Source organism: Anomaloglossus baeobatrachus, chromosome 4, assembly GCF_048569485.1.
Source record: "Anomaloglossus baeobatrachus isolate aAnoBae1 chromosome 4, aAnoBae1.hap1, whole genome shotgun sequence".
NCBI lineage: Eukaryota > Metazoa > Chordata > Amphibia > Anura > Aromobatidae > Anomaloglossus > Anomaloglossus baeobatrachus.
The window spans coordinates 596,532,389-596,770,261 of NC_134356.1; the positions used below are offsets into that span (position 1 = coordinate 596,532,389).

Below are 237,873 nucleotides of genomic sequence, written 5' to 3' on the forward strand. Positions count from 1 at the left end.
AGAGCAGTGACCAGGGCAACATGGACTCCTACCTGCAAATGGCCCTACAACAGTTCACTGCCGAGGACCGGCAGGGACGGCTGGACCTCATTCAGCAATATCGAGAGGCTGAGAGAGCCGAGCGCCAGGCCCAGGCTGAGAGAGCTGAGCGCCAGGCTCAGGCTGAGAGAGCCGAGCGAGAGGCTGAGCGAGCCGAGCGAGAGCGCCAAGCCCAGAGAGACCATGAATTGAATGTCCTCAAAGCCCGGCAGCAGACATCTTCCTCACTAAACGGTGAGTCCAATAATGCCAGCAGCTTTAAGCCCCGACCGGAGCACTTTCCTGTGATGGAAAAGGACGGGAATTTGGACAGCTTTCTGACGGGATTTGAAAAGACTTGCTTGCAGTACCAGTTGCCCTCAACACAATGGGCACAATACTTAACCCCAGGGCTGCGAGGCAAGGCCCTGGACGCGTTTGCCAGTCTCCCTCAAGAGCAGAGTGGAGACTATGGGGCCATAAAGCAGGCCCTAGTACGGAAGTATCAGCTGACTCCGGAGGTGTACCGAAAAAAATTCCGGACCCTCCAGCTCGGACCTCATGACAGCTACAGCGATTTGGAGGGTGGGCTCCAGCGCACCTTTGACCAGTGGATCCAAGGACTGTCCGTTACAACCTTTGAGGAGTTAAAGGACCTCATGGTGAAGGACCAACTCCTACATGTCTGTCCTGTGGAGGTTCGACAGTTTGTTATGGACCGAGAGCCCAAGGAGGCCTCAAAAGCAGCCCAGATTGCCGACGCCTATGTGGCCAACCGTGCATCGGAGGTGCGGAAGCCGTCCACCACTAGCTGGAAAGGGGGTAAGATGACAACTACAACCACCCCTGCCCCTACCAGCCGACCTCCCGTAGGTCCTGTTTCATCCACCAGTGCCCGGCCCACCTCTGACACTCGCAGGTGTTTTTCCTGCAACCTGCCTGGACACCTCAGCTCTAGTTGCCCAGAGAGGCAGAAGAGGAACCCCACATCCAAGGCCCAAGGGCCCACTGGAACTGTCCTTTTGGCAAGGAAGGCGGGTGGTAGGGCCTGCGAAAACCTACACCCCGTCACCGTAGGCGGAACCCCCACTGTGGGGCTCAAGGACACTGGGGCCGACAGAACACTGGTCCGCCCTGAACTGGTACCCCCTGAAAACTTTATCCCGGGAAAACTCCTGACTGTCGCCTTGGCGGGGGGTGTCCACCACTCCTTCCCAATGGCCCTGATTCCCCTCGACTGGGGTGCTGGGAGAGGGTTGAGGGAAGTGGGGGTGGATGAACATCTACCAACCAATGTTTTATTGGGGACTGATCTGGGGCGATTAGTTGCACAATTTCTCCCTGATGATCCTCCCGAATCCAAAAAGTCATGTGATACAAATGTTGTTGATCAGTCATGTGATGCAAATGTTGTTAAATCATGTGATGCAAATGTTGTTGATAAGTCATGCGACCCGAATGCGGATACCCAGAACGTAATTACAAATGTTGTGCATGGTAATAATGTGGAGATTTGTACAGGGGAACTCAGCCATGCCACGCGGCAGGGTGACGTGGCTGAGGACGACCCCAAGGTAGCAAGTGTCTGTGCTGACAGAGATGGAGGCAGACATGAGAACCACGAGGACAGTGGTCAAATGCAGCTGAGCAGTGTCACAGCGGACAGTGACACAGCCAGTAGTACCTGTCAGGCTGATGGGGAAGAGTGGTTATTCCCCGGGGAGACAGCCTTCATCGGTGCTGTCACCCGCAGTCAGAGTGCCCAGAACGCAAATGAAACCCTGCCTTCTGACACCTCTTCACCCAGAGGGATAACGGAACTGGTGATGGACCCAGAGCAGGTCCCAGAGGGTCCCGGTGAGGTTGGAACCTTAACGTCACTTTTGGCTGCCTCTAGCCAAGAGTTTCAGGTGGCTCTACGAACTGATGCCAGTCTAGAGACGTTAAGGGACCTCGCAGAGAAGCCCTCCTCCGAGACCGATAAGGAGAGGGTATTCTGGGACCAGGGAAAGTTGTACCGGGAGACAATTCCCTGTAACCCCCAACAAGAGTGGCTGAAGGAAAAACAGCTGGTGGTGCCTCACCGCTTTAGGAGTGAGTTGCTGCGGATTGCCCATGAGATCCCACTCGCCGGACACTTGGGGGTTAGCAAAACCAAGGCCCGGCTGTCTCACCACTTCTATTGGCCCAAAATGGGGACAGATGTTGCCAACTACTGCCGCTCCTGTATCACATGCCAAAGAGTGGGAAAGTCAGGGCCTGCTCCCAAAGCTCCCCTGATCTCTTTGCCGGTGATAGAGGAGCCTTTCCAGAGGGTCGCTGTGGACATTGTCGGGCCTCTGGCCGTCCCCAGCAGCTCTGGAAAACGGTTTGTCCTTACTGTGGTAGACTATGCTACCCGGTATCCGGAGGCAGTGGCTCTGTCCTCAGTTAGAGCCGATAAGGTGGCAGATGCCCTCTTGACCATATTCTCCCGAGTAGGATTTCCCAGGGAGATGCTTACCGACCAGGGGACTCAGTTCATGTCTCGTCTAATGGAGGCTCTATGTAAGAAAATGCAGGTGCGGCATCTGATATCAAGCGCTTATCACCCACAGACCAATGGTTTGTGTGAGCGATTTAATGGTACACTTAAGCAGATGCTTAAGATGCTGGTTGAGTCACATGGACGCGACTGGGAGCGGTATCTCTCACACCTGCTGTTTGCCTACAGAGAGGTACCACAGGCCTCAACGGGGTTTTCCCCCTTCGAGCTCCTGTATGGCAGACGAGTCCGGGGGCCTCTTGGTCTGGTAAGGGAATCCTGGGAAGAGGAACTGAATTCCCCAGAAGTGTCCGTTGTGGAGTATGTCATTCGGCTCCGTGACAAGATGCAGTCAATGACGCAGATGGTGCATGAGAATATGGCGCAAGCCCAGGCCAGCCAGAAGCGATGGTACGACCAACACGCTCGAGAGCGGGTGTATGAAGTGGGTCAGAAGGTGTGGGTCCTGGTCCCAATGACCCAGAACAAGCTTCAGGCGGCCTGGGAGGGTCCATACCTGGTGCATCAGCGCCTCAATGACGTAAACTATGTGGTCACCATCGACCATGCCAGGAAGAGGCAAAAGGTCTTCCATGTCAACATGATGAAAGCTCATCATGACAGGGAAGCCTTTGCTCTTCCTGTGTGTAGTCTTCCCGAGGAAGGCGAAAGTGAAGTCTTGGTGGACTTGCTCGCCTCAGCCCGGGATGGAGGGTCTATCGAGGAGGCGGCATTCAACCCACAGCTATCCTTGGACCAAAAGTCCCAGCTGCGGGAGGTATTCCGGCCCTACCTGATGACCTTCACGAATGTCCCAGGGAAGACATCCCTAGCCACCCACCAGGTGGACACAGGGAGTCATTCCCCAGTTCGTCAACCCCCATACCGTGTCTCCCTAGAGGTACAAAAGGACATAAAAAGGGAGATCGATGAAATGCTAGTCCTGGGAGTGATCCAGAGGTCCAAAAGTGCATGGGCCTCGCCTGTAGTCTTGGTTCCCAAAAAGGACCGGACAACCCGGTTTTGTGTGGACTACAGGAGGCTAAATGCAATCACAGCACCCGATGCGTACCCAATGCCACGCATCGACGAGTTACTGGATTGCTTAGCCGGGGCCCAGTACCTGACCATCATGGACCTGAGTCGAGGGTACTGGCAGATCCCTATGTCCAAGGAAGCACAGGAAAGGTCCGCCTTCATCACCCCATTCGGGCTGTATGAATCCCTTGTCATGCCCTTTGGCATGAGAAATGCTCCTGCCACTTTCCAGCGATTGGTCGACCAGCTGCTCGAGGGACTAGGAGGGTTTGCAGTAGCTTACCTGGATGACATTGCCATCTTTAGTCCCACTTGGGAGGAACACCTGGGGCACCTGGAACAGGTGCTCAGGCGGATCCAAAGCGCTGGTCTGACTATAAAGCCAGGGAAGTGTCAGATCGGCATGACTGAGGTACAGTACCTTGGACACAGAGTGGGTGGCGGGACCCTGAAACCAGAGCCAGGGAAGGTTGATGCCATCACCTCCTGGCCTACCCCCAAGTCAAAGAAGCAGGTGATGTCCTTCTTGGGTACGGCAGGGTACTATAGGAAGTTCGTTCCTAACTATAGTGCTCTTGCTAAGCCGTTGACGGACCTCACCAAAAAGAAGCTACCGCAAGTAGTCACCTGGACAGATGACTGTGAACGGTCCTTCAGGGCACTAAAAGCTGCCCTCGCCAGTCCCCCAATCCTACAAGCTCCGAACTTCACCCGACGGTTCATAGTTCAGACAGATGCCAGTGCGTTTGGCCTTGGTGCAGTACTCAGCCAGGTAAATGGGAAGGGAGAAGAGCATCCGGTGATGTTTCTCAGCCGCAAGCTCTTATCCCGGGAAGTGGCCTACGCCACTGTGGAGAAGGAGTGCCTCTCTATAGTGTGGGCCCTGCGGAAACTGCAGCCCTACCTATATGGACGCAACTTCACCATAGTGACAGACCACAACCCTCTCAGCTGGCTACATCGGGTGGCCGGCGACAATGGTAAGCTACTGCGGTGGAGCTTGGCACTACAGCAGTATGACTTTACCATTCAACACAGGAAGGGTGTTGAGCATGGCAACGCTGATGGGCTGTCCCGGCAGGGGGATGCCAGCGAGGTAGGCTTAGGAGACGATTGGCAAATCAATCTCCCATGCTACCTCAAAAAGGGGGAGGTGTCATGTAGAGCTGTTGAAGGGACTTCCTCCCCCTCTTCTTCACCAGCCACAGGTCGTCATGGCGATTATCTGATTGGCCTGGAAGCTTAAGGTATTTATGACTTTGGGTGATGGTAGAAGAAAAGCCAAAAGCTGCAGAGAAAGACAATTCTTTGTAATATTGGCGGGAAAACTCCCAAAGCAGGTTTTGAAGTGCGACTTTAATGCTAGAAAGATGAAAAACACATTGCCAGAATCCCTGCGTCGTGCGGAACCCAGCGCACCGTCTCACCTGACGAGGAGATCGACGGAATCACGACAAATTAGTATTGGCCAGTAAAATTGTGCTAGAGGCGTTGTGTTTGGTATCAATGTAACTGTAAAATCGAGATATTAAATATGACGCTAATATCTTTCACCTGTGTGACCCAGGAGCAAAGATATGAAAAACCCTAGAATTATGGAACTTTGTGACCATCTCAAGCCCAGCCCACAAGTGACTGTAAAATGATGTCACAGGCAAGGGGGGCTAGCAAGAGCATAAGAGACAGTTCCTGTCTTTTGGGGCAGTCAGCACGAGGAGGGCATCATGAAGGGTGATGCTGGCCGATTCTAACATCTCTTGGAGCCCCTCCCTCCATAAGCAGACGTCACTTCTATGGCAGAAGCTTAGTAAGTTTCACGTTTATACCTTTTATTTTAATGTAACTGTTATGCCGTAATGTGTATTGTTCCCTTTTGTAAATTCTTGTATATTCTTTAAACACTGCCTATTTTCGGATTAAATATATAAAAATTTAAGAGTTTCTTTCCTTATGCTTTATATACGAATCCAAAACCCCGAAGGGCCTTATGCTATCTGAAACGGGTCCCCAGCTACCGGTAGAAAGTCTGGGTGGTGGCAGCGTAATTGTTATTGCATAGAATTATTGGAGTGCTATCATTAAGGGTACCGAGGTATATAAATATTCCATTAGCAGGAATCAGAGATATACATTTACCCTTGCTGTGAGACCTCCAATATTTGGCATTATCAGCTCAGCAGCCTCATCTTATGCATTGTCCTGCAGTCCCAAAAGTGGCCTGCAGACAAGGGGGGCGCTAGAGAGTAGTCGTGTGTAACGAATCAGTGAACAGCTGCGGATTTCTGAGGGACTTCCCCGGCTGTTCGTGACACACTTTAAAAGGAACCTGTCAGGTCCAATATGCACCCAGAACTACCATCAGTTATGTGTGTATATTGCTATTCCCTGCCTAAGGCTGGAATCATACTTGTGCGTGTAAAATCGGACCGAGTCTCATGCTAGAAAGTAGCATGAGCTCTGTTCATGTTGTGATCAGTGTGCAATGCAACAGCAATGCGTTTCTGTGATTTTTCAATTGATTGTAGTCCATGTGCAATCCATGTGTGATCCGTATGGGATCCGTTTTTATTCTCAGCAGCTAGGTCATCTGCCATTCAGCTCTGCTACATGGCCGCTGACAGCAGACACAGACATAGCCATGTAGCAGAGCTGAATGGCCGCTGACAGCAGACACAGACAGAGCCATGTAGCAGAGCTGAATGGCCGCTGACAGCAGACACAGACAGAGCCATGTAGCAGAGCTGAATGGCCGCTGACAGCAGACACAGACAGAGCCATGTAGCAGAGCTGAATGCCCACTGACAGCAGACACAGACAGCCATGTAGCAGAGCTGAATGGCCGCTGACAGCAGACACAGACAGCCATGTAGCAGAGCTGAATGGCCGCTGACAGCAGACACAGACAGAGCCATGTAGCAGAGCTGAATGGCCGCTGACAGCAGACACAGACAGAGCCGCACGATCAGATGAAGTCGGATGAACTTCACCCGACTTCATTGTCATCCTGCGACTCTGTCTGTGTGTCGCGGCCTGATTTTCGGTCACCGGTGAAGGTCTCACTGGTGACCGCAAATTCCCTGAGTGACTTAAGTGATCGGCGCTATCGGCCACAGCAGAAGTCCTCCCGCTGACATCTGTGGCCGCGGGTAACCTGAGTGACGTCATCACTGATAACGCGACTCACTTCAGTCGCTGCGGGGAGCTCATAAAGAGCGGTCGTGGTCTGTGTCCGCTCTCTGTCAGCTTCCGATGTAGCAGAGCTGAAAGCGTCGTGGGACCTCTGTGGATTACGTCGGACCTGGAGGGGTATTTGGGGACTTTAATAAAATGGTGAAAGAGGTTGTTTTTTGTCATTTATTACAAATAAAGGATTTTTTGCATGTGTGTGTTTATTTTCTTTAACTAACAGGTTAATCATGGAAGGTATCTCGGGGAGACGCCTGCCATGAATAACCTAGGACTTAGTGGCAGCTATGGGCTGCTGCCATTAACTCCTTATTACCTTGCCACCGTACCAGGGCAATTTGGGATGAGCCGGGTACACTCCCGGGACTGTCGCATCTAACGGATGCGGCAATTCCGGGCGGCTGCTGGCTGATATTTTTAGGGTGGGGGGCTCCGCATAACGTGGCACTCCCCATCCTGACAATACCAGCCTTCAGCCCTGTGACTTTACCATAGCTAATATCAAAATTGGGGGGGACCGCACGTCGTTTTTTTTTTAAATTATTTATTTATTTTACTGCATGCTATAGACACGCCCACCGATGGCTGTGATTGGTTGCAGTGAGACAGCTGTCACTCATCGTGGGGGCATGTCTGACTGCAACCAATCATAGGCATCGGTGGGCGGGGAAAGCAGTGAATACGTGATGGAAAAATGAGCGGCCGGCTTTTTCAAAAGAGGAGAAGCCGCCACAGTGTGACAGCCGTGCAGCGCCGCGCTGGTGATCGTGGATCGGTGAGTATGAGAGAGGGGGGATAGGGATAGACCCACATGGACAGAGAGAGAGATAGAGACACAGAGAGAGACCGACCGACAGAGAGAGAATAGAGACCGAGAGAGAGATACCGACCGACAGAGAGAGAATAGAGACCGAGAGGGAGAGACCGACTGACAGAGATAGAGATTCACCGACATTGTCAGACCTCACTCATTTCCAGTGTTTTCTAAAACATGCGATAAATGTATTTAGAAAAACGGATGTCACTAGGATAGTGTGTGTGCCATCCATGTGACATCCGTTTATTTACCCGCTCCAATAGAGTTGCATTGGAAAGACTCGCGCGAGAAACTCACCAAAACGCAGCATGCTGCGATTTTTTTTCTCAGTCCGATTTGGACTGCAATGCGAGAATTTCTCGCATTGCACTGGTGCGAGTTAATCGCAAGTGTGAAGCCGGCCTAACAGTCAATGAATACACTAGCATAGATAAAGACATCTTTAGAAAAAGTATTAGGTGTTAGTTCCCATGAGTAGTTGCCCCCATTATCATGTTAGTACATCCCTGTGGGCGTGCTAACATGCTAATAAATATGCAGCATCTCATGATGATCTCACTCACCTCCTCGCCGCCATCGCTAGATTTTGGCTCAGTGCGCATGACCCAGGAGTTTAGGTCATGCGCACTATGAAGCCGGGTGTACGCGTTCTGGTTTCAAACTGCAGTAGTGTGTGTTGCCCAGGGAATGGGGTACTCTGTCCCGGGTAGCGTATAACTGGGGAATGTCACTTTGGTGGTCGTTGCCCGGTCCTGTGACCTGGGTGCTTATTAATGAAGAGTATTTACAGGGGTTGCAGTTAAGATGGTGGTGGAACCGCCGCTGCTGAGTTGATAATCCCCAGGGCTGGTGGTAATGGCAGCTGTGGTGGTAGGCCCTCTGCAGGTAGGGCTGAGCCTGGGAGATGTATGATGGAGTAATAAAGGGAGGCCACACCGTGGGTTGTAATTAACAGTCTCTACTCACTCTAGACCCTTGGCCGGCTGGTTCAGGTCCCTGTATTTCCAGTGCCAGTTGATGACTCGGTTGCTCTGTCCCCGGCACCCTCAGTGTGTTTGGGTCCACATAGCGTGGAGCAGTTTGGGGCCCAACTGTCCCTTTTTGTGGCAGTCTCCTTGTCTGTACAGCGGGCAGTGTGAACCCTGCAGGGCTGGCCTGCGTCCCGAACCCTGATCCTTGCTTTACTGCTGATGGCCCCGGATCTGTGGGTCAGTGAGGTCTGTGAAGGTCCCCTCACTGTGCAGGTATTTGACAGGCCGTCTGAAACTGTTGCTCGCCTGACCTAGGGCCCTGTGCCCCGTTGGTGCTCTGGTCCCAGCGGTACTCGGGTGTACCTGCTCTCCTGTGCCCCCGGGCCACTGTTAAACGACCCAGCTCTAAGCACGTCTTTCCACTCTCATTCACTACTGCTGACTTCTGTAGACTGACTGCTGTCTCCTCCCACCAGGTTGTCTAGTCCCCTGGTCTCGCTCCGCCCTCTAGGTGGCCATCCCCTTGAGTCCGTCTAGCCAATTACCTCTGGTGTGGAGTGGTAACTAGGATTTTGGTGTGTCTAGGTGTTGCTGATATGACGCCCTGGCAAAACCAGGTTGTCACAGAGACTGCACAAATCTTCCAGGTGCAGGACTCCATCCTCCTTGGCATACCAACACAAACCCACACCCAGGTAAACAACACCAGCCAGCAAAGCCTAGTCACCCCCCATGACAATAGGGACACACTAGTGGGCGGGGCTAAGCAGATGGTGACGCCCACCTAGGGGTCTTGAGATGTACTGGGAGGGAACAAGTCAGAAAAACAGAGTTCAGTGCGGAGATAGGAAGTGAAAAGAGTGTGGAGTGACAGCGGGGTCAGGGGTTGGAGCCCCTGGACTACCGGACTACTGACTAGGTGGCAGTCGTCAGACAGGGCCACAGGCGACGGAGATCCGGTTGCGGGAGACCTTAAGTGGATCGGGGTAATGTTGTAGCCCGCCGGTGCCGACAGCGGGAATCCAGTCCGGAGGCCATGCACAGTCAGGGTGCCTGGACCATAGGGCGAGGACTGCTTCAAGCCCCTTGTCAATTAGCCAGCAGGGGACAAGATTCCACGTCTTGTCCCACCAGCAAGCCCAGAGAGCGAAATGGAAGCCCAACGAGGGGGATAGGGCTCCGCAATTGCGTGCTAAGATCTCACGGGTCAGTTCTCACGGGCCACAGCTCCCAACACACAGATTCACCGGGAGTGGCCTTCCCTGTTTGAAGCGGAGTAGTCAAACTAAGGACACAAACACTAAGTGCAAGAGGAAGGGACCCCTGTTTGCTGTACCAGGGTGTGGGACCCTAATACACCCGCCGGAGGTTACCGTTCAGTGGCAATTTGGTTTACCACTTGGACTTTGTGTGAATTTCTCTAGAACTGTGAGTACATCAATACCACCCGGTCCAGCCCTGCTGAATACGCTCCACAGCATCCTTCCCCCGTACACCTGGGCCCCGGGACAACACCTCCCCTACCCGTGGAGGGGAACCATCCTGCTGCCCCGCTCCATCAGCCCCGGGCGCCCCATTCCAAGGCAACGGCGGTGCCACCAACCATCACCGCAACCCACTGGTGGCGTCACTGACAAACTCTTCCCTTGTAAATACCCCCCTTTTTTATTGTTGAGGGCGGCGGGCTGTTGTGTGAGCCCCAGATCCGGCTGCCACTCGAGCTGTGGCACCCTGGACAAGCCAGGACGTCACAGGTACTGCAACAACACACCCTACACCCCGGTTAGGCACATCAGTCACACACGCAAATCCTTGTTGCCTCCCTCCAGGGGCTGATGTCCACACCAGGTGGGGTGGAGCCAGGCGGTTGGCCCCACCCACTGAGGAGTTCACAGTCCTGGAGGCGGGAAAAGGAGTGAGTTCAGTTTTGGAGTAGGAAGAGAGATGAGTAAAAGTAGTAGTGGAGGAGCAGACTGACCGTGTCCGGGTACGTGGCCTGGGCACATACAGCAAGGTTGGCAGACGGTGGTGACCGTCTGCAGGAGAGGCCGATTGACGCAGAACCGTAAGGACCGGGGACGGGCGGTGGCCCGCCGGTACCGAACCGGGGAGCGAAGAGAAGCCAGCACCACTCGGCAGGGCCTACGGACCCCGACCAGGCTTGGAGTCGCCGTTAAACCGGTCAAATCCGTCAGCGACGGGAACCTCCGGGGTTTCCCAGCAGCAAAGACCCGACTGAAGGCAACCGCTCAACCGTGAAGGGAAATACAGCTACCGCCACAGCTAGACTTCCCAAGGCCAGAGCTTGCGGGCAACAAGGGGCTCCTCTGGCAAACACACCGCTGGGGAGCGGGCTACCGGTGGGAAGCCATCGGAGCCGAAAACACATCACAAGTGCAGGGAGGGGCAGTCACCACCAACCTACCGGGAGTGACCACCGCAGCCGGCTGCGGGACCCATCCATCCAGCCGTTTATTTCACCAGAGAATCCGTGTACGTTATTGGCTGAGTGAGTACTACCGTGCCGCCTGGCACTGCGCTGCCCCCGCAACCCTGCACCTCGCCAAACACCGTCATCCACTTTCCAGTCACCATCACCGGACCCCGGGACCACCAAAACCTCCCTACCCACAGAGGGGAGAGAAACATCTCGGCTGCTCCCTGCCATCGCTCCCGGGATCCCCGTTCAGAGCAGCGGTGGTGTCCCAACCTCACCACAACCGTGGGTGGCGTCACGGACCGACTTCCCAAACGCCAAAAACTATTCCCCTTTCACTCACGGGCGAGGAGTGACGCTCGAGTCCCCGGATCCGGCCCACCGCTCGAGCCACCGAGCAGCAGCAGCACCGGACCCGAGCGTGGTGAGCGCAGCGTCCCCTCCCCACCCGCGACAGAGCCAGAGCCACGATCCCGGATCCGAGCGCCTCGGGTAGCCTTCCCTGCCGTGGTTAGTCACCCCTGCCCGCAACACTGGCACTGGTGTTCCAGATCCCTGGGGGTAGGCCCTGCATCCCCGTGAGGATGCAGTTCCCAGTAGTGCCCTGAGTGGCTCAGGGGTGTTAAAAGTGCGCATGACCCAAACTCCTGGGTCATGCGCACTGAGCTGAAATCCAACGATGGCTGTGGAGAGGTGAGCTCATCCTGTGACGCTGTGTATTCATTAGCAAGATAGCATCCCCACAGGGGCGTACTAACATGTAAATGAGGGGTGACTGGCTGGGGATCTATCGCCCGGGGGACTAGTCCCCTCGCTCATTAACATACGGTAAAAGATCTTTAGAAATACTTTTTCTAAAGATCTCTTTATCTATGCTAGTGTATACAGGGACGGTTAGGCAGTGATTAGCAATATACACCCAGAACTGCTCGCGGTTCTAGGTGTATATTGCACCTGACAGGTTCCCTTAAGGTCATTGCTCGAGAATTCTGCATTAGGCCACGTGCACACGTTGAGTATTTGGTGAGTTTTTACCTCATATTTGTGGCCAAAACCAGGAGTGGAACAATCAGAGGAAAAGTATAATAGACACACGGGCACCACGTCTGTATTTATCACCTACTCCTGGTTTTGGCCACAAATACTGAGGTAAAAAAACGCACCAAATCCTGAATGTGTGCACATGGGACTGGATTTAGATTTCTGTCTGTGATGTCACGACCAGATGTGGATCTCATGACCTGAATCAACAACCCACTCGATAGCAAAGTAGGTTTATTTCGAGTCAGAAGACCTGTGACCATTCCTCCAGACATCGCACTCTGTACTCAGTCGATGCCTGAAATTGGCCTTAGCATTAATAATTGTACCTCATTGTCTTTGTTGCCTATAACAACCAATCACAGCGTAGCTTCCATTTTTCAAATTGCAGTGTTAATATGAAAGCTGTTCTGTGATTGGTTGCTATGTGCAATATCAGCGGTTTTCATTGAGACTGAGTACACCCCACTAATTATGGACTGCAAAATCCCATTCATTTATGTAATTCGTAATATTGTGAGCCCTAGCTGGATTGTATAGGAACTGTCAGTGATATGACACACACACACAACAATATGTAGGTCATGAGCACAAGGCTCAGGTAAAGAGAACACAGCCGCGTTACGGCGAAGCTCCAGAAGGACAGGCAGATGGCTCACCGCAGCCTCTCGGGAATTGTAGTTCCTGCTCCCGGCATGCCTCATAAAGCAGCGCTCCCAAAAGACTACATGACCCAGCGTGCATTGCGCTGCCGGGTAATCAGCGCTGTGGCGGAGGATTTTCGCTGCGCCGCTGCTTGCACACTCCTTGCACGCTCGGAGCCGGCGCTGTGCAGTGTGAAGGGGCATCTCTGAGGCAGGAGGGGGCTCTGTGTCCTGAGCGCTGGTCGGCAGTAGGGGTAGGGAGGAGGGGGCAGGCTTTTTGTAAATCTAAGTCATTTCCTGTTCAGGTTCATTTCCTGGTTAAGCCCCAGTTATCAGCTGCTGTGCTGTCCCCATACACAGCTCCCATCTAATTCTATGGGGCTGAGCGCTGCCCCCCTGTGCCCTGCAGGCTGCCTGGTGAGCGGGGGTGTGATGTGCGTGTATGGGGCGCACAGGCTACACCCATACTAGCGGGTGACACCTCCATCCATGTCCTCTGCAGGATGCAGCGCTAGGCGAGCACTCTGTGTGTAGGGCTGTCACCCGGACTCCCCGCAGCACCCCCGGATCTGCCCCCTGGGCTGCAGACGATCCCCCTCTCTGCACATTTTGGCAGTCACCAGGGTGGGGAGGCTTTTGAATGAATCATTTGGCCTGATCCAGAGGAGAAGGATTACACTTGTATTTCCTGCTCGAGCCTTTTTCTTCTTTTCTGGGGGGGTGGGGGGTGTAATGAACATGAAGAAGTTCTTTGACTCCCGCCGTGAATTGGGGGGCTCTGGCCCTGGGGTCGGTGGGGGGTCCTCCAGCGGCCTGGGCACTGGCTACATCGGCAGAGTGTTCACCATCGGGAGGCACCAAGTGACTGTGGACGAGGTGTTGGCTGAAGGTAATAACTCAGATTTAGTTATTTTGGTGGGTAATAATGTGTATATATGATTGTATATATCCCCCTCTGCATATACTAACACACTTATTGGCCCATTTACTGATCAAGAATGGAGCTGCTGTCCAATCACCCCAGGATACTTAAGTTACTTTGATAAGTATTATAAGCCATTGTGGAGAGCTGTGTAATATATATATAATATGATATAAATGTCTCTATGTACAATGTATCTGAAAAGTTAGTACGCCCCTCATATTTTTGGAAATATTCTATATCTTGTCAACAAGGCACGGTGGCTCAGTGGTTAGCATTGCAGTCTTGCAGCGCTGGGGTCCTGGGTTCAAATCCCACCAAGGACAACATCTGCAAGGAGTTTGTATGTTCTCCCCGTGTTTGCGTGGTTTTCCTTCGGGTTCTCCGGTTTCCTCCCACACTCCAAAGACCTACTGATAGGGACTTTAGATTGTGAGCCCCAATGGGGACAGTGTTCCTTTATGTATGTAAAGCGCTGGGGAATATGTTAGCGCTATATAAAAAAATAAAGATTTGATTTGAAGAAGGAAGATATGACATGATGCAATGTAAAGTAATCAGTGTATAGATTGTGTCAATCTGGTGTCCCCTACATAACTCAACACACCGCCATTAATGTCTACACCGATAACAACATAGGTGAGTACATCTCTAAGTGAGAGTGGCCAAATTGTGCCCAATTTGTCATTTTCCCTCCCCGCTATCAGGTGTCTCATTAGTGTTACAAGCACTGCCAGACGGACTGTTAAGGACCCCTGTGCAAGAACAATATATGGGCCCTTTGCAGCCCAAGAGCTCATCAAAATGCACAAATGCTTTGGAATTAAAAATGGGCCCCCGTACTTCTTGGGACTCCGTGTGACTGCACCACTAATATGTTCACCCTTGTTACAAGGTCTAGGGTACAAATAGGGAGCAGGAGTGTTACATTTGGTGTTATTGTGTACACACACACACACACACACACACACACACACACACACACACACACACACACACACACACTCTTATACGGGTCACTGGATGTTCAACATGGCCCCTCATAGCAAAGATATGAGTATCTGGTAAAAAAAATATTGCATTACATACAGATGGCCTACGCTATAAGAAGATTGCCTACACCCTGACACTGAGCTGCAGCACGGTGGCCAAGACCATACAGCGGTTTAACATGACAGGTTCCACTTAGAACAGGCCTCGCCATGGTCGACCAAAGAAATTGAGTGCACATGCTCAGCATCATATTTAGAGGTTATCATTTCAAAATAGACATGAGTGCTGCCAGCATTACTGCAGACGATAAAGGGGTTGGGGGGTGGGGGGGGGGGCAGCCTGTCAGTACTCAGACGATATGCCTCACACTGCATCAAATTGATCTGCATGGCTGTGTTTCAGTAGGAAGCCTCTTCAAAGATGATGCTCAAAAAAGCCCACAGTTTGCTGAAGATAAACAGACAGAGGACATAAGATTACTGGAACCATGTCCTGTGGTTTGATGATACAAAGATAAATTTATTTGGTTCAGATGGTGTCAAATGTGTGTGGCGGCAACCGTGGGAGGAATACGAAGACAAGTGTGCACTGCCCACAGTCAAGCATGGTGGTGGAAGTGTCATAGTTTGGGGCTGCATGACTGCTGCCAGCCGTGGGGAGTTACAATTCATTGAGGAAACCATGAATACACCAACATGTACTGTGACTGGGCTGCAGGGCAGTATTCCGACATAACGCCCCCATACACACCTCCAAGATGACCACTTCCTTGCTGAGTAAACTGAGGGTAAAGCTGCTGGACTGGCCAAGCATGTCGCCAGACCTAAACCCTATTGAGCATCTGTGTGGCATCTTCAAATGGAAGGTGGAGGGCAAGGTCCACCAGCTTTGTGATGTTGTCATGGAGGATAGAAGAGGATCCAGTGGCTCCTGGGAAGCTTTAGTGAACTCCATGCCCAGGACAGTTAAAGCAGTGCTGGAAAATAATGGTGGCCACACAAAATATTGACACTTGAGCACAATTTGGCCATTTTCACTTTTGTCAGCGGTTTTGACATTGCCTGTGTGTTGCGTTATTTAGAGTGCACCAAACGACACTGTTATACAAGCTGTACACTGACTACTGTACATTGAAGCAGTGTCACATCTTCAATGTTGTCCCGTGAAATATATATATATGTATGTATGTGTGTGTATATATATATATATATATATATATATATATATATATATGTGTGTCTGTGTGTGAATATATATATATATATATATATATATATATATATATATATATATATATATATATATATAATGATTATATACTCTACTGTGCCTTCTGTATATTTATTAGACCACACTAGGATACTTAATAAGTTACTTTGATAAGTATTATCAACCATTTTTCATTTAATTGTAAAGCACTGCGGAATATGTTGGCGCTATAAAAATAAAGATTTGTTGTTGTGATATTCACAGGACAATATAAATTGAATAAAAAAAACATGAGAGTTGAGCAAAAAAAGATTTTTAAGAGAATGTCGCATGTAGAAGAGTCACAGATCCGTGGTTCGGTAGTGATGAGCTGCCAACGTGGCTGCTGGGCTGGGGTCCTGTGAATGGTTTTGCTGAAAACTAGTTAAATCCTGCTGGTCAGTGGTTCTTAAAGGATACTTATTAACTTTATTATTGGACACTTTTTTTTTTTTTTTATCTCTTCTGGTTTTATGATGCCATTTTATTTTACAGATTGTAACAAAAAATGGGCACCACTGAGTTTGTGGGTTTTCAGATGCCGGTTTGCTGTGCTTATCTATGTTGGGCCATCTATGTGTATTTATCTTCTTATTAGCATATGTGCTTATTCATTGCCTTTACATTTCTATGGACTACTCCCTGGTTTGTATCATACTTGAGAACAGCTGACATATCTAGTTTATGGAATATGTAATGTATCATGCTCCTGGCAGACATAATGTAGTCACCTTCAACACAGATTGAATTTTTTTTTTTCTTTCCTCTCTTACTATAAATCCGTGCTCTTTGACTGTCAGCAGTGATATCATCATGTGTAATGGTGTTTAACCTTTTATTATCCCTGTAGATTTTCTACAAATAGCCAGTCCTTCTTTTTTTTTTGCTTATGATTATTTGCACTTCTTCTTTTGCTACCATATGGTATTATGGTATGTTTTCATATAGTTATAAAGGGGCACTCTAAATAACTGTAGTATTTCTAAAGATCCTTTATGGTATGCTAATGAGCACAGGGACTAGTCGCAAGGGCGTTACTTCACCCGACTAGTCTGCCCTCTTAGCCCAATGTCATCAGTGGTGACATGCGTACCTGTGTCCGTTGTCACCGCTTCAGAATGCCGGGTTAAGGTCAGTGCGCGTGATCAGAAGTCCCGGCACTTCCGGTCATGCGCACCATGAAGCTGGGTGTACGCATTCCAGCTTCAGAGAGGTCTAGTGCGCATGACCGGAAGTGATGGGAACTTCTGATCAAGCGCACTGACCCTAACCTGGCATCCTGAAGCGGTGACAACGGACACAGGCATGCGCGTCACCGCTGATGATGGTGGGCTAAGAGGGTGGACTTGTCACTGTGCTCATTAGCATATCATAAAGGAAATACTTTTTCTAAAGATCTCTTTATCTATGCTACTATAGGCTGGGACAGTTAGGCCTGGATTAGAAATATGTACCCAGAACTGCTCGTGGCACTAGGTGAATATTGCACCTGACAGGTTCCCTTTAATCACTGCTGGAGCTACTGGCAACTTTGGCATGGGCACTGGTCTCGCTGTCAAAGATTGCTGTGTGCAGCAAAATAGAAGTGAATGGAGTTGAAACTTACATTATGACCCCATTCACTTACAGTACGCTGCGATTTTTCGCTTCGATAGCTATAGGCTGAGAGACACTGTGACCAAATTTAATATTTCCGGGTTTGATGCAACCATTTCTCCCACCGTCCCATATATCTGATGGGGGATTGCAGAAATCCATGCAATTGATGTGCATAAAGTAGCAGCTACAATATGGATCTAGTCATATGGTACTTGTCGGTATATCAGGCTGATCACTGGCGGACACAGATAGTAAAGGGCCCCTGTGCAAGAACAATATATGGGCCCTTTACAGGCCAAAAACTCATCAAAATGCACAATTCCACCTGCTTTGGGGGTAGAAATGGGCCACCTAGCCTCTTAGGCCCCTGTCCAATGATATGTCTGCTCCTTAGGTTGATGCCCTTAGGTACAAGGCTCCTGAATTTTAGGAATTGCACCCATTGACATATTTCACTTAGTTTCTATGGTTTGCCATCATTGACAGTGTTATGCATGGGTCTTTTTTCCGCAGGACCCCCTTTTTACGCACGAGGCCTGGTGTATTCAGAGGTCTCACTGAGGCGTGTTAATATTATTTTTTCCATAAAGGAATTTCCAGTCAGTGTAGCCGTTAAATATGGACGTGTCAGGAGTTTTTATGTATTCCTGTTACACATGACACGAGGAAAACATGTTATATAAAAGTGTTTGTCATTGTCACACGGTGCAGGCTTTGTTTGGCTGTTGCTAAAATCCACAATTCGATCATATGATGAGGAGCTCATCTGCATTGTGTACTGATGAGTGTGGCTCTATTCCACAAAATGGCTGCCTGATCCTTCTGAGCGTCCCTGACTCCTGCTTTATGTCACATATACACGTACAGCTAGTGTAAAGTTAGATTTATAGAGCTATAATCTCCATACAAACCATCACTAGGGAGATATATAAAATCTAGCAAAAAGGGATGGCTGGCAGCAGAAGCCTCACTTCTTCAGGCCTCTGGCACACAGCGAAGTTACGTGCACATGGCCGTACGTGGTGCTTTGTGTGCCGCCATATGGAGCTTTGGGGAACAAAGCCTCAAGGGAAAAAATGTTTCTTCGAGGATACTTTGACTAAAATGTCTTTTTGGTTTGTGCGTTCTTTTTGTGGAGAACGGACCGCACATGGACCTAGTAGCCCATATGCGATTTTACGTGGGATGTTTTTCACACACATCTCAAGTCTATGTGGAAAAAAAATCTCATGGTTTCAGACTGGTGTGTTTTTACATGGTAGACGGCTCCTGTACCCATCCACTATGCAGCTGAGCACACGGAGCCAGCATGAGTTTTACAACAGCCCAGTGACCTTAGCCTAAGGTCTCACTTAGATGTCCACATACCCATTAGGCCACATGCACATGTTGAGAATTGTAGTGCATGCCCTCGATAAGTGTTTGCTGCGTTTTGGACGCAACATACTTCAGCTGCGTCCAAAACGCTGCGTTGTACAGTACCAGTATAGTGGATGAGATTTCTAGAAATCCCGCGCCCACTGTGCTTGTTTTTCCACAGCAAATACTGACCTGCGGAGTGGCTTTCCAGTCTGCAGCATGTCAATTGTTTACTGTGTATTCGCATGCATCCTCCATAGAGGGAACACAAGCGAGAGACCGCAGCGCACTGAACCCTGATCGTGGCTACTAGCAGCTGTGGTCTCCTGCGTTCTCCTGTGGAGGAGACTAGCGGAGCCGCAGGTCAGGACCCGCTTCGTCCAAGACGCAGTGAGTCCTGATCGTGGGCACATACCCTTAAGGGTAAGTTCACACAATTTTATTTATTTTTTTTTCTGCAGCAAAACCTTCTATTTTTGACAGTAAAAGATAAAAAAAAAAAGCTGCTTCCAAAAAAACAGGTTTTGCTGTATTTTTGTCGCATTTTTTCATTTGTCTACAGTACGTTTAAATAAAATTAGTTTCATTCACCACAAAATCCGCAGAAGCACAGTTAAGTTTTTGCACTTTTTCATTGCAGCTTTTTTCACCAGTAAAAGCAAAAACACTGAAAAAATTGACATACTGGTCTTTTAAAAACACAGTAGTTTTCCATTTCAGTCAGGAAAAAAAAAGCAAGTGTGTGTGCATGAGATTTCTGATGTCTCATTGCTTTTGCTGGTACTGTAAAAAGCAGCTTTTAATTTGCATAAAACTCAATGCAAAAAAAATGCAGCAAAAACATAATGTGGCCTTAGTGAGGTTTGTTGTGTTTTTTTTTTTTTTTTCTTTTTCCATTCCCTCAGTATTTGTAAGTCAAAACCAGGAGTGGAACAACAATCAGAGGAAAATTATAAGGCCCCTTTCACATTTTTGTTTTTACCTACGTTCACTGGTCCCGGTCTAGCCTCTGTCCGAGTCCCTCCGCAAAACTGGTTTCGGATGCGTGCGCCGATGGGGCCATTGACTGTAATGGTGCAAATGGAGTCACCATGTGCGCTGTCATGCACCATTTTCGGGTGTATACGCTTTATGCAGGCGAACACCCAGACGTAGTAGATTGCATCTGGGTTTCCACCTCCAGACAGTGTATACGCCCGAAAATGATGCACGACGGCGCACACGGTGACTCAGTCTGCTCCATTACGGTCAATGGCCCTGTCGGTGCATGCGACCCAAACATGTTTTGCAGGGGGGGGGTTTGGATGGAGTCCCCGATGGGACCAGTGAACATAGTTAAAGGGAACCTGTCACTAGTTTTTTGCCCTATAAGCTGCGGCCACCACCACCGGGCTCTTGTATACAGCATGCTAACATGCTGTATATAAGAGCCCTGGCCGCTGTGTAGAACATAAACACTTTATAATACTCACCTAGGGGGTCGCTCCAGTGCAGACTGGTCAGATGGGTGGCACTGTTCTGTTGCCGGCGCCTCCTCTTTCGGCCATCTTTGTCTTCCATCTTCTGAAGTCGTGGTGCATGACACGTCCGACGTCATACACACTCGCCGACATTCAGGTCCTGAGCAGCCGCAGTTTGATCTGCCCTGTGCAGGGCATATCAAAGTATTGTAGTGCGCCTGCGCGGTACCAGCGAGTGTGTATGACGTAGATGCGTCATGCTCACAGGCTTCAGAAGGAGGATGAAGATGGCCGAAAGAGGAGGCACCGGAGGACGAAGACGCCCATTTGAGCCACATCCACTGCAGCGACTGGTTTAGATGAGTATTGTAAAGTGTTTATTTTCTACACAGCGGCCTGGGCTCTTATATACAGCATGTTAGAATACTGTATATAAGAGCCCAGTGGTGGCCGCAGCTTATAGGGTAAAAAAAATGGTGACCGCTTCTCTTTAACGCAATGTGAAAGCTTCCTGATAGAAACACGTCACCACTTCTGGTTTTAGCCATAAATACTGAGGTAAAGAAACCTCGCCAAATACGCAATGTCTGCACGTGGCCTTAGGCCACATGTTCAATATTTGGTCAGTTTTTCTAAGACAAAACCAGGAGTGGGTGATAAATGTAGTAGTGGGACATTCTTTTTTTTTTTTTTCTATTTTACTTTTCCTCTGATTGTTCCACTCCTGGATTTGGCCAGAAATTCTGAGGTAAAAAAAAAACCACAACTCCCCAAATACTCAACGGGGCCTTGTAATCTATGGGGCTGTTGACTCTTCCATGTTATTGTGTGTGTGTGTGTGTGTGTGTGTGTGTGTGTGTGTGTGTGTTGGGGTGTTTTTTTTGTTATTATTATTATTATTATTATTATTATTATTATTATTATTATTATTATTATTATTATACAAGAAAAATGAATGAAACCCTGATAGTAGAAGCAGACATGCGGATCAAAAATGGATGAAAATCTGATCCAAAGCACTAGAAGTGTTCAATTTTTTTTCTTTTTAATATGAGGTAATGGAGGCACAGTGACGCCTCGTACATCTCTATGGCTCTTCATAACGTGGCCGTGTGCACAAGTGTTTTTGTAAACCTCCCCATTTCTACTCTCTGTACATAGGATGCTGCATGCATAGTATGGAGCTTATTGAACCATGTATGCAGCGGGACCATTGCCAAACATATGTAGAATTGTGTAGGGTTGGCGTAAGCTGAGCGAGCATATAATTGCTGTCTACTTGCTATTCTGGGAGTGTTCCTCCCAGTACAATGCCTCACAGAAGGTTTCTTTTTGTGATTCTATGGGTGGAATTTCTGTGATTTTTGGTTTAGGCGGATCTTGGTTACATGTGAATAGAGCTCCAATATGGAGCACGTGTCATATTCACACTTGTTAGGGTGCAATGTGTTAAAATTCAGACCGGGTGATTTGGTCGCCACAGAAAGGACAGTTTATCTTGTTCTTCCCTATAGGTGGTCTCTATATGAAGAGTCATTGCAGACGGCACATACACAATATACAGGAAAATCAAGGCCTTTTGCAAATATGTTTATGAATCCTTTCATTATTTGGTGGTATTCATGTGAAACAATGTGGAAAAATCTGATTTAATGATCAAGAAAGTCATATGTTTGTTGCCCCAGAATGTCTTCCCCTCTACTAGTGGCAGCCGGACAACCTTGGTGCTAAAAATCCAGCCATCATTTGAGACAGACTGGTTGCTAGGGATTTGCTGCCTAACAACCACCATTTTTTTGTATTATATTGTCACATGCAACCAGTCTGTTAGATTAATCGGCTTTATGCTGGGTTACACCTTCGCTATTCATGCCGTTAAACGACTGCGGATTGACTACGCATAAGCCACAAGTTCTGGTCACTTACTTGTCCATGCGGCCGACCCGAAGAGCATTGTATGGCACAGAACGCTGGTTAATGGGATTGTTCAGTACCCATGCATCATGTTGTCGGCGGCACACGCTCTGCTTACACGGCGCAAGTGGCCGTCATTTGCTGGCTTGTTTAGGTGAGCAGTAGTCTGGAACGAGCGTTCCTACAAACAGTCGAAATGTGTTTTTAGGTCATATTCACATAGTTTGATGCAGATATTTTTTTTTTTTTTTTTTTCTTTAGCTGAAAAATCCAGAGCCTACTGACTCATCGTTCCTTTTGTGCCTTTTAGGCCTCTTTCACGCATCATTTTTTTGCCATCAGTCTCAATCCGTTTTTGTGACTGATGTAACGGATCCTGTAAAAAAAAAAATGGATCTGTTGTACTAGTATATTTTCATGTCAGAGAGATATTTCTGACCAGTAATGATTTTACAGCTCATCTGAGCATGCTCACTTGAAAAAAAACGGATCCCTCTCCAGAATCCATCATTTGACGGATTGCAACGGACCCTGCGCCCATAGGTTTCCACTATAACAAACGACGGACGCCGACCGATCCGTCGCTGTCTTTTTTTTCGACGCAGACAGAAAATGTTCATTGGACGTCTGATCTGTCGCCCGGACAAACATTTTCCGACGGATGTAACGTGAGGTCATTCATCGCAATCCGTCACTAATACAAGTCAATGAGAAAAAAACAAATCCAGCACTGGCTGGATCCATATTATTTTTTTTTTTTTTTTTTTCTCCTCAAAAATGGATTGCAACTGATGGCAAAAAACTGATGTGTGAAAGGGGCCTTACTCAGGAGTGAAAATGGATCTTGCTTTAGTTGCACCTTATTTCATTTTGTGCGGTTTTTTTTTTATTTATTTTTTTTTATTTGGTTTGTTTCCTTTTTTTTTTTTTTGTCCAGCATTGTGTGCAGATAGTTTAGTTTTCCAGATGTTTTACTTCCATTCATTATTTGCAACTTTCAAATTTTTCATCTACATTTTGATGCATAATTCGCTTGAGAAAAAACCAAACCAGCCCCAAAGGTGGACCAAGGCCACGTGCACACGGAGTATTCGGTCAGGTGGTTTGTTTGTTTGTTTGTTTTTTTTTTTTTTTTGTTTTGTTTGTACCTACAGTAGAGGAAAGGTATAATAGAAACACGGGCACCACTTCTGTATTTATTACCCACTCCTAATTTTGGCCACAAATACGGAGGTAAAAAAACCCTTACAAAATACTTAACGTGTGCACGTGGCCTATTGGTGGTCATACACTTGAGCTTGAAATTGTCCAGATCCACCAATTTCAGGGTACTGGGGGGGGTGGGGGGTTGCCTTGCAGGTTGAAGGAGAGTGTCCTTGCTCCCATGAAGGCAAGGCCTCTGATATCTGGGCTCATAAATGCTGATGGATTGTGATCCCATGACATCTTTTCACATGGATCATTGACGTCTCCTGGTTAGGCTGGTGCTCCATGTCAATTATATGTGCACAGTCATGTGTCCTTGATATCACGATTGCAAAAAATACAGTAGCATATTCATATTTTTTTACAGTGCTCTCTAATACTTGTATAGCAGGTGGCATGTCACCATGTAAAGGTGCATTTATATTGGCCACTTAATGATTCACGACAGGTACAGTTGCCTGTTTAGCCTGCATAATTACCTGATGAATGAGCAAAACACTTGTTCGTCGGGTGAAATGATTAAATAGATACAAAACAAAAAAAAATCACCTATAGGCCTTGTGCGCATGGTGTATTTTTTTGGTGAGGTTTTGTTGCAGATTGTGGCCCAAATCTGCATGTCTGTGTGAATTCTGGAGTGCTGTGTGCACGATGCTTGTTTTTTTTTTTTTACTTGCAGATTTGGTGTAGAAAATAATCTCCTGCATGTCATTGTTGGTGCATTTTTTTTTCCCCTCCGTTTTGCAGCCCTTCCATCTCATCTATTCACTCAATTTAAAAAAAAAAAAAAAAAACACATGGTGCAAAATACACCACTATGCATTTTTTTTTTTTTTTTTTGGTGCAGTTTTTTGGTGCGTTCTTTTGCCGGAAGGTACAGATTTGATGTAGAAAATTTCTGCAGCGTGCGTACGTACACTTAGAGATTAGAGATAAGGGAGAAGTGTAGGAACTTGTATAATGATTACAAAAGACATTTTAGGTGTGGGACCACCCTTTTAAGTTTTCAACCCACAGTGTTGTCATTTTTCTGCTTCACAGTATATACACAGCTCCTATCTATGTATCTAATCGATACTGAACACTGCTCATGTCACCAAGGACAACAAAGTGGCTCATCCGGCCGGTCTACTTGTAAGATTGTTGTCGTTTCTCCATGAGTACAGTAATGGGATGATTGTTGTAAGGGCCTGACAGCAGTGAAATTATCAGCTAGAAGGTTAGAGTGTTACAGATTGCAACATACAGTAGGTTTCAGGCTTCACGACTGTTTGTTTTTGTGTACTATGTAGACTAAAGGTAGGCCTGACTTGCCATTAAACAGGTTTGGATATCTCGGATGATGACAAACTAGAAGCTAAACTATTACCTTGGATGTTACTCCACCTCCAATGATCTGCCAGCATTTACTTGGGGACATTATATATTTTTTTTTTTTTTTGTAACTAAATTAAAAACTTTCTTTTTAGGGTACTTTCACACTTGCGTTGTTTTCCTTCCGTTACAATCCGCCCATTTGGTCTATTTCCCATAGACTTGTATGGGTAACGGATTGTACCAAAAGGACCTGCGTTGCTTCCGCTGGGCGTCGCTCCGTTGCTTACGCCCAGCGGGAGGAACGCAGCATGTAAGGTTGTTTTGAGCAGCGGAATCCTCTAGATTTCACTGCGCATGCTCTTCTTCTTCTTCTTCTTCTTCTTCTTTTTTTTTTTTTTAAATCACAAACTTTTATTTTGGCTCGCGGTGGCCGAACGTTCAGCTGAGCGCCCAGCCGTCGGCAAGTGACAGCGCTCAGCTGAGCGACCGGCCGTCGGCAAGTGACAGCGCTCAGCTGAGCGACCGGCCGTCGGCAAGTGACAGCGCTCAGCTGAGCGACCGGCCGTCGGCAAGTGACAGCGCTCAGCTGAGCGACCGGCCGTCGGCAAGTGACAGCGCTCAGCTGAGCGACCGGCCGTCGGCAAGTGACAGCGCTCAGCTGAGCGACCGGCCGTCGGCAAGTGACAGCGCTCAGCTGAGCGACCGGCCGTCGGCAAGTGACAGCGCTCAGCTGAGCGACCGGCCGTCGGCAAGTGACAGCGCTCAGCTAAGCGCCCGCCCGCCAGCATGCCCGGCCGTCGGCAAGTGACAGCGCTCAGCTGAGCGACCGGCCGCCGGCAAGTGACAGCGCTCAGCTGATCACCCGGCGGTCGGCTGCAGCGAGCGATTAGCTGATCGTTCACAATATTCTACCGCCGGTAAAACTGTAAAAAAAAAAAAAATCAACATCCGTTGCATCCGTCACACAACGCAATGCAACAGATACCGTTCAACGCAAGTGTGAAACTAGCCTTACTCTGATCACTGTCTGCCCAATATCACAGTCCAGATAACATCACCTATTTTACACCCCATTCACCTTACTTCTTCACGGTAAGGCTATGTGCACACAGTGCATTTTCGCGGCGTTTTTGCCCATTTTTCGGGTGCGTTTTTGGCCTCAAAACTGCATGACTTTGCTTCCCCAAGTTTTCAATTTTGCTGTCCACACACAACTTTTTTTTTTTTTTTTTTTTTTAAGCTGCGTTTTTGAGCTTAAAAAAAAAAAAAAAGACATGTCAATTCTTTCCTGCGTTTTTCTGCGTCCCCCCCCCCCCATGCAATGCATTGGAAAACCGCAGAGATCAAAAACGCAGCAGAACGCACCAAATCGCGGTAAAAACGCATGCGTTTTTGCTGCTTTTTTTAAGCGGATGCGTTTTTGTGTGTTTTTTAGCAACCAAAAACGCACAAACGCAGCGTCAAAAAAACGCAGTGTGTGAACTTAGCCTAATGCCACAGATTAGCTTAAAGCGCACCAATCACCAGGATTTTCCTATATAACCTAAAGCCAGTGCTATACTGGCTCTATCAGGCTGATTCTATACATACCTTTAGTGGTCAGCTCAGATGTATAGGTTTTGAAACACAAACAAGTAAAGTTTGTAAAATGAGCAACTTTTTGGGTGTCAGCGGCTGCCGATCAGCTGATAGCTGAGGTGTGTTTTGATAGTGATTCCTGCACCCCTGTCTGTCCATCCTCCCACCTATCTGTTATATATGCTCTTTCTATTAGAGAATTGTTTTACTAAGTGGCGCTAGAAGGACCTTTGCTGATGTCGTACCCATGTGATCAGAAAGGGCGAGGCCTCAGCCAACATAAAAATAATGATGCTTCCTTGTATCAGCTATGTTGGCTGAGCCCCCCCCCCTTCTGGTCACATGGGTATGACATCAGTACAGGTCCTTCTAGCCACTTAGTAAAACGCTTCTGTAATAGAATTAGCATAATAACAGGAAGAGGACGGACAGGCAGGGGGTGAGAGTCACTATGAATACCCACCCCAGCTATCAGCTGATTCGCAGCTGCTGCCAATCAAAAGGCTGCTGATTTTACAAACTTTACTTGCTTGTGTTTCAAAACCTATACATCCTAGCTGACAACTAAAGGTATGTATAGAATCCGCCTGATAGTGCCAGTATAGCACTGGCTTTAGGTTATATAGGAAAATCCTGGTGATTGTACGGTAATTCCATTAAAGCACACCAATGTGGTTAATTTACATGTGGATATTCTAGCCGTAAATGATTGAAATCAGAGCCACAGCTTTCTGCTGCTCATTTTTCTGAAAAATACACAGTGGATTTTCTTGCTGTACATCAGTGCCATGTGGACCTTTTTCTCATCTTTCAGTGCAAGATATATATTTTTTCTTTTCTGGTTAGGAAGCCTCCTGCTGGTGTAGAAACGTTTGCCGGTGCTATACCTGATCACTAGGGATGAGCGAAACCTAACAGTAACATTCAGTGTTCATACCAAATACGGACTGTCCCCAAAAACGAAGTGTTCAAGTTTGGAGATGGGGTGCATTATATATGATAACCACTCGATTGAGCATCGCGGTGCTCGGGTACGCTCGGTGCTCGGCCCAGTGCGAGCCGCTTGCAGTGTTTTAATGGCTCACACTGGGAGTAACAACAGCACGATCAGATGTAGTGTGTACAAAAAATTAAATGATAAAAAAAAAACAAAAACAAACCTGCCCACCCTCCCCCGGGAGTGCTCTTTTCTTCCAATGAAGTTTAAGTTAAGTCCAGATCTAGATCAGATTTTTATATAAAGTCCGGCTGAACCTGCAGAACCGAATTTCACCATTTTGCTCCAATCTACCGACCAAGAAAGCCGAGCCTTGAGGAAAAGTGCAAGTAGATCAGAAGACTTTTTTTTTTTTTTTTTTTTTTTTATTAAATAAATCGGTTAACTTGCAGGATCTACTCATTGCAGTCTGTAGCTGTTCACATGTCGTGATTTTTTTTTTTTTTTTTTTGTGGACGTGTCTGCAAAAAAATCCAAAACACTGAGACGTGTCCATTCTTTATTTATGTTAATGATCAAAACTACCCATACAAGTCTGTAGGTCTCTCATAGGCAGCTCACATACAACAGCAGTGTGCAGTCAGTGTGCTGATGAACAACGATCCTAGTTTTTAATTAAAAAAAAATCAAAGACGTCTGAATGAGGCCTTTAGGCTACATGCGCACGCTGCGTTTTTTTTTTTTTTTTTGCTGCGTTTGTGGCTGCAGTTTTGTTGTCAGAACTTTGACATTTGACTTCCCAGCAAAGTCTATGAGAAGTCAGATTTGCTATGAGCACGTTGCAGTTTTTGTCAGCGTTTTATTTGTTAAAAGTTTGTGACAAAAAAAATGCAGCAAACACGCATGTTGTGAAAAACGCAGCAAAACCGCACCTACAATTACGAGCATTTTTTGTGACATTTCCAGGCTCTCTGTGACAACGTGCAGTTTTGGCTGCAGTTTGTGAACACAAAAAGATGCAGCGTGCGCATGTAGCCTTCGGCTATGTGCCCACGGGAGCTTGCTCCTGCGGATTTTGCCGCGGGAAACCTGCGTATTTATCTGGATTTTCCAGATAAATCCGCAGGTTTCAGCAAGTACAGACACTCCCCATGTTATCCTATGGGACATGGGGAGTGCTGTGTCCATGTTGCGGAATATCCTGCGGATGTCCCGCAGCCGCACATAACTGCATGTCAATTATTCCTGCGGAAATCCCGGCCCTCCACTATGGAGATAGAGGCTAACCTGCCTTGATAGCAGACCCCCCGTCACTTTCTTCCGGTGCAGAGGACGTGACGGCAGTGGAGCTAGGAGCAGGAGGTGGGCGGGGCATGCACAAGCTCCGGTCATGTGACAGCCAGAGCTAGTTCAGGCCCGCCCACCTTCTCCTGCACAGTGCAGACGCTGACAGAGTGACACGGCTGCCGGAGAGAAGTGCTGCGTGATGGAGGTAAGTATGAACGCCCCGATCACTCAGCACTTGTTCTGTATTGAAGATGCAGTGCAGAAGCCATGGTACTGTATCCTCAATGCAGAATACCGCAGCACATCCGCAACACATCCGCAGCATGGAAACAGACAAACTTGTGCTGCGGTTTTTTGGGAGATCCTGCAGATATAACCGCATGACACTTTCCCCGTGGGCACATAGCCTTAGGCTACATGCACACGCTGTGTTTTTTTTTTTCTGTGTTTTTTGGCTGCAGTTTTGTTGTCAGAACTTTCTGACATTTGACTTCCCAGCAAAGTCTATGAGAAGTCAGATTTTCTATGCGCACATTGCAGTTTATTTGTCAGCGTTTTATTTGTCAAACGTTTGTGACAAAAAAATGCAGCATGTTCATTCTTCCTGTGTCAACATTTGTCACAAAAACGCATGTTGTGAAAAACGCACCGAAAACCCAGCAAAAACGCGACTACAATTACAAGCATTTTTTTTGCGACATTTCCAGGCTCTCTGACAAGGTGCAGTTTTGGCTGCAATTTGTGAACACAAAAAGATGCAGCGTGCGCATGTAGCCTTAGACCCATAAGGTCTCAATTTTTTGGCCTTTGTTTTGACAGATATAGGTCCTTCTTAAACGTTCCTTCCCTGTATGGAATAATGCTCTACAGAAGCTTTTGGTGACGAATCATACCCTACAAATCTGTGTGACGCATGCCAATCAATGGCCTCCATTAATCTGATGCATACAGATTTCCATTTCAGCGCAGTGTGAACAGTAGAAACAGGTAGCCACAGATTGACCAGCCGATTCTCATTGGGATTGGCCCTCTTGTAATTCAGAGACTAATCTGTGGCCTTTCGACACTGAATCCGTTGAGTTTTCGCACGGTAATGGATTGGATGTGTCAGTTTCGTAGCGGTGGACGTGTGGCTTCCCTACCGATGTCAGAGCTGGTGCTGAAGATAGTAAATATTTCCCTATAGCTCTTTTCTAGGATGAGTTTCTTAGTAGTTTTGATGGATATTTTGGGATGGAGAGATTAGAAGAAATCCTTTAACTACCATTTATTGACTCTACGTAGAATGCCGGAGATTGCAGCTTAACCAATTTTATTCTTTTGTGTTTTTAATTTTTTTTTTTTTTTTTTTTTTTTTATGGACTGTCTCTTTTTATAATACATTTTGCAACATATATTTTTTTTCTTTGCACAAGTCATTCCTCATGGTCCGCCACGTTTTGCCTTACTCACGTTTCCACATCCTCCCCTGAATCCCTCTCGTCTGGTTATAACGTGCTGGCTCAGCGTGTTTCTCTGGCCGATGATGGTTTACAAAGCTTCATTATTAAATGCCCATGGGATACCCAGGCCTCTCCTCTTTCACTTCATTCTCAAATACAGCGCAGTCATAGTCCCCAGCCGAGCTCTGTACAGGAATGGATAACCCTTTCACAGCCACGCTGCGCAAAAAACAAGCAAAAACCCTGACATCGAGTCCTTTTATCTACTACATAGAAATGTGTATCTTCTAGTGACCAGCCGAGCTAGTGTGATTTTTGGGGGGAGGGCAGACGCGACCGTCCACTGTTACGTTGCCTCACTCTTTATGCCAAGATTTAGAGATTGTCAAATGTTATCTCTACTATATCAATAATTTTAGAGAATTGCTCAGCTAGCAATATACTGTGTATATTGAAATACCGTAGCTGCCTGTGCAGCATGGACGTCACCGTAATGACAAGCAAGTCACCTTGGGAAATTTCTAGTGCTTTCCGGTTTGCAGATATGGTAATGGATTCCCAGTACAGACTTTTATAGATTGGTTGTACTGACCGCTCCTCATTGATGGATGTTTGACCTCAGGGACCCCGCCGATTATGATGACCTGGGAGCACCATGCATTGTTTTTGGTAGAGAATGTTCTTTGCTATAGTAAGTGGGAAACATGGAGACCACAACAAAGGGCTCATCGCACCAAAAAAAAAAGAGATCATGTCTGTTTCTACGCGCTTTTAAGAAGTAAATAAATGCCCAGCGTCAACAGCGGTAACGCGTGTACCGGTGTCCATTGTCACCACTTCAGACACCAGGCATAGGGTCAGTGCACATGATCAGAATGCTCGACACTTCAGGTCATACGCACTATGAAGTCGGGTGTACGTGTTCCAGCTTCAAAGAGGTCTAGTGCGCATGACCGGAAGTGTCGGGATCTCTGATCATGCACACTGACCGTAAGCCGGGCGTTCTAAAGCGGTGACTATGGACACAGGTACATACACCACTGCTGATGACGCTGGACAATGGGCATTGAATAGCATGTTAGCACGCCCCTGTGGGTGTATTAACATGCTAAGAGGGTGGAATGACCGCAGCAACTAACGCCCTTGCGACTGGTCGCTGGCCTCCTTACCATATAAAGGATCTTTAGAAATACTTTCTCTTTATCTATGCTACTAGATACAGGGACAGTTAGGGTACCGTCACGCTCCAGCGATTCCCACCAGCGATCTGACCTGGTCAGGATCGCTGATGCGTCGCTACATGGTCGCTGGTGAGCTGTCAATCAGGCAGATCTCACCAGTGACCAGCCCCCAGCGACGCGTGGAAGCGATGCTGCGCTTGGTAACTAAGGTAAATATCGGGTAACCAAGCGCTTGGTTACCTGATATTTACCTTGGTTACCAGCGCACACCGCTTAGTGCTGGCTCCCTGCACTCGTAGCCAGGGTACACATTGGGTTAATAAGAAAACCGCTTTTCTTATTTACCCGATGTGTACTCCGGCTACGTGTGCAGGGAGCCGGCACTGGCAGCCTGAGAGCGACGGACGCTAGTAACCAAGGTAAATATCGGGTAACCAAGCAAAGCACTTCGCTTGGTTACCCGATATTTACGTTGGTTACAGCTTACCGCAGGCTGCCAGACGCCGGCTCCCTACTCATTCAGATCGTTGCTCTCTCGCTGTCACACACAGCGATGTGTGCTTTACAGCGGGAGAGCAACGTCCAAAAAATGAACCAGAGCAGTGTGTAACAAGCAACGATTTCACAGCAGGGGCCAGATCTCTGCTCAGTGTCACACACAGCGAGATCGCTAATGAGGTCACTGGTGCGTCACAAAAACCGTGACTCAGCAGCGATCTCAGTATGTGAGAAGTACCCCTTAGACAGGGATTAGCAATAGACACCCAGAACTTCTCATAGTTCTCAGTTCATATTGTACCTGTCAACAAGTTCCCTTTAAATCTGGTACCTCCTGTTCTTTTTGAAGATGCTCAAAGCACCTCATTATAATAATATATTTGGAATTTGACACTTGCATTTTTGGGAACATTTGGGGTACTTACTGCAATTGATCTAAGAAGAATATCCTCCATAATCCAAACCACACACCTCCATTTCTAAGATTTCTCTCATGCTGCACCAATGTTCTGGATTGCACTACCCCAGATGATCCAACTAATGTCTAGCCTCCATCTTATCACGTGTGCTTTAAAAATAGTCTCTTGAGACAAGCTTATCATCTCCACTCACTAACCTAACTCTCCTCTGCTACCTCTTTCTAATTGTTAATCAGAATTTTCTCCCTCCTGTTTACCTGTCTCCACGTCCTCCATGAACCCAATAGCGTCTGATATCTGCACTTAGATACTGGTTGATGACCGGATCATGCAGCTTTATATGAAAAACAATATTTAATATGTTGATGACTGGACTATGCATAAGAAGCACGTTCTGCCAATCCCCCCCCCCCCCCCCCCACTATTTCTTATAAATTGTCCACTTGTGAGCAGGGTCCTCACTCCTTCTGTAACTGAGGAACTAGGTGTTACTTGGTGATGGCTTTGTACATAACCTATTTGTGCTTAAATGTAAAGTGCTGGGGAATATATGTTAGTATTTTATTCATATGCCATAACTAATCTGCTTAGGAGTTGATGAGGATTTGTCATCTTTCTCTCAATTTGAGCTTTTCCTTTGTCTCCACTTTCTTTAATAGTGATAATGGCATGAGATTGGCCTGATCAAATCCAGTCCGTGATACCGGTACGCCTGACGTCCGTTTTCACATGTATCGGAGACACAAACATACGCAGACCCATTAAAATCAATGTGTCTCCGCACACATCAGTGTTTGCACACGGACAATGTGGTGCACACGCATGTCGGTGTGTTTAGCACAGTGACGAGTCCGTTTTTCTCCCGCAGCACTGATGTCACACGGATCACACACTGATGTGATTCGTGTGACTTGTACCGGAGAAAACCTGGGTCTTTGAAATTTATTTTTTATACTCCCCTGTCTCCAGCGCTGTTGTCTTCACCACTGCTGTCACTTGCTCCAGGGCGCGCTCATTATGCTCATGCATATTCACTGCACAGCGGACCCGGAAGCAGCAGCAGCACCACGGACAGTAGCACCGGGGACAGGTGAGTAAAAAGTTCTTGATCTTCATGTGCTATTGAAAAATGGTAAACAACGGCATCAGTTTAGCCGATTTCCATTGGCTCCCATAGACATATTAGTGGCGGATTGCGACTGATGACCTTGCGTTGCATCCGCTGCGCCGCGGTCAGTCGTTTGTTAACTGACGGGCGGGCAGCAACGCAGAATGTAACGTTTTTCTGGCCGTCAAAATTAACGCGCCGTGCAGGAATCCGTCGCCATCCGTCAAGCTTGTAATATATGTCTATGGTGCTGTATTCCGCCGTAGTCCGTCTTACAACGGAATCCAGCTCTGGATTCCGTCATGCTCTACTGAGCATGCCCAGCATGTTTGGCACACCCACTGGGCTGTCCCAAACACAAACGGATCATGACGGATCCGTCAAACGGACGCATAGTGGATGTAACGGACGCGACGGATCAGTTTTTTCACAAGATTCCTGTGAAAGGAATCCTGTGAAAAACGCATCCGTTGCGTCAGTTGACATCTAAGGCTAAGTTCACACTTCAGTTGTTTTGCATCAGTCACAATCCGTTGCCTTGAGGAATTACGGTATCCTGCAAAATATTTTGCAGGAATCCTGTTTTTCCCCATAGGCTTCTACTAGTGACCGATTGTGACTGATGATGCTGCGTTGCATCCGCTGCGTCGCGGTCAGTCGTTTTTTAACTGACCGCCGGGCGGGAGCAACGCAGCCTGCAAGTTTTTTGAGCAGCGCGATCCGTAGGATTTCGCTGCGCATGCGCCCTCTGGCTCCCCGCCCCCGTAACCAGGATAAACATCGGGTAACCAAGCAATGTGCTTTGGTTAGTTACCCGATTATTTACAGTGGTTACGGGGGCGGGGAGCCCGCGCTAAGCTGGTATCCAAGATGAATATCGGGTAACCAAGCAAAAAGTGCTTTGCTTTTAGTTACCCGATATTTACCCTGGATACAGTGTTAATGGAGGCCGACACTTCACCACTCGGCTCCGCCCCCTCCCGCACTCCGCATGTGTACACACACACTCACTCACTCACTCGTCCCCAGCCCTGAAGTCCCCGCGGCACTGACGTCCTCAGCTCCACTGCCCCGCTCGGCTCCGCCCCCTCGCGCTCTGCCCCTTCCCGCACTCCGCATGTGTACACACACACACACACACACACACACACACACACACACACACACACACACACACACACACACACACACACCCCCCCCACCTGTCCCCAGCCATGCAGACCGTGGCACTGATGTCCTCAGCTCTGCCCCCCGCACACAACTGAGTCCGACAAAAAAATTATTTTCTTTGTCACCGTTGTCATCCGTTGTACAACGCATCAGTCACATGCGTCAAGCAACGCATGTGACTGATGCAAAACAACGGAAATGTGAACTTAGCCTAAAAAACAACTGATCCGTTGCTGGCGGACCTGAAGGATTTAAAACAACGGAAATGTGAACCTAGCCTTACCAACATCTTTGGACCAGCTGATGATCAGGAGTGAGATATCTTATTAGCTTAAAGTCAACGATTCTCAAGGCATTGAATTGCATTTTAAGAGCTTGTCCCTGAGCTTCCCAGGATCCAAGGATTACTTTAACCAGGTCTAAAATGCTGAGCTGGCTTTTTAATATTTTTCTTTTTATTACAGAGCTCTAAATCTTCTTCTGCGAAGCTTCACAGTGCCTACAAGGGAACCTTTTAATGCTTGCAGCCACCATTAGGGAGCACTTTACGTAGATGGATTTTTACCAGCACTGTACTCTGTATCTTCAGTAGGCGCCATCTACTGGTAACAGGAAGAGGTCAAACTTGTATCCAGGTTAAGTGGACAGCCTTTGCTCTTATTTTATTCCTACTTCTACCCCAATTATGCATGTAATTCCAGAGATTTTTTTTTTTTTCTCTTTCTTTGTGCTATTTTTTTTTTTTATTTTTTGGGTTGTTTAGGAAGTGGGCATTGCTCACGGGGAATAATGCAAAGCAGTCTAAAGACCCTGTCCCCAGAGAATCCTGTAAACCACACACCCCTTGTAAAGATCCCAAAAAGTTAGCTTTAAAAATAAATAAAGGCTCATATCTCTGGAAATGTATGACCGCTTTAAAAAACGCAACAAAAGACTGAAAACTCAGGGGAGCAGCAAGAACAAAATGGGCATGAAAATGGACCACCTCTGGTGAAAGGCCCTGTTGGGTACCTTTTTGCCCTCCAACCCAGCCGCATTCACGTTTGCTATAATTCCCCGCTTAACCAACCCTGTATAATGCTGTTTAATAAAATCAATGTTTTTTTTAAAAAAAAAAAAAAAAAAAAGCATTTATAAAGTGTGCTGTTCCTATGCTAATTAGGCCTTGACTAGTCGAAGGGTGCATTGTTTCCCCAGACTAGTCGGTCCTCTTTATATGTTGTCACGCCACTATTGGCGCAATAACATGATTTCTGCAAGCCGACATTATCACAGCCAAAGAAGATCTTGAGAATGAACGAGGCTCGTTTTGGCAGCGTCAGAAGCTGGATATTCGCATCCCGGCTTCAGAGAGGCGCGCTGTGCATGATCGGAAGTGCAGACACGTGTTTCCGATCATGCACAGTAATTACAAGGATACACTGCTTCAGAGGCACACTGACGCTGGTGATATGGCCTGCGTACATACGCAAGATTTCCAGGAGCTGCGATGACGCTGGCTTGTGTAAAATCAGGTTTTTACGGCCATTGGGGCATGAAAATGATATGAAGAGGGCCGACTAGTCTGGGGAAACAACGCCCTTTCAACTGACTAGTCAAGGCTCTAATTAGCACACTTTATAAATGTATTTTGTTTTATTTTTAAACATTGATTTTATTAAATCGCATTAGACAGGGCTTCTTATGCGTTGACCTCTGTCATACACATGTGAATGCTGCTGGGTTGGAGGGCAAAAGGCACCTGACAGGCTCCCTTTAAAAAGAGGCATTCTCATCTTGTATAGTTATGAATTATCACAGGATATAACAGAAGTATCTGATAGATCTCAAGAGCCCCCATCCCATCTCGCTGCTGACCCACCCATCAAGGCAAAGTATGTGTGGAGAGCTGGCCACGTGTCTGCATGTGAGCCATGTAATGGCATTATTGCGTGCTCATATATAGAAGTGTATGGAGAATGTCGGCCGCCTCATCACTAAGTCCCCTGGATGTAGTGGCTAACAGGACAAAGATCTGGGGTCCCTATTCTGTATAGAGGCGCAAGTCCTAGAGGGGACATCCTTATCTAGTGGCCATTTCTGATAATTGGATATGTTATATATGTTATTTTAGAAGAGGATCTGGAGCTCTGTAAAAATATATCAAAGTACGAAGCTCAAAATCTTGTACCCGGCTAAATTGGATTACCACATATCGATGGCACAGAAATCATGAGGACTACTTACTAAATTATACTCTGTAGTTTTTATTTTTCCTCTATTATTCTAGGAGGAGATATTTTTGTAAATTCTTTTTCTGATTTTACACAGTGTAAGATAATGGCATTTCCAGTACGGGCTTTTACCTATTCATTGTTGTTGTTGCAGTCTCTCCTTTTTATATACTCGTTTTCATATATACGTCTTTCTTTCATCAAGACCAGGAGCACTTTGTGCTTGTAGGTCAGAGTCGCCATAAATTACCAGGAAATGTCAGTCACTGGGAGAACGTCAGGTTAAGCCATTATGTCTGGGTTGGGATTTTCTGATTGTGTATTGTTAAGAGGGGTATATAGGTTTATACAAATGACTACACCCCCCCCCCCCCCCCCCAAACCGCCAATAATGACCATTCTGGCCAATTATCACTTAGTTATTGAACCCCAGTACTTTTTAAGGGGTTTCTTACTACAGATATTGATGACATAGCATAATAATTTTAGCATTGTTGGTGGTGGCGTGGTATGAGAAGAAAGAAAAAAGCTTTAAAGTCTTTTTTTTTTTTTTTTTTTTGTATAACAATTCTAGCTCATAAATAGTAATTGGGATAGCTGCTGAATGTACACACTTAGGTGGGCTTTGCACGCTGCGACATCGGTAACAATGTGTTACCGATGCTGCAGCGATAGTCCCGCCCCCGTCGCACGTGCAATATCTAGTGTAAGCTGCCGTAGCGATTATTATCGCTACGGCAGTTTCACATGCACATACCTGCCGTGCGACGTCCCTCTGGCCGGCGACCCGTCTCCTTCCTAAGGGGGCGGGTCGTGCGGCGTCACAGCGACGTCACACGGCAGGCGGCCAATTGAAGTGGAGGGGCGGAAATGAGCAGGATGTAAACATCCCGCCCACCTCCGTCCTTCTCATTGCAGCCGGGAGGCAGGTAAGGTGAGGTTCCTCGCTCCTGCGGCTTTACACACAGCGATGTGTGCTGCCGCAGGAGCGAGAAACAACATCGCACCTGTCGCTGCACCGGCATTATGGAAATGTCGGAGGCTGCAGCGATGATACGATAACGACGCTTTTGCGCTCGTTAATCGTATCAAAAAGGTTTTACACGTTGCGATATCGACTGCGACGCCGGATGTGCGTCACTTTCGATTTGACCCAATCGACATCGCACGTGCAATGTCGCAACGTGCAAAGCCGCCCTTACTAGGGGAGTTCAGATGGCCATAGAACTTTAAGGGGAACCTGTCAGGTCCAATATGCACCCAGAACTACGAGCAGTTCTGGGTACATATCTAGAATCCCTGCCTAATCGTCCCTGTATCTAGTTATCTAGTAGCATACATAAAGAGATCTTTTAGAAAAAGTATTTCTAAAGATCCTTTATGATATGCTAATGAGGCCAGGGACTAGTCACAAGGGCGTTATTTCCCGTGACTAGTCTGCTCTTAGCATGTGGGCGTGCTAACATGGTATTCAATGCCCAGTGTCATCCGCAGTGACGCGTGTACCTGTGTCCATTGTCACCACCTTAGATGCTGGGTTTAGGCTTAGTGCGCTTCCCCAGCACTTCCGGTCATGCACACTAGACCTCTCTGAAGCCAGGATGCGTACACCTGGCTTCATAATGCGCGTGACTGTAAGTGCGGTGACTTCTGATCATGCACACTGACCCTAAATTCAGTGTCTGAGGCAGCAACAACAGACACACAAGTACGCACGTCCCCGCCGTTGACGGTGGACATTGAATAGCATGTTAGCACTCCCACTGTGGGTCTGCTAACATGCTAAGAGGACTGAATAGTTGGGGGAAATAACGCCCTTGTGACTAGTCCCTGGCCTTATTAGCATATCATTAAAGGATCTTTAGAAATACTTTTTCTGAAGATCCCTTAATCTATGCTACTAGATGCAGGGATTAGAAATATGTACCCAGAACTGCTCGTGATCCTGGGAGCATATCAGACCTGACCGGTTCCCTTTGAGGAATAATCACATACATGGGGCTGCCTATATTACATGCACTATTCTGGTCTATAATGCAGACCAGAGCGCTGCGATTTTTAATCCACAACCACCTTTGTTGCCTCTCCAGTAGTGCCATATGATCGGACTTGTACACAGGGCTGTGGAGTCGCTAAAACAAACCTTCGACTCAGACTCCTCAATTTCTCTTGCACCGACTCCTACATATATATCTTTGTGTGCATGTATATGTATGTGTATATATATATATATATATATATATATATAATATTATATACACACACACACATATATACATACACATATATATATATATGTATATATGTATATATATATGTATATATGTATATATGTGTGTGTGTATATATATATATATATATATATATATATATATATATATATATATATATATATATATGTGTGTATGTATATGTGTATGTATATATGTGTGTGTGTATATAATATTATATATATATATATATATATATATATATATATATATATATATATATATATATATATATATATATATATATATATATACACACATATATACATACACATATATATATATATATATATCACACACACACATATATATATATATATATATATATATATATATATATATATATATATATATATATATATATATATATATATATATACACATATATATATATACACACACACACACACACACACACACACACACACACATATCTTTGTGTGTGTATATATATATATATATATATATATACACACACATATATATATATATATATATGTATGTATATATGTGTGTGTGTGTGTATATATATATATATGTATATATATATATACACACAAAGATATATATGTAGTCTACTGTATATTACATAGTGTATTACATATTTACACTTTATTACAGTTTGTGTTCTAAAGTTATATCCAATAAATATATTTTATGTTCTATCCAAATATCTTGATTATTGTATCATAAAAATGATTAAATGTCTGATGATCACATTGTACTACAATAAATGTTTCACTTAAATATAAGCATTATACTAAATGTTATTATTTAGTAAAATATTCAGCACATTCTGCATTGCACTCCTGTCCCCAATTTATTACGGTATATATTTTAGGAGTCTGAGTCGGTGCATTTTATACCGACTCCGACTCCACCAAAATGAGCTCCGACTCCGACTCCACAGCCCTGCTTGTACATTTGAGTCTTGTTTGCAAGGTGCTATTAACATGAATATCTCACCAGATGTCAGTATCAACCCATCCAATCCACACAGGCAAAGAAATCAAACCATAGATGACCAAGTAAGCTGTGGCATAACTTGAAGATCATGGGCCCCAATGCAAGAGCTCCAACGGGACCCCAGTTATAGCAAATCTATAACTGCAATAGCCTTTATATATAGGCAAACGGGACTTTTGAGGCCTCCTAGTCTCCAGAGCCAGGGTGCGATTGCAACCCCTGCACCTATTATACTTATGCACCTGCATGTAAGTTTATGCACCGTTAGGCTGTGCACACGCTGCGTTTTTTTGACGCTGCGTTTTTGCGCGTTTTTGGCGTTTTTCCAATGCATTGCATAGGGGGGAAAACGCAGAAAAACGCAGGAAAGAATTGACGTCCATTTTTTTTTTTTTTTGGGTAAGTTTACACAGTGCATTTTTCGCTGCGTTTTTGCGCGTTTTTTGGGTGCGTTTTTGGCCTCAAAACTGCATGACTTTGCTTCCCCAGCAAAGTCTGAGTTTTCATTTTTGCTGTCCACACGCAACTTTTTTTTTTTTTTTTAAGCTGCGTTTTTGAGCTTAAAAAAAAAAAAATGGGCATGTCAATTCTTTCCTGCGTTTTTCTGCATTTCCCCCCATGCAATGCATTGGAAAAACGCAGCAAAACGCAGAGATCAAAACGCAGCCAAAAATCGCACCAAATCACATGCGTTTTTTGCCGCGGGTGCGTTTTTTGTGCATTTTTAGCAGCCAAAAACACATAAACGCAGCGTCAAAAAAACGCAGCTTGTGCACATAGCCTTAAGTTCAAAAACGCAGCTTGAAAAAAAAGTTGTGTGTAGACAGCAAAAATGAAAACTCATAGACTTTGCTGGGGAAGCAAAGTCATGCAGTTTTGAGGCCAAAAACACACCCGAAAAATGTGCAAAAACGCCGCGAAAAACGCACTGTGTGAACTTACCCTTATAGTTATCAACATTTCACAACGTTTTCTAGGGAAATTTCAGCTTTGATGGGGTGTAAAGTGTTGGGGCAAGGCTTGCCAAAATATGCATTTTTTTTTTTTTTTTTTTTTTTTTTTTCCATACTCTTACCCTCATATTATGACCCTTACAGTGAGGACAGTACAGACGGAGGAGATCTGTGGTGCCATTGCTGTTAAATGACACTTTGTAAGCAGACAAGCAAACCAAATAACCTCAGACTCCAGAATTATTCCACTCCCCTGACCAGATCCCAGAGGATAAAATTCCACCCACAGACCAGACTTCATCACCGACCATTGCTATAACAGCACAGAGTCCCCTTCAGCCTTGGGTACCCCTAGAACTCCCCTCCCCCCATCTGCCCCATGGCAATTTATTATTTAATGTGTCTAAAATTAGCTTGAATTCCCCTTTTTTTTTTTTTTTTTAAAAAAAAAAAATTTTTATAAATTCGGGACTCATAGCATGTAGGATGTAATAACCAGCTGTGCATCTTTTACATCTAGTTTTCACTAAAGAAGAAAAGTTTCAGTGATTTAATTATGGGATGGATTATAGTAATCTCCACGCTAGGGTGTATTCTGACACAGCGGGGAGGCCATTTTGTCCTGGGTGCAAATTTTTTTTGTTCAAAATCTTACAGAAAGAAGAACAAAAACGAAAGGACAATTTTGTGGCCGTGGCGAGGTTAGTACTTAAAGAGGGAAATCTGTCACCAGGTTTTTGTCACCTAATTTGATAGCAGCATAATGGAGGGGCAGAGATCCGGATTCCAGCGATGTGTCACTTACTAGGCTGCTTGGTGTAGTTTTGATAAAATCACTGTTTAATTAACAGTCGATTATCATTACAGGACTATTTGGCGTACAGCCAACATATTCATGAGTTTTGTATAACTGCTAGATCTGCAGCAGAGGAAACAGTGATATTATCAAAATGACAGCAATCAGCTCAGTAAGTGACACATCGCTGGAATCAGGGCCTCTGTCTCTACATTATGCTGCTCTCAGATGGGGGAGCAAAACCTGGTGACAGATTCCCTTTAAGATCTGATGTGCATGTACCAGACGTTAGTCAAGGTGTCCTTGGCTCTATGGGCGAGTGCCGGCCATATGTGAGTTGACATAATCATAGAGTTGGTTGCTGTGGTTGAGCAGGAAGCCATTGGCCCCACCACTCAAGTAGGCCACAAACTACAAGACTTTAGCGTCCCTGTCCTCTGTTTTTAAGCGGATAGTCATTATTGCTGGGTTGGGGGGTGCAGTATTTGCCTTTCCTTGGGTGCAGGCTGGCCACACTACACCACTAAAAAAAAAAAAAAAAAAGCCTTTTCACAGGGTTGTCCTGGCAATTGACCCTTAACAGTAGGTTTCTATATTATTGTGACTTTCATTAATCTTGGTGTATCATTGCTTTACTTGGAATCCGTCATCTGTTGCCATCTCTGGGCCTCGCAGACTAGGATGTGTCATGGCGACCAGTTCATGGCGACCAGTGGTCTATTGTGAACATTAGGATTCAGGACCCCTGTGCCCCGGAATCCTCTTACATACAATACATCCTCCCTTGAACTTGACGGGCCTGTGTAAAATGGTGATCTGCGTCCCCCGGTAGGCCATCACATAGGCCTCCTTTGTGCTGAGGAAGCCTCCTCACTTGTTTCCATGGTAATGTGATAAGTCATAGATTCGGGCCTATATTTCCAAAGACGTGAAGAAAAAAAAATTAACCATATATCTTTTTCCGAAAGAGGCCAAAACATCTCCTATATCATTAGTATCTCCTGTGCTCTCCGCTCCTGTCCTGTGTAATTTTCTTGAGGTATAGCTGTTAATGGAAGGTTTAGATTTACAGTAAATGTGTGAAAGGAAAGTCTTTGCCGCCTCGGATAATATTAGATTTATTTGTGCTGGTGACTTCTATCATTTGCGGCAGGAGTCGCGATCTTGGGCCTTATTCAGACCTCTGTATTGCAGATGTCCATCATCCTTTATGGCCTGGCCTGAACCACCCGCTTCATAGGTATATGTGATGCTGTTTAGGTCGGGATATGAGGCTAGAATACAGATGCTAAAATGTGACCCTGTCTGAATGAGGCCTAACATCAATGTGAGAACCTCAAAAAGTTAATTTTGGGGGTAAAAAATTGTACTATAAAGTCCCTCCCAACCCCATCTCCCCCTCCCCCCCCCAACCTTCCACACACCAGGTTAGGCTGTGTACACATTGAGTGTTGGGTTGCAGAAATGTCTGCACCAAATCTGCATTTTATATAAATTCTGGGGTGGGAAAAACGGCGCGAAAAGAATTGACATGCTGCAGATTTATTTCTGCACCAAATCTGCAAGGGGGCATAAAACAAATTTGATTTGCACAAAACTTAAGGATTCTCATTGACTTTGCTGTCATTAGAAATTGCGTGCAGTTTTGTGACAAAACTGAACAAAAAAAAAAAAACGGTAACCGTGTCCACACAGACTTATGCCATTGACACATGCAGGTTTGGGAGGAATGCCTTGAGTTTACCAGCCTCTGTATTTGGAACATTTCGCAAATTTTTTTTTCTTTTTTTCATTTTTCTTATCATATACGGTACTTCTTTTTGAAAAATATTCAGTAGATTAATTTTAGGAAGTGGACAGATGTAAAGGAGTCTGGCTGCAGGATCAGGCACCAACAGGCTTCATTCGTAGCCTGTAACTTCGGTGACCCACAGATCTGCATCTGAGCTCTACACCCAAAACTACGTGTGTGATATATAGATCTAGATATATATATATATTAATATATAATTTATTTTTTTTTTTTAATTGAATGTTCGAAAACTGTTTTTTAAAAATGGAATACAACCAAGATTACATGCTGTTACCTTTTTAGGGCGCGCGCACACACACATGCCCTTTATTAATCAATCTCTATACCACTGTCAGAAGGAATCTACCTCACTTGAAGGTTTTCGCTACCTCACTTGACAGTGATAGGGGTGTATGGATGTAGGGGGTAAAGAACGCGATTCCAGCGATGTGTCACTAACCGATTTAATCAAATTTAGTATCTGCTGCAGTTCTACTATTTTTAATAGGAGCTCTATAGAATCCCTCCTATACCACTGGCAGCTTTCTGTGTGCACTGTGCATAGGCAGAAAGCCATTTGGTGGTAGGGGCGAGGTTATACAAAGGTCATGAATTTGATGGACTACATAAATGTACAGTACGTATAATACTGTAGTCCTCTAGCGAGTCTTCTGAAAAAACAGGTGTTTATCAAAACTAGAGCAAGAATCCCAGTAAGTAACGCGTCACTGATATCGGGGTCTCTGTCTCTATATCATGCTGCCCCCATAAGGAGGCAAAACCTGGTGAGAGATTCACTTTTTTAAAGCATCACTCCAGCATGTTTTTTTTTCCTTTTCCTTTCAGCGCTTGAGGTGTGCTCTTAACTCTAAAGGGGGCTTTACACGGTAGCGAAATCGCTAGCTATTACTAGCGATATCGAGCGTGTAAGCACCCGCCCCCGTCGTGCATGCGATTTCGTGTGATCGCTGCCGCTGCGAACATTACCGCTACGGCAGCGTCACACGCACTTACCTGGTCGGCGGCATCGCTGTGACTGCTGAACAATCCCTCCTTCAAGGGGGAGGGATGTTCGGCATCACCGCGATGTCACTAAGCGGCCGGCCAATCAAAGCGCAGGGGCGGAGATGAGCGGGACGTAACATCCCGCCCACCTCCTTCCACATAGCGGCCGGCGGCAGGTAAGGAGACGTTCCTCGCTCCTGTGGTGTCATACATAGCGATGTGTGCTGCCGCAGGAGCGATGAACAACATCAATAATCAACCATTACCGATTTTTGAGTTTGGGACGACCTCTCCATGGTGAACGGTTTTCACCATTTTTGAGGTCGCTGGTTAGTGTCACACGCTGCGATAGCGTTAATGACGCCGGATGTGTGTCACTAACAACGTGACCCCGACGACAAAACATTAACGATATCGTAGCGTGTAAAGCCCCCTTTAGTCATGACACCTAGATACCGCACCTACTTTTACCTACTGTCACATGTCAATTTTCTATTTTGATTGAGAACACCTGGGTATATAGCAGGTACTGCAGGTATATAGGTGTATCCACATTTATGGCCATGTCAAACTTGCTTACTCTCATTCTTTTGTGAAGCTCCCAGTGAAAATCTCTTGGAAAGCTGCGCTCACGGTTCTTCATCATTGGATTGAGTCTCGCCATACAGTCCCAAATTCAGGCGCAGGAAGCTCGGCGTGACCTATGTTTCTCACCACGCTTCATTATCCACTAATTTAATTTCCAAAACTTTTCAGCCACACCTAATACATTGTTTGTGCTAATGTTGGTAATTCAACAAGTACAGTAATATCGGGGGGTTCCGCTATTACCACCCCTTGTGGGTCTCAATCCTCTGCCCCCATACATATATGTAGTCCTACACATTGTGTGCAGCTTTTTTTTTTTTTTTTTTGAGATGCATAAAAATCAACCCACAGCCACCAATATAGATACAGAGAAGTAAATTGTACATACTCTCCCCTTTATTCCCCACTGTTCTAGTGCCGCATCCCCTATTCTCTCCACTGGTGTTTGTTTATTGTGGCCTCAGCAGTCACTCGCCCCCCACCCCTCCCCCATGGCCTGGCTGGCTGCAGCGGTCACTCGCCCTACCCCATGGCCTGGCTGGCTGCAGCGGTCACCCAAATGGCTCAGCTGGCTGCGCCGGTCACTGGCCCCCCCACCCTATGGCCCGACTGTCCGCGGCTGTCACACGCCCCCCCCCCATGGTTATGCCTAGGTATTTACTGCCCTTTTATAGAGCACATATTATTTTCTCTTGAGGTTGTTTTTCAGATGTGTATGTTTTTAGGTGCTATCGTGTTTGTTTTTTTGTTTTTGTTTTTTTTTTCATGGAATTAATACAATTATAAATCACTCTTTTATTATTGTTAGGATGTGCACTTCTATTCTGTGTGGTATTTTTCTCCTTTATGAATACCCCATGGCCCAGCCGGCCGCGGCGGTTCCTCACTGCTGCCACCTCATGGCTTGGCCTGCTACGGCGGTCCCTCACTGCCGCCACCCCATGGCTTGGCCTGCCGCGGCGGTCCCTCACTGCCGCCACCCCCATGGCCCGGCTGGCCACGGGTGTCACGCCAAGGTGAACAGAAGAAAGGCAGAGAAACCTATCCAATCGTGATACGATCTGCCAAAAAAAAAATCACCTGTTCAAGTCAGTAAAAGTAAAAAATAAAAAAATAATGAACATCTAAATGCTATCCATACATCCCAGCGCTGTCCTTTGTTCACTATCTAATGGATTAGAGAAGTTTCAAAGTTGTTTTGCATATGAGAAAAAACAGAAGCCACACGAATGATAAAAAATGGACCAAAACTGGATAGAAATCTTTCCATTTATTTCCTTTGGCGCAAAATAAAGTCCTGATGAGCAGAATGTCAGCGGCTGGAGGTCTGTTCCCACCGGTGGGCGGTGTTTCTTGGTTGACATGCAGTGAAGGTCAGGCCGTGCTGTTTGTTCAGCCATTTCCTCACGACTTAGTAAAAAATAAAGAATTTCCACATTTTGTGGTCCTTATCATATAAAAAGCTTCAGGCCACTGAAAGCAACCCAAGCATGACACTTTTTTTTTTGCTAGTTGCTATGTATGATCTCTCATTTTCCATGCGGGTAATTTTCTCCATAAGTAACAGATTGCACTGGGATATATATATAGATATATATATATATATATATATATATATATATATATATATATATATATATATATATATATATATATATATATATATATATATATATATATATATATATATATATATATATATATATATATATATATATATATATATATATATATATATATATATATATATATATATACATATATATATAATTTTTTTTTTTTAATTGATACATTTTGATGGTTAGGATTGTCTTTTTTTTTTTTTTGTCTATCATGTAAAGTTACTGTGAACATGATGGACCACACTTATTTTGCTACCGTATTTAGTATAGAGATGTAAAATTTAGCCTTTCTATAGTATGTTTTTCACATAAATTACAAAGAAGTATAGGTTTTGCTGACTACTCTGATTTTAAACACCACAAATTCTCTTAAGAATCCAACATCCCCACCCCCCTCCGATTTTTAATTCATTAACTTAAAGGGAATCTGTCATCACACATTCACACCCCCCACCTACCCAAAATATGTACATGCACATATACCTCTTTCAAAGCCAAGTTGAGCAATACCTTTTTTAGGTGACCAGTTTGTTCCTCCATTAGGCCGGCTTCTCACTTGCCAGTTTCTCACAGTAGTGCAATGCGAGAAAATCTCGCATTGCACTCGGACACATGTTAAACAATGAGGCGAGGCAGCTCCCATATGCGGTGTGTTTTTTTTTTTTTTTTTTTTTTTTTTTTTTTTTTTTTTTCCTCAGTCCAAATCGGACTGAGAAAAAAATCGCAGCTAGCTGGAGGTGGGAAAAGTGACAGTTTAGTCCAGGAGGTGGAAGTGAGAGGAGTCAAGTGGAGCGTGTCTGGGTTTGTGGCCCAGGCACTGACAACAAGGTTGGCAGACGGTGGTGGCCGTCTGCAGGAGTGGTGAATCAACGCGGAACCGTAGGACCGGGGTCGGGCGTTGGCCCGCCGGTACCAACTGGGGAGCGAAGTGAAGCCAGCACACACAGGCAGGGCCATCGGTCACCGCCGGAGAGTTTCCTAATGTCACTGGACTAGTTTGTCGCTTTGTTTTGAAGCTGAACCCTCGCTGAAGGTTTCATTCATGTGTTTGGGAGGTGGCACAGGAGGCCGCTTCCATGTCCCTGTTATGTAATAACTACACCCAACTAGAGGTAAGAATATGGCCTGCATGTGGGCAAGGGGGCATGCTCATGCACATGGCTGTATGACTTTCCATGCACCAATAGGTATAGGGCGCTAATATACTACACTAGAAGGTGGCCCGATTCTACGCATCGGGTATTCTACAATTTACATATTGTGTAGTTCATGTATGATTTTTGTTATATATATATATATATATATATATATATATATATTTGTTGTGTGTACTTACAAAGTGTTTGTGTAGGGGCTGTACATGTTCTGGGTGTTGTCTGGGTGTGTGGGGGGTGAGAGCGGTGTTGTATGTGTGTTGCGTTGTTTGTGGAGCGCTGTGTGTCTGTAGTGTTTGTGTGTGTGTGGTGTGTTTTGGGGGGAGGTATGTTTTGTGCAATGTGTGTGTTGTGCGGTATGTGCGTATATTTATGTATGCCGCGGTGTTTGTGTGTTGGGTGTTGTGTGTGTGTGTGTGTGTGTGTGTGTGTGTGTGTGCAGCGTTGTCTGTGTGTGTGGGTGTCTGTGTAGGGCGGTGTTTGTGGTTCCCAGTGTGTGTGTGAGGTGTGCACCTCCCATCGTGCTCCATCCCCCCCCATCGTGCTCCATCCGCCATGCTGCGCACTCCCCAACGTGCTCCATCCGCCATGCTGCGCACTCCCCAACGTGCTCCATCCGCCATGCTGCGCACTCCCCAACGTGCTCCATCCGCCATGCTGCGCACTCCCCAACGTGCTCCATCCGCCATGCTGCGCACTCCCCAACGTGCTCCATCCGCCATGCTGCGCACTCCCCATCGTGCACCATCCTCCATGCTGCGCACTCCCAAACGTGCTCCATCCGCCATGCTGCGCACTCCCAAACGTGCTCCATCCGCCATGCTGCGCACTCCCCATCGTGCTCCATCCGCCATGCTGCGCACTCCCCATCGTGCTCCATCCGCCATGCTGCGCACTCCCCATCGTGCTCCATCCCCCATGCTGCGCACTCCCCATCGTGCTCCATCCCCCATGCTGCGCACTCCCCATCGTGCTCCATCCCCCATGCTGCGCACTCCCCATCGCGCTCCATCCCCCATGCTGCGCACTCCCCATCGCGCTCCATCCCCCATGCTGCGCACTCCCCATCGCGCTCCATCCCCCATGCTGCGCACTCCCCATCGCGCTCCATCCCCCATGCTGCGCACTCCCCATCGCGCTCCATCCCCCATGCTGCGCACTCCCCATCGCGCTCCATCCCCCATGCTGCGCACTCCCCATCGCGCTCCATCCCCCATGCTGCGCACTCCCCATCGCGCTCCATCCCCCATGCTGCGCACTCCCCATCGTGCTCCATCCCCCATGCTGCGCACTCCCCATCGTGCTCCATCCCCCATGCTGCGCACTCCCCATCGTGCTCCATCCCCCATGCTGCGCACTCCCCATCGTGCTCCATCCCCCATGCTGCGCACTCCCCATCGTGCTCCATCCCCCATGCTGCGCACTCCCCATCGTGCTCCATCCCCCATGCTGCGCACTCCCCATCGTGCTCCATCCCTCATGCTGCACCAGCATCAGCCTCTCTCCTCGCAGCATCAGCCTCTCTCCTCGCAGCATCAGCCTCTCTCCTCGCAGCATCAGCCTCTCTCCTCGCAGCATCAGCCTCTCTCCTCGCAGCATCAGCCTCTCTCCTCGCAGCATCAGCCTCTCTCCTCGCAGCATCAGCCTCTCTCCTCGCAGCATCAGCCTCTCTCCTCGCAGCATCAGCCTCTCTCCTCGCAGCATCAGCCTCTCTCCTCGCAGCATCAGCCTCTCTCCTCGCAGCATCAGCCTCTCTCCTCGCAGCATCAGCCTCTCTCTCCTCGCAGCATCAGCCTTTTCTGTCCCCAGCATCAGCCTCCCCTCTCTCAGCCTCCTCCAGCACGCCGTGCTCCTCTGCCGACACAGATCCGATCACACACACACACACACACCCGATCGCATACACACACACACCCGATCGCATACACGCATACACACACCCGATCGCATACATGCACACACACACACACACACACACACACACCCACACCCGATCGCATACACACACACACACACACACACACACGATCGCATACACACACGCACACACACACCCGATCGCATACACACACGCACACACACCCGATCGCATACACACACGCACACACACCCGATCGCATACACACACGCACACACACACACACACCCGATCGCATACACACACACACACACGATCGCATACACGCATACACACACACACACCCGATCGCATACACACACACACACACACACCCGATCGCATACATACATACACACACACACACACACACACACACACGATCGCATACACACACGCACACACGATCGCATACACACACGCACACACACACCCGATCGCATACACACACGCACACACACACACACACACACACACCAGATCGCATACACACACGCACACACACACCCGATCGCATACACACACGCACACACACACACACACCAGATCACATACACACACGCACACACACACACACACACCAGATCGCATACACACACGCACACACACACACACACCAGATCGCATACACACACGCACACACACACACACACCAGATCGCATACACACACGCACACACACACCCGATCGCATACACACACGCACACACACACACACCAGATCGCATACACACACGCACACACACACACACCCGATCGCATACACACACGCACACACACACACACACCCGATCGCATGCACACACACACACACACCAGATCGCATACACACACGCACACACACACACACCCGATCGCATACACACACGCACACACACACACACACCCGATCGCATGCACACACACACACACACCAGATCGCATACACACACGCACACACACACACACACACACCAGATCGCATACACACACGCACACACACACCCGATCGCATACACACACACACACACACATTGACGATATTGCACATACGCGCTCACACTCACAACATCCGGAGATACCACATGCATCTGGCCATGTGATCCTCCGGCAGGTCCTGGAAGGTCACTGCACAGTATCGCCGCCGAGAAGCAAGCGATATCCCAGGATGTTGTGAGTGTGTGGATGCGATGTGATGTGTGTGTGTGTGTGTGTGTGTGTGTGTGTAAGAGTGAGTGTGATCTGGTGTGTGTGTGTGTGTGTGTGTGTGTGTGTGTGTGTGTGTGTGTGTGCGTTTGTGTATGTTCCGCCGCTGCAGGACCTTGATGCGCTGGTAACTATGCTACCATGGTTACCAGCGTATCCCGTCCCCCGCTCGCACGGGAGCCCACACCAGCATACGCCGGCAACCCCAGCAATGCGAGGGTATGTGTCGGCTGGGTTGCCGGCGTACGCTGATGTGGGCTCCCAGGGGTACAGTACTCACCTGGGAGTCGTGGCTCCGTGTCGGTCGGTTCGGGGAATGCGTGCTGGGGGCGGGGCCAGAGCGAGCGTGCATTGCGTGAGGGGGCGGGGCGTGGGCGAGTTGCCAATGCCTGCAGGGTGCCGGGGCGAGAGGCCAATCCTTGTGGGGGGCGGAGCCTAGGCGAGCCGCTGGCCAATCCGTGTGGGGGTGGAGCCTGGGCGAGCGGCCAATCCGTGCGGGGGGCGGGGCCTTGGCGAGCCTAGCGGCCAATCAGCTTTGTGTCACCGTAAGGACACAATTTTGGAGACAGACTAAGGCAATTATATATATATATATATATATATATATATATATATATATATATATATATATATATATATATATATATATATATATATATAATATAGATTCCCACAATCTGTGTCCATTGAGTTTTTGACAGTGCAAAAATTCTGCAGCATCTCCGCATGTTGGTTTACTTGTTTGTGTGCGTGTGGCCCCCCCCCTCTTTCTGTTCAGGGTGTAATCCTTTTTAAATAAAGCTTCTTTTTTTTTTTTTTTTAATTATTTTGATATTGACGCTCCTAGGTGCAGAACATATGTTTATTGGTAAGTTTATGTCACATTAAACAGTAAAAACATGCATTTTTTTTTTTTTTTTTTTTTTTTATCTGTGGCATTTCTGCATCTAATGCAAGTCTATGGGGGAAACCCGCATTGAAACCCCAGCGTACCCACAACATGCCGCAGCTTTGAGAAAAGCTCCGCAGGTGAGTGTACGCAGCGTAAAAAAGAACCGCAGCGGACACGAGATTTCTTGTTACTTCCATCCATTTTGCGTTTACTGTAAAACGCTCTATTTTTTTTTTTTAACACCGTGAAAATACAGTCAAAAACGCAAGTAAAATTCATCATGGGCACGTACCTATAGCGCTCTGGGCCTATGCTATTCCTCTGTTTAAGGTGTGTGCGTGTTTTTTTTTTCTCTTTGTTTTGTGTAGGAATTCAGAAAATAAAATGTCGTGCTTTTATCAGATGTAATGTTAAAATGCACCTCTGTTAAGAGCACCATACTGTCACACAGCTCCATACTGTGCTGGTGTGCAGCCTACCCATGTGTGTGATCTAATTCTCCTAAAGGTGTATCTGCCCCTCAGTCTGGAGCGCTGGTAGCCTATAGTGCTAGAACTGCTGTCAAAAGCACTAAAACCCTGAAAAACCCAATATAAGTCAGTAGGGTTCGTCGGGAATCATTGGATCTGACATACTGCTCATGAAATATATATATATATATATAGATAGATATAATATACCTACATATACACATGCATATATATATAATGTGTGTATATATGCATATGTGTATGTGTGTAATAAAACTACTAGTATTTATTATAGTTAGTGGAGTGTCAGAGTTTATGGATCTGCTCATCACTGCCGGGGATTATTTGAGCACAACTTATGTAATAATACTGTGGTATGTACTATATATACTGTATGTGGACTGACTCACTGTAGGAGTATATGGCACAGGTTATTACAATGTAATGGCCTCCGCATACTCACATAACAGGATGATGGAGTAATGGCGGCAGAGGTAAAATTAGCTTGTTAACAAGAGACTGGTTTAGCAGCAGCAGGTCCGATCTGGAGCTGCTTATGTGTCACGCTAGGTGCAGGTAAGTACCAAGCGAAAGGGAAGGGAATCTCTGTGTCTAAGGAAAGAGAAGATGGGCACTCCTCACCAAACCTACTGTTGGTACCTCCCCACCCTAGACAGGTTCCGTACCTATGTGCCGAGCTGGATACCTGACCCTAGCATTTCCCTAGTGCTGGGCCTTTAAATAGGGATCAAATGAGCTCTTAACCCCAATAAACACTATAGAAGACAACAAAGAAGACACATGGGAAATATAGTGCATGAACTACTTATCCACAGATGACTTGGGTAGAAGTTCAGCAAAGTTACAGCAACAACACCATAGATGAGTGCAAGCCACCTGCTTGCATCCAGAGCTTGAATGAACTGAAAATCTTAAGCACAAGTCCAGGAAAAATGGGTGTTTAAGCCCAAGGGGAAATAAAGATGATTAGCAGCTAAAGGTAAGAAGAGCTCCTCTGGGTCTTAAAGGGAAAAGGATGAAAACCCAGCAGAGGAGCTATCACACTTAAAACTGACCACAGGAACAATAGAAAGTCGGGGGGCGTTTTTCACAGCCAAAACGCTGTTACTGTCTATTGCTGGACACTAGAGTACTGACTAACTATTAGCTCAAGTAACATATATACACTGTATGGAGATACTTCTACATGACACCTACAGGAGCATTAATGATATCTCATTCTAGAACCATAGACATTAGTGTTGAGCGTATCCCTTTGCAGCTAGAACAGTTTCCACTCTTCTGGGAAGGATTTCTACAAGATTTTGGAGGTGTCTGAGAACAATTCATCCAGAAAATCATTTGTGAGCTCATGCACTGTGGTTTTAGGAGAGGTTGGGGTCACAATCTTCATTCTACTGTTTCCCCCCAAAATAAGCCCTAGTATGACTTTCTAGGATTTTTGGAGTATGCTTGAAATATAAGCTGTAGTCCATAAATGAGCCCCAGTTACAGTCAGAGCCAGTGCTAGGAGGAGTCAAACTACGCAGTTTCTCAGGGCCTTCACTCTTAGGGACCCCAGCAGTTGTATTCCGAGATTAAAATTAAGGACCTCTTGATGACTTCAGTCATGTGATCAAAGGTCTGTTAATTGCAGGCGTCTGAAACAACTGAGCAGGAGACGGCTGGTATGCAGGACTCGCATTAGGGGTGCTTCACACACAGCGAGCTCACTGCCGAGATCGCTGCTGAGTCATGTTTTTTGTGACGCAGCAGTGACCTCATTAGCGATCTCGCTGTGTGTGACAACGAGCAGTGATCTGATCCCTGCTGCGAGATCGCTGCTCGTTACACACAGCCCTGGTTCGTTTTCTTCAAAGGCGCTCTCCCACTGTGACACACAGATCGCTGTGTGTGACAGCGAGAGAGCGACAAATGAAGCGAGCAGGGAGCAGGAGCCAGCGTCTGACAGCGGAGGTAAGCTTGTAACCAAGATAAACATCGGGTAACCAAGGTGGATACCCGATATTTACCTTAGTTACCAGCCTCTGCAGCTCTCACGCTGCCTGTGCTGCCGGCTCCGGCTCTCTGCACATGTAGCTGCTGTACACATCGGGTTAATTAACCCGATGTGTACAGCAGCTAGGAGAGCAAGGAGCCAGCGCTAAGCAGTGTGCACGGCTCCCTGCTCTCTGCACATGTAGCTGCATTACACATCGGGTTAATTAACCCGATGTGTACTGTAGCTAGGAGAGCAAGGAGCCAGCGCTCAGTGTGCGCGGCTCCCTGATCCCTGCACACACAGCTAAGCGGTGTGCGCTGGTAACTAATGTAAACATCGGGTAACCATACCCGATGTTTACCTTAGTTACCAGTCTCCGCAGCTTCCAGACGGCAGCTCCGTGCAAGCGCAGCGTCGCTGCTGGCTGGGGGCTGTTCACTGGTCGCTGGTGAGATCTGCCTGTTTGACAGCTCACCAGCGACCATGTAGCGATGCAGCAGCGATCCTGACCAGGTCAGATCGCTGGTCGGATCGCTGCTGCATCGCTAAGTGTGAAGGTACCCTTAGGGGAAAGAGAACAAACCGGGTAATTTCAAAGGGCGCCCATTCTCCCAGTGTTTATATACCGATAACACTGCTTCAGGACCTATGTGACTGTAATTGTAGGAGTCTAAAGCTGCACAATAGGTGTGTGGACGAGTGAGTATGTGGACTATATTTGAATACATGTTTTTTGTTTAAAGGGAACCAGTCACCACTTTTTTGGCTGCAGCCACCAACACCGGGCTCTTATATACAGCATTCTAACATGCCGTATATAAAAGAGCCCAGGCCGCTGTGAGAACATTAAAAAACACTTTATAATACTTACTAACGGTCGCGCAGTGGGCCATATGAGCATCTCCGTTCTCCAGTGCCGATGCCGCCTCTTTCGGCCATCTTCGTCGTCCTTCTCATGACGCGTCCTACGTCATCTACACTCGCCGGCATTCAGATCGTGAGCAGGGAAGATCAAAGTATTGTAGTGCGCCTGCGCAGGGCCGGTGAGTGTGTGTGACGTAAAACGCGTCATGCACACAGGCTTCAGAAAGAGGACAAAGATAGCCGAAAGAGCCGGAGAACAGAGAAACCCATTAGGCCCACCGCACGACCGTTAGGGGAGTATTGTTAAGTGTTTATGTTCTCAGAGCAGCCTGGGCTCTTATATACAGCATTCTAACATGCTGTATATAAGAGCTCGGTGGTGGTGGCCGCAGCTTATAGGCCAAACAAGTGGTGACCGGTTCCTTTTAAGTCCTAGCCTGTCTTTCAGAGCAACAAACTTAAGACCCTGTCTTATTTTCGGGAAAGCACTGTAGTTCATCCCAAAGATGTTGGATGTAGTTGAGGTCTGGACTGTGCGGCCGGTCATGTTCCACACACAGCCATGGCTTTATGGCCTTTGCTTTGTACACTGGGTCATGCTGCAACACAAAAGATATTCATTCTAACTGTTCCCATAAAGCTGGAAGCTACGAATATCTTAGTGTACTGAAGCATTAAGATTTTCCCTTCATTGTAACTAAGGGGCCCAGGCCGACACCTGAAAGACCACCCCATAGTAATATATTACTGGGCAGTTGTCGCCATGCCGTTAGGCAGGTAACGTTCTCCTGGTGTCCCCCAAACCCTGAGTCTTCAATCGGATGTCGTATGGAGAGGAGCGATTTTATCACTCTACACTGCTCCAGAGTCCTGTCCCTGTCCCTGTCCCTGTCCCTGTCTTACACCGCTCCATCCAAAACTCACGTCCATCTCCTGGCACACGGTTTTTGTGCTGATGGTGATGTGAGAGGAGGTTTGGCATCTGCAGTTCTGGAGTCAGCAGAGCGTTAATAACTTTCATGTCTCCCTGTAACTTTACGTGGCCTCCACTTCATGGCGAGGTTTCTTTTGGTTTCTTCCACTTTTCAGTAGCAATGCGGGTGATGGAGAATTGTTTCTTCACATTCTATGAACGGCGTTCTTACACTGGTGACGTCCTATTACCGGACAGCGCTGGTATTGGTGAGCTTCAAAGAACGCAGCATGTGATTAGAAGTCACATAAAACCAAGACACTCCTAAATTACCCACAGCTTTATTTAATTGCAGTGAAAAATGCAGACACGTGAGGTGGAAAAACTTTAGGCCACCGACGTCTATAATAAAGCTTTAATATTAACAATAAAGCTAAACGTTAAAATAAAGAATAGCTGGCAACTTACCAGAAGCTCGGCCAAAATCATTCAAATGAATTCACTTTTAAACTTTCTTTTAGAACAAAATCTTGTATGCCAAGAAGCCAACCATCACAGGGTTACCATTGAACGTGTCTAATCACCTAATGGATGAGTGACTGACCGCTTCTAATAATGATGATGCAACATAAAAATATGCAAAACCTAAAATCTGGGTAGGCCGGTGAGGATCACAACTCTTAAGGCTCATTCACATGACTCTCTTCCGGTCCGTTTTTTTTTTTCATGGATGCATCCGCGTGACTTCCTTTACATATACGGGCCGTGTGTCATCAAAGTGCCTTCCGTTTTTTTGCGGACCGCAAAACACGGAAGCAGCTAGATAGATACATAGAGGGATAGAGAGACAGAGGAATGAATGTATAGAGGGATAGATAATAAATGAGAGACATATAATGTCCCACTCCCCAGCATTTTGTAATCTTGCACCCTTTAGTGCCTTTCATGTGGCACTAAAGGGTGCTTAGCCTTGTATTTAGCCAAAAAATAATAAATAGTTTAAAAAAAAAAAAACACCGACGTGGGGTACCCCCTATTTTTTTGTAGCCCGCTCAGGAAAAGCGGACCACAGCTGGCAGCTTCACCTTGGCTGGTAATCCAAAACAGAGGGCCACTCACACTGTTATTTTAAATTAAAACAAAAAACGTGGGGTCCCGTCCAAATTAGCTCACCAGCCAAGGTTAAAGCGGACAGCTCTTGGCTGGCATTCTCAGACTAGGGAAGTCCGCGGTTCTTGGACCCTCCCCAGCCTAGGAATAGCAGGCCGCAGCCACCCCAGAAGTGGCGCATCCATTGGATGTGCCAATCCTGGTGTTTTTGCTTCAGCTCATCCCGATGCCCTGGTGCGGTGGCAAACGGGGTAATATATGGGGTTGATACCAGATGTGTAATGTCACCTGGCATCAAGCCCTTGGGTTACTGATGTCATGGTGTCTATCAGATAGCCGACATCAGTAACCCAGTAAGTAATTAAAAAAAAAAAAAAAAAATAGACCACAAACAAATTTTTATTTGAAAAAAAAACACTCCCCAAGACATTCCCTCTTTTTCACCAATTTATTGAAAAGAAAAAACAAATCCGGGTCCAGCGTAATCCAATAAGGGGGTCCCACGACTATCCATACCATACTCGCTGGTTCTCTTCCTATCTTTCTGGCCGCTCATTCAGTGTATCATTTGCTGGCTCCACATCTTCTCCTCTTCCTCTCACTGTTGGGGTCCCTCAAGGCTCAGTCCTTGGCCCTCTTCTTTTCTCCCTCTACACTGCCCCAATTGGTCAGACCATCAGCAGATTTGGCTTTCAGTACCATCTTTATGCTGATGACACACAGCTATACACCTCCTCCCCTGAGCTCACCCCCGCTGTACTACAGAACACCAGTGACTGCCTGACTGCAGTTTGCAATGTCATGTCTGCTCTCTATCTGAAACTTAACCTTTCCAAAACTGAACTTCTTCTTTTCCCTCCATCTTCCAACTTTCCTCAACCTGACATCTCCCTCTCTGTGTGTGGCACAACGATAAGTCCTAGGCCGCAAGCCCGCTGCCTGGGGGTTATACTTGACACTGATCTTTCCTTCACCTCCCACATACAATCTCTTGCCCGCACCTGCCGCTTGCACCTCAAGAACATCTCTAGAATCCGCCCCTTTCTCACAATGGAAACGACAAAAACCCTCACCGTGGCCCTGATCCACTCTCGCTTGGACTACTGTAACTCTCTATTAATTGGTCTCCCCCTAACTAGACTCTCTCCTCTACAGTCAATCCTTAATGCAGCAGCCCGGGTCACCTATCTGGCTAACCGCTACTCGGATGCCTCTGCTCTGTGCCAGTCATTGCACTGGCTGCCCATATATCATAGGATCCAATTCAAACTGCTTGTTCTCACCCACAAAGCTCTCCACAGTGCAGCACCCCCCTACATCTCCACCCTCCTCTCTGTCTATCAGTCCACCCGTTCTCTACGCTCTGCAAGCGACTTTCGACTAACATCCACACTAATTCGAACCTCCCACTCCCGGATCCAAGACTTCTTCCGAGCTGCACCAACCCTCTGGAACGCTCTACCCCAAGAAGTTAGGACAAATCACAACTTACTCAGCTTCAGACGCACCCTAAAGACGCATCTTTTTAGGGCGGCCTATCACACTCCCTAATCAGATTCGATTCACATAGTCCCTCTACAACCTCTCACAACATAGCTCCACATCAAACTCCATGGCACCCAAAGGCATCTCAAGGCTCGGGCCCACTGGTCCAGGAAACCATTATCCAGCCCCATTTCCGTGAGATGGTTGGATTGTCATTGTAAATAAGCACTTGAACCTTGCCTCTCCCCCCATCTCATTGTAGATTGTAAGCTCTCACGAGCAGGGTTGTATTTTTTTTTTCCCCTCTAAATATTGTATTTCTATAACTGTTACTTGTTTGTATATGATCCTCCTGAATTGTAAAGCGCTACGGAATATGTTGGCGCTATAGAAATAAAGATTATTATTATTATTATTATTATTACTCGCGGTCCCAGTCAATGAAGAAGAGACTGTTGCCCATTGGCTGGGAGAGAGCAGTGCAGTGTCCTGAGCTAACATCATGAGGTCAGCCCAGGTCACTGCAAGGCATGACCAGCGCTGACTTCAGGAGGTTAGCGAGGTACATTACCTGTGGTGATTGAAGCCACTGCACTCCTGACGTCAGCGCTGGTGACTGAGTTCAATGACCGCCGCGTTCTCAGATCACCTCTCGCGAGCGGTTCGTGACGTCACCGCTAGTCAGTCTCTGGCCCTCCCTCGAGAGGAGATGTGAGAATGCGGCGGTCAGTGACGAGCGCTGACGTCAGGAGGGCAGGAGTTCATCACGGCAGGTAATAAACTTTACTACTCTCCTGACGGCAGCGCTCATCATCCCCGCAGCTGCTATCACTGCAATGTGGGCGTATGCTGACACCCTGCAGTGCGGGCATATGCTGACACACTGCAGTGCGGGCATATGTGGACACACTGCAGTGCGGGCAGCCGTGGGGCTGGCAGGGAGCGGTACACAGACTGCACGGGCACCCGACGGAGGTCACATGGAAGTGCTTCCGTGCGGCTTTCAGGGATTTTGCGGGCCCATTGACTTGTATTGAGATACGGTCAGTTATTACAGAACAGAATAGGACATGTTCCATAATAACAGAACGGACATACGGCATCCGATGTGCTTTTTTGTAGGATCAGCTGCACATGGAAGTGCTACTATGTGCCATCCGATCCTACACAAGACATTGAAAAGATGGTCCTGTTCGTGGGTCCGCAAAACATTAGGAACTGACCAGGACAGACGGATTGGCCATGTGAATGAGCCTTTACCAGCAGGCACTGTTGTTTCAGGTGGACAAAACCCAGTTTCTACAACCCAAATTCACCTGTCGTTGAGGAGATGGTAACTTACCTCAGCAACATTGCCCCATGAGTATATTAGATGAGAAATCTTCCACCAAAAATAACTCTTTAACCCATACAAAAGGAAGAATCAAACATGGTGACTATAAGCCCATGTGTAACCTTCCTTAGGTTTAGCTCCCATGATTAGAGATTAGCAGTCCGGCTCAACCTGCAGAACCCAAACCCCCATGGGCCTGCTCATCTCCACCCATGGTGTGAGTTTTGATGCTCCTTTTATTGGGTAGAGAAAAAAACACTTACCATGCCAACTGGCCCACTGTGCTTGTTTCTTTTTTTTTTTTTTTTTTCTTTATGCCGCGTATTTGAAATCCACAACGTGTCAATTTCTCCTGTGGGTACGCTGAATTTTGTGTGGATTGTTGATGTGGAAAATCCGCAGGTTAAAAGCACGATTTTCCACTGTGGAACATGCATTCTATTCTGTTTCTTCCTGGTAGCAATGAATCCAACTGCTCTAATTATCAGTCCCTTAGATAACTGTGTGATTTTACTCACTCTACCGGCTTCCACAGATAGCTTTAACTCAGCCCAACAATGACTTGTAGAAAGACCAGGAGAAACGCTGTAGTTTTCTTCTAGAATCTTGTATTAAGTACAAAGTAAAGGCAAGTGAAAAGGAATAATCTGTACAGGGTTGCAGACATGTCTCTTCAGCAATGGTTCCTCTCTAGACTAAACTGAAGGAGAAGGGAGGAGCTTTCTATACAGAAGCCAACTAAGGGAGGTACATAGGGACAAACTTCATACAGTCTAATCTACCTAGTAACAGTAAGGAATTTCCTGATAGGAGGAAAAATATGCAATGCAAGAAATATATACAATATGTTGTTCCCATTCATGGGACACAACACATTCGGTGTCTCGGTGGTTAGGACCATTGCTTTGAGGTCCTAGGTTCAGGTCTCGCCGAGGGCAACATTTGCAAGGAGTTTGTTTGTGTGGGCTTCCTCCTGGTGCTCAGGTTTTCTCCCCGACTTCAGAGAAATACTGATTGTGAACTCCAATGGGGCACAGTGATGACCATGTCTGTAAAGTGCTGTGGAATATGATGGCGCTATATAAGCAACGCATCATAAATACAATTAAAAACACAAGTAAACCACACATGACTGTCTTGGTAAAGTTTTGTCAAAGCCAAATACTAGAAAGTATCAAAAACAGCAGCTTTATTTAAAGCATGAGCCACTAAAAAGAGACAAAAACCGCAGTAAAAAACGTAACAAAAAAAAATACATGTAAAAACCCCCCCCCCACAAGTACCTTATTTTAGTTAATGGGTGCAGAAATCTGCAACGTGAAATACTCACAAAGTATTCATCACGGGAACACAGCCTGATAGTCCAGGATCCTTCCGTCGTGTTTGTAAAGGCAGGTGACCTGGCGAGGGGCTGGATCTTACACCCCTGTAGTGTAATGGGACTGACAAAAAACCTGAAGTCAATTAATTTTGTTCCTAAACGTCTGTTCATTTGGTGTATTTCGGAGATGTTTGGGTTTGTGTATAAGGTTTTGTTGGTCGGTTTGGCGCTGATCTCTGCCTCTTCTCTCCTGGATAAATGGTTTATATAAGATTTGTATCACATTATGTAAAGACTCCGAACTAACAACCACCATTGAGGTCTGTGGTCGCTGCCTCAGCACTTTTATTTTACTGCTGACCTTACAGGAGACTTGTAATGTCCTTTTTTAATTTTCTTATCTGGAGATATACAGAGCAGTTTTCTGGTCTAAGGAAATCTACATTATCTATGTTCTCGTATGCTGTGGTCTGTAGGAATCTTGTAATACAAGAGATATTGGTGCTGGTTTATCAATATGTATGTAGGGGGGGTCAGGGCTATGCTACCTTCTTGCAGAAGTAGCCAGCACACATAAAGGGTTATATGATTTAATAAATTGTAATGTGTGTTTTGTAAATGGCCACCATGTGACTTAGTGACGGCTGTCCTGGCACCTGGGTAGGCAGGAAAAGGGTTCAGAGAAAGGGGGAGAATGGGGTATAAATAGGACATGATGCAGAAAGAGGGCAGGAGAGTCCCCAGTGGAAGAGAGAAAACAAGCCCAAATATACTTGAATAGGAGATCCTAAGGCTATGTGCCCACAGGACAATGTACCCACAGATTTTTTCCGTAGGTTTGTCCTCAGGTTTCCCGCAGCTGTTACCCAGAATACGCAGCTATCCATTGCTGCGGGTTTCAAGCATTTTTGTTGTTATAAACCTGCGGGACAAGTGCCCTGTACATCCATAGTGGAGGAGCAGGAATTCCTCAGATGTCTCCGCATGTATAATTGACATGCAGTTACGTGCGGCTGCGGGACATCCACAGCATAGTCTACAGCCGCACATACCGCAGCATTGATACAGCACTCCCCAAATCCCATGGGGTAACATGGGGAGTATCTGCACTTGCTTAAACCTGCAGATTTATCTAGAAAATCCAGATAAATCTGCGGGTTTTCCACGGGTACATTTGTCCCACATAGGCACAGGTCCTAAGGGTCAACCCTTTGACACCGGACATGAGGGGTCCTGCTCCTGAGAGGACTGTTGGAACTGCATCCCCAGAAGCGAGATTGAGTCCCGTCGGTCGGGGTGGCATCCGTTCTTCCCTGGATAGAAAGCCAACAAAATCCCCCTGCTAGACCGAAGGTCAGTGGGCCCTTAAAGGAGAAGGGTAGGTCCTGGCCAGAAGCACGAACAGATGAGTGCTGTCGCACTGAGCCCCTTCCAAAGTGCAAGCTAATCTCAGTAGGTGGGACGGAAAGGCTTAAGGACTTTTTGAATCTGATTGTGCAGCTTGACGTCAGACGGGAGAATGAGGGGCCTAGCAGTATCCTAAGGAGCTCAGGTGCGTGGAAAATCTGGAGAGAACCCCATTGGGACCAGAAGTGGTGCTTGTGTTATGTGAGTGGAAAAAGTCCCTGTAATGAAGCTCGGTAAAGTTCAGTTGTTTAGAGAAAGTATATCTATGTCTGATGTATTGACTCGGTGCTAGCGTAGACTGTGGCGATAGCATCCCTGCAGTGGAGTGGCGACCGGGAGGCAAGGGGTTACTGAGCGGCTGCTCTGCGGCCTAGTATCCCTTGCACACACGACTACCACTGTCTCCACTAGGCGCTCTACGTGTAGTAAGCAAAGATTATACCCTGACCATCACACTTCTGTGTGCATAGACCCTGACCAGATCGGCTCATGGCGCACTATAGAGGCAATGTTTTATTACACAGCGGGCTTTCAGAAGAATGACCCACCATGTATGACATACATAACCCATGTCCACCAGAACTTCTCTATATTAAAGGGGTGCTCCAGAATGAGAAATGTATGGTTGGCTGCTATTGGAAGTGGCGCCGCACTATAGGTCATGTCCAGTATTGCAGCTAATTTCCATTGACGTGAATGAGGCGAAACTTCCAAATGCAACCCATGAAGAGGCAGAAATGTGTTACTAATCCTGAACTAATCTTTGGCTAATTAATTGAGAAAAGTCTGTAGAAACATCCGGCTGTGCTAAATGCTCAGTTGCCTTGTATCCGAGCTCGGGCTTCTGCGGGACGTCCTACCTGGAGGATAAAGCCACGCTGCACTACATGTCCTTACCCGATAGAAATTCATATTGATTAGTAAATAGCCACATCTATCAGAAATTTTCAAGCCAGATATGATCTGTGCTGGAAATTTTTATGAAAAGTTTTTGTTGCACTTTTGATGCGTTATAATCGATGTCTTTTTTTTTTAAAAAAAAATTAAGTGAAGAAAAAACTGCGGCTTGACTGCAACGTGTGAGAAAAATCATATGCTGAGGTCTCCCTTCTGATGTCAGTACATTAAAATAACACTATCAAATCGCACCCCGACCCTGTCAGTCATTCAAATGAATCATTTTTAAAGGGGTTTTCCGGGACTTTAACGTTGGGCTATCCTCAGAAGAGATCATCACTGTATGATCTGTGGGAGTGTGTCCTCTGTCAATCAGCTGCTGCCTCTGCCACCACCGATGGCCGGGACAGCTTATTGGGGTCTACAGAATAGGGGCCGTGGATGGATATTGTACATATGCTACCTATTGACTTGAATGGTGGGGGCATATTTGGTACCCAGCCGTGGCCACTAGTCAGTTGACTGAGTTGTGGAGCTCTGCAAATAAGCCAGTCCAGCCGACAGGGCTGCTGTGTGTCGCATCCGCACCGAGACATCCCCTTTTATAGTTATAAGAAGACACAGCTGCAACCTGATTTCTGGATGAAAATCCTCCATTGGAAAGGAAAAGGATTGATCAGACAACCTACAAGTGTGTGTGTAATAAATAGAGATATATATATATCTATATCTATATATTTTATATCTATATAATATCTATATATATATATATCTATATCTATATCTATCTATCTATCTATATATATATATATATATATATATATATATATATATATATATATATATATATATATATATATATATATATAATATATATTTTAGCTATAATGTTTACAGTGCCTTGCAAAAGTAATCGGCCCCCTTGATTTTTTTTTTTTTTTTTTTTTCTTCATCCTTCTCCCACATTTCAATCTTCAAACACAAGGATAAAAATGTTAATGTTATGGTGAAGAATCAACAAGTGGGACACAATTGTGAAGTTCAACTAAATTTATTGCTTCTTTTAAAAAATGTTAAACAATAAATAACTGAAAAGTGGGGCGCGCAATATTACTCATCCCCTTTACTTTCAGTGCAGCAAACTCACTCCAGAAGTCATTGAGGATCTCTGAATGATCTAATGTTGTCCTAAATGACTGATGATGATAAATATAAGCCACCTGTGTGTAATCAAGTCTCCGTATAAATGCACCTGCTCTGTGATAGTCTCAGTGTTCCGTGTACAGCACAGATAGCATCATGAAGACCAAGGCACACAACAGGCAGGTCCGTGATACTGTTGTGGAGAAGTTTTAAAGCTGGATTTGGTTACAAAAAGATTTCCACAACTTTAAACATGCCAAGGAGCACTGTGCAAGCGATCATATTGAAATGGAAGGAGTATCATACCACTGCAAATCTACCAAGACCCGGCCGTCCATCCAAACTCATCTCAAACATGGAGAAGACTGATCAGAGATGCAGCCAAGAGGCCCATGATCACTCTGGATGAGCTGCAGAGATCTACAGCTGAGGTGGGAGAGTCTGTCCATAGGACAACAATCAGTGTTACACAGCACAAATCTGGCAAATTATGGAAGAGTGGCAAGGAGAAAGCCATTTCTCAAAGATATCCATAAGTGTCATTTTAAAGTTTGCCACAAGCCACCTGGGAGACACACCAAACATGTGGAAGAAGGTGCTCTGTCAGATGAAACCAAAATCAAACTGTTTGGGCACAATGACAAATGGCTCATCACCCTGAACACACCATCCCCACTGTCAAACATGGTGGTGGCAGCATCATGGCTTGGGCCTGCTTTTCTTCAGCAGGGACAGGGAAGGTGGTTAAAATTGATTGAAAGATGGATAGTGCCAAATACAGGACCATTCTTGAAGAAAACCTGTTGGAGTCTGCAAAAGACCTGAGACTGGGACGGAGATTTCTCTTTCAACAAAACAATGACCCCAAACATAAAGCAAAATCTACAATGGAATGGTTCACAAATAAACGTATCCAGGTGTTAGAATGGCCAAGTCACAGTCCAGACCTGAATCCAATCGAAAATCTGTGGAAAGAGCTGAAAACTGCTGTTCACAAACGCTCTCCATCCAACCTCACTCAGCTCCAGCTGTTTACAAAGGAAGAATGGGCAAGAATTTCAGTCTCTCGTTGTGCAAAACTGATAGAGACATATCCCAAGCGACTGCAGCTGTAATCGCAGCAAAAGGTGACGCTACAAAGTATTAACTTAAAGGGGATGAATAATATTGCACGCCCCAATTTTCAGTTTTTTATTGTTTAAAAAAGTTTAAAATAAGCAATACATTTCGTTCAACTTCACAATTGTGTCCCACTTCTTCACCATAACATTCGATTTTTTTATTTTATGTTTGAAGCCTGAAATGTGGGAAAAGGTGGAAAAATTCAAAGTGACTGAATACTTTCGCAAGGCACTGTATTGTATGTATATGTAAATATACACTCTAAGTACTTAATTACTCTTATTGTCATATAGTGGCACACTAGAGAGGAGCATTGGTTAATATAAAATAGATGGAAAGACAGATCATATAACTATGCTATGCAGTACAAACCTATTGAGGAAATGTATGTTGATGAGACTATATACAAAGTTCATACCAAAAAATATTTTTCATGTTTTAAAACTAGTTGTGTGAATAAGGCCTTACAGTGTCTCCAAAGCTAAATTGTGCATTACAGGTTTCCTGCTGTCACCAAACGTCTGCCCGCAGCTGAAGTATAAAGCCCTAAACTGAGCCCTACTTGCCCTCCCCAGGTTTAATGCTGTCTCCACTAGTGCTGGGCCTCTATTGTGTAGGTAAAGTCCAGTCGACCGCACTGAAACAAATCGCTGTGTTAAGCGGGTCGTGCCCTTTTTTTATTGGCAGAACCACTATATTTAGTGGTTGGCTGCAGCACTGACAACGTGATATCACTGCTGCAGCCAAACGCACACTAAGGCGGTAATAAAGGTGCAGCACTGGACCTGGGGAGGGTGAGGATATCGCAGTTTTTGTTTGTTTTTTTATAACCAATCATAAAGGCCAGGAGTTTAGTGAAAGGGGACAACATTTATTCACGGGATAAATAAAATGTGTGAACGTTGGGAGTGGGGGCGGCTCTATCACTGTCGGAGATAGTGTTGTATTTACCTGTCACCTCCTTAGACTGAGCACATGTATGACCACTGGTCCATTCAAGAGACCCAGTTCTTGTGATCAGTGGGACCCCTATGATCTTATTCGCTTATGCAGTGTATGAGTGACGTTTTTCACAGTCCAAACAGGAACCCCTTAAAATATTTCCACTGGGGAAACTAAATACAGCGGTCACTAGGGGCTGTATACTTATCGCCCCCTACTGGTGAGCACGGGAAGCAGGTATTTTTCTGTGTATGAGCGCTCTCTGCAGCTTCATCACAGACACTAATCATCCAGATCATTTACTGTGCGGGAATATGTTATAATAGTCAGTTAATTGGGGAATGTAATTAGATGCACAAAATCTGCTGATTAATAGATTCAGAAACAAAGAAAAGGCGCAGCTCCGTGCTGTGGAATTATTTACTGGGAACATGAGAGGTTTCTGCGCTGATGTGAGTGTGACGCCACGTTTCTCGGCTGCTGAGGTTTGTCAGTAGATATTTAATAATCCTGCGAGGAGCCCATCTGTTCCCTGTTACTGATCATCCACACCTTTTTATAAATCACTCGCGTAGAAGAGAGATCCTACTCATCGTCTCCACCGCTTCCTACATCCAGTCCAGAATAGACTCCGTCCCCAGGTGAGGGCACACCGTCCTCAGCCCGTAAGGGCAGCGCCCCAAGAAAGCCGCCACACACCGTTATACACTCTCTTACATCCAAGATTGCACGTTTGGCAAGAAGTCACAGGACGGCTTTGCATGAATGTAAATAAGAGTTGTGGGGTTTGACCCCTTTGTAGAGGATTTCTTACACTTCTTAAAATGCAGCCTGTAATTTTCCCATAAGGGCTCATGTATAGGACTGTATGACAGGTCCAGAGAAGCTCCCATACATTACATGGGCTCGTATTCTATTTCAAGTATTGTGGCCTGATTCAACACATTATATTATGTAGATACTGTTCATTAGCAAGTACTATAATACGTTCCCAAAGTTCTGCCACGTGCCACTGTACAAGCTCTGTGCGCACAGCAATGGCGGAGACCATTTGTTGACCAGCAGGGTACAACCTCATTATAAGAATGTTTTTATACTGGGTGCATGAAATAAGCTTGCCACTGTTTAGACATCCAGATTTAGAAGGAGGCTGTGGACAAAAAAGCGCAAATAGGGTCTTACCCCGATATATGTGGGGTGGGGAAGGGGGAGTAAAATTCAGGAAAAAGTAACCCCCTGCAGCTCGGTCCACAGATAAAGAAGATCTGGTCTTGCCAGGTCCAAAGGCAGGTATAGAAGGAGGCTGTGGACAAAAAAGCGCAAATAGGGTCTTACCCCGATATATGTGGGGTGGGGAAGGGGGAGTAAATTCAATCATCCAGATTAAGAGAGGTGTCCACCACGCCAGACTTAAAACTTCTGTATTCAACAGTCAGCCATAAAATCCATCAAAACATAGGGTATTGTTAGGCACACGGGTGCGTCTTTGGCACACGGGTGCGTCTTTGGCACACGGGTGCGTCTTTGGCACACGGGTGCGTCTTTGGCACACGGGTGCGTCTTTGGCACACGGGTGCGTCTTTGGCACACTGGTGCATCTGCAGCACTGTTCACATTATTAAGAATTTAAAGGGAAGTGAGCATAATGTGCCTTTTCATCTTCTGCACTGTCCCTGGCTGACCACTGCGTCTGATCCTCAAAGTTGCCGATATCTTTGTACTTCTTCAAAAGAGCCTGAACGGCACATCTTGAATGCTCAGTCTGCTTTTAAAATCCTTGCCTGGGTGAGACCTTTCTGATGCAGTATAACTACCTTGTGCCTTATTGCTGAGCTCAGTATTGCCATGAGTCATGACCTGTGACATGCACCTGTCTTCCACAACCTCACCTTTTGTAGTAGAGTTTGGTTGTTCCTCATCCAGTTTTAAGCCTCCCACACGGCTGTTTCTGTATCAGTTAGGCTGGTTTCAGATCAGTGTTTTCCTGCCACACTCCAAGATCCGGCACAAGGACAGTACAGTACAATACAGTTCACTGGCAAGCTCCGTGCACATGCGGTCATGTGACCGGAGCATGTGACATTATGTGACTTGGGGCTTGCCGCACTGTCTGTGAACTGTATTGTACTGTACTGCCCTTATGCCGGATCCGGCAGTGCGGCAGAATACCGCTGATGTGTTTGTGCCCTTAATGAGGGTTTCAGCCTACATTTGAAAACCATGATTATCACCTGTTTGGTTACTCGTTCACCTGACTGAAATCCTACAAAACCCTGGCTTTGTTCAATTGTACCCAGAAGAAGTGATGCCGTTTTGAACACAAATGATGTGATTTAGAGTTCTCTAAAATCTGTGGCCAACCGGTTTGTGGCTGGTGGTACTCCGATAGGCCAGTTCATGTTAACCCCTAATGATACTTCATTTACGAACAGTTTTCATAAATGTATTAGGTCAAAAAGTCCAAATTGAGTGCGGACCATGATACCATGGGACTTGTGACCCGCGGTCAGGCCTGGAGTTGTGGTCTGTACTCGGACACTGATTTCTGGGCGATTGACTTTATCTGTTTGTGGATTTGACTGTAAAGTTTTTGTATTTTCTTTCCTTCTGTTTCTGAACAGGTGGCTTCGCCCTGGTCTTCCTTGTCCGCACCAGTAATGGCATGAGACGGGCTCTGAAGCGCATGTATGTGAATAATGAACATGACCTTCAGGTTTGCAAGAGAGAGATTCAGATCATGGTAAGGAGCCGATGTGAGATGGACGACGGTGCGATGTTAACCTTTTGATGCTACATTGAAAGGAAAGCAGAATGCAGAGCGATGCATCAGCGCACAGCGACCTTTACCGAACTTTGACGCTCCTTGTGTTTCCTAATGGCTTTAGGGAATATTGCCGGAGGACGGCATTTAGTCATCAAATATTTTGGCTTAGAAAAAGGGTATGGAGCGAATACTTCAAATTCCAGGTATCTTGTGACCGCATACTAAAGTAATGCCGTGGTCGTAGATACTCACCAATATAAACATATACAATGCTCATATTCTGTTATCTGGCGGTTACCATGTGGTCACATCATTGAGTATTCCGGTAATGTAAAGTACACATTTTTGTCAATTGAGTGTGAAAAATGCATTCGACAAACTTTTTCCTTTTCATATCCCATATCCCCTATATTGCTATCTTTTATTACTTGCTCAAACAGGAGTTCACCTTTAATAATGAACCTTACAGAAATGGAATCTCTATCCACCTGTTGGGGTATTCCTTACATCTGTTGACTTTTATTGTCTTTCGTACCCTGATTGAGGCATAAATATATGCTATGTCCACCCAGAATCCTGATAGTGGGCATGGATGCTGCATTCTTCCACGGGGAACACTGGCGTCTCCGGAAGAGGAGTGCCCCTGCATCTAGAACAGTGTCTTCTTGACCGTGGGCACGTAGCCTACAAGATATTTCAAACACACGGACTTGAACGAAAATATTTGAGTCCATTTGGGCACACACATTGAGCTTGAGGATCATTATATGCCAAAATAAAGCGGATCGGTCTCTGGATTTCACTGTACAAACTGTATACATTATTGAAGGGAATTTGTCAGCAGATTTTTGCTACCTTTTATGAAAGCAGCATGATGTGGGCAAAGAGATCCTGAATCCAACAATGTATCACTTAATTACTGACTGTAGTCGTTCTGATACAGAATGCTTTGCTTTAAACATGTAGCAGAGCAGAGAGATTTGTCCTGCCCACACCAGGCTGTCAATAGAGGGCGTACACTGGCAGTGAGGTGTCAATCACAGGAGGGGGTGTGCTGGACTGCCATGCGCCTTGACTTTGTCGTCCCAGCAATGATAAGTCCTGCAGCTTAAACAAACATAGCAAAAACACAACAGATTGGACCTTGACAAGACGGGCATCCCTGAATTCTCTGTTAACCCTTGCAGCATGCTGTCGTCAGCTTATATAGCAAAAACTTGGTGACAGAATCCCTTTAATTATATCTTAAACCTGGTGTGGCTGGTGTACATACTTTGTAAATCCAAGTCAAAATAGCTCTATTATCCTTATTAAATATCAACCCCTCACTTGTGTTTTATAAGGTCCTCTCAGTCTGGACTCATTAAATGCTCAATTTGAAGTCCGGATTATTGCTATAAATGGAGATGATCACTAAAAGGGAGAAAAGTTTATATGAGCATAGTGATATGTAATATATAACGATGGGATCCGTATCAATGAGGACTCTCACCTGGCTGAGAAGTGCTAACCCAGTCACAACTCCATGGAGTAAGAGTGGTTTATCCAAGTGCAGCCCACCAAGTAAGTGTCTCCTCCAAGAAGAGCTCCAACAGAAGACTATCACGAGGAGGATATAAAACCAGGTGATATGGTGAACCCATGGATAGACGTGTAGGTAAAAGGCCACCTTGAAATGGTTTGTGTTTTTTTTTGTTTTTTTTGGCTGTAGGCCGCCTTCATCAGTGCATAAGACCATAAGCATCATGTTCCAGATGAAACCTGTCTTCAGCCGAAACACCTTGCATTTTAAATAAAGCCTCTTTTTATTTCATGGCGTCCTCTTCTCTCTTTGGCCATCCATGGAAGCGCTATAGCAACTGTCCCCCTCTTTGTGAGTGTTAGTATCATGCATTAGCCATCAGGATGAGGATCTTCAAAGTAAGTACACCAGCTTCATCCAGTTTTAAAAGCTCTAGTCAATAACATATGCAGTTTTTATCCTGAAATCTGGTGACACGTCTAATTTCTAGATGTATCTGAGCCTACAAAAGTGATCACCTCTGCATAGGATTGAAGTAAAAATGGATCGTATAATATATCACATGATATATGACTTGGTTTTCTATGCAGCTATGTATATAAATTGCATGAAGGTGCATGCGCGTGTTCAGTTATTGTCCTGCATTTCTTGGGGTAACTTAGCTCTGACAGTGGCGCTTTAAGCTACCACTTCTGATACAATTTCTTGCAGTTATATTCCTGACTGAGCCTCCAGTTTTTGTATCCCTCACCAATCCGGCAGTTGTCGTCGTTCCCCTCACTGAGCCCTCCAGTTGTTGTCGTCGTCGTCGTCGTCCCCCTCACTGAGCCCTCCAGTTGTCGTCATTCCCCCCCCCCTCACTGAGCCCTCCAGTTGTCGTCATTCCCCCCCCCTCACTGAGCCCTCCAGTTGTCATCATTCCCCCCCCCCCCTCACTGAGCCCTCCAGTTGTCGTCATTCCCCCCCCCCCCTCACTGAGCCCTCCAGTTGTCGTCATTCCCCCCCCCACTGAGCCCTCCAGTTGTCGTCATTCCCCCCCCCCTCGCTGAGCCCTCCAGTTGTCGTCATTCCCCCCCCCCCCTCGCTGAGCCCTCCAGTTGTCGTCATTCCCCCCCCCCCCTAGCTGAGCCCTCCAGTCGTAGTTGTCTCCCTCGCTGAGCCCTCCAGTTGTAGTTGTCTCCCTCGCTGATCCTTTTTTTTTGTTTTCTTCTGTTTACAGAGGGATCTCTCGGGGCACAAGAACATTGTCGGGTACATAGACTCCAGCATTAATTCTGTGAGCAGCGGAGATGTATGGGAAGTCCTTATCCTCATGGATTACTGTCGAGGTGAGATTCACGAAATTAAATTTATGTTGTTACTACTTTCACATTGTTGAAGTACGAATCTACGAGGCATTCATTTTATTGGCTGGTTTCATAATATGGAAGAGCTAGTATGAGACGTCTGTGGGCACAGCGATGATCCATGAGATATGCTATGGCACAGGACAGCTGACGTTTGGCCACTACGGAGTACGGCTTTTTGAAGACAGTGCTCCATAACTTGAAGTGTTCCTCAAGTATCCTGGTATGGTCCTAGAGGAAGATTGTGTTATTGATAGAGGAACCATCAGTGCCTATTAGATATAAGGACGTCGATTTACACTCGCCTGGTCCTTGTCCAGTCTTATCTGCTGTGGCCAAACGTCTTCACTTTTGTTCCCGACATCCTGGATGCCTCTGTTGATCACTAGGCCCGTGACGTCATGATGTTGTGCGAGACCTTGTGAATCGAATTTCTCCTCTCCATTGCCTTTTGGATCTGCCATACAGGTCTGTAGGGACTGTGTGGCGCACTGGACGGTCTGTGCACATTACTTTTCTGTACATGACCCATAATAGCCTCATACACCCCCAGATAAGCGTTGGTCGACAGCCATCTCTACCAACCCCCAAAAAGCAGCAATGCTCATCCTGACGTGGTCATGTATTTTCTGCAAAAGAGCCACTGCCAGACTCCTCTGGCGGAGGCTCGTCTCCCAGATTACAATAGATCGGCCTCTGGAAATCCATCTGCTCCGTTCCGGCGTGCCGAATAATCTATTCCATTTTTATTTTTGTTTATGCTGTGGGCACATTATGGCAGATTTTATTCTTTGCTGCTCGTGTCCTGCAGCCGTCATTTTTTAGTTGTATGGATTTTACCATCTGGTAACAAGGTATTATATCGTTACTAATGTCACATTTAAGGGCTAGTTCAATTAAAGACTCTGTTTCCTACGTTGTATTGCACAATGGAGATTACGAGAACTTGCACCCCAATAGGTTGGATCTGGAAGGTAATAAATAATCTGCTAATTTTTCCTTTTCTTTTCAGGGGGTCAAGTGGTAAATCTAATGAACCAACGTTTACAGACTGGATTTACTGAGACCGAGGTGTTGCAGATATTTTGTGACACATGTGAAGCCGTGGCTCGTCTTCACCAGTGCAAAACGCCGATCATCCACCGGGACCTCAAGGTAATATTATACTTTCTAATGCGCCGAATACCATCACGACTTGTCTCTGCAAGAAAATATCCTTGGGCTTCGCCTTGGGAAAGGACGGAAATGCACAGTGGATCCCTAGTGTCGCTTCTGCGCGTGGTTCTTCATAGATTTACAGGAATAATGGTTGTCAAAAGAAGCTGAGATTATTTGCAGTATTCATACTCGTTACAGTAAGTGACCCTGCTCCATGAGTCGGGGAATTGAGTGCTACAAAATATGTCATCTGACCCCGAATTTCCATAAATAACATTATGTGAAATTGTATTATTTTATTTATTTATATTTCTTTTTCGCTCCTAATTGGGAGACCCAGACAATTGGGTGTATAGCTATTGCCTCCGGAGGCCACACAAAGTATTACACTTAAAAGTGTAAGGCCCCTCCCCTTCTGGCTATACACCCCCAGTGGGATCACTGGCTCACCAGTTTTGTGCTTTGTGCGAAGGAGGCAACACATCCACGCATAGCTCCACTGTTTAGTCAGCAGCAGCTGCTGACTATGTCGGATGGAAGAAAAGAGGGCCCATACAGGGCTCCCAGCATGCTCCCGTCTCACCCCACTTCATGTCGGAGGTGTTTGTTAAGGTTGAGGTACCCATTGCGGGTACGGAGGCTGGAGCCCACATGCTGCTTCCTTCCCCATCCCTTTTTACAGGGCTCTGGGTGAAGTGGGATTCTATCGGTCTCCAGGCACTGAGACCGTGCTCCATCCACAGCCCCTGGTATCTGCTGGACATGGAGCGGAGTATCTTCAGGGACATGGCCCTGCTACATGGAGGTACTCTGTGTCCCTGTGGGGACCGCGCAGACACACGGCAGCACTGCTGGGTGTGTTAGTGCGCCAGGGACAGCGGCGCTGTCCGCACTAGTGCCATCGCACACCACAGCGTTGCTGGGTGTGTTAGTGTATTGGGTGACTACTGCGCTAACCGCCGCTGCCATTTTTATTTAAGGCGCCGCTGGGATTTGTGGTGCGCCGGGGACTTCCGCGCCGGCCAGCACTGATATGCCGGCCGCGCTTATTAACTCGAGTCCCCGGCTTCTGGGCCTAGTCTCCCTTCGTTACCGCCCACAGGCCTGACAGTCAGGGTAGGGGCGTGACGCTGCATAGCACAGCAGCGCTGAGAGCTGGAGTATGTTTTGCATACTCCACCCCTCTCACTGTGTGCACTGTGAAACCGGATTCCCGCACTTCTCAGGCACGCCCACGGCTTCCTTCTCTACAAGGACGCCGGCAGCCATTAGTGTCAGTTTCTGTACGATACAGAGACAAGTGTGGAAGACCCTGGCATTCTGATAGTCACACAATCGCTGCAACAGGCGTTAAGCAGCACCTGTGGTGCTAACCCCACTAGTGCAGAAGTGCACTTATAGATATGCTTGTACTATATACATTGCACTGTTTGGTCGCACGTTGTATATACCCTCCTGGATTGTGCGGAGGAGTTATCAGCATATTCTCTGTGTAAAACAAAGGTGCAGAACCACATGTTTTTCTATGCAGCCGGTACAGCATGTACGGCTATACGGCCGGCAGGTTACATAGACCCCCATTATATCCAACTCAGCCGGAGTCTCTGCTAATGGCCAGAGGATGAGGACGGTGTCTGCAGTATTTACTGACAGATTTTCTGAGACTATGGCTATGATACTGGAAGCCTTGCAGTCCGGACATGTCTCTCACAACATGGGCACTGTTGAATCATTGATCCATGGCCCCCCTCAGTGTGAACAACTAACAGCCCCGGGAATGTCACACGCATCCCAGAGTCACGGCTCTGCACAGACGTCAGTCCCAGACAGCCTAAGCGGGCTCACTATGAGCGGCCCTCGGTTTCATCAGGGTCCTAGCGGAAGGACTCTCTGTGTAATGAGGCGGAAGTAGCGGCTCAGGATTCTGATCCTGAGACCGCTCTCAATCTGGATACACCTAATGGTGACGCCATAGTGAATAATCTTATAGCGTCCATCAATAGAATGTTGGTTATTTCTCACCCAGCTCCTCCAGTGGAGGAGTCAGCTTCACGTATTTTTCTGGACCACTCTGCCTTCAGAGAGGCAGTCCAGGAACACCACACTTATCCAGATATGCGCTTCTCCAAACGGCTTAGGATACACGTTATCCCTGCCCCCTGACGTGGTCAAGGACTGGACCCAGTGTCCCAAGCGGCATCCTCCAATCTCCAGGCTTGTAGCTAGATCCATAGTTGCAGTGGGAGATGGAGCTGACACGTACATCTGTGCCGCAGGTGGCATCCTTAACCTCTCAAATGTCTGCATTTGTTTCTTACGCGATTCAGGTTGCCCTAGACTCTGCGAACCGTACGGCAGTAGCCTCCGCTGCTCCGTGTTTTTAAGCAGAGCCTGGTCTGCTCGTTAAGTGAATGGAAGGCAGATTCTGCTTCCAAAAAAGGTTGCTTACCAGTTGCCTTTTTCTGCTGACCGACTGTTTGGTGAGCGTTTGGATGTAACCATTAAACAGTCCAGGGGTAAGGATTCATCCTTTCCTCAGCCCGGACACAACAAACCCCAACAGAGCAGGAGGCAGTCGTGGTTTCGGTCTTTTCGAGGCTCGGGCAGGTCCCATTTTTCCTCGTCCAATGTGGACTCAAAAGGATCAGAGGAGCTCAGATTCTTGGCGGGCTCAGTCACGCCCAAAAAAGAGACAGTCTGAAAACCCGCTTCCAAGGCGGCTTCCTCATGACTTGCGGCCTCCTCTCTCCGCATCCTCGGTCGGTAGCAGGCTCACCCGCCTTGGCGATATTTAGCTGACATAGGTCAATGACCGTTGGGTGTGAGACATTCTGTCTCACGGGTACAGGATAGAGCTCACTTCTCGTCCTCCAACTCGATTCTTCAGAACTTCTCCACCTCCCGGCCGAGCCGCTGCTCTTCTGCAAACAGGGTGCACTCTATAGGCAGAAAGAGTGATGACCCCCGTTCCTCTTCAGGAACAAGGTCACGGTTTTTACCCCAAATTATTTGCGGTGCCTATAAGAACGGGCCGTTCCGTCCCGTTCTGGATCTAAAACTGCTCAGCAAGCTCGTGGACACCAGGCGGTTCCGGATGGAATCCCTCCGCCATGTCATCGCCTCAATGTCCCAAGGAGATTTCCTAGCATCATTAGGCATCAAGGATGCTTATCCACACGTGCCGATTGATCCAGAGCACTAGTGTTTCTATGCTTCGTTATAGGAGACGAACACCTTCTGTTCGTAGCTGTAATACTTATTCTATGTTCTGAGGATTTCGATAGCTTAGGGCAATGACAATCAGAGACGAGTTCCGGGTACAAGATGTTTATAGTATGTAACCACGGTAGATATAGAACAAACACAACAACACAAATACACATACAATACTTTCCAGAATAGACGCGGAGGGGATTCCCGGGGCCACGCACCGGACTCCCCCAGGGAGACCACCAGAGCGAACCCCCTAGACAGGGACTGTCCGGCAATCTACCCCGGAAGGCCTAAATGCGCAGCAGCCGGGATAAGGAGCAAGCGGTAAAGTCAATGAGTGTCCGTACGGGAATGTTTGTCCAGAATGGTTACGAACCCAAAGAGAACCAGGCGGAGTGCTGACCGAAGATGGTAAACGGAATCCGGGCGCAGCCTTGAAGAGCCGGGTACAGTCCAGAGTCAATCGGTAGGTGGTTTTTTAGGGGAATCCAGAGGTAATCAGGAATAAGCAGCAACACAGCAGGAGCACACAGCAGGCAGTATACTCAGGCATTGGACTGGACTTAGAGGCGGCCTTTTAAGCAGCTGGACAGGAAGTAGGGCAACAGAACGGTAACCTCCATGTTAACCGAGGGCAAGGGCAGTCAAAGAGAACTGGAAAACCTGGAAACCTGACATTACTCCCCCCCCCAGAGACGGCCTCAGGACGGATCAGGGCCAGGTTTGTCCGGGAACCGTCGATGAAATTGAGCAATCTTCCGGGGTGCCCGAATGTTACCCACCGGTTCCCAGGAATCGTCCTCGGGGGCGTACCCCTGCCAACGTACCAGATATTGAAGCCGACGACGATGGAGCCGGGAGTCAATAATGTCCTCAACCACGAACTGCTCCTCGCCGTCGACCATCACAGGCGGAGGAGGAGGCACAACACGACCACGAAACGTATTAGGGGAGACAGGTTTGAGGAGAGACACATGAAAGACCGGGTGTACCTTTAGATGGTGCGGTAAGCGTAGCCGACAGGCCACAGGGCTCACGATCCCGGTGATCTTAAACGGACCGATGAATTTTTGTCCCAGCTTCTGCGAAGGAACACCCAATTTCAGGTTTTTGGTGGATAACCATACAGAGTCCCCTACCTTGTACATGGGTGCCGGTTTCCGGTGAGTGTCTGCCGACCTCTTGTAACGCTCCTGGGCCGTAGCCACGGTGTCCTTTAGAACCGCCAGATTTTGTCGTATTTCTGTCAACCTGTCCTCCACCGCTGGCACCGAAACCGCAACCGGTGACCTAGGCAAAATAGTCGGATGGTAACCCAGGTTAGCAAAAAAGGGCGTTACCTTAGTGGAGCTGCTCTGAGTGTTGTTGTAGGAGAACTCCGCCAACGGAAGCATCTTCAACCAATCGTCTTGGAGATGGCTGACATAACAGCGAAGGTATTGTTCCAGGGTTTGATTCGTCCGTTCGGTTTGTCCATTTGTCTGAGGATGGTATGCAGAAGACAGACAGACATCAATCTGGAGTGCCGTACAAAACCCCTTCCAGAATCTAGACGTGAACTGCACGCCCCGGTCGGAGATGATCTCGTCTGGTACCCCATGCAATCGGAATACGTTCTGGACAACCAAATCCACTGTCTCTGCGGCTGAGGGAAGACCGGTACACGGAATGAAGTGAGCAGCTTTAGTCAATCGATCCACCACCACTAAAATGGTATTATGCCCGCCTGAGACTGGCAACTCCACAATAAAATCCATGGAGATAGACCCCCAAGGGCGAGATGGCACGGGTAACGGTTGGAGGAGTCCCGTAGGAGCCACACGAGGGACCTTGCACCGGGCACAAACCACACATGAGTGGACATAGTCCTTCACGTCCTTTAAACAGGTAGGCCACCAGAAAAACCGGCTCAGAAATTCCTGCGTCTTCTGTACCCCCCTATGACCGGCCAACACGGAGTCATGAACCAACTTGAGAACCCGAAGTCTTACGGCCTCCGGGACATAAATGCGTCGTTCTCTCAACCACACACCATTCCGAAGAACAAGAGTGACATCATTCGGAGGGGCGGCAAGAAATACATCACCATCATAGGCCAGCTTGATGTCCTTCCACAAGTCCTGGTCCTGGAGTACTCCAACGAAATTGGCATCTGATAACACGGTCTGAGACGGGGTTCCAGGCACGGAGTCCACGGCATGGATTCGGGACAAGGCATCGGCTTTCCCATTACGTGAACCTGGACGGTATGTAACGACAAAATTGAATTGGTTAAGAAATAGACTCCAACGGGCTTGCCGTGGAGATAGGCACCTGGCAGACTTAAGAAATTCCAGATTACGATGATCTGTGAGTACTATCACTTGCTGCGCGGCTCCCTGTAAGTGGTGTCTCCATTCCTTGAAAGCGGCAATAATCGCCAATAATTCCTTATCCGCATTGTCGTAGTTCCTTTCCGCAGGGGACAACCTGCGGGAAAAGAAGGCACACGGATGCAGGAGACTCTTGTCCCCGGTCCTTTGAGAAAGAATGGCCCCTAATGCGTAGTCGGAAGCGTCGACCTCCACGATGAAGGGAAGTGCGGGATTCGGATGCACTAGTATGGGTGCTGAGGTAAAACATCCCTTGAGACGATGGAACGCTTCCTGAGCCTGGGCGGACCATACAAACTTCTGTCCTTTCTTAGTCAACAGAGTGATGGGACGAACAATCTCTGAAAAGTTACGGATAAAGCGTCGGTAAAAGTTGGCAAAACCGACAAAGCGTTGTACCTCTTTGATGTTTCCCGGTTCCGGCCAGTCTAGAATGGCTTGTATCTTGCTAGACTCCATGTTCAGCCCCTGAGGAGAGATGACATAACCTAAGAACTGTATTTGTGAGCAGTGGAACTCACATTTCTCCAGTTTAATGTACAGGTGGTTTTCCCTCAGCCGGGTAAGTACGGTCTTGACGTGCTCCTGGTGTTCCTGGAGAGAATCAGAAAAGATTAGAATATCATCCAGATAGATCACCATGAACTGGTCCATGATATCCCTAAAAATGTCATTAACTAGATGTTGAAATGCCGCAGGAGCGTTACAAAGTCCAAAAGGCATCACTAAATACTCAAAATGTCCGTACCGACATCGGAACGCGGTCTTCCACTCGTCTCCGGGACGTATACGAAGCAGATTATATGCCCCACGGAGGTCCAATTTGGTGAATATCTTTGCCTGTTGGACTCTCTCCAATAGCTCCGGAATCAACGGTAACGGATACCGGTTCCGGATGGTTATTTTATTCAGTTCCCGGTAGTCAATACAGGGTCTCAGAGTCCCCTCCTTCTTTTTCACAAAAAAGATGGGTGCCCCTGCGGGCGAGGTAGACGGGCGAATAAATCCCTTGGCCAGGCTTTCATCGATATACTCCTTTAGGGCTTCTAGCTCAGGTGCCGCCAACGGGTAAACATGACCAAACGGGATTTCTGCCCCTGGGAGTAAGTCTATGGGGCAATCATACGGTCTATGCGGAGGAAGCCGATCGGCCTTTCTTTTGTCGCATATGTCAGCGAAGTCACGATAAACCGGGGGTAAAACGGGTACCTGTACCGTGCCTTCTGCATGTGGTGTTACCGGAACCGGAACAGTTGGACAAATGGCCGGACCACTCTGCGGTGGGAAGGATATCTCCTTAGTTTCCCAATCGATGACCGGATTTGTAGACCGTAGCCACGGAATACCTAAAATAATCGGAAAATGTGGAGAAGAGATCATCATGAAAATAAGAGTCTCCTGCTGACCTGGTTTCATCACGCATTCTAGCGGTACTGTTTCCCGATCCACTGGTCCAGATGTTAACGGAGATCCGTCTACCGTCTCCATGGTAACCGGTGAGGATCTTTGCTGAGTCCGGATACCGTGTTTACTGGCAAAAGAAAAGTCCATGAAATTTCCCCCTGCCCCAGAGTCTATCATTGCAGAGGTAGGAATTAGCTGTCCCTCCCAACGGATCTGAATGGGGAGTGAACAATGGGTATATTTCCCTTCTGAGTCCTTCAGTGAGGTAGACCTTACAGTCAAGGGAAATACCGCATCCAAGTGTCCACTTGCCTCAGAGATGTCAGACTCTGCGTCCGTGTTGTCACACTCTGCCATGGCTGCCAATACCTTATTTGGGCGATTCGGACGTTTCGGGCAGTCGATTAAGAAATGGTCCGATTGACCGCAGTAGAAACACAAACGCTCACGGAGCCGGTGTTCACGACGTTCGTTGGTCTCTCGCCTTTGCAGAGAGTCCACTTGCATAGGAACGTCCTCGGCCTCCCGTGGCGTCCTGAAAGCAGGTTCTCTGGAAGGAAACGTATTATTATTTATACGGTTTATAGCTGCCCATTTTTCCTGTCTACGTTCCGTCAAACGGGTATCTATGCGCACACAGTGCTGGAGAAACAGGTCAAAATCCCCTGGGGATTCGGAACGTGCTAACTCGTCCTTGATGGTACCGGACAAACCCTTTCTGAAAACGGACAATAATGCATTGTTTCCCCAGTCGGTGTCTACCACTAACCTCCTGAACTCAGTGGCGTATTCAATGACAGAGCGCTTTCCTTGACGTAAGGAAAGGAGAGCAGATTCAGCGGTAGCACGGCGATTCGGATCATCAAACATCTGCGCCATTGCGTTCAGAAAGTCATCTAGGTGATTTAAACGGATGTCCCGATTCTCTATCATAGGATTAGCCCAAGCCAGTGCTCGTGAGGTTAATAACATGATGATACATAACACCTTTGACCGGTGAGAACGATAATAATCAGCATGTACATCGAAAAATAGTATACATTGGTTAATAAATCCACGGAACTGACTACGATCACCATTGAAACGGAATGGAGGTAACCTAGGCATACCGGCAGCTGGTACGGACGTAGTGGGGACGGCTTCCTGAGCCTCCACTCTGACTTGCAAATCCTGTATAGCCGGACCCAGTACCTGGTGATCATGGCCCAGCTGTGCCTCCACATCTCTAAGCTTAGTCTGCACCACCTCCATCTCCTGCTGCAGGGAGTTAATCATGGAGAACAGCTGATCTACTCGTGTCTCAGTCATTGCCCCAGCGAAATCCTCTTATGGCCTGAGTATAATGTAATACTTATTCTATGTTCTGAGGATTTCGATAGCTTAGGGCAATGACAATCAGAGACGAGTTCCGGGTACAAGATGTTTATAGTATGTAACCACGGTAGATATAGAACAAACACAACAACACAAATACACATACAATACTTTCCAGAATAGACGCGGAGGGGATTCCCGGGGCCACGCACCGGACTCCCCCAGGGAGACCACCAGAGCGAACCCCCTAGACAGGGACTGTCCGGCAATCTACCCCGGAAGGCCTAAATGCGCAGCAGCCGGGATAAGGAGCAAGCGGTAAAGTCAATGAGTGTCCGTACGGGAATGTTTGTCCAGAATGGTTACGAACCCAAAGAGAACCAGGCGGAGTGCTGACCGAAGATGGTAAACGGAATCCGGGCGCAGCCTTGAAGAGCCGGGTACAGTCCAGAGTCAATCGGTAGGTGGTTTTTTAGGGGAATCCAGAGGTAATCAGGAATAAGCAGCAACACAGCAGGAGCACACAGCAGGCAGTATACTCAGGCATTGGACTGGACTTAGAGGCGGCCTTTTAAGCAGCTGGACAGGAAGTAGGGCAACAGAACGGTAACCTCCATGTTAACCGAGGGCAAGGGCAGTCAAAGAGAACTGGAAAACCTGGAAACCTGACAGTAGCTCTACCTTCCGGCTAGCGACAGTCCCACTGGTCTTCGCCAAGGTCAGGGCAGCAGTAGTCACAGTCCTGCACTCTCAGGGTCACTCTGTGATCCCATATTTAGACGATCTACTTGTCAAGGCACTCTCTTAGGAAACATGCCGACACTGCCCGAACGTTGCGCTGGAGACTCTCTAGAGTTTTGGGTGGATCATCAACTTTTTGAAGTCAGATCCGACCCCGACCCTATCGCTAACATATCTAGGCATGGAGTTTCATACTCTCTCAGCGATAGTGAAGCTTCCGCTAGACAAACAGCATTCACTACGGGCTGCAATCTCTTCTTTAAGAACCAGTCGCACACATTGAGACGCCTCATGCACTTCCTACGTACGATGGTAGCAATGGAGGCAGTTCTTTTCGCGCAGTTTCATCTGCGTCCACTACAATGTGACATTCTCCGCCAATGGGACGGGGAGTCGACCTCCCTCAACAGAGTCGTCTTTCTTTCTCAGGCGGCCAAGGAATCTCTACGGTGGTGGCTTCTTCCCACCTCATGGTCAAAAAGAAGGTCCTTCCTATCCCCATCCTGGGCGATAGTTACGACAGACGCGAGTCTATCAGGGTGGGGAGCAGTTTTTCTCCACCACAGCGCTCAGGGTACGTGGACTCAGCAAGAGTCCACCCTTCAGATCAATGTTCTTGAACACAGAGCAGTGTATCTTGCCCTACAAACCTTCCAACAGCAGCTGGACAGCAAGCAAATCCGACTTCAGTCGGACAACTCCACAGCGGTGGCATACATCAACCACCAAGGAAGAACGCGCAACCGGCAAGCCTTCCAGGAAGTCCGGCAGGTTCTGATGTGGGTGGAAGACACGGCATCCACCATATCCACAGTTCACATCCCAGGCGTGGAAAACTAGGAAGCTGACTTCCTAAGTCACCGGGGTGTGGCCGAAAGGGTATGGTCTCTTCACCCGGACGGGTTTCGGGAGATCTGGCGTCGCTGACAGAGGCCGGACGTCGATCTAATGGCGTCACGGCACAACAACAACTGTGCCAGCTTCATGGCACGGTTTCACAATCACGAGCTCTGGCGGCAGACGCCTTAGTTCAGCATTGGTCGCAGTTCCAGCTACCTTATGTGCCACCTCTGGCATTGTTGCCCAGAGTGCTGCGCTAGATCAGGACCGACTGCGGCCGCGCCATCCTCGTCGCTACAGATTGGCCGAGGATGTTGTGGTTCCCGGTTCTGTGGTGCCTCACGGTAGGCTAACCGGGGGCACTACCAGACCAATCAGACTGGCTGTCTCAAGGGCCATTCTTCCATTTGAATTCTACGGCCCTCAACCTGATGGTGTGGCATTGAGTCCTGGAACCTAGTGTCGTCAGGATTACCTCAGGACGTGGTTGCCACCATGAGACAGGCTAGCATACCAACGTCCGCCAAGATTGACCACAGGACGTGGAAGATATTCTTATCTCGGTGCTCGGCGCAGGGTGTTTCTCCCTGGCCGGTTGCATCGTCTATGTTTCCTTCCTTCCTGCAATCTAGGTTGGAAAAAGGGTTGTCGCTCAGTTCCCTTTAGGGACAAGTCTCAGCGCTATCTGTATTTTTTCAGAAACGACTTCCTCAGGTACGCACGTTCCTACGGGGAGTTTGTCGTCTCAGCACTCCGTACAAGCGGCCGTTAGAGCCCTGGGATCTGAACAAGGTTCTAATTGCTCTCCAGATGCCGCCTTTCGAGCCTTTGAAAGAGGTCTCCCTTCCCGCTTTTCTCGGGAAGTGGCCTTCTAGTAACGGTCTCGTCTCCTAGGAGAGTTTCCGAGCTAGCAACGCTCTCATACAAATCTCCCTTCCTGGTCCTTCACCAGGACAGGGTAGTTCTGCGTCCGATTCCGGAATTTCTCCCTAAGGTGGTATCCCACTTTCATATCACTCAGGATATCACCTCACCTTCTTTGTGTCCTCGTCCAGTCCATCAATTTCAGAAGGATTTGCATCTGTTGGTTCTGGTGAGAGCACTCAGGTTCTACTTCCCGCATGGCGCTCCTGCGCCACCCGGATGCACTCTTTGTCCTTGTCGCTGGTCGGCGTAAACAGTCGCAAGCTTCTGAATCCACCCTGGCTCGGGGGATCGAGGAACCAATTCTTGAAACCTACAGTTCTACTGGGCTTCTGGTTCTCTCAAGGCTGAAGGCCCATTCTACCAGAGCCGTGGGTGCATCCTGGGCATTACGGCACCAGGCTACGGCTCAGCAGGTGTGTCAGGCACCTACCTGATTGAGTCTGCATACTTTTACCAAGCATTTTCAGGTGCATACCTACGCTTCGGCAGACGCCAGCCTAGGTAGATAAGTCCTTCAGGCGGCGATTGCCCACCTGTAGGAAAGGGCTGTTTGACGGCCCTATCACGAGGTATTCTTTTACCCACCCAGGGACTGCTTTTGGACGTCCCAATTGTCTGGGTCTCCCAATTAGGAGCGAAAAAGAAGGGAATTTTGTTTACTTACCGTAAATTCCTTTTCTTCTAGCTCCAATTGGGAGACCCAGCACCCGCCCTGTTTTCTCGGGGTTTTTCTGTTTTTTCGGGTACACATGTTGTTCATGTGGTATGGTTCAGTTCTCCGATGTTTCCTCGGATTGAATTGGTCTTTAAACCAGTTATTGGCTTTCCTCCTTCTTGCTTTGGCACTAAAACTGGTGAGCCAGTGATCCCACTGGGGGTGTATAGCCAGAAGGGGAGGGGCCTTACACTTTTAAGTGTAATACTTTGTGTGGCCTCCGGAGGCAATAGCTATACACCCAATTGTCTGGGTCTCCCAATTGGAGCTAGAAGAAAAGGAATTTACGGTAAGTAAACAAAATTCCCTTCTTTTTTGTAAAATTGCTTTCTTTATGGGTAAGTGTACGTCCTGTGAGTGTAATTTATATTATTTTTTTTTTATTCTTTTTAATAAAAAAAAAAAGGTGCAATGTGCTGTGAAAATCTGCAACATAAATTGACTTACTGCACAATTAAAATCTACAAAGTAGGTCTGTTTCGGTTTGGATCTTGCACAGTTTTTATTTTATTTATTTATTTTATTTTTGTGTGTGGATACGTTTTATTAAATTCGTATCCATTTTTCTGCTGCTGTAACATGACAATCTGCAGTCTCCCCCAGTACCAGCACAGGAGGTAGATTTGTCAGCTGCAAATTTGGCTACCTTTTGCTGTACATCTGCAAAAAAAAAAAAATGTTGCATTTGTTGCAAGCTGAATTCCATTTTTAGATTTTTTTATTTTTTTTTTCTTGCCATTTGTAAAATAATTAGACTTTTGTATGCAAATAGGCGTACACGTCCTTTGTGTCACAGATTGTGCATAATTTCCCAAATGGCGAAAATGTCAGTAGCTAAGTCCCCTTTTCTGGCAGGTGATGCTTATCTAAACTGGTATTAACCCCTTCATTAACAAGGACATACATATACCATTTTTTACGCTTTATAAAACGCACACCAAATTTGGAGAAAAAAAAGGTTCATAAAAATATAATATATATATATATATATATATATATATATATATATATATATATATATATATATATATATATATATATATATATATATATATATATATATATATATATATATATATATATATATATAGTCCGTATTTATAATTCTGTAATGTTTTACCTGGGAGGGAGGGCCGGCAGCGGAGCGGGGGTCACAGGAGGCAAGGTCTGTAGTGGAGCACGGTGATGCTGCGACTGGTACCGAGGGGGGCGCAGAGTGGTACTGTGGGTACTGCTTTGTGCCAGGGCTGTGGATGTGGCTCTGCTCTGTGCGGCGGGTGGTGCGTAACGGGCTATTCTGAAGATGTCGGCGGTGAGGGCTTCTTAAAATAATGGCAACCAGAGTCAGCACACGCACAGATTAGGGCTTGAGCCAAGAGCTCCATCTGCGCACACGCCGACTCTAGGAGCCATTATTTGAAGAAGCCCTCACCGCCGACATCTTCAGAATGGCCCGTTACTCACCGCCCAACACACAGAGCAGCGCAGTGCCAGCAGTACACCGAATAGCCTTGCCCCTACCCTCTTTGACACCTTTTCACCACCCCCCCGGTAAACTGCATTCAGATTTTAAGACTCACCCCCTCATTTTTCACCCAAATTTTTGGGAGGAAAAGTGTGTTTTTATAATCTGAAATATGCGGTACATCTTTGGCCGTGTGCTTTTTAATGCGGGCTGATGTGGCGAGCCTGCATTTTTCCCCGCACATGTCTGGTGATCTGATCAGCAAACTGGCTTCGCTCTGACCCCTAAGGAAACTAATAAAATCAATAAAAAATTTTTTAAAAAAATTGATTTCTAAAATCTATATAAACCCCTAAAAGTTCAAATCACACCCTCCCCTTTTTGCCCCATTGAAAATTAAAAAAAAAATAATAATAATAAAAACACATTTGGTATCGCCGTGTTCAGATAATGCCCGATCTATCAAATCAATTAATCTGGTTCGTAAACTGCATAGTCAGAGGAAAAAAAACAACAATTTACGTTTTGTTTTTTTTTTGGTTGCTGCAACATTACATTAAAATGCATTAACATTAACAGGTTATCAAAACCTCGCATCTATCAAAACGTTGTACAATTAAAAGCGGCAAATTAAGCGCAAGAAATAAGCGTCGCTGAGACCCAGATCCCAAAAAATGACATTATGGTTTGATGCCAGGTCAGTTTTACCATATAGTGAACTTAGGCTAGTTTCACACATCCGGCTTTTCACTGGTTTACCGGATTTGGCGGACTCCAGTACAGTGTGATACAGTACAATGGCAGCGCGGCAACCTCCGGGTCACATGCTCTGGTCACATGACAGCATGTGACCGGACCTTGTTGCGCTGCCAGTGTACTGTATCACACTGTACTGGAGTGCGCCGCATCTGGCGAAAAGCCGGATGTGTGAAACTAGCCTTAGTAAAGAAATTGTGCAATTGCACTTTTTTTTGCAATTTTCTTATTTTTCAGTACAATATGGGGAAGAATGAATGGTGGTGTTTAAACCAACAGCTCGCCCCGCAATAAACAAGCCATTATATGGCTGTATTGACAGAAAGATTAAAAAGTTATGGCTCATGGAAGAAGGGAGGAAAAAATGAAAACAGAAAATTGCCGAAGGGTTAAGAGGGGTCTTTCTATGTTTTACAGTTGTAGCTGGAGTTGAGCGAGTACCTAACTATTCGTACTCGCTATACTGATAACGAGTACTGTCTAACACTTGTGGATTCATTCCGAATAGCGTGGGCAATGCAAGTCAATGGGGAAAACTCACAATGTAAGGAGTTACCCAAATGCTGCACTATTCGTGCGATTAGCAAATAGTGCAGCATTCGGGTTACTCCTTACATTGTGAGTTTTCCCATATATATGTGTGTGCATGTATGTATAATGTATAATATATATATTATAGTGTGTGTGTGTGTGTATACGGTATATGTGTATATATATATGTATATGTATATATAATACAATTATATATAATATATGAGAGAGATTAATATATATATTAATGTATGTGGTCTGGGCTTTAAGGAGGGTGGCTGCTTTTACAAGACTCCGCATTAGGCGATTAGGGTGGCGTTTATGCTGGGGGACCCGAGCTGTCCATGTATCGCGTTGTTTGCCACCATAGACACATCCGCCACGTAAGGCCACATTTCCTGTGGGGGCCGCTGCAGGGGGACATGTTTATTTTAGCAGAAGACAATTGCTCCAATCATCTGATCATTATCCATTTGCAGAAGTTGTTGTGTACCGATACTCTAGGTAGAAGCCTTGCACCGTGTCAGTGGGTGGTTTTTGTCTCCATACGTCTTGTGTTGTACTTTCTAGTATTAGTCATTTTCTGTATAAGCCGCTTGTATTATAAGCGTTTCCTCAGCACTAGCACTTGGTATCTGTGCCGGCCGGGGTCCTCTCAGCCGGTCTTTTTCCGGTAGTCACTTCTTGCCGTCTTAATTCCCTTTTATTTACTGCTTCTAAACTTGGATAGCTGTCAACTCTGCGGGGGATTAACAGGTCCTATCTGTGGTGGATTAATACATTAATCCTTTGCTCTCTGCAAGTGCTACAGGCTTGGATCAGCTTTCTGCTGCCTGGTATGTGATACTGCCATAAATTCTGACTCTGAGGACTCCTTTCCTACTGACTCTAGATGGGCCGATTTTCCGGCCTCCCTATTTTTCGTTGACTTGATTAGATATGTGGGGAGTAAAGAGCCTTCACTAGCACTAACCGTACACCTTGATGGTGTGTTGTAGCATTCATACGACTATGTGTAAGGTGCTACAGGCCTAGTGTGTCAACATCATGTGCCTAACTCCTATAATCAGCTGGTTTCCATTCTTGGGATTCATATGAATAATGGGTGACAGCTGACTGCTCTCCATGAGCAAATATTTACTCCACTAATGCCATCATGGGTTAGGCTCATTTCTCCAAAACAGGCGTTTTCTGTTTTTTGTTTTTTCTTCCATTAGACACAATGCAAATTTTCCCCCGTAGCGACACCACCTTGTAGGGTGTAGCATTGAATATTTCCATCTGGCCTCCAAGCTTGTCCTCCTCCTATAGGCCGACCATTAGCATGAGCCAAGAGCTGCGCTGTGACGAGGGGATGGAATGTCCTTCAGGGGATCTTTTTATAATTTTAACTCCTTTTTGCCCCTAGTGATTTAGTTAGTTCACATACTTTATTTAATGGTACTGTGTGTTTCTGCACACCATGCCGTCAGCTGTACCTGGCTGTCGTACACATGTTGGATGTGCCTAATTCATAAAGAGTTCTACGCCTTAGTGATTTTAGGCGCATCTTACCAGTGCCTCCACTAAAGATGTCAGGGACTGGTGTACACTTTTTGCGAAATTTACTGATAGGTAATGTCTAGGGATCAGTGAATAGTAATCATTCGGTTTATTTTTAATAAATCCCAAAGTACTATTTTGGTATTCGTGACGATTAACTATAACAAATAATTAATGACCTTGTGGATGTGGTTGAGATTAAATTGTCACTTTGCTGACGACACCAAACTATGTTTGGAGAAAAAAGAACAAAAGAGTCTTTAAAGTGCAAAATTCATTACAAATTTATTAGGGTAAAGTGACACATGATTTTGTTTAAAATATAACAAAATTAAAAACCAAGACCAAACCAGGCAAAGTATAGCTACCGCACCATTTCATAACATGTACAACACATCACATAGTAACTGGTCAATTTGTAGGTGGGACGTTCAAGACCTATAGCTATTGCATTAAAGTATCTCTTTCACATAGTGTGATTTAAGGCAATCCATAGTCGGTCCACATGATCACAAATTTCATACCCACAAGGTGATGATATGAGGTAAGGGCGGCAATGCCATAGTAACAATGTCACCGACTGGTCTTAGGAAGCAAGGACCTCACACAAACCCAACGTACATTTTGAATGGAATCTTTTCAGATCTTCATCAGGGGACGAGGTGCTGTGGTTTTGTCCCGCCAAACGATGGGTTTAAATGGGCGCCACTGATGTCCGCAGATGCGCAGATCCACCCGGCGAGTCTCTCGGGCTGACCTGCCGTTACGTCATGTCGCGCATGCGTGGGAGCAAGAAAGCGTCCCCATGGCCCCCACGCATGTGCGCCAGCTTATAGACAGCAAGACAAAACAATCACTGATCTCGGGGAGACCAGCCAGAGAAAACACTGTCAGCAGCCAGTGAGGGCGCTCAACACGGTGAAATCCTAGGTGTATTGCCCTCTAGGAAGTATGCAAATCAAAAAGGGCCTTGGAGCCTCTGTTAGGAGTCTCGACACGGAAAATAGCCAGATATCCCTCCGGGAAGGACCTAGCCAAGGAGTGGCTCTTTTTAGGAGACTTCCATAACCACCATATTAAGTGGCCCTTTTAGTCAGTATCCAGCTCTTGACAAGTTTAAAGATATGGCAAGGAAAATACCAAGGCCATTGACTAAAAGGGCCCCTTAATATGGTGGTTATGGTGGTCTCCTAAAAAGCCATTCCTTGGCTAGGTCCTTCTCAGAGGGATATCTGGCTATTTTCAGTGTTGAGACTCCTAACAGAGGCTCCACAGACCTTTTTGATTTGCAAGCTTATAGACAGCGGTAGTCAAGTCTTCAAGACACGCCATGGGATCCACGCATGCGCACAGGATGACCAGAGCGGACACAGCGATTCAATGCATATTACAAAGAGCATCTAACCCAACAGAGGCATCCATATTAAATAAGGTAAAAAACTTGATATGACAAACGGACAGTCCATGACATTCTCCAATCAGAAGTCTTCCTTAAATTTCCTTGATATCAAAAGATTGTATAGGTGCCTAAGTAGAGCAGAAGCACAAAGAAACACAAAATAATACCCAGCGTTATAAAGGACCAAAATAGATTTAAAAATTAAAAAAACATAAAAAAAACAAGGAAGGCAGTGGTCATTCAGACATGGACTTATATCATCAATAAAGAATAAAACGAAAGTGTGTCTATGCCCTGCAAGATTATGCCAACTGGTCACTACAGGAATAGGGCATAACTAATGGACTTTTCCGTCCCTTAGGGACCAAGGTGTCTGGTGTCAGAATCCATTTCGCGTCACACTGCACCAATCGTTTTCTGAGGTCACCACCCCCTGATCCCCATATACAGTTAGGTCCAGAAATATTTGGACCGTGACACAAGTTTTGTTATTTTAGCTGTTTACAAAAACATGTTCAGAAATACAATTATATATATAATATGGGCTGAAAGTGCACACTCCCAGCTGCAATATGAGAGTTTTCACATCCAAATCGGAGAAAGGGTTTAGGAATCATAGCTCTGTAATGCATAGCCTCCTCTTTTTCAAGGGACCAAAAGTAATTGGACAAGGGACTCTAAGGGCTGCAATTAACTCTGAAGGCGTCTCCCTCGTTAACCTGTAATCAATGAAGTAGTTAAAAGGTCTGGGGTTGATTACAGGTGTGTGGTTTTGCATTTGGAAGCTGTTGCTGTGACCAGACAACATGCGGTCTAAGGAACTCTCAATTGAGGTGAAGCAGAACATCCTGAGGCTGAAAAAAAAGAAAAAATCCATCAGAGAGATAGCAGACATGCTTGGAGTAGCAAAATCAACAGTCGGGTACATTCTGAGAAAAAAGGAATTGACTGGTGAGCTTGGGAACTCAAAAAGGCCTGGGCGTCCACGGATGACAACAGTGGTGGATGATCGCCGCATACTTTGTTTGGTGAAGAAGAACCCGTTCACAACATCAACTGAAGTCCAGAACACTCTCAGTGAAGTAGGTGTATCTGTCTCTAAGTCAACAGTAAAGAGAAGACTCCATGAAAGTAAATACAAAGGGTTCACATCTAGATGCAAACCATTCATCAATTCCAAAAATAGACACGCCAGAGTTAAATTTACTGAAAAACAGCTCATGAAGCCAGCTCAGTTCTGGAAAAGTATTCTATGGACAGATGAGACCAAGATCAACCTTTACCAGAATGATGGGAAGAAAAAAGTTTGGAGAAGAAAGGGAACGGCACATGATCCAAGGCACACCACATCCTCTGTAAAACATGGTGGAGGCAACGTGATGGCATGGGCATGCATGGCTTTCATTGGCACTGGGTCACTTGTGTTTATTGATGACATAACAGCAGACAAGAATAGCCGGATGAATTCTGAAGTGTACCGGGAAATACTTTCAGCCCAGATTCAGCCAAATGCCGCAAAGTTGATCGGGCGGCGCTTCATAGTACAGATGGACAATGACCCCAAGCATACAGCCAAAGCTACCCAGGAGTTCATGAGTGCAAAAAAGTGGAACATTCTGCAATGGCCAAGTCAATCTCCAGATCTTAACCCTATTGAGCATGCATTTCACTTGCTCAAATCCAGACTTAAGACGGAAAGACCCACAAACAAGCAAGACCTGAAGGCTGCGGCTGTAAAGGCCTGGCAAAGCATTAAGAAGGAGGAAACCCAGCGTTTGGTGATGTCCATGGGTTCCAGACTTAAGGCAGTGATTGCCTCCAAAGGATTCGCAACAAAATATTGAAAATAAAAATTTTTGTTTTGGGTTTGGTTTATTTGTCCAATTACTTTTGACCTCCTAAAATGTGGAGTGTTTGTAAAGAAATGTGTACAATTCCTACAATTTCTATCAGATATTTTTGTTCAAACCTTCAAATTAAACGTTACAATCTGCACTTGAATTCTGTTGTAGAGGTTTCATTTCAAATCCAATGTGGTGGCATGCAGAGCCCAACTCGCGAAAATTGTGTCACTGTCCAAATATTTCTGGACCTAACTGTACATCTATAGCACCAATACCCCTAACTCTCAACTTGGAGGGGGGGTCACAGGAGTGGTGAGACTTAAAATGCCTGGGCAGGGTTTTCAAAAGGGTAATATCTATTACGGATCTGGTTGCTGCAATATCCCTCACATGCTCCCTGACCCTTATGTGGAGCTTGCGGGAAGTGAGGCCCACATAGATCAGGGAGCAAGTGCATGTGGCAAAGTACACCACATGTGTTGTACCACGTGATATATTGTTTGGTGTAATTCCTCTGGTCATCCGATGACTGAACAGATGTGCTGTGAAGGACATTGCTGCAAGCCAGACAATGTCCACAGGGGAAACACCCCTGTAAAGGACCCCGTGAACCAAATGGATTAACTCTCGGGGGGACATAGTGGCTTTTTACTAAATAATCCTTTCAATTTTTAGCCCTCCTAGATGTCATGAGTGGATTTTGTGTAAGGGTCTCTGCCAACGCAGGGTCTGTCAATAATGCTGACCAGGGTTTCTTTATGTCCCGCATTGTTTCCCATTCTTGATTAGAAGTTCCAACGAATCTTGCTTCCGAATAAAAAGGCTCCTGTTTTTGGGGTTATATGTAAGCAACTGTGCTCTAGGGTTTTTTTTTACTCTATGTATCCATACTGGATGCTTTTTGTTGCTTTATCCCCTAGCTTGGAAATGGCCCCAAAGATCAGCCGATTGTGCCTCAAAGCTGTTGTGGGACGAGCAGATCCGCCTCGTCCTCAAAAACTGTCCGGTTGGAATGACGCGACTAGTAGAAGGGTTGTGGGCAGGTGAGGCATGTAGCAATGCATAAACAGATGTGTCCTTACGTTACACGTCTGTTTAGACCGAAAATGGTAATTTGAATATCCAAGAAGTCGATCGTGCAATTGCTACTTTTTTTTTTTTTATAGGTCCATTTGATAAAATTCTTCAAATTCAATTGTCTCATGAACTGATCAAGCTATGTAGGACATTAAAAACTAGCCTTGATAGAACAATATTACAAAACGATCAGGATAAGATGTCAGAATGGGCAGATACTTGGCAATTGAGATTTAATATTGATAAATGTAAAGTACCGTATTTATCGGACCATAAGACGCACTTTTTTTCCTCCAAATTTGGGAGGAAAGTGTGGGGTGCGTCTTATGGTCTGAAGCTGCGGGGTAGGGAGCTGTGGGGAGTCAGCGCTATGCAGTCTGATCACAGGAGGCAGGGAGGGTCGCTGCTGCAGGATGCTGCAGAAACCACGTGTGCCCGCTGCTTAAAGTAAGTGAATATTCATTAGCTGCTCCCCGCCCACCTCTCTCTGCAGTCAGCGGGTGTGAGGAGCAGCTAATGAATACTTGTTTAATGTAAATAGCGGTCACACGTGGGAGCTCCAGACGCCGGCTTCCTGCAGCGGCTGGGGAGACTGTGTCCGCTGTGTAGGAGGCAGGAGCAGGGGGCCGCTGCAGTAATGTCTCGCCCGGAGGATGTGCAGATCACTGCAGTGTCCGGGCCAGAGCATGGCATACCTTCACAGCACAGCCACAGTCTCTGTGCTGAGGGCTCAAATTACTTTCACTTTGCTCCTGCTGCCTCTGCACTAGAAACAGTCTCCCGTAGCTGACAAGGACCTACAGTGATGTAATGCAGAGGGGTGGCCAGAACAGCACAGAACAGCACAGTGCCCGCCTCTTCATTACATCACTGCAGGTCCTCGAGCACATCAGTAAAAGTAAGGCAATAAATAATATAGTATATAAAGACATTACTGTACACCTGGATGGGGTTGGATCATATATATATTACACACACACACACACAGTATATAACTATATATGCGCACACACACACTAATTAATATATATATATATATATATATATATATATATATATATATATATATATATATATATATATATATATATATATATATATATATATATATATATATATATATATATATATATATATATATATATAATATATATATATATACACACACACACACACTATATACCTCTATATATGCACACAATATAACTATATATACACACACACACACCAGATTGGAGGATCACACATTTAATGATGGGGAACATACATATTCCACGATGGCGGCCATATATACCTGGAAGGTACCTAGAATGGGGGATATGAGGACAGAATTTGGGGATATTATTACCTCCGTAACACTGTCAGCAGTAAAATAGCAGTGTGTCATGACCACATTCTTTTACTTTCAATTTTATTTTTTTCTATTTTTTCCTCCTCTAAAACAAGGGTGCGTCTTATAGTCCGGTGCGTCTTATAGTCCGAAAAATACGGTAATGCACCTAGGATGGAGAAATCCTATAACTGCGTATACATTAAATGGAAGTAAGCTCGGGACTACAGAACAGGAGAAGGACTCTGAATATTGCTTCTCAGCTTATTTGTAATCAGAATACCAATGTCAAGCAGCAGCTACTAAAGGAAACAAGATTTTGGGGTGTATAAAAGATTAGATCTCGTGATCCCAACGTATTGTTACCCCTCTATAAATCACTTGTAAGGCCACATCTGGAATATGGGATCCAGTTTTGGGCTCCACATTTTAAAAAGGACATTCAGCAGCTACTCAGTTCAAAGGCGGGAAACTAGATGATTGCAAGGAATGAAAGGCCTCCCATATGATGAGAGGTTGAAAAAGATGGATGTGTTTAGCTTAGAAAAAAGACGTCTCAGAGGAGATCTCATTCATATGTATGGTCAATACAAAAGACTGGCACATGACTTATTCCTTCCAAAGATCAGGGGGCATACACTGCGAGTGGAAGAAAAGCGATTCCGACAGCTAAATAGGAAAGGGTTCTTTACAGTTAGAGCAGTCAGACTGTGGAATGCCCTACCACAAGAGGTAGTAATGGCAGATACTAGAACAGCTTTTAAAAAAGGGCTGGATGATTTCCTCAGTACACACAACATTGTTGGTTATAAGTGATTTAGTGACAAAATGTAGAATTGGTGGAGGAAGGTTGAACTAGATGGACTTGGGTCTTTTTTTCAACCTATGTAATGAACCAAATACTAGTTAATGGGGAGCCCATGCATTTTTCATGAAGATTTGCCAGAAAAATGTTCGGGAATATTACTTTTGGGATTCATTATGAACAATCCAAACATGAATAGTTACGATTTGCAGATCACTAGTAATATTTGTTTTTTCTTATTTTATTTTTGCCCAATTTTTGAACAAGTATAAAGTGCAGAAGATATGAACGATATCTGCTCGTCTTTACAGGTTATGCAGACAATGAGGTGTTTTTTTTTTTCTTTTCTGTATTTGTTGCCCTCACACACATTTACTCGCTATGGCAGATGTGGTTACCTGCCTATTTATAAGTGCTTATCCTTGGCAGTGAAATGCTATCCAATTGTAAAGGTGGATGACATGTCCCCAAATAGACATAAACAGATCAATAATTAAAGGTGCCTAGGGAGCCCATAAATACACTATATAAGGAATAGGAGAATGGAGCAATTTTTCTTTTTTTTTAAATTTGTAGTAGAGAAAAATATAGGTGAAATACTCGCTAAGTTATAGTACTACAATAATGCGAGATTCTTTATAACCTCACCTCCCTAGATGCGCTTAGGATAAAGGGATAGGAGATGGATAATAGGAAAAAGTGATGAGAATGGCTTTGGGGTTGTGGGTAGGGTAAAGTTTGAGTGAAGGATCTCAGGTGGGGTAAACATGAGTGGAGGCTTTGAGGTCTGAAATATGGAGGAGAGGCAAGAGAGTAGTAGAGCCTCTGAGATTGGTAAGAGATCAAGGGGAGGCTCTGGGAGGGATAGAGCTTGTCTGCATTAAATTGGCAAGAAAGGTGCCGTATGGGCTCTGGAGTGGGCAGGAGGGACGGAAGGGCCATCTTTCGGGCGGGAGGGAGGCCCGGCAGGGCCGTCTGTGGAGTGGGCGGGAGGGAGGCCCGGCAGGGCCGTCTGTGGAGTGGGCGGGAGGGAGGGACGGCAGGGCCATCTGTGGGGTGGGCGGGAGGGAGGGACGGACGGGAGGGCCGTCTGTGGGGTGGGCGGGAGGGAGGGACGGACGGGAGGGCCGTCTGTGGGGTGGGCGGGAGGGAGGGACGGACGGGAGGGCCGTCTGTGGGGTGGGCGGGAGGGAGCGACGGACGGGAGGGCCGTCTGTGGGGTGGGCGGGAGGGAGGGACGGACGGGAGGGCCGTCTGTGGGGTGGGCAGGAGGGAGGGAGGGACGGGAGGGCCGTCTGTGGGGTGGGCAGGAGGGAGGGAGGGACGGGAGGGCCGTCTGTGGGGTGGGCAGGAGGGAGGGAGGGACGGGAGGGCCGTCTGTGGGGTGCGCAGGAGGGAAGGAAGGACGGGAGGGCCGTCTGTGGAGTGGGCGGGAGGGAGGGACGGACGGGAAGGCAGTCTGTGGGGTGGGCGGGAGGGAGGGACGGGAGGGACGGGAGGGCCGTCTGTGGGGTGGGCAGGAGGGAGGGAGGGACGGGAGGGCCGTCTGTGGGGTGGGCGGGAGGGACGTCTGTGCAGTGGGAGGGAGGGAGGGACGGGAGGGCCGTCTGTGGAGTGGGCGGGAGGGACGGGAGGGCCGTCTGTGGAGTGGACGGGAGGGCAGTCTGTGGAGTGGGCGGGAGGGCAGTCTGTGGAGCGGGAGGGAGGGACGGGAGGGCAGTCTGTGAAGTGGGCGGGAGGGAGGGACGAGAGGGCCGTCTGTGGGGTGGACGGGAGGGCCGTCTGTGGGGTGGGCGGGAGGGCAGTCTGTGGAGCGGGAGGGAGGGACGGGAGGGCAGTCTGTGAAGTGGGCGGGAGGGAGGGACGGACGAGAGGGCCGTCTGTGGGGTGGACGAGAGGGCCGTCTGTGGGGTGGGCGGGAGGGCCGTCTGTGGGGTGGGCAGGAGGGAGGGAGGGACGGGAGGGCCGTCTGTGGAGCATAGAAACAAAGTACAAGTTCTTATGTGAGGATGGAGGGGAATAAAAAGAGAAGTAGATTCTTGGAGCTGAATGTAACAGTGAGGTAGTTATGATGTATGAGCTTAAAGGTATAATCTTGTAATATTTAATATTATGTGCCCTTGGTATTTTGTTTAGCCTTTTTTAATTTGTATAATCATAGTAAAATGACTCAACAGTGGTTATTAATGGAGCTTTACTTTTGTCATTAGATGCCTAATTACTTGCTCCTAAATGATTATAAATAACAATTAGTCTATTGGGGCTTTTGTCAATACGCTGGTTACAGAAAGCCCACGCTAATTGTGTCAGGTACCTGCTGAATGAGGTTATATTGTAGATCAAGACGCAGGTAAACTGCCTGTAATTATCCTGAATGGGGGCTGCATGGGGAGGGAACAGCGGGGTCACTACCAGGCATTGTAAAGCCAATGAAAAGGAATTAAAATAAAGGGAAATCAGGCAAGTCAATGACTTCTAAGTATTTTTCTAGACAAACAGTCTCTCTGGCGTTTTCATTGCCGTGAATACAAAAGTTCAGTATTAGTGTGTTTCTAGGAGTCTGCTGAAAAGGCCAAGTCTGCTATTAAGGATAGCGAAAACAACCAAGCAATACATAGAACGCGGGGAATTTTCAGCTATTAGTTGCCAGTGGTCGTCGGCTTTTTGAGATTCATAGACGTGTTTGGCACACACTCAGGTTGTGTGTGGGCTACTGACTGTGATTTCAGCTGTGTAGTTTTGGAATAAATGTGAGGAAAATGGGTGCAGCACGGAAGAAGAGCAGGGCAAGAAAATATGAAAAGGGGAAATCATGGATCAGTGGCCAGATAAAGAGCACGTAAGGCTTGTCCGACAGTGATAAGGATGGAAATGTACAAACGTGTAGCTGCAGCATGGTGAAGGAGTTTGTGCCAATAGTAATAGGGTTCCGATTCTCGAAATGAGGAAACAGTACAATGAGCAAGCGGAGGCCTCTGGAATAGGAGGCAAAGTTCTTTACCCTCTCATCAGGGGTGTACCGGTCATAGAGATCGCGACTGGGCTTGGCAGGGTTAGGGGCCCGGCAGAGAAGCAGCTGGCTTCTCTCAGTGAGAGAGGAGCTGCTTTTTCATCTTGGTAAATTACTGTGCTTGTAAAAGATTATTCCAATTTCTGTCATTTATGGGCGAGATGGGAATAACTGATTTTTAGGTTCCGGCCACCACAAGCAGGGTTACGAAAAAAGTCAAACATTGGGAGCAATGGAATTTGCTTAGCAAAGAAAGCTACCCGGTTGGAGTAATCTCCAGATTGCCGAAACAGCATAGCTTTCTGTGGTGATGTGTTTCCGAAACTCCAATTCATTTCTCGGGATGGTATGCAGATGGTATGAAGTACAGCTGTGCTCTGCTGTCTACATAACTAGTAACTGCTACTCCCGTTGCGTCCACCAAACCTTTTTCATACTGTCGTTACAGTATCAGTCTTCAGAGGAAGTGTTCACTCAACAACTTTTCATTATCTTCCTTCCACCATCATTACTACAGTTGGTCTATTCCTATTTGAGTGGATCTGTCAGCTGCTGCCATTACTTGGGTTATGAGGCGCAGTAGCTAAGCCATTGGTCTGAGATACATCCGACTCCTGTGCCTTTAGGCATTGTATGCTTTGGAGAAGCCCTACTTGGTAGAAGGACACTTAACTGGCTGAAGTCCTCATCAATCCGACGTAACTTTTATGCAGTTGTCTCAGTAATTGGCCTATTTAGACAAGCCAATGACCTGGGAACAAGTGTTTGTAGCATTCCCAATATCGACCCATATAAACAAAACTGGTTCAATGACTTTTAAGAGGGCTTAAAAATAATAATTATGGGTATCACATCACTCTGTGTCAGATTAATTAGGGCAGCATAACCTAATGACCTCGCTGATTGAATATCTCATGACAACTCCTGTGTGAGCGTCTTTCCTGGAGACCCTTTTTAATCTCCCCCATACTCTGGAACGCTCTACCTCAGCATATCAGACTCTCCTCTACCGTGGAAAGCTTCAAGAGGATCCTGAAGACCCATCTCTTCCAACAAGCCTACAACCTACAATAACCCTCAGTCCAGTACATCCCTGCACAGCCAGCTCTGTCTCCACCTATTGTACCATCACCCATTCCCTGTAGACTGTGAGCCCTCGCGGGCAGGGTCCTCTCTCCTCCTATACCAGTCTGTTTTTGTGTTATTGATGTACGTATACCCTCTTTCACTTGTAAAGCGCCATGGATTAAATAGTGCTATAATAATAAATAATAATAATCTCATCTGCTTTTCTCTGGAGTCACCTCGTTGGATGAATCCCAGACTCACTCCCTGATTTCCTGCTACTCTTGAACCTTCTTGGTCATTGTTTTTTTTTTTTTTTTCGGTAGTCCTGTCGTCGGCATTGCAGATTAATCTGCCGTAATCCACATTGTAAAACATAATCTTGTTAGGTTTTTGAATCATCCGCATTCCTATTCATTGACTAATTTCGAAGCTGCTTCTTATCATCCGCCATGGTGGTTTTACAAGGGCTCCACCAATGTAACTACTTGGTGGACACATTTTTACCTTCTTCTTGTAGTGCAGTCTGTTATAAATGTTTTCATGTCTTAATGAATAGTTAGATCTCATTTAGAGTACACATTTTTTTTTTTTCTTTTTTTGTTAAATTGTCTTAAGTGTTACTAATCGTGATGAATGAGTGCTAACCATGCTCAGGGGCTCGGTACTTGTAATGAGCAGTTGATGCTCGGATGGGCTCGACTTGTGTATAGTGTGTAAAGGGAGTCAATGGGGAATTCGAGCATTTGTCTGGGAGCTCTCGTGGAAAAATGCTTGAATTACCATTGACTTCCATTATACTCAGTACACAAGTTGAGCTCATCCGAGCGTCCACCTGAGCACGGTGGTGCTCAAAACTAGTTAAGTGTTCCGTGTGTGTGTGTGTGTGTGTGTGTGTGTGTGTGTGTGTGTGTGTGTTTGTATAAAACTGCCACTATAAAAATAAAAAAAAATCTTCCCGTCTTATTTGTAGAAATCTAAAACTTCTGGTGCTGCCAAACTTTGAAAACCTTGAGTTATGGCCACAAAAATAGAGAAAATACCGTATGCAGTATTTTACCGTTGGATTAATTTTACTGTCTAGAAGCTGAATAGATCTAATCCTTTAATACGATTCCTTCATGGATGTCAGTTGATCACACTTGTGGCAACTACTTTTCTGTTTTAAAATTGCCTTTCAATCCCTTTATTTTGCTGATATAATGCAGTGTTTTATTCTAGCTCCGTTACATTCCTACATATTTCTAGCTTCATTATGTGCTCCTGTGTAATGGGATCTCCAGTCTGACCACCAGTCCAATACTTGTTCTCCTGTGTAGACCCGAAATCAGTCTATTAGTTCATGTGTTCAACAGGATGAAATCCTCTCCTGTCAGATCTCTCCTGGCTGTTTTCATGCCCTCTCCTCATCTTGAGCCATCCGGTCCTTCAGTATGTCCTCTCATGCAATTAAAATATATAATTTTTGCCAGTAATATAACAAGTCCAATAGTTAGCTGCAGTAATAAACCTCCACTAAATCACACTGCTAATTTATATCTATGCTGTGCATAATCTCTAGTGTATTTCCATGAGATGTAGCTTTGCAACGCTTAGAGCTGATGGGAGGAAACTTATTACCAGCAGGAGGCAGGGAAAACAGGCTGAAGCTGAATCAAATAATGTACACGGAGATGGATACACTGCAACTTTACAACGCTAAGTGCTGATGGGGAGAAACTTATCACCAGCAGGAGGCAGGGATATGGGCTGGAACCTATCAAGTGTTAATCACAGAGCTAGGATACACTGCATGTAAGATGCATTTGTTCATATTCATCTTCTATACATCTGTTCTGGGCTTCTGCAGTAAATTATTCTTGGGTCAGTGTCTTGAGGCTGGTGGAAGACCACGTGCGAATGAAATATACAAGCAAGTTTTAAAGCTATATAATAATCTTTGCCAGGAAAAGCCTAAAAAGCTCTTAAGTGTTTTCATAGTAGGGACTTGTGCCCTTTCTAGGTATACTAATGTATCTATAGGAATTCTTCATCACTTCATGTCTGACAGGCAGCGTATTCTGCTTTTTCACACTTTTTTGAGTTTAGGAATTAATGCTGTGAATGACGTGGGGGACTTTTTTTTTTTGTTTTATATTATTCCAGTTCTCCATGTGAAACCAATGGGGATGAAATGCTACCTCTGTCACACATTAATATAAACATAAAAGGGCCACATAAGAAAGGTATTATTGGCAACAACTCAAGATATCAGTAAAACCGACAAATTTAAAGACTGTCTCATATTATAGCTAAGAAAGTACACCTTCCCCCGTACTGCAGTATGTGTAGATAGGATATTGAAAAATAGTTCATATTGATATGTTTATGTGGTCTCTTCTTGTGTGCTTGCAGGTGGAGAATATCCTACTACATGATCGTGGTCACTATGTGCTGTGTGACTTTGGGAGTGCAACAAATAAATGTCAGAATCCGCAAACCGAAGGTGTTTCTGCGGTGGAGGATGAGATTAAAAAGTAAGTATGGTCAAGACTGAAAGAGGAGGCTGAATGTAGCCTTGGGGCATAGTAATGGTACTATGAGAGTGAGTGCTGGAATCTAGATACTGTGAAGGGCGCAATCTCACGAATGCTGGTTTCGCGCATCCACTAACATGGACGTTGCTTCTTTGCAATACCTGGCCCGACCGACAGGTCTTCTGACCTTCATGAACTGCCTCACAGGTATATACAAGGGAGGTAGCTTTGGTAAGGAGATCAGGCCATGCGAGTGTGCGGTCTTTTGTTTCGTAGACTCATCAAACCGACCTTATTTTTTTAGTTTTAAGATGCATTTGCAGTGTTCGACGGCTTCCACCTCAGACGTATGCACAGGTCTCCATTCATCTAAACCCCTTTAATCTATCCTGTTATTGGGAAATGGGTGTATGTGATCGCTATACTATTGTACATAGCAATAAATACAAGTGGTCATTTGTTGGCAGGTTACAGCTATCATCAGAAGTCCAGTTAGCCATTTTTTATGTAAAAGTGCTGTATTTGAAGCTGGAGTCCTCAGAAAAGCCGGTCTTATTCAGCAGCTTGGATATGAGCGGGGCAGTTTCTGGGAATACAGCAGCTCTTTACTGATCTCTAACCAACTTTTCTTTGTCGCTCCATTGGGAGACCCAGACAAATGGGTGTATAGGCTATGCCTCCGGAGGCCGCACAAAGTATTACACTAAAAGTGTAAAGCCCCTCCCCTTCTGCCTATACACCCCCCGTGCTCCCACGGGCTCCTCAGTTTTTATGCTTTGTGCGAAGGAGGCAGACCTGCACACATAGCTCCATAGATTAGTCAGCAGCAGCTGCTGACTATGTCGGATGGAAGAAAAGTGGGCCCATATAGGGCCCCCAGCATGCTCCCTTCTCACCCCACTCTTGTCGGCGGTGTTGTTAAGGTTGAGGTATCCATTGCGGGTACGGAGGCTGGAGCCCACATGCTGTTTTCCTTCCCCATCCCCCTTAGGGCTCTGGGTGAAGTGGGATCCTATCGGTCTCCAGGCACTGAGACCGTGCTTCATCCACAACTCCTGAGGAGCCTGCTGGATAGGAGCCGGGTATCGTTCAGGGACATGGCCCTGCTACTTTAAGGTACTCTGTGTCCCCGTGGGGACCGCGCACAGCAACACTCCAGCATTGCTGGGTGTGCTAGTGCACCGGGGACCGCGTTTGTGCCATTATACACTGCAGCGTCGCTGAGTGTGGTTGTGTATGGGGACTACCGCGCTGACCGCCGCTGCCATTGTTTTTACTGATAATAAACTGTGGAGGAAAGAGGCGCAATAGGGTCTTACCCAAGTAACAATGGGAGAAAAAGGAGGGAGATACTACTCGCCTATAGGGGTTGTGAAAGTCACAACTCCTATAACAGCATGTATGTAGAAGGTCCAGAGTCACAGCAGCGGTCCCTCGGTTTTGGCAGATAACAGAGAGTAATAGGATGAGGGTTTCTAGGCCGCGCCAATGACTATCACATTAAACTGCTAGATTAATGTTGCTTTTTATTCCAATTACAGGTCTACGCGTTTCGGAAGGCACCCCTTCCTTCTTCAGGACCAGATGGCAAGAAAACCCCATCTGGTCTTGCCATCTGGTCCTGAAGAAGGAAGGGGTGCCTTCCGAAACGCGTAGACCTGTAATTGGAATAAAAAGCAACATTAATCTAGCAGTTTAATGTGATCGTCATTGGCGCGGCCTGGAAACCCTCATCCTATTACTCTGTTAATTGTTTTTACTGAGGCGCGGCTGGGACTGTTACTGCGCCGGGGACTCTGCGCCGGCCGCGCTTTTACGGCGGCCGCGCTTATAACTCGAGTCCCCGGCTTTTGGGCCTAGTCTCTTTCTCTTCCCGCCCCCAGCCCTGCCAGTCAGGGGAAGGGCGGGACGCTGTACAGCACGGCAGCACTGAGGGCTGGAGCATGCTTTGCATACTCCACCCCCCTCACTGTGCACAGTGAGGCACCAGCTCCCGCACTTTCTGGGTCACGCCCACGGCTCCCTCCTCTCCTCAGGACGCCGGCAGCCATTCCTGTCAGCTCCTAGGACGCTGCAGAGGGGAGACAAACGCTGGGGGACCCAGGCAGGCATTCTGGTGGCCACACAACCGCTTTAAGCGGGCGGTAAGCAGCACCTGAGGTGCTGGCCCCACTTGTGCAGAAGTGTGATTATAGTTTATATGTTTACAGGCTATACTTTACACTGTATGGTGCACAGTTGATTTCTGGCTATATACCCTGTTGTGTTGCTCAAAGGAGACAACAATATGGCGCCCACAAGAAGCAGGGGTGCCAAAACACAGGCTTACTATGCTGCCTGCGCCGCATGTACAACCTCGCTACCGGCAGGTTCCACTGACCCTCATTGTATGCACTGTTCGGCCCCTGTGGCACTTACTCAGCCGGAGCCTCTGCTAAGGGGAGCCCAGGGGGAACAACCAGCTAACACTGTCCAGGTGACAGGGACGGAGTTTGCAGTTTTCACTGACAGACTTTCTGAGACTATGGCTAAAATACTAGAAGCTTTGCAGTCCAGACCGGTATCTCAGACCATGGGCACTGTGGAATCACTGCCCCCTAGTCCCCCTCAGTTGGAACAACAATGTCTCCCCGGGGTGTTTTATAGATCCCAGGGTGAGGTCTCTGACACGGACCGCAGTCCCAGACCGCCTAAGCGAGCTCGCTTGGAAATCCCCTCGACCTCATCACATTGTTCAGGGTCTCAGAGAGATGACTCTCTGTATGATGAAGCGGAGGTAGCTTATCAGGATTCTGATCCTGAGGCCGCTCTCAACCTTGATACTCCTGATGGGGACACCATAGTGAATGATCTTATTGCGTCCATAAATAAGATGTTGGATATTTCTCCCTCAGCTCCTCCAGTAGAGGAGTCAGCTTCTCAGCAGGAGAAGTTCCGTTTCAGGTTCCCCAAGCGTACAGCGAGTATGTTTCTGGATCACTCCGACTTCAGAGAGGCAGTCCAGAAACACCGAGTTTGTCCAGATAAGCGTTTTTCCAAGCGCCTTAAGGATACACGTTATCCCTTCCCCCCTGACGTGGTCAAGGGCTGGACTCAGTGTCCCAAGGTGGATCCTCCAATCTCCAGACTGGCGGCTAGATCCATAGTTGCAGTTGAAGACGGGGCTTCACTCAAGGATGCCACTGCCAGACAGATGGAGCTCTGGTTGAAATCCATCTATGAAGCTATCGGCGCGTCTTTCGCTCCAGCATTCGCAGCAGTATGGGCACTCCAAGCTATCTCAGCGGGTCAAGCCCAAATTGACGCACTCACACGTACGTCTGCGCCGCAAGTGGCTTCCATAACCTCTCAAACGTCGGCATTTGCGTCCTACGCTATTAATGCTATCCTGGACTCTGCGAGCCGTACGGCGGTTGCAGCCGACAATTCGGTGGCATTACGCAGGGCCCTGTGGCTACGGGAATGGAAGGCAGATTCGATTGCCAAAAAGTGCTTAATCGGTTTGCCATTTTCTGGCGACCGTTTGTTTGGTGAGAGATTGGATGAAATCATAAAACAATCCAAGGGAAAGGAAACTTCCTTACCCCAGGCCAAACCAAAATTACCCCAACAGAGGAGGGGACAGTCGAGGTTTCGGTCCTTTCGGGGTACGGGCAGAGCCCAATTCTCCTCGTCCAAAAGGCCTCAGAAGGATCAGAGGAACTCCGATTCATGGCGGTCTAACTCACGCCCTAAAAAGACCGCCGGAGGTGCCGCTACCAAGGCGGCTTCCTCATGACTTTCGGCCTCCTCACATCGCATCCTCGGCCGGTGGCAGGCTCTCCCGCTTTTGCGACACCTGGCTGCCACAGGTAAAAGATCGATGGGTGAGAGACATTCTGTCTCACGGTTACAGGATAGAGTTCAGCTCTCGTCCTCCGACTCGATTCTTCAGAACATCTCCGCCTCCCGAGCGAGCCGATGCTCTTCTGCAGGCGTTGGACACTCTGAGGGTAGAAGGAGTGGTGATCCCTGTTCCTCTTCAGCAACAGGGTCACGGTTTTTACTCCAACCTGTTTGTGGTTCCAAAGAAGGACTGGTCTTTCCGTCCTGTCCTGGACCTAAAACTGCTCAACAAACACGTAAAGACCAGGCGGTTCCGGATGGAATCCCTCCGCTCCGTCATCGCCTCAATGTCCCAAGGAGATTTCCTTGCATCGATCGATATCAAAGATGCTTATCTTCACGTTCCGATTGCTCCAGAGCATCAGCGCTTCCTGCGCTTCGCCATAGGAGACGAACATCTCCAGTTCGTGGCACTGCCGTTCGGCCTGGCGACAGCCCCCCGGGTTTTCACCAAGGTCATGGCTACAGTAGTCGCGGTCCTCCACTGCCAGGGTCACTCGGTGATCCCTTACTTAGACGATCTGCTGGTCAAGGCTCCCTCCCAAGAGGCATGCCAGCACAGTCTCGACGCTACTCTGGAGACTCTCCAGAGTTTCGGGTGGATCATCAATTTTCCAAAGTCAAATCTGACACCGGCCCAATCGCTGACATATCTTGGCATGGAGTTTCATACCCTCTCAGCGATAGTGACGCTTCCGCTGAACAAGCAGCGTTCACTACAGACGGGGGTGCAATCTCTCCTTCAAGGTCAGTCACACCCCTTGAGGCGCCTTATGCACTTCCTGGGGAAGATGGTGGCAGCAATGGAGGCAGTCCCTTTCGCGCAGTTTCACCTGCGCCCTCTTCAATGGGACATCCTACGCAAATGGGACAGGAAACCGACGTCCCTCGACAGGAACGTCTCCCTCTCTCAGGCAACCAAAGCTTCACTTCGGTGGTGGCTTCTTCCCACTTCTTTATCGAAGGGGAAATCCTTCCTACCCCCATCCTGGGCGGTGGTCACGACGGACGCGAGTCTGTCAGGGTGGGGAGCAGTTTTTCTCCACCACAGGGCTCAGGGTACGTGGACTCGGCAAGAGTCCTCGCTTCAGATCAATGTTCTGGAGATAAGGGCAGTGTATCTGGCCCTAAAAGCGTTCCAGCAGTGGCTGGAAGGCAAGCAGATCCGAATTCAGTCGGACAACTCCACAGCGGTGGCATACATCAACCACCAAGGCGGGACACGCAGTCGCCAAGCCTTCCAGGAAGTCCGGCGGATTCTACTGTGTGTGGAAGCCACAGCCTCCACCATATCCGCAGTTCACATCCCGGGCGTGGAAAACTGGGAAGCAGACTTTCTCAGTCGCCAGGGCATGGACGCAGGGGAATGGTCTTTGCACCCGGACGTGTTTCAGGAGATATGTTGCCGTTGGGGCATGCCGGACGTCGACCTAATGGCGTCCCGGCACAACAACAAGGTACCGACGTTCATAGCTCGGTCTCAAGATCCCAGAGCTATGGCGGCAGACGCCTTAGTTCAGGATTGGTCGCAGTTTCAGCTCCCTTATGTGTTTCCTCCGCTGGCACTGTTGCCCAGAGTGTTACGCAAGATCAGGGCCGACTGCCGCCGCGTCATCCTCGTCGCTCCAGACTGGCCGAGGAGGTCGTGGTACCCGGATCTGTGGCATCTCACGGTCGGCCAACCGTGGGCACTACCAGACCGACCAGACTTGCTGTCTCAAGGGCCGTTTTTCCATCTGAATTCTGCGGCCCTCAACCTGACTGTGTGGCCATTGAGTCCTGGATCCTAGCGTCTTCAGGATTATCTCAAGAGGTCATTGCCACTATGAGACAGGCTAGGAAACCAACGTCCGCCATGATCTACCACAGGACGTGGAAAATTTTCCTGTCGTGGTGCTCTGCTCAGGGTTTTTCTCCCTGGCCATTTGCCTTGCCCACTTTTCTGTCCTTCCTTCAATCTGGACTGGAAAAGGGTTTGTCGCTCGGCTCCCTTAAGGGACAAGTCTCAGCGCTCTGTTTTAGCAGAAGCGCCTAGCCAGACTTCCACAGGTACGCACGTTCCTGCAGGGGGTTTGTCACATCGTCCCTCCTTACAAGCGTCCGTTAGAACCCTGGGATCTGAACAGGGTGCTGATGGTTCTTCAGAAACCACCATTCGAGCCAATGAGAGATATTTCTCTCTCACGCCTTTCGCAGAAAGTGGTTTTCCTAGTAGCAGTCACTTCACTTTGGAGAGTGTCTGAGCTAGCAGCGTTGTCGTGCAAAGCCCCTTTCATGGTGTTTCACCAGGACAAGGTGGTTCTGCGTCCGGTTCCGGAATTTCTCCCTAAGGTGGTATCCCCCTTTCATCTCAATCAGGATATCTCCTTACCCTCTTTTTGTCCTCATCCAGTTCACCAATGTGAAAAGGATTTGCACTTGTTAGATCTGGTGAGAGCACTCAGACTCTACATTTCTCGTACGGCGCCCCTGCGCCACTCTGATGCACTCTTTGTCCTTGTCGCTGGCCAGCGTAAAGGGTCACAGGCTTCCAAATCAACCCTGGCTCGGTGGATCAAGGAACCAATTCTCGAAGCTTACCGTTCTGCTGGGCTTCCGGTTCCCTCAGGGCTGAAGGCCCATTCTACCAGAGCCGTGGGTGCGTCCTGGGCTTTGAGGCACCAGGCTACGGCTCAGCAGGTGTCAGGCGGCTACCTGGTCGAGCCTGCACACTTTCACGAAGCACTATCAGGTGCATACCTATGCTTCGGCGGATGCCAGCCTAGGTAGACGAGTCCTTCAGGCGGCGGTTGCCCACCTGTAGGAAGGGGCCGTTTTACGGCTCTATTACGAGGTATTATTTTACCCACCCAGGGACTGCTTTTGGACGTCCCAATTGTCTGGGTCTCCCAATGGAGCGACAAAGAAGAAGGGAATTTTGTTTACTTACCGTAAATTCCTTTTCTTCTAGCTCCAATTGGGAGACCCAGCACCCGCCCCTGTTTTTTTGTGTACACATGTTGTTCATGTTGAATGGTTTCAGTTCTCCGATATTCCTTCGGATTGAATTTACTTTAAACCAGTTTATAATCTTTTCCTCCTTCTTGCTTTTGCACCAAAACTGAGGAGCCCGTGGGAGCACGGGGGGTGTATAGGCAGAAGGGGAGGGGCTTTACACTTTTAGTGTAATACTTTGTGCTGCCTCCGGAGGCATAGCCTATACACCCATTTGTCTGGGTCTCCCAATTGGAGCTAGAAGAAAAGGAATTTACGGTAAGTAAACAAAATTCCCTTCTTTCTGAGAGAGATGCTCATTTAGCATGCAACAATGCTGACCGAGTACATTCACACTCTGCAGATTGCAGAAAATTCTACTACTGACCCATTAATCGGAAAGGAGCTTGCAGAGAACCATACACATGCCTCCAGATGTAGAGTGAAGACTTGGTTTCAGAAATGGCTTCACTATATCTGCCAAGCGGGAACATTACTTTGAAGCCATATCAATTAATGGAGTTGTTCCCACAAGCAAAGTTGATTTTATCTTTAAACTGTGTTTATTGAATATTTTAACATCGTAAAACAGATTGGCAGGTATATAGATATAATTAAACTTTCCAAGAAATATTACATGAGAAACATTCTGTATAATAATGCGTGAATAGCAGCATATCTTTTACCATTTCAATAAATCAAAATAAGAAAACTGGAAAACATTGAATAAAAATAAAAACAAAAGAGCAAAAACACAAGGGGGATAGAGCAAGATAGAAAGTAGGTCGGGGTAAGGAATAGAAAGAGAATAAAGAAAAGAGAACGGAGGATGGGGGGGTCACCTATCCCGCTCACACTCCTTCAAATATCTCCCGGAACTCCGGGGAGTCGAGGCACATAATCCAGGGTCCCCATATTCTAACAAATTTATCAAACAACCCATCCTTTCCTGCGGTGAGGTCCTCCATCCTCTGAAGACTGGCCATCTCCCCTACTCAGTCTGCCAGGGTGGGGCACTTTGTAGAGTTCCACAATCTTGGAATGACCATCCTAGCTGCAGCTATTCAAAATCTCAACAGATCGCCCTTCTGGGACTTGGCTCTGCTTTCTGTCCTTCCGGGTTTGGTTATCTGTGGAGAGCCGTCCACCTGGTTCCCACTCATCTTACAGTACACAGAGAATATTGACTCCCAGAAAACAAAGTTGATTTTAATCAATAGATGATGTAATAATAATACGTTCTACAACTGGATGTGTTTAAAAGAAAAATGTTCCTGTGCCGAGAATTCTATTAACGTGCCTCAGCGTTGTTCATTACGACTGTCTGACCATGCAGGAACAAGATCGGTACACATCATAGCTTCTGGCCAGAGGAGGAAGAGTAGATAAAAAATGATTATAGAGATGAGATGGTATTGGCTTGCAGCTCCTGCTTTCTGTGAGGTAAAACATTTCCCTGCCTGCTTTATCACAGGAGTGAGTGTTTCTGCTGCATCTCCGGTCCCCTGAGCTAATCATAAATAAAGTCAGTGAAGTTCATATTTAACTGACTTGATTTATGATGAGCTCACAGTGCTGGAGACACAGCAAGAACACTCCTGTGATAAAGCAGGCGGGGAAATGTTTTACCTCACAGAAAGCAGCAACTGTAAGCTCATGCAGTAATGTCTATATACGGTACTCTTTTTTTACAATCTCCCCCTCACAGGAGATGTGGTATGATCAGACGATGTCCCTGTACATCCATTACACAATACATATCAGGGACACACATATATAAGATGATCTCAGCACAGGAACATTTTTTTTTTTTTCAACACATCCAATTGTGGAAATTGTTGTTCCAAGATATATTGGTTTAAAATGTACTTTTATTTCATGCTACAACTTATTTAAATTGTAACCCACTGCAGTTACCGGACCGCCATGGGCTCTGCTCTGGGAGACAATCTATGGGAGAACGGAATAATCTGGCTATATTATACAGTTGCTTTAGTGAAGAGGCTCCTATAACTAGAAAATGTTTTATTTGTGAGCCCCAATGGGGACAGTGTTGCTGATGTATGTAAAGAATTATGGAATAAATAGCGCTATATAAGTGAATAAATGTTGTTGTTGTTATTATTATTATTATTATTATTATTATTATTATTATTATTATTATTATTATTATTATATAATATTAGTGAGGGATATCACCAGCTCAAATTTGGCTGCTTTTTTTTCTTTTATAATCTGCTTTATGGTTCCTGGGATTTATGCACTTTTTATTTAGTGCTCTTAATATGCTAAATTTTTATGGCTTTTACCAAGGGGTTGGCGTTCATAGTATTCTCTGGTGGGCATATCTTTGGACTGTGTGCATAATCAACCTGTGAGCTACCAAAAAATAGAAAGATCCCTATCTCTGCAACCATATGGCACATTGAGAAAAACCAAACCCCTGAATAAGGTGGGGAGCAAAGGCCATAAAATACATGCAAAAACCTGGTAACGGGCCCTTTTTAACATGTCTCTTTATTCCAGGTATACCACACTTTCTTATCGGGCACCGGAGATGGTAAACCTTTACAGTGGCAAAGTCATCACTGCCAAGGCTGACATATGGGTACGTCTCCTCAATCACCGACTACTACAAGTTCTATGGTTATCGGTTGTCACCATGGGAAAAAATGTACATGTGGCAGTGTCTTTACGACTGAGAACTAGCTCCATGTCTCTAAATGGGAGTTACCGAAATTGAGGCAGAAGCGACCCCATTCACATCTGGTGCAAATTCTGCAGCACAAATCAGTAGTGATTTGCAAGTGCAATGGAAGTAAGAAAGGTCCTCAACCTGTTCACATGTAGAAAAAATGTGTACAGATGTCTGAGCATGGTCATTCTTAGACTGTGCGCACAGCGTTTTTTTGACGCTGCGTTTTTGGCTGCAAAAAACGCACCCGTAAAAAAAGCTTGCGTTTTTACCGCATTTCGGTGCGTTTTTGGCCGCGTTTTGCTGCGTTTTTCCAATGAGTGAAAAACGCAGTTAAACGCAGGAAAGAATTGATATGTCCATTTTTTTTTTATTTTTTTTATTCGCTCAAAAATGCAGCTAAACAAAAAAAGTTGTGTGCAAACAGCAAAAATGAGAAGTTATTGACTTTGCTGTGGAAGCAAATTCATGCAGTTTTGAGCCCAAAAACGCACCCGAAAAATTCTCAGTGCGCACATAGCCTTAGGCCATGTGCGCCCTAGAAAGTGACTTTTTCTCAAGGAAAATCCGGACCCTCTTAAAGAATCCCGCACCTGCGGTAAAAAAAAACGCACCAAAATCGCAACAAAATCCGCATGCGGTTTTGCCTCTGCTTTTACGCAGGTTGGTCCCTGCGGTTTTTTTTACCATCATCTATGGCAAAAACTGCAGGTACCTGCGGAAAAGAAGTGACATGCTCATTAAATTCCGCAGCGGAAAATCCGCTGGTATAAAAAAACGGTGTGCGCACAGCATTTTTTATACCCATAGGTTTTGCTGGGGAATGACTGCAGCAATGTTAGACACATTTTCTGCAGCAAGTCCGCGGTTAATCCGCAGCGTGCACACATAGCCTTAAGTGGATTTTCTCTGTAGATTTTACCCTATGGCTGATGAATTTGTTGAGCTCTCGTGTATTATACACTTAGCTTATTAGGTGTGGATTTTCTCTGTGGACATTCCCTAATGTCTATCAGCGGTCCAAGAGGGCACTTATTGCCTTCAGTCCACAATTGGGGTCTGTGCGCACTGGGAAATTTGATTTTCTTAAGAAAAATCCGCACCTTCTGGCAGAATTCAGCACCCGTGGCAAAAAACGCACCCAAATTTTAGCTGTGGTTTGTTGTGTTTTTGCCGCGGATTTGCCGGGTTTTTTCCGTAAGGTTGGTCCCTGCGTTTTTTTTACCATTACCTATGGCAAAAACGCAGGTAACTGCGGAAAAGAAGTGGCATGCTGCTTCTTTTCCGCTGCAGCAAAACCTGTAGGAAAAAAGCCGCAGTGTGCGCACAGCATTTTGGATTTTCCATAGATTTTGCTGGGGAAGGACTACAGGAAGGTTTTGAAGAAAAACCGCACCTTTTCTGCAGCAAAAAACGCGGCAAATCCGCGGCAAAAAACGCAGTGTGCGCCCAGGGCCGAAGTCTATTATTAGTGAGCATTAGGTCGCAGCAATGACTGGAGTCGTAGCTTCAGGTTCGCTGCAGAGTTCAAGGCTGTGGACAATCCTGTTAATTGTATGAGCTATTTTTATGCTTTCAGTCAAGTGTTATTTTATTGTCGCAATGTGATTGCCATTGATTTTAATTTTTTTTTTTGTCATTTATTTTAAGACTGTGGAGCAGATCTGCTTTCCGGACATAAATTGCCGTTCAATATAGAGAAATGGCCATATGATTCATAGCACTATTGACTTTATAATGATCTTACTTGTTAATATGCTCCAACAAATGTACTGTAAGGGTAGGATAGATCAGTTAATTGCTTATATAGCAATTCCCTGGTAATTTTAACAGAAGTTGCTCTTTTGGTACTAGTCCTTACAATGAGCAATACAAGGTAATATTGTGGTAGCCAGAAAAATTAATTGGAATACTATGTCCCAATAATGACAAAAGTATTTTAGGAGTGATACCTTTTTATAGGCTAACCAGAAAAATTATATTGGCAAGCTTTCAGAGCATCAAGGCTCCTTCAGGCTGAAGTACTAGTCCTTGTCATTACTTGCCAAATCCTTACAGACCTTGAAATCCTATATCTCTGGTTCTAAGCAGCCTAAATCCAAAAAGGGGGAATTAAGGCGCTGTACACATTAATGTCCGCCGATGTCGCCGTAGTCTCCCCACAGTCTGTGTATAGAAACCCTGATTCTTAGGAAAGATGACTTATCAGGGACGTACAATTTTGGACTTTACATTACAAGACATGTCTGATGACTGCTCGGTTACGGAGAATAAGGAGCACTTTGCACACTACGACATCGCAAGCCGATGGTAGCGATGCCGAGCGCGATAGTCCCCGCCCCCGTCGCAGCTGTGATATCATGGTGATAGCTGCCGTAGTGAACATTATCGCTACGGCAGCTTCACATGCACTCGCCTGCCCTGCGACGTCGCTCTGGCCGGCGAACCGCCTCCTTATTAAGGGGGCGGGACGGGCGGCGTCATAGCGACGTCACACGGCAGGCGGCCAATAGAAGCGGAGGGACGGAGATGAGCGGGACGTAAACATCCCGCCAACCTCCTTTTTTCCGCATAGCCGGCGTGAGCCGCAGGACGCAGGTAGATGTTCCTCGCTCCTGCGGCTTCACACAGCGATGTGTGCTGCCGCAGGAACGAGGAACATCGTAACATCGGTATTTCCCAATTCATGGCAATGCCGGACCCTACACCGATGATACAATAATGACGCTTTTGCGCTCGTTAATCGTATCAAAAAGGATTTACACACTACGATATCGACTGCGACGCCGGATGTGCGTCACTTTCGATTTGACACCACAGACATCACACCTGCGATGTCGTAGTGTGCAAAGTGCTCCTGTGCGTTCTCCCGACAGCCATCTGATGTGTATGGCGCGCTGTAGAGTGTGAGCTCCTTTGTGATCACTTACGTCTGCCCCTGTGCTCAATCTGTGTGCAGCACATTGGAATATGTAATATACTATGAGAACTAATACTAATAATGTTGTCTGACAGGCCCTGGGATGTCTGCTGTACAAGCTGTGCTTCTTCACGCTGCCCTTCGGGGAGAGTCAGGTCTCCATCTGTGATGGGAATTTTACCATTCCTGACAACTCCCGATACTCCCAGGACATGCACTGCCTCATCAGTAAGTGTGCGGGGCTTACTATTAGCAGACAAAGATGTTATTCACTGTTTTATTATTATTATTGGGCCCTGCAAAGGAAGGGAGAAGTCTGATAATCTCCCGTCAAGCTGAGAAAAGCAACACTAATTCATCTAATTGTGAAAATGAAAAATCCATTGTCCAGTGACACCGATTCATTTCGATAGGATTAACCCATTTCAGTTATATAACACTAGAAGGTGGCCCGATTCTAACGCATCGGGTAGTCTAGAATGTGTATGTTTGTTAGCAGATTGAATAATCTATATATATAATTGCCCTCCACCAGCATCAGCCTCTCTCCTTCCAGCCTCCCCCAGCATCAGCCTCCGCCAGCATCAGCCTCTCTCCTTCCAGCCTCCCCCAGCATCAGCCTCCCTCTCCCAGCCTTCCCCAGGATCAGCCTCTCTCTTCCCAGCCTCCGTCCTCCCAGCCTTCCCCAGCATCAGCTTTCCCCTCCCAGCCTCCCTCAGCATCAGCCTTCCCCAGCATCAGCCTCTCTCGTCCCAGCCTCAGCCTCTCTCCTTCCAGCCTCCCCCAGCATCAGCCTCTCTCCTTCCAGCCTCCCTCAGCATCAGCCTCCCCTTCCCAGCCTTCCCGAGGATCAGCCTCTCTCCTCCCAGCCTCCTTCCTCCCAGCCTCCCTCAGCATCAGCCTTCCCCTCCCAGTCTCCCCCAGCATCAGCCTCCCCAAGCATCAGCCTCCACCAGCATCAGCCTCTTTCCTTCCAGCCTCCCCCAGCATCAGCCTCCCCAAGCATCAGCCTCCACCAGCATCAGCCTCCCTCGTCCCAGCCTCCCCCAGCATCAGCCTCTCTCCTCCCAGCATCAGCCTCTCTCCTCCCAGCATCAGCCTCTCTCCTCCCAGCATCAGCCTCTCTCCTCCCAGCATCAGCCTCTCTCCTCCCAGCATCAGCCTCTCCTCTCTGTCCCCAGCATCAGCCTCTCTCCTCCCAGCCTTCCCCAGAATCAGCCTCTGTCCTCCCAGCCTCCCCCAGCATCAGCCTCTCTTCTTCCAGCCTCCCCCAGCATCAGCCTCTCTTCTTCCAGCCTCCCCCAGCATCAGCCACTCTCCTTGCAGCCTCCCCCAGCATCAGGCTCCCTCTCCCAGCCTTCCCCAGGATCAGCCTCTCTCCTCCCAGCCTCAGCCTCCGCCAGCATCAGCCTCTCTCCTTCCAACCTTCCCCCAGCATCAGCCTCCCTCTCCCAGCCTTCCCCAGGATCAGCCTCTCTCCTCCCAGCCTCCGTCCTCCCAGCCTTCCCCAGCATCAGCTTTCCCCTCCCAGCCTCCCTCAGCATCAGCCTTCCCCAGCATCAGCCTCTCTCCTCCCAGCCTCAGCCTCTCTCCTTCCAGCCTCTCCCAGCATCCGCCTCTCTCCTTCCAGCCTCTCCCAGCATCCGCCTCTCTCCTTCCAGCCTCCCTCAGCATCAGCCTCCGTTTCCCAGCCTTCCCCAGGATCAGCCTCTCTCCTCCCAGCCTCCTTCCTCCCAGCCTCCTTTAGCATCAGCCTTCCCCTCCCAGTCTCCCCCAGCATCAGCCTCCCCCTCCCAGCCTTCCCCAAGATCAGCCTCTCTGCTCCCAGCCTCCTCCAGCACGCCGTGCTCCTCTGCCGACACTCACACACCCGATCGCATCCACTCACACACACCCGATCGCATCCACTCACACACACCCGATCGCATCCACTCACACACACCCGATCGCATCCACTCACACACACCCGATCGCATCCACTCACACACACCCGATCGCATCCACTCACACACACCCGATCGCATCCACTCACACACACCCGATCGCATCCACTCACACACACAGACACTGACGATATCGCACATACGCGCTCATACTCACAACATCCGGAGATACCACATGCTTCTGGCCATGTGATCCTCCGGCAGGTCCTGAAAGCTCACAGCACAGTATCGCGGCCGAGAAGCAAGCGATATCCCAGGATGTTGTGAGTGTGTGAGTGTGTGAGTGTGTGAGTGTGAGTGTGTACTCACCTGTGGCTCCGTGTCAGTTGGGGGAATGCGTGCGGGGCCAGAGCGAGCGTGCATTGCGTGAGGGGGGCGGGGCCTGCAGAGAGCCGGGGCGAGAGGCCAATCCGTGTGGGGGGGCGGGGCCATGGCGAACCCAGCGGCCAATCAGCTTTGTGTCACCGTAAGGACATGTCACCGTGACACAATGTCACCGTGACACAATTTTGGAGCATGACAGACAGACAGACAGAATAAGGCAATTATATATATAGATAATTAAAATAATCTACATTTTTCCACATGAAAAAGACATAAAAAGTGCATTTTATAGGATTATTGTTGCTATTCTTTCATGGGAGGAAGTTTTTCTGTTGGCATTCTCGACGATCTTAAAAGGGGTTGTCTAGAAATCCTTCCTTCTACTGATTACCTCTTTTCCACTTGCTGGAGGTCTCCTGAAGATCGACAGTTGGGGCCGGTGGCTTTACTGAGTCATTGGCCCAAACTACCTGCTCTGCAGAGTCAGTGCAGCATCGGAGGGGCGCAGGGGGCAGAAGCAATCCGTCCAGCCTCAGTGGCACTGACAAGCTCGCACTCTTTGCCTGTGAAACCTTCCACCGCGGCAGTTTGCAGTAGCTATAGAGTTAATGTTACCTTCTGTTCTTTAGAGAGGAGTTTTGCTAAGAGGTAAATTACAGAAATGCCTTTTATATCAGAAGATTGCACTTTTACTCATTCAGTAGAATGAAACAACCCCCTTGAGACTCAAGGAGCTGCACGGATTTCTATGCAATGCCTTATTTATTGCTCTTCCTTTGGGCAAATTAAGTGATGAGTAAGGCTGCATTCACACCTCCGGTTTTTGCAATGCGGCACAATCCGGCACTTTCCAGCAAAAACGGAACCGGTTTTTTTTTTTTTTGCTGCCGGTTGCGTTTTTCCTGCATAGACTTTAATTAGTGCCGCATGGGCTCGCGTTCCGTCCGGTTTTTGCCGTATGCGGCAGATTTAGCCGATGCGGCGGCCGGATGGAGCGTTCCCTGGCACGTTTTTTGCTCCGGCAAAAAAAAACCGCTTTTTCCAATGCATCCCTATGGATGCCGGATGTGGCGCGATGCGGCAAAAAACGCATCCGGCTGACGCATGCGGTTTTTGCCACTGCGCATGCTCAGTAGCATGCTGCAAGCGGCAAAAACCGGACGGGCCGCATTTAAAAAACGTATGCAAAGGATGCAGTGTTTTCACCGCATCCGTTGCGCAGCCGGATTGAGCCGCACCGCTCAAACCGGATGTGTGAAAGCAGCCTAAGAAAACCTTACAAGAAAAGTCTGGGTGAGGCTATGTTCACACAGCGTTTTTGCAGCATTTTTTTTTTTTTTCCTGATCTTGTGGCAGGATGGCTCCTGGGAGTCATCTGCGGTTTTTGGTGCGCTTTTGTGTTTCTGCAGCGGTTTTGCAATGGTTTTTCTGCAAAGTGGGTTGTTACAATGCAAAATCATTGTCATTCTTTGCAGTGTTTTTACATGTTCATTCATTTAATAACTCTGCAAAAAAAAAGCAGGTATTCGACAAAAGTCAGAAATAAATCTGCAGGTGTTGTTGTGTGTGTGTGTGTGTTTGTGTGTGTGTGTTTGTGTTTGTGTGTGTTTTTGTTGTGGTGTGTGGTTTTTTTTTTGGTTTTTTTTCGTGTGCGTATTTTCAGAAATCTCAGATTTTGCTGGGACTGTAAAAAGCAGCGTTAGCATGGATTTGCATAAAACCAAGGAATAACGCTGCAAAAAGCAAAGTGTGAACATAGCCTAAGAGCCCCTTTGGCCAGTATAACCGTGGCCATGTTGGCTGCCTTCTTTTTCAAAAATGGTGATAAGATTCAGCCGAATCTTAAACTTACTGCACACGACTATTATTTCCACTGAGAAAAATGGTCTGATTTATGCTGATCAGACTGGGATCCATTTTTCTCGGCGGTGGAGCATAAAAGGTTTCTCCATTTTCAGTCTGTTAATTTTTTTTTATTTTTTTTCCACTCAGACTTGGGTGGCCGATTTTGGGAAGCAAATCATACATGTTATGATTTATATATTTTTATTTTTGAATTTTTTTATTTCTTTGGCGCTCCATTGGGAGACCCAGACAATTGACAATTGGGTGTATAGCTACTGCCTCCGGAGGCCACACAAAGCATTACACTTAAAAGTGTAAGGCCCCTCCCCTTCTGCCTATACACCCCCCGTGGGATCACGGGCTCCTCAGTTTTCAAGCTTTGTGCGAAGGAGGTCAGACATCCACGCATAGCTCCACTGTTTAGTCAGCAGCAGCTGCTGACTATGTCGGATGGAAGAAAAGAGGACCCATACGAGGGCCCCCAGCATGCTCCCTTCTCACCCCACTTTTGTCGGCGGTGTTTGTTAAGGTTGAGGTACCCATTGCGGGTACAGAGGCTGGAGCTCACATGCTGCATCCTTCCCCATCCCCCTTAGGGCTCTGGGTGAAGTGGGATTTACCGGTCTCCAGGCACAGAGACCGTGCTCCGTCCACAGCCCCTGGGAATCTGCTGGATATGGAGCGGAGTATCGTCAGGGACAGGGCCCTGCTACGCCAAGGTACTCTGTGTCCCCGTACAGACCGCGCGCACACTGCAGCATTGCTGGGTGTGTTAGTGCGCCGGGGACAATAGCGCTGCGCGCTTGTGCCACACTTCCACAGCTTGCTGAGGGAGTTAGTGTGTTGGGAACTGCCGCGTATGCCCCTGCTGGCAGTTTTTACTGCGGCGCGGCTGGGACTTGTGGTGCGCCGGGGACTTCCGCGCTGGCCGTGCATATTTGTCGGCCGCGTTTTTTACTAGAGTCCCCGGCTTTTGCGGCCTAGTTTCCTTTCGTTCCCGCCCCCAGGCCTGCCAGTCAGGGGAAGGGCGGGACGCTGTACAGAACGTCAGCGCCGAGGGCTGGAATCTGCTTTACATACTCCAGCCCTCACATTGAGCACAGTGGGAAGCCAGTTTCCCGCACTTAGTCTGAGGCACGCCCACGGTCCGCCCCTCTTCACAGAACGCCGGCAGCCATTCCTGTGTGCAGGCTGAGCTGGAAATGGGAGACAAGTTCTGGGAGACCCAGACACGGGATTCTGGCGACTACACACCCGCTTTTAGCGGGCGGTAAGCGGCACCTCCGGTGCTGACCCCACTAGTGACGAAGTGTTCAATTGTATTTTTATGCTTGCATGCTATACATTGCACTAAACGGTCGCTGGTGATTCTTGACTATATACCCTCCTGGATTGCTCTGTGGAGAATACAGCATGTCGTCCGCAAAAAACAGGGGTGCCAAGGCACAGGCTTTCTATGCTGCTTGCACCGCTTGTGAGGCTGTTCTACCGGCAGGTTCCACTGACCCCCATTGTGTGCAGTGTTCGGCCCCTGTGCCCCCTGCTCGGCCGGGGCCTCTGCTGGAGGTGTCCCAGAGAGATCCACCTGTGAATACTGTCCAGGTGACGGGGACAGAGTTTGCAATTTTTGCGGATAGATTATCTGTGACTATGTCTCAGATTCTAGAAACTTTGCAGTCTAGACCAGTAACTCAGACCATGGGCACTGTTGATTCATTGCTCCCTGGTCCCCCTCAGTTGGAACAGCTCCGGGCTCCGGGGGTGTCCCATGCATCCCAGGGTGATGGCTCTGACACGGACGACAGTCCCAGACAGCCTAAGCGAGCTCGCTATGAGCGGCCCTCTACATCATCTCACTGGTCAGGGTCTCAGCAGGAGGATTCTCTGTGTGATGAGCCGGAGGTAGCTGATCAGGATTCTGATCCTGAGACCGCTCTCAATTTGGATACTCCTGATGGTGACGCCATAGTGAATGATCTCATAGCGTCCATCAATAAAATGTTGGATATTTCTCCCCCAGCTCCTCCAGTGGAGGAGTCAGCTTCACAGCAGGAGAAATTCCATTTCAGGTATCCCAAGCGTAAATTAAGTACTTTTCTGGACCACTCGGATTTTAAAGAGTCAGTCCAGAAACACCACGCTTATCCAGATAAGCGTTTCTCCAAACGGCTTAAGGATACACGTTATCCCTTTCCTCCTGACGTGGTCAAGAGCTGGACCCAGTGTCCCAAGGTGGATCCCCCTATCTCCAGGCTTGCGGCTAGATCCATAGTTGCAGTGGAGGATGGGGCTGCACTTAAAGATGCCACTGACAGACAGATGGAGCTCTGGTTGAAATCCATCTATGAAGCTATCGGCGCGTCGTTTGCTCCTGCATTCGCAGCCGTATGGGCACTCCAAGCTATTTCAGCTGGTCTTACACAGATTGACACGGTCACACGTACATCTGTTCCGCAGGTGGCATCCTTAACCTCTCAAATGTCTGCATTTGCGTCTTACGCGATTAATGCGGTTCTGGACTCTACGAGCCGTACGGCAGTGGCATCCGCCAACTCCGTGGTTTTACGCAGAGCCTTGTGGTTAAGGGAATGGAAAGCAGATTCTGCTTCCAAAAAATGTTTAACCAGTTTGCCATTTTCTGGTGACCGGCTGTTTGGTGAGCGTTTGGATGAAATCATTAAACAGTCCAAGGGTAAGGATTCATCCTTACCTCAGCCCAGACAAAACAAACCCCAACAGAGGAGGGGACAGTCGGGGTTTCGGTCCTTTCGAGGCTCGGGCAGGTCCCAATTCTCCTCGTCCAAAAGGACTCAAAAGGATCAGAGGAGTTCAGATTCTTGGCGGGCTCAGTCACGCCCAAAAAAGACAGCCGGAAGACCCGCTACCAAGGCGGCTTCCTCATGACTTCCGGCCTCCTCCCTCCGCATCCTCGGTCGGTGGCAGGCTCTCCCACTTTGGCGACATTTGGCTGCCACAGGTCCAAGACCGTTGGGTGCGAGACATTCTGTCTCACGGGTACAGGATAGAGTTCAGTTCTCGTCCTCCAACTCGATTCTTCAGAACGTCTCCGCCTCCCGACCGAGCCGATGCTCTTCTGCAGGCGGTGTGCACTCTAAAGGCGGAAGGAGTGGTGATCCCTGTTCCTCTTCAAGAGCAAGGTCACGGTTTTTACTCCAATTTGTTTGTGGTACCAAAAAAGGACGGGTCTTTCCGTCCTGTTCTGGACCTAAAACTTCTCAACAACCACGTGAGAACCAGACGGTTCCGGATGGAATCCCTCCGATCCGTCATCGCCGCAATGTCTCAAGGAGATTTCCTAGCATCAATAGACATCAAGGATGCTTATCTCCACGTACCGATTGCTCCAGAGCATCAGCGTTTTCTACGCTTCGTTATAGGAGACGAACACCTTCAGTTCGTAGCCCTGCCTTTTGGTCTGGCGACAGCCCCACGGGTCTTCACCAAAGTCATGGCAGCTGTAGTTGCAGTCCTGCACTCTCAGGGACACTCCGTGATCCCTTACTTAGACGATCTGCTGGTCAAGGCGCCTTCTCAAGAGGCATGCCAACACAGCCTGAACGTGGCGCTGGAGACCCTCCAGGGTTTCGGGTGGATCATCAACTTTTCCAAGTCAAATCTAACCCCGACCCAGTCGATAACATATCTTGGCATGGAGTTTCATACTCTCTCAGCGATAGTGAAGCTTCCGCTTGTCAAACAGCGTTCACTACAGACAGGGGTGCAATCTCTCCTTCAAGGCCAGTCACACCCCTTGAGACGCCTCATGCACTTCCTAGGGAAGATGGTGGCAGCAATAGAGGCAGTCCCTTTCGCGCAGTTTCATCTGCGTCCACTACAATGGGACATTCTCTGCCAATGGGACGGGAGGTCGAAGTCCCTCGACAGCAACGTCTCGCTCTCTCAGGCGGCCAAGGATTCTCTTCGATGGTGGCTGCTTCCCACCTCATTGTCGAAAGGGAAATCCTTCCTACCCCCATCCTGGGCGGTGGTGACGACAGATGCGAGTCTGTCAGGGTGGGGAGCAGTCTTTCTCCACCACAGGGCTCAAGGTACGTGGACTCAGCAAGAGTCCACCCTTCAGATCAACGTTCTGGAGATCAGAGCAGTGTATCTTGCCCTACAAGCCTTCCAGCAGTGGCTGGAAGGCAAGCAGATCCGTATTCAGTCGGACAACTCCACAGCGGTGGCATACATCAACCACCAAGGAGGAACTCGCAGTCGGCAAGCCTTCCAGGAAGTCCGGCGGATTCTGACGTGGGTGGAAGACACGGCTTCCACCATATCCGCAGTTCACATCCCAGGCGTGGACAACTGGGAAGCAGACTTCCTCAGTCGCCAGGGTATGGACGCAGGGGAATGGTCTCTTCACCCGGACGTGTTTCAGGAGATCTGTCTCCGCTGGGGGATGCCGGACGTCGACCTCATGGCGTCTCGGCACAACAACAAGGTCCCAGTTTTCATGGCACGGTCTCACGATCACCGAGCTCTGGCGGCAGACGCCTTAGTTCAAGATTGGTCGCAGTTCCGGCTTCCTTATGTGTTTCCACCTCTGGCTCTGTTGCCCAGAGTGCTGCGCAAGATCAGGTCCGACTGCTGCCGTGCCATCCTCGTCGCTCCAGACTGGCCGAGGAGGTCGTGGTACCCGGATCTGTGGCACCTCGCGGTAGGCCAACCGTGGGCACTACCAGACCGACCAGACTTGCTGTCTCAAGGGCCGTTTTTCCATCAGAATTCTGCGGCCCTGAACCTGACTGTGTGGCCATTGAGTCCTGGATCCTAGCGGGCTCAGGATTGTCTCAAGAGGTCATTGCCACCATGAGACAGGCCAGAAAACCTACCTCCGCCAAGATATACCACAGGACGTGGAAAATATTCTTGTCTTGGTGCTCTGCGCAGGGAGTCTCTCCCTGGCCATTTGGATTGCCTACTTTTCTTTCCTTCCTGCAATCCGGGTTGGAAAAAGGTTTGTCGCTCAGCTCCCTCAAGGGGCAAGTCTCAGCGCTATCTGTATTTTTTCAGAAGCGCCTAGCACGACTTCCTCAGGTACGCACGTTCCTGCAAGGGGTCTGTCATATCGTCCCTCCTTACAAGCGGCCGTTAGAGCCCTGGGATCTGAACAGGGTTCTAATTGTTCTTCAGAAGCCGCCTTTCGAGCCTATGAGGGATGTTTCCCTTTCTCGCCTTTCACAGAAAGTAGCCTTTCTAGTAGCGGTCACGTCTCTCCGGAGAGTGTCCGAGCTAGCAGCGCTGTCATGCAAATCTCCCTTCCTGGTGATTCACCAGGACAAGGTGGTTCTGCGCCCGATTCCGGAGTTTCTCCCTAAGGTGGTATCCCCGTTTCATCTTAATCAGGATATCTCTTTGCCTTCCTTGTGCCCTCATCCAGTTCATCAATGTGAAAAGGATTTGCATTTGTTGGATCTCGTGAGAGCGCTCAGGATCTACATTTCCCGCACGGCGCCCCTGCGCCGCTCGGATGCACTCTTTGTCCTTGTCGCTGGTCAGCGCAAAGGGTCGCAAGCTTCCAAATCCACCCTGGCTCGGTGGATCAAGGAACCAATTCTTGAAGCCTACTGTTCTGCTGGGCTTCCGGTTCCCTCAGGGCTGAAGGCCCATTCTACCAGAGCCGTGGGTGCGTCCTGGGCTTTACGGCACCAGGCTACGGCTCAGCAGGTGTGCCAGGCGGCTACCTGGTCGAGTCTGCACACTTTTACCAAACACTATCAAGTGCATACCTACGCTTCGGCGGACGCCAGCCTAGGTAGACAAGTCCTTCAGGCGGCGACTGCCCACCTGTAGGGTAGGGCTGTTTTTACGGTCCTATCACGAGGGGTTATTATACCCACCCAGGGACTGCTTTTGGACGTCCCAATTGTCTGGGTCTCCCAATGGAGCGCCAAAGAAGAAGGGAATTTTGTTTACTTACCGTAAATTCCTTTTCTTCTAGCTCCAATTGGGAGACCCAGCACCCGCCCTGTTTGCTTAGGGATTTTTGTTTTTTCGGGTACACATGTTGTTCATGTTGAATGGTTTCGGTTCTCCGATGTTCCTTCGGATTGAATTTGTTCTTAAACCAGTTATTGGCTTTCCTCCTTCTTGCTTTGGCACTAAAACTGAGGAGCCCGTGATCCCACGGGGGGTGTATAGGCAGAAGGGGAGGGGCCTTACACTTTTAAGTGTAATGCTTTGTGTGGCCTCCGGAGGCAGTAGCTATACACCCAATTGTCAACTGTCTGGGTCTCCCAATTGGAGCTAGAAGAAAAGGAATTTACGGTAAGTAAACAAAATTCCCTTCTTTTTCTTTTTTTTTCTTTTAGTCTCAGGAAAAGAAATCAGACGTGCATTGAGTAACATTGGTCCAAACGTGATCCGATTTTTTTCATGAATAAGTGCTATTCGAAAATGCAGTAGTTTGCACAAGCTGTTATCCTGTTCTCTCGGATTTCTGCTATTGCAGATCCCTTTTTGATTTTCAGCTTTTTCTTGAAAAGAAAATCTTTATTTGAGTATAACACTTTGAATACGTAACTTTCGAGATTTTTAAGATTTAGCGCTCTTGAACCTTTAGAAACAACTGATTTGCTATAGAGAGAAACTACCTTTAAATAGCAAAGCGCGTGGGAATACGTACGGTAGCAATCTTCTGATAAAGTTCCTAACCCTGTCCTAGCAGTTAAAGGGTAAAAAGAAACCCAGAGTGATTGTATGGAGGTGAAACTAAAATGCAGTATATGTGTTTCTATTGCAGGCAGGGTCCATGTTGTATTACATGCAGTATATCTCGTTAGCGGTCACTGTGAATGGTAACACGTTAATGTAATATGTTTCATGACACATGTATTTGTATCTCAGGGTACATGCTTGAGCCAGATCCAGACAAGAGACCAGACATCTATCAAGTATCCTATTTTGCCTTTAAGTTAGCGAAGAGAGAATGTCCTGTACCTAATGTACAAGTAAGTGCTGAGATTGATGCTTTGTGTCTTGAGTTGTAGCCTTAGGGGGCGCAGAAGTAGCAGTCGCACCTCTGCCCTATTCCAGATATTGCATTGGGGTTTAGAGCCTTTACTTCTGCCTTTACTTGTCCCGTTTCTTCTTGAATAGTTGGGGACTAGCCAAGGGATTCCACTTGGTCCATTGGTTTTGAGCATTCGCTGTGTGTTGTAATGGAGATAGTCTTCACATTCTCCATCATAATACACTTTTTATATTTTTATAGCTTTTGAAGAATGAGGCAGTGAATTTAGTATTTGCACTCTTGTATTATTTAGGAATCCACCATCCCTGCAAAGTTGCCTGAACCAGTGAAAGCAGCAGAAGCGGCAGCTAAGAAATCCCAGCCGAAGGCCAGGTGAGTTCCATGAGAGTTGTCATCTGCGAGAATCTGTGCGTTTAGTGGCCGCACATGGTCTGATATCCTAGACAAAGACAGTTTTGAGAAAAAACATTTGTGCATGTCTACAACTCCTTACCGGTCAGGGGGTCCTTGTAGGGAGAACAGAGGCTTCTAAAGTGAGAGCTACTCTTAAGCTGACAACCATAATCTTTAAATTGCTGTTGGCCAGTAGCTATCGTGTTTCTCCGAAAATAAGACAGTCTTATATTATTTTTTACCCTGAAAAAAATGTGCTAGGCTTATTTTCGGGTGAACACAGTTGTGGGTAGGTTTTACCCCCCCACCCCTCCCTCCAAGGAGAATCCTACTTACGTGACCAGGTGTCCAGCAGGGGAGCCTGGGATGCAGTGCAGTGGAGCGTGAGGACCTGCGGTGGAATGCATGGTGGACTTGGGATGGGCCTTCATACGTTACACCATTTGTTTTGGTTTTTTTCTTCGGCGCTCCATTGGGAGACCCAGACGATTGGGTGTATAGTACTGCCTCCGGAGGCCACACAAAGCATTACACTAAAAAGTGTAAGGCCCCTCCCCTTCTGGCTATACACCCCCAGTGGGATCACTGGCTCACCAGTTTTCTGCTTTGTGCGAAGGAGGTCAGACATCCACGCATAGCTCCACTGTTTTTAGTCAGCAGCAGCTGCTGACTATGTCGGATGGAAGAAAAGTGGGCCCATATGGGGCCCCCAGCATGCTCCCTTCTCACCCCACTTTTGTCGGGTGTTTGTTAAGGTTGAGGTACCCATTGCGGGTACGGAGGCTGGAGCCCACATGCTGTTTTCCTTCCCCATCCCCCCTCAGGGCTCTGGGTGAAGTGGGATCTTACAGGTCTCCAGGCACTGAGACCGGGCTCCATCCACAGACCCAGAGAACCTGCTGGATATGGAGCTGAGTATCGTCAGGGACAGGGCCCTGCTACATTAAGGTACTCTGTGTCCCCGTACACATCGCGCACACACACACCAGCATTGCTGGGAGTGCTAGTGCGCCGGGGACAACAGCGCGGAGCGCTCGTGCTATTATTCACGGCGGCTTTGCTGTGTGAATTTATGTATTGGGAACTGCCGCGCCGGGCCGCTGCTAGGTGTTTTTACACTGTGGCGCGGCTGGGACTTGTGGTGCGCCGGGGACTCCGCGCTGGCCGTGCACATAGGACGGCCGCGCTTATTACTCGAGTCCCCGGCTTTGCGGCCTAGTTTTCGTTTCGTTCCCGCCCCCAGCCCTGCCAGTCAGGGGAGAGGCGGGACGCTGTACAGAAAGTCAGCGCCGAGGGCTGGAGTCTGCTTTGCATTCTCCAGCCCCCTTCACTGGACACAGTGGGACGCCGGTTTCCCGCTCTTGCCTGGGGCACGCCCACGGCCCGCCCCTCGTCACACGAGCTGGAGAAGGACGCCGGCAGCCATTCCTGCAGTCCGAGCTGGCAGCCAGTCACAGGACTCTGGCGACCACACACCCGCCTATAGGCGGGCGGTAAGCAGCACCTGAAGTGCTGACCCCACTAAATACCGTTGTGTCCATTTGTATTTTATGCTTACACTGCACTGTAGGTCGCTATTTTTGGCTATATGCCCTCCTAGATGGCGAGACAACAGCAGCAAAAAAGCAAGGGTGCTAAAGCACAGGCTTTCTATGCTGCTTGTATTGCATGTGCTGAAGTGTTCATTTGTACTTATGCTTGTATGCTATACATTGCACGGTACGGTCGCTATTCTTGGCTATATTCTCCTAGAATGGCTAGACTACAGCAGCAAAAAAGCAAAGGTGCCAAGGCACAGTTTTTCTAGGCTGCTTGTATTGCATGCCACCGGCAGGTTCCACTGACCCCCGTTGTGTGCAATGCTCCCCTGTAGCACTTGGTCAGCCGGGGTCTCTACTAGAGGTGGCCAAAGGAACCACCTGTGAACCCTGTCCATGGACAGGGACGGTGTTGCAGTTTCGGCTGATAGATTGTCATGGAATAGTGACTTGCAGTCAAGACAGGCCATGGGCAATCTTGATCATTGCTCCCTGGCCACCCTCATTTGGAACAAAATCAGTGCTCCGGGGGGGGTCCCAGGCATTCCAGGGTGAAGGCTCTGACACGGACGACAGTCCCAGACAGCCTAAGCGAGCTCGCTGGGAGCGGCACTCGGCCTCATCACTAGTCAGGGTCACAGCAGAGGACTCTCTGTATGATGAGGCAGACGTAGCTGATCAGGACTTTGATCCTGACACCGCTCTCAATCCGGCACCGGATGGTGACGCCATGGTGACCGATCTTATAGCGTCCAGCAATGGCATGTTGGATATCTCTCCCCCAGCTCCTTCAGTGAAGGAGTCAGCTTCCCAGCAGGAGAAATCCCATTTCAGTATCTCAAGCGTACATTGAGTACTTTTCTGGCCACGCTGACTTCAGAGAAGCAGTGCAGAATCACCACGCTTACCAGATAAGCGTTTCTCCAAATGTATTAAGGATACATGTTATCCCTTTCCCCCTGACGTGGTCAGGCGCTGGACCCAGGGTCCAAAGGTGGATCCCCCAATCTCCAGGCTTGCGGCTAGATCCATAGTTGCAGCGGAGATGGGACTTCACTTAAAGATGCCATTGACAGACAGATGGACCTCTGGTTGAAATCTGTCTATGAAGCTATCGGCGTGTCGGTTGCTCCGGCATTCGCAGCCGTATGGGCACTCTAAGCTATGTCAGCTGGTCTTGCGCAGCTGGTCTTGAGCACAGGTACATCTGTGCCGCAGGTAGCGTCCTTATCCTCGCAATGTCTGCATTGCGACTTTCCCTATTAATGCTGTCCGAGAGAGACAGTCGAGGTTTCGGTCATCCCCAGGCTCGGGCAGGTCCAAATTGTCCTAGTCCAAAAGGGCTCAAAAGGCTCAGGGGCTCAGATTCCAGGCGGGCTCAATCACGCCCAAGGAAGGCAGCCAGAGGAACCGCTTCCAAGGCGGTCTCCTCATGACTTTAAGCTCTCTCTCTCCGCATCCGCGGTTGGTGGCAGACTCTCTCGCCTTGGCGACATTTAGCTGCCACAGGTCACAGACCGGTGGGTGAGAGACATTGTGTCTCACGTGTACAGGATAGAGTTCTGTTCTCGGCCTCCGGCTCGATTCTTCAGAACTTACCCACCTACCCACCGAGCCGATGCTCTTCTGCAGGCAGAAGGAGTGGTAATTCCTGTTCCTCCTCAGGAACAAGACACGGTTTTTCCTCCAATCTGATTGTGGGGGACCTAAAACTGCTCAACAAGCAGTTGAGCATTTCCTAGCATCAATAGACACAGGATGCTTATCTCCACGTGCCGATTGCTCCAGAGCACCAACGTTTGCTACGTTTCGTTATTGAAGACGAGCATCTTCAGTTCGTAACCCTGCCCTTCGGTCTGGCGACAGCCCTACGGGTTTTCACCAAGTTCAGGGCAGCAGTGGGAGCAGTCCTGCACTCTCAGGGTCACTCGGTGATCCTTCCTTGGACGGTCGACTGGTCAAGGCACCCTCTCAAGAGGCATGCCAACACAGCCTGAGCGTAGCGCTGGAGACTCTCCAGAGTTTCGGGTGGATCATCAACTTCTCAAGGTTAAATCTGACACCGACCCAATCGCTGACATATCTGGGCATGGAGTGTCACGCTCCCTCAGCGATAGTGAAGCTTCCGCTGGACACGTTCACTACAGACGGGGGTGCAGTCTCTCCTTCACGGCCAGTCACACCCCTTAACACGACTCATGCAGAGGCAGTCACTTTCGCGCAGTTTCATCTGCGTCCACTCCAATGTGGCATTCTTTGCCAATGGGATGGGAAGTCGACGTCCCTAGAAGGAACGTCCCCCTTCTCAGACGGTCAAGGACTCTCTTCAGAGGAGTCCATCCTTCAAATCAATGTGCTGGAAATCTGGGCAGTGTATCTTGCCCTGCAAGCCTTCCAGCCGTGGCTGGAAAGCACACACATCCGAATTCGGTCGGACAACTCCACAGCGGTGGCATACATCTACCACCAAGGCGGAACACGCAGTCGGCAAGCCTCCCAGGAAGTCCGGCGGAGTCTGATGGGGGTGGAAGACAGAGCATCCACCATATCCGCAGTTCACATCCCGGGCGCAGAAAACTGGGAAGCAGACTTCCTCAGTTGCCAGGGTATGGACGCAGGGGAAGGGTATCTTCACCCGGACGGTTTTCAGGAAATCTGTCAATGCTGGGGGTTGCTGAACGTCGACCTAATAGCGTCTCGGCACAACAACAAGGTTCCGATTTTCATGGCGCGGTATCACGATCAAAGAGCTCTGGCGGCAGACGCCTTAGTTCAGGTTTGGTCGCAGTTCCAGCTACCTATGTGTTTCCCCCTCTGACACTGCTGCCCAGAGGGCTACGCAACATCAGGTCCGTTTGCCGCCGCGCCATCTTCATCGCCACAGACTGGCCGAGGAGGTCGTAGTCCCCGGATCTGTGGCATCTCACGGTCTGCCAACCGTGGGCACTACCAGCCCGGCCAGACTTACTGTCCCAAGGGCCGTTTTTTCCATCTGAATTCTACGGCCCTGAACCTGACGGTATGGCCTTTGAGTCCTGAATCCTAGCGTCTTCAGGATTATTTCAGGACGTCATTGCCACCATGAGACAGACTAGAAAACCGACGTCTGCCAAGATCTACCACAGGATGTGGAGGATATTCTTCTCTTAATGCTCTGCTCAGGGAGTGTCTCCCTGCCCATTTGCATTCCCTACTTTTCCTTCCTTCCTGCAATCTGGTTTGGAAAAAGGTTGTCACTCGGCTCCCTCAAAGGACAAGTCTCAGCGCTATCTGTATTCTTCAGAAGCGCCTAGCACCACTTCCTCAGGTACACACGTTCCTGCAGGAGGTTTGTCACATTGTCCCTCTGTACAAACGGCCGTTGGACCCATGGGATCTGAACAGGGTACTAATTGCTCTCCAGAAGCCGCCCTTCGAGCCTCTGAGAGATGTTTCACTCTCTCGACTTTCCCAGAAAGAGGCCTTTCTGGTAGCGGTCACGTCTCTTAGGAGAGTGTCCGAGCTAGCAGCGCTGTCATCCAAAAGCTTCCTTCCTGGTGTTTCACGAAGGCAAGGCAGTGCTGCGCCCGATTCCGGAGTTCTCCCTAAGGTGGTATCCCCCTTTCATCGCAATCAGGATATCTCCTTACCTTCCTTTTGCCTCATCCATTTCATCGATATGAAATGGATTTGCATTTGTTGGATCTGGTGAGAGCACTCAGAATCTACATTTCCCGCACGGCGCCTCTGCGCCGCTCGGATGCACTCTCTGTGCTTGTCGCTAATCAGCGTAAAGAGTCGCAGGCTTCCAAATCCACCCTGGCTCGATGGATCAAGGAACCAATTCTTGAAGCCTACTGTTCTGCTGGGCTTCCGGTTCCATCAGGGCTGAAAGCCCATTTTACCAGAGCCGTGGGTGCGCCCTAGGCATTACGGCACCAGGCTACGGCTCAGCAGGTGTGCCAGGCAGCTACCTGGTCGAGTCTGCACACTTTCACCAAGCATTGTCAGGTGCATACCTACGCTTAGGCGGATGCCAGCTTAGGTAGAAGAGTCCTGCAGGCGGCGGTTGCCTCCTTGTAGGGAAGGGCTGTTTTCCAGCTCTAACATGAGGTATTTCTTTACCCACCCAGGGACAGCTTTTGGACGTCCCAATTGTCTGGGTCTCCCAATGGAGCGCCGAAGAAGAAGGGAATTTTGTTACTTACCGTAAATTCCTTTTCTTCTAGCTCCTATTGGGAGACCCAGCACCCGCCCTGTTGTCCTTCGGGATTTTTGGTTGTTTTTCGGGTACACATGTTGTTCATGTTGAATGGTTTTCAGTTCTCCGATGTTACTTCGGAGTGAATTTGTTTAAACCAGTTATTGGCTTTCCTCCTTCTTGCTTTTGCTCTAAAACTGGTGAGCCAGTGATCCCACTGGGGGTGTATAGCCAGAAGGGGAGGGGCCTTACACTTTTTAGTGTAATGCTTTGTGTGGCCTCCGGAGGCAGTACTATACACCCAATCGTCTGGGTCTCCCAATAGGAGCTAGAAGAAAAGGAATTTACGGTAAGTAACAAAATTCCCTTCTTTTCACCACCTCTTACACGTGCTCTAAGTTTGGTCAAGTATGCTTGTTGTATCAGTGGGGACAGGAGAGAAGTCTAAAATCCAACATTCCCAACTTTTTCCATGTTCCAACATCTGTCGTCGGAGCACTCCATGAGCAGTAGACGTCAACAGGTTTGGCTGGCATTCCTCTTATGTTTGTCTTTCTGAATTTTAGGCTCTCTGCTTTGACTCTACAGGAGGACCCCTTTTTGTCTGTTATTTACATATTCCTCTAGTTTAACATATCAAATCAAGTTGTCCAGAAAACATATTTTGATTTCTTGGAGGTCAAAGGGGTTTTCTCTTGTTTTTATGTTCAGTATTGGTCCCTGCTTGCTGGCAGTCAGTGTGTGCCTGAAGGTTGACTGTTCAGACCAGGGGAATGGCTGTGCCACTGACCTGAGCTGTGCATTTTGATGCTACAAGTAGACATCGCTTTTCCACCGCAGCATCGGAGGAGCACAGGGAGACTGAAGGTGACCACATCCAACGATGCAACCAGATTCGGGGCAGCAGTGGCTCTAAATTAAAAAGTTTTTTGCAAGAATGTGCCCCTTGCCTAGTAACCGGCCACCTTTGCAGTCCATTGGGTGACCTATACACAAGCTGAAAATTCTAGAATTAAAAATCCCTTCATTCTTGGAGTGGAGAGGATTTTTTAATAAGAGGTAAATTGCAAAGTTGCTTATTATTTCAAGGGCTTTGCAATTTTACCCATTTAACACAAGATGGGCGCTCTATTTTATATTGACCTGAGGAAGGCCTTACAGTTGAAACGCGTTGTATTTCTACTTTTACAAATTACACTGGGGAACGCAATTTTTTAGGAGTTAGGTCAGACAACTGTTCTTAATTAATTTTTGGATGCTGAATCCAGATATGATCTCAGTTTTTCTCTATCACGTCAAGTTTTTGAACTATAGGATTTTTGTCTTCTCAAAAATATGTAAACTACTGTACCTAAAAAGTTTTTTTTTTTTTTTTTTAAATAGTACAAATATGAACAAAAAATGAAATATATAAGAAATAGGCATGACAAATGTTTTTTAACACCATCATGTTTTTTTTACAAAGGAGATATATATATATATAGATAGATAGAGATGTGTACATGTGTGTGTGTGTGTGTGTGTGTGTGTGTATATGTGAATATATATGTGTGTATGTGTGTGTGTATGTATGTACGTGTGTGTATATATATATATATATATATATATATATATATATATATATATATATATATATATATATATATATATATATATATATATATATATATATATATATATATAAGTATTTAAGGTAAAAATGTACATTTATAGCTTTTTCTGGAGTGTTTAACTTGAGGACAATCACGTTTGATGCTCCAGCAATAGTCAGCCATCATATGTACATCCCATCTACCCTGGTGACGGTATTCCATAACCTCCAAATCTTGGTGAAATTGTTCACCTTGCTCATCGCTAACAGCACCAAGATTTCTTTGTCGCTCCATTGGGAGACCCAGACAATTGGGGTGTATAGCTTCTGCCTCCGGAGGCCACACAAAGTATTACACTTTAAAAAGTGTAACCCCTCCCCTCTGCCTATACACCCTCCCGTGCATCACGGGCTCCTCAGTTTTATGCTTTGTGTGGAAGGAGGCACACATCCACTCATGCATTCTCATATTAGTTATATCGGTTGGAAGAAAAGTGGGCCCCCGGCATGTTCCCTTCTCACCCCACTACGTCGGCGGTGCTGTTAAGGTTGAGGTACCCATTGCGGGTACAAAGGCTGGAGCCTCATGCCGTTTTCCTTCACCATCCCTTAGCGGCTCTGGGAGAAGTGGGATCCTGACCGGTCATCCATTTACTGGGACCGTGCTCCCTCCGCAGCCCCTGTGGGAATCTGCTGGACAGGAGTCTATTCATCCTCAGGGACCGGGCCCTGCATCTCTAAGGTACTCTGTGTCCCCATGGGGGCTGTGCATGGAGCGCCTTCTTCCCGGACGCTGCAGCAGCTGCTGTTTTGTGAAGACCAGCGGACTTCCGCGCCGACCGCGCCTGCTTGTCGGCCGCGGTCTTAAATTTAGTCCCCGGCTTCATTGCGGCCTAGTAGCAAAACTCCCGCCCCCGGGCCTGCCTGTCAGGGGTAAGGGCGGGACTGCCGACCTGACGTCGGATTTGAGGGCCGGAGCATCCTGTATGTTTCCTCCCCCCTCACTGATCACTGTGGGGACCCCAGATTCCGGCACTTTTCTAGCGCCGCCCACGGCTCCACTCCTCCCCAGAGAGCTCCGGCAGCCATTTTTTTGGCATTCTGCCGGTGGAGGATTACCAGGAAAGAGCTCTGCAAATCTGGGAGGCCTAAGGCAGGGAATCTGGAGGACACACACTCCGCTTTTTAGCGGTCGGTAAGCCACACCGGTCACCCGGTGCTGGTCCCCTTAGGGTGCCGGAATAGATACGTATTATTTATATATATATATATATATATATATATATATACTTCTGTTCGGTCGGGCTATATACCCTTTCCCATATACCCTCAGTGATCACTCTCCTAGGAGACAACAGCATGTCGTCCACAAGGAGCAAGGGTGCTAAGGCACAGGGTTTTTTTGCGACCTGTACCTTTTGTGCGGCTATGTTACCTGCGGGTTCCACCTACCCTCACTGTGAGCAATGCTCGACCCCTGTTTTGCTTGCTCAGCTGGAGCCTCGGTCACTAGTGGGCCCCTCGGCTCAGGTAGACCCCCCTGCTCCCCCTGTCCAGGCGGCAGGGACAGAGTTTGCCGTTTTTGCTGAGAAACTCTCTGAGTCACTTTCACAATCCATGGCTCAGTCTATGGGCAAATGGTCTGCCAAGCTGCTAGAGGCTTTGCAGTCCAGACCGTTCCTTACACAGGCCCCGGGCCCTGTTGGATCGTCGCCTCCAGGCCCCCCTCGGTCCGCGCCGCAGCGCGCTCCCAGGGGGGCCCTAGGTCTCACGTGGAGGACTCCTGCCCGGACCACAGTCCCAGACCGGCTAAGCGGGCTCGCTGGGAATCTTCCCCGACTTCTTCACGCTGCTCGGGTTCCCAGCTTGAGGACTCTCTGGAGGACGAGGCGGACGTCGCAGCTCAGGGCTCTGACCCTGACGTTGCTCTCAATCTTGATACACCTGAAGGGGACGCCTAAAGGCCCCGTCACACTAAGCAACATCGCTAGCAACATCGCTGGTAACGAACAACTTTTGTGACGTTGCTAGCGATGTTGCTGTGTGTGACATCCAGCAACAACCTGGCCCCTGCTGTGAGGTCGTTGGTTGTTGCTGAATGTCCTGGGCCATTTTTTAGTTGTTGCTGTCCCGCTGTGTGTGACAGCGAGACAGCAACAACTAATGTGCAGTGAGCAGGAGCCGGCTTCTGCTGAGGCTGGTAACCAATGTAAACATCGGGTAACCAAGAAGCCCTGTCCTTGGTTACCCGATATTTACCTTTGATACCAGCCTCCTCCGCTCTCACTGTCAGTGCCGGCTCCTGCTGTGTGCACATGTAGCTGCAGCACACATCAGGTAATGAACCCGATGTGTGCTGTAACTAGGAGAGCAAGGAGCCAGCACTAAGCATTGTGCGCTGCTCCCTGCTCTGTGCACATTTAGCTGCAGCACACATCAGGTAATTAACCCGATGTGTGCTGTAACTAGGAGAGCAAGGAGCCAGCGCTAAGCATTGTGCGCTGCTCCCTGCTCTGTGCACATTTAGCTGCAGCACACATCGGGTTAATTAACCTGATGTGTGCTGTAACTAGGAGACTGGGGGCTGGTCACTGGTTGCTGGTGAGCTCACCAGCAACTCGTGTAGCCACGCTCCAGCGATCCCTGCCAGGTCAGGTTGCTGGTGGGATCGCTGGAGCGTCGCAGTGTGACAGCTCACCAGCAACCTCCTAGCAACTTACCAGCGATCCCTATCGTTGTTGGGATCGCTGGTAAGTTGCTTAGTGTGACTGGACCTTTAGTAAATGACCTTATCTCGTCCATCAACCAGGTGTTAGATCTATCTCCCCCGCCTCCACCTGTAGAGAAGTCGACTTCTCAGCAGGAGAAACACCAGTTTCGGTTCCCTAAACGTACACTGAGTGCGTTTTTCGATCACTCTAACTTCAGAGATGCTGTCCAGAAACCCAGAGCGGTTCCGGACAAGCGCTTTACTAAGCGCCTTACTGACACGCGTTACCCCTTCCCCTCTGACGTAGTTAAGGGTTGGGCTCAATGTCTCAAGGTGGATCCTCCAGTCTCTAGATTGGCGGCTAGATCTGTGGTATCGGTTGCAGATGGCTCATCGCTAAAAGATGCCACTGACAGGCAGATAGAGCTCCTGGTGAAATCCATCTATGAAGCCACGGGCGCGTCTTTTGCCCCGGCTTTTGCAGCCATGTGGGCACTCCAAGCTATCTCAGCTTGTCTGGCTGAGATTAATGCGGTCACACGTAATTCTGCTCCGCAGGTTGCGTCTTTGACTTCTCAGGCGTCAGCTTTTTCTTCCTACGCCCTGAACGCAGTCCTGGACTCTGCTAGCCGTACAGCGGTGGCATCCGCTAATTCTGTGGCAGTCCGCAGGGCCATGTGGCTGCGCGAATGGACTCGGCTTCCAAGAGGTTCTTAACCGGTTTGCCGTTTTCTGGCGACCGATTGTTTGGCGAACGATTGGATGAGATTATTAAGGAATCCAAGGGAAAGGACTCCTCCTTACCCCAGTCCAAACCGAAGAGACCTCAGCAACGGAAAATACAATCGAGGTTTCGGTCCTTTCGTCCCTCCGCCAAGTCCCAATCCTCTTCGTCCAGCAGGCCGGAGAAAGGCCAGAGGAACTCCTATGCGTGGCGGGCTAAGTCACGCCCCCAAAAAGCCACCGGAGGCAATGCCTCCAAGGCGGCCTCTTCATGACTCTCGGCATCCCCGAACCGCATCCTCGGTCGGTGGCAGGCTCTCCCGCTTTTGCGACGCCTGGTGGCCACATGTTCAAGACCGATGGGTGAGAGACATTCTGTCTCACGGTTACAGGGTAGAGTTCAGCTCTCGTCCTCCGACTCGTTTCTTCAGAACCTCTCCGCCCCCCGATCGGGCCGACGCACTTTTTCAGGCGGTGGACGCTCTGAAGACAGAAGGAGTTGTGACCCCTGTTCCTCCTCAGGAACATGGTCGCGGCTTTTACTCCAACTTGTTCGTGGTGCCAAAGAAGGACGGTTCATTCCGTCCCGTTCTGGACCTCAAACTACTCAACAGACATGTGAGGACCAGACGGTTTCGGATGGAATCTCTCCGCTCGGTCATCGCATCGATGTCACAAGGAGACTTCCTAGCATCGATCGACATCAAGGATGCTTATCTCCATGTGCCGATCGCACCCGAACATCAACGCTTCTTGCGTTTCGCCATCGGGGACGAACACCTTCAGTTCGTGGCATTGCCTTTCAGCCTAGCGACAGCCCCACGGGTGTTCACCAAGGTCATGGCATCCGTTGTGGCGGTCCTACACTCTCAGGGCCACTCGGTGATTCCCTACTTAGACGATCTCCTAGTCAGGGCACCTTCTCAGGTGGCGTGTCAAAACAGCCTTACCGTAGCTCTGGCGACTCTCCAGCAGTTCGGGTGGATCATCAACTTCCCAAAATCCAAGTTGACACCGACCCAATCACTGACTTACCTCGGGATGGAGTTTCATACACAGTCAGCGGTAGTCAAGCTACCGCTGGACAAACAGCTTTCTCTGCAGGCAGGGGTGCAATCACTTCTTCGGGGTCAGTCACACCCCTTAAGGCGCCTCATGCACTTCCTGGGGAAGATGGTGGCAGCGATGGAGGCAGTGCCCTTCGCGCAATTCCATCTGCGGCCACTCCAGTGGGACATTCTCCGCAAATGGGACAGGAGGTCGACTTCCCTCGACAGGAACGTCTCGCTTTCCCTTGCAACCAAGACGTCTCTTCAGTGGTGGCTCCTTCCCAATTCTCTATCGCAAGGAAATTCCTTCCTACCCCCAACCTGGGCTGTGGTCACCACGGACGCGAGCCTGTCAGGGTGGGGAGCGGTTTTCCTCCACCACAGGGCTCAGGGAACCTGGACTTCGGTAGAGTCATCTCTTCAGATCAATATTCTGGAGATAAGGGCAGTGTATCTAGCCCTATTTGCTTTTCATCGGTGGCTGGAGGGCAGGCAGATCCGTATCCAGTCGGACAACGCCACTGCCGTCGCATACATCAACCACCAAGGCGGCACTCGCAGTCGTCAAGCCTTCCAGGAAGTCCGACGGATTCTGCAGTGGGTGGAAGCCACAGCCTCCACCATCTCCGCAGTTCACATCCCGGGCGTAGAAAACTGGGAAGCAGATTTTCTCAATCGTCAGGGCATGGACGCGGGGGAATGGTCTCTTCACCCAGACGTGTTTCGAGAGATCTGTCGCCACTGGGGAACGCCGGACGTCGATCTTATGGCGTCACGGCACAACCACAAAGTCCCGGCATTCATGGCCCGGTCTCAAGATCACAGAGCTCTGGCGGCGGACGCATTAGTTCAGGATTGGTCGCAGTTTCGACTGCCTTATGTATTTCCTCCTCTGGCGATGCTGCCCAGAGTGTTGCGCAAGATCAGGTCCGACTGCCGTCGCGCCATTCTCGTCGCTCCAGATTGGCCGAGGCGGTCGTGGTACCCGGATCTGTGGCATCTCACGGTGGATCAACCGTGGGCGCTTCCAGACCGCCCAGACTTGCTGTCACAAGGGCCGTTTTTCCATCTGAATTCTGCGGCCCTCAACCTGACTGTGTGGCCATTGAGTCCTGGCTCCTAGCGTCTTCAGGGTTATCTCAGGATGTCATTGCCACCATGAGACAGGCCAGGAAACCAACGTCCGCCAAGATCTATTACAGGTCTTGGAGGATCTTCTTATCCTGGTGTTCTAATAATGGTTTTACTCCCTGGCCTTTTGCCTTACCCACTTTTCTTTCATTCCTTCAATCCGGAATGGACAAGGGTTTGTCACTCGGCTCTCTCAAGGGACAAGTATCGGCGCTATCCGTATTTTTTCAAAAGCGTCTGGCCAGGCTTCCGCAGGTCCGCACGTTCCTGCAGGGAGTTTGCCACATAGTCCCACCTTACAAGCGTCCGCTGGAACCCTGGGACCTTAACAGGGTGCTAACGGCTCTTCAGAAACCACCTTTCAAGCCGCTGCGGGATGTCTCTTTATCACGTCTTTCGCAGAAGGTGGCCTTTCTAGTGGCAGTTACATCACTCCGTAGAGTGTCGAAGCTGGCAGCTCTGTCCTGCAAAGCCCCCTTCCTGGTTAAGGTGGTTCTGCGTCCTGTTCCGGAATTTCTCCCTAAGGTGGTATCTCCTTTTCATCTCAATCAGGATATCTCCTTACCTTCATTTTGCCCTAATCCAATTCACCAATGTGAAAAGGATTTGCACTCATTAGATCTAGTGAGAGCACTCCGGTTCTACGTGTCTCGCACGGTGCCCCTGCGCCGTTCAGATGCGCTCTTTGTCCTTGTCGCTGGCCAGCGTAAGGGTTCGCAGGCTTCCAAGTCAACCTTGGCTCGGTGGATCAAGGAACCGATTCTTGAAGCCTACCGTTCTTCTGGGCTTCTGCTTCCTTCGGGGCTGAAAGCCCATTCTACCAGAGCCGTGGGTGCGTCCTGGGCATTGCGGCACCGTGCTACGGCTCAGCAGGTGTGTCAGGCAGCTACGTGGTCTAGTCTGCACACTTTCACGAAACACTATCAAGTGCATACCTATGCTTCGGCAGACGCCAGTCTAGGTAGGCGAGTCCTTCAGGCGGCGGTTGCCCACCTGTAAGAGGGGGTCGTTTCGGCTCTTTTTATCGAGGTATTCTTTTACCCACCCAGGGACTGCTTTTGGACGTCCCAATTGTCTGGGTCTCCTAATGGAGCGACAAAGAAGGGAATTTTGTTTACTTACCGTAAATTCCTTTTCTTCTAGCTCCTATTGGGAGACCCAGCACCCGCCCCTGTTCCCTTCGGGCTGGTTGTTCTTTTGTGTACACATGTTGTTCATGTTGAATTGTTCTTTTGGTTCATGGTTTTCAGTTCTCCGAACATCCTTCGGATTGAATTTACCTTAGACCAATTTATAAGTTTCCTCCTTCCTGCTTTTGCACAATAACTGAGGAGCCCGTGATGCACGGGAGGGTGTATAGGCAGAGGGGAGGGGTTACACTTTTAAAGTGTAATACTTTGTGTGGCCTCCGGAGGCAGAAGCTATACACCCCAATTGTCTGGGTCTCCCAATAGGAGCTAGAAGAAAAGGAATTTACGGTAAGTAAACAAAATTCCCTTCTTTCCGGAAAGTTGGCAAGATGGCAATGCAGAAAATGTAGTTTAATACTCATGTTGCAACCAAGCGCTTTGCAGCTCACCAATAGTTGAACAATTTCTTTGTAATTACTTGCACGTGTATTTCCAAGAAAGTTCTTGACGACGTCTTTGAATGATAACCAAGCATTCTTCTCAAGATCTGACATAGTCCCGGTGAAATGTTCATCTTTGAGCTGTCGAATTTGTGGACCATCAAACACACCAGCCTTGATTTTTTTCAATGGACAGTCCAGGAAGTGCCAACATGATGTACTTAAAACAGTCGCCGTCAGTTGGCAATACTTTTACAAATTGCTTCATGAGACCTAGTTTTATGTGCAGAGGTGGGAATAGTATATTCTTCCTGTCAACAAGTGGCTGATGTAGAATGTTAGGATCTTCAGGTTTAAGACCAGATCTTGGAGGCCTATTCGACTCAACCCAATGCTTTTCTCGAGCTCTGCTATCCCACATACAGAGAAAGCAGGGATACTTTGTGTACCCACGTTGCTGACCAAGAAGGAAGCAAACCATTTTAAGGTCAACACAGATGATCCAATTGTGTGTGTCATATTTCAATAACTCTCTTTACATCTCCATATTCTTCACGAAGAGAGACCGAATACCCAATAGGGACTGCACCAAATAAATTGCCATTATGTAGAAGGACACACTTAAGACTCCGCTTTGAGCTATCAATAAACAGTCGCCATTCATTTGGATTGTACATTGAAAGCCCTAATTCTTGTAGTAAACCAGGAATATTATGGCAAAACACAAAACCGCTGTCACACCGAAAGTACTGCAAAAATGTACTTTCTCTAGTACGAAAGTATGATACCTTCGCTCCTTGTTCAAGTAACTGTTTCTCATTCAGCCTTGATGCTAGTAATTCTGAAGCTTTTTTTGATAAGCCCAATTCACATGCTAAATCATTTAACTCGTGCTGATCAAATCCCTTACGAACTGAATCCTTGTGAATTTCAAATTCTGCATCATTGCTGTCACTGTGTTCGTCAACATCACTCAGAACTTCTAGAGATGGTAGCTGCTCGAAAACTGCCACTGGAATTTCAGCTGAATGAGGCATTGGTCTGATAGCTGACGGTAGATTTGGATATTCTATTTTACTTTTATTTTTCCTGTTAAATCCTGATGTTTTCACTAAACAGAAGTAACAGTCTGTGGAATGACTTTTTTGCTCTCTCCACACCATGGGGATACCAAATGCCAACTTTTCACGTGTTCCTTTGGTCCACATCCGTAAACTCTCGACACACTGCTTGCACACTATGTGAGGGGCCCATGGCTTATCTTGATCATCGAGTTTTACTTTAAAATATGCAAAATATGCTTGTTTGACAAATGCACTGATGTTTGCCCTTTGAACTGGAATGGTGAAAACACCCTAAATATAGCAGAAGGAGTCAGGGTTGTTTAGGCATTTACGACGAGAGGAAGAAGGAGCAGACATGATCTGAAACAAAGGAAATATGTACATAAGCAAATAAAGCACTGAGATGGAAAGTTACAAGCTTTGAAAACTAACAAAGAAAAAAATCATAAAAGATATATAAATTACAACTAAGCGCCCAATGTAAAGAGAAAAGCTATCACAAATCCTATTTATTCTTACTATGATACATTTTTGTGTAAAGATATTGATAATTATGACGCATTGGGAGCTGCACACACCTCTCACCACACTGTCTCAGTTGTGACTTCTCTTACAAGTTGCCACGTAGCTGTATATGAGTGAATTGTACTCAGATAACAAGTCTTATTACAGAAATCGGTGCAATTGTGCTTCTATGGCAGGTAAGTTGAGGAGGAAAAACTTGACGTGATGGAAAAAAAACTGACTACATTTTTGGAATCAGCATGCCAATTTTAGTATAAATCAGCTCAAAAACCTAACTCAACAATTTTTTTTTCAAATTGTTCCCCAGTGTTATTTAACAAACCCCTGTGGGAGTTTTCACAATTGCTGAGATGATAGTTTAATCCTCACCTGAAGACGTAGTGGTGCCAATACTGTAGATTGAAACTTTTTTTTTTTTCCACCATTTCAAGGACTTTGGAATTTTACCCATTTAACAACACTCTCTAATTGAAGACTAGAAATGGCTATATAGTGAATTTTTCCTATTCCTGTTTTGCAGGCTGACAGACCCTGTTCCAACTACTGAAACTTCCATTGCTCCTCGTCAAAGACCAAAAGCAGGTCAGACCCAACCAAACCCTGGAATGCTTCCGATTCAGCCGGCTCTGACTCCACGAAAAAGGGCTACAGTGCAGCCAGCTGCTGCCCCATCAGGTATGTGTGGCTCTAGGGTCACCCATTGATTTTTCACCAATGGGACAGTCAGCGTTCTCAATGATTAGAGAGGATTAAACCACTGCCAAAGGTTTCTGAGAAAAACAGGACCTGGCATGTTGAAATCAGTCATACTTGATCCTACTTTCACCAACATCTGCTTTTGGCTGGCAGTCGGACTATTCTTGTAGCCTCTTATTCTCCAGGTTTCATTTGTGTTTTCCTATAACAGCGGTTATCTAGCTCTCCCATAAACCTTGTTAAGGAAAATTCCAATCAGAGTTGCGGCCCCAACTGTTAAGGAGAATTCCACAGTTTAGGGAAATCTCCTTCTTCCAATGAATGTCTGCTAAATCTCAAATTGAAAGTTACTGAGTTGCCACCAAAGGAATTCAGACCATACAATTATAGCTGTTATAAACTCCTCTCAGTAAGAGCAGGTGCACACCCCTTGTGCTTTATTTGTTATACACATGCCCTTTTTATAGAGCAATAAGGGGTTAATCTCTTAGCAACATTCCTAAGTATGCAATTGGTTATATTAAAAGCATATGCAGAAAGCCTGTGATGTTTGTCCATATTAGAGATTTGATTTCCTCTTCTGCCATAGCTTGCAAAGTCCTTATCATGTAACCCACTAGCCATGGATTAGATGCAGCCAGTCATCATTATCAACATCTTCATTCTGTTTCCTTGTATTAAACATCATCGGCAGACTTCAGTGTACACATGCTTACAGTATCTTGTTACTCATATACAAAAAAAAACTTGGTTATAGAATAGCATATAAAAAATATATTGTATTCTCACAGTAGAAAAGCACATAGAAAATATATCGTATTCTCACAACCTTAGGAGAATCCCAAGCTCAGTTATATAGACTGGCTTTGATTAAACTGGAGTATTTAGGCATATGTAGTTGTCTAGCCATACCATAGTGGTCACCCTTGACCCTCAGGTACAGATGTTTATAAACTATCCTTGCTTTTATTTCCAACTATGTTACCAACATTGTTCTTCCTTGTTCCAGACTTTTGCTGCTTGTCGTACCAGTTTTCCTAATTGTAGCTTCCTATTCTCCATGTTTTTGTGTTTTCCTACAGCAGCTCCTATCCAGCCCACAGCCCCTGCTCCTGTACAGCCAACTGCAAAACCAGTTACTCAACCTCCCCAAACTCCTAAACCGGCCCAACCTTCTCAGCAACCGGCCACCCCAGTGACTACCGCTCCGCAGACCGCAGTTCCTGTGCAGCCACCTGCAACCCCAACTACCCAGCCAGCATCTCACCCGCAGCAGCAACTTTATCTCAAGCAGCAGCAACTTCTGCAGCAGCAACAGGCAGCAGCACTGTATCAGCAGCAGATGCTCCAAGCTCAGCAGGTAGGGTTTATGCTTTAGTAAAAGACCCTTGTGTACGTTCTGTAAGTTGTTTCCTACAAATACAAGTTTAAAAGCTATGTAATACAAAGGGCTCTTGATTATCTTTCTGGTATTTATGGACGTATGACAGAATATATGTCGGGAGACTATATGGCCTGCAAATATAGACTGTCTTCCCACAGACATGCAAACTGGCCTACAGCAGCAGTGTAGGAGTGATTTGGCATTTTGTTGGCACTGAGGCTACAGACAAATGTCCTCCAAGTCAATTATTAACTACATATCAAGAAAACAAGAGGAGCGGGTATGTGGCTATTATACAGATAGTCATACGGGATAAAAAGTGCGATGATATCAGTTCTGTCTAATGGTTGCCAGTAGAACGCTGCAAGGTTGGAGTTGTCATAGGTGCTCACATGCTAGAGACATTTGGAAACTAGAAGTGTGGTCTCCAGCCTTGTTTCGACATGGTTGACCAATTGTAGCCAATTATCAGTTTTTAATTTTATGACTTGCCTATTGCCTATTTATAAGCTTTAGACACTTTTTTTTTTTTTTTTTTTTTGGATAAATGTTCTTATGTGGGGGGCACTTTATTTTTATTATTTCTAATAAAACCAAATTAATGATTTTGCTTCTACAGCTTGCATGTGTTTCCATGCATTGCAAGCTGCTCTGGGCTACCAATTGGCTTTCTCTCCAGCACTGTCTTCTCATTCCCAAACCTTTTTATGTATTATAGGGGCTGCTATTTGCTGTAAGTGAGGACCTGGGTCCTGAGACCCATGGTGATCGGTCAAATCACTTCTCTTAATTGTGCTTTACTATATGAGCAATGCACACAAGGCATTGTATGGGCTTAATAGTAAGTGTGTGGATACTTATATTACTCTATAGTGAGCCAAAGGCCATACTAATGCGCTCGTAGACCAGTGTGTGCGTGCAGCTGATGCAGGAGCTTTGCATTTCAGACTGATGTTTTGACCGATCGGTAGGTGTCTTTGAAGTTGGAACACCTTTGATCACTAGCACATAGCAGCACCTGTAATTTATATAGACATTCTTGTAATGAAACTCCTTCTACTATGCATTCAGTGGAATAGAGAGAGTGTTGGAGAGTCTGGAATGATCCTAAATGACATTGAGCAGCTTGCAGTGCATTGTAATTCATGCAAGCTGCAAAAGCGGAATGGTGAAACATGTTTTAAGTTAAATTCAAATTGCAGAGTTCTTATATGTGTATATATATATGTGTATATATATGTGTATATATATGTATATATATATATATATATATATATATATATATATATATATATATATATATATATATATATATATATATATATATATATATATATGTGTGTATGTGTATGTATGTGTATGTATGTGTATGTATGTGTATGTATATGTATGTATATGTATGTATATGTATGTATATGTATGTGTATGTATGTGTATGTGTGTGTATGTGTGTGTATGTGTGTGTATGTGTGTGTATGTGTATGTATGTATGTATATGTATGTATATGTATGTATATGTATGTATATGTATGTATGTGTGTGTATGTATGTATGTGTGTGTATGTGTATGTATATGTGTATGTATATGTATATGTATGTATGTATATGTATATATAATATATTCGTGCAATTTATGTTCAAATCTCCTACCCTACATAAAATAAACACTTCTACGATATAGTTCATATGACCAAAAAAAATGATCATGTTGCTTGTGATCCACAGATGCAGGCCATGCAGCAGCAGCAGATGCTTCAAGCCTACTATATACAACAACAGCAGCAGCAGCAACAGATCCTGGCCCAGCAGGCTGCAATGCAGCAGAAAGTGGTGGCCCCAATGCAGGCTCCCACTCAGGCACAAGCCTTGCCGACAAACGTTCCAGTCCCTGCTGCTCAGGAACAGGTATATTTGCATTTTAGACTTACATTTTATACAATACTAGGGTGTATTTCATACAGACAAGACTTGACGATGACTGCTTCAATTAATAACATTCTATATTATTGTACTTATTATTTGTAGTAGATATTCTGTAACCTGCCCTTCCCAGATGAGATATTAGAGACCACCATGGTCTTCCAGGAATACCTTAAGAGCACTTTACACGCTGCGATATCTGTACCGATATCGCTAGCGTGCGTACCCGCCCCCATCGGTTGTGCGTCACGGGCAAATCGCTGCCCATGTCGCACAGCGTCGCGAACACTTGTCACACTACTTGCCTGCCTAGCGACGTCGCCGTTGCTGGCGAACCGCCTCCTTTTCTAAGGGGATGGTTCGTTCGGCGTCAAAGCGACGTCACTATGCGGCCGCCCAATAAAGCGGAGGGGCAGAGATGAGCGGGACTAACATTCCGCCCACCTCCTTCCTTCCTCATTACCGGCGGCCGCAGGTGCGATGTTGTTCCCAGTTTCTGCGGTGTCACACACAGGGATGTGTGCGGTCTCAGGAACGACAAACAACATCGCTACTGACCAGACAACGATAAATGGTAAGTGAACGACCTCTCACAGACAAACGATTTTTGTCTCTTTTGAGATCGTTTAAGGTCGCTCATTGGTCTCACATGCTGCGATGTCGCGAACGACGCCGGATGTGCGTCACAAACACCGTGACCTCCGACGATATATAGTTAGTGATGTCGCAGCGTGTAAATGGCCCTTTAGTCGACTGTTGATTTTAATTTTAACTGTTTTTTTTATATACAATAGGTCCAAGCTCCGCCAAGAGCCTCGCAAAAAGCGCAATCCGCCACAACACAGCCTGCTACAGGATCCAAACTGGGCTCCTTCACTCCACCATCATCTCCTAAGACTCAGCGTGGGGGGCACAGGAGGATCCTGAGCGATGTCACCCACAGCGCTGTATTTGGTGTTCCTGCTAGTAAATCCACACAGCTACTCCAGGCAGCAGCGGCTGAGGCAAACCTCAATAAGTCAAAGTATGTATAACTGAACACCTAACTGGCCAGTGTAAGTAATGGTAATATGTAGAGATGAGAAAAATAAATAGCAGGACCCTGTCAGTGACCACGTTGATAGTTCGTTGCTGCCGGATCGGTGCCCTACTGTTTCTGCATCCCGGTCTTCTGGAGCCCAACTAATCGGGTAAAAAGAAGTTTGCAGGGCTCTGATTTGGCAGCCGTGGACTACCTACGTGGCTGCTGGACCTACTCACCTCCATGGCCTTAGCTTCTAAAGCATTTTACCTTCTGTCTGGTTTTGGGATATGACAGGAAAAGTACTCTCCATTAAACACAGGAAGAATTTTATTTAATAGTGGATTTAATTAAATTCTACTTGTAAAGGGGTTGTCCACTACTTTAACATTGATGGCCTAAGCTTGGAATAGGTTATCAATGTCTGGTTGGCCGGTGTCACACACCCGCTGATCAGATGTTCTCTGTCCTGGCAGCAGCCGGCCGCTGGAAATGCTCAGTTCCAGAGCTGCTCCGTCTTCTGATAGTGGCCGCGGCTGGGTACTGCAGATCCACCTCCCATTATAATCAATAGGAGGCAGGTGTGCAGTACCCGGCCCCTACCACTATCCGAAGATGGAGCAGCTACGGAACTGAGCATTTCCAGATGCCTGCTGCTGCCGCCGGGATCTACAACAACTAATCGCAGGGGTGCCAGGAGTCGGACCCTTGCCGATCAGACATTGATGACCTATCTTAAGGACACGCCATGAATGTAAAAGCAGGGGACACCCATTTTAAGCCAATTTTGCATAAATCTTTTAAGGACCTTTTGTATGATTTAAAAGTTGGTGTCTACTACTTGGACAACCCTTTTAAGTGAAGCTGTGCCCCAAGTAACATAAAAATTGCATATATTCACCTCCTGGACCATTGCCGTTCCAGTGATATATGGACTGTGTCTACCAGTGTTACCATGACCTTGTCTCACAAACCCTGCAGCCGATCAGTGTCTGGAGATGGTATGAAGCGCTCATGTGACTTATTACCGTCACACAAGCACTGGCAGATGTAGCCTGGATATCGCTGCAGCGGTGCCAGTGTGGGAGGTGAAATAGCACTTTGTCACTTACAGATTGTCCAAGTATTGGTCACCCTGTAATGCCTTTGTCTTTCCATCTCCAAGATCAGCTACTACAACCCCCTCTGGATCTCCAAGGACCTCACAGCAGAATGTCCACAACCCCCCGGAGTCTTCTGGGTGGAACCCATTTGATGATGACAACTTCTCTAAACTCACCGCAGAAGAACTCCTTAATAAGGATTTTGCCAAGCTGGGAGAAAGTAAGATGTGACAATTTTTGTGAAATTACATTTGTTCTGTTCTTTAAAATGTTGTTTGTGTGTGTTTTGAGATGTGTGAATGAAAGGGCTGCGCTCCAATTGTTAGGTGGATTTGGATCAGGAGAATGTGCTGGTGATGGCCTCTTAATTTATCACAGCAACAAAAAGACAGCTGTACTCTGAAATGATACAGCATGCAAACCATGAACGGCAGAATATAGACCTGCATTACTACTTGAGGAAATATAGGAAAAATTGAGCTATTTAGCATACAAAAATGGCCATTTGTATATCTGCCCAGTAGCCATGTCAAGGCATACCTCGTTACGGGTTACCTACTCTTAGGCTATGTGCCCATACTGCGGAAAATGCGCGGATTGTGCCGCGGATTTCTCGCGGAAAAGCCGCGGATTTTCCAGAAATCTGCAGCTCAGCTACTTCCCAGCCATTTCTATGGCATTTGGGAAATGCTGTGCCCACGCTGCGGATTTTGAAAATCTGCAGCATGTCAATTGTTGCGGATTTCTCCGCAGGGTCCCATATACTTACCTACCTTGATAGAGACCCGAGTTACTTTCTCCGTCCGGTGTACAGCAGCGCGGTGGATCCAGCCAGGTACAGGAAGGAAGAGGTGGGCGGGGCCTGCACGAGCTCCGGTCATGTGACAGCCGGAGCTAGTTCAGGCCCGTCCACCTCCAGCACAGTGCACCAGACCAGACGCTGACAGTGACTCGGCCGCCGGAAAGCGAGGTGCTGCATGATGGAGGTAAGTATGAGCACCCCGATCACTGCCGCACTTGTTCTGCATTGACGATGCAATGCCGAAGCCATGGTACTGTATCCTCAATGCAGAATGTCCGCACCATATCCGCGGGACCTTCCGCTGTATATCCGCAGCATTGAAACAGAGAAAGTTCTGTTGCGCATTTCTGGGAGCACCTGCGGAATGTCCTGCGGATATAACCGCAGGACACTGTCCCCGTGGGCACGTAGCCTAACGCCTCTCTCAAGTTATGAGACAGGCAGATGAAATGAATAAACAGCCTTGACTGACACACACAGATCTATTTGATGTAAGGATAATTATTAGCTGACTGTGTCGATTTTGCTCTCCAACCGTCTCTTCTATTTTTCATGGGTTTCTTAGATAAACCTCCAGAGCAGTTGAGCAGCTCTGCGGAGGATCTTCTGTCCGGCTTCCCGGCACCCCCTGCTGTCTCTCAGGCTGATGCTTTTGGACCATCTCTGTTTTCCAGTGGAGCAGGTGAATAATCACATATTACTAAGTGTCTGTTGAAGGTTGGAAGTAATAACTTATAGTTGGCAATTTTTTCGAAGAAAACTGTGACCTGGTGACTGGTCTTGTTTAGGGCATACTTTCCCACTACTTTGCCTAACCTGCCCTCAACAAGCCAGTTACTTTTTTTTCTGTAAACCTCCACTAACCAAAACCACCCAGACATTTGCCCATAAGCATAGTCCGAAACAAATGATGCTATGGTCACAGTTCTCCAAACAAATGGGTTAGGTTTGTCTTGATCTGTTGTTTAATCCAGAAGGTCGTAGTGGTGCCTCATATACCATCTGCCAACGCCAAACTCAATGCTGTGTAATTGGTAGGATCCTATTTTAGTCGATCTTTTTTTAAACGTAAATTGATGCCGTAATAACTACATATAACACTAGTGTATGATCGTTGGGGGTACAATAGCTCAGATAAACTGGCCATGATATATGATAAAGTGCAACATCCACTATAGCTTATATAAGCAGCACCACTCCTCATCCAGATCAGTGGCTAAATAACCACATCCCTGTAAAAAAACAAAAAAAGAAAAAAAAAAAAAAAAGAGGGTAGGGGGGTTGAAGGGAATCTGTTACCAGATTTTTACCACCTAATTTTAATATCAGCATAATGTAGAAACAAAGATCCTGATTCCAGTGATGTCACTTAACGGGCTTCTTACTGTAAGATCACTGTTTTATCAGTAGGAGATTATCACTAGAGGACTAGTAAATGTGCTGCCATGTAGTCCCCCATATCCATGAGCTCTGTATAACACCACCCCCACCGCTGATTGGCAGCTTTGTGTACACTACACTGCATAGGCCGAAATCTGCCAATCAGTGGTGTGGGTGCGGTTATCATTCAGAGAACTAATAAATAGCACAGTGATTTTATTAAAATATAAAGCAATCCTGTAAGTGATACCTCCCTGGAAACAGAGTCTCTGCCCCTACATTAAGCTGTTCTCAGATGGGGTAGTAAAAACTTGGTAACTGATTCCCTTTTTAACCCCTTAATGACCCATGTTGTACTGTGTCTCCCTGGCTTTGATGCAGCTCGCACGCCAAGAGGGCATTTTTCCCTGCACATGTTGGCTGATTTAATCGGCCAACATGTACCTCTAACAGATGCCCATGGCTGTTAACCTGCTAATTGCCGCTGTCAATCCATGCGGCAAAGGGATGCACCGTTCTAACCCCTCATCAGTGCCCCCACAATGTGATTACAGGACGCCGATGAGTTTTTATGACAGCAGCAGGTCAGCTGGTGATTTCTGTGTCTCATCACAGTACTCCTATGAAAAGCAGCCTATGGTCCGCATTCATTGGAGACTGTGATGTCTTCTATACACAAAGCTGTGACAGTGAGAGAGATATGTATGTGTGCGTATATAATATAACGTATGTATGTGTATATATATATATATATATATATATATATATATATATATATATATATATATATATATATATATATAATATATATATATTTAACATATATTTTTCGATTAGAGATAAATCATATGTATGTGAGCAGACTATTGCAGGTTCTAAAGGGGACTATTAAATACAGTACAAGGTAGAAATAAAGTTTTAAAATATATTAAAATATAAAAGTTCAAATCATCCCCCCCCTTGCCACATTAAAAATTATGAAATAAAAAATACATATATTTGATATCGTTGCGTTTGTGAAAGTTTGATCTATCAAAATGTAAAATAAATTGATCTGATTGGTTAAGAGCGTAACAAGAAAAAAATCATAACACCAGTATTGCAGTTTTTCTGCTGCTGCACCAGACAAAAAATGTAATACCAGATGAACAAACCATCGTATAAACTCCAAAATAATATCAATACAAATATCAACTCTGGGTGCAAATCAAGCCCTCACACAGCTCAAGATCCTCAAAATTGAAAATGTCACGGCTTTGTTGCAACAAAAGTTTTTTGTTTTTTTTTTCACCACTGAAATAAAAAAAAACTATACATACTCGGTATGTATATAATCGCAATGACCTGGAGAATCATACTGCCAGGAAAGTTTTATGGTAAAATGAACTCTGACATGGTTTTGTGAGGGCTGGCAACAAGGACCCGACTGACGACTATCATGTCCCCTGAGGAGTCTTAGTGACGAAACGCGTCGGGACGCCGGGATGTCATCAGGGTCAGCATAGGGGTCCAGCTTGAGACCTAGTTGTGGTCCGTCCTTGTTAGGACGGAAGTCTGGGGCAGCAGTCTTTTGTTATTTTATATCTGATAGATGGTAGGGCCAGTACATGGCGGACGCATCCACTACTCAGGACCAAGAGACTGCATGTCCCTCCTCCAAAAGGGATTGGGTGAGACCATTCCTTTTATAATGCCTAAGGACTTATTACATTTTATGTATCTGTATGACTGACCATTGTCAGTCAATGGAGTGCATTGTATTTTGTTTTTTTAGGTATTATTTTGTTTGTTGTGTTTTTTCTGCCAAGTGGACCACTGTCCTTTGCTTATAGCAACATCAAATTTTCTTCATGTTTGTTTAGTTTTTTTCATGTGTTTGTTATTTCTAGTGGCCATCACTACACGTGACCCCTCTGGGCACGCACCTATGTGTGTTAACCTATGTGGTCAGGGTGTTCTTCACCTCTATTAGTGATGGCTTTCAGTACCTGACTTGTGTGTTTTGGAGTAATATTTGTTGCTCCTGCAAGTTTAGGAATAAAGGTGTATTTTTATGCTAATTTAAAATGAACTCTGGAAATGAGCTCCCCCCCCCCCCCCAAGAAAGAATGACCACAGAATTTCACTTCTTTCGCTATTTCGCACACTTGTGATGTTAAGCGGGGAAAAAATTCCATCATACGGTAAAATGAGTTGTGTCATTCAAAAGTATAAATAAACCTGCAGAAAACAGCCCTCACACGGCTAGATCCATACAAAATAGAAACGTTGAGGCTCTTGGAATACAGGGAAGAAAATAAAAGCACAAAAACAAAAAGTTGCCTGGTCCTTTAAGGGGTTAAGAGATGAGTAGTTGTATTGCTGCAGTATATAACGTGCGCCATGTCTGAATTATGGGTGGGGGTTGTATATTAATCACCCAATACTTATGGATCCATCTTTGGAGCACTGACCACAAGCTCCTGACACCCACTCCTCTGTGGTCCTCGATAAACCCTACCTCTGTGTATTTCCTCAGCTTTTCTCCTGACTTCTCACTTGTCTTTCTCTCGTCTCGTTTCTTTTCTCCGCTCTTTCTCTCTGGACCTCAGCTGTGGAGAAGCCTGTGGATGTGCAGGGTCAGGAGCCCAGTCCTCCGCTCCACAAAACTCCTGATCCCTTCTTACCTCTTCCTCTCTCTGAGACTCCAGGTAATGACAGTGAAAATTTGAAGAGACCATTTCTGACGCGTTTTACCTCATGGTGTCCATGTACATATACACACAGGGATATTACACAGACTCCAGTCAGATGTTGTCCGTGGTGGCCAGATTTTATCGGAGAGCTTCAGGGCAACGCTGCTTACTATAAGCCACGGTACTGGTGAATTTACACCTTACTGACTTAACAGGTATACCCATCAGTGGGGTCTCATGGGTACGGCCCAGGGTACCCAATAGACCGCAGAGGGAGCACTGCTATATTTCGACAGCACTGCTCCTGCCACTACTTGGAGCAGACACAACACCAATATCTGGGAGTCTAATCTCAGACGGTGAGGCTACCCGGTATAACACAATCACAAGGCTCCATGATAAATGCCCTGTGGTCTGCTTATTACTAGGGATGATCGAGTACCTCAAATATTCGGCTTCGCGAATATCCGACGAATAAGTCGCCGCTATGCGAATATTCAATGCGCAATGTAAGTCTATGGGAAGCCCGAATAGTAGTTATTCGGGTTTCCCATAGATTTACATTGCGCATCGAATATTCGCGAATAGTCGAATAGCGACGACCTATTCGGCAAATATTTGTGAAGCCGAATATTTGAGGTATTCGATCATCCCTACTTATTACCACTGACTGAAAAACGGTTTTCTTTTTCGCTCCTAATTGGGAGACCCAGACAATTGGGTGTATAGCTATTGCCTCTGGAGGCCACACAAAGTATTACACTTAAAAGTGTAAGGCCCCTCCCCTTCTGGCTATACACCCCCAGTGGGATCACTGGCTCACCAGTTTTGTGCTTTGTGCGAAGGAGGCAACACATCCACGCATAGCTCCACTGTTTAGTCAGCAGCAGCTGCTGACTATGTCGGATGGAAGAAAAGAGGGCCCATACAGGGCTCCCAGCATGCTCCCTTCTCACCCCACTTCATGTCGGAGGTGTTTGTTAAGGTTGAGGTACCCATTGCGGGTACGGAGGCTGGAGCCCACAGGCTGCTTCCTTCCCCATCCCTTTTTACAGGGCTCTGGGTGAAGTGGGATTCTATCGGTCTCCAGGCACTGAGACCGTGCTCCATCCACAGCCCCTGGTATCTGCTGGACATGGAGCGGAGTATCTTCAGGGACATGGCCCTGCTACATGGAGGTACTCTGTGTCCCCGTGGGGACCGCGCAGACACACGGCAGCACTGCTGGGTGTGTTAGTGCGCCAGGGACAGCGGCGCTGTCCGCACTAGTGCCATCGCACACCACAGCGTTGCTGGGTGTGTTAGTGTATTGGGTGACTACTGCGCTGACCGCCGCTGCCATTTTTATTTAAGGCGCCGCTGGGATTTGTGGTGCGCCGGGGACTTCCGCGCCGGCCAGCACTGATATGCCGGCCGCGCTTATTAACTCGAGTCCCCGGCTTCTGGGCCTAGTCTCCCTTCGTTACCGCCCACAGGCCTGACAGTCAGGGTAGGGGCGTGACGCTGCATAGCACAGCAGCGCTGAGAGCTGGAGTATGTTTTGCATACTCCACCCCTCTCACTGTGTGCACTGTGTAACCGGATTCCCGCACTTTCTCAGGCACGCCCACGGCTTCCTTCTCTACAAGGACGCCGGCAGCCATTAGTGTCAGTTTCTGTACGATACAGAGACAAGTGTGGAAGACCCTGGCATTCTGATAGTCACACAATCGCTGCAACAGGCGTTAAGCAGCACCTGTGGTGCTAACCCCACTAGTGCAGAAGTGCACTTATAGATATGCTTGTACTATATACATTGCACTGTTTGGTCGCACGTTGTATATACCCTCCTGGATTGTGCGGAGGAGTTATCAGCATATTCTCTGTGTAAAACAAAGGTGCAGAACCACATGTTTTTCTATGCAGCCGGTACAGCATGTACGGCTATACGGCCGGCAGGTTACATAGACCCCCATTATATCCAACTCAGCCGGAGTCTCTGCTAATGGCCAGAGGATGAGGACGGTGTCTGCAGTATTTACTGACAGATTTTCTGAGACTATGGCTATTATACTAGAAGCCTAGCAGTCCGGACATGTCTCTCACAACATGGGCACTGTTGAATCATTGATCCATGGCCCCCCTCAGTGTGAACAACTAACAGCTCCGGGAATGTCACACGCATCCCAGAGTCACGGCTCTGCACAGACGTCAGTCCCAGACAGCCTAAGCGGGCTCACTATGAGCGGCCCTCGGTTTCATCAGGGTCCTAGCAGAAGGACTCTCTGTGTAATGAGGCGGAAGTAGCGGCTCAGGATTCTGATCCTGAGACCGCTCTCAATCTGGATACACCTAATGGTGACGCCATAGTGAATAATCTTATAGCGTCCATCAATAGAATGTTATTTATTTCTCAGCCCAGCTCCTCCAGTGGAGGAGTCAGCTTCACGTATTTTTCTGGACCACTCTGCCTTCAGAGAGGCAGTCCAGGAACACCACACTTATCCAGATATGCGCTTCTCCAAACGGCTTAGGATACACGTTATCCCTGCCCCCTGACGTGGTCAAGGACTGGACCCAGTGTCCCTAGCGGCATCCTCCAATCTCCAGGCTTGTAGCTAGATCCATAGTTGCAGTGGGAGATGGAGCTGCACTTAAAGATGCCACTGACAGACAGATGGATCTCTGGTCTAAATCCATCTATGAGACTGTCGGCGCACCGTTGGCTCCAGCATTCTCACCCTTGGGGCACTCCAAGCTATTTCAGCTTGTCTTACACAGATTGACACGGTTACACGTACATCTGTGCCGCAGGTGGCATCCTTAACCTCTCAAATGTCTGCATTTGTTTCTTACGCGATTCAGGTTGCCCTAGACTCTGCGAACCGTACGGCAGTAGCCTCCGCTGCTCCGTGTTTTTAAGCAGAGCCTGGTCTGCTCGTTAAGTGAATGGAAGGCAGATTCTGCTTCCAAAAAAGGTTGCTTAACCAGTTGCCTTTTTCTGCTGACCGACTGTTTGGTGAGCGTTTGGATGTAACCATTAAACAGTCCAGGGGTAAGGATTCATCCTTTCCTCAGCCCGGACACAACAAACCCCAACAGAGCAGGAGGCAGTCGTGGTTTCGGTCTTTTCGAGGCTCGGGCAGGTCCCATTTTTCCTCGTCCAATGTGGACTCAAAAGGATCAGAGGAGCTCAGATTCTTGGCGGGCTCAGTCACGCCCAAAAAAGAGACAGTCTGAAAACCCGCTTCCAAGGCGGCTTCCTCATGACTTGCGGCCTCCTCTCTCCGCATCCTCGGTCGGTAGCAGGCTCACCCGCCTTGGCGATATTTAGCTGCCATAGGTCAATGACCGTTGGGTGTGAGACATTCTGTCTCACGGGTACAGGATAGAGCTCACTTCTCGTCCTCCAACTCGATTCTTCAGAACTTCTCCACCTCCCGGCCGAGCCGCTGCTCTTCTGCAAACAGGGTGCACTCTATAGGCAGAAAGAGTGATGACCCCCGTTCCTCTTCAGGAACAAGGTCACGGTTTTTACCCCAAATTATTTGCGGTGCCTATAAGAACGGGCCGTTCCGTCCCGTTCTGGATCTAAAACTGCTCAGCAAGCTCGTGGACACCAGGCGGTTCCGGATGGAATCCCTCCGCCATGTCATCGCCTCAATGTCCCAAGGAGATTTCCTAGCATCATTAGGCATCAAGGATGCTTATCCACACGTGCCGATTGATCCAGAGCACTAGCGTTTCTACGCTTCGTTATCGGAAACGAACACCTTCTGTTCGTAGCTCTACCTTCCGGCTAGCGACAGTCCCACTGGTCTTCGCCAAGGTCAGGGCAGCAGTAGTCACAGTCCTGCACTCTCAGGGTCACTCTGTGATCCCATATTTAGACGATCTACTTGTCAAGGCACTCTCTTAGGAAACATGCCGACACTGCCCGAACGTTGCGCTGGAGACTCTCTAGAGTTTTGGGTGGATCATCAACTTTTTGAAGTCAGATCCGACCCCGACCCTATCGCTAACATATCTAGGCATGGAGTTTCATACTCTCTCAGCGATAGTGAAGCTTCCGCTAGACAAACAGCATTCACTTCGGGCTGCAATCTCTTCTTTAAGAACCAGTCGCACACATTGAGACGCCTCATGCACTTCCTACGTAAGATGGTAGCAATGGAGGCAGTTCTTTTCGCGCAGTTTCATCTGCGTCCACTACAATGTGACATTCTCCGCCAATGGGACGGGGAGTCGACCTCCCTCAACAGAGTCGTCTTTCTTTCTCAGGCGGCCAAGGAATCTCTACGGTGGTGGCTTCTTCCCACCTCATGGTCAAAAAGAAGGTCCTTCCTATCCCCATCCTGGGCGATAGTTACGACAGACGCGAGTCTATCAGGGTGGGGAGCAGTTTTTCTCCACCACAGCGCTCAGGGTACGTGGACTCAGCAAGAGTCCACCCTTCAGATCAATGTTCTTGAACACAGAGCAGTGTATCTTGCCCTACAAACCTTCCAACAGCAGCTGGACAGCAAGCAAATCCGACTTCAGTCGGACAACTCCACAGCGGTGGCATACATCAACCACCAAGGAAGAACGCGCAACCGGCAAGCCTTCCAGGAAGTCCGGCAGGTTCTGATGTGGGTGGAAGACACGGCATCCACCATATCCACAGTTCACATCCCAGGCGTGGAAAACTAGGAAGCTGACTTCCTAAGTCGCCGGGGTGTGGCCGAAAGGGTATGGTCTCTTCACCCGGACGGGTTTCAGGAGATCTGGCGCCGCTGACAGAGGCCGGACGTCGATCTAATGGCGTCACGGCACAACAACAATGTGCCAGCTTCATGGCACGGTTTCACAATCATCGAGCTCTGGCGGCAGACGCCTTAGTTCAGCATTGGTCGCAGTTCCAGCTACCTTATGTGCCACCTCTGGCATTGTTGCCCAGAGTGCTGCGCTAGATCAGGACCGACTGCGGCCGCGCCATCCTCGTCGCTACAGATTGGCCGAGGATGTTGTGGTTCCCGGTTCTGTGGTGCCTCACGGTAGGCTAACCGGGGGCACTACCAGACCAATCAGACTGGCTGTCTCAAGGGCCATTCTTCCATTTGAATTCTACGGCCCTCAACCTGATGGTGTGGCATTGAGTCCTGGAACCTAGTGTCGTCAGGATTACCTCAGGACGTGGTTGCCACCATGAGACAGGCTAGCATACCAACGTCCGCCAAGATTGACCACAGGACGTGGAAGATATTCTTATCTCGGTGCTCGGCGCAGGGTGTTTCTCCCTGGCCGGTTGCATCGTCTATGTTTCCTTCCTTCCTGCAATCTAGGTTGGAAAAAGGGTTGTCGCTCAGTTCCCTTTAGGGACAAGTCTCAGCGCTATCTGTATTTTTTCAGAAACGACTTCCTCAGGTACGCACGTTCCTACGGGGAGTTTGTCTTCTCAGCACTCCGTACAAGCGGCCGTTAGAGCCCTGGGATCTGAACAAGGTTCTAATTGCTCTCTTGATGCCGCCTTTCGAGCCTTTGAAAGAGGTCTCCCTTCCCGCTTTTCTCGGGAAGTGGCCTTCTAGTAACGGTCTCGTCTCTTAGGAGAGTTTCCGAGCTAGCAACGCTCTCATACAAATCTCCCTTCCTGGTCCTTCACCAGGACAGGGTAGTTCTGCGTCCGATTCCGGAATTTCTCCCTAAGGTGGTATCCCACTTTCATATTAATCAGGATATCACCTCACCTTCTTTGTGTCCTCGTCCAGTCCATCAATTTCAGAAGGATTTGCATCTGTTGGTTCTGGGGAGAGCACTCAGGTTCTACTTCCCGCATGGCGCTCCTGCGCCACCCGGATGCACTCTTTGTCCTTGTCGCTGGTCGGCGTAAACAGTCGCAAGCTTCTGAATCCACCCTGGCTCGGGGGATCGAGGAACCAATTCTTGAAACCTACAGTTCTACTGGGCTTCTGGTTCTCTCAAGGCTGAAGGCCCATTCTACCAGAGCCGTGGGTGCATCCTGGGCATTACGGCACCAGGCTACGGCCCAGCAGGTGTGTCAGGCACCTACCTGATTGAGTCTGCATACTTTTACCAAGCATTTTCAGGTGCATACCTACGCTTCGGCAGACGCCAGCCTAGGTAGATAAGTCCTTCAGGCGGCGATGGCCCACCTGTAGGAAAGGGCTGTTTGACGGCCCTATCACGAGGTATTCTTTTACCCACCCAGGGACTGCTTTTGGACGTCCCAATTGTCTGGGTCTCCCAATTAGGAGCGAAAAAGAAGAAGGGAATTTTGTTTACTTACCGTAAATTCCTTTTCTTCTAGCTCCAATTGGGAGACCCAGCACCCGCCCTGTTTTCTCGGGGTTTTTCTGTTTTTTCGGGTACACATGTTGTTCATGTGGTATGGTTCAGTTCTCCGATGTTTCCTCGGATTGAATTGGTCTTTAAACCAGTTATTGGCTTTCCTCCTTCTTGCTTTGGCACTAAAACTGGTGAGCCAGTGATCCCACTGGGGGTGTATAGCCAGAAGGGGAGGGGCCTTACACTTTTAAGTGTAATACTTTGTGTGGCCTCCAGAGGCAATAGCTATACACCCAATTGTCTGGGTCTCCCAATTGGAGCTAGAAGAAAAGGAATTTACGGTAAGTAAACAAAATTCCCTTCTTTCATAGTATTATTAATGTTTATCACCCGTTTATCAAGCCATAAGGAATCACTACTTCTAGTGCCTTAGTGGGTAAAATTAAGTTTGGGTTTTTTTTTTAAAGGGAATTTGTCACTAGGTTTCTGCCACCTAATCTGAGAACAGCATAACATGGACGCAGAGATCCTGTTTCCAGCGGTGTGTCACTTACTGAGCTGCTTACTGTAGTTTTGATAAAATCACTGTTTAATCAGCAGTATAATTATCAGTAGAGGACTACTTGGTGTGCTTCCAGGTAGTCCACCAAATTCATGAGCTCTGTAGAACTGCTAGATCTGCAGCAAAGAAAACAGTGATTTTATCGATGTGTCATTAAACAGCTCAGTAAATGACACATCGCTGGAATCAGAGTCTCTGCCCCTACATTATGCTGCTCTCAGATGGGGGAGCATAAACCTGGTGACAGATTCTCTTTAACATTTCAATAAAAAAAAAGTCCCTTCCGAATTCCTCCAAAAATAAATAAAGCCCATTTTTTCATACATATTTAGTCCTGCTGTAAACCTAACAACTTGCAGGATGCAGGTATTCGTTACACCACATAGCACGTGGTATAAAAAAAAATAAAATCTTATTCTGGTTATCGCCCCCCACCAACAACTATAAAAACTATGACATTTAATGTCCAATTCCACATCCTAATACTTGGCATTATACTTTACTTATTTGTACTGTTAAAGGAGAAGTTTCATGCACCTCCTTTGCTGTTGTAATTTAATTTTCATCTTTTTTAACCTCTATTAGAAAATTCCTGTTCCTTTTTGAGAATAAGTTGATGGTCACGGATCTAGGATTTTATTCCATATAATACCCTATTTTTTATTTTATTTTTTTTAACTTATACACCATATTTTTAATTATTTTCCAGTGATTGCTTCATTATACATTTTTCTAATAAACTTCATTTTATTTATTTTTAGCTTCCTTTTTTCTTAAAGACTACACTGCAGGGCTGTTTCACTTGGTCACCACATGCTCCTTTATAAGATGCTCTCAACTGCTGCTGAACAAGATAATATACTGCACTCAGTCTGTGTACAGGACTTTCCTTCTGTCAGGATGAAGGAAGGGCGCAGAGAGGCTCAGACGGGGAGCATCCTGTACTCTGTTTGACTCTGGTGTAGAAATCATGCTTAGCAGCAGTTGAAAGCGGTTTCTAAAGGTTCATGAATTGGCAATGTGGAACAACCCTGCACTGTACTGTTGGGGAGAGACGCATGTAAAATAGGGTAAGGGCGTATAGTAGATAAATTCACAGCATTGCAAAGACGTATCAATAATTATTATTGTTAAGCCTTTGCAAAGTTACTGTTTTGAGGTTTACTAGCCATGTCTTACTAAAGTCATAATAGTCTGCATGTTGCTTGTTTCTAGCAAATTTTTATTTCTACATTGCACAGTATAAATTGCAGTATTTTATTAGCAAAATTTATAGTCGTTGTTACTTTGAGTAACATTTAGATTTATCCCAATGATTTTGATCTTGTGATACCCGCAGGTCGCAGTGCGATCACATGCACTTGAATGGTGCTGCGATGTATCAAACATCGGAGCCCCAACCCAAGCTGCCGTCAGTGGAAAGTTGGTTAGGATTCCCATACAAATAATTAGTGTGGCACATGTCGGAACCATGTTCTTGAAATAAATGGTTTCCATTGTTGGGACCCACTTTTCCTGTGGATCTACCATAAATATATGTGATGGGAATTTTCCTTTTAACGCAGTGTCTGGTTCTCAGTTTATAATGTGCAGACGTACAGATGTCACATAGCTCAATTTATCATTTGTAACGTGGAGAAAAGCAAGCACTCACCGGTAAATGGAGTTTGTAGGGCTTATTCTTCAGGCATATAGGGGAGGGATAGGGATGTGATACACACGGACGACGGCGGCCGTTTTGGATTTATCATTTGAGCAGTTTTTTGTACCATTGCATTATATTCTGTCATATATCATAGGGATATCAGTGAAACTTAATGTATTTTATAAAAGAAAGTGTTAAGTGACAGGTTTACTTTTGAAAATAATGTATGTCACTTAATTCATGCTTCCCACACCAATGGCAGCATGAATCAGAGCCTGACAGCACAATTGCAGCCAGAAATATTTTTCTCTGAAACCTAAGTATAAGGACCTTTTATACTTAGAGAATCTGGTAATAACCCAAGCCAAAGACAAGACGAGCCCGGAGCCGCTCCTGGTCTGCTCCTCTGCGTATGACTCGCACGAGTGCAACGTGAGAAAATCGCGCATTACACTCTGTTCCTTTTAAGACAATGCTGCAGCTCACATGTGAGTTTTTCCCTCAGCCCTAATTGGACTGAGGAAAAAATCGCAGCTTGCTGCGATTGTCTGTGAGTCTCGGATCACTCGCACCCATGCAAGTCTATGGGTGCGAGTGAAACATCAGACTGCACTCAGATGTCAGTGCAGTGCGATATACGCACAGGCTGAAAATGGAGGAGATGGGGAGATTAATCCCTCTCTTTTTTCCACAGTTGTGATCTGATCGCAAGATCGGATCACAGTCACATGACACTCAGATCACGCTCGCAACAGAGGCTGAGCCCAGGGTCATTAGCATATCACATCCAATGCCATACACTAATGTGACTCCACCCTCACTGCGCTGCTCCTGGTCATTGACAGATCTCTCACTATGGGAGAAACCTGTCAATCACCTGATGACTGGAAACAAGCTGTGGATAGAAGGAGCGCAATAGGGTCTTACCAGTGTAAAATATGGTGACTATTTAATAGAAAACCCCTCACCTGGAATGGTTGTGAGACTCACAACCAGTATAGAACCATATAACAGCTGCAGCCGATCCCACGTGTTAAAAACAGGAGCAAAACAAAAACCAGGAGAATTGTTGTGTACTCCGCGCTGCTGTACAAAGAAACCCTCCAAATAATAAAAGCAGTGTGGATGGTTTATTCTATGCGTTTCGAAAAGATATCCCCTCTTCTTCCTGAGGAAAATCCACCGGTGGATTTTCCTGAGGAAGAGGAGGGGATATCTCTTCGAAACGCGTAGAATAAACCATTCACACTGCTTTTATTTTTTGGAGGGTTTCTTTGTACGGCAGCGCGGAGTATACCACGATTGTCCTGGTTTTTGTTTATAATCACCTGATGAGAGACTGGAAGAAGTAGGCTGGAAACAATAGTCAGAGGTTAGACTAGTCTATCGCTGCCACCGCCTGGATCCACTAACTAACTTACATTTCTTTGTCGCTCCATTGGGAGACCCAGACAATTGGTTGTATAGCTTCTGCCTCCGGAGGCCACACAAAGTATTACACTTAAAAGTGTAAAGCCCCTCCCCTTCTGCCTATACACCCCCCGTGCATCACGGGCTCCTCAGTTTTTATGCTTTGTGCGAAGGAGGCACACATGCACGCATAGCTCCACATCTTAGTCAGCAGCAGCTGCTGACTATGTCGGATGGAAGAAAAGAGGGCCCATAACAGGGCCCCCAGCATGCTCCCTTCTCACCCCACTCTTGTCGGCGGTGTTGTTAAGGTTGAGGTACCCATTGCGGGTACAGAGGCTGGAGCCCACATGCTGTTTTCCTTCCCCATCCCTTAGGGCTCTGGGTGAAGTGGGATCCTAATCGGTCTCCAGGCACATGAGACCGTGCTCCCTCCGCAGCCCCTGGGGAATCTGCTGACAGGAGCCGAGTATCGACAGGGACAAGGCCCTGCTACTGTGAGGTACTCTGTGTCCCCGTGGGGACCGCGCATAGAGCGCTGATGCCACACACACTGCAGCACTGCTGGGTGTGTTAGTGCGCCGGGGACTTCCGCGCCGGCCGCGCTGTGAGGTACTCTGTGTCCCCGTGGGAACCGCGCATGGAGCGCTGGTGGCCATATACACTTCAGCACTGCTGGGTGTGTTTGTGCGCCGGGGACTACCGCGCCGACCGCGCTTATATGCCGGCCGCGCTTATTACTTTAGTCCCCGGCTTTTGCGGCCTAGTATCGCATATTCCCGCCCCCAGGCCTGCCAGTCAGGGGAAGGGCGGGACGCTGCACAGGACGTTAGTGCTGAGGGTTGGAGCATACTTGTATCCTCCTCCCCCCTCATACAGCACACTGGGGCTCCAGATTCCCGCACTTTCTAGGGCACGCCCACGGCCCCCTCCTCTCCACAGAACGCCGGCAGCCATTCCTGTCAGCACTTCTGACGCTGGAGAGGAGAGACAACAGGCTCTGGGAGGCCCATGCAGGGATTCTGGTGATCACACAACCGCTTTGAGCGGTCGGTAAGCAGCACCTGAGGTGCTGGCCCCACTGATTGCAGAAGTGTACATATATATATATGCTTATATGCTATACATTTACACTGTACTGTCGCACTGTTGATTTTTTGGCTATATACCCTCCTGGATGGTACTCAGAGGAGACAACAGCATGTCGTCTGCAAATAGCAAGGGTGCCAAAGCACAGGCTTACTTTGCAACCTGTACCTCATGTGCGGCTATACTACCGGCTGGTTCCACGGACCCTCATTGTGTCCAATGCTCGGCCCCTGTGGCACTTACTCAGCCGGAGCCTCTGCTACTGGTGGCCCAGGTAGAACCACCTGCTACCACTGTCCAGGTGACAGGGACGGAGTTTGCAGTGTTTGCTGACAAACTGTCTGAGACTATGGATAAATGGTCTGCTAGGATACTAGAAGCCTTACAGTCCAGACAGGTGACTCAGGCCCCGGGCACTGTTCAATCATTGACCCCAGGCCTTCCTCAATTGGAGCTGCAGAGTGCTCCTGGGATGTCCCATGGGTCCCAGGGTGAGGTCTCTGACATGGACCGCAGTCCCAGGCCGCCTAAGCGGGGGCGCTGGGAAATTCCCTCGACTTCATCACACTGTTCAGGGTCTCAGCAGGAAGACTCTCTGGATGATGAAGCGGAGGTAGCAGATCAGGATTCTGATCCTGAGACTGCGCTTAACCTGGATACACCTGAAGGTGACGCCATAGTGAATGACCTTATAGCAACCATCAATCAGGTGTTGGCTATTTCTCCACCAGCTCCTACAATTGAGGAGTCAGCTTCTCAGCAGGAGAAATTCCGTTTCAGGTCTCCCAAGCGTCCATTGAGTATGTTTCTGGATCACTCTGACTTCAGAGAGGCAGTCCAGAAACACCGAGCTTGTCCAGATAAGCGTTTTTCCAAGCGCCTTAAGGATACACGTTATCCCTTCCCCCCTGACGTTGTCAAGGGCTGGGCTCAGTGTCCTAAGGTGGATCCTCCTGTCTCCAGACTGGCGACTAGATCCATAGTTGCAGTGGAAGATGGGGCTTCACTCAAAGATGCCACTGACAGACAGATGGAGCTCTGGTTGAAATCCATCTATGAAGCTATCGGCGCGTCTTTTGCTCCAGCATTCGCAGCCGTATGGGCACTCCAAGCTATCTCAGCTTGTCATGCGCAGATTAATGCAGTCACACGTACATCTGCTCCGCAAGTGGTGTCCTTAACCTCTCAGGCGTCGGCATTTGCGTCCTACGCCATTAATGCGGTCCTGGACTCTACGAGCCGTACAGCGGTAGCATCCGCCAATTCGGTGGCAGTCCGCAGGGCCATGTGGTTACGTGAATGGAAGGCAGACTCCGCTTCCAAAAAGTTCTTAACCGGTTTGCCATTTTCTGGCGACCGCCTGTTTGGTGAACGATTGGATGAGATCATTAAACAATCCAAGGGAAAGGACTCTTCCTTACCCCAGTCCAAACCAAACAGACCTCAACCACGGAAGGTACAATCGAGGTTTCGGTCCTTTCGGCCCGCGGGAAGGTCTCAGTTCTCCTCGTCCAAAAGGCCTCAAAAGGATCAGAGGAACTCCGATGCATGGCGGTCTAAGTCACGTCCTAAAAAGACCGCCGGAGGAACCGCTCCCAAGGCGGCCTCCTCATGACTTTCGGCCTCCTCACACCGCATCCTCGGTCGGTGGCAGGCTTTCCCGCTTTTGCGACGCCTGGCTGCCACAGGTAAAAGACCGATGGGTGAGAGACATTCTATCCCACGGTTACAGGATAGAGCTCAGCTCTCGTCCGCCGACACGTTTTTTCAGAACATCCCCGCCCCCCGAGAGAGCCGATGCTCTTCTTCAGGCGGTGTGCACTCTGAAGGCGGAAGGGGTGGTGATCCCTGTGCCTCTTCAGCAACAGGGTCACGGTTTTTACTCCAACTTGTTTGTGGTACCGAAAAAGGACGGATCCTTCCGTCCTGTTCTGGACCTAAAACTGCTCAACAAACACGTAAAAACCAGGCGGTTCCGGATGGAATCGCTCCGCTCCGTCATCGCCTCAATGTCCCAAGGAGATTTCCTAGCATCAATCGACATCAAAGATGCTTATCTCCACGTACCAATTGCACCAGAGCATCAGCGCTTCCTGCGTTTCGCCATAGGAGACGAACATCTTCAGTTCGTGGCACTACCTTTCGGCCTGGCGACAGCCCCACGGGTCTTCACCAAGGTCATGGCAGCAGTGGTAGCAGTCCTACACTCTCAGGGACACTCGGTGATCCCTTACTTAGACGATCTGCTTGTCAAGGCACCCACTCAAGTGGCATGCCAACACAGCCTGAACATTGCTCTGGAGACTCTCCAGAGTTTCGGGTGGATCATCAATTTTCCAAAGTCAAATCTGACACCGGCCCAATCTCTGACATATCTTGGCATGGAGTTTCATACTCTTCCAGCGATAGTGAAGCTTCCACTGGACAAACAGCGTTCACTACAGACAGGGGTGCGATCTCTACTTCAAGGCCAGTCACACCCTCTGAGGTGCCTCATGCACTTCCTAGGGAAGATGGTAGCAGCAATGGAGGCAGTTCCTTTTGCGCAGTTTCATCTGCGTCCTCTTCAATGGGACATTCTCCGAAAATGGGACAGGAAGTCGACGTCCCTCGACAGGAAAGTCTCCCTTTCACGGGCAGCCAAGGCTTCCCTTCAGTGGTGGCTTCTCCCCACTTCTCTGTCGGGGGGGAAATCCTTCCTTCCCCCATCATGGGCTGTGGTCACGACGGACGCGAGCCTGTCAGGGTGGGGAGCGGTTTTTCTCCACCACAGGGCTCAGGGAACCTGGACTCCGACAGAGTCCTCCCTTCAGATCAATGTTCTGGAGATAAGGGCAGTGTATCTTGCCCTAAAGGCGTTCCAGCCGTGGCTGGAAGGCCAGCAAATCCGAATTCAGTCGGACAACTCCACAGCGGTGGCATACATCAACCACCAAGGGGGAACACGCAGTCGGCAAGCCTTCCAGGAAGTCCGGCGGATTCTTATGTGGGTGGAAGCCACGGCCTCCACCATATCCGCAGTTCACATCCCGGGCGTAGAAAACTGGGAAGCAGACTTTCTCAGTCGCCAGGGCATGGACGCAGGGGAATGGTCCCTTCACCCGGACGTGTTTCAGGAGATCTGTTGCCGCTGGGGGATGCCGGACGTCGACCTAATGGCGTCACGGCACAACAACAAGGTCCCAACATTCATGGCACGGTCTCAAGATCACAGAGCTCTGGCGGCAGACGCCTTAGTTCAGGATTGGTCGCAGTTTCAGCTCCTTATGGGTTTCCTCCTCTGGCACTGTTGCCCAGAGTGTTAAGCAAGATCAGGTCCGACTGTCGCCGCGCCATCCTCGTCGCGCCAGACTGGCCGAGGAGGTCGTGGTACCCAGATCTGTGGCATCTCACGGTGGGTCAACCGTGGCCACTACCAGACCGACCAGACTTGCTGTCTCAAGGGCCGTTTTTCCATCTGAATTCTGCGGCCCTCAACCTGACTGTGTGGCCATTGAGTCAAGGGATCCTAGCGTCTTCAGGGTTATCTCAAGAGGTCATTGCCACTATGAGACAGGCTAGGAAACCAACGTCCGCCAAGATCTACCACAGGACGTGGAGGATATTCCTATCTTGGTGCTCTGATCAGGGTTTTTCTCCCTGGCCATTTGCCTTGCCCACTTTTCTTTCCTTCCTTCAATCAGGATTGGAAAAAGGGTTGTCGCTCGGCTCTCTGAAGGGACTAGTCTCAGCGCTCTGTGTTTTTTCAGAAGCGCCTGGCCAGACTTCCACAGGTACGCACGTTCCTGCAGGGGGTTTGTCATAGTCCCTCCTTACAAGCGGCCGTTAGAACCCTGGGATCTGAACAGGGTACTGATGGCTCTTCAGAAACCACCTTTCGAGCCAATGAAGGATATTTCTTTTTCACGCCTTTCACAGAAAGTGGTTTTCCTAGTAGCAGTCACATCACTTCGGAGAGTGTCTGAGCTAGCAGCGCTGTCATGCAAAGCCCCTTTCCTGGTGTTTCACCAGGACAAGGTGGTTCTGCGTCCGGTTCCAGAATTTCTCCCTAAGGTGGTATCCCCTTTTCATCTCAATCAGGATATCTCCTTACCCTCTTTTTGTCCTCATCCAGTTCACCAGTGTGAAAAGGATCTGCACTTGTTAGATCTGGTGAGAGCACTCAGACTCTACATTTCTCGTACGGCGCCCCTGCGCCGTTCGGATGCACTCTTTGTCCTTGTCGCTGGCCAGCGTAAAGGGTCACAGGCTTCGAAATCAACCCTGGCTCGGTGGATCAAGGAACCAATTCTCGAAGCTTATCGATCTTCTGGGCTTCCGGTTCCCTCTGGGTTGAAAGCCCATTCTACCAGAGCCGTGGGTGCGTCCTGGGCTTTGCGGCACCAGGCTACGGCTCAGCAGGTGTGTCAGGCGGCTACCTGGTCGAGCCTGCACACTTTCACGAAACACTATCAGGTGCATACCTATGCTTCGGCGGATGCCAGCCTAGGTAGGCAAGTCCTTCAGGCGGCGGTTGCCCACCTGTAGGAAAGGGCCGTTTTACGGCTCTCTTACGAGGTATTATTTTACCCACCCAGGGACTGCTTTTGGACGTCCCAATTGTCTGGGTCTCCCAATGGAGCGACAAAGAAGAAGGGAATTTTGTTTACTTACCGTAAATTCCTTTTCTTCTAGCTCCAATTGGGAGACCCAGCACCCGCCCCTGTTCCCTTCGGGCTGTTGTTCTTTGTGTACACATGTTGTTCATGTTGAATGGTTTCAGTTCTCCGAAATTCCTTCGGATTGAATTTACTTTAAACCAATTTATAACTTTTACTCCTTCTTGCTTTTGCACCAAAACTGAGGAGCCCGTGATGCACGGGGGGTGTATAGGCAGAAGGGGAGGGGCTTTACACTTTTAAGTGTAATACTTTGTGTGGCCTCCGGAGGCAGAAGCTATACACCCAATTGTCTGGGTCTCCCAATTGGAGCTAGAAGAAAAGGAATTTACGGTAAGTAAACAAAATTCCCTTCTTTTCTCAAACTTCGGAGTGTTTTCAGAGAAAATAAAAATCTCTGGCTTGTCGTACAACCAAGCTCTGATTTGTACCGCTCTTGGTGGGAATCAGACGTAGAAGTAATTTCAATCCTTACTGTGCTTTATTACAAAGTGTGCTTATTATATAAAGTGTACCTCAACTTTTGCAGCCAGGGATGGTGTCCTGGCTAAAGTTTGGAGTTCAGCTCATTCAGTCTATTCTAGGAACCAATGAACAATGCAAATTGTGTGGGGGTGTGGGTGTGCGGGGGTTTGGGTGTGTGGGGGTGGGTGTGCGTAGGTGTGGGTGCGTGTGTGGGGGTGGGTGGGAGTGTGTGATATGATATTAGCACATCACTGCACACAGACATCCCCACACTTGCATATCTTGGCATATTATTAGTTGTTGAGGATAGTTCTACTACGCTGAATGCACTTGGACACACAAATCATCAAGATCCGCTGCTGGCAGCTCCCTTTGCAATTGTAGATGACCGATGTCCTATAGCTGTTCGATGGGAGACAAGTTCGGAGACGCTGCAGGCTATGGTGGCACGTTTAGGCCGTGCAGGCTGCTCACAGTAGTGCAAGCAATATACAGCCTGGAGTTGTCATGTTGAAAAATGGGTCCATGAGTAGTTTAGAGAAATGACCGTACCACTGGTTTCACCACTAAATCAATGTAATACTGAGCTGTTGGTGTACCTGGAATAAAGATTAAAGGGGTCCGACTACTGTACATTATGCCATCTCTCAGGAGTGGGGCCAGAGTAAAGCTGTACAAATTTTCCTTCGTGGTGTTGCAATTCATTTCAATGTTGAGGGGAATATGCGTGTGTGAGTATAAATACACTGCCTTGAAAAGGTATTCATACCCCGTGAACTTTCCACATTTTTTTTCATGATACACACTTAGCCCAATAAAATACATTTAAGTTTATCTAAAAATATAAATCTGAAAATGACGTGTATTTGTATTCAGCCCCCAATAGTTTGACACCCCTAAATAAAATCCCGAATGAGCAGTTTCCCCAGAAGTCGCCTAATTAGTAAATGAAGTCCACCTGTGTGTAATTTATTCTCCATATAACTACAGCTGTTCTGTGGAGGCCTCAGAAGTTTGTTTTAGAACACTAGGGATCAACCAGTGTAATGAAAACCAAGGACCACACCAGACTGGTCAGGGTAAATTTGTGGAGAAGTAATGGAAGGTCTCCCATATGATGCAAGGGTGAAAAAGTTAGATATGTTTAGCTTAGAAAAGCGACATCTCAGAGGAGATCTAATTTATTTTTATAAATACATGTGTGGGCAATATAAAGGACTGGCACGTGACTTATTTTTTCCAAAGACAATACTAAGGACCAGGGGGCACTCACTGCGAGTGGAAGAAAAGTGATTCCGGCAGCTGAATAGGAAAGGGTTCTTTACAGTTAGGGTATGTGCGCACGTTGCTTTTTACCTGCTTTTTACCTGCTTTTTTGCTGCTTTTTCTTCTGCGCTGTTTAATGCCAAAATGGATGTGTTCTTCTATTCAAGCAAAGTCTATGGGAATTTGGGTTTCTTGTTCACACTATGTTGTTCAAAATGCTGCCTTTTTGAGGCAGAACTTTGGTCAAAAACTCAGCCTTTCAAAGAAGCAACATGTCAATTGTTTTTGCCATTTGGGTTTTGCACTGCAATGCTGAGTTTTTGACCAAAGTTCTGCCACAAAAAGGCAGCATTTTGAACAACATAGTGTGAACAAGAAACCCAAATTCCCATAGACTTTGCTTGAATAGAAGAACACATCCATTTTAGCATTAAACAGCACAGAAGAAAAAGCAGCAAAAAAGCAGGTAAAAAGCAACGTGCGCACATACCCTTAGAGCGGTCAGACTGTGGAATGCCCTACCACAAGAGGTAGTAATGGCAGATACTATAACAGCTTTTAAAAAAGGGCTGGATGATTTCCTCAGTACACACAACATTGTTGGTTATAAATGACTTAGTGACCAAATGTAGAATCGGTGGAGGAAGGGTGAACTAGATGGACCTAGGTCTTTTTTCAACCTAAGTAACTATGTAACTATATAATAAGGGTTAAGTTGTAAAAAATAAATTAAATTAGCCCAAGCTCTGAACATCTCATGGAGCACTGGTCAATCCATTATCCAAGTTTGGCACAACTGCAAACCTACTAAGACATTGACCGTCCACCTAAACTGACATCCCAAGCAAGGAGAGCACTAATTAGACAAACAGCCAAGAGGTCCATGGTCAGTCCAGAGGAGCTCCAGAGATCCACATGTAAGATGGGAGAATCTGTCCACAGGTCAATTATTAGTCGTATACTACACAAATCTGGCATTTATGAGAAAGTGGCAAGAAAGACATTTTCTAAAGCAAGCCATAAGAAGTCCCGTTTGCAGTTTGCTAAAAGCCATGGAGTGGGCACAGGTAGCATGTGGAAGAAGGTCAGATGAGAACAAGGTAGATTTTTTTTTTTTGTTTTTTTTTGGGCTGAATGCAAAAAATGGCGGCAAACTAACACTGCACATCTTCCTGAAAGCACCATCCTCGCTGTCACACATGGTGGAGGCAGCATCATACAGTGGGGATACTTTTCTCTATCTGGGATAAGGAAGCTGGTCAGAGTTGATAGGAAGGTTATTAGAGCTAAATACAAGGTAATCCTGGAGGAAAGACTGTTATAGGCTGCAAAAGACTTGAGACTGGGGTGTAGGTTCACCTTCCAGCAGGATAACGACCCTAAACATACTGCTAGAGCTGCAATGGATGGTTTAGGTCAAATCATATTCATGTGTGGGAATGTCACGTTCCGGATTCTCAATGCAAATTAGGTCTGAACTAAAACTCAAATTGTGCTCACAGATGTCTCCATCCAATCTCACTGAGCTAGGGCTATTTTGTAAAGCGGCATGGGCCAAAAAAATCAGCCTCTAAATTTGCAAAGCTGGTAGAGACAGACCCCAAAAGACTTGCAGCAGTAATTGCAGTGGAAGGTGGTCCTACAAAGTATTGACTCAGGGGGGCTGAAAACAAATACATGTCACAATTTTCAGATTTATATTTTTAAAATATTTAGAAATCACATATTTCCTTTACAATGTCACAAATACTTAGTGTTGGTACATCACAGAAAATCCCAGTAAAATGGTGTGGGAAAAAAATGTGGAAAAGTTCATGGGGTTTGAATAATTTTTTTCAAGGCACTGCATGTGTGTGTATATAGAGAGAGGTTGTGTGCGTGTGTGTGTGTGTGTGTGTGTGTGTGTGTGTACACATATATATTACATACACACGTGTATATACTGTATATTATACTGTGGATATGTATTTTAGATGCAGTACAAATTACCTATGGATGGATCAGTCCTTAAAGACTTTAAGGGTATGTGCGCACGTTGCTTTTTACCTGCTTTTTTGCTGCTTTTTCTTCTGCGCTGTTTAATGCCAAAATGGATGTGTTCTTCTATTCAAGCAAAGTCTATGGGAATTTGGGTTTCTTGTTCACACTATGTTGTTCAAAATGCTGCCTTTTTGAGGCAGAACTTTGGTCAAAAACTCTGCTTTTCAAAGAAGCAACATGTCAATTGTTTTTGCCATTTGGGTTTTGCACTGCAAAGCTGAGTTTTTGGCCAAAGTTCTGCCACAAAAAGGCTGCATTTTGAACAACATAGTGTGAACAAGAAACCCAAATTCCCATAGACTTTGCTTGAATAGAAGAACACATCTATTTTGGCATTAAACAGCGCAGAAGAAAAAGCAGCAAAAAAGCAGGTAAAAAGCAACGTGCGCACATACCCTTAGTCTGTGTGCATGGTGCGTTTTTCCGCTGCGTTTTTCGGATGCGTTTTTGGTCTAAAATCTGCATGATTTTGCTTCCCCAGCAAAGTCTGAGTTTTCATTTTTGCTTTTCGCACAGTGCAGTTTTGTTTTAGGTGCATTTTTGTGGTGACCACAAAGATGCAACATGTCAATTATTTCTGCGTTTTTGCCACCGTTTTTCACCCATGCAATGCACTGGAAAAAATGCGGCAAAAAAGCGCAAAACCGCATGCTTTTTTATGCTTTTTTTTTTATTTACATCGGGTGCTGGAGTTTTTTTGCGTTTTTGCAGCCAAAAAAGCACAGAAATGCTGCATCTTTATGGTCACAAAAAATGCAACGTGTGCACATAGCCTAAGACATATCAATATGTGTGGACCGCACTAATGTAAACTTGACCCCATTTGCTGATTAGCAAAAAGCTTTATCAGGATAAGTCTGGATGAGTGCAGCAAGTTTAAAATGTACCTGTGTGGCTACATGCTGTCAAAAGTGAAGGTACACTTTATAGATGGCGCCAGGCACCGCCTATCTGCCATCCACTGCAGTGTTTCTGCCTGTCATGTGCATGCTATGCCCTAAGCTTCGCTGATCCCTCATGAAATGTTCTGTTTTTTATCCTTCCTCCCTCTGTTTTCTTTCTATTTTTCCCTCTTGCTTGACCCAGAGAAATTGATTGAGGGTCTGAAATCTCCGGAACCACAGCTTCTGCTTCCTCACCTTGTACAGCTGGCAGATCCTTTTGGGAGCACCTCTGAGACTATGAATGGTAAAGATTTGTGGGATGGGGCAGCACATAACTTTTTTTTTTTTTTTTTTTTTTTTTTTTTATTGATGATGTTAAAGGTGACTGAAAATTTACTGGGCTGCTTAATGTAGTTTTGATACAATCACTGGTTTATTAGCAGGAGATTATCATTAGAGGACTAGTTGCCCTGCTGTAGGTAGTCCAGCATATTCATGAGCTCTGTATAACTGCTAAATCTGCAGCAGAGAAAACATTGGTTTTATCAATGACAGCAAAGAGCTCAGTGAGTGACACATCGCTGGAATCAGGATCTATCTCTACATTATGCTGTTCTCAGATGGGGGAGAAAAAACCTGATGACAGATTCCTGTGACCTAAAAGTTCACCCTGAGATCCAAGATAAGGACATGAGAGCCATTTGTCCATATATTTCTTGTATTATTGTTGGCTCTTTTAACAGAATGGTTGCCTCAACTTTGTTTAAAATGGTATTCCCAGCTTGTGATCATTGATGGTCCGATTTCTTGGTGAACAGTGATGGCCACATTGATCATCTGGTGATGGCATATCCTAGCGATATCCCTTTAAACCAAATGTGGGCCCATTACAAGGATATGTTATCACATTATGATTGGTGGTGGGTCCAGCCTTTGGCTCCTTCAACTTAAGAGGTCAAAACACTTTGATCATACGGTGACGGCATATCCCAGCAATTTGCAATCACATTACAAGTTGGGAATACTCCTTTAAATATCACTAGTATAAGAAGTCCAACTCTGTTCCTCATCGAGTCGGAGAATGGAGTGGTCTTCGGAACCTAAAATTCAGCCCCCAACCGGTCATAAAGCAAAGGCAAACTACTGATTAGCCATCAATTAGTGAAATTAGAATACCCCTCTTAACGATGGACCACCATGGTATAAATCATGATTGACACACAAGTTGTCCATCCTCTGGTAGAAGCTGAAGAAGAGCTCCTAAATTTCAAAGGAATGACCTTTTCTCGTAAGAAACCTCTCTGCCGGCGTCCTTGTCGGCTTTGACCGCTGACTTCCATTGCCTGTATTATCACTGAGGATTTTATGTACACGCTCACAATGTGATCTCTGGAGAGAGCACATTTCCACTAAATGTCAACAATGAACTTGTGCTAAATGCCATCTATTAAATGTCCCACAGACATTTTCTGCTTTCCGCTGACATGTGGCTTTCACCTTAGGTTAGGGATGTGTTATGTAGATAACGAATCATCTCGGATGATGGTGAACACAAACCTCAGGCCATGAGTAGAAATGTGGACAAATATGGAAATCCTGAATTTGAGTATTCCAGGAGTAACGTGCATTGACGAGGATATAGTGTATGTTTATGTAGCAGCCGGACAGTTTAGTCTGAATACTGACCACCTCTATTTATTACCTATGCCCCGAACAGGTGATCAGTATCAATTTGGTGGGTGTTGACATCTGGCATCAACACCGATAGCAGGCTCAAGGCATCTAGGAAGCTTAAAAAAAATAAAATAAACAATAAGGAAAAGTTTGAATCTTCCCTTTTTCCCCAATTCCAAATTAAAGGAATAATTAAAAAAAAAAAAACAAAAAAAACCATTGTGTTCTATGAAAATGTAAAATTTAATTGACCTGTATGGTAAAGACCTTGAAGAAACTAATCTAAATCCCAGAATTGCTGCTTTACAGACACCAATCCTACCACTAAAAAAACAAAACAAAAAAAAAAACAGTAAAAAGGCCAAAGTCTTTTATATACCCCAAAATGGTATAATTAAAAATGTCAGCTTGCCACAAAACATTTAGGCCCTCACACAGGTCCCTCAAAGGAACAAATCAAAACGTTACAGATCTCACAAGGGAAGATGGCGACACAAGCAACAATGTGTTTGTTTTACAAAGTTAAGATTTTTTTTTTTTAGCCGCTAAAATAGAATTTTAATATTGTCATAATCGTACTAAAGTGCAGAAATCATTATGCCAGGTTCTTTACCAAATATTGAGCAATAATAACAAAACCCAAAAAACAAGAATTTGAAGGTTTTGAGCAGGCTTTTTGCCATTTAAAGGCAACCAGTCACCAGATTTGGGGCCCATGAGCTGCGGCCACAATCACTGGACTCTTATATACAGCATTCCAATATGCTGTATATAAGAACCCAGGCCTCTGTGTAGAACGTAAAAATCACTTTATAATACTCACCTAAACGGTCACTGCGGTGGAGTTGGGTCATATGGGCATCTCCGGTGCCGGCGTCTCCTCTTTCGGCCATCTTTGTCGTCCTTTTTCTGAATTCGGGCTGCATGACGCGTCCTACATCATCCACACTTGCCAGCATTGAGGTCCTGTGCAGGCGTACTTTAATCTGCCCTGCTCAGTATTGTAGTGCGCCTGCGCGGGACTGGCGAGTGTGTATGACATAGGACAGGCTTCAGAAGGAGGACAAAGATGGCCAAAAGAGGAGGCGCCGTCACCAGAGAACAGAGACGCTCATATGACCCAACTCCACCGCAGCAACCGTTTAGGTGAGTATTATAAAGTGATTTTTACGGTCTACACAGCGGCCTGGGCTCCTATATGCAGCATGTTAGAATGCTATATACACGAGCCCACTGCTGATGGCCGCAGCTTATAGGCCCCAAATCTACTGACAGGTTCCCTTTAACCCCAGTTGCCAATTTTTCTTTTTTGCAGTACATAATATGGTACAATGAAGGGTTTCATTCAAGGCTACATCGCGTCACCACCCCTCCCCCCACCCAAAAAGTCTTCATACGGCCTATTGATGGAAAAGTAATAAAGTTGTGACTCTTGAAAGAAAGGAGGAAGAAAAACAAAGTGCAAAAAAAAAATAAATTCTCAGCAATCTGTAAAAGTCTCAAACCCTCAACACATTCAACCATAACTGTTTACTTTTTCTTTTGTTTGATGTTGCTTAATCATAAGTAGGCAGCAATGTTTGGGGGAGAAGACCCCCGAGAGAGGCTTAGAAGTAAAATTCATATGTGTAACCTGATCACACGGAGATCTCGCACTGAGAATGCTGGTGCATACTGACACTAAAAGTGCTTGGCGAGGAGGAGAGCTGCACTGTGTCTCGATACATACAATGCCCTGCATCTGCCCCAGGTAGTAAAGAATAATTTCCTGATACCTGGCAAAGATCCAGAGCATTGCAGGTTACTGGCTGCCTGCATGATGCAGCTCTGTTATGTGCTTGATGATGAAATGATAAGACCATGCAGAGAGAAGAGCAGCAGTCCATCGGTGGCAGTGATAGATTCAGAGCAGTGTTTGTAATGACGCACAGTGCAGCTGTCCTCCTCTCCCTCCACTTGTCTGTAACAGTCCAGCTGTAAGGTCACCACCACTTCAATACTACAACATTACACAGAGAAAGCCGGTTTGGGCCTTTTCTGGGGACACGTTTCTATTTTTACTCTGTATTCTGCCTCCTGCTTATGATTGGGTAAAGTCATACAGGGGGAAAAAGTCAACGCCTTCCAGAGACGAATCTTTGCCAGTTCTGTCTTAGATTGTGAAATTTATGCTAATTTACACTATAATATCTCTGCAACGGAGATGAGAAATAAAAACTCCTGTTTTATTTGGCTAAGCAGCCACTATTCCATGACGTAGCCAGTTTAGCGCTTGCAAAAGGGGTGAAAGTCGTCTAAAATACTGTAGAAAGCCACTAAATGTGTCACTGGGACGTACAGAACCGATTGTATAAATTACCCTCCCACCTGTGACATCACTTCCTGCTCTGCCGCTATTGGCTGCAGTTATGCTTCGCAGACTTGCTGCTTCTCGCTCCTCCTGTTGACATTTTGCACATTATACTGAGAGGTCTCTGCTCCCTATTAAATCAGGAAAGTGTGCGAGGTGCAACTTCAGCCGCCGTGATGCCAGAGCTGGGGGGTAGGTGGGTTGCTTTTTTCTTTTTTTTTTTTTTTTTCTTATGGAATTCATCAGTAAATTCTCAGACTCCTAATGCAACAGTCATAAAGACTCACACAGTTGGGGTACGTGAGCTGACTGCCCCAACATTTCGGCTGCTCGCCTTGTTTTCGGAGCCATATTGTTGGAGATAACTCTTGATCTTCCAAGCTTGCGCACTATTTGCGTTGCAGTCAATAAGGAACTATAAAAATGAATTTGGTATGTAATCTAAATCTTATGTGGGCAGAATTTACCACTGCTGATCTTTACTAATAAAACTGGTCTTTTGGGATGTGTCTCATGTCTACTTTTCTCTGCTGTCCTCTCCTCCCTCCTCTGTTACATGGTGATTTCCACTCCTACTATCTCTCCCCACACAAGGCAAGGCAGAGCCTGTGGTGGAAAGCCTCATTCCTGGGCTGGAGCCTCCCATGCCTCAGCGCCTCTCTTCCCAGGCAGACTCCATTGCTTCAAATCGCACAGGTTGGTGTTGGATGTTTTCATACAATAATCTGAATTTACCATACGATGATGCTGGATGTTTTTGCCTAGGTCATTCCACTCTGGTGACTGGAACATGAGATCCTCTGTTGCTGGATCAGCATTACACAAAAGATTTCAAATAACATTTTTAAGGGCACTTACCATTTTTAAAATTATGTCCTGGCACAGACCTATTCAGATCTGTGAGGGTCTCTGTGTTAGGATATCAACCTTTACCTGGCTCTCTTACCATTACCATTGTGCCTAATGCGGGAGTCACACGATACAATCTATTGTGCGATCGTATTCGCCCCCGTCGTTTGCGTCACGGGCAAATCGCTGCCCGCGTCGCACAAAGTCGTTAAACCCCCGTCACACGTACTTTCCTGCTGATCGACGTCGCTGTAGGCGGCGAACATCCACTTACTGAAGGGAGTGGGTTGTTCGGTGTCACTGCGACGTCACACAGCCGCCGGCCAATAGAAGCGGAGGGGCGGAGATGAGCGGGACTTAAACATCCCGCCCACCTCCTTCCTTCCGCATAGCCGGCGGGAGCCACGGTACGCAGGTAAGCTGTGTTCATCGTTCCCGGGGTGTCACACGGAGCGATGTGTGCTACCCCGGGTACGATGAACAATCTGCGCAAATAAGATTAAACAATTTTTTAAAAATGAGCGACGTGTACACGATACACGATTTACAATCGATTAAGAGTCGCGCTTAGGTGTCACACGAGACGACGTCGTGAACTATGCCGGATGTGCGTCACGAAAACAGTGACCCCCGACGACCTATCACACGATAGCTCGTCTCGTGTGACGCCCGCATAAGACTAGCTGCACAACGCTGACTATTTTCTCCGAAGAGGGCCAAGAGCATATTGATCACATGTTATACTTACAACACACACAGACCCCCACGGTTTATCTGAAATGTCTCTAGGACCTGTCAAGTTTTTTTTAAATGATACATGGGCTTTAAGCTTAAAGTGTAATTCCCAACATTGGAAGGTAACATCAGTCTATAGGATTGACGCCAACTTTCTGCTTGGTGGGGTCTGAATGTTGAGATCCTCACTGATCCTTTGAAATCCTGGGTCAAAAAGACAATGAACAGAGTGGCTCACATGTTCTATGGGACTACCAAAGATACTAGGGTATCACACATCTTTTTGCAGCAGTCCCATGTAGAGTAAATGGAGCGATGACACATAACCGCAGCCACCACAATTCTGGCTGGGATTTTCAGAGCCCTCAGGATCAGTAGACATCTCAGTTTGTGGACCCCTACTGATCAGAGAATGATCTATCGATGATGTCCAATGTTGGTAATAGCACTTATACACAGAAACGGCATAATAATAAGCCTTCTATAAATGGTGCTCTACCCACGTACCATCTCAGAATCTCGCCTCATATGCGTATGACTTCTTGTGTAGTAATGTGGGGAGGAGTGACTTTTTTTTTTTTTTTAGTGAATATAATGAATTCCATAGCTTGTGTATGTCATGTAGGATTCCTGTGATTACCTGAACTGATGCCTCTAACACTCTCCGTTCCTTTTAATGCTTTCCTCTGGACCCTTCAGACTCCCTTACCGGGGAGGACTCCTTGCTTGACTATTCTATTCTGTCTAACCCTGCGGCTGACCTTCTTGATGAGTTTGCTCCAGTAACACTCTCTGCTCCAACATCAGCAGGTAATACATGGAATTGTTAGTGAACCTCCTGCGATATCACACTGTATTTTTACCTTACATATTTTATTTATATCCATTCATCTGTTTGTTCTGTGAGACATAGAAGCAAAGCTAATGCTGTCCATACTGCGTTGGGGGGAAGAAGAAATGGGCTACATAGCGGAGCGGAATAATGAACGTTCCCAATATGGAGAATTGTTAATAATCTTTGCTTCAAGGTGATCCTTGAGTTCTATGAGATTGTCCAAGGACAGGTGTCTCGGCCACTTTTGTCCACATGATACCTGTCTGTCCGTAGTGTCACCCAGTAGTGATAAGAAGTACAGTACTGACCCTAGTGAGGTCACAGTGACCTATACCCATCTCTTTGGAAGTGGCATCCCTTTGGAAGAGAGCACAGGCAGAATATTATTTAAAACACTTAAAAGGGAGCACTTTTAATGTTCCTCCCCAGATGCAGTTCCTTAAAAAATGAACAAACCACTCAGTACTTGCCTTCCCTGGGGCCACCAGTGAGTCTGATGCTGCTCCTGGTGTCTCATTGCCTGTAGCACTAATGTTGCGTAGACAGCGTGGCAGCCAATCAGGGACCACCGGTGAGTCCTGGCTCATGCTCCCAGTGTCTCATTGGCTATCGTCACGTTGACAGCCAATCTGTGAGCTTAGCGTCTCTGCAAGTGTAGATGCAACCACCCTCCCGTCATAGTCACTGAGCTCACTGACTATGGCGCTGCCGTCAGGTTAACAATTGGTGAGCTCAGTTGCTCTGATGGGGGTTGTTGCATCTACATTTGCAGAGACGCTGAGCTCACAGATTGTCTGTCATCACATTGACAACCAATGACCCACTGGGAGCATGAGCAGAGACTCACCGGTGGTCCCAGCGAGGGTCAGTGCAGAATGGCTTGCTAATTTGTGAACTATCTGCAACTGGAGTCTAACATTATTATTTCTCTGAACGATAAATGTTTTGTTCGTTTCTTTAAACATCCTCTTTACTGCCGATTTCCCTTTACACTGTTATCTTCCATATTTTAGCAGTAGTGATTCTAGGAGAGATGCTACATTTTTATACTTCATTACAAGCAAGTGATCATAGGACCAAAGGCAAAAGAAGAATTAAGTGTTATATTGGAAGATATTTATCAAACTAAATTTGGCCAAAAACCCTGTCTGTCAGACTCGCATCATATTTATGAAGTGTTTTAGATTCTTTCTATGCTTTGTCCATCGTTTGACAGCAATGGGGGCTTAGCTTAACATGCAAAATTATGTGCCAAACCATGCACCAGCAAAGTCGGGCAAATATCTTGCACAAAGTAAACCACTTAGTAAGTGGTGTAAACACAGACTAGAAGGTCTAAGGCTCTTCCAGGTCAAACATGAACCACTATAATGTATCTGATTCATTTTTAGGATTGTTTAGTCTAAATTTCCACTATTGAAAAATTGCAAGGTATTGATAAATCTCCACCAATGTGATATACCCATTGCAGGACTTGAAGGTTTGGTGCATGACGTGTACTCAAAGTAGCTATCACTTTGTAGGACCTACACTACTAAAATGAAAATATCTCCAAGGCGTACCTACGTTGCCTGACATATCATGACCAGAGTATGCCAGAAGTATTGTGCATACTTTTTCCAAATAACCTTAGCATCCTCTTATAGTCTACTCTGCTATGCGGAGTATGTTTCAGATTAAAGGCCCACAAAAATGCATCCACACCTGTCGATTGTTGGATCTATTGTGGGTCTCCTTACTTTCCCCTTACAGATGATGTTGAAGGACAGCAGCATCGGGCGATTGTAATTTTACTGCCTGATCTTTTTTGTTTCCAAAAGACACGGGCTCCTCTCCGGGGGAGACACGGGCTCCCTCTCCGGGGGAGACACGGGCTCCCTCTCCGGGGGAGACACGGGCTCCCTCTCCGGGGGAGACACGGGCTCCCTCTCCGGGGGAGACACGGGCTCCCTCTCCGGGGGAGACACGGGCTCCCTCTCCGGGGGAGACACGGGCTCCCTCTCCGGGGGAGACACGGGCTCCCTCTCCGGGGGAGACACGGGCTCCCTCTCCGGGGGAGACACGGGCTCCCTCTCCGGGGGAGACACGGGCTCCCTCTCCGGGGGAGACACGGGCTCCCTCTCCGGGGGAGACACGGGCTCCCTCTCCGGGGGAGACACGGGCTCCCTCTCCGGGGGAGACACGGGCTCCCTCTCCGGGGGAGACACGGGCTCCCTCTCCGGGGGAGACACGGGCTCCCTCTCCGGGGGAGACACGGGCTCCCTCTCCGGGGGAGACACGGGCTCCCTCTCCGGGGGAGACACGGGCTCCCTCTCCGGGGGAGACACGGGCTCCCTCTCCGGGGGAGACACGGGCTCCCTCTCCGGGGGAGACACGGGCTCCCTCTCCGGGGGAGACACGGGCTCCCTCTCCGGGGGAGACACGGGCTCCCTCTCCGGGGGAGACACGGGCTCCCTCTCCGGGGGAGACACGGGCTCCCTCTCCGGGGGAGACACGGGCTCCCTCTCCGGGGGAGACACGGGCTCCCTCTCCGGGGGAGACACGGGCTCCCTCTCCGGGGGAGACACGGGCTCCCTCTCCGGGGGAGACACGGGCTCCCTCTCCGGGGGAGACACGGGCTCCCTCTCCGGGGGAGACACGGGCTCCCTCTCCGGGGGAGACACGGGCTGTCTGGCAGCAACTTTGTTCTCTCTACTTTTGAAAAACATGTGTGAACTCTTGGCCAATTTGGAGCTCTCGTGTACGGGAACGTAAGGAGAGACTGCTCTGTGCCGAGCAAATCTTCAGCCGGCAGCCACCTTGTGTATGGTCAGCTTTACTTCGGAGTTATACATAAGGGGGGAATTTCTCATGTATAAATTTGACATGGCCAAGAAGAGGACATCCTGCTAAATATTTGCTCATTTTAGATAATTACTTTGAGACAGCATTTGCTCAGTGGATTCTAAGAGTGGAATCCGATTTATTTTTATCCTGTGCCCTACCACATCTAGCTGGCTTTAGTTTGGCTTTCACATTAAAGCATCTTTAATTATTAATCCTTTAAAATTCAGATGTAAAGGAACAAATGTACACCGGAAGATTGGCCGCCCGTTCTCTCTATCAGGTCACAATAAACATTTGACATTTCCTGGTGTTTAAGTTTCCAGAAATAGTTTTCCATAGTCTGAAGATCATTTTTTGTTCCCAAGTACGGTATTTTGCTTTGAAGTGGAAAATGTAAAACAAGCCATGTGCAGTAAGTTCTCCTCTGTCGGAAAAATCCATCCGTTTATCAAATCTAAGTATATACAGTGGATATAAAAAGTCTACACCCCTATAAAATATCAGGTTTTTGTCTGTCATGTGAAATTACAAAAAAACCCCACAAGAATATGATTTCAGAACCTTTTCCGCCCTTTGTCACCCTTTTAATCTGTAGAAATCCTTTCAGAAAAAAAATTAACTTTGAAGGGGAAGATAAAAATAACCAAACTTAAATAATGTGGTTGCAAAAGTGTGAACACCCTCATATAATTGGTTAATTCTGAACACGTTCCAATCACATTTTAATCTTGTTAAATCGTATTAAGCTCACAACTGCCATCATTTACAGTGGCCATCAAGAAATGGCTTAAAGGGAACCTGCCAGGTGCAATGTGCACCGACAACCACGAGCAGCTCTGGTGCATATTCCTAATAAGAGAACAAAGAAATCACAGCTCACCAGTCCGTGAATGGATAATAGCAGTGCCCGTAAATCCTAGACCAGTATCTAGGTGCATATAATGAAGTCGAGAAAGATGGAGAGTCCAGCACCGCTCAGTAAAGTTTAAAACATAGCTTTATTAGGAATAAAAGTTTAAAGCCGTGGAAAAAAACTTCCATTTAGCTCCATAAGGAGACCAGGTAAGTGTCTTCGTCTACGCGTTTCAGGCACAACATGCCTTTAATCATGACAACCAAAGAAATATAAAAAAAGATTAAAGTATTTCTAAAGATCCTTTATGATTTGAAAATGAGCGTAGGGACTAGTCGTAAGGGTGTTAGTTCCTGCACTCATTCCGCCCTCTTAGCATGGTAGTACACCCACAGGGGCGTGTTAGCATGCTATTCAATGCCCATTGCCCAGCGTCATCAGTGGTGACGTGCGTACCTGTGTCCGTTCCACCACCTCAGAACGCCGGGCTTAGGGTCATTGCTCATGATCAGAAGTCCTGGCACTTCCGGTCATGCGCACTAGACCTCTCTGAAGCTGGGATGCATACACCCGGCTTCATAGTGCGCATGACCGGAAATGCATTGCATTCTGAGCCATGCACACTGAAACGAAGCCCAGCATTCTGAGGCGGTGCAACGGACATAGGTATGCGTATCACTGCTGATGAGGACGCTGTGCACTGGACATTGAGTTCCATGTTGGCACGCCCCTGTGGGCAATCTAACATACAAAGAGGGCGGAATGAGCGCAGGAACTAACTCCCTTTTGTCTACTCCCTGGCCTCATTAGCATATCGTAAAGGATCTTTAGAAATACTTTTTCTAAAGATCTCTATCTATGCTACTAGATACAGGGACATTTAGGCAGGGATTAGCAATATACACCCAGAACTGCTCGTGGTTCAGGCTACATATTATTCCCTTTTAATGCTGTCAGAAACTCAAAGGAAACCTAAATAAACTTTACTTTAGCTCTGCAGTTTTAATTTTTGAATCAAAAATATTTCATTTAGCTTTTTAATAGTTGTCCAGATTATGAGCGACATTACCAGTGGAAAAAGTTCCGAAATGATTCTTATTGGTATAATTTTTGTTACATGACTAAAACCTGTCGTTTTAAACTGGGTGTGTAAAGATTTTATATCCACTGTAGCTGTATATGGGAATCTTCATGTATACATCTGTAAGAAAGATATGTGCCAGTAGTGCACTTTGGACTTCCAATGTCTTACGTAGGACACCATGGTGTGAACCATAATCCATTCTTTTAGAGAATTTTCTCAGTAACTTGAGATGTATTGAGTGAAGGACCAGGGTGAAGCCAGGGTTTTGTTCCTGCTTCCTGTATTGAGAGCTCATGTACTATATTCACTCTTCTGGGCTTTAATTTTTCCTTACTTGTTCATCCACTACATCCTGTAATATCTGCAATTGTTTTAAGTGTTTGTTTAACATTTGTCTTGTGGTCTTGTAGTTGTTTTGTGAAACTAAAGGTAGTTGGTGCAGTAGTTGATTTCATTTAGTTATATCTCTGCGTGTGTGTGTGTGTGTGTGTGTGTGTGTGTGTGTGTGTGTAACGTGTGCATGTGTGTCTGTGCGTGTGACGTAAGGTGGGGTGTCCTTCATAACAATTAAAGACGCTGCAGGAACAAAAGGTTTCTAATGGTTGCCTTCTCGGGAAACGTGGATTGGGCAAGGTGTATTGTCCATGACCGACCCATTTTGTTTCCTGGTGGTTTCCTCCTTTCATTTGAATACATTGCTGGATATGTTTGACTGAGCTGATTTTAATATAGATCTATATATAGATAGATAGAAATATAGATAGATATTAATAGCGAGATAGATCTAGATAGCGAGATACAGTGCTGGCCAAAAGTATTGGTACCCCTGCAATTCTGTCAGAGAATACTCAGTTTCTTGAAAATGATTGTAATCACAAATTCTTTGGTATTATCTTCATTTAATTTGTCTTCATTGAAAAAATTGTCAAACCCAAATTCCACACCAAACATAAAGGGAGTGGACAAAAGTATTGGCAATGTTTGAAAAATCATGTGATACTTCTCTAATTTGTGTAATTAATAGCACCTGTAACTTACCTGTGGCACCTAACAGGTGTTAGCAATAACTAAATCACACTTGCAGCCAGTTGACATGGATTAAAGTTGACTCGACCTCTGTCCTGTGTCTTTGTGTCCACCACATTGAGCATGGAGAAAAGAAAGAAGACCAAAGAACTGTCTGAGGACTTGAGAATCCAAATTGTGAGGAAGCATGAGCAATCTCAAGACTAAAAGTCCATCTCCAAAGACCGGAAAGTTCCTGTGTCTACGGTGCGCAGTGTCATCAAGAAGTGTAAAGCCCATGGCACTGTGGCTAACCTCCCTAGATGTGGAAGGAAAAGAAAAATTGACGAGAGATTTCAACGCAAGATTGTGCGGATGGTGGATAAAGAACCTCGACTAACATCCAAACAATTTCAAGCTGCCCTGCAGTCCGAGGGTACAACAGTGTCAACCAGTACTATCCGTCGGCGTCTGAATGAAAAGGGACTGTATGGTAGGATAGCCAGGAAGACCCCACTTCTTACCCCGAGACATAAAAAAGCCAGGCTGGAGTTTGCCAAAACTTACCTGAGAAAGCCTAAAACGTTTTGGAAGATTGTTCTCTGGTCAGATGAGACAAAAGTAGAGCTTTTTGGGAAAAGCCATCAACATATAGTTTACAGGAAAAAAAAAAGAGGCATTCATGGCGGAGGTTCCCTGATATTTTAGGGTTACTTTGCTGCTTCTGGCACTGGACTGCTTGACCGTGTGCATGGCATTATGAAGTCTGAAGACTACCAGCAAATTTTGCAGCATAATGTAGGGCCCAGTGTGAGAAAGCTGGGTCTTCCTCAGAGGTCATGGGTCTTCCAGCAGGACAATGACCCAAAACACACTTCAAAAAGCACTAGAAAATGGTTTGATAGAAAGCACTGGAGACTACTAAAGTGGCCAGCAATGAGTCCTGACCTGAACCCCATAGAGCACCTGTGGAGAGATCTCAAAAAGGCAGTTTGGAGAAGGCACCTTCAAATCTCAGGGACCTGGAGCAGTTTGCCAAAGAAGAATGGTCTAAAATTCCAGCAGAGCATCGTAAGAAACTCATTGATGATTACCGGAAGCGATAGTTCGCAGTTATTTTGGCTAAAGGTTGTGCAACCAAGTATTAGGCTAAGGGTGCCAATACTTTTGTCTGGCACATTTTTGGAGTTTTGTGTGAAATGATCAATAATTTGATTTTTTTTTTTTTTTTTTTTCATTGCAAGCAAGATAAATGAAGATAATAATACCAAAGAATTTGTGATTGCAATCATTTTCAAGAAGAAACTGAGTATTATCTGACAGAATTGCAGGGGTGCCAATACTTTTGGCCAGCACTACTGTAGATCTAGCTAGCGAGAGAGATCTAGATAGCAAGAGATCTAGAAAATATATATATATAATATAATATAATATATATATATATATATATATATATATATAATATAATATATATATATATATATATATATATATATATATATATATATATATATAATTTCTCAATATAATTTTTGTTCAGCGTTCTCAGTCGTTTCTCTTTAATGTGAGATTGTATCTGTTTTAATATTGCTTGTGTGACGTGCCCTTCTGTTCTCTCTACTTATATTATCATCATCATTGAAATAAATAGACCCCGATTTTATCATTTTTATTTTATTTTTTTATTGCTTTTGGACTAGTAGGTTTAGGGTTTTGCCATTTTTATGCCATGTTAGTGGAAATTTCAGTCTTCGTGGTTTTTTTTGTTTTTTTTTTTTTGCACTACAGCGGGTACTAATCAGTTCCCAGGAGCTGGTCAAGTAGCCACATGAGTAGTCTGTTGCTGCCAGACCAGTGCCCTGTGAACCCCCTCTTCCTTGTGATGGCATAGTCAGTCTTCTTTTGATTGAACGGCCTGCCATCATTGTAGCTTGATGAAAAAGGAATGTCGGCCCAGGCCAGCTAATCACAAGAAGGGTCCTGGATAGAAGAGTGTAGGGGTCAGTTCACGGGGCTCCTGTCTAACTGATACTGCAAATTAATTTGCACCAATTCAATTTTTCTCATTAATGTGAGCAGATTTTACGTCCCTGTTTACAGCTATAATTCCTCATTTAAGACTTTTGAAATTGTCGCAATTTTTCTTTTTTTTTTTTTTTCTGTCCTTCTTTCAAAGTTCAAGATGAACATGACATTTTTAAAGCTTATTGAAAGGGTCAAACAACGTTTTAGCCAAAAGAGAAAAGAAAGCGCGCAGAAAAGAACAAAAAACGTCTTTGGTTAAACACCGCGCACCATTCTTATGTATTTTTATGGCAACTCTGCCAGAGAAAGACAAAACATATTCCTTTAAACTGAACTGCAAATGATAAATCAAGAGCTTTATATACTACTCACAAAAAGTTAGGGATATTTTGCTTTTTGGTGAAATTTCAGGATGATCCAAAAATGTGCTCTAACCTTCTTTTTTTTTTTTTTTTTTTTTAGGTGATCTTAATGTGACTTTTTCTAAACTTTTGAATGTACAAGTCAAACTTCTCAAGGTTTCATTACTTTTTGCACAACTTGCTGTTCTTTACCAGGGTTCTTAATGGTAAAATTCACAACAGGTGTTTATCGCCCCCAAAAGATTTCAGTTTTCAGTTAGACTTTGTACGATGGGCTGCTAAAGGGTGCTTTACACGCTGCGACATCGCTAGCGATGTTGAGCACGATAGCACCCGCCCCCGTCGTTAGTGCGACATTTGGTGCTCGCCGCCGTAGCGAACATTATCGCTACGGCAGCGTCACACGAACATATCTTTTCAGCGACGTCATTGTGACCGCCGAACAATCCCTCACTCAAGGGGGAGGTGCGTTTGGCATCATAGCGACGTCACTGCGGCGTCACTAAGCGGCCGGCCAGTAGAAGCGGAGGGGCGGAGATGAGCGGGATGTAACATCCCGCCCACCTCCTTCCTTCCGCATTGCCGGTGGACGCAGGTAAGGAGATGTTCGTCGTTCCTGTGGTGTCACACATAGCGATGTGTGATGCCACAGGAACGACGAACAACATCGTACCTGCAGCAGCGATATTAAGGAAAGGAAAGGAGCGACGTGTCAACGATCTCCGTTTTTGAATGATTTTGCGATCGTTGATTGTCGCTCCTTGGTGTCACTCGTTGCGATGTCGCTACCGGTGCTGATCTCGACGATATATCGGTAGCGATGTTGCAGCGTGTAAAGCACCCTTAAGTCTTTGGCTTTACCCAGAAAGAAACGAGATAGGATGTTAAAACTTTACGTTTATTCCACAACCACTCTCCACTGAGGTCAACACACTTCTTACATCGGTATTCCAAGTTCTGTAAGCCTAGCAAAAAAGATTTCGGTTGTGCCTCAAACCAGGCATCCGTAGCAGCCCTGGCATTAGAAATGGTGTGAAATTTGGTACCTTTTTTGAGGTGTTTCTTCAGGTTTGGAAACAATGATTGTCAGAGGGAGCTAGATCTGGTGAATAAGGTGGGTGGTCAACCAGCTTTTCCAGTTTTGCCGTGGTTGCTTGTACAGTGTGAGTGGAGGCTTTGTTTTCCAGGAACAAGATTCCTTTGGACAGCTTGCCACACCTTTTGGCCTTCAGAGCTGCCTTCAATTGGTCCAAAAGTTCAATGTAATACCTTGCATTGATGGGGAACCCTTTTGAAGGTAGCCCACTAGTAGCACGCTCTCCTTATCCCAGAACACAGATGCCATCATCTTAGTGACTGATTTTGCACCCTGAACTACTTCGGACGAGGAGAACCACTGTGCCTCCACTCTGTTGACTGCTCCTTGTTTTCAGGGTCATACAAATAAATCCAGGTCTCATCAATAGTGATCAGTTGATCCAGGAAGTTCTTATCAGTCCGGAAACACTGACGAATGGACCGGGAATTTTTCACTCGCATGCTTCTCTAATCTGTTGTCAAATATTCGGGGACCCACTTTGCAGATAGCTTCCTCATGTCCAAATGTTCATGGATAATGACACAAACACGTTAACGGGAAATCCCCATGATGTATGCTATTACTATTGCTGAAATTCGTCGCTTTCCAGTATTAGGTTGTGCACAGCATCGATGATCTCTGGAACAACAACCACTCTGTCATCCAGGACGTTCCTTATCATTGGTGCTGAAGTGGCCCATTTTAAATTTGGCAACCTAGTTCTTAAGTGTGGAATATGATGCGCATTGATCCCCCAATGTCCGCGACATATCACCGTAAATATCCTTTGCGGACCTTCCTTGCAGAAACAAGAATTTTATCAGCTGGTTGAAACAGAGACTGGAAGAGTCTCAAAAAGGCAGAGAAGAGAAGTGGACGTCCTTTGGCCACATCCCACAGTGATCACCACTTCATTCAGAACAATGCCCTTTGGGATCATATGATGAAGGCCACACAAATCCAGGCATGTTTAAGTCAGTGTGGTCTGCACACTAGCTGACCTGCAAGAGATCTGACCCCACCACCAGGCATAGGCATCATTGTCTTGCATGGCCCAGGGAGCATCTACCCTGGAAAATGGGCCAATGGGTCTCTGTGCTGTTCATTGAAAGTTTATTCGCGCTGAGTAGAAAAAATGACCGGCAACGATGTTGGAATGTCAAGGAGAACGATAGGCATCAGCCACTGTTGTCACCAAACAAGGCTCTGCTGGTGGTTACAATATTGTCATGTGTCTGGTCAGTACAGAACTGCCCTACACTGTGTGACTGGATAAATAATGTTACTCAAGTAGTATGGGCTTGTCACAGTACCAGTCATTGTGCCTCTGCATGAACAACACAGGCCTAATTTCATCTTAATGGATGGCAGTGCTCCAGATCACCACGGTCACATCATTTGGGAATGTCTGCTGGGGACTGGGGTACCTCCAATGGAGTGGCCTGTACTTTCTCCAGACTTGAATTCCATAGTAAACCTATGGGATTAGTGGAATCACCATATAGAGGCTCGGAATACTGTACCCCAGAACCTCAATGACCTGAGGGATGCCCTTCAAGAAGCGTATGATGCCATGACTCAGCCGACAATAACTCCACTTGTGATCAGCATATAACGCCGTTGTCAAGCTGTCATTGATGCTCAATGCCACATGACAAGTTGAGACATTTTACATTTTTGGGGGGATATACCCACCACTGTTTGGCTTTTGTTTCAATAAATTGTTAGAGATGAGGTAATTGCCATTGCTTCCACTTAAATACCCTACTTTCATGATAAAATATCACCGCAGTGTTAAGTTTTTACCTTTTACCAAAATTTCACCCTAAAATCAATTAGCTCTAACTTTTTGTGAGCAGTGTATAAGGGTTGATAATGGTCCAAACTATCTTTCATCGTCTAATTTAGACATGCCGAGCGACCAAATCTCTTCAAACTTTCACCGCAAGACTTAAGCGGGCTTTACACGCTACGATTTTGCTACAGCGATCTCGTTGGGGTCACGGATTTTGTGACGCACATCCGGCCGCTGTAGCGATCTCGTAGTGTGTGACTCCTAGGAGTGATTTTGGATCGTTGCAAAAACGTCCAAAATCGCTCCTCGTTGACCTGGGGGTCCGCTCCCAATTATCGATACTATCGCTTTCTCGTTGTTGTTGTTCCTCGTTCCTGCGGCAGTGCACATCGCTGTGTGTGACCCCCGTAGGAACGAGGAACATCTACCTGCCGCCGGCCATAATGCTGAAGGAAGGAGGTGGGCGGGATGTTCGTCAAGCTCATCTCCGCCCCTCCGCTTTCATTGGGCGGCCGCTCAGTGACGTCGCTGTGACGCCGAGCGGACCGTCCCCTTAGAAAGGAGGCGGTACGCCGGTCACAGCGACGTCGCTATGCAGGTAAGTGTGTGTGACGCGGGTGTGCGATTTTGTGCGCGACGGGCAGCGATATGCCCGCTTCGCACAAACAATGGGGGCGGGTCGCATGCTAGCGATATCGGGACAAATATCGAAGCGTGTAAAGCCACCCTTATAAAGGATGCCAATATTTTTTTATATTTTTATAAATTCCAATGGAAATTGAGCCTTGAGTGTAAAAACTATTGTATGAAAAAGTTTACGGTGCATAGAAATCTAAATAAACACATTGCAAATTTTAAGATGATATCTGTAGAGCCTCTTTTTTTTTTTTTTTTCCCCAAAATTTGACCAGATTTTAAAGGGCGCTATAATAGGATATGCCATCTCTTAGACTACTGGTCCATATACCTATCCTTGTATAATATAGTAATGTAATGGTAGTAATTTTACCCCCTCATTCACATGTCTTTTGTGGGAATTTAACAAAAATTGGCCAAGAGTAATGTTGTAAAATTAAATAAACATTGCTTTTAAATATTTATTTTTTATTTCTAGCAGTCTCAAGTTTTTTTTTTTTGTTTTTTTTTTAATTTTTTTTAGCCAATTTTTGAAAAGTTCTTAGCCATTTCATAAAATGACAAATCTGTATTATTTTTGTCATTGTTATCAGCTGATTACTCCATCATTCTCCTTTTTGTACTTTCTGTTTTTGGTGGTGAAGTTTGCATAGCAAATGTAATCGTTCTCCATCTCGGCATGCGGTAATGATCAGATTGTCCTCTCTTCTGGGTGGGACATTCCTTTACTTACTGGTTATAAGAATAGGAAGATCTAAAAGTGTTGTGCTCATCCGCGGAGTTAGAATAATATAGTAATTTCCATACCCTTGTTACGTAGTGCAGCATTTTTATTAAGGTCAGTGACATAAAGGAATACAGAGACTTATAGAGGTGGATGTAGACACGTATGGCAACAATCAAATTAGCTTCCCGCAGAATATTCTGCTGTAAACCCCTTACATGTAAAGATATTTTTATTATGATTGGGATTTATTTGGCATGGAGAAATTCACAGTATCAAAATAAAAAAAAAAATTGATGAGAGAAAAAAAAGTAATCACCTTTTCATTAGTTTTTGTTACGAGGGTTAAGTTTACAAACGATTGGCTGAAAGTGTCATGTAAATGAAATGACAAATTTTGTATCTGAAGCTTTGTGTGAGATGGGAACCTGTCACCAGATTTGGCACCTAAAAGCTGCAGCCACCACCAGTGAGCCCTTATATACAGTAGTCTGGAATACTGTATATAAGAGCCGAGGCTCCTCTGTATAATGTAAAAACACTTATGGGGCGGTCCGTTCTGATGGGCGTCGCTGCACTCCGGTCCGGCGCCTGCTCTCTGCAGTGATCACGGTCTTCCTTCTACCCAGCCCAGTGTTGATGACGAGTCCTATGTCCACACAGGCAGACATTGTGCTCCTGCACATGCACACTGTGATCTGCCATGCTGAGGGCAGATCAAAGTACTGTAATGCGCAGGCGCGAGGAAAGGGTAAAGACCGCATGTGCATTACAGTACTTTGATCTGCCCTCAGCATGTCAGATCAAAATGCACCTGCGCAGGACCGCAATGCCGGCCTGTGTAGATGATGTGGAATACGTTATCCACACTGGACTTAGTAGAAGGAGGACGGCGATCGCCACAGAGAGGAGGCGCCGGACTGGAGAGCAGCGACACCCATCAGACCGGACCGCCCCCTAGGTGAGTACAAGGGTTTATATGTTATACAGAGCTGCCTGGGCTTTTATATACAGCATTCTAGAATGCTGTCTATAAGGACTTACCGGTGGTGGCCACAACTTCTATCGGGCCAATCTGGTGACCGGTTACCTTTTTAATAGGATTTAACTGTGAACAATAAGGTCTCAGCATGATTGTGTATTTCATGGTCATCCACTGACTCCATTGGCATCTTTAATTAAATTGTTGCTTGGGTAGATGTGGCAGCTGAAAGTATCTTTACATGTATGGGGTTGTCATCTGGATCTTTCTCGGTGCCATAATCCGGACCTGAGAGAGTGACATGGCGCTCATCACCACACCTCTCATTGGCCATCCCCTTGTGTTATTGTTCCCCGAGACCTTCCCCTCCCGCTTGGCTCGTGTGTAAAAATGCTAACCGGCTTCTCACTTTCGCTGTCTGAGCTTCCCGCTTCTCTCTTTCTCCTCCGCACGCTGCAGATGATACTAACCTCCTAACGGGCTTTGATATCCCGGATGATACAGAAAAAAGGGCTGATGATGAATTTGATCCTATTCCGGTACTGGTTTCCAAAAATTCCCAAGGTAAGACAGAAAAGGGAGGTGATCAGTGGGGTCGAAGACTTTTTTTTTTTTTTTTTTTTTTTTTTTTTTAATTTAAAGAAAATAATTGCTTTGCACCATTAAAGAAATAAGGTGACTTTTCTGGCATTAAGGGGTTAAAGCGAAGCATGTACATTTTCTATACCTGTCTGGCTAGGACCATAAACTACAAGTAACATTCACAAAAGACAAGGTCATTTTATAGCACAGAAGTCCATGAAGTCGTATGGCGATTCCTTGATGCGGAGGGGAGGTCGTCCAGTAGCCGCCGCACAATGGTCCCATGTTGGCTTCAGATCAATAAAGCATAGGAAAGCCAATAAAATAGAATATGTAAGCATGTTACCCAATGCTTTTTTAATATTGTATTACATGGTAATATTAGTTTATTGGTCAGATTTTAACCTTTTTTGTATTTTTTATTTGTTTTTAAAGGATTTTTCATTACAAAAGAAGTTTTCTTTGTCGCTCCTAATTGGGAGACCCAGACAATTGGGTGTATAGCTACTGCCTTCGGAGGCCACACAAAGCACTACACTTAAAAGTGTAAAGCCGCTCCCCTTCTGCCTATACACCCCCCGTGGGATCACAGGCTCCTCAGTTTTCATGCTTTGTGCGAAGGAGGTCAGACATCCACGCATAGCTCCACTGTTTAGTCAGCAGCAGCTGCTGACTATGTCGGATGGAAGAAAAGAGGGCCCATACTAGGGCCCCCAGCATGCTCCCTTCTCACCCCACTTTTGTCGGCGGTGTTTGTTAAGGTTGAGGTACCCATTGCGGGTACGGAGGCTGGAGCCCACATGCTGCTTCCTTCCCCATCCCCCTTAGGGCTCTGGGTGAAGTGGGATTTTACCGGTCTCCAGGCACTGAGACCGTGCTCCATCCACAGCCCCTGGGGATTCTGCTGGATATGGAGCTGAGTATCGTCAGGGACAGGGCCCTGCTACGTCAAGGTACTCTGTGTCCCCGTACAGACCGCGCGCAGACACACTGCAGCATTGCTGGGTGTGTTAGTGCGCCGGGGACAACAGCGCTGCGCGCTTGTGCCATTACTAGCTACAGCTCTGCTGAGTGAGTCAATGTATTGGGAACTGCCGCGCCGGCCGCTGCTGTCAGTTCACGCTGCGGCGCGGCTGGGACTTGTGGTGCGCCGGGGACTTCCGCGCTGGCCGTGCATATATGACGGCCGCGCTTATTACTCGAGTCCCCGGCTTTTGCGGCCTAGTTTCGTTTCGTTCCCGCCCCCAGGCCTGCCAGTCAGGGGAAGGGCGGGACGCTGTACAGAACGTCAGCGCCGAGGGCTGGAGTCTACTTTACATACTCCAGCCCTCACACTGGGCACAGTGGGACGCCAGTTTCCCGCACTTTGTCTGAGGCACGCCCACGGTCCGCCCCTCTTCACAGAACGCCGGCAGCCATTCCTGTGTGCAGTCTGAGCTGGAGAGGGGAGACAAGTTCTGGGAGACCCAGACACGGGATTCTGGCGACCACACACCCGCGTTTGAGCGGGCGGTAAGCGGCACCTCTGGTGCTGACCCCACTAGTGCCGAAGTGTACATTTGTATTTTTATGCTTACATGCTATACATTGCACTGTACGGTCGCTGGTGATTTTTGGCTATATACCCTCCTAGATTGCTCAGAGGAGACAACAGCATGTCATCCGCAAAAAGCAAGGGTGCCAAGGCACAGGCTTTCTATGCTGCTTGTACCGCATGTGAGGCTACTCTACCGGCAGGTTCCACTGACCCCCATTGTGTGCAGTGCTCGGCCCCTGTGGCACTTGCTCGGCCGGGGCCTCTGCTAGAGGTGACCCAGGGAGAACCACCTGTGAATACTGTCCAGGTGACGGGGACAGAGTTTGCAGTTTTTGCTGATAGATTGTCTGTGACTATGACTAAAATTCTAGAAACTTTGCAGTCTAGACCAGTAACTCAGACCATGGGCACTGTTGAATCATTGCTCCCTGGTCCCCCTCAGTTGGAACAGCTCCGGGCTCCGGGGGTTTCTCATGCATCCCAGGGTGAAGGCTCTGACACGGACGACAGTCCCAGACAGCCTAAGCGAGCTCGCTATGAGCGGCCCTCGACTTCATCACACTGGTCAGGGTCCCAGCAGGAGGACTCTCTGTATGATGAGGCGGAGGTAGCTGATCAGGATTCTGATCCTGAGACCGCTCTCAATCTGGATACTCCTGATGGTGACGCCATAGTGAATGATCTTATAGCGTCCATCAATAGAATGTTGGATATTTCTCCCCCAGCTCCTCCAGTAGAGGAGTCAGCTTCACAGCAGGAGAAATTCCATTTCAGGTATCCCAAGCGTAAATTAAGTACTTTTCTGGACCACTCTGACTTTAGAGAGGCAGTCCAGAAACACCACGCTTATCCAGATAAGCGTTTCTCCAAACTGCTTAAGGATACACGTTATCCCTTTCCCCCTGACGTGGTCAAGGGCTGGACCCAGTGTCCCAAGGTGGATCCTCCAATCTCCAGGCTTGCGGCTAGATCCATAGTTGCAGTGGAAGATGGGGCTGCACTTAAAGATGCCACTGACAGACAGATGGAGCTCTGGTTGAAATCCATCTATGAAGCTATCGGCGCGTCGTTTGCTCCAGCATTCGCAGCCGTATGGGCACTCCAAGCTATTTCAGCTGGTCTTACACAGATTGACACGGTCACACGTACATCTGTTCCGCAGGTGGCATCCTTAACCTCTCAAATGTCTGCATTTGCGTCTTACGCGATTAATGCTGTCCTGGACTCTACGAGCCGTACGGCAGTGGCGTCCGCCAACTCCGTGGTTTTACGCAGAGCCTTGTGGTTAAGGGAATGGAAGGCAGATTCTGCTTCCAAAAAGTGCTTAACCAGTTTGCCATTGTCTGGTGACCGACTGTTTGGTGAGCGTTTGGATGAAATTATTAAACAGTCCAAGGGTAAGGATTCATCCTTACCTCAGCCCAGACAAAACAAACCCCAACAGAGGAGGGGACAGTCGGGGTTTCGGTCCTTTCGAGGCTCGGGCAGGTCCCAATTCTCCTCGTCCAAAAGGACTCAAAAGGATCAGAGGAGCTCAGATTCTTGGCGGGCTCAGTCACGCCCAAAAAAGACAGCCGGAAGACCCGCTACCAAGGCGGCTTCCTCATGACTTTCGGCCTCCTCTCTCCGCATCCTCGGTCGGTGGCAGGCTCTCCCGCTTTGGCGACATTTGGCTGCCACAGGTCAAAGACCGTTGGGTGAGAGACATTCTGTCTCACGGGTACAGGATAGAGTTCAGTTCTCGTCCTCCAACTCGATTCTTCAGAACTTCTCCACCTCCCGACCGAGCCGATGCTCTTCTGCAAGCGGTGTGCACTCTAAAGGCAGAAGGAGTGGTGACCCCTGTTCCTCTTCAGGAGCAAGGTCACGGTTTTTACTCCAATTTGTTTGTGGTGCCAAAAAAGGACGGGTCTTTCCGTCCCGTTCTGGATCTAAAACTGCTCAACAAGCACGTAAAAACCAGGCGGTTCCGGATGGAATCCCTCCGCTCCGTCATCGCCTCAATGTCTCAAGGAGATTTCCTAGCATCAATAGACATCAAGGATGCTTATCTCCACGTGCCGATTGCTCCAGAGCACCAGCGTTTTCTACGCTTCGTTATAGGAGACGAACACCTTCAGTTCGTAGCTCTGCCTTTCGGGCTGGCGACAGCCCCACGGGTCTTCACCAAGGTCATGGCAGCAGTAGTAGCAGTCCTGCACTCTCAAGGTCACTCTGTGATCCCGTATTTGGACGATCTACTTGTCAAGGCACCCTCTCAAGAGGCATGCCAACACAGCCTGAACGTTGCGCTGGAGACTCTCCAGAGTTTCGGGTGGATCATCAACTTTTCAAAGTCAAATCTGACCCCGACCCAATCGCTAACATACCTTGGCATGGAGTTTCATACTCTCTCAGCGATAGTGAAGCTTCCGCTGGACAAACAGCGTTCACTACAGACAGGGGTGCAATCTCTCCTTCAAGGCCAGTCACACCCCTTGAGACGCCTCATGCACTTCCTAGGGAAGATGGTAGCAACAATGGAGGCAGTCCCTTTCGCGCAGTTTCATCTGCGTCCACTACAATGGGACATTCTCCGCCAATGGGACGGGAAGTCGACGTCCCTCGACAGAAACGTCTCCCTTTCTCAGGCGGCCAAGGAATCTCTTCGGTGGTGGCTTCTTCCCACCTCATTGTCAAAAGGAAAGTCCTTTCTACCCCCATCCTGGGCGGTGGTTACGACAGACGCGAGTCTTTCAGGGTGGGGAGAAGTTTTTCTCCACCACAGGGCTCAAGGTACGTGGACTCAGCAAGAGTCCACCCTTCAGATCAATGTTCTGGAAATCAGAGCAGTGTATCTTGCCCTACAAGCCTTCCAGCAGTGGCTGGAAGGCAAGCAGATCCGAATTCAGTCGGACAACTCCACAGCGGTGGCATACATCAACCACCAAGGAGGAACACGCAGTCGGCAAGCCTTCCGGGAAGTCCGGCGGATTCTGACGTGGGTGGAAGACATGGCATCCACCATATCCGCAGTTCACATCCCAGGCGTGGAAAACTGGGAAGCAGACTTCCTCAGTCGCCAGGGTATGGACGCAGGGGAATGGTCTCTTCACCCGGACGTGTTTCAGGAGATCTGTCGCCGCTGGGGGATGCCGGACGTCGACCTAATGGCGTCCCGGCACAACAACAAGGTCCCGGCTTTCATGGCACGGTCTCACGATCACCGAGCTCTGGCGGCGGACGCCTTAGTTCAAGATTGGTCGCAGTTCCGGCTACCTTATGTGTTCCCACCTCTGGCACTGTTGCCCAGAGTGCTGCGCAAGATCAGGTCCGACTGCCGCCGCGCCATCCTCGTCGCTCCAGACTGGCCGAGGAGGTCGTGGTACCCGGATCTGTGGCACCTCACGGTAGGCCAACCGTGGGCACTACCAGACCGACCAGACTTGTTGTCCCAAGGGCCGTTTTTCCATCGGAATTCTGCGGCCCTGAACCTGACTGTGTGGCCATTGAGTCCTGGATCCTAGCGTCTTCAGGATTATCTCAAGAGGTCATTGCCACCATGAGACAGGCTAGAAAACCATCCTCCGCCAAGATCTACCACAGGACGTGGAAGATATTCTTATCTTGGTGCTCTGCTCAGGGAGTTTCTCCCTGGCCATTTGCATTGCCTACTCTTCTTTCCTTCCTGCAATCCGGTTTGGAAAAAGGTTTGTCGCTAGGCTCCCTTAAAGGACAAGTCTCAGCGCTATCTGTATTTTTTCAGAAAAGCCTAGCACGACTTCCTCAGGTACGCACGTTCCTGCAAGGGGTTTGTCATATCGTCCCTCCTTACAAGCGGCCGTTAGAGCCCTGGGATCTGAACAGGGTTCTAATTGCTCTCCAGAAGCCGCCTTTCGAGCCTATGAGGGATGTTTCCCTTTCTCGCCTTTCACAGAAAGTGGCCTTTCTAGTAGCGGTCACGTCTCTTCGGAGAGTGTCCGAGCTAGCAGCGCTGTCATGCAAATCTCCCTTCCTGGTGTTTCACCAGGACAAGGTGGTTCTGCGCCCGATTCCGGAGTTTCTCCCTAAGGTGGTATCCCCCTTTCATCTCAATCAGGATATCGTCTTACCTTCTTTGTGTCCTCATCCAGTTCATCAATGTGAAAAGGATTTGCATTTGTTGGATCTGGTGAGAGCACTCAGAATCTACATTTCCCGCACGGCGCCTCTGCGCCGCTCGGATGCACTCTTTGTCCTTGTCGCTGGTCAGCGTAAAGGGTCGCAAGCTTCCAAATCCACCCTGGCTCGGTGGATCAAGGAACCAATTCTTGAAGCCTACCGTTCTGCTGGGATTCCGGTTCCCTCAGGGCTGAAGGCCCATTCTACCAGAGCCGTGGGTGCATCCTGGGCATTACGGCACCAGGCTACGGCTCAGCAGGTGTGCCAGGCGGCTACCTGGTCGAGTCTGCACACTTTTACCAAGCATTATCAGGTGCATACCTACGCTTCGGTGGACGCCAGCCTAGGTAGACAAGTCCTTCAGGCGGCGGTTGCCCACCTGTAGGAAAGGGCTGTTTTTACGGCCCTATCACGAGGTGTTATTTTACCCACCCAGGGACTGCTTTTGGACGTCCCAATTGTCTGGGTCTCCCAATTAGGAGCGACAAAGAAGAAGGGAATTTTGTTTACTTACCGTAAATTCCTTTTCTTCTAGCTCCAATTGGGAGACCCAGCACCCGCCCTGTTTTCTTAGGGATTTTTGTTTTTTCGGGTACACATGTTGTTCATGTTGAATGGTTTCAGTTCTCCGATGTTTCTTCGGATCGAATTGGTTTTTAAACCAGTTATTGGCTTTCCTCCTTCTTGCTCTTGCACTAAAACTGAGGAGCCCGTGATCCCACGGGGGGTGTATAGGCAGAAGGGGAGGGGCTTTACACTTTTAAGTGTAGTGCTTTGTGTGGCCTCCGGAGGCAGTAGCTATACACCCAATTGTCTGGGTCTCCCAATTGGAGCTAGAAGAAAAGGAATTTACGGTAAGTAAACAAAATTCCCTTCTTCTCTCTGGAGAACTTGTCATTTTGTGTATTATACAGACAGCCTATTGATTTGAATGGGCTCGGTGTAATACTCATTTTTTCCTATGGAGGCACTGCAGGAAAATGGACTACTTAGTGGCCAGGTTTCTTCCCAGATTACAGCTGATCACTTGGTGTCACCACAGAGTGACGCTTTGTGATCTGCTTATTGTCAAGGACCATTCTAGCAAGTATAGATTGTCTCGCGGAGGAGCCCTCTAGGAAACTGCAAGGGGTGTAGCCTAATGTTCAGCGAGTGCCTAACTGTTCGTACTCGCTATACTCATAATGAGTACTGTCTAATACTCGCGTATTCATTCCGAATAGCGTGTGCAATGCAATCAATGGGGAAAACGAGCAAAGTAACAACCTGAATTCCGTCCTATTCGTGTGAGTAGCAAATAGTACTGCATTTGGGTTACTCATTACATTGAGAGTATTCCCCATTGACTTCGGAAGGAATATGCGAGTATTAGACAGTACTCGTTATGAGTATAGCGAATACAAATAGTTAGGTACTCGCTCAACTCTAGTGTAGCCATGTCTACTAAACCATTAATATCACAACTGTTCAGTTCGAAGAGCCAAGAAATCACCCATTTTCCCGAAGAGGCCGTGATATCTCCTGAAATATCAATGCTCTTCTGATTTCCTGATTGGGCCCGGGTATGACACAATTATTGTCACAAAAGTGAAAATGACAATACGTAAACCTAGTCTTTGAAAATAACACTTGACACCTGCTATTTTTAGCTGCGGTAGTACAGCGGAATAGCTGCGGTAAACCTGCGGACTTTCATGCGATTTACCTGCGGAAGTCCCGGCCTCTATCTCCATAGTGGAGCGCCGGGATTTCCGCAGGTAAATCTGCAGGAATAATTGACATGCAGTTACGTGCGGCTGCGGGAAATCCGCAGCCACACATTCCGCAGCATGGACACAGACACTACCCATGTCCCATAGGATAACATGGAGAGTGTCTCTACATGCTAAAACCTGCGGATTTATCTGGAAAATCCAGATAAATCCGCAGGTTTTCCGCGGCAAAATCCGCAGAAGCAAGCTCCCGTGGGCACATAGCCTTACAAACTTGACAGGAAAAAAAATAAAAATCTGCAAGAAATTGGAGACCTAACACGTTAAAGAAGGGATTTCTATACCTGCCATATGGCAGCTCCATCTAACATTGCATGGCGCTAATATATGGTCAAGTATGTGAGCGATTGTTCAGTTTTTTTGGGGTTTTTGTTTTTTTCTTTTTAGCTAGATGAAGCTTTTACGAACCAAAAATAATTTTTTTTTAAAGAAGAATGGGATTAGTTTGTGGCTCAATCAAGCTATGGTCAAAAAATGAAATGCTGATTAAATCAGGTTTTTGTGAGATTTTTGGACATTCATTTATTTATTTTTTTTAATACATATCACCATTAATATTAAAAATCAGAAAGTGGTAATCTTGCAATTTTTTTTAGACTTTCTTTTGCTTCAGGAAATGCACATGTACATAGCCACAGTGGTCAGACTCCAAACTTAATTTTTGTATTGATGTGTCTAATGAGCATGTGCAGAATTCATGGGGAGAGGAGCAGGATCAGATTGGTGGATCCTGTGTTATCAGCTGTTTATAAATGTGTAACTGTCATTATTATCCTTCCTCTCATAAGACTGGCCAGTGTGAAAATGGCAAGATTACAATTTGTTTCTTACTTATAGAGAGATTATCTCCAGAACCCTATCCCAATAGGTAGTAAGAATAATTTAATAATATTCGCAAATACCTACAGTTAACCAAGAGACTATACAACATTTGTGTCTCACCTCATGTGCAGGGCATTACAGTAACTTAAAGGGGTTTTCCCCATATTTCAAAGTTATTTTTAATCAATAGATTTTAGAATAATATTTAATATAATTGGATAAGTTTTAAAATAAATGTTCCTGGGCGGAGATAATCTTATATATGTGCCCCTGCTGTGTACTGTGTAATGGCCGTGTCTGACTGTACAGGGACATGGTCAGATCACACCACTGCTCCTGGGCAGGGGAGGACACAGCAGGGGATCGTATCTGATTTCTTTTTGTGAGGTAAAGCATTTCCCTGTCTGTTTTTAAAAAATATTTTACCTCATAGAATGAATAATTCGCAATCCCAAGTTGTAATATCTGTATACTCTATTACTTCCTTCCTGGATCAAGAGCTGTGGTATGATCAAACAGTGTTTTGTGCACGGTCAGACATGGCCATTACACAGTACATAGCAGGGACACGTATATAAGATTATCTCAGCACAAAAACATTTTTTTCAAAATACATCCAATTGTATAAATGAAGACTTATTGGTTAAAATCAACTTTAAAATGAAAACCCCTTTAAGTATCCATGGTCACGACCACTAGCAACTAACGGTCACTATATGAGTGGTTGTAACCATAGATACCGAAGCTACGGCAATGCCCTACATGGGTTAAGTGACATACCTAATCAGGAGAAGTATACTAAATTTCGGATTGGCGATATTTGCTAATAATGTTATTATTATTACACCTACTACATAAGGGGATAGGATCTTGGGGGTGGGAATAACCCTTTAAGTTTGTTATATGAAAGAAAACATTGGCAAAAATTTTTTTAAATATACAGAAGCACAAAAACCTGACTTAAACAGTGATTTTTTTGATGATTGCTTCCCATTAGTGATGAATACAATGTCCTCTCATTGCTCCATGGTGAGACTGTATAATCCACCGGTAAACTCGTGCTCGCATTACCCCTATGTGCCAGAACAGATCGCATTGCTTAATTCTACCTGCATAAACCGCAATGAATTAGACGTTTTGGGGCTTCTTCACATTTAGCATTTTAACCGTATAACTATCCGTCTACTTTCTCCGGAAGCTTAAGAAGCCAAGAAATGCCTTCATAAGATGCCAGGTGTGAACAAGCCCTCTAGGCTGCCATGTATTACTGCTGTCTCTGCCCTCTCTCATTTCTGCACTCTTTCCTTCTGCTGTAGCTTTCTTTGTTTTTGTTTTTTTTCTCTGATCACATACTGAACCGCTCTCTTTCCCCCACTTTCCAGGTCCTCACGCTAATAACAGCAGTGGGAACTCTGAGTCCAGCCTACCAAACATGACCAGGTCACTTCTACTGGTGGATCAGCTCATAGACTTGTAAAGCGCACACATGCTAGCGAGCCTCCTAACCTCCCTCCCCCCACAGAGGAGTAACCCTGCATATATAGATAGATAGATATAAATATATATATGTACATCTCTTTATTTTTTATTTCGACCTTCTGTGCACATCAGTATAGTGTGGATCCGCTCTGGAGCCTCTGGCTGACTGAATACATATCCTTACCGCCTTTTATATTTTTATTTTTTTTTCTCGTCGTGTGCAAATTGCTTCCGTCTTAAGTGATAAAAAGACCTGTGTGATGGAGGACTGTGCGGGATTGGACGACTGGGTGTCGAGAGGGAGACCAAGAAAATCTGAAACTGTGGATATATTAAAATTTAATGTTTCTTGTTCAATTGTCGTTCCCCGATATCATTACTCTGTATAAGCCGATGCATATTTTTTATCTAAATTCCAAGTTCGCTTGTCATGTCGTCACCCACCTGTCTATTTTATTATCCTGAGATACTTGTATATGGGACAAAACATAACCAATTCAGGATTGATTGTATTATGGCTTATTATTCACCTTGGAGGATGGTGATGCTAGTTACCTTACCTAAACATATTCAGTGTTAGTATTTGTATCTCAGGAAGCAGAATATTAGAGTTTTTGCTTAGAGGGGTTCACCACCTACATGTATTTTTTTTTTTTTCCCCTAAAAAATCTGATTAGTAATGCAGCCTGGGATGGGGAATGCCAGGGATTGACAGCTATGAGACAGACTGCTTCCTATAAATATACATCTCAATAGCATATCCCTAACACATATTTGAGGATCGAGAAGGTACGGTAGAATGGTAACCTTGCATTTTCTTGTTTCTTAATGTATTATTAATCAGATTTTAGCAAGTGTAAATTGAAATACAGAATTTCTTTCAATTTTTGTGTTCTATCGGGGGTAACACAGCGTGGCAACAGTAGTGTTCGGAATTTAATGAAAGGTGGAGTATACCACACTAAACTGAGAACTCAGTGCGTCTGTGATGTTAATGGATCTGTGTCTCTTGCTTTGTTGCATATGTGCATTCTCTGATCACCTGTTTCCTCCAACAAATTTTCTGACGGAATAAAGAAAAGTCATATTTGGTTGCTTGTAAACTGTGAAAATGTCATACACTGATCACCTTCATTTAAAGGTATTTTAAGTTTATTTGCATTTATGACATGTCAGAGAGACATGTAACCATGGTCTGGGGTATGTCAGCTAGCCTTAAGGGATCCCTGTTCTCACCTTTAGGCCGGAGTCACACTTGCGAGTGCCTCGCATCGCATCACCCGGACACGTGCGCACACTCTCCGGGTCAGCTGCATGTATCTCTATGCAGCTGAAATGCTCTTGTCCGGAGAGTGTCTGGCTGTGCCGGGTGATGCGAAGCACTCGCAAGTGTGACTCTGGCCTTATAGTTAGACCACTCTTTGAAAACCCACCACTAATTTATTAGGAAAATTCCCTATTGATTTTACCTTTTGGTCACTAAATTAAAGACCAATTAAATCTTGACCCACCACCATTGTGATTTTTTTACATATCTAAATATTCCGAAGGGCAAATATTACAAAACTTGAGCTATCAACTCTGATGTAATGGCTATATGAAAGATCAAGAACGTAAGAGGTCCTAATCAATGTATAATATATCATATTTAAGCAGGGTATATAAATATATAGGCAGTATTGGTAATTGGAGACACGTGTGACTGATCTAATGAGTGACTTGTATGATGTATGCAATGATCAGGTGTGATTATCTGATTAGGTTTACCAAAGCTTGCTATGCAAACTGGACCTCTTCTGAAAGCTGCCGGTTTACATTGCACATGATTTGCCTAAGTTAATTTTATATGAAATGTTGAGGAGCAGGAAGCTTCAGAAATAACATCTTATGTAAATATCACGTTATGGAACGATAACACAAGGTTATAAAACATATGAACTCTTCACATTTGCAGTAGACAGGTTTGCCTTTTACCTCTGTAATGCATCATTTTGGGCAGAAACCATATATCTGGACTTGCTTCCTTTTAGATTTACGCATCTTTATTAAATTCTATGAAAATTGGATAATTGGTGCAGTCGTACCCACCTAATAATCCCAGTGGGACAGAGAAAAGTTCTCCTTGATGGTTTAACACTAGAGATGAGCGTTCCCGAGGTTCGGTGTTCATACCAAAAACAGACTTTACAAAAACAAAACAGATTTGGGGTGCTTTACGTACTCTAACCACTCGCACAAGTATCACTGTGCTCGGGTACACTCTGTGCTCGGCCCACGTGCAGTGTTTGATCGGCTCACACTGGGGTAACAGCGTGATCGGATGTAGTGTGCAACCAAAATAAAAAAAACAAAAATGGAAACACTCCAACTAACCGCCCCCGAAAGTGATCGGTCTATGGCTGGGTGCATGTGGGCAGAGACCCGAATTGCCGAATTAGTGACTTCCATTGCGGTTCAGGTCACGTCCGGGTTCCAAAGCAAACCTTAGATAATGTCCCGCTGATCCGGCCGAACCAAACTTCCATGGGTCCGCTCATCTGAATTTAACACCTTTCTCCAACATCAATTTCTATGAATCCGGAAGGCATTACCATAGTATTAGATGACATTGAGGGGCAGCTACAGTAGAAAATTGTGGTTGGGACAAAAGTACAGTATTCCTAGAATGAATTTAAACGTGTTCCCTTTTCTTTTGTGAGTCTTTTATGACTTATATTTTGGCAATAAGGAGTCATCACGTCCAGTTTAATCAAAGATGAGGTCATAGAAATGAAGTCCTAGTTTTTACAAGTTAATCCAGATGAAGGTGGAAAATGCTTTTAAAGTGTTGGCTAGTCTGTCTTACATGAAGAAAAAATTTGCTTTCAGACCAAATATGATGGATAAACTTGATCAAAAATGTAGGGTGCTTCCCTGTGGCTAGAAAATAGTTACTGCAGGACTCTGGTTTTCCCATCTTACTCTTGGCACGTGAGGACTCCATTTGGTAATGGTGTACCTTACCAAGAGAGTGGTACACAGTTTATCAATAATTCTGTTTCCCTCCTAATTCCTTCAGTCACCTGTTCCTCTGCTTTCTTTCTTCTCACCACCGTATGCCCCAGTAGGAAGTTTGGTTTGGGACCAAGAGCAGCCTTTTGATGTGCTGTACATGCCTTCAATAGGCCATAAGGTGTTATACTAAAAACAGCACAAGATGAGCCTCTTTCCTTTAGCATTTAATGTATTGGAAGACTCTCAACCCGTCGTAGACCTACTTCCTAAGTGGCGCTCCATTCTTCTATGATCGAAATGTATTGTCCGGAAGTCAATGGAGTAAACCTCTCTTGGTGACAAATTTCCATTTAAAGCATTTGCTTCAAGATGTGAAATACCCATTTTCCTATGAATAGGTGGTAAACTTCCTCAGGGTCCAACTCCCTCCAATCCTGAGAACAAGGCTCTGAAGATCTCTATCTGAATGGAGCAGAAGTTGAGCATTCGCACCTAGTACCAGATATAGCAAAACTCCGTACTGGTCTCCCATTGACAATAAGTGGGGTTTAGGTGATCATGCTTGACCTCTGCCCAATTCAGACAACACATTTGGAGAACCTTTTCAGCATCGGTTAGATCCTCAGCCCTCTAGAAGATATCCCCCACAGCTTGAGTTTAGCAAGGTATAACTTCATGTCTTGGGACAAACCCTTTTAAACTTTCAAAAATAAAGGAAGAAAGTCCAAATTGGAATCTAAATATATCTAATTATTGTAGAGCAGATGTCGATTAATAAATGTGGATAACAAAGTCATTCTGATACCAAACATCGGAGACATTTAATTTATGAACATTGCAGAATTTCCCAGAACAATATATCAGTCTGTGGGATCCACCATCTCTTAGATTTTACCGGTGACCTGGACCTCATTACTCTGCATGGGGGGATACCTGTGTGGGCCGATATTTTGTTATTTCTGTTATTTAAGAAAAAGTATTTAAAGCTGTATCTGTGAGTATGTGTGCGTGTGCGTGTCCTGCAAGATCAGTGTAACCTTTCTTTGTGCAGATGTCCGTGCGAGTTTCCTATATATCTGTATACTGTACACACGATGTACAGCTTGTTGGGTGGTCTATCTTTGTATGTCTCTGGGAAGCTCTCCATGCAATGTACTGGATTTTGCTGTCTGTACATAGAATTAATTATAAGCCTTCTAAGTCTGTGGGGATCTCCTCTGTATGACAAATTTCTACCTGTGTCCAATACACCCATCTTACTTTTATTTTTCTGTATTGTATGGAAAGAAAAAAAAGTTTTCTCAACCCGAGAGCATTTATCATTATTGTAGGCAAACTAAAAAATAAAATTCCTTTAGTGAAGTGGTTGTTAGAATTTTGCCATGTGTATATATAAATATATAAATATATTTTAGTTCATGCTCCTCCTCGTCTATCAGTTCAGATTCCCCTCCAGGTCTCTAAATTTTTCAAAAAAGTAAAAGAAAAAAAAGTTTAAACTAGAGCTGGAAATAAAAGCAAAAATCTGTCATTTACAACCTGCACATTTCCTGATTGTATAGTAGATTCCAATCTATTTCTGTGAATTAAAGTATTTTAAAGAATGGCAATGGCCTCTGACTGGTGTGGTTTTAATCAATGAGGTTTGTGTCATGTCTTTCTCTTTTTAAATAATGGCTAATTCTTTATATCTAAGGTATGTGAACAAATGCAGATGGAGATATAGATATAGATAGATATATATATAGATAGATGGATAGATATATTTATAGATGTATGTGTCTAATATATAAAGCTGTGTGTGTGTCCGAAAGAGACAGATGGGGAGACAGACCGGGGAAAGGGACATGGACAAACGGGGAAAGAGACAGACAGAGAGAGACTGTTACTGTCCCGGGCGACGTCCGGGTACTACAGCTAGTATATATCCCAAAAACCCTGTTTGATTGGAGCACACCAGTGCACTCCATTCCATTAGGGACTGATAGAGATTACAGAGTCCCTAAATTTGGCAGCTCCATAGTAAATGAATGAAGCACATTTATGCTCTACTTCCATTCAATTCAGATGCGGTTTTGCTTAGCCCTGTCCTCAGAATCCATGGGAACCCCACCGGTGAGACCCGCCTACCCACCCCCAATAGTTAAACCCCCTTTTTAAAGGAGGTTTTAACTATTGGTTTCTATAAGTTCTAGCTTTTATCAGCCCTCACCCGTTCTTCTGCAATACCCTCACAAGCCACACAACTATGGCTACTCCTTTTAGGCTACATTCACACTTCCGTCCTTTTACATCAGTTGCAATCCGTCGCCTTGAGGAAATACGGTATCCTGCAGTATATTTTGCATGAAACCGGTTTCCCCATGGACTTTTATTACCGACTGATTGTGACTGATGGCCTTGCGTTGCATCCGTTCCGTGACTGATTCGTCATGGAGTGACTGATTGTCAGGCGGGAGCAACGCACAATGTAACTTTTTTTTGTGTGCGGCGGATCGTTTTTTTTTACTGTGATCATGCCCACAGTAAAATCCATGATCGACTGTAAATTCAGTTCCAGCGTCCAGAACAATCAGCTGATCGTCCGGCTTTTGTGAACGATCGCCTGATCAGCCGACTTTTCTGGACGATCAGCTGATACGCTGTCAAACGGTAAAAAAAAAAACAAGCAACGGATCTGTTTTTTTTTTTTGTTTTTTGTTTTTTTTGCAGCATCAGTCACATCAGTTGTGCCACTATCTGCAAAGCATCCGTTCCATCAGTCAAGGGTGCTTTACACGCTGCGACATTGCTAGCGATCTCATTAGCGATGTGACACGCTAAATCGCAGATGCGATCTGCCGAGATCGCACATAGGTCGTTTTTGTATCGCCGGTCACATGTGCGATCTCGATAGATCGTATTTGCGATCTGGCGTGTCACATTGCTAACGAGATCGCTAGCGATGTCGCAGCGTGTAAAGCACCCTTCACACAACTGATTTGTGACTGATGCAAAAAAATGGAAATGTGAATGTAGCCTAAAAGACACTGTTGGACCTAATAGAGCTAATATTTATCACCAACCAATAGATCAGATAATGAATCACTCCTGCAATAATTGTATTCCCTAAACCTTTTCTAAAAAGGTCTGTAATGTAGTGTATTGCTGGGAAATGAGGTATTCAAGAGTCACAATATACTTCACAGATTATCTCGCACCCAGGCTCAAACTATAAAAAGAGCCTATGGAAATAATCTATGAAAGCCTGGAGGATCATGGAACAGAATCCAAACACTCCACAATTTCTTCCATTTATCTGAATGCCCAGAACTCACCACAGATAGCTCTTCCATTCGACAAATACTAGCCATCTCAGAGTACCATTCAGACATAGTTGGAACCTCAGTTGAAGTGAGATCACAAAGTGCCACCGTTGAGGCCCAGTCACACACGACTTACCAGCGATCCCGAAAACGATGCGACCTGATAGGGATCGCTGGGAGGTCGCTGGTGAGATGTCACACAGTCAGATCTTACCAGCGATGCAGGAACGATACAGGTCGCAGTAGCAACCTGTATAACGATCTCTGCAGTCACTGTGACCCTGTCACAGTGTCAAAGACAGCGATGTGTCCTGCCCAGCAGGACATGGCCTTTGATGAAAATGGCCTGAACCATTCTGCAACGACCGGTGACCTCACAGCAGGGGCCTGATCACTGGTAGGTGTCACACATAACAAGATCGCTAACTGGATCCTTACTGCGTCACAGAAACCGTGACTCAGCAGCGATCTCGCTAGCGATCTCGTTATGTGTGACGGTACCTTTAGACAAAACAAAGAATAACTTTCTTTTGATGGCTTAGAAAAAGAGGCTTCTGATGACGGTTTACAACCCTGTTCCCAGTGATCAGATAGTATGCAAAAATATCCTCTCCGAGAAAGGTTTGATCTTGCTTCATTTCCACTAACTATGGTCATAGTGCCTTGTTCCTTCTCACCATGCCAGCAAGTGTCCGAGACAAAAGAAAAGATGACCTTTAATGTTGAAGGGTATTGGTACCATCTCAAAAGAATTGTGTAACTAACTTTTTTTTTTTTCCCTGAGCACTGCAATCTGAGTGGGAGATTGCTACTCCCAGTTCCTGTTCCCATGCCCTTTGAAATACAGTGCCTTGCGAAAGTATTCGGCCCCCCTTGAATTTTTCAACCTTCTCCTACATTTCAGGCTTCAAACATAAAGATAAAAATGTTAATGTTATGGTGAAGAATCAACAAGTGGGATGCAATTGTAAAGTTAAACAAAATTTATTGCTTATTTTAAACTTTTTTAAAAAATAAATGAAAATTGGGGCGCACAATATTATTAGTCCCCTTTTAAGTTAATACTTTGTAGCACCACCTTCTGCTGCGATTACAGCTGCAAGTCGCTTGGGGTATGTCTCTATCAGTTTTGCACATCGAGAGACTGAAATTCTTGCCCATTCTTCCTTTGCAAACAGCTTGAGCTGAGTGAGGTTGGATGGAGAGCGTTTGTGAACAGCAGTTTTCAGCTCTTTCCACAGATTCTCGATTGGATTCAGGTCTGGCTCCATCCATCTTCCCATCAATTTTAACCATCTTACCTGTCCCTGCTGAAGCAAAGCAGGCCCAAACCATGATGCTGCCACCACCATGTTTGACAGTGGGGATGGTGTGTTCAGGGTGATGAGCTGTGTTGCTTTTACGCCAAACATATCGTTTGGCATTGTGCCCAAATAGTTCAATTTTGGTTTCATCTGACCAGAGCACCTTCTGCCACATGTTTGGTGTGTCTCCCAGGTGGCTTGTGGCAAACTTTAAATGATACTTAATATGGATATCTTAGAGAAGTGGCTTTCTTCTTGCCACTCTTCCATAAAGGCCAGATTTGTGCAGTGTACAACTGATTGTTGTCCTAAGGACAGACTCTCCCACGTCAGCTGTAGATCTCTGCAGTTCATCCAGAGTGATCATGGACCTGTTTGGCTGCATCTCTGATCAGTCTTCTCCTTGTTTGGATGGACGGCCCGGTCTTGGTAGATTTGCAGTAGTAGAATACTTTTTCCATTTCAATATGATCGATTGCACAGTGCTCCTTGGGATGTTTAAGGTTTTGGAAATCTTTTAGTAACCAAATCCAGCTTTAAACTTCTCCACAACAGTATCACGGACCTGCCTGTTGTGTTCCTTGGTCTTCATGATGCTATCTGCTCTTTAAACAGAACATTGAGACTATCACAGAGCAGGTGTATTTATACAGAGACTAGATTACACACAGGGGGCTTATATTTATCATCATCAGTCATTTAGGACAACATTGGATCATTCAGAGATCCTCAATGAACTTCTGGAGTGAGTTTGCTGCACTGAAAGTAAAGGGGCAGAATAATATTGTACGCCCCACTTTCCAGTTATTTATTTATTTTTTTTAAAAAAAGTTTTTAAAATAAGCAATACATTTCGTTCAACTTTACAATTGTTTCCCACTTGTTCTTGATTCTTCACCAGAACATTAAACTTTTTGTCTTTTATATTTGAAGCCTGAAATGTGGGAAAAGGTTGAAAAATTCAAGGGGGCTGAAATACTTTCGCAAGGCACTGTATCAACTTTTCCAAGCCACCCCCTCTGACCAGACAGTTATCGTATATAGCAGAGAGATTGCATGACCAGGTGGGAAATCCTAGCAGGAACAAATTTTCAAAAACGGTGGATGTGGACTGGAATGTGGAATCTGCTCACTGTGAGGATATGAAGGAATGCCATTGGAAATATTCCAACCATTTAAAGTTTCTGAGAAGGAAACAGATTTTGAACAGAGATAAACAAGGGATCTACCGGTGCGCTCCTAAGAAATAATGTTATACTCGCAGGTGAGGCAGAAGACGTGTGAGAACTGATTGGCATAGGGTTATTTGTCCTCTTCGCTAGAATTGACCGTAAATTAACAGCAAACTACAGAGCAAGAAAGATAATGGAAGCAGTCCAGGGACAGGAGCAGCGGATCATGCGACCTCACTTCTCCATGGCCAAGCCATGCCCGCCAGTGTGAATTGTTAGTGGTAAGGGCGCACCCTCATAATCTTGTGCCTCCGCAAATACATCCCCAGCTCGCGTGAGGGATAGTTTCTGCTCAGGCCCGCGATAGTGTCCTATAACTGCGCATGCGCGAGACTTTGGCATCAGTGTGGAGGATGACAGGGCCATCGTCATCAATGCAAATCAAGACCGGGGACGGCGTACAGTGGCAGGAGGGGGATGCTAAGGAGAACTAAAGCCTGCCCATAAGGCCCACTGAAATAATTTACATACGAAAAGGTAATATTTTATAAAGTTTTTTTGGAGGTCTGAAAAGGGGGCCAGCATCAAGGCACACCTTCATAGAATGCAGCCCAGGAGCTGCAGAAGGTGGTATTTTTAGTTGCATAGAGAAAAATCTGGTGAGAGGTTCCCTTTAAGAGCAATCTGTCAGCAGGATTTCATCCCCCAAACTATTGCTGAAGTGCTTTTGGCAGGTGCAAACACTTTCCAAGACAGTGATATTGGCTCTGTTCCCTGCCCAGCTCCGCTTTCTCCTGGATCCTTTATTGTGAGACATATTAATCTCACTGCATAGGTCAATACGATAATATCCATATTATGTCCTTTTTTTTTTTATTTTTTAGTATCTACCCATGTTATAAAGTTACTATCAAATTGACTAGTGAACAGTGTTAAAGAAGAGCACAAATTTCCAGATTTGTTTCACACAGAGTAAAATTAACCCCTTAGTTCTGCAGCACATGATTAGCAGAAAATAGAAGACCTCAAACAGCAGAACTTTATTTTTTAATTTTTTTTTTATTCTGTTTCTCCCCATGAAGTTAAGAAAAGATTGGTAAGAATCAATATGTATCGCAAAATGCTGTCACTGAGAAACACAACTCATCCTGAAAAAATTCAAGCACTACCACAGCTAGGACAAAGGAAAAATAAAAATATTACGGCTCTTGAGATAATGAAAAAAAAAATAAATAAAAATGATACTTTGTCCTACAGTCCAAATAAAGTAATTAAAGGGAACCTGTCGGGTGCAATATGTATGCAGAAGAACCGTTCTGGGTGCTTCTTACTGATCCCTGCCTAACCGTCCCTGTATACACTAGCATAGATAAAGAGATCTATAGAAAACGTATTTCTAAAGATCTTGTATTGTATGCTAATGAGCACAGGGAGTAGTCCCCTGGGCATTAGTTCCCCTGGCTAGTCGGCCCCATTAGCATGCTAGTATGTCACTGTGGGTGTGCTATCTTGCTAATGAATACGCAGCGTCACAGAATGATCTCACCTCTCCGCCGCCAGACACTGGATTTCGGTTCAGGGCGTATGACCCCGGAGTTTTGATCATGCGCACTATGAAGCTGGGTGTACGTGTCCTGGCTTCAAACTGAAGTACTGTGCATGACCCAAAATTCAGGGTAATGTGCACTGAATCGAAATCCAGAGTCGGGCGGTGATCGCCGGAGAGGTGAGATCATCCTGTGACGCTGCGCATTGATTAGCATGATAGCACGACCACAGTGGCGTACTAATAGGGCTGACTGGCAAGGGGAACTATCGCCCAGGGGACTAGTCCCTGCGCTCATAGCAAACGACAAAAAGATCTTTACAAATACGTTTTCTAAAGATCTCTTTATCTATGCTACTGTATACAGGGACGGTTAGGCAGGGAGTAGCGATATGTATCCAGAACTGCTCCTGGCTCTGGGTGCATATTGGACCTGACGGGGTCCCTTTAAGGAGTTAATTTTGCAATTAGATAACAGATAGGAAAAAACAAAAGCTCAAATGTGTACATAGGCTTTGGCATAAAACGTAACTTTTGTTCATCGATAATTTCAGTTAGTGAAAAGGTTCTCTACTCTGTGAAATGCCATCAGCAGCATGAATCTGCCTCCTGGTCTGCAGCGGGCCACCAGGTCTGGCTTTTGGCCTACAGACGTTTGTCTAGGACTCTAGGTTATACAAGTTTTCAGCCTCCAAATATAAAAAATGGACATGAAGAAAGAATCGTGAAAATGGAATTTAAGAACTTGTCCTTGCTCATTAATCTTTCATTTACATAAAACTCGAAAGCATCTGCGTTAAATGTGACCCCCCCCCCTAAAGTTCAGATGTAATTCATGAGCTTATTTAGTTAAGATCCATAATATTACAGAAGTTGTATAACATAGGAATTATAGCAATTAAGTATATGACAATGTAAGTCATTAATTGGAATCTGTCAGCAGGTTTTTGGTATGTAATCTGAGATTCACGTGATATAGGGGCACAGACCCTGATTCACTTGCTGATCTTCATGCCGTTATTTTGGTGCAATCATTTATTTCTCAGGTCTAGCAGTACTTTAGAATGCTGAGCTGTGTATAACCCGGCACACAGCACGTAATGGCAGCTTACTGTGTATAGGTAGAAAGCTGCTAATCAGTGATGGAGGTGGGGTTACACAGAGCAGTTGGCTATGAGGTACAAAACATCTAGACCTATAGTGATGATCTCCTGCTGATAAAGTACTGATTTTTATTGAAACAGCACACAGCCTAGTAAGGGACACATCACTGGAATCAGGGTCTCAGCCCCTACATCATGCTGATCCCCGTTTACATAGCAAAAACCTGCTGAGAGATTACCTTTAACTACAAAATACATTAATGTAAATTTTTCCAGGGTGATATTAGGACATCTTTGGGTAAAGGTGAGTTTACATTGATAAATATCGCTAGACAAAGCTGAGATTTTGCTTTGCAATACGCTTCCACCTGGTGTGTAGTTTCCTGAGGATTTCAAGCCATTTCTCTTCTCTCCTCTCATCTTTTCATACTTATTTCTTACAATCTCTTCCTAAATATTACCTGCAATTCATGTCTTCAAGGTAAGCTCTGTTATGTAGGTGTCATAGTGGTTCCTGTGTAATCCACATGAACTCCTGCAAACATATAAAATGTCTTATGATTTGGACTTTAAAAGCTTCTGGAAATTCCATACTGTATCATATACAGTGAAACCACCCAAAAATTCTGTAAAAAGTAGTCTTCTGCAGGGAAAGTCTTCTCAAAGAAGACAGAATATACATAGGATTTAAGGAATTAGAGTATCTTTTTATATTGGGGTCTGAAGTAGATCGGAGGCAGTATTCCCACAGTTTGGTTTTTTGTTTGTTTTTTTTTGGCGGGGGGGGGGGGGGATTCACTGTGTATCATGTATAAAGTCTGGTTCTTCCGGAAGCGATATCATCAGCACTTTGCAGTAGATGAAACTTGCCCTTATCAGTGCCATGTTTCTTGGCCTACATCTCAATGTATTCCATTATGTGAGGTTTTTTTTTTTGTTTTTTGCTGTGCCTTTGCAGTTTGGTTATCCCCTCTGCCCCTTCTGAGGAGGAACCCAAACTTGTCCATTAATAGCAGTGTCATTTTTGTCACCGTGCCATCTTGATCTTGTTAGACCGCAAATTATGTGAGTTATGGATGTTCCTTGTCCCAATTTTACAAGTATTGATATCAAGCATTAGTAATTCTGAACCTTTGTCTCCATTTACAGGTGTACTAGAAGCTCCTCAGCCCTTCCAAATGGGAAATGATGGGATGTTTAAAGGTTCTAATACGGCATCATGCCTCTTATCTTCTGAACTAGAATTAAAACTTGACAGTCCATCCAAAGGTCCATCTAGTTGTAGTTCCTTTCACAGCAGTGAAGGAGAAGGCACTGACCATGAGCCAGACCTATTGGATTGCAGCGGTTCCAGACCTCTCTTAATGGAGTCAGATGAAGAGGAAGGTTGTAAGAAAGGCAAGGATGGTGCATTTCCCAATTCTGAGGAGCCCATTTTCATCCAGAGCACCCCTATCTACACTCCTTCTGAAAGAATGGCCCAGACGCCTGCAGGAGGCTTCGGTACAGATATAGATGTCTTTGCCACAGCGCCATTCAGGAATTCAATCACTTCAAAAGATGATTCTGATATATTTACCAATGCACCATTCTTGGCGAAGTCTTCTACTTCTTTGAACCAGTTGGAGGAACCTGATGTGTTCCTCCGAGCGCCTTTTACAAGAAAGATTAGTGTTGAAGACCCCACTTCTCCTCATTTTGTAAAAGAAGCGATGGCCGTGGGAAATTCCACATTCCGAAATACTGACTTGAAGGTGGGCGGCAGTTCCTTGAAGACCTCATACACTACTGGAAACCTGTATGCACATTCCAGCAGAAGCAGTGAGTTAGCAGAAGCCGCTCTGTATCTAAATGCATCCAAGGAGGCACACAGTGCTGAAAACCATAGTATCCCTGGCCATGAGGCATCTCAAGAGACTGTGTTTGGGACTGTGGTAACCAAGCCATTCCGTCCCCAGTCCTTGTCTAAGTATTCCCGACACTACAGCCCTCAGGAAGGGCCGGCTGTCGATGCACAACCCATTGCTGCTTACAAAGTAGTGTCTCCATCTGCAAAAGCCTCAGTAGCCGGATCTGTTCCCATCACCCCAGTGACTTATAGAACTTCAGAGATTGCAAGTGCAGATCCCTTTGGCTTGGCTCCATTCCCTGCCAAGGCTGGAAGACAAAACCCATAGAGTACAGATGACGCTTCTACCTTAGATCCTATCTCTCCTCCTTTTTGCAGTGCATTTCCTATTAATGTATTAATCCTTTCTCTGCCATACACAGCTCTGATACCTTTTTTTTTTTTTTGTTTTTTTTTTTTATTTTCTTCTTCAAAAAAGGGATTTCTTCATTAAAGTGCACCTGTCACCACTCACTGCAGAGTCAGCCATTACATGGACTGATTTTGCTTAAAGGGTTTATCCAGTTTTTGCTATTGATGCAATAGATCTGACAAAGCCACATTGCCAACCAAGCACAGCCAGACTAAAATTAGTGTTGTGCATGTTGGAGCAGTGTAAATTATGAAAAAAATGAGGCATTATTGGAGTTGCAAATATTGGACCCCCACTGATGTATTATTGATGGCCTATCCTATGCATCAGCACATTAAATGGATTGTACAGGATTATAAAACATGGCACTACGCCTGTGCACAGGTTGTCCGCTATTGCAGTTTAGCTCTTTTTGGAGTGAATTAGTCTCATTCAGATGTCTGTAATGCTGATATATTTTAACAAATTATGGCCTCAAGTCTCCCGGCCTGATTGTGGGTCTCTTGACCCAAACTAACCACCTCATTGATCCCTATGGTACTGTTAGTAGGGGTCATAAAACCCGGAATTGTGGTTTCAATATGGAAAGGAATTGTTTTGTTTTTTTTCTTTTTGCCGTAAGTAGCCATGTTTTACTAATCCTGTACAGTCCCTTTTAAAGAGGACACACCACCAGAATTTTCCTATATAGACTAAAGCCAGTGCTATACTGGCGCTATCATGCGGATTCTATACATGCCTTTAGTTGTGAGATCAGATGTATACTTTATGAAATATAGGCAAGTAAAGGTTCTGAAATGTACTGTTTGATAGAAGTTGCAGAATATCTTAATAGGTGGGTCGTATTTTCCTAGTTATTCCCTCGCCTGCCTGCCTGTCCTTCCTTTCCCTTCCCCTGTCTCTGTTATTACAGCGGGAGGAAGGACAGGCAGACGGGCGGGAATAACTAGCAAAATATGACCCACCTATTAGATATTCCGTTGCACCCATCATCAAATAACATTGAATTTCACAAACTTTACTTGCCTGTATTTGAAAAACTATACATTTGATCTAGCAACTAAATGTATGTATAGAATCAGCATGATAGTGCCAGTATAGCACTGGCTTTAGTTTCTATATGAAAATCCTAGTCGTTGATCCTCTTTAAAGGCGTTCATCTGGAGTTAGATGTGTAAGACAAAGTCAACTCTCTGTGGCCTCCATATTGAGATTAAACCCCGTCACACATAGCGATATCGCTGAAACGTCACAGGTTTTGTGACGTATTAGTGACCTCGCCAGCGATGTCGCTGTGTGTGACACGTAACAGCGAGCGGGCCCCTGCATGCGAGGTCGCTGATCGTTACAAAAACGATCAGGACCTTTTTTTGCTCGTTGGTCTCCTGCTGTGCAGCACGCATCGGCGTGTTTGATTGCGGGAGACCAACGAGCACCGACTCTGTGTAAGCAGCGTACGCTGGTAAGCAGGGTAAATATCGGGTAACTAAGCAAAGCGCTTTGCTTAGTAACCCGATGTGTACCCTAGCTACGTATACAGGGAGCTAGCACAGGCAGCCTGTAAGGGGTGTACACTGGTAACCAGGGTAAATATATTGGGTAACCAAGCAAAGCGCTTTGCTTAGTTACCCGATATTTACCCTGGTTACAAAGCGCAGCATCGTTACGAGTCGCTGGTGAGATCTGCCTGATTGACAGCTCACCAGCGACCATGTAGCGACGCACCAAGGATCCCTGCCAGGTCGGATCGCTGGTGGGATTGTTGGTGCGTCGCTACATGTGACTGGACCCTTAGGTCATGTGCCCACGGGAGCTTTTTGCTGTGTAGTTTGCCGCGGAAAACCTGCAGATTTTTCTGGATTTTCCAGATAAATCCGCAGGTTCTAGCATGTACAGGCACTCCTCATGTTACCCTATGGGACATGGGGAGTGTCTGTGTCCACGCTGCGGAAAGTGCGGCTGCGGAATCTCCTGCGGAGATCCCTCAGCCGTACCTAACTGCATGTCAATTATTCATGCGGATTTACTTGCGGAGATCCCGGCCCTCCGCTATGGAGATAGAGGCCGGGACGTCTGCAGGTAAATCGCGTGAAAGTCCGCATGTTTCCCGCAGCTATTCCGCTGGAAACTCGCAGGTAAAAATAGCTGCGGATGCCGGCGGGAAGCTGCGGGAAACATGTGGCCGTACCTGCGAATATATCCGCAGGTACGAGCGCCCGTGGGCACATGGCCTAAGTCTATTCAATACAGAGATGTGTAGAGAGAGGTTTATATCACCTGACTCAAATCTTCACTGATTAGCGGTTGTTTAGTAGCCTGTACACAGACAGCCTATATGCACATTGAATGATCTGTGATAGATCGCTCAGTACATATAGGCTGCTGCTGTTCTCAGCAGCACGAGTCCTTTTTACACAAACTTCTGTGCTGTAGAGAGCGATTATCTTTTGTGCAGTACATAAGATTTTCACCTGACGAGTGAGTGTTTTTTTTTCCCATTCAAGTGATTGGCAACCTGTGCAGACTGAAAGGTTATAATAATACCAGCACTCCTACCATTGCCTTGTAGTACAAATAGATTCCCTTTAAGGTTCATCACCAGGTTTTTGCCTCCTAATCTGAGAGCATTATAACGTAGGGGCAGATATTCCAGCGATGTCACCTACTGGGCTGCTTAGTGTGGCTTTGATAAGATCACTGTTTAATCAGCAGATTATCATTACAGGACTACTTGGCGTGCTGCAGGTAGTCCAGCATATTCATGAGCTCTGTATAACTGCTAGATGTGCAGCAGAGAAAACATTGATTTTATCAAAATGACAGCAAACAGCTCAGTAAGTGACACATCACTGGAATCAGGGTCTCAGTCTCTACATTATGCTGCGCTCAGATGGGGGAGCAAAAACCTGGTGACAGATTCCCTTTAAGTCTATGGGATCTCAGTTCCTGTATTGCATTAGAACATTTCCCTTTTTTTTTTTTTTTGCTATCATTTCGAAATGCAGAATCTCTCCAAATTCATCAGGAACCTCTGCAAGTCACAATAATGTCACTACATAAGATTTGTGAACTATCTGCACCTCCGCCATGTCCTCCTACATGTGTAGGTGAAGATTTGCTTTACCCCTCGCTTCTTGGATTTACCCCTTATGAAAGCAGCATTATGTTATTGTAAGTCATCTCAATCATAGATTCATGTGTTAGTGATATGTTGATTTTTCCTTATGTGTCGGTGTTTGTCTTTAGTCGTAGATTTTGAGGTGCCTTATTTATGGAGATGACTGATTTCCATCTGATAAATGGGGTGTGGTGCTCTTCCAGCATTTCCCTAAGGATCATTGCTCCACCAGCCCTAGAAATATAGAAGTAATCCCTCATCTCAGCCTTAGGTTTTATTAACTTTAATTGTATTATTCCCCCCCCCCCCACATTAAAAGCAGTTGGAAAAAATATCTTGTAGATTTATCCACCAAATTCTCTGGTCGCATTATTCAACTCTCGGGCCTTGTGAGTGCAGAGAGAAGGCGGAGAACATCCCACCATGACCAATTGACCTCTTGTGTCTCAAATACAAGCTGGGATGTGATAAATGTAGACCACCTCTCCATGTTTTGTCATTATACACCAGATGTAATAAGGGTAGCACCTTTGTGTATGAACACTGTGTTCACCTGCTTTGCTTTGATGGTGGATAAACCGCTTCTGAATCCTACCTTCATGAAAAGGGCTCGTATGCATTAGATAGCGGTTGCTTCGCCAACCTCCATCTTTTCCATCCTCTCATAAGTATGCTCGGCTGAGCTGAGCGTGCATGAGTTTTCAATCGGAAAAATGGAGCAAACCGCTACCAGATAAATGTGATAGGAACTTATTGCTCCGTGAAAGAAAATGATTGGGATGACGTTCAACATGCCTGATCCTTCTTTTCCCCGAGATACTTCTTTAGTGAAAAGTCAAGACCCCCCTTACACAGTAGAAGATTGGCTGGTTTGGCGCAAACTTTAATCTTGAAATATTCAAGGGACTTTAGATCTCCAGCCCTAATGACTATCATCTCACCATCAAGGGTTCCTTTCTTTTGGCGTTTCATGCTTATGGGCGGATCTTCCCTTTTTGAGGAAACCCATTTTGTAGGTCGAATGACTATCATTTATTTCCCCCCTACACAATGTGAATCATTTGTAAGGGCAACACTAGATACCAAGTGGGTTACTGCACTGGAATCATATTATGTAACTTTCACTTTGATTTGCTAAAAAGAGAATATCCAGCTTTTCTCATCATGACTCTTGTTAATTCCATCATTTTGTGGTGATCAATTTGTTTAATCTTTATAGCGGCTTAAGATGTGTCTGATACAGACCCTGAAATGCTCCGCATAAAAAAAAAAGTTAAATGATAACATTTTCCACCATTGGAGGAAGCCTGCTGTGTACAATTCTATTATTTACCTCTGTGTATGCAGTGTGCTGCTGAGCTCCCTCTAGTGGTGGCTTGAGGCAAACTTTTGTTTTGTGGGTTTTTTTGTTAAAAAAACAAAACAAAACACAAAGCCTTCCCATTTTTAGTTTTTTTTTTTTTTTTTATATTTAGATCAGTGTATATGTTGCTGTACTGTGAGAGTAATAATATAATCACCTATACCCTCTTTTCTGTAAATCAGTGCCGTTGCGCTCCTGTTCTCATTGATGTTACCTCTCTTCAGACTGTATGGCTTTATACGTGAGCTAGAATTTTCTTTTACAATGTAAGTCTATAAAGCTTCTTTTTGAGGCTCCATAGAATTACATTGTAAAATCCACTTAGACCGCAATGTGACCCATAGAGTCTGAAGAGCGGTGACGTCACTGAAAAAAGGAGCAGAATGGCACTGGATCATGGAGAAAGCGGTGGTGAGTATACTAATATAAACACTATAATACATGCACATATTTATAGAAAAAAAACTTCATGGGAGGGCATCTTTAAATACATAACTTACAGTGGATCTGGAGCGCTGTATAAAAACAATGGAAAGCTGTAATGACATTTTATGAAAAATTGTCATGGATTTTTGGTTCTTTTTAAAAACTATGGAGGTTGGACATTCCAATTGCAATGAATATCGGGTCACAAGAAATTGTGTTTTAATCAAAGACTTTAAAGTCATTCCAGCGTTGTCACAAACTACGCACGTTTTATTCAGTGCCTAATTATAGGTGCATCTGTGCTTTTGGCCTGGGCCTTTAAAATACTTGTGACAGCTACAAAATGACAACTTATATTAGGTAAGGTACCACGTAGGGAATTGAGGAGCTGTCAAATTGTTTTGGGCGCTGCCAGTATGGTCATAAGGTGCCTATACACTTTAGATACCAAACTAAAGCTTGTTTAGCAAACCTGTAGGAGCAAAGGATCAGGCATATTGAAAGCCATTATGCCCAATCCTCATTTTACCTGCTGTCTGAGGAAAGTCTGGTTCTCCCCATAAGCTGGTTGACCAATCTGGTTGAACTGGCATTTACCTAATGTTTATGGGCATCCTCCCGGGATCAGTGATTTGAGTAATCCGCCTCAAACCCAGAAGCAGGTAATCCTCTGGACGTTTATATTTCAAGTTATAGCAGTTAATGGCATGTTGCTCTCTAGGTCACCAATTAATGGATTAATGGCTGAACACTTTCCCTCCAACCCCCCCCCCCACCCACGCCGTCAGCTAGTGAGCAGTGCCTCAAATTTAATAACTTGGAGTACCTAATACCACCAATAATTGGCCACATTTACTTAGCTGAACATACATTGAACCCATCTATTTATGATCTTCCAATTTTATTTTTTTTTTTTTTTCCTAAAATGTGAGAAGTGGACTGTCAGCACATAATGACTGATCAAACCAAGCACTGATGCCCCATGCACCTTTGACGTGGCCGCCTACTTGCTTTCCTTCCATCTTTCTCTGTCTCCTATAAGGTTGGAGCGGTCAGAGAAGGTTGAGGTGGTATAGAAAGATGGAGAACAAGTAAATGGGATATGCACTGTACAATTGGGCCGTGCGAAGGGTGCATCAAGCATCTGTGCATGGTTTTTTAAATCATTGTGTGCTGACTGTCTCCTTTTTAAAGAAACGTGACAATCAGCCATTCCTGGGTCATATGGTTTATCATTTTTCTCTTTTTTTTTTTTCCATATTTACTTTTCACTTCTGCTACATACCTCATAGAAACAAAGACCATTTGCCATTAGAACAGAGCCCTTTAAGTTGGGATATAGGCCTTTTGGCTACACTTGAACCCAAAAAAAGAGGCTAAATTCATGAATTCTATCCTGTTGGACAGTTTTCAAAATGCAAAAATGTAGATCTTGTTTCATGATGTAGGAAAAATGTGTGACATTATGGTTCGTGATGAGCGCGCGCTACCATGCCCGAGTGTTCAGTACTTGTTAACAGCAGTTGTATGCTCGGATGGGCACGACTCCAAGTATAATAGACGTCGATGTGGGACCTCAAACATTTTTTTAGGGAAATCTTCCAGAATAATGCTTGAGTCCTCCATTGACTTCCATTATATTTAGGTGCTTGAGTTGTGCCCATCCGAGTGTCCATTGCTCTTAACGAATACTGAACACCCAAGCATGGTAGTGCACGCTCATGCTACTTTTCTGAAAACATAATTAGTGATATTTCTTCAGGAAAAAAATAATTTGGAGTAAAATGATAGTCTTGATTTTTTAACGTGTTTTGAGAAGAATAACGGTGCTCATCCCACTGATCAGTAGATATATGTGCTGAATTCTCATCCGGCTAGATCCGTCACATTACAGGTTCTCCATTCGCTGTCTGTAGGTCACAACGTACGTTCGGATCACAACAGTGTGAAAAAAAGAGGACCCATGCCACCAACGAGTATCACCAAGAAAAACCAGTGTTCCCAGCATGGACCAATCTATATTGTGACCAGACGTATGGCCTGTAATTTGATCAGCTTGTACTGTACATTCAGGTGTAGGTATTTATTAGGCACTGGCAGAACGCCCTGACACATACCCATGGTGTACTCAATGCTTTTGTGACGTGGTGCCCATGGCAAGTGGCTGCACAACATGGAGCCAGAAGATGCATCTGTTTTGGTGTACCAACGTAAAGTGCTGCTCCCCTGTATTTAAGGGGCAAAACAGAATAAACATCTGACTAGACATTTCTGCCTCCTTGTTTTTCTTTACTCGGTTACCTTGTATATAGTGGGCTTCTTTAAAGGGATTTCCTGGTGATTAAACGGTGTTGTCTCCAGATGCACCTTTTTAAGAATGCTCTGAAGCAGGGGGGCAGTGAGCTCCTGAAGACTGATAGTTCTGAGCAGGGGCATGATCGCTCTACTAGTCCAAACTGTGCTCCCTCTATAAGGCCCCCTTCACATGTCTGTGAAAAACATTTTTGTTTTGCATGGCCATGTTGCATATGGCCCATCCATGTGCCATGATTGTGGCACACGTGTGCAGTCCCCGTGCTATCTGTGTGACATCCAGATAGCGCACGGATCGCATGAACGTCTATACTGACTTGTTCATGGTGCTGCTGCTTCTGGGTCCGTGGTGCAGTGAATATTCATGAGCATAATGAGCGGGACCCAAAAGCAAGTAACAGCAGCATCGAAGAGAGCAGTGCTGGATACAAGGGAGTATAGAAATTAATTTTATTTCAAAGAAATGTTTTCTCCGGTACGGGTCACCACTGTGTGGTCTGTGTGACATCAGTGCTGCCGGAGAAAGATGGACTTGTCTCCATGCAGGATACATGGACATGCTTATGGCCACACAGTCCTTGTGAAACCACTTGTGTGCACAGACCCATTAACCCCTTAACGACCCATGACGTACTGGGTACATCATGGATCGTGTGCCGGTAAGCCCCGCCCCCTGCCGCCGGCAGGCGGCGGCGATCCGCGCACATAGCTGTTATCAACAGCTGACGTGTGCCTGCTAGCCGCGGGTGGAATCTCTTCCACCCGCGGCCATTAACCCCTTACATTTCGCTGCCAAAATCTTGGCAGCGATATGTATATGGGCGCCGCCATGAGTCACTTACCCCGCCCCCGCCGGAAGTCACGTGACATGATCACGTGACTTTCGGCGGTTGCCATGGTAGCACAGGGTCATGTGATGACGCCTGTAGCTAACATGACTCACTTCCTCTCAATGCCGGAATGCAGCCGGCATTGAAAGTAAAGCAGCAAATCTGCAGTTCTCAGCTCTGTAGCTGAGATCTGCAGATAGTGCAAAGGGATCAGATTGCTGATCGCTATAGCCCCCTAGGGGGACTAGTAAAATAACAAAAAAAAGTAAAAAAATTTTTAAAAAATTAAAAAAAATAAAAAAAACCTAAAAGTTCAAATCACCCCCTTTCACCCCATTGAAAATTAAAGGGTTAAAAAATGAAAAATACACACATTTGGTATCGCCATGTTCAGAAATGCCCGATCTATCAAAATATAAAATCAATGAATCTGATCAGTAAACTGCGTAGCGGCAAAAAAATTCCAAACGCCAAAATTACGTTTTTTGGTCGCCGCAAATTTTGCGCAAAATGCAATAACAGGCGATCAAAACGTAGCATCTGCGCAAAAATGGTACCGTTAAAACGTCAGGTCAAGACGCAAAAAATAAGCCATCATTGAGCCTCAGATCCTGAAAAATGAGAACGCTACGGGTTTTAGAAAATGGCGCAAAACGTGCGCCACGTTTTTTGGACAAGCTTGTGAATTTTTTTTAACCCCTTAGATACAAGTAAACCTATACATGTTTGGTGTCTACAAACTCGCACCGACCTGAGGCATCACATAGATACCTCAGTTTTACCATATAGTGAACACAGTGAATAAAATATCCCAAAAACTATTGTACGATCACTTTTTTTGCAATTTTTCCGCACTTGGAATTTTTTTGCCGTTTTCCAGTACACTATATGGTAAAACTTATGGTTTCATTTAAAAGTACAACTCGTCCCGCAAAAAACAAGCCCTTACATGGCAAGATTGACGGAAAAATTACGGCTCTCGGAAGAAGGGGAGCAAAAAACAAAAACGCAAAAACAAAGTGCCCGGGGGCTGAAGGGGTTAATATGCATATGTCCGTGTCTTTGGTACATATGAAAACGGACATCATACTTACCGGAATCACTGACGTGTGAAGGGGGCCTTACTGTAAGTAGGGGCAGTTTTGCCTCTGTGCAGCATGGGAGAAGCGAAGGGTGCTGCGGTTGGTTGGTTGGATCCCACAATCTGACAAGCTTCAGAGCAGTACAAACAAACCAGTCAGGCTGGGACCACATGGTGGTGAGATACCTAGTCTGTGAACTGTACACTAAAAAAAATTATATCCCTCAGTTTTGGACGATCAAGAGGATATTTAATGAGCTTGAGATAACCCCTTTAATATTTATGGCCTATCATTAAAATATCATCACTATTAGATAGTTAGGAGTCCAACATATGGCACCCTTCGCTACCAAACTTACAGATCTGCGGTGTTCAGTACATTGCTTGCATCTGGCCAGTGCCGAGTCGGCTGTTTGGTGGGTGTCGGACCCCTCCGCTTTCATATTAATAACCTATTCTGGGGGTAGGCCATTAGTTCTAGTCGTGGACAGCCAACTCAATATCTGATTAACTACTGTCACTTATTCTGATCATGATTTGAAGGTGTTGAGTCCTTGGCCATGCAATTGAATGGGAGAAAAATTGCCGTCTCATTCATGGGCACTACACACTCGCAGAAGAAGGTTTAAAACATCGATTTGAAAAATGAAAATCACTTCTATCCTGAAATATCTTGAAGTTATTGGCACCAAGCCTCGGGCTACATGCATTTGATGTCATTATCAGGAAGGTATGCCTCGTAACCTGCCAAAAAAGTGCTAAATGAAACGTTACAAGAAATTAACATATGGACTGCAATGTACATAGCGACTTGCTGTTCATATATTTAAGCAAAGTGGATGTGATTTCATGAAAACTGTTCTGCGCAACTAAGGACCCTGCTGAATTGTGCGGTTTTGGTGCATTTTTCCTCAACTGCAAGGAAGGGCAATCTGCATTCCCGAGGGGCCACATGAGACCGTGACTTGTGTGTATAGCCGAACCAACAGGCTCAAATTACTTCTGCTCGATATTAATGTTATAATTAATTTTATAATATTGATTGTAAGTATTACTTAATATTGAGCAGAATTAAGTATGCTGTCACCCCCCCCCCCCATATAGTGTATAATTGTATATACAGTGTAGCCCCCAAACAGTCCCCATATATAGTGTGAGCCACCACACAGTCCCCTATACAGAATGAGCTCTCACATGGCCCCCCTCTATACATTACGAGCCCTCACATTGAACTCTATACACAGTATGAAAACCCCATATACCTGCTCTATATACAGTATGCACCCCTACATAGCCTCTCTATATAAGGGGGCTCCTACTGTATATAGAGGCTGTGGGGCTCACACTGTATATAGTGTGAGCCCCACATAGCCTCTATATACAGTATGAGCCCCCATATAGCTCCTTATATACAGCATGAACCAACACAGCCTCTCTACATACAGTATAAGCTCCCACATAACGCTCAATATACAGTAGCCTTCAAATGTCCTCCCTATATACAGTATGAGCTCCAACATAGCCTCCTCTATACAGCATAAGCCCTCACCTATCCCCTTATATGCAGCATGAGCCCCCAGATAGCCCTTTATATACAGGCACATATCCCATACCCATTTACAGTTGTGCTCAAAAGTTTACATGCCCCTGCAGATTTTTTGCTTTCTTGGCCTTTTTTCATAGAATATAAATGATAACCCAAAATCTTTTTTTCTACTCATGGTTAGTGGTTGGGTGAAGCTATTGTAAAACTGTGTTTCTTTGTCGCTCCTTATTGGGAGACCCAGACAATTGGGTGTATAGCTTATGCCTCCGGAGGCCACACAAAGTATTACACTAAAAGTGTAAAGCGCCTCCCCTTCAGCCTATACACCCCCCGTACTGCTACGGGCTCATCAGTTTTTATGCTTTGTGCGAAGGAGGTCAGACATGCACGCATAGCTCCACAGCTTAGTCAGCAGCAGCTGCTGACTATGTCGGATGGAAGAAAAGAGGGCCCATAACAGGGCCCCCAGCATGCTCCCTTCTCACCCCACTCTTGTCGGCGGTGTTGTTAAGGTTGAGGTATCCATTGCGGGTACGGAGGCTGGAGCCCACATGCTGCTTTCCTTCCCCATCCCTCAATTAGGGCTCTGGGTGAAGTGGGATCTTTTCGGTCTCCAGGCACAGGAGACCGTGCTCCATCCACAGCTCCTGAGGACCATGCTGGATAGGAGCCGAGTATCGTTCAGGGACATGGCCCTGCTACTTTGAGGTACTCTGTCCCCGTGGGGACCGCGCACAGCAACACTCCAGCATTGCTGGGTGTGCTAGTGCACCGGGGACAGCAGCGCTGACTGCGTTTGTGCCATTACACACTTCAGCGTCGCTGAGTGTGTTCGTGTAGGGGGACTGCCGCGCTGACCGCTGCTGCCATGGTTATCACTACGGCGCGGCTGGGACTGTTAGTGCGCCGGGGACTTCCGCGCCGACCGCGCTTATACGGCGGCCGCGCTTATAACTCGAGTCCCCGGCTTTTGCGGCCTAGTCTCATTTTCTTCCCGCCCCCAGCCCTGCCAGTCAGGGGAAGGGCGGGACGCTGTACAGGACGGCAGCACTGAGGGCTGGAGCATGCTTTGCATACTCTACCCCCCTCACTCTGCACAGTGGGGCACCAGTTCCCGCACTTTTCTGGGTCACGCCCACGGCTCCCTCCTCTCCTCAGGACGCCGGCAGCCATTCCTCTCAGCTCTGCTAACGCTGGAGAGGAGAGACAAGCTCAGGGAGTCCCAGGCAGGATTTCTGGTGCCCACACAACCGCTTTGCGAAGGCGGTAAGCAGCACCTGTGGTGCTAGCCCCACTAGTGCAGAAGTGTACTTATAGATTACATGATTATAGACTATACTTTACACTGTATGGTGCACTGTTGATTTTTGTCTATATACCCTCCTGTATTGCTCAGAGGAGACAACAGCATGTCGTCCACAAATAGCAAGGGTGCCAAAGCACAGACTTACTATGCTGCCTGTGCAGCATGTACGGCTATACTGCCGGCAGGTTCCACTGACCCTCATTGTGTGCAATGCTCGGCCCCTGTGGCACTTTCTCAGCCGGAGCCTCTGCTAAGGGCGGCCCAGGGAGAACCACCTGTTAACACTGTCCAGGTGACAGGGACGGAGTTTGCAGTTTTTACTGAAAGACTTTCTGAGACTATGGCTAAGATATTAGAAGCCTTGCAGTCCAGGCCGGCATCTCAAGCCAGGGGCACTGTGGAATCATTGCCCCCTGGTCCCCCTCAGTTGGAACAGCAATGTCCTCCCGGGGTGTCTCATGGATCCCAGGGTGAGGTCTCTGACACGGACCGCAGCCCCAGACCGATTTAAGCGAGCTCGCTATGATATCCCCTCGACATCATCACAATGTTCAGGGTCTCAGCGAGAGGACTCTCTGTATGATGAAGCGGAGGTAGCTGATCAGGATTCTGATCCTGAAGCCGCTCTCAACCTTGATACTCCTGATGGGGACGCCATAGTGAATGATCTTATTGCGTCCATCAATGAAATGTTGGATATTTCCCCCTCAGCTCCTCCAGTGGAGGAGTCAGCTTCTCAGCAGGAGAAATTCCGTTTCAGGTTTCCCAAGCGTACAAAGAGTATGTTTCTGGACCACTCTGACTTCAGAGAGGCAGTCCAGAAACACCGAGCTTGTCCAGATAAGCGTTTTTCCAAGCGCCTTAAGGATACACGTTACCCTTTCCCCCCTGACGTGGTCAAGGGCTGGACTCAGTGTCCCAAGGTGGATCCTCAAATCTCCAGACTTGCGGCTAGATCCATAGTTGCAGTGGAAGATGGAGCTTCACTCAAGGATGCCACTGACAGACAGATGGAGCTCTGGTTGAAATCCATCTATGAAGCTATCGGCGCGTCTTTTGCTCCAGCATTCGCAGCCGTATGGGCACTCCAAGCTATCTCAGCTGGTCAGGCGCAAATTGACGCACTCACACGTACGTCTGCGCCGCAGGTGGCGTCTATAACCTCTCAAACATCGGCATTTGCGTCCTACGCTAATAATGCTGTCCTGGACTCTGCGAGCCGTACGGCGGTTGCAGCCGACAATTCGGTGGCAATACGCAGGGCCTTGTGGCTGCGGGAATGGAAGGCAGATTCGGCTTCCAAAAAGTGCTTAACTGGATTGCCATTTTCTGGCGACCGTTTGTTTGGTGAGAGATTGGATGAAATCATCAAACAATCCAAGGGAAAGGAAACATCCTTACCCCAGGCCAAACCAAAAACACCCCAACAGAGGAGGGGACAGTCGAGGTTTCGGTCCTTTCGGGGTGCGGGCAGGTCCCAATTCTCCTCGTCCAAAAGGCCTCAGAAGGATCAGAGGAACTCCGACGCATGGCGGTCTAAATCACGCCCTAAAAAGACCGCCGGAGGTGCCGCTACTAAGGTGGCTTCCTCATGACTTACGGCCTCCTCACACCGCATCCTCGGTCGGTGGCAGGCTCTCCCGCTTTTGCGACACCTGGCTGCCACAAGTAAAAGACCGTTGGGTGAGAGACATTTTGTCTCACGGTTACAGGATAGAGTTCAGCTCTCGTCCTCCGTCTCGATTCTTCAGAACATCTCCGCCTCCCGAGCGAGCCGAGGCTCTTCTGCAGGCGGTGGGCATTCTGAAGGCAGAAGGAGTGGTGGTCCCGGTTCCTCTTCAGCAACAGGGCCACGGTTTCTACTCCAACCTGTTTGTGGTTCCAAAGAAGGACGGGTCCTTCCGTCCTGTTTTGGACCTAAAACTGCTCAACAAACACGTAAGGACCAGGCGGTTCCGGATGGAATCCCTCCGCTCCGTCATCGCCTCAATGTCCCAAGGAGATTTCCTAGCATCGATCGATATCAAGGATGCTTATCTCCACGTACCAATTGCTCCAGAGCATCAGCGCTTCTTGCGCTTCGCCATAGGAGACGAACACCTTCAGTTCGCGGCACTGCCGTTCGGCCTGGCGACAGCCCCAAGGGTTTTCACCAAGGTCATGGCTACAGTAGTTGCGGTCTTCCACTCTCAGGGTCACTCAGTGATACCTTACTTAGACGATCTGCTGGTCAAGGCACCCTCTCAAGAGGCATGCCAACACAGCCTCAACGTTACTCTGGAGATTCTCCAGAGTTTCGGGTGGATCATCAATTTTCCAAAGTCAAATCTGACACCGGTCCAATCGCTGACATATCTTGGCATGGAGTTTCATACTCTTCCAGCAATAGTGAAGCTTCCGCTGGACAAACAGCGTTCACTACAGACAGGGGTGCAATCTCTCCTTCAAGGTCTGTCACACCCCTTGAGGCGCCTCATGCACTTCCTGGGGAAGATGGTGGCAGCAATGGAAGCAGTCCCTTTCGCACAGTTTCACCTGCGTCCACTTCAATGGGACATCCTACGCAAGTGGGACAGGATGCCGACGTCCCTAGACAGGAACGTTTCCCTCTCTCAGGCAACCAAAGCTTCCCTTCGGTGGTGGCTTCTTCCCACTTCATTATCGAAGGGGAAATCCTTCCTACCCCCATCCTGGGCGGTGGTCACGACGGACGCGAGTCTGTCAGGGTGGGGAGCAGTTTTTCTCCACCACAGGGCTCAGGGTACGTGGACTCAGCAAGAGTCCTCACTTCAGATCAGTGTTCTGGAGATCAGGGCAGTGTATCTTGTCCTAAAAGCGTTCCAGCAGTGGCTGGAAGGCAAGCAGATCCGAATTCAGTCGGACAACTCCACAGCGGTGGCTTACATCAACCACCAAGGTGGGACACGCAGTCGGCAAGCCTTCCAGGAAGTCCGGCGGATTCTGCTGTGGGTGGAAGCCACAGCATCCACCATATCCGCAGTTCACATCCCGGGCGTAGAAAACTGGGAAGCAGACTTTCTCAGTCGCCAGGGCATGGACGCAGGGGAATGGTCCCTTCACCCGGACGTGTTTCAGGAGATCTGTTGCCGCTGGGGGATGCCGGACGTCGACCTAATGGCGTCACGGCACAACAACAAGGTCCCAACATTCATGGCTCGATCTCAAGATCACAGAGCTCTGGCGGCAGACGCCTTGGTTCAGGATTGGTCGCAGTTTCGGCTTCCTTATGTGTTTCCTCCTCTGGCACTGTTGCCCAGAGTGTTACGCAAGATCAGGGCCGACTGCCGCCGCGTCATCCTCGTCGCTCCAGACTGGCCGAGGAGGTTGTGGTACCCGGATCTGTGGCATCTCACGGTCGGCCAACCGTGGGCACTGGCAGACCGACCAGATTTGCTGTCTCAAGGGCCGTTTTTCCATCTGAATTCTGCGGCCCTCAACCTGACTGTGTGGCCATTGAGTCCTGGATCCTAGCGTCTTCAGGATTATCTCAAGAGGTCATTGCCACTATGAGACAGGCTAGGAAACCTACGTCCGCCAAGATCTACATTTCTCGAACGGCGCCCCTGCGCCGCTCGGATGCACTCTTTGTCCTTGTCGCTGGTCAGCGTAAAGGGACACAAGCTTCCAAGTCAACCCTGGCTCGGTGGATCAAGGAACCAATTCTCGAAGCTTACCGTTCCTCGGGGCTTCCGGTTCCCTCAGGACTGAAGGCCCATTCTACCAGGGCCGTGGGAGCGTCCTGGGCCTTGCGACACCAGGCTACGGCTCAGCAGGTGTGTCAGGCAGCTACCTGGTCGAGCCTGCACACTTTCAAGAAGCACTATCAGGTGCATACCTATGCTTCGGCAGATACCAGCCTAGGTAGGCGAGTCCTTCAGGCAGCAGTTGCCCACCTGTAGGACGGAGCCGTTACGGCTCTATTATGAGGTATTATTTACCCACCCAGGGACTGCTTTTGGACGTCCCAATTGTCTGGGTCTCCCAATAAGGAGCGACAAAGAAGAAGGGAATTTTGTTTACTTACCGTAAATTCCTTTTCTTCTAGCTCCAATTGGGAGACCCAGCACCCGCCCCTGTTTTTGTATAACACATGTTGTTCATGTTAAATGGTTTCAGTTCTCCGATATTCCTTCGGATTGAATTTACTTTAAACCAGTTTATAATTTTTTCCTCCTTCGGGCTTTTGCACCAAAACTGATGAGCCCGTAGCAGTACGGGGGGTGTATAGGCTGAAGGGGAGGGGCTTTACACTTTTAGTGTAATACTTTGTGTGGCCTCCGGAGGCATAAGCTATACACCCAATTGTCTGGGTCTCCCAATTGGAGCTAGAAGAAAAGGAATTTACGGTAAGTAAACAAAATTCCCTTCTTTCTCTATTTAAATCATAATGACAGCCAAAAACATCCAAATGATCCTGATCAAAAGTTCACAGACCCTGGTGATTTTGGCCTGATAACATGCACAGACGTTAACACAAATGGATTTGAATTGCTAATAAAGGAAACAGCCTCACCTGTGACCTGTTTGCTTTTAATCAGAGTGTGTGTGCGCATAAAAGCTGAGTGAGTTTCTGGGATCCAGAAAGACTCTTGCATCTTACATCCATCCACTGACGTTTCTGGATTGAGTTATGGGGAAAGCAAAAGAATTAACAGATCTATGGAAAAAGATAGTTGGGCTGTATAAAACAGGAAAGGGATACAAAAACAACTCCAAGGAATTGATAATGCCAGTCAGCAGTGTTCAAACTGTGACCAACAAATGGAAAATCAGGGTCTCTGTAAAAACCAAACCACGATCAGGTAGACCAAGAAAAATTTTGGCCACAACTGCCAGAAACATTGTTCGGGATGCAAAGAAAAGCCCACAAATAACATCAGCTGAAATACAGGACTCACTGAAAACAAGCGGTGTGGCTATTTCAAGATGCACAATAAGGAGGCACTTGAAGAAAAATGGGTGGCATGGTCGAGTCACCAGAAGAAAGACATTACTGCACAAATGCCACAATATATCTCACGTACAATACTCCAAACCGCATAGCAACAAGCCTCCAAAACTTCTGGAACAAGGTAATTTAGAATGATGAGACCAAAATCTAACCGTTTGGCCACAACCATAAACGTTACATTTGGCGAGGTGTCAACAAGGCCTGTGATGAAAGGAACACCTTTCCTACTGTCAAGTGCGGAGGTGAATCGCTGATGATGTGCAGGTGTGTACGCTACAAAGGCACAGAAAACTTGATCAAAGTTGAAGGAAAGATGAATGCAGCACATTATCAGCAAATATTGAAGGCAATTTGCACTCCTCAGCCTGGAAGCTACGCATGGGACGTACTTGGAAGTTCCTTGAAAAATTAGCACCAGGCACTCCAATTTGTGTGAAAAAATTAATAAATTTTATTATAGCTTCAAACAGTTCAACGTTTTGGTCGATGTTTGGACCTTCTTCCAGAACTGACAGATAAAGCAAAGACAATTTAATTTAGAGGGGTAGAATATATATTCTTCATAATGATCAAATACAATGTATAACAGAAAAGGGAGAGGGAAGGGCGGAGGGGTTAGAGGAAATGGAAGAATGTGGGAGGGTTAAGGGAGGTGAGATCCGAGAGAGAGAAATGAGTGAAAACGATATATTCGAAAAAAATCTTAATGAAAAACTATTGTTATGAAAAAACAAGATATAAGTGATCAAAATGAATTTTGTAAGAACTACTCAAGAGTAAATGTAAAGAGACAAAGAACTGGAAATAAGTGAATGACCATGTTAGATAGGCAGGAAAATTATGTCATGGATATGTAGAAGTGACAAAAGGATAAAGGTTGCTGCTCATCCTGTCTTACGGTTATTGGGAGTTAAACAAGAGATGTTCAGATGTCAATGAGAAACCAGGTAAGATCGTAGTATCTAGAGTAAAATATTAATAATCATGAATCCAGGATGATATGGGGTAGAGGATCACAGAATGAAAGAACAGCGAGTGATAGCTGTCCAGTGTGTAGATGTACTGATGGATAACCAGTTATGTCATATGAACACACGAAAAACAACTTAGGGCCGTTTCATACATCCGGCATTTCACCGGATTCGGCACACTCCAGTACAGTGTTAAAGGCCCTGTCACACACAGAGATAAATCTGTGGCAGATCTGTGGTTGCAGTGAAATTGTGGACAATCAGTGCCAGGTTTGTGGCTGTGTACAAATGGAACAATATGTCCATGATTTCACTGCAACCACAGATCTGCCAAAGACTTATCTCTGTGTGCGACGGGGCCTTAATACTGTACAATGGCATCGCGGCAAGCTCCGGTCACATGACAGCATGTGACCAGAGGTGCCACGATGCCAGTGTACTGTATGACACTGTACTGGAGTGTGCCGGATCCGGCAATCCGGCGCAATGCCGGTTGTGTGAAACAGCCCTTACCCTGTTATGGGAATAATTCGAATGTAAGTTCACATAAAGTGACCTCTATGCAGATTACTGGCCAGCAATGGTGAAAATTGCTCTATGGAGGAGGGAACATATATTCCATCAGGTAAGACATAAACTAAAGAGTAAAGATCAGTAATCATAAATCCCGTATAACTAGGGGTAAAGGGTCACAGAAATAAAAAAAAAACAGTCCAATGGCTGTCAAATGTATTTGATATACTGATGGGTAACCAGCTATAATGTCATATGAAAATACGCAAAATAACTGAAATGATGGGCCAGGGGCGCCTCTGACCTTGTAGTCGTGGCCCTTGAGGACTGGCTTACCCCTGGCTCCACCATTACTGGAAAATCGGGCTCTTCTCTTGTGGGGCAGTGTGTGACGGCGCCTTCGCCGGATGGTGCACAAACAGTCTTCAGGCAAAAGCTGGTTATAATAAAAGATGACATTTATTTGCACAATACAATCCGGTCAGCAGAATCCGGCAACTTTCTGTGGAGCTGGGGACAACCTGCCCAAACGCGCCCTCTGGTGGGGATATGCCCTGGATACTCCGCTTCTCCGGGCTCCCACTCCTAGGTCAAGCACACACCGGACCCACACCAGCGGATTCAGACCTTGAGGTTACGTTCCCCTCCGTTACTCCGGCGTCCCCTGATGTTCTGCTCACACACACTGCCACCAATGTTCACACACTGCTGTCCCGGATCCCACAACACTCCACACACACAGACCTTCCCTAGACATCCAGACGACTCCTCCTTCCCCGGTGGCAACAGCCGTCCCACCCGGCCACTAGGGGGTGCCATAACACTAGACATCAATATCAACAAACATTTTTATTAACAACATTTCCGGTCCTTTAGTAGGGGTTATGAGCACCCACTACATAACCCTTACCCTGTTATGGGAATAGTTTGGGTAAAAGTTCACCTAGAGCGACCTGTAAGCAGGTTATTGGTCAGCAATGGTGGAAATTGCTCTATGAAGGAGGGAACACATATTCCATGAACAACAAAATGAACTATTATGTCATACTATAGAAAGGTATAACTGGGTTTAAGCTAACCAATAGCTGTTTCTACAAAATTTATGTGGAATCCACCGCTATTAGATGCAAATGTAGGTAGCTGGCTATCTGTACTGTATAAACAGATAAAATAATACATGTTGACTATAGATGAGAAGGCAAAAGGATTGTTGTGGGTACATGTATTAAGGCTTAACTTACCCAGAAAAGGAAGAAAAGAAAGATGCAGTAGCCAGCGCTTGTTGTAATGGTATGGTGACCTGGCTGCTGTCACTATGAGTAAAGGTAATCATAGTGAGACAGAAAAAAGGGGGAAAACGCCATAGACACATGTACAAAACTTAACTTACCCAGGCGGGCAAGAAAGAAAACATGCAGTATCCGCCACTTGTTAAAGTGGTATAGTGGCTTGGCTGCCATCACTATAAGCAAAATTAACTATGGTAAGGTGAAACAAAAGCACTGTAATTGTTGTGAGGACAGACAGTGACTTATCCAAACTTGGACATTGTACTTGGACGTTCCAACATGACAATGATCCAAAACACAAGGCCAAGTCGACCTGTCCTTGGCTACAGCCGAACAAAGTGAAGGTTCTGGAGTGGCCATCTCAGTCTCCTGACCTCAATATCATTGAGCCACTCTGGGGTGAACTCAAGTGCGCAGTTCATGCAAGAAAGCCCAGGTATTTACAGGAACTGGAGGCTTTTTGCCAAGAAGAATGGGCAGCTATACCATCTGAGAAAATAAAGAGCCTCATCCACAACTACCAGAAAATACTTCAAGCTGTCATTGATGTTAGAGGGGGCAATACACTGTATTAAGAACTGGGGTATGTAAACTTTTGTTTAGGGTCATTTGGATGTTTTTGGTTGTCATTATGATTTAAAAAGAGAAAACACAGTTTGACAATAAATGGCTTCACCCAAC

General features: G+C 46.6%; 1 protein-coding gene across 6 annotated transcripts; it reads left to right on the top strand.

Moving 5' to 3' along the window:
- The first annotated feature begins 12,798 nt into the window (after nt 1-12,798).
- AAK1 (AP2 associated kinase 1) lies at nt 12,799-218,506 on the top strand. 6 transcript variants are annotated; one of them, XM_075346166.1, is made up of 21 exons: nt 12,811-13,565; nt 69,277-69,395; nt 72,161-72,269; nt 73,300-73,442; nt 102,190-102,311; nt 111,696-111,777; nt 114,880-115,012; nt 125,770-125,873; nt 126,189-126,268; nt 142,891-143,045; nt 144,149-144,426; nt 146,176-146,355; nt 147,165-147,394; nt 148,557-148,714; nt 149,862-149,978; nt 153,268-153,366; nt 173,837-173,938; nt 178,253-178,354; nt 179,942-180,052; nt 193,907-194,011; nt 203,683-204,891. In XM_075346166.1, exons 1-21 carry the CDS (start codon nt 13,409-13,411, stop codon nt 203,775-203,777), a joined length of 2,781 nt encoding a protein of 926 aa, XP_075202281.1. In that variant the 5' UTR covers nt 12,811-13,408; the 3' UTR covers nt 203,778-204,891. The 6 variants fall into 6 exon arrangements, with proteins under 6 accessions (XP_075202280.1, XP_075202279.1, XP_075202283.1 ...); XM_075346168.1 differs by lacking the exon at nt 173,837-173,938 and having other exon boundaries at nt 12,810-13,565; XM_075346167.1 differs by lacking the exon at nt 153,268-153,366 and having other exon boundaries at nt 12,810-13,565.
- The last annotated feature ends 19,367 nt before the right edge of the window (nt 218,507-237,873 follow it).

Excerpts from the sequence above, each read along its gene's own strand:
- AAK1 (XM_075346164.1), top strand. The coding sequence starts at position 13,409 with ATGAACATGAAGAAGTTCTTTGACTCCCGCCGTGAATTGGGGGGCTCT. Across the intron at positions 115,013-125,769 it reads GGACATGCACTGCCTCATCA|GGTACATGCTTGAGCCAGAT; the intron begins GTAAGTGTGCGG and ends TTTGTATCTCAG. Across the intron at positions 148,715-149,861 it reads TTTTGCCAAGCTGGGAGAAA|ATAAACCTCCAGAGCAGTTG; the intron begins GTAAGATGTGAC and ends TGGGTTTCTTAG.